Genomic DNA, 243,471 nt, shown 5'->3' on the forward strand with positions numbered 1-243,471 from the left:
GGAAAAAATTAAACTTTTTTTATTACTTTGCTAATGCTCTATTAGAGACTCAATTAGACGTTAACCTATTTAATAAGACGCTATATACATTTAAAAGACGTATACATTTAAACCAGGCGAAAACGACGACTACCAAATGGGGCCTTGGGCTGCATAATTGCGCAGCGAGGCTCAACCAGACGCCACACTAGAACGTCAGCATTCAAATTCGTGTCCAGCTTGAAATAGGTTCCCCCTGAAACGGAGGTAACGCAATAGTTCCACATCTATCTATCTATCTGACTGTCTGTATGTCTGTCTGTCTGTCTGACTGTATGTCTATATTTCTGACTGACTGACTGACTGTCTATCTATCTATCTATCTATCTATCTATCTATCTATCTATCTATCTATCTATCTATATTTCTGACTGTCTGTATGTCTGTCTGTCTATCTATCTATCTATCTATCTATCTATCTATCTATCTATCTATCTATCTATCTATCTATCTATCTATCTTTCTGACTGACTGTATGTCTCTGTCTGTCTGTCTGTCTGTCTATCTATCTATCTATCTATCTATCTATCTATCTATCTATCTATCTATCTTTCTTTCTGACTGTATGTCTGTCTATCTATCTATCTATCTATCTATCTTTCTGACTGAATAGACTGTATGTCTATCTATCTATCTATCTATCTGACTGTATGTCTATATTTCTGACTGACTGACTGACTGACTGTCTATCTATCTATCTATCTATCTATCTATCTATCTATCTATCTATCTATCTATCTATCTTTCTGACTGAATAGACTGTATGTCTATCTATCTATCTATCTATCTATCTATCTATCTATCTATCTATCTGTCTTTCTGACTGAATGTCTATCTATATTTCTGACTGACTGACTGTATGTCTATCTATCTATCTATCTATCTATCTATCTATCTATCTATCTATATTTCTGACTATCTATCTATCTATATTTCTGACTATCTATCTATCTATCTATCTATCTATCTATCTATCTATCTATCTATCTATCTATATTTCTGACTATCTATCTATCTATCTATCTATCTATCTATCTATCTATCTATCTATCTATCTATCTGACTGTATGTCTATCTATATTTCTGTCTGTCTTTGTCTATCTATCAAGAAAGGAAGAAAGAATGAAAGCCTGGAACATCTGCTGTAATGCTTTCCCTATTTCTTGCCTAGTTTTGATTATTCTTATCGATTTCTTTACATTTGGCTTCAGCAGGATATCGGTGAGGGTCCCCACAAATTTTGGGCCTCATCCCTGCCTTAACAGTTTTCATTCCCTGAGGCCTTTAGAATAATCCCTAACATCCAACCCTACCATTTCCACACCTTTGGTATGAATATTCTCAGCATTTTCCTGACTAATTGTGTAAAAGAGCAAGCAGTCTGCCAGTTTTTGGTCGTTGTTGTTGGAGTGAGCTTTTATTAAAACAGACTACCAATCATAAACAAAAAAAAAAAGGTCAAACAAAAAGTGTTGCTAAACTGATTTGCAAGGCTCTCTAAACAAATCTTTTCAGATCTCAACGCAATTATTAAACAACACTGTCAATGAAATCATAACTGCAGTAGCATCAGAATCGAGCAGTATATTAAGCATTATTATATCTTAAATCCAATGTGGAGTTACACCAACTGCCTGATTTCAGAAAATCCTTATCAAAATCGCAGTAATGACTTGTTCAGTTACACAGAACTGCACAATGTGTACACAATATCTTAATAAGGGAGAAATTCATCCAGAGCCCATTGGAAAGTCAAGGACAGCTTTATTAATCCATACATTTTACAAGACATTCTACAAAAGACTGATGAAGGCTGGGCTCCAGTTCAATCTCCGGGTAAGAGTTTTTGATCAAGAATCAGCCGTCTAAAATCACTTGTGGTAACTGAAATATGAAGGCTACATTCTGCAGCACGAGATTAACGATGGGATTAAACCTAAACTTGCTCTTGGAGCTGATACAGCTGCTCTTTGCCAGATATGCAAGTGAGAAATAACAAGCTACTCTGTTTACCCTAATGCCCAACTGTTCCCTATTCCACATGTGAACTGGTTAAATTAACCAAATCTCTATACTCTCTCCTGCTTGCACTGGAAAATTAACAAGCATTTATTTGTAAATGTAGGAAGCAGAACAAAGAGATGATGCCCTGTGATGTTAAGGCTAAGCAGAAAGGTATACAAAGTAAGCAGTCAAGGAAGTGCAATCTATAGGCAAACAATCTTTACTAAAGAAACAAACAAACAAAAAAATACTTGGCTCAGCAATACCTCTAATTAATAAAATTGCAGAACAAGCGGTGCTACACCAAACTGTTCTGAGGAAGAAGGTGATTTAAGGCTATAATCAAATTATGACCTTTACACACAAGCAAGCAGGAGAGAGATGAGCGTTACTCCTGAAGCAGGACTGAATGCATGTAACTGGAGTAACCATGTACTGTGTTACAGCAAGAACACATTGCTTAAAATCCAGCCTACCTTCCCACAAAGGACCATCGAGTCAGAAGTGTTTAGTATCAGTCTTTAGTTCGGTGGTGTCCAATCCTCTCCACAAAGGGTCAGTAGTGTGTGGGTGCAGGTTTTTATTCCCAATCGATCAGACCTGATTCCACTTGTTTAATCAGTTGATCTTGGCTTACTGTATACTGTATACTATATATGTGACTTCTGCTCAGTTGGAATAAAAACCTGCACCCACACCGGCACTTTCTGGATAAGACTGGACACTTTAGTTTCTGGTTGAAATCAGTCCATTAAAATAAACCCATGCACAAAAATACTGCAGCTGGAGTAACAGTGACAGCAGCAGATACTCTGATAGAGAGCTGTAAAAACTCGTTACAAAGTAGTTTTGGTGAGAAGCCCATCTGGGGCGCCACGATACGAGTCATTTCCCTAAAAAAAGAGGCACACAGCAATGTCAACCAACGTGGATAACGGATGGAAGTGCCTCGGCTGGTAAAGGTCAGAATTACAAAGGAAAAGTGACTGGATGTGGATTTTACTTTCCAAGTGAACTTATAACCTTAATCTGCTTAACTATCTGGTTCAAAAAGAGCTCATAAAAATCAAACACGTCATTCATTTTATAAGGAATAAAATATTTTTTTCTTTTTTTTTTTTTACATTTAATATTAACAGTCGCTCACTCTGAGGCGTAGTTAAATTCAGCACGTTTCTCTTAAACACAATTGTCTTCACAAAGTTCAGGATATATGCAGTATATCACACTGTAACTTACAGCTTACAAATTAGGACAGATCACTCAGGGCTGCGTTTCGGTGTGTACATGAGCCTTCGGAAGTACTTGCGTGTCGATTGATCACTTAATGGACTGGAACAGGTCATCATTAAGAGCTTATACAAGAAGCTTGAACAAGATTATATTGACTGTATTAATTCTTGGCTGCATCAACCTGCAGCCTGGTCCAGTTCTCTTCTTCGATTCCTGAGTCGTACTCCTCCTCTGCTGGCTCTTTCGTCGGGGCTCTGTGGGTGGGGATAAAGCCATATTAATGGTGTTTTTCATTCATGAATGAACTGTTGTTTTCTGAACAGATCTTTTAAGTGAAGGAATCATTAGCATTCCCTTCCATGTACTGACCTGTATAAAACACATGACCGCTTTTGGCAGCTTTTTAAAGACTGCATTAGAGTGCAGCCTTGGTGTACTGAAGGAATACGCCCCATATTTCGAGTCTGAACACGAGTCATAGAGCTACTGATTCTGAGAAAACTGGCATTTCGAAAAGCCTTAAATGAAATAAATGCACAATTTTCAAAGTCATCAGATCACGGTTGTTTTCACACTGCACGACTATCTGTGGTAGCATTCAGTCGCTGCTGTGTTCACACTGATCAGATCAGCGACAGGTTTTACACTGCAGGACTTCACAATAGGAAGAATCACCGACAACTCTGTCTGGTCCACAAACTGTGTTTCACTACCAAACATACACGAGAAATGATAAGGAAATAACGCACCTCGTGCAAGAAACTATAATATGCTCCAACTGAAGCCATGCTTGCTGATATTGTGGTCTATAACTCCCCTCCAAACTGACCGCTGCTCTGTATCTCACTCTCTCATTGGCTATAGGTCATTGCCGAGTTGTTTTTCAGTCAGATCTCATTTCTCACTGCATGACTGAGTCGCCGACAGGTCCAGATATTTAGACTCGTTTGCACACGCTTCACTTTGCCTTGATTTTGCAAAACTAGTCGTGCATTGTGAACCGGGCATAACTCTCTGAGGTCATCTGACATGTGCATGTCATTCATTCATTCTGTCACCCTTTAATCAAGAAGACAAAGAGGGCGAGTGTGTAGCACTAAGACAAGCTTTTGAGGGCTGTTATAGCTTAGTGGTTAAGGTGTTGGATTACAGATCAGAAGGTTGTGAGAGCGAATCCCAGGTCCACCAGGTTACCACTGCTGGGCTCTTGAGGAAGACCCTTAACCCTACAGAAAGCCAAGATCAGCTGACAGATGGAATGAGGTTTGGCTCCTGATAGATTGGGATGAAAACCTGCACCCACACATTACCAACTTTTTGTGGAGAGGATTAAACTAATAGACTGACACTAAACACTGCTGACTAAACCCAAGGGTTACCATGCTGTAACTTGAGATTGTTTTTATTACTAGAACCAGTTTATCTAGATCACCTTTGCCAGCTGTGACTGGAAATGAAAATAAACCATGGGGTATTAAAAATATATATTTTATAATGATGAAAAGTATATAAATCACTGATATGATGAAACTTTCTATAAGAAGACATTTAACATTTATGGAAGGAGTCTCCAGGGACAGTCTCCAGGGACAGGCTTTCGTAAGATTTCCACCATGTTTGCATGACCAGGTTTTATCTTATTAACTTCAAAGATAATGGAAAGACAGAGTCTGGTGAGGGAATGATGCACTTCAGGGGCAGTGTTAGGTTGAGAAGAGTCTGCCAAGCCAATTAAAAAAATCCAGCTAATAAATGAACACTTATAAAGGGCTGGAGAATTATTCCGTAAGAATTGTGCATGGATATGTTATAGTCTCTGACTATACACTTGCAAGTGCTTGCTTAAAATGTGTTATTTTACATTACATTAGTCCAGAGCAGTGTGTATTTTTCACATGATCACAAAGTTAACACCCATGTACTCTTGGCTACTTCCTTGAGCAGTATGAGGAAACAAAAATGCAAGTAAGAGGAAATGAATCTCTGTCAAAAGTACATCACATTATTGGGAACATGTGTCATACTAAGTGACAATGATTCTGCAGAATTTCATCCTCCTGATGAGCTCTCACCTGATGTATTGAGGTGCCGTTTTTCCCAGTACCACTTCCTCGTTTACTTCCACAGCTACGATGTCCGAGTGAGGGACTTCAAACATCGGGTCCAGTAGCAGCTTCTCCTGTAGGTGGTCAACACCATCACAGACATTAACAAACCAGGGGCACTAAGAAAGACAAACATCAACATTGCCGACAAACACCAGGGCTCACCATTATTGATCGAAGTCCTCGGGCTCCTGTCTTCCGTTCAAGCGCCATTCTGGCAATAGCCCGCAGAGCAGTGGGGGTCACAGAGAGGTCACACTGGAATGAAATAAGTTGTGTATTAGGCTATAAATATGTAACCATCTTACATTCAATTTCGAGATCTAAAAGACTACAAGTGATCTCATTTTCTGATCAGGTCAGAATTATCTATTAAAATTTAAAAGCAAAATACAAAAAAATGAATGAACATTTCCAACATTAAACAAGCTTAACATTGTAACATTCTCTGAGAAATATTAAAATGATCAGTTTTAAAAATAATATTTCTATTAGAGAAAGTATTTTGGTGCAATGATCTGAGTAACAAAGTGAGAATGTTTAAAAATGTTTATAAGATTGTCCTGTTTATGAATCTGAATTAAAATAAGTTAACAATTTTAAATAAGTTAATCATTCATGCGCATTTGAGTAAATAAGAAGAGGGTTACCTTGTCCATGCTGAAGAGAGCTTGGTACTGGGGTACCACAGCGTTACGGGGTTCAGTCAGGATGCGGACGAGCGTGTCCTCATCCAAGCTGTGGAGCGGCACAACCACGGGCAGACGGCCCACAAACTCGGGTATCATGCCGAACTCTATGAGGTCACGCGCCTCCACATGCTTCAGTAGCCGGTCTCTCTCTTCAATCTCAGCCACAGCGTCCATCTCGCCACCAGTCATGTGGGCCACGTCAGCTGCAGCTGCGGCCCTTCGGCCTTTACCCAAACTAGATGGTGCTCCAAAGCCCAGGTACTAACAAAGTAAATATAAAAGGCAAGGTCAAGTTAATAAAAAATTAGAACTTCAGTTATGTTCACATTACAGGGCTGATGTGGACCAATCAAATACTTAATGTGACACAGATCAGATTTTACTTTGGACAGTTTCACGAGGTTTTAGACTAAATACATTCACTTCAAACCAAAGCAGAGAAACAATTACTATGAAACACAAACCTTCTCATTCTTTCTTCTGCTGATTATACGGTCCAGCCCATTGAAAGCACCAGATGCCACAAATAAGATGTTTGTCGTGTCAACTTGTACAGTCTCTCCTCTCAGCTTCCTGGTGTTTTTTTCAGGAACGTTTACAATAGTACCCTCCAGGAGTTTGAGTAATCCCTATCAAAAATAAAGCACAATAAGCAGCTGCAGTATTGGATATTCTTTATCTACTCCATTGAACAGATAAGACATTGACATTTCAGGGAAAACATTTCAACACGGAAATATGTAGTTACTAACAGCAAAATAATGCTGTAGGTTATTATGCTGACAAATATTTGAAATGCTACTCAGACTGAACTACAGTCTCATTTTGCTTTATTTTTCAGATACTAGCAAGAGATTATCATTTAAGCACAGGTTTTCATCACTGACCTGCTGCACACCTTCTCCACCCACATCTCTCAACTGATGGATCCCGGGCACACTGCCAATTTTGTCAACTTCATCCAAGAAAACAATGCCTATGGAATACGAAATAAATAAATACATTCGAAAGTCAGCTCACTACAACACCCACAGACTGTTTCCATGACCGTCATTCTTCAAAAATGAGCCAAATATTTCAGTATCATGAATGTTTCCTTCTTACCCTGCTGAGCCTTCTCAATAACATAGTTGGCATCCTGCAGTAGCTTGGCAATGACCGACTCAATGTCCTCGCCCACGTAGCCGGCCTGTGTGAGGGTAGTGCAGTCGCAGATCGCAAAAGGGACATCCAGGCATTTAGCCAGAGTTTGGGCTAAGAGAGTTTTTCCTACATTATGGACACAAAAGATTTCACAAGTTTCCATCTCATTTTTAAAATGTTTTGCTGAGATGCACTGTGGAGACTGTCACATACAGGCACTAGAAATATTTATGTAGAACAGCCAGTCCAGTACGGTCTCGAACATACCGATCAGGGACACAGGCAGCAACATCTGTAATTTGACACTTTTAAAGGTTTCATTTGCAAAGTGTGCCCTTTCCCTGACCTTTATTCAGACATTTTAATCAGTACCTCAGTCTCACTACATACGACACATTATCAGTGGTTAGAAAAACAATGCTGTTGTCCATGAATGGCCTCTGTGTCAGTCAGTCTCAGTGTAGGAGGTGTGGCCTTTGTGTCAGTCAGTCTCAGTGTAGGAGGTGTGGCCTCCGTGTCAGTCAGTCTCCGTGTAGGAGGTGTAGCCTCTGTGCCAGTTACTCTCAGTGTAGGAGGTGTAGCCTCTGTGCCAGTTACTCTCAGTGTAGGAGGTGTGGCCTCTGTGCCAGTTACTCTCAGTGTAGGAGGTGTGGCCTCTGTGGCAGTCAGTCTCAGTATAGGAGGCGTGGCCTCTGTGGCAGTCAGTCTCAGTGTAGGAGGTGTGGCCTCTGTGCAGTTAGTCTCAATGTAGATGAGGCCTCTGTGTTAGTCAGTCTCAGTGTAGGAGGTGTGGCCTCTGTGCAGTTAGTCTCAGTGTAGGAGGTGTGGCCTCTGTGTCAGTCAGTCTCAGTGTAGGAGGCGTGGCCTCTGTGCCAGTCAGTCTCATTGTAGGAGGTGTGGCCCCAGTGCATATCATACGAGTGGTCATACCAGAGCCTGTGGGTCCCAGCAGTATGATGTTACTCTTCTCCAACTTGATGTCAGTGTGGGTGGAGTCAAGCACATCTCCTCCTCTTCTTTCTTGAGGAGCCTGCTGGTTCACCTGCTGCTGCATGGAGGCTCCTAAAGCATTGCCATGGGGGCTGATCCCTGCAATCTGCAGCAGCTCTGCAATAGTGATCACACACACAAACAAAAAAAAAAAAAACAGAACAGGGCGATGTAGTTATATATACACTGTTGAAAAATCACTGCTACTTGAGTTAAAACTTAACCTTTATCAACACTTTAACAATACAAAAACAAATGAATAATACTAATACTAATAATAATAATACTACTAATAATAATAATAATAATAATAATAATAATAATAATAATAATAATAATAGCAGCTTCCCCCTAAAATATTTAAGTAGACAGTAGTCTAAAAGCAATGGCTGGTAATACAGGAAACCAAAAATGAAAACAGAATATATTTAAAAGACTTTCAGTACAAAATAAATCTTCAATGCTACCAAAGGTCACATGTTAATTATAAAAAAAATAAATATACAAATTGCTGAATGTGGATTTTCACTTAAATTAAGAGAACAATTGGGCCCATGAGTCAAATCTTTCAAGGATTACAGGACAACGTAGCCCACAAACTGCTGTCACTGCTGTCTTCCAAAGAAGTCAGTGCTGTATGACTAAAGCTGCCGAGTCAGAGAGAGGGATCTAACTGGATTTCCTGTGGCAACAAGCTCAATAAACATGGACAATGAAAGTTAAATGTGAATGAACGGTGCAAGAAGAAAAAAGGTGATGAAAAACAAATCCAAAAGATGAAGAAATGGGTGATGATTACACCCATGAAAGCAAAACCTGTAATTACTCAACAGAATATCATGAATTTTGTGAAATTTCGCAACTAAATCACACAGAGGACTGTAAAATCAATAAATAAACAAACAAACAAACAAACAAAAAAATCAATAATCACATTCAACATGCACTGCTTCTATAACCCAGTTACACAACGAGAAGAAAATAAACCCAGTATCTTCTACTTTAATTTTTACTGGTGACGCCCCAGAACGCCACCGCACTGTCCTCTCTAACAGACAGAGTTTGGCATTTGTACAATAAAGCGGTTCATGAACTCAATTAAATTAAATGAAGATAGGAAGTGTAGGGTTTTGGTCTGCCTGCACGTTTACAGGAATTATAGACCTGAATTATAGAAAGCAAAAAGGTGAACTCAAAAGTTATTAGGCATTAACAAGACACTTACTTGTGAATCTGTACTCATCCTCCCGACGTCTTAGCTCTAGCTCTACAGAAAAAGTAGGAGATTTACAAACATAGCACTACTATTATGCACGTTACTCTGAGCAACTTCAAGGTTTTCTTTTGCATTTAGGGAGTTTTTAGGCAATTGTACAAATGCCAAATCAGAAAGATGCAGTCATGGTTTCTATTAGGGCCTGACTGATATGAGCTGACCAATAAAATCAGCCAAAACGATTTTCCAAAAATAATAATCTCCACTCATGGCAGCATACAGGAAGTGTTATTTATTTATTTATTTTAAATAGAATTAAGGTATGCTCTTTGAGACTCCTACTAATGAGATATAAATGTAACTTAAGGATAAATGGATGTTTTCTTTTACACACATTTGAACCTACAATGTTTTTTTTTGTATTTGCTGATTTAAGATCATCGTTGTGACACTTATTATTATTATTTACTTATTATTATTGTTTACTTGCAAGTTACCTTATGAATAAAACATCTGAAGGCTTGTTTTTGTGCATTTTGCTGTTACAGTTGTATACGCTTCATTCAGATTAGTGAAACAAGTCCTTTTTAAATAAAAATCTTTTTTTTACCATATATATTCAATTATCTTTGCTGCTTTACATTGGTAACAGTGCAAATTTCAGTCAGGGTCTAATTCTTACAAAGAAAAAAATGTGGCAAAAATGTCAGTAGAAATATAATGTACAGCAGAGGTTCCCAAACCTTTTGGGCAAAAGATCCCAATTGGACATTCTGAGACCCCAAGCCTTGACCACCTGACATTTTTAATGCAGGTTTAGGTCTTAGTCTAAGCTTTGGGAAATTTGTTAGTAACATATATGTACTTTCTTGAAATTGCATTTCTTGACACAGCATTACAGCCAGGAGGTGTGTTTGAAAGGACATATCTTTTTTATGTCATCACCTCTACCACTGAATGATACATAAGGAGTAAACCATGATGGGGGGGGTGTTATAAAAAAAAATAAAAATAAATAATAATCAGTAAATGGGTGTTGTGATATGGCCCAACACGAAGCAAAGGAGCTCGGCTTACACTTGATGAATGACACTGTGTGTGTGTTCATTGTTCACATATTCGCCTGCATAGTTTATGTACATCTAAAGTATTAAAGCGATGGCACATCAGTCAGAGCGTCCATGTCTGTCACGTTTCCAAGACAAACTATTAAATGTTTAGTAATTTTCATCATCAAAAAGAGCTGGACATGACTTCTCTTTAAAACATTTCACCGTCATCATGATTGATGTCATGAGCTGCTCAAATCTCTGACCTTACATTCAAAATTGTATATCAAATGACCCTTAGTTTGGGAACCCCTGATTCAATGAGTAAGCTAAACCATTATCAGACATGCTAATTAAACATGTTTTGTTTAACTGATGTTTAATCGATAACACAGAAACAACATATTATGGTTATTCTCCTCATGACAAAAATAAATTAGGGACGTGACTTCTTGTTGGGTTTAACCAGCATATGCGTCACTCAGGAAGAATATTCAGTGTTGCACAATCCAGTATTAAAAACCGAGGATTACTGACATGCAACAAGACTTTTGAATAGAGTTTCACTATACAGAGTCACAGCACAACCACTTCATTAATGCTGTCCATCATGCCACACTACTGAAAACATTCATCCTGATTATAACAAACATACCGGCTGTAAGGAAATGTTTATATTTAAGTAACGTGCAGAAAGACCAAGTGATGAAACTGACTCAAACTGCCAAATTTTCATAAGCACACACTGCAGTATCTCTTTGCCACATACAACAGATATAAAAAGTGGTACAAACCTCGGGGTGTGAGAGAGGCCTGCTTCTCCACCTCTGCCTGGTGTTGTCTGGAGCTGGCTGGCATGTTGTTATAAATGCGTTTGTAGTGGTTGTACACAGCTACCGACAGCACCTTCTTTGCATGGGCCTGACCCACAACATACTTGTCGAGATAGGCATAGATCTAATTAAAAGGTGGAAAAAATAGGGACTTTAAAACATGTTACTGAGTCTAAAAAAATGAAATAACATTCAATGATCTGGAAAAGAATGCATTGTTTGTGATAACAAGCCAGCACAGTAGACCCTGCTCCTTTCAACTTCATTTGTTGAAGGTTACATACGATTTTTGGGGGAAATTCTTGAGAAACATTCAGGTTTTCAGTCAAGGATGATGACAATAATAATAACAGCAGCAATAATAAAATTAATAACAATAATAATAATAATAATAATAATAATAATAATAATAATAATAAAAGATATCAACATGACACAAAGGTACCTTCTTGGGGGGTGGTGGGGGTTTCTGTTGGAAGGCCAGCTTCACAGCTTCAGCAGCTGATTCAGGATCTTTATTCAGACTCTTCTTAGTGTCCGTTTCCGAGAGCACCACGAAAAAGTGATGGCATTTTTCACATTTGACAAATCTAGTTGAGGCTGACAAAGAGAACCATCATTAACTGAGTACAGAATGCTTTTAGAAGACATAATGCACTTAGACACAATTCTAATTGGAAGGCCAGTCAAAGATGGACATTGGTCAGACAGGCTTTATTAACCAAGACTACTACGTGTTCATCAGTCCAGGTATCTAACTTAAGCTAAAATAAAAATGTAAATCATGAGGAGAAATAAGGTGTGATCTCAAAGTGTAATAATGATTATGATAACGATGATTATGATGGTCTCCATGGCTCCATTATTTATCCCATCTTTTGACTTGGCCAAAAAGCCTGAGCATTTTTTTTTTATTCTTTTTTAAATTTATTACAGACTGACTAAGACATGCAATTTCATTAGATTTCAGGTCTAACCACAAACTGTGTGAATCTTATATGTAAAGCTAACTAATATAGTCAGGTCACTACTTGTTCCTGGTGCGTTGTGAGGTAGTATGCTTTAGCTTATTAGCTTACTTTGCTTCTGTATATTCTTTCTTTCTATTTTTCTGATACAATAATAATAATAGGATAATCTCATCTGTTCATAAGATGTTGTTCCAGGCTTTCTTTCATTCTTCCTTTCTTGACAGATAGATAGATAGATAGATAGATAGATAGATAGATAGATAGATAGATAGATAGATAGATAGATAGATAGATAGATAGGCAGGCAGATCTACCTCCTGAAGAATGTTCTTTATCTGATTTGAATCTGCTTTAATTCCTACACTGTTCACCCCATTTGGATGCAAATACTCTCAAATTCAAGCTAAAAGTCTGAATAAATAAAATCAACAAATACTTCACTGGCAAGATAGGAATGAAACCAATCACTGGCCACTGGAAACTTAAATATAGTAACACTCCAGCGTCCAGTCAGACATTCCACACAGAAATGCCAAAGGTCAACTAACACAATAATATTAGGAAACGTGGGCCAATGAACAACTCGTACAACATACAGCAATTTAGAACCCTAAAACAGTTCGGATGTATTATAATACTCACAAACAAATGTTTCCACATGTGTGCAGGGATCTCCGCATTTGGGGCAACGAAGCTGACTGCCACCCTTCCCTGAGTTGCCTGAGCTGGATCTTTTACCACTTCCATCACCCACAGATTTCTTCACAAGAAACAGAGCAAAAACACACAAGTTATAGATCTGAATTGGATTTCCTGACTAAAGATAAAAACCTAAGATGTAAGGTCCTTAGAAAAAGAAGTCTACCTTTCCACCGTCGCCGTCTTTGGTTACGTCCTTAGGCGCATAATACACCGACGACTCTGAGAAGGGTCTGATGGGGACAACTCGCGACAGGCGGATTTCGTGAGCCACTGGTCGGCTAAGAGAGAGCAGCTGAGCTCTGGAGCCTGAAAACCCTGCAATCAAAGTAAGTAAATAATTACAAGCTAATAATTACAAATTAAAAGCTTAGCTTTATTATATAATATGAAGTGTAGCAATTACAAATATGGATACAATTTAGCAAAGCTTAATAACCCTAAAGTTCACACTAGTCACTTTCTTGTGTGTGTGGGTGTCTAATGATCACTACTGTTGCTGCATGTGGGCATACGCTGTCTGGCTTTCCAATGAGAAACAGTACTAGCTATATATAGCGTCAAAAACTAATATCAAAATCAACACCCTCATGCTAGTTATATTACAGTAACTGCTGTATTCCACATGAGTAATTCAGATTTATGGAACTTTAGACCTCTGTGCATTCAAAACAGCAAACTGTATAAGACAAAGTTAAAGCGCCAACAAGCAAATGTGTCTTATGTTGGTTATTATTAAACAAATGCTAGTATATTACAGTATATCAAGTTTAAAAGTGAACATTTACTTTTGACCATTTACTTTTAATGGTGTAAGCAGTCATGTTGAATTCAGACTCAGGGTTGAGGGAGCTCATTCTTTGGGTTTTCCTAATTAGAGGTCAGAAATTTTAACTCTCAATTGTACATTTAAATGGTGCATTTGATTTACCGAAACTACTGAAAGGTCAAGGCTGAATGTTTTTTTTTTTTTTTTTGCGCTGTAGAAAAAAGGCTTTTGTGTTCAAGGTCAAAAGATGAACATGAGAAGAGAGTTTACGATTTTATCTTTTATTTCCTCGTTTTTCTATGTAGATGTGTTAAGTGACATGGCACATGAGATTTGTACCAATTTATAGGTGAGCAAAAATATGTGACTGACAGGCGCTTATTGTTATCCAGCTGTGTCCTGCTGATTCATTGTTTACACAATAAATGGCTCTAAACATCTAGTCTTGGTTTTAATCTTCAGTTTCATCTGCATTTGTTGTTAAGTAGACTAAGCATGACGATCACAAAAAGTCGTCTATGAGAGAAAAGCAAACTAAGCTGAGAAAAAGAGAGAAAGATCAATTAGAGGCATTGCACAAGCACTGGGCATAACCAATACAACAATCTAGAATGTCCTAAAAGAGAAGGAAACCATTGGTGTACTGATCAGCAAACACTGAACAGGTCAGCCAAAGAAAACAACAGCTGAATCATTGTGAAAGCTGTGAAGAAAAAAACCCCAAAATCAGTAACATCACCAACAACCTCCACAGGACGGAGGTGAAAGTAGCATTATCCACCTTTATAAGCAAAAAATATAGACTCTATACCACAGCAGTAAGAATCAAAAGGTCAGATACACAGACACGAGCCATGAAGAGATCTGGAATTGAGATAAACCTCTACTAAAATGAAGAAGGAAGGCCAAGGTGTGGAGAAAAAAAAAAGGATTTGCTCACGATCCAAAACATACAAACTCATCAGTTAAGTATAGTGTCATGGCTTTGACTCGCATAAGTTAAGTTGGTTTTATTTGTCACATATACATTACTTCACAGTGAAATTCTTTCTTCACATAGCCCATCCTTTGGGGTCAGAGCGCAGGGTCAGCCATGATGCAGCAGGATGCCTTTCTCAAGGGCCCTATGGTGGCAGCTTGGTGGTGCTGGTACTTGAACCCCACTCTTCCGTTCAACGACCCAGCGCCTTAACCACATGAGCCCCCATTTTCACATATCCCAGCTTATAATCAAGCTGGGGTTAGAGCGCAGGATCAAGCAATTGTACAGTGCCCCTGGAGCAGGGTTAAGGGTCTTGCTCAAGGGCCCAACATTGATAGCTTGGCAGTTTGGCGGCTTGACCCCCTTTAACCTTCTGATCAGTGACCTAACACTTGACCACTGAGCCACCACGTCCCTACATGAAACAGGTTCACTTATCTTTATTAATGATGTAACTCCTGACGACAGCAGCAGAATGAATTTTCAAACTTATTGAGAAATTCATCCAATCTAATCGAGAGGAAATGTATCATGCAGCATGACAATGACCTAAATTGCACTGTCAACACAACAAATGACTTCATCTGGAAGGTTTTAGACTTGGCTAGGTCAGACTGGCCTAATCTCTCATATCATATCCATCTCTTTTTAATCTCAGACCCAAAATGTCTTTGGTGTATAGTACAAACAAATGAATAATTCTGAAGGAGACTTGTCCTCGAGTCAAACACAGCTGTCAATGCAGTCGAGTCTGAATTCTCAGTCTGATCTTTGTCTCAAACGGTCCAGGGTTTACTCTCTCTCCACTGGATTTGTCATTAACATGACCTTAAACATTGCTGGAAAAAATGGTGTGAGAGAAAGGAAGCTCTTGTTTTTAGCACGTATATTTGTCCACCCTGTGACGTATGCGCGGGACACAACCGCTACTTCTCACGTGAATAACGAAATCTAGGGAATATCTTGGCATCAGAATCACCAAATATTCCAGGATAAACATATATAATGTGTTTCAAGCTGAAGGTTTCCTTTAAGGCTCGTGAGATGCTTGTCTTGGGATGTGACAGTCCTTTAAACTGACGTTTGAACAAGTAAATAAGAGTAAAATTTAATATAATTTAAAATTTAAATAATTTTATTTAACTTTTAAATAAAAAGTTAAATATAGCAGGGGTCAATTTAAAGCGGATTTCTTATTTTAAAGAGTAAGAATCCACGACTTTTATACCGACCCAGTTAGATTTACCAACCTGATTCAATATTCAGATGAGATTATAATTAATAGTATTACAAGACAGACGTATAAACTGACAGGCTTTAATAAGAGTGACAGGCCTGGTGGGTTAGCTAGCTGACTATCACCCGGGGAAAACCCATCTAAATTAGCTAACTTGCGTGAAGCCGACTGTGAGCTAGCTAGCTAAACATGAACACAGAGAATAAAATAGTGTCTTTACCTTTGTGGGCTGAATTCATGAGCAGTCGTGCCGCTGAGGTGCATGCACAGGACATGTTTTCCGGCTTCGCTTTATTTGTGTTATGCTGAATCAGCTAGCTAAGAACTAGCTAATACTGAAAGTGCTACGCTAACCAGCTCGCCACCATACCATTCAATTAGCTATGTTAGCCTTACAAATTTTTTCAAGGAAAATGAGTTGGTGAAATAATATTAAACTAGTCCTAACCTGTTCTAGTTGGGGCAAAGACAAAATGAGTTGTTTTAGGAAATGTCCATGCATTAATTAAAGTGCAACAGCAATCTGTTCTTTACTGACAAGGCAAAGCTAACTAGGTGGGAGGCTAACCTAGCTGGAAGATAAGCTATGGTTATGGTCGAATCCTAAATGACGTCATGCCCCCTATCTTGGTGCACTATGTAGTGTTTGAATTAATGGGTTTCTTGAGCTTATGTAGTGCACTACATGCTCAATGTAAATAGAATTGGAATTGAACCAGGAATGAGGTACACATGACGAAAGCAGACTAAGCCTGTCGCAATGTTAACACGTCGAACCAAACGTCCTTAAGAGGGACACCCAAGAAGTTTTATTTGTACATGAATAATTGTTATTTATTAGTTTATATATATATTTTTCTGTGTATAACCCGGCACCTTTGTTAGGTAATTGTTCAAGCATTAATGTAAAATAAAATAAAAATAAAATAAATAAATAAAACATAAGAAGTTGTGTCTAACTATCTATTGAAGCAATTGGGAGACCTCTCATTTTTATTAAAATGTAATTATTTAGTTGAATTTAGTTTACTTTGATGACATGGACACTCACTTATAAGCATAATTTCTCTCCTAAGAGATATTACTATATTTGGAACAACAAAGATATTCCTTATAAAACAAATCTCTTTTTTGAGAATTTTGTTAACGTTGTATTGCCTAGTCAGCTACTAAATGATCAGGTATTTGTATTAACATATAGAGAATCTTTAAATACATTTAAAATACTAGTCAAACCAAGGGAACTTGCTGTTGTAATGGATGTTATCCCCCCAAAATGTGTTGATTCTCCTTAGAAAAACAACAGAGAATTTAAATTTACAGACATTAAGAGTAAAATACTTATTGGTAATATAAATTTCAAATACTTACATTAGAAATAGCATTGTTTATCCTCCAGCTGTTTTTTTGGTATTCTGTGATGTGAATCTATCTATCTATCTATCTATCTATCTATCTATCTATCTATCTATCTATCTATCTATCTATCTATCTATCTATCTATCTATCTATCTCTTTACCTGTCTGTCTGTCTGTCTATCTATCTATCTATCTATCTATCTATCTATCTATCTATCTATCTATCTTGATTACTTTTGCAGTTTTTGTAAAGGTATATACACAAAAATACTCTGGTTAGATATGGAATATTTAGTCAAGAAGAAATTGAATATTGCATTACAGCTGAGTGGTTTTGTTGTGATAATACGCTTTGATGGCTGTGGAATTGGTAAATATAAGGTATATCTTATACAATTGTTAATTTCCATGGGAAAAGTTTACATTTACAAAATGTGAAAATGAGTTTAAGCCTTATTGCACTATCTTACATAATTGCCAAAGCAAAAAAGCAATTAGAACGTATAATATTATAAATAAGTATAATATTATGGTATTAAATTGATTCATACACCCTTGATTCATTTTTGTTTTTACTTCGGCTTGATTATTTTTTATATATCTTTTATGTCTATGAGTGAAAGGTTTGCATTGTGCTTCTGTTATATTGTTAATTTAAAAAAGAAAAGAAAAGAGAAAAACCCTAAGAAGTACCCTAAGAAACCCCACAATTATATTTCAAAAATGAAATAATAAACAATTAAAAATACTTGTAAAATATTACATTTAGTTATTAAATGTATGTATTTAATAAAATATTAGAAATAATTAAACAGTTTGTATATTGTGAACACTTTAAGCTGAAAACACACGAATTATATTGAAAAAATGTTAGAATAATAATAATAATAATAATAATAATTATTATTATTATTATTATTTATCTAAAGGCTTAAACGATCAGAACACCCATTCCAACCTTACAACAACGTTAAAAATTCCCAGTTAAAGAGAATGAGAAAGTAGATATATTTATTTTAGAAATGAAAAATCCTTCATCTTACAGCATTTCCACGTCTATATTTATAATAATTTTATCACACGGAGCATGCGCATTGTCGTCAAGTCATCCGCGCATGCGCCCGGCAGCCATCCCCACCCCTTTCCATGTTAGATGCGGAAGTTAACTGTCATATGACTGCAAAAGAAGGCTAAAATGTTGCTAATCCGCGGATGACAATTTGCGCCAAAAAGGTAGCTAAATTCTCCAAAATACGATACTGTGAAGATTACTGATTTCTCGAAAAGGTGCCTGTTTAGTTATCGGCTTTTCCTGCTGTTCATGGAGTGGTTTACTTGGCTGTCTGTTAACAAATCGTTAATTTGCTAATGTTACTTTAAAAAGAAAGAAAGAAAGCACGGGGATTTAAAGTGCACTTTTTGTTTTGTTTCGGTGCTTCTGATTTGTTTTTTCTCGAGATAAAGTGTGAGGCTTGTCTATTTCGTAGCTTGAAAAATTAAAAAAGATAAAAACTAAGTGCGTGCCAGTCTGAGGTTGAATCCTAAATAACCCTCATTTGAGTATGTAGTGCACTATCTAGGTTGTTTCTTTCTGCTTTGTGTAATACACGCATAAAGGGAGCATGTAATAATTTAGGATCGAGCCTACGTGATTGCGTAGCCATTAACGTCAATGAAAACATTAGTCTTTTTTGTTACTCGTCCATTCTTCAGCAGCACGAATGCACTAAATCTGTAGTGGTACTTGGTGTGTGTGTGTGTGGGTGTGTGGGTGGGGAGAGGAAGGGTTCCCCCTCAGCTGACCAAGGTCTGTAAAGTTGATATAAATAAGCCTAATTTCTTCCTAACCATCAGATGTATTATGTTTTCTCTAGAGATGGAGGAGATAAGACTGTCTCCTGACTACAACTGGTTTCGGAGCTCAGTGCCCCTCAAAAGAGTAAGTGGATCCTCATTTATTATAACTTTGTCAGCTTGTTGGGCTGATTATTTAATTTCACATTATTTATCCCTTTTTTTACACTCCAGAAAATATTCTATGGTCTTTTCTTCACAGCTGATGTTGCTTCTTTTAGTCATAATTTGTACCATGTGATTGCCTTGTGATTCAGCAATGTGACTTTGCCATGTGTGTTGCTTTTTAGATTATAGTAGACGATGATGATAGCAAAGTCTGGTCACTGTATGATGCCGGGCCGAAAAGCATCAGATGCCCGATCATATTCCTTCCTCCTGTGAGTGGCACGGCTGAAGTTTTCTTCCAGCAAGTGTTGGCTCTTTCTGGATGGGGCTATCGTGTCATTTCGGTAAGGTCCACAAAAGCCGTTATTATATCTGTCACCCATGGAAATGCAATGTGATTCAGTAGGCCCCACAAAATATTTTCGAGAGTTTCATGAAATGAGTTTTGGTCTGGATGACATCGAACACTGTTTAGTATTTTCTATGAGAAGTTTTTAGAAAGGACATTTAAATAATGAGTTGTCTTTGCTGTGAGTGTTTGGTGGTTGTATGTGTCAGGTGACTGAAGAAGAAAAGAAGAAGTAATACAGGAAACACCTGGGCATACAGGGGTCCTTCTGTAGAACTCGCACACAGAAAACAGATGATATTAAATATCTTTTCTGAATTATACTTGTTTGTGTGTGATTAGTAGTAGTAGACGTTATTATTTAAGAAATGAACTCATTCACAGTTACCTACTAATTTCTGAATGACACAGTGGTTTAAAGTGCTGCGGTAACATAAATAACACCCCTACTTGTTGTTCCTCTTGTACTTTGTGGTGTATCACATCATGGCAGAAAGTCATGTCGCTTGTTATATATCTGCTGCAGCTCCAGTACCCAGTGTATTGGGATCTTCTGGAATTTTGTGATGGATTTAAGAAACTTCTAGACCACTTGCAACTTGACAAGGTTTGTCCAGTTTTCCATTATAAGTTACTTCATCTGGCAATCACATAACTATACTCATCCTGATTCAACTAGGTGCACTTATTCGGCGCTTCCCTGGGAGGATTCTTGGCTCAGAAATTTGCAGAGGTCACACACAAATCCCCTAGAGTGCATTCTCTGATCCTGTGCAATTCATTCAGCGATACATCCATTTTTAACCAAACATGGACCGCTAACAGGTAAAGTCCTGCACTTGGGATATATATTGATACTACATTATTTCCTGCAATCCTCACATTTCCTCACTTTCTGCTTTTTCTCTCCTCAGTTTCTGGTTGATGCCTGCGTTTATGCTTAAGAAGATTGTTCTTGGAAACTTTGCCAAAGGACCTGTTGATCCCAAAATGGCAGACGCCATTGACTTTATGGTGGACAGAGTGAGTAATTAATATTCATGAAGTCAATTTGTTCTAGTCCTTCAAGTTCTGTGGAGTAAATTCAGGAAAGCATACATTCCCCTTCGAAAGTACTGGATGTCTTTTGTTTCTGTTTTACACTGGAGACATTTAGATTTGAGATTAAAAGATGAATATGAGCTAATAGATCAGAATTTCAGCTTTCATTTCCTAATTTTTAAAATCTCGAGGTATTAAACAACTTGGAACATGACAGCCGTTGCAGACAGACCACCTAAAGTTTAGGTGCGCATAAGTATTGGAACAGTATTGGATCATTTTTTAACATAAACGAAACTTTTTATTTGGTTGCATATCCCTTGCTTGCACTACCTGTATCAATGACAACACCAATCTGTTGCATTCTTCTTTTGTGATGCTTTTCCAGCCTTCTTTCAGTTGTTGTTTGTTTTTGAAGCTTCTCCCTTCATTCTCCTCTTTAAGAGGTGAAATGATGCTCAGTTGGCTTACTGTCTGGTGATTACGTTAGTGTTAATGCTTTAGCCGGTGTAAAGTTTCCCCTCATGAAGTCATTTGTTCTGTTGGCCATGTGGTTTGGGTCATTGTCTTGCTGCATGAAGTTCCTCTTGTTTTGATTGGGTGTATTTCCCTGTAAATAACAGACAGAATGTTTCTATAAACGTTTGAATTCATTTTGCAGAACCATCACAAGTTACATCACCTATAAAGATTAGTAATCCTGTTCCAGAGCAGCCATGTGAGCCCAAGCCTTGACAGTTCCTCCTTTTTTTGGGAATTCCAATCTTACTTTCGGATTCTTCCTGCTGATGAGTGCTTTGAATCTTGTGGTATGACTTCTAATAGTGGATTATTGTACTATCACCTACACTATGTTGCCAAAAGTTTTGGGACACCCCTCCAAGTCAATAAATTCAGATATTATTTTTCAGGGGTTTGGCTCAGCCCCTTAGTTCCAGTGAAAGGAACTCTTAATGCTTCAGACATTTTGGACAGTTTCATTCACCAACATTATGGGAACAGTTTTACCATGGATGAGCGAGTTTGGTGTGGAGGAACTTGACTGGCCTGTAGAGAGTCCTGACCTCAACCCAATAGAATATCTTTGGGATGAATTAGAGCGGAGACTGTGAGCCAGGCCTTTTCGTCCAACCTCAGTGCCTAAACTCACAAATGCGCTTCTAGAGGAATGGTCAAAAATTCCCATAAACACACTCCTAAACCTTGTGGAAAGACTTCCCAGGAGAAGAATCACTGATTGTTTTGGGGTTGGGGTTTCTTCAAAGCTCTTACAATGTTTCTGTCACCAGCTGCCATTGTTTTCCTTGGCTGTCCTGTTCAGTAGATTTTTCCTGCTCTCTTTAGCTTCAAATGGCTTGCTTTTATCCCCTGGTCTTCATCTGGATTTATCCTTTGAACAGCAAATGTCTTTACAAGTGAAACCCAGAGCTCAAACTAAGCACAGACAGTTGAAGCTATGAGTTGTCCAAATTAGTAGGGCACACCGGTCAGTCAGTGGTTTTAGTATTTTAAAAAATGTCAACAGGTGACATGTTCTTTAACACATCTAAATGTAAATATCAGGAAATGAAAGCACCTTCTCTCAATGTATAGTAACAAAAACAAAAACAAAAAAAAAAGGAACTTGCATTGTTTTTGTTCCAATACTTTCAGAGGGGACGGTATATGTTAATTAGATACCAGTGGAAAAGATCAGGGTGATCTGATGTACACATCTATGATGCTTGGTTAAATAAATGTAGTTCAGTTAAAAATAAACCCCAAAATGCATTTTAGTTCAGCTAAAACCCATCTTAGACCTCTGCCAAACAACATTTCTAACCCTATCTGTTGAATAATTATCACTGCAATTTTGGTTTTTTAATCATTAAAAATGGTTTCTCCGTTATTATTCTCCAGCTTATTAAATAGTACTTGACCCAGGACAAACACACATTTTGCATGTAATCATTTGATACTGGATTTCGCACACCCATCTTAACGAAGCCATGAGAGTTTAAATCAGAGTCAGAAAATTGTAATTTGTGCAGCGGATATGGACTGTTACATAACCAGCTCATTAACTATTTTCAGTTGTCAGATTAATAAAATAATGTCAGTACAGTCCACACTCATTTAAAGAAAACATGCCCATGTTTTCAGCTCACTTTATATCCTCAACTGTTTTCAATTAAGTTTAAAGGTCAAGGGTGGATCATTTGTTGAATTGATTGCTGTGTCACAGTTGTTGGAGGATGCTCTTTAGGCATCCTGTGTTCCATTCGGTTACAATAAAATAGCATTACTTTGAAAATGGTCTGCTTGTTCATTGAGTTCAGAGTATTATGTAACTTTGGTCTTAAAGGTGAATACTCAGATATTTGTTAAAAGAAAGCTTTGTTCCAGTGCTTGGTGGCCCGCTCATTGCTGATAGGGTAACAAAGTGCTGTCTTTGTGTGTATTTTCAGCTGGAAAGCCTGAACCAGAGTGAACTGGCGTCCCGACTCACGCTGAACTGCCAAAACTCCTACATCGAGCCTCACAAAATAAAGGATGTTTCCGTTACCATTATGGATGTAGGTTTTTTACCTTTTATAATAATTATATTAACCACAGCACTTCATTTGTTTTGGCATTATAGTGTGTGTTTGTACATTCGTGTTTTCAGGTATTCGATCAGAGTGCTCTTTCAAATGAGGCAAAAGAGGAAATGTACAAACTGTACCCGAATGCCAGGAGAGCTCACCTCAAAACCGGCGGCAACTTTCCTTACCTTTGTCGAAGTGCTGAAGTTAACCTTTACATCCAAGTGAGTGATTTATATGTTACAAAAGAACGGCGTGTAAGTTTTCATATTCTTATTATTGTTCTCCGTTGTTCGTTTGGCTCTGTAGATACATCTGCGACAGTTCCATGGGACGAGATACGCTGCCATCAACCCTGCTATGGTTAGTGCAGAGGAGCTTGAGGTCCAAAAGAGCAATCTGAATAACGTTAAAGAGAGCGATGATGAATCATAAGAAGATAAAAACATCCCACCCGCCCCAACCCACAGCTTACACTGAGCCGATTTACAGAAGCTTTGACTCTTTAAGTCAGCGCTACACTTCACATGCCGGGAAAAACCTTCTTTTGGCCTCACGTCTTTTCTACAATGGATTCAATCAAAAATGATGAACATAAAGAGCCTATTTTTACTTTCCAGAAACAATATTTTGATAAGTATTATTACTGTAAATAATTTGAGACTGGGTCACTTGGTCTTGTTTCACAGGATGCCATTTTGAACCGATTGCCTTATACCTTGTCTTTTGAATAGTTTTGTGCTCCATATTGTCCTTTTTTTTTTCTCGCGCTTTTGTTTTGTTACTGTAACTGATGCACTGATTAAAGATAGAGCTTACACATTTCATGGGTTTGTAAGCATGGGAAAGATATGATTATTGACAATTGTTTAATGCTAAAAAATGTCCAGCCTCAGTTGAGTCATTGACACCTATGAAATTACTTACAGATAAAATACACAATGGTCATGTAAGGTGTTTTCTTTATAGTTTGTACTGGACCTACCAATTTAATGAAGCCCAAAAGAGTTGCAGCCTAGCTCACCAAATGTTTTTCCTGTAAAAAAAAAGAAAGAAAAAGGTCTCCCTCAGACCGAAGCCAGTTGTTCATGACTACACTTACCAATTTCACTGTGTATCTGAACACTGTAACATGACAGAGACAGCCATCTAGGACAATCCTTATTGTTTTCCTCCCATAATGCAGTTTATCGTCGTGCATTTATTCATAAAGTTTACACTACTAATTTATACAGCATGTCAAAGCCACTTCAAAGTTAAGTTGTAGAGAAATATATACAATAATACTAAATCAGTTGAAAATGACATAGCAGATGAATGTTTTTGTAGCAGATGTTTGAGGATTTGGTTAGTATTAATGCAAAAAAACATTGGGGGAGAGAGACTTCATTTACTGATTAAGCTTTATTAAAGATTGTAGCTCCAGTGCAATCCATTACGTTTGTAGGAAAATTAAGTGTTTCTTTGAACAGTTTCTTTATAAGTTATTTGCACACTACATCTCTGCAGCCTAATTACGATAAGCATGGCTTTAATTCACTGTGAACATTCCCTGTGGAGTTTTCGTTTAAATTTCTTTAAGCTTTTGTGATAAAGAGAAAATTCGAGTCAAACATTGCTTAAGATGTATTCAACATTAAGAAACTTTTAGTAGAAAATGCTGTGTAAGTGTTCTGCCTTCCAGAGCTTCTTAATTTAGTCATCAACGAACAAAGTAGTTTGCTTTAAGATGCACAGTGCTAGAGTGGAATTGTGAGGATGATGTGTGGACACACCGATGAAGGACAGGTGGCTTCGGGCAACTTCAGATTCAGTATTTTGGAATTACAGAATGTTGAGGTATAATTCTGTTTCAGTTTGATTAACTAAATATATTTTGTATAAGATAAAATCAGATTTAAGATCAGATTGGTCAGATTATGTTGACTGAAACGGTCAATGTATGTGTCTGATAAAAATACTCATAAGGAAATTAACAAAAAATCCTGTGATCATATTCATGCTTGAAGCCTCTAAATTGAATTTTTCCCAGATCTACGGCTTATAAGTGATGCCCCAGTGTTACCTCTGTTCTTATAAATGTAAGACATCAAATCCCAGGATTTTGCTCAGGTTCACTGATTTCAGTGCTGAGTTTTGCCTGTGTACTGAGTGCTCTAAGTTTTTTCAAGACACCTGATAGTCATGAGAGGAGCACAAGGTTATTCAGGATCACGCAGAGTCTCCAACATGGTTCCCTTCTTCTTTACTCATATAAAAGGCAAATTTAGTTAAAAGAAAACATTTACTAACATCATTGTTGCATCATTTACTATCTGCATGAATTGTATGTAAATAAATAATTTATTAGACATTCCTTAGGTCTTGACATTTATTTACTTTATTTTTCCAATAATAATAATAATTATTATTATTATTATAACCATTACCAAAATACATTTTAAAGCTGTAATCAGGACATCTTAAGAGCTAAATTGTTACCTGAGTATTAAACATGATTTAACAAGAGAGATATTTATAGAAATATAAACACTATAATTGAATCTGTTTGGGATTAAACATAACCGAACCTTACATACGACGTATGTGATAGATTAAGGATGAGATCTTCCCAAAATATCCTGATTGTAGCCTTAAAGAGCTAATTAAACACATTTAAGCAATGAAACCATTCTATGTATGCATGAACACTATATTGCCAAACGTTTTAGGACACCCCTCCAAATCACTGAGTTCAGGGCTTGGCCCCTTAGTTCTAGTGAGAGGAACTCTTAATTCTTCAGCATACCAAGACATTTTGGACAATTTCATGCTCCCAAATTTGTGGGGATGACCCCTTCCTGTTCCAACATGACTTCGCACCAGTGCACAAAGCAAGGTCCATAAAGACATGGATGAGTGAGTTTGGTGTGGAGGAACTTAACTGACCTGCACAGAGTCCTGACCTCAACCCCACAGAACACCTTTGGGATGAATTAGAGTGGAGATTGTGAGCCAGGGATGTCTGCCTTTGCATGCACATGAATGTAATATGGAGTTGACCTGCCCTGTGCAGCTACAACAGCTTCAACTTTTCTGGGAAGGCTTTCCACAAGGTTTAGGACTGTGTTTATGGAAATTTTTGACCATTCCTCTAGAAGCACATTTGTGAGGTCAGGCACTGATGTTGGACGAGGAAGCCTGGCTCGCCGAGCCCGACCCATGAATTCAATGATTTGAAGGGGTGTCCCAAAACTTCTGGCAATATAGTGTATATGCATCAACAGCTTTTTAAAACATGTTTTAAGTCACAGTTAAAAGCTAGAGTTTATTAAAAGCCATGATGCTTTTCATGCTACAACATGTGATATAAATATGTGATTAAAGCCATGCAAGTGTAAACAGTGAATGTATTTACAAAAAACAAAGCACTATTTTAATTAAGATTTTTACATGTATGCAATGGAAATGAAAATCATCATATTTTTGGCAGGAATTAGTGAACACTGAATAAGACCTAGAGAAGAAAGTGATTTTTGCAGTAGAGGCAGCAAACACTGACAAACTAGTCTCCTTTGTTGGATATTTATCTCCATTTTCCAAAAAGTTTCTCCTCGATTGTTCAATCATTAGACTCCTTAATTAGTAAAACCCACTAGCCGAACCTAGCTCAGCTCAGGAGACGGCACGGGCAAAGAGTGCGGTGCGAGTCACTGATTTTAAGGATAACATTTGAATGACAGTATACCGGTAATGCAACGCATAAAAACAGATTCAGTTATAACTTTTTTCTTGTTGAAACATAAGTAACACAGTGTTTGTAACTGTAGCCTCTTAACCCTGGATTCACAACAAATTAAAGGTTAAAAGTTGCGGATGCTGGTTCAGTTCATCTCTAATACTTTACTACGTAGCTATTGTTTTTATTTGTGATGTTATACAATAGCTACTGTTGTACAGTCTGACATTTTAAACTAAATGCAAAATTTATTACCATGGTACCTTCGTTGGTTTGCAAATTTTTTGAGCAAGAAATATTCCTACCTATTGTCCAGCTATAGCTCTCTGATAGATATACAGCTTTCATTACTCTCTTCCTTAATCTGAGCCCATTTTCATTGAAAGCTAATTTCATAGAAAATAAATGTAAATAGGACCTAAAAGATAGTCTTATTGAACTGGGGAACATCAGACCTGCAACTGAAGAATTTCACAGCATTCTATGTATTTGCATAAAACTGCTCTTCACCGTCACAGGAATCAACAGATGGTACTGTAGTAGCCCTTCAAAACGGACATCTGCATCAGTGTGTTGTTGAGGAATATTTCATCTTTGAGCTATATTGCTGTTAACTTCATTTCCTCATTGTGTTTCGAGACAACACTGTTTCACATTGTTGCACACTTCTTAGGAGTGCTGGGGTCTGCGTTGGCCTGCTGTCGCATGCTCTCTGTGGGGAGAAAGCAAGAAGAGTTACTTAGAATAATCAAAACAGCAATACAAAATATCTTCCAAATCTTGCTAGCAAGCATGCATTATCCTGTGTTAGCTGTGTTGACCATGTTTATGATCTTATGATATACTTTTCTTAAACTGTAATGCAACGTGGATGCCTCTCAACATGATGAAGCCTTTACAAAGACTTAACATCTACGTACTAAGCAGTTAAATCATTAGCCTAAAATATTAGTAGCTTATTCAAAGTGTGTTTTCCATTTTCCCAGCAACAATATGTGTATTGTTTTGCATATCTGCCTAGCCTTGTCAAAAGCATACATTTATGTTATAAACACACCAGCAGATCTGGTCAACTTTTAAATTTATTTTTTTTACCCCTATGCTGTGCATGAAAGCTACATCGCCTCTACCATCGCAATTTAACCAATTCTTTTGACTACGATGAAATGAAGTAGTCAAAACACTTAAATATTTTATTTAAAAAGCAACAATGCCGGAGTGAGATAATGCTCTTGAAGACATAATCATAACTGTTTGGCAGAGGATTCCCTCTAATGCATTATCCTGATATCCTTTCTGATATTTTTTTTTTACCACACTGTATGCTTCAGGTTTACCATATACATTTACAATACAGCATTTGGCAGACACCCTTATCCAGAGCGACTTACATATTATACAACTGAGCAGTTGAGGGTTAAAGACCTTGCTTAGGAGCCCAGCAATGGCAGCTTGGCAGACCTGGGCTTCAAACTCACAGCCTTCCAATCACTAGTCCAACACCTAAACCCCTAAGCTACTACATCCTACCCGTTTATTTTCTTACCTGCCAGATCCATCCTTGAGATTCCCATCAGCCCTTCGTACAAACTTTTAATGGGGTTTTCTCCAGCAATCAGCACACCATGCAGCCAGATCAGTAGCATGCGATGGCCATGGTCCTTATAGCTTTTAGTACCTTATCATGACAAATACAGTAACTGCTATCACACAGATATTCATACAGAGCAATATCTTTCAGGCACACTTTCATAAATGTTAATTTTATTTTATTTAGAAGCACCTTTCATGGACTTTGATTTAGTAAAGCTAAATCAGTTCAATACATGTTTTCATGGCCTGTCCAGTCCCCGTTGCCATTATAGTTTATTCAATATACAAGAAATAGGAGGTGCCAAATAATAAAGGCAAAATCCATATTGCTACACAAATTTGCAATGAGATAATCACATTTATAATGTTGTTGTTCTTTCAGCTGCTCACTGTTTGGGGTCGATACAGCAGATCATTTCATCTGCATGTTTCAATTTGGCACAGGTTTTACGCCGGATACAATCCTTCTATTTGATCCGGGCTTGGGACCGGCACTGAGCTTTAACTCTTCAGTGGCTGGGTTAGCGCCCTGCCCAAGAATCGAACCTGGGCTGAGGCAATGAGAGCGCGGGATCCTGCTGCTGGACCACCAGGAGGCCAGATGTTTACTCTAATCATAATACAGCAATAAACTGGCAAGTGCCTTAAATCTTCTCACATTTTAGTGTTTTTTTTTATTTATTTTTTAATTGTCCCTTGCTTGCATCAAATATACGGTAGTACATTAGTGTAGTTATATGGCATAAAAATAATTTTCTGTTTCTTCTGTTCTGCTTCCTGATTTCTTTCAGGATTAAAGACAAGCACTCTATTTTAGACATTATTACAGAGGAAAATTTGCCAACTAAGAATATGATCCTAACTCAAGGTAGTAAATGGTAACATGATACACTTCAAGGCTAGTATGGCAGCATTTCTGGGTATTAAATGGTAATACTAGACCACTTTAGTATACAAATAGGTAACACCATATCATTTTAGAGTTGCTGTACCTGTCCACTCATGTTCTATGGCTCGAATGTGTGCGTCTGTGAAGTGCCAGTGTTGCGCCAGTGTCTTCCACTCCCCAGCTTTCAGATATTTGGTGGCTAATTTCCATAAGACGGAGCGAATGTGCTGTGTCTCCTGCTGGTGGTCTTGTTTGAATGTCACATTCCTTGCCACTAGCGACGAGCAGTTCACATTGTCCTGCAAAACTGAAACTCAGTCAAATGTGAAATAGTCATATTTTCATAAGCGTGCTTTAATTTAATTCGCAGACAGCCTTACCTGTTCCCATTTGTAAAATCTATCTGCTTTGATAATCATGTCGACCACGTTCACATGATTGCTTCTGGCCGCAACGTCCAGTGATGTCTTTCCCTGCTGCAAATGATGGCGTACAGAAGTGTTAATTCAGTTGATCAAATGCACGGTGTCGTACACATAGGTACAATTAAACTCATGTGGTATAACACTGGACCTGGGAGCTGTACCTTGTCGAGAAGTTTGAGGTTGACCCCAGCAATGAGGATCAGTTCAGCTATGTTTTGGCGTCCGTGTTCTGCTGCTATGTGCAGGGCTGTCTGAAGTCGCTGTGTAGAAACATAACTACTGGAGACAGATCTACAGTCTAAAATTTTAGTCTTATATATTTTAGTTAGTCTTAGATTTTTCTCTGCTAGAATAAAATGTGTACTCACCTCATCAAAAACATCTAGGTCGCATTCGGCATCAATGAGTATTTTAACAATCTCGGTGTAGTTGTTGAACACTGCCAAGTGGAGTGCCGTGGAATGATTCTAATAAGGTGAGATATAGTAGAGTCAGTTTATAAATGGTTTAATTTTAAGTGATCTACTGTAATAAAACCACAGGAGGCTTACATAATGAACAGCATCTCTTTTTTGTGGCAAGAACATGACTTTCCAGATAACTAGTACCAACACAGACCCATGTGGAACTTTATAGGTTGGTGGAACTAATCGCTTCTGGACAGCAAATTGCCACATACTTCTGTGGTTAGTGGTGTGCGTGTGTGTGTGTAGGAGTTTACTGGTCTACATGTGGCTCTTTTACTACAGTGTTTGCCCAAATCTTTTTACCTCCTAATAAACTAAAATCATATATTTCTACTGTTTAACACTGCAGGATTGTATATACAGAATATTACCTTCAATAACCTAAAACATATTTAAAATACTGTGATGAGATAGAGATACTTTTCCATTTCCATACAATGGCATAGTACTTTTCAACAGTACTAGTCATCATTTACTCAAAAAAATGGGTTAATAAGACATATTTGTATGATGGTCCCCTTTAATATGGTAACTATTACAGAGACTAGCAACATACTGCAGACCCAGTGACTGGGTTAGGAAATTGTGAGCTAGCTAGCACTGGTACTTACAGTGTCCACTGAGTCCACACTTACTCCAGCCTCTACAAGCAGCCTGACCTCTCTTTCAAATCCATGCTGGGCTGCCAAGTGAAGAGCCGTCATATTCCTCTGTGAGAAGAAATATAAATACATGGCTAATAAGGTATATATGAAGTGACATCACTTTCATCAAAATATTTTCCATTAACCTGTGAAGGGTTTGAAAATGATAGATAGACAGATAGATAGATAGATAGATAGATAGATAGATAGATAGATAGATAGATAGATAGATAGATAGATAGATAGATAGATAGATAGATAGATAGATAGATAAATTCCCAAATGAAGAAATAACTGAACAAGATCAACAACATCTGGCTATTGAACTTAATAACCCAGCTAACTGACAAAAAAATACAAAATTATCCAGGAAATGAAAAACACTCAATATTCTGTCTAATGTGAAATCAGAGGAGTGTAGCTTGGTGTGAAAAATAATAAAACAAAAAAGTACAAGCCTATCATAAAACAGCACAACCAAGCCTTCAATATCTAAAGCCTTTACCATACACCAAACTTCAATAATTTTACATACATTTGTGAGTTCATTGACATTGCAGTGAGCCTCAAGCAGCATCCTGACACAGTCATAATGCCCTCCATCCACAGACAAGTGTAAAGCGGTCAGACCATCCTATAAGAAAACAACATTTAAAATATTTAGACTATAGAGCATAATGCACTGTGGATTAAAACGAGCTATAAGGCAGCCTCTTATAAAAAGTGAGCTGTCAAAGAAAGCTCTTGATTACAATATTCCTCTCGTTGATGTTCTCCCCAGTTTCCAGAATCTTCTGTAGCACTGCTGCATGGCCATGTTTTGTTGCCAGATGGAGTGCAGTGTTGTCCTCCTGCCCACAAGCAGAACCTTAACATTATCAGTCATGCAACATAATAATGAACCAGCTGCTTGATAGGGTTTTTGGGATGCCACCATGTGGTTAATGCTTGAATATCAGCACTTTCACATTAGCACATGTAGAATATTATGACATGCTTTTATCTATAAAAATTACACCATGGATCTAAGCCAATAGAAACAGACACGCTAAATCCAGAATTAATTTATTCCTAGTATGTTTTCATACTATGATTTCACTACACTCAAATATCAGACTCAAGAAAGAGATATGTCCAAAAGTTGGTAGTCTAAAAAAAGTTAGAAGAGATTCAGATGATAAAATACAGTGGATATCAAAAGTCTGTACCCCCCTGTTAAAACAGTTTTTTAATATAAAAATCAAAGAAAAATCAATCAAATGTCTGATATAAGACGTCCTGATATTAATTTATAACTCAAAAACGTGTTCTATGAACAGGGGTGTGCAGACTTTTTATATCCACTGTAGATCTAATTTGACTTCACAAATCTTTTGATTTTACTAAATGCAGGTGCCATTTTATTAAACATACATCAAACATAGTGCCAAAGGTTTTGGGACACCCCTCCTTGAAATCACTGAATTCAGGTGTTGTTTTTAGTGGTTGGACTTAGCCCCTTAGTTCCAGTGAAAGGAACTCTTAATTTTTCAGCATACCGATAGAACACCTTAGGAATAAATTACAGCAGAGACTGCGAGCGAGGCCAAAACTGGGACGTCTGCCTTTACATGCACATGAATGTAATAAGGAGTTGACATGCCCTCTGCAGCTATAACAGCTTCAAAAGATTTAGGAGTGTTTATGGGAATTTTTGACCATTCCTCTAGAAGTTCATTTGTGAGGTCAGGCACTGATGTTGGATGAGAAGGCCTGGCTTGTAGTCTCCGCTCTAATTCACCCCAAAGGTGTTCTGTCGGGTTGAGGTGCAGGCCAGTCAAGTTCTTCCACACCAAACTCACTCATCCATGTCGTTATGGACCTTGCTTGGTGCACTGATGCGCAACCATGTTGGAACAGAAAGAAACTGTTCTCACAAATTTGGGAGCATGAAATTGCCCAAAATGTCTTGGTATGCTGAAGCATTAAGAGTTCCTTTCACTGGAACTAAGGGGCCAAGCCCAACCCCTGAACTACAACACCTGAATTCAATGATTTGGAGGGGTGTCCCAAAACTTTTGGCAATATAGTGTATCTATATAGCTCCAGTATAAAACTAAGAAACAAACCTCAGACACCAAACATTGCCTTAGTTGACTGAGTACATTTGGGGTAAACAAGAAGACTGTATAAACTTGACTCATCAGACGTGACGCATGCAAGCCTGCTGTTACTGTTTACTTTGTCTTTTGCTTTATCTTCCAGGACCCAGAAGGGGTGTAATTAGCAGAGCAGTGGGGCTGAAACATTCCACGCCTCCTGCTGTGTCTTACCTTGTCCTTGAGGTTGTGAGCGCAGCCCATGCCAATAAGATACTCCGTCACCTCCAACTGTCCATGTTCTGCTGCCAGGTGAAATGCTGTCTTACCTGACTGACGCACAGGACAAATGGGATACAGGGTAGATAGCATTACATCACTGCCAACTGTTTAACTCAGAAAGCCATTATATAGTATTAGCAGGCAATATTACATTTCATTTCATTAAAACGTGTCATTTGTTTTTAGTGAGAAAAGAGGTGCTATGTGGGGTCTGTTAAACGTTTATTTATAGTAGTATATTTGTTAACAGTGACATAATAATTTTCACTTATTTTTCCAATCAAATATGGAGTATGACTTTGCCATCACTTGTGCTATGATTAAGACATTGCCTTTCAAAGGGTGAGAGTCTCACAGCTTTTAGATAATGACGCATGCTGTAGTCAATTGCGTCAACAAAACCTTGAGTCTAATGTTTAACTGGAATTTTACAATAAGGTTTAAGCAATCTTTACTGTTTATCTTTCTAGAAGAAGAGAACCTATTTGTCTACACTAACGTAGTACAAGCTTATACTTCAAAACCCTATGGACAATGGAATGATTCAACATTGGGAGGTTTAAATCTTAAAATGTAATTATATTGAATATTCCATATGAAGATTCATATCTGATGGTGATTTTATTTAACAATTATAATATGTTTATTATATAACAGCAGCTCAGGCAGTAGTTTTACTACAACGACACTCATATTAAACTTTATATTAACATACTCTAAACCATATATATATATATATATATATATATATATATATATATATATATATATAAAATGTTGGTCTTATTAACTTCAAGAGGAAATAAAGGTGAGGAAATGATGGTTTATAGCTGCTGAGAGGTAACTCAAACGTTACACAAAATTAACTGCTACAATAAACTTTGGCAATTGACTTTCTTTAATCAGTATCAACGTGTTATGCTTCGCAAGTTCATGTAGCAAAAGCGGAATGAACATCAGGACATAATGTGATTAGAAACTTCACTGATTATTTTGATCCAAAATCATGCCCAGTTTTGTTTTATTCTTACTTTACCTTGTTCCTTGCACCCATGTATGTTTAGTACAATATAAAAATATCCAGAGCATATGCTAATTGCACAGTCACATGTGAAAAAGAGGTAGTTAAATGTGTATCATCACCTTGTCAACTCTGTCAAGTCTTACATCCTCCAGATCCTCCATGATGTACTCGAGAATATGAATATGACCTCGTTGCGCAGCACAGTGCAGAAGATTCAGCCCATTCTGAGGAGCAGGATTGTATCAGTCAGTGAGCAGAAGTTTAACGTAAGATTCTTCCAAAAATTCACATTAGTTCACTGACTTCCAAATCCACGCCTTTTATACCCTGAGCATTCACTTGTTTTCCCGTGAACTTTCCCTGTACCCCATCCTGAGTTGGGACATGGGTGTGTTCACCTGATGCCTCAAGTTTATCCGACTTACAACAAGTGTAATGTATTTTCTACTATAAATTACACAGACATTACACTTCCTTGAAGAAAGATCCCTGTTCCTCTTCACCTTTTGTTTATTCTTTTTGCTGTCACCTTTTATTGACAAGTTGGCCTGTTTTCAGTTTGGCTCACTTACAGTAGCCACAAGACATTTTGACGGATAGTGGCACTAGTCGGTGTTCACTTTTACATAAAGTGAGATACAGCAGTGCTTTAGTCCACATCTGTACAGACTGCTTAAGAGTCTTAGAACCGCATTGCCTTCTGGAAATGTCATGTGGATCTTAAAATGGTCTTCTGTGATTTTGCACAGGAATTAAAGTTGTCCCACACTTAATGCATACCTGCCCTGTGTGCCTTACTTTGTTTACACAGTTGAGTTTTGCACCAGATGAGACAAGGATCTTCAATATTTTAAGGTGACCAAACCATGCTGCCAACAGCAGTGCACTCATTCCAAACTGAAAAACAAACACAGACAGTATGAACAGATGTGAATCTTAACAGGTAACAGAAATATGCCAATTATCAGTTTATAGAGTATGTCAGATACAGGTGTCTGATATACTCATACTAGCACAATACATATCAACAGGCAACTACCATATCAGAGTTATAATAAATAATACTAATATATAATATCTAACCTGTATTGATCCTATTGGCTTAGTACTGTATAATGCATCATGTAGATTTTTTATATAGTTTTATGTGTTTTAGCAGGTGCCTAAGCACAAAGTTGATGTATTCATAGTTCAGACTGAGAGAGTAAAAGGGAGAAGTGCTTTATGTTTGAAAAAAAAATCTATAAAAACATCTATAAGGTGTACTTTCACCCATACAAGCTCTTGAATTATATCCTACATGTTGGTTATCAACATATCAGATAATGAATATAAAATGCCACCCTGACATGAGGATATTGTGAATTCATTATGAGGCCAAGAGAACATTAACTGATTACTCTCTCTGAGAAGGAAGGATAGCCTTCCTCCCTTTGCTATCCAATCATCTTCAGCTAGCTATGATGTTTCCTGGGCAGCTTTTTATACAGAAAGCTGAGAGATTGAAGAAGGGTGTTGGGCTACTACAAGTATATTAAAATAGATTCTGCAAGTCTCTGGAACTGTATTAGAGGGAGGAACACCATTCCTCCAAAAAAATCGGATTCCATTAAGTGGTGTTTAAACCATTGTGCCAAATCTCCAATAGATGTTCAGTTGGGTTGAGATCTGGTGACTTTCCTGTATGTAAACTCACCAGAATTGCTTCTGTGAAAAGCAAAAATTTTGTTATCTAAATCTTGCATAATATTTAACTTTACTCTTCATATGACTGGTGTTACTTGTTCCACATATCTATCAAAATGGTGCTTTCCTGCATGTCATCAATGAAGAAAGTAAACACACTTCTGCATGAAATATTATCTTTAGTTCTGCTCGAATGGCATAGTAAACTCAGACAGAGGAATGTTAATCAGTTAGAACATCCCACCTGATCCTAGCTCCACCCTAACTGTCATTTTTGTCACTCAAAATCTGCTTAAATTATTGCTTTAATGTAATTGCTTTAAAGTATAGCAACACATACAACTGGTTGTTTTCATACATACACTGTCTGCATCATCCAGCTCAGTGTCATGCTCCAGCAGCAGACGCAGAGCATCTTCACTACCTGCACCTGCAGCCCAGTGCAATGCCTTCCTGTCTACCTGCATATAAAGAAACAAATTAGTGAAAGATGTTCTCATAATCCTAGCGATACTCAAACATTGACCTAGGTGTGAACTGTTAAGAAAACATCCAAGATAGTGACATTCATGAAGCTACACTGCCATACATCAGAAAATTTCAGTGATATACATAAAGGTGCGGTTTTACTGTACTGTCTGAGGTGAACTAAGGGTCATATCCTGTGATAAGAACAGAAAAGAGAGAGTTTCCGTAGCCCTGGTGCATAAGTGATCTGAAAACAAAGCATTCCAAAGAGAATATCTAAAGTACTTCCTGTGAATGGACTTCCTCTCATTTCGGCGCACTGCTGGAAGCTGTGCTTACTGCTGATGTTGCCTTTCTTTTTATTTGAGGAGTTATTCTACATTAAACTATTTAATGTGTATTTTGCATGGTTTGATCAGGACAATAGAACTTCAATACCGAAATCATAAGAAGTTCAGTTGAGCTCTCTTAGTTGCAAAAGACTTACTTTATTTTTAGCTTTGATGTCTACCCCTTTCCTAATAAGCTCCAGCATCTTTCCTGTGTCATTCCTTTTTGCAGCATTGTGAAACACCTTCTCGGAGAGCAGCACTGCAAAAACAATTCACAATGGTTAGGTCCTCTACTACACATGCAGCATACAAGCATGCCACTTTTCCTCTGCTGACAGAGTAAAAGCTCTGTATAATGCAGAACAATTGCTAACTACAAAAGTAAATGTATCCATATAAATCTTATTAATAATATTGGGCCAAAACACAGATAAAACACTATATTCTGTATTTTTTATTCTTAAATACATTTGGATAGGTTAGGATAGGAATTAAGTTGCATTAGAATTACCGGTAATGTTCTATAGCTGCAGAGCCACAAAGTGCACTAAATAGAGAGCTGAGTATGAATGCTGAAGCTACATATTATTTGTGTGTAATATACTTGTACTCTGTTGACATCTAGTTAAAGGTATACAGTGATGCATTATAATATGGTAATATATCAATGCATATAATATGGTAATATATCAACAGCTGGTTAAATACATATTAAATTAATTGATGTCTGAAACTAAACAGAGATTTGTTAGTGTTTTAATTCATATTGCAGTCTTCTCGGTTATAAATATATGAATACTAAGGATGTAACAATACATTGTGACACAATGCATCACACTGCAAAAATGTGACAGAGTGCATGGTGCTAAGGTGTGATATCAGCGTTCTAATAATTATATGCATGATACAATTGCACAGTTTGAACTCCAGAGTTACCATTATGCACATCTCATTTAGATAAAATATAGCGCCGGCCCACTGAGCATGAGACTGTGTTGTTTCATGGAGAACATGTGAGATCTGTATTTGTGTAAAGTGACTGAAAGAATTTTCTTCATTTATGTTTTGTTCAAATATTCTGAGAATCAACTGAATTAAATTGTGAATGCAGTATTTGTAATGTTTCAATACACCCCTAATCGATACCATACATACAATACAGTGACATAGTGTATGTTGCTAACAAAAAAAAAAAAAATTGTGTAGCCCTCTAACAATATTGACAATGAACTATGGTAAACAGCCCTATTAATGACATGACTATAGTATACAGTAATGTGGGCTGTCACATTTGATTTAACCATTATTATACTAACACGATCCAGGAGAAAATGCTATTTTCCAGTCATGGAATAAGTAATTTGTTAGACAAAGATGATGCAGTCTACACAAAGGCGCTTCAGTTTGCTCCTTTGAATACCTTATGATTAATTTCAACCCAACACACTTGAGGGTTCTAGGAAGAGCACTTTAAGAAAATTGTTCCATCTTTTATTAATACAACACATTTTCTACCAAGAATCTAATTAAAGGTTATAGGACAGCTACACAATATTGGCAAAAGTTTTGGAACACCCCTCCAAATCATTGAATTCAGGTGTTTTGGACAATTTCATGCTTCCAACTTTGTAGGGACAGTTTGGGGATGACCCCTTCCTGTTCCAGTGGACCAGTGCACAAAGCAAGGTCCATAAAGACATGGATGAGCAATTTTGGTGTGGAGGAACTTGACTGGCCTGCACAGAGTCCTGACCTCAACACCTTTGGGATGAATTGGAGTGGAAACTGCGAGCCAGGCCTTCAGGGCTTGACTTCACAAATGTGATTCTAGAGGAATGGTCAAAAATTCCCATAAACACACTCCTAAACCTTGTGAAAAGCCTTTCCAGAAGAGTTAAAGCTGTTATAGCTGCAAAAAGTGGGCCAACTCCACATTAAATTCATGTGCATGCAAAGGTAAATGTCCCAGTTTTGACCTGGCTCACAGTCTCCGCTCTAATTCATCCCAAAGGTGTTCTATCAGGTTGAGGTCAGGAGTCAAGCCACCCAGTCAAGTTCCTCCACACCAAACTCACTCATCCATGTCTTTATGGACCTTGTTTTGTGCACTGGGGTGCAGTCATGTTGGAACTGGAAGGGGTCATCCCCAAACTGTTCCTACAAAGTTGGGAGCATGAAATTGTCCAAAATGGCTTGGTATGCTGAAGAATTAAAACTGGAACTAAGTGGTCAAGCCCAACCCCTGAAACACAACACCTGAATTCAATGATTTGGAGGGGTGTCCCAAAACCTTTGGCAATATAGTGTATGTTTCAAAGAAAGCTACTGAACAATTGGATTCTATCCTTGGATAGAATAGCATTTTTAACAATGGACATTGACTCAAAGCAGCTTTTCGGATGTATAGAAACATAGAAAAATATATAAAGTTATGTTACTATTTTATCCCTAAATGAGGTGAACCTGAGGCAATGGTGGCAAGGAAAAACTCCCTGAGATGACATGAGGAAGAAACCTTGAGAGGAACCAGGCTCAGATTATAAAACTGTGTGTTCCTTATTGGGGTTGAAATACTGTCTAAGCTTTAAGGTATTACAAGGAACCTTGAAGGGTTTCCATAAAGCAGCAAACTAAAGAACCATTCTGAATTTTAAATAAACTTTTTATAAGTGTGGTTAGTTAACCAGTACATTTTGGGATTTTGGACAATCAGTCTATGGTTCAAAAGATCCTCAAGGACAATAAAATATGTTACTATTTTTCAGTTTTCCCTTCATGGCTCACATTAAACCCTTAACCTATCATTCAAAGCCATTTTAATGGCACCACGTGATCTCCACACAGCACAATATATTATAGTTGTATGATTAATGTAGTGAACGCTGCACTTCAGTCATAATGCATACCGAGCAGGAAACTGAGCCGCGTTCAAGTCCATAAGTAGCCTACAGGCAGATTAACGGAAAACAATAACATTTAGAAATCCATACAGACGCATTTTAGCAATTCTCCTTTCTTTGGTTGTTGCGATATTTCCCAAATTGTAATCATACTCACAAATATCGTCTTCTGACGCCAAGCCGTCCTCCATTCCAGTGGCAAAGATATTTGTATAAACATAAATAAAAGCCCGTTTCCCAAATCCTCAAACACGACTCCTCTTTATCGAGTAGCGCTTATAGCTCCCTTTTCTCCGAGGTTAGTATTATAAACCTCTTATGTACATCCATGAGTAGCCATTTCTCAAAATATTCCTATTTCAGCGTTTTCTATGAACACCTTATTCAGGAATATGAACCAAACAGTGTCGAAAGCGTCTTAAATAGGCGGGGTTCATGGTCTGTCAGTTTCATTAATTCATTAACGTTACACACTTAAAGTCACGAGAGCCAGCTGTCTTTCGTTTAACCTCTAAACTATAAATTTTGACAAAAGATGCGATAAGAAAGGATCCATAAAAAAGAAGGTTTTGTCGCTATAGTCCAACCCTGAAGGAAGGAAAATAGTCCTCTCTGCTGCTTTCCTACATCCAGCCCCTGCACCTGCCTGCGTTGTGGTTTAAGCAAACAAAAATGATCTTTTCCTGGAACAGGAACACGGATTCTTCATTTGTCTTATTTCTAATAGTAATATAAATGTTGTTTTTAATCCCCCTGTACCCTTTACATATCATTACTATTATACACTGACCAGGCATAACATTATGACCACCTGCCTAATATTTTGTTTGCCCTGACTCGGCATGCACTGTGTATTCTGGCACCTTTCTATCAGAGCCAGCATTAACTTCATCAGCAGTTTGAGCAACAGTAGCTCGTCTGTTGGATCGGATCACACGGGCCAGCCTTCACTCCCCATGTGTATCAGTGAGCCTTGGCCGCCCATGACCCTGTCGCCGGTTCACCACTGTTCCTTCCTTGGACCACTTTTGATAGATATTGACCACTGCAGACCGGGAACACCCCACAAGAGCTGCAGTTTTGGAGATGCTCTGATCCAGTCATCTAGCCATCACAATTTGGCCCTTGTCAAACCCATTTTTCCTGCTTCTAACACATCAAATTTGAGGACAAAATGTTCACTTGCTGCCTAATATATCCCACCCACTAACAGGTGCCATGATGAGGAGATAATCGGTGTTATTCACTTCACCTGCTCATAATGTTATGCCTGATCGGTGTATGCTTTTAATGTATCCTTATCCTGGTGCCTGATCTTGACACCTCTACTACTTTTGACTTTAAATCTGAAATTCAGCCTGATGTTCCACTTCAGCTTGGAGTATCAGTATTTGTGAATTGCTGTGAATGACCCCACATGGATATCCTGAAGATTTTTACCTCCCAAAAACCTTTATACCCAAGTCTCACCTTTGCTTTGTAGATTTGCTTTGTAGATTCACTTAAAGACTCATCTCAGGACTCTTCACAAATAGATCATGTTGAACATGCTTTAAGAAAATGTAGCTACAGTTTGGTTGGGTGTCACCCAGAAGAAGATGGTTTACTAATTGTGTCCGTTTTCTTTCCTCCTAAGATTTATTGATTATTTGTCATATAATTATGATTTTTTGTCCTTGCCACTGTTGCCTCTGGCTTGCTCATTAAGGGTCTAAATTGAAGTTGAATTATTTATTCCTACAATAGACTGTATAAATTCACTGCATACTTTATGAACATGGCATGGTTGTTGGAGCCAGATGGGCTGATTTGAGTATTTCATTTTCATACACAGTCTCAAGATTTACACAGAATGGTGAAAAAAAAACCTTTGCGAGTGAGCAACAGTTCTGTGAGTGGAAATCTTGTTGATATGAGAAGTCAGAGGAGAATGGCCAGATTGCTTTGAGCTGCCGTGAATGATACAGAAGTTCAATCGCTCTTAAGTGTGAGGAGCAGAACAGCATCTTAGCATGAACAATACATCAGACTTTGAGGTGGATGGGCTACAACAGCAGAAGAGGAGGAATCTGAGGCTATCTTGGCTACAGGTTCACCCAAACTGGACTTTAGGGCTGCATAGTGGTGCAGAGGATCAAAAAATATATTAACCTAATAAATTGTGTTGACTGCCAATGTCATTTTATGAAATTTCACAAGAGGGCACTGTATGTTAACACACTGCGTCTACAGGATGTGAGTACAACAACATACAATAAATACATAGGGCACAAGAAAACACAGCTTTTTTGCTGAAGGGGGAGAAAAACAATCAGCAAGCTCAAGTAAAAGTACAATTAAAAAAAGGAAAGAGAAATAGCAGCAGGTAAAAAGGTGTCTCACGGAGTGCTCATTACAGATCCTCCTAAAGTAAACATTGACGCTCCACTGCCTCCCTGTGTCATCAATGTACTTTATGTGATTTAAGCTGTATGGCACAGTAATGAGTCAGCAGTGTAAACAACAAAAATACATCCTTGTCTTGTGTTTTTCCTGTTATACTGCACTAACCTTGACAACAGTGCTTTAGATTGATGGCACTCTTAATCCCTGACCTAGTGAACTAACATGAGGTTTATGATTCATTTACAGAGGGAAGGGTTTAAGCCCAGCAGGATTCGCTTTCCAATAAATCACTGTAGGATGATTGTGCTGAATACTGAACTCTCTGAACATCCTCAGACAATTGTTGTTTTTGTTCAGCTGGGTCAGTGACATGTGGACGGCAGCAGCTATGGCGTCCGTTGTTGACAGGTTTAGGTAGTAGGTATACTGAAACCAGTCCAACCTTGTGGGCAGTCTGCTCTTTATGTGTTGTGTGACTAACTGCTCAAAGCACTTAACAGCGAGTGACGTAAATGCTACAGGCTAGTGGTTGTTGAAGCAGGACAAAGATAACAGGATAATCATAGTCATCTTGAAGCTCACCAGGATAACTGCCTGGCTCAGCAAAAATTGAACACGTTGATTAGGATCTGCAAGCTCACCCAGAATATTTCAAGAGTAGGACCATCCTAGCCATAATCAGTGTTGCTGAGCATGCAGGTCAGTTCAGAAACCTGACTTGTTCATACAGTTATCTGCAGCAGAGCACATTAAAAAGACAGTGTGAATAACATCACAAAGCAATCAGAAAGATAGTGAATTTAAGTGCTTAGGCCTGCAGTGTGAGCATGGGAATAGTTCTGAGACCACGATTTATGGTATTGTCTACAATCTTTTCCCCTGACCCTTACAAAAGTACAGGTTTTTTGTTGACAGATCTTATAGTGACTGATTTGTGGTATAATATAATGTAAAAAGCTACACATTAAATTGCAAAACATTTGCTACTCTTTAAGATATGTTATTTATAATTTTATCAATATTGTTTCTAATAATTAATAATAAGGAGTGTATACTTTCCAGTTTCTACGCCCCCCAAAGTGCATGTCGGCATAATTTTATGTAGTGCACACATGATTGGCTGATTAGATAATTCCACGAATGAGTAGGTGTAGGTGTTCCTAATAAAGTGCTCAGTGAGTATATGTTGCTTTAGAAACCACATTTCCCTCCACCTAACCTGTAGAAAATACATGATCTAGGCACTATCTGTGTTTTTGTGATAATGATTTCATAATTTGTCTACTTGTCAATTGTTTTTCAAAAGGCAGGCAAAGAAATAGCAGTTTCTTTCGTACAGCAGTGACTTTCATATCAATGCACTTGTTCTAATAAAAGTCAGTATAGACATCTGCAGGATGTTTAATAGTGAAACTGCAAAACGGATGTTGGCCAACACTGTTGCTATAGAAACATAACATGATAGTGAAACACAGCTTGAACCCCCAGCAGCAGAGGGAGACAGCGCACTGTTACTGTTACTAAAGCAGGTCCAGTTCTTGCATCAGAAGGCCTGTATGTCATCATTTATGCCATGATCTCCCTCTGACTTTGCCTATTTACTTTAGCAGTGTGGTTCTAACTCTAATACAGATAACAAATAATGAAATAATGAATCTTAACTAAAAACCTATTCTGTAAATATTTGCCTCAGAGGCTCCAACCACAAGCAGTTCTCTCAGTAATGTCACCCACACACACTTGCTGATGTGTTTAATGACACAGTATGACTTAATCTAGAAAAATGAATGTAACATTATGCGGACGGCCTTCCTGGAAACCAGGCTGACTTTTTCCTTAAAACAGTTTGGCGTCATTCCCTGCCTAAGTTTAAAGATGAAAATGATGGCTATTGGAATGAATGATGATTTACAAATTTAATATTTGCGAATATATACAGACTATCTGTGGTACTTCATTTCCTCACCAGTGTTGCTCATAGTAAGTCCAAGAAGATTGTATGCATGTTTTTGAAGAAAAGATTTCTTACTATCTATTACTTGTTAGGAATGTTAACCTTGTAGCTCCTGTGGAAAAGGGGGGGGGGGTATTAACCCTTAGCTTTAGGATTTTAGCTTTGGGGTAATTGGAAGCTAGAGTTATAATTTTTTAAGGAATAATTTCTTAGGTTCATGGGGAATTTTGGCCCACTCCAAGGCCAAGGCTTTCTACATGTGCAGTTTGTTTAAAACAGATTTCCCCTGTTTTTAGATCACAGTTTGGTTCATTGCTAGTTTAAGCAAACCAGTAGTAAGCTGTCATGTTTTAAATCCTTGCAGAGTTCATTCTTAAGCTCACATGCTGGGTTTCACTGTGGAATTCATGGGTTACTATGATTTTTACACTGTAAAACTCTTCAGTGACAGCTTTATCTTCAACATTAATATATTATTGCTATTCTTTTCATCATCCCCCTTTCCAAATCATCTTCTGTTTCCATAAATATACAGCTTTATTTACAATCGAATGTTATGTTTACGTTAACGAATTATACATTCTTATATTTATGAATTATATATCACACGGTTATGCACCCTGAATAACCTTAACTCCAATTTCTTTTGCCTTACATTTAATATAGAAACATAGACATGGGCTTCCTCTATCTATGTACAGAAGAAGGGAACAGTGCTTTATAGTGAGAGGAAGTCCCTACAGATATAAGCCTGGAGAGAGCAAAGCAGCCAAGCCACATGGTCAGTTCCACACCAAGTCTTTCACTTCTCTATCATGTTGCAGTTTTCAAAACTTATGGCTGAAGCAGTAATAGTGAACCTGCCCACATCCACATACATCTACTATTACACCCCACACACAAATACACTCGTCGCCTACTTCTACATACACCTACTACTACACCTACTACTTCATCTTTTTTTGTATAACCAAGTGTGTTATTAAGATGAAATTAGGAAGTGTTCTGATTGATCATGTTCAGAAAATTATGAGAATTAACTTGCCACGCATTAATTTCCACCTTCAATACCAAAACCTGGCTTCAATGGACTATAATAATATTATGTTTGCCTCACATCTCTGGGGTTGGGCCTTTGTTTACCTCTTTTGCCCTGAATGCTTGAAGGTTACATGTTCTCCCAGTGGTTTGGAGGTTTCCTCCGGCGACTCTGGTTTGCTTCTTATAGTCCAAAGACATTCGCTGTAGGCAAATTGCCTGTAGTGTGTGAATGAGTGTGTGTATCCTGCAATGGGTTGACACCCCCTTGCCTTTTGCCCTGAGTAACCTTGGATACACTCCACGCTCCCTGTGACCCTGCGTAGTATGGGCAGTGCAAAAAATTAATGGACATATAATAAGTGTATAATACTTTCAGCTTGTATGTCATTAATATTAATGTGCTGGTTTTGATCATTTATTATTTCGAATAATAATAGTAATAATAATAATAAACAGTATATAAAATGTATATAATGATTGACTTTTCTAATTGTTCAATATCTCAGTAACAAGATGAATACATTTTTTTTTAGTTAACACTATACAAACAAGCAGGAATATATTCTAACTGAAACATCTGAAACATGATGCTCTCTGTCTAGGGTTAGGGTTCATCAAGGGCTCGATGATTACATTGTGAGCTGAACCGCAGCAACTATAACCACCAGACATTAGTGTGCAAGACACAGAAATTAGATCAACTGCGGGAACCAATTGTTCTGTCATTTTAATTCCGTCTTGGGCTGTCACAAAAGGTTTCACATCCTGGCTAGTAGACCACGTCAGTGGCGATGGATGGTCTCTTCTCTTAAATTTAGTGATGCAAGGGGTCACATTGTGAAACCATTCCAACTGCATAGTTCAAGTATCATTTAAGTAAATCATTTGCTCTTCAGTCGTTTATGATACACATAAAAAAATCTCTATAGCCAGTAAAGGGAAGACGTTTTTATTAAGACATGCTTAGCAAAGCAGTGTGTTAAATTCTTTTTTTTTGCAAATGAAACATAAGACATCAAGAAAACCTATTAGTCCAGTTAGTAAATGCAGTCACTGACAAATAATATATTACAATATATAATCATAACTCTTCTTATAGTTTTAATAGTAAACATAACTTATCAGTTCAGTAAATTGGGATCTCTGAGGAAATTTGATATTAGTTTTTTGTTTCCTCTTCAATGGACAGGAACCAGTATGCCAGAATATTAATAACTTAAATATTAAGCAATTCAATGGTAGACATGTTATTTACAAAAAAAAATCATTTATAAAAATAATGAGCTAACATTTTGCTATACAAAGTAACTAGAAATGTTATTTGGATGCTCACAGAGAAATACTTCAGGTTCTTGTTTCGATAATGTTTTAGTGAGTAGGCTACACCTATCAATGCAGGGCAAAGACCTGTACCACATGATCTATTCCCATGTCTAATAATGTTGTTTGAATTAAAATGCATAATCAAAATGTCATACAACACAGGGGGTTATCTCTATGACTGAGTAACTAGGTCATATAATGCATTTCTGACATATAAAAACACTGATAATAACAAAAAGTAAAATACATGCCCTGACGCTTTAAAAAAAAAAAAAAGAACATTTAAAAAGACCATGGAAAAGTTAGCATTATAGCTGTTAGCATAAAATGGTAGATTTTCTACTCCGTTAAAAAATAAGCAGAGGAATTCAAACTGCATTTTCACTGTCAGTATGAAAATAAATGTTTGCATGATGCTCTCTGTATAAACTGTGAAATAGACAAGAGTGATATATCAGACAGGAAGTTGCTAGTTCCCATGTACTCTATCATAAAACTGAACAAGGCCACCGCATTATTTTTAGCAACAGACCAAGTAACCTGACACTAGTTTCATCATCATATGGCCCTGCCTTTGTGCTTGTGTGTGGAACACTAAGGTAAGATGCTCCACGGTGGATAAATCTGTACTGTAGTACAGCTGATATAACACAGCATGGACATCTGAGTGCAACACCATTCTGTTAAATTACCATAATGATAATTTTAAGTGCTAGTTGGATACCAGTGCTGGAAGGCTTTACTGTCAAAACTGACATGAGGATAAGCGTCATGTTAACCCAGTGCAGACAACGTCAAAGTATACAAATGTACATGTTGACACCCGCTGAGAATCATCTGTGTTTAAGCTTCCCTAATCCCTCTCAAGTACATCAACTGGTCTCATAAATCAAGTTTAAGTATTTAATTCAGGGATTCGTTCGTCCAGCATTGCTGAGCAATGTTGGTTTGATATCAATACTCAGTATTGGATCCCTATATTTTAAATCCATGGTACCTGGTTTTAGAAGGTCCAATTAATCTGCAGTGGTTCTGTATAAAAAGTAATGGGGAGTATAATTGCACTTGATCATTTGTAAGGTTTATGATTCCATTATTACAATATTATCCCTAGAACATTGCTATCTTCTGCAATTACCAGCTTGTTCTATTGCTCTTGTTCTCCTGCTCTTTAAAACTCTTGGCTTCTCTTAAGAACTGGTCAGCTTTCTTAAGTTTCTCCATTGCTGTAGCAAGAAGGATCTCTGGGTCTGTTGTCCCCTCGCCGTCTTGTCCGGCTTCAGGGGATCCCCTGGGTGCTATTTTACCCAGCAGCTCTCCAGTCTCCTCAAGCTCCATGGATACTTTACTTTGCAAGCCCACCATCTCCTCAAGAAGGTCTCCTGTGGATGCAGACCGTTTCTTCAAGGAGCAGTTCTGTGATGAAGCAGGGCTGGAGATCTGAGGGGTGTTTGTATTTTCTGCAGTAACTGGGCTAGAGTCAGCAATAGTGGTTTCAAGCTTAACGGTTATGATGGCTGAAAGTGGATCTTCAATTTTCTGGACCTTGCTGTCTGGTGTCTCCAGTTCCTCTTCGCTGGTCACACCATCTAAGACTTCCAGGCTACTCTGCAGCTTGTCCGTGGATGGAGTAACTTGCTCACTACTTTCAGAGTCTTCAGCAGAGAGCTGACCGCTGTCAATAGATTTTACTTCTGCTTCCACTCCAGATTTATCGTCCAGGTCCTCACTTGTTCCTGAATTACTGAGACTCAAGATAACAATCTTGCGTTCTTCTTTTGGTTCATGAGTGGCAGGTTTTGTTTCCTCTGACGGCGTGTTATCAGAGCCTTTTTCGACTGAAGATGACACAGTAACAGGAAGTGTAGCAACAGCTGAGACCACAGGGTTATCCTGAACTTGGTCCACCATTTTGACAGGTGGTTTAACAGGTTTCTTTTTGGGTGGAGCAGGGGGGGCACCACTCTTTTTAACAGCCTCTGGAGTTGAATGTGGAGTTAATTTGAGTTCACTGGCAGGTTTTGCAGGTTCAAACGTTATTGTAGTTACTACACTTTGAGCAGATTTGTTAACATTTTGATCAGCAGAACTTTTCTCTGTTGCTGAAGAAGGTGAGTCCCACATCACTCCTTGGGGCTTCGGGACATTATTCGAGAGTATGCAAGGTTTATCTTCTGTCTTACCCAAATCTGCCTCATCTTCCTCATTTTCCTTACTGGTAAAACCTTCATCTTCTGAAAGAATTTCTTTATCACTTACGCTGAGTGCCTGTTTGGGTTTTTTGTCTTTAGCTGGTGGGCTGGGAGTATGGACGGTTTCAGGAGCATCTGTTTCACCTTCAACTGGACTGGACTTGTCAGGAGTGGTGGCTGCTTCAGACTCACCATTCTCTAAGGCAGTGTCTTCACTGGCACTTATTCTGGGCTTATTTTCCTTTGAGGGAGGCATGGGTGGCTTCACCGCTTTCTCCTCCTCATTTCCTTTCTCTTCTTTTATACTTTCAGATGGTTTCTGTTCTTTCGATGGTGGCATTGGTGGCATGAGAATCTTCTTCTGTGGGGCAGGTTCCTCACGTTTGCTATCGTCTTCGCTTTCAATGGGTTTGCTCTCTTTTGAAGGAGGCATTGGAGGCTTCAATACTTTCTTCTGAGGTGCCGTATCTTCACCTGCAGGTTCCTCTGGAATGTTGTCAAGAGACTTGGCTGGAGTCACTTTGGCTTCTCCATCAGCACTATCCATTAGGACATGGTCACCATTAGGCATATTGTCGAAGGTGTCAAGATCCAGTCTCAAGATTCCATCTGATGAAATGTTTGCAGCCTTAAAAAAAAATCAGAAGTTTAATCGGTGAAGACTTGTCACCTAACTTACAGCGTTATTGCCAATCATGAACAAATAATAATAATAAATATGTATGCCACATATAGAACAATTCCTTGATTCTGCTATGACGTGCGTCTAAATCAACTCAGCCTACCTCCTTCATGTGTATCCTGGTTGGTGGTCTTCTACTACGGTTTCCTTTCGGTCGAGAACGTGTCACATGATCTAAAGATAAGCTTTCATCTACTTTCACCTGCAGGGAAAAAAAGTAATCACCCAAATAGAAACAAAATATATAAGGTATAGATATAAAGTACAGTATTTGCTAATTATATTACATTTTGTAAATATTAAAATGTAGTTATATTATTAGAGAGTATATTATTCTAAGTATAATAATATACTCTCTAATAAGTATATTAGAGATTGTCCCACTAGAGGCTTAAGTTATATCTCAAGTCTCAAATCATCTCAAATCATAAAATGAAAGTGTTCAGTGCTATTCACATTTTTAAGACTGTTGAATGATTATACCTGCACAAAAAAAACTCAAAATTGAAGAAAGTGCATTTTGGATACCTCATCAAAGATTTTGTTCTTTGCCTTGTTAATGGCATCGCTGAATGCCTTGATCCACTCTTCCTTCTCTTCCTGACTCTGAGCCTGCAGTTTGATGTCAGGGACCTACAAGCAAATGAGCAAAAGTTTCTAGAAATGATTAGTTTCCTATGTTCCACAAGATGACAATAATTGGTTCTGTATAATGCCCCACCTGCAGCATGCATTATCTGTGGATGTTTCGCTGTCTTTCATTTCATTTCATTGTCTGTACCGCTTCTCCGATCTATCCTCGGGTCACGGGGAGCCTGTGCCTATCTCAGGCGTCATTGGGCATCAAGGCAGGATACACCAAGGATGGAGTGCCAACCCATCGCAGGGCACACACACACACACACTCATTCACTCACGCAATCACACATTAATTTAGAGATTCCAGTCAGCCTAGAAGCATGTCTTTGGACTGTGGGAGGAAACCGGAGCACCCGGAGGAAACCCAGCAAGCACGGGGAGAACATGCAAACTCCACACACACAGTGAGTGGGAGCGAGACTCGATGTTTTCCTGTCTATTTTTTTCTAAATTGATACAAACAAGCTGCTTCACTACAGTGTTAAAGTGCTAACCAATTACACTGAATGAATTGTTTAATCCGTACCAAATAACAAACAATTCATTATTAATTAAAACACATTACTAACTAAGGCGGCACGGTGGCTTAGTGGTTAGCACGTTCGCCTCACATCTCCAGCGTCCTGGGGTCTCACTCCCGCTCACTGTGTGTGTGGAGTTTGCATGTTCTCCCCGTGCTTGGTGGGTTTCCTCCCACAGTCCAAAGACATGCTTCTAGGCTGATTGGAGTCTCTAAATTGCCCGTAGTGTGTGATTGTGTGAATGAGTGTGTGTGCCCTGCGATGGGTTGGCACTCCATCCCTGACGCCTGAGATAGGCACAGGCTCCCCGTGACCCGAGGATAGATCGGATAAGCGATACGGACTAACTAACTACTAACTAACAAATTACTATCTATTCACACCAATTACCAGTTATAATGATGCAGATTTCACTCTATTAATCAACCAATTAAAAAATAAACACCAGGTAGAAAATTAAAATGGAAATTGATTAGGAAATATCTCTTTGAATATCTTGGTACACACACCGTCCACTTTATTAAGAACACCTTGCTCATTTCTGCAGGTATTCAACGAGCCAATCCTGTTGCAGTAACACAAATAATAAAATCATGCAGACACAGGTCAAGAGCTTCATTTAATGTTCACGTCAAACATCAGAACGTAAAAAAAAAGAATGATCTCTGTGATCACGGCATGGTTGTTGGTACCAGATGGGCTGGTATGAATATTTCAGAAACTGCTGATCTCTTAGGAATTTAACACAAAGCAAATATAACTGAGTAGGTGAACAGGTGTTCCTTTTAAAGTGCATGGTGAGCGAATATATAAATAACAAAACAAACAAAAGGAAACAAAAGTATTAAATGGCCTTATTTCATATTTCTATTACACTGTCAATATTTATCATGCTATTGTTAGAATCGGAAAAAATGGGGGTGGGGGGAACAAAGTGTTGGTGTTCAGGTTTTGGTCAGCTAGGTGGTGTTGTTCTTTGATAAAGGTCATATATGGTAAAGGTATCATGTATTATAAAACATGTCAGGAGTAGCAACAGAGGTCACAAAGAGGTAACATTCTTACTAAGGGAGAAGGCAGTTAAAGGGTTTCAGTTGTAGCTTCCTGTATAGAGAGGATGCTGTAAAAATGCTTTAGGGGAGTCCTGAGAATGTGGGCTGCAAAATTTTAGGGGGATAGTAATCAGACACAAATGAGAGGTGAATCACTGGGGTAAGAAAAAAATAAGCAATAAAGATTTTCACCGTGATAAACCCTGAAACTGTAACAAAAATAGTGCTCGCTCCTGTACGTGTGGCCTAAAACAGCACACCACAGGCCTACAGAAAATACGTATGTAATGGTTTGGAAAGCCAGGCAATTATTTATTTCTTTAAAACATTACGGTGACATGTGATATCATAATGGAGACACCACTGTGCTGTATTGTTGGCACACATTCTGAATGAGATGACTTGATGAGATGTGAATGGATAACAGTGAATCATACCACCTTATTAATAATCACGCCTCCTGATTTAAAACCTGGTTTGTTTGCTTGCTTTTCTGTAACCTATACAGATGGTCAAGCAAATACCAAGATTTTGCCTCTATCGTCACAAGCAAATGCTGTGGTTTTATGTCATTTGTATGAATAAATTTATACAATTTTGTATATTCAAACTTTATGTACTATCTGCTGTTCATTTAATGTAAGTATTCATTATAGCCAACAAGACCATTAAGAAGCAGCCAATTATTTAGTCTAAGCAAAATAAACCTGCTGTCTTCTATAATCCCCAAATCCCTATTGTGCTTTTTTTATTCTTTGGTTATTTCCAAGTTTATTTGTACAGTCCATTGTTCTGGCGAGTGACGTTTAAATGAATTGCGATACACATCCTGATTGCTGCTGAACTCAGCATGTGTCTGTGAAGCAGTCTCTATTCCAGACACTCTCCTTATCCAACATAAACTGCTGTCAGAATCTACAACAGACACCAAACTGTTAAAGTGCAATTGATATTAAGTCTGTGTCCTTAAACGTTAAAGCTTATACGATTTTTTTCTTCTGTAGAACTACAGTTCATTAGCCTGAGGGTTAAAATGAAGCCATACGCTGAGCTGTCTGACTCACACAGCTGGCTGGTCACTGTGTTCAAGTGAGGGGAAAATGTGACAAGCAGACTTTACACACACACACACATACACACACACATTCTTTTTACAGCTGCTGAGACCTGAAGAGCTTGCCAAAGCTTCATTTTCATCATCTGTTAGTAATACTGCCTGTTTCACTACTTAGGTATCTTTTTTGCATTTCTCAAGGCTCTTCCTGTCTTAGATGAAACTGGGAATTTCGTACCGGAGCACAAAGCTCACAGTTCATTACGGATTACACATTTTTAAAAAACACAGAGTGACTATTCTGTATCTTACAAGGAACTGAGCTAATGGAAATTGATGCATTAGTAAATTGTGTTGTGCTTTAATGATGGCAGACGGTAAACAAAAACCGAGTAGACACTATTTTCTGACTAAGACCAGAAAAGATGGTTTTATAGTATTGCAATTATCAAAAAAAAAAAAAAAAAACTACACAAAACAATGACTAATGAATTTTGGGGTTGAATGGGATCAGATTCCGTACAGAGCTTTCACACGTATTGACCTAATGAAACAAACCAGAAAGCTAAAAACACTGACAAAGGGGCATTTAGAGCTGAAAATGTACTCATTACACTTTGGTCTTTAGTAGTACATAAGTTTCTAAGACCACAACAATCATTAAATCATCAAAAATCACAAAACTAAAACTAAAAATAGAAATATATAGAAAATATATATGTATATATATATTTATATATATTTTCTTTTTCTATATATTTCTATTTCGTTTTAGTTTTGTGATTTTTGATGATTTAATTATTGTTGTGGTCTTACAAACTTATGTATATATATATATATATATATATATATATAGTTTATTTATACACACTATATATAAATAAATATTGCATCACCCGTTTATTTTTATTCAGAACACATCTTGTTTTTGCATACTACAGTACGATCTGACCTTCTGCTTACTTTGTGCCTCGCAGCTCAGTTTAGCAGCTCGCCTTTCCAAAAAAAAAAAAAAAAAAACTGTAACCTTAAATATAAGCATGTTCGCTTCATTTCCTGGAGTCGGGTTGATTTTATATCCCTGCACTCAAACTGAACTGGAATTCACTTGGACGCAGACTGAGACCAGCTCTCTCAGATGCTTTTGGAGTGATTCTTTTGGTCTGTACCCCAGTGTGCTTGCTGTGTTCTCACCCAGCCCAACAAACCACATCGAGGTGGAAAATACTCCCTTCTTCAATAAAGCACAACAACCACCTTCCATATTAACATGAAGGCATGTAGCATCAATACAGAAACATACAGTGTGTCCCAGAACAACCAGTAATAATTTCATTACTCTTACTGATTCGATACTGAGTATATCTTACTGCCTTGTTTTTGCTTACTGTCACATTTTCAGTTAGAATGATGTTACAGTTTTATATAATTGAGGCAGGAGGTGTACTGTCAATGCAAACATATGAACATGAACGAGAACAATCTGTTGTATAAATATAGCCACAAACCTGTACTTTCAACATCGTCTGAAAGGTTTCAGTAGCTACATTTAAACATCTGCATACAACTACACTAAATGCATCTGGTACATTTTATCCTATTTTTATAATGAAATATTTCTATATGGTTTTGTTGTTGTTGAGAAAGTTTGTCTGATATGAACTCTACTCCATTTGACCCACACTTTTAATCGTTAAGGGCATCAGCCAAATGCTGCAAATGTAAATGTAATCTCCAGCAGAACATCTGGCACACACTTGAAAACAACAGAAATGGTTTGTGGTTAGTGTTATGCACCATAAGATATGCATATTAAAATCATGTTGGTAAATATATAGTCTTCTATAGTCAGGCTTAAACAATTTCTGCTATGAAGTGGAACAGCTATGCATTTTTGCTCAGTGATAGGTGGGTGTGGGAGCATTACCTCAGTGGATAGGGAACAGAATGTTCCTCTTTATTTTGTGTTTTGTGGTAGGCTAAAACTGTAATCGAAAACTGTAAGCTTCGTAAATTAACTGGTATTAAATAGTAGGCTATTTTATTGCTCCTATAGGTCTAGAATGATTCTGATGGTGCAATCGCAAACACTCATAGAAAATGGCAAACGCAACTCCCTTTCATTGTAACGAATCATGCCACTTGACTAACCACTTCCGGTCAGCTCTATTGCACACGATCATGCACTTAATTCCTGTTTAAAGTTCATCCTTACCAGTGCAAAATGTCAGAAGGAGATAAACCATGATGAATGAGCGATATAGGGACTGGATGAGTCTGGACAGTTATGGGTCTGACTCATAGCAGCCCACACAAAGACCCAGTGTGCTTTTCCTGCATGCCATATTGAACTGCTGACGTCAGAGACTGCTGATCTGCCCTTGCTTTGCATCGCATTGTTAATCGATGAGAGCCCCTCTTTATATTACAGACACAAGAAGAGTGCTGCTATGTGCCATGTCTGACATCGCAATGTTACTCATAATTAACTGGTAGCGTCGAGTCTTACCTTACTCGTACTCTTGGGCGCTCGTATCAGTATCAGCCTGTATTTCTTCTTGAAAGGGCTGCGTAATTCGTGGCATTTGTCGTAGTTTTCCAAGTCCAGACGCTCCAAGCAGTTCTTTAAGTCCTGGGTGAATGCGCAGAAAGGGTTTGTTTACATTCCGATTTAAACAAGAACATAAAAGGAAGGATCTGAGCAAAACGTTCAAGCAGTGTGTGTGTTAAAATAGGCTCTTCAAGAGCCATAGAGATAAAAAGTATTTTTGAATCTAGGTGTTTATTGTAGGCATATTTCTGTATGTCTGTGCACAGATTTCACTCTTAAAATGGTATTATATATCCAAAGGATATGCAATTTGCAACATGCAACATGCAGTTTGCACAATGTTAAACTGGTAGCTAATGCATCTCATACTTAATTACATTAATATATATATTTTTTTAAATCGTGAAATTGCTATTCACATATCCCAGACTGAAAGGAAGCTGGCTTTAGTCAGCCTCTCACAGTGCACTGGAGCAGTAAACACTTTTAAGGACCTTTCTCAAGGGCCCTTTTGTGATCTAGAAGTTCTGGGATTTTAACTCTACAATCATAACCACTGAATTACTGAGATGATGTTTTTATTTTCGGATCGTTCTCGCTCCATGGCGAATCAGCAGTCGTTGTCTCGTTACCTCATTTTCATACACCGCGATCTCAGTCTTGTCCAGCTGGATGTAGCGGTCCTTGTAGCTGCTCAGGATCTTCCCTGAGGACTTCTTCAACCAGCCTGCTTTGCCTTTGAATATTGTTTCCTTGGGCTTGGCTGGCTCATCTTTAACATCCTAGTACATGTGGGAAGAAGAAAAAAAAAAAAGGAGGGGAGGAAGTCAAGGTTGCACAGTGGGACGACTCATCTGCTTCGTTTGGCATTTCTTTTAAAATTCCTGAGCGGGCATTATGGTGGGAGAGCAGAGTGGGTAGATTGTGGTTAGTGTTTTCTGCTGATGTAGGAGTTAAAGATGACTCACATAACAGTACTTAAATCTCAGGAACAGTAGGCAAATTTACAATTTGGATTTAGCAGCGATTTCTTATCACTTTCGTGAAAAACAGCACCCAAATGAACGAGAAGAAGTTCACTTGATTTAACTCTGGTAAAGTAAGATCAAGTATTATCTTATTCAGCATATATAATATCATACAATTGCTTTCTAACACTATGGGAATCTGTCAAGGTAAAGCACATTTCAGCTTTAACAATGATTATAAATCTGAATACTATTACATGCATACACTATATCAATAATGCTACATACACTATATCAATAATGTTCAATAATGCCTAATAAATGCCTAAAAATGAAACCAGTGAATGTAAAATTCACTGGTTTCACTAGAAGAGGAGGAAATGTCTCTCAGGAAGTCTCTTTAAAGGGTCATCAGGGCTGTTTTTCCACTTTCTCTTGGCCTTTGGAAAAAGCAGGGATGGGTTAGTGCTAACAGGGAAGGCGCAGCTGTCCGAAAGAGGGGAAAAAAAGGACAGAATAATAGGAGTAGCAGTGTGGCACACAATGCCTTTGTCCAGGAAACATCCTCGCTCAACCAAGCCAATGCAGGCTCTGCCTGTCTCTACCGAGGAAGGAGAAGTGGGGGTGGACATTGGCGAGGCTCTTTTGTTTTGCACATACAGACGGGAAAACTGGAGCACGGTGCACGCTGCATCCCAACGCCCCCACTGCTGAAGTCTCACAGTGGAAAAATCTATATGCCATAAAGGAGTTTGGATGCATTTGGCTTCAAGCACTGAACAAACTAATGTGAAAGGTGACAAAAAAAAAGCTTGTCAGTGAATGTCCCGCAGCCTAGAGCAGATGAGGAGGTTTAAAGTTTTAAGTTTAGACAGGAAATGATTAGAGACACTATCAAAAGAGTTAGGCAAACAGGAAGCTCTGCTCTAAGAATGAATTCATCAACACAGATATGGAAAGGCTGACTGTGCTCGAGCGCAGATATTAACGTAAAAGGTCAACATTAATGGGGTACCTCATGATCATGATCAACAGTAAAGAAAGTGTGTTAAGGGAAAAATCTCCTTCTGAATACTTTTTATCCATTTTTAGTTACGTTTACTGTTGTTGAGCATCCACAAAACAAGACAGTTCCTGTTATCACTTATGTTATGGCAGCTATAAACACTTGTTCCCTCACCAGCCCTTTTCCCTCTCTTTTTACTAAAGTTAATAAAATAAAAACTGCAGCTTATAATACTACCAAAAAAATCAAAGCTCTTCTTACCAGTGTAAGAAAACTTCACTAATATATAGTGCTAACACTATGAAATGCCTTACGAAAACACTAAATAAATAAACTTACATAAAACATGATGGTCAGAGCAGCAGGTATAAAAAATTAATCACCATCTTGAACATTCAACAGTGTTGTTATATATAAAAAATTCTAATCCCACTCAGTATTAAATATCAGTGAGCTAAGAACGCATAACTCTGCTTCTATAAGCAGGTCACACCTTAACCAACTCACTCTCCTCAGCGCTGGTCACACCTTAAACAACATGTGTTCCACATAAACGCTGCACGCAGTGAAGTGAATGGCTGCATCTGGGATGAATCTAATATTGTCCTCTGTAGCGAGGGCTGACCTGCTGGGTTTCAACCAACACACTACTAAAGTCGAATCATCTGCATGCACGGGTGGTTTCATCCAATGGACTTTTTAACACTTATGTAATGTTCAGACTAAAATGACTCATTTTTACAGTTTTACCAAGAGCAGAACAATACCAAACCCTTTCTTGTGGCTCAGTCTCTCAAACAAACAACGAAGAGATCAGATCATTCAACAATAACTGGTAAATCATGCAAATATGAAACTCTCTGATTTACGAAGCAGTTCACTTACATTCCTATCTTTACATATAGGAACATATAGTACAATCCCCAAGCAATGAAGAAACCTTTAGTGTTCCTTTAGGGTTCAGGTTCTATCCAGTGATTAGACGTATTCTAGGATAAATGATAATTGTGTTGCTTTAAAGTACTTTATAGAGAGATAAAGGAATGTATCAGCTTCCAATGTCAAGGACAAAACAGATCATGAACAGAACAGCTGACCTCTTAATATCTTCCTGTTATCAGCTGAAATCAAACCCATCGACCACCTTGCTGAATCCCGAGTCCACTTCTGGGTAGAACAGGACTGAAGACAAGGCCTACAGATTCCTGCAACATTTGGGAACTATATTCCTGCAAAGTTTGGGGACTATATTACCAGCCGATTGCAAAAACCATTTGGCAGTTGAATAAAAAAGAGGAAACTAAATCTGTCCACTACAGCGTTAACAGGAATTGAGACACACTTATGCCAAATGTCTACTGCAGCCGCAAACAATGGCTAGGCGAAGAGTGAATGGCTGCCTTCTTATGAAATGCACTATTGAAGTGGCATGTGCCAGTGCTGTGAGAGTAGGAAATAACACAATATCAACTTTTTCCTGATAAAAGAACTAGTAATATAAGAATTGGCACAGGCTAATGTATATGTGCCTTTGTTATTTTCTGTTTTTAGTTTTACAGCATTTGGTAGGTGCCCGTAAGAGTGTCTTACATTTCTATCTCCTTTATACAATATAAGCCTTGCTTAAAGGCCCATCAATGACAGCTGGCAGTGCTGAGATTTGACCTTCAAATATATTGACCAATGAGCTAGAAATTCATTGTTAGGCATTGATTTCCATTATAAAAACATTTGGATTTGTCTTATTTCTTTGATGTCAATTCCGAGCCTTGCATTTCCTCATTCTCTGTGGTGTTTCTTGTATTAGTTCCTGTATTTCCCAGTTTTAACCCGTGTCTGTTGATGCATTTACATTATAAACCCATGTGCCCTTATTCTGACCTCTGCCACAGAGTCTGACGATGATTTGAAGTACTTGCATCCTGCCCATCACCACAATAATTCCAATCTTATAAAATACTTTAACTAGGTAAAGGTCAAATATTTGACTGCCCACAAAGATCCTGATTAGTTCTTCCTCATTATTCCACAGTAATTTGTCAATTATTACAACTTTGAACTTGTTAATGCATGACACATGATGCTTATTAACTGTGACTTATGTTTATCATTGTTGAATCCTGTTATCACTCATATTACAGTAGCTACAAACAATCACTCCATCACCATGTGCCCCAGTAGTGATCAAACCCTAGAAACGCCAAGTCTTACTGACTGTTTATATACTATAAAACTCAACACCTTCCACCCAAACAGAATCAAGAATTCAAAAGTGCCGTGGTATAAATAATCATATTACATCATAGTGCCCACTCCTATCTGTGAGGAAGCCAGACAGAGAGAGAGAATCGGGCAACAGGCTGGACTCAAGTGTACTCACGTGAGTAAAGACTCCCGGTTTTGTATATATTTTATGATCCTCACACAAGTGCTCCACATCTACAGCTTGATGCCACTACAGGCAGCTTTCTTTCCTTGCCATATTAAATGGAGCTTGAGTTTCCATTCGCTCATTATCATTCAATAAACACAGCCTGAAACAGACGCCACCTCATAGCTTCAGAGGCTCATCACAGGGCACGGAGGCAGACAGGACTCTCTCGTGAGCTGAAGCTCCAGATCGGAGCACTGGTTAATATTACAGAATTAAATAATAAAATTAAGAAATGCACTGGTTTATATCTAAAGAACAACACAGCTGCATTTTCAGCACAACTTGCCAAAGTAGACACTTCAGTCTGATAAAACATCTGCAAAGCTGTGCAGCCTGTGTTAATAACAACACCCCATTTTTTGCTGCAACATGCACAACTTCCTCTTTTACTTTATATTTCCTGAAACTGAAACTTTCTCTCAGGGTGCAGTAACCGCCTTTTTCTAAACAGGCCTGAATATAAGCCATGGCAAAAATTCATTAAACCAGCAAGCTTTTTCTTCCTAGCATTGATACTGGTGCAGTAACCTAAATAATTTGCCATTTTTGAGTCATAATTTACCATCCTCTTTCAAAATGATAACTTCTCTGTTTCTTACATTTCGGTGGCAAAAGACTGGTACTGTGATGTAGGAGAAAAGTGCAATAACGGAAAGGGCTGCTGGTTTCAGTGAAACAGTATTTCCCAATTTCGCTCCTGTAATTCCCCCCGCACTGCATGTTTAGGTTATGCTCTGAATCAGATTATTACTAAAAAAGGAAAGACACTGAACATGCAGCACAGAGAAGAATTTTATGGACGCTCTATCTGATAAACTTTTCAGAGAGTATAACAGGTACTTCTACTACTACACTGATTCACTCCACAGCTGACTCTTCTTTATTCTTATTAAATATTTTTCTGTAAGACAATGCGAATGACTTCAAATGTCATTATATAATACTTCGCTATCCTGGAACAGAAGGAGAAGTGCTGGTGTTGTGTGAGAACAGGTGCTTAGCTGTTGTTTAGTTCAGATACGAACATCTCTTCAGGCTCATTCTCTACCATCAAGCTGTTTCAGGATCCGAATGTTTCCTGAAGCACAAGATTCTTGTAAATACAACCGACAGGGCAACGATATCTGGATGAAGGGACAGTATTGTCTCTGTCAGTTAATGGTTTATAGTACGGTGTAATGGTGAGATAAGGTGTGCTGCAATACACTTTTATGAATGTCGTCAGCGCTTCGACAACACTGGCACACTGTGTCATGAAAATAAAACTTCTGTATAATAATGATGTGTCCATACGTTTGAGTAAACCTAAACACATCTAGCTGACGGGATGCTGAAATATTTTAGTGTATATAATATTTGTATATACACAAAGTTGAAACCTATGCCAACAACACTTAATTCTAGTTAGAATTATATTACATATACTTCGCATACGTTTAGTTTTTTTACTTCCTCCTCGTCTCCGTCTCATCTGGTTGTTGATTGATTTCCCCGATTGTCGTTGCCTGTTCCTTATTTCATTCTAATCAGTTTGTCTAGTTAAGCCCTCTGTGTTACACTTTGTATTCCCAAAGCGATGTTGTTTACAAGGATGGCAGTCCTGTGCGTTCTCAAAGATAGCTTTAACAGCAGCTATAAGATAATAAAATCTGTACATCTGTATATCAAAGAAAATACATTCCCACATTCCTGCTTGTTCAACCCTCAATTCTGAGCTTTCTACCTCTGGGTTGTGTTTCTTTTCTCTTGTTCCATGTTTAATGATTCAGACCTGTGTCTGCCTGGTGCTGTTTATGATTATGTCTGTTGAATTTGTTCAACCTTCTTTTTCTTTTGCTAAAGAGGAGATGCTTTTATATTTAACAAAACACAAAAATCACCAAAAAAAACTCCTTCACCCTCAGTGATATGAGCCCAATCACCCACCAGTCACTCATTCACCATGTATGGTGTCAATATATATACATATATATATATATATATATATATATATATATATATATATATTGACACCAGTCACTCATTCACCATGTATGGTGTCAATATATATACACATATATATAGATATATATATATATATATATATATATATATATATATATATATATATATATTGACACCAGTCACTCATTCACCATGTATGGTGTCAATATATATATATATGTGTGGAGAGAGAGAGAGAGAGAGAGAGAGAACGCCCACAGCATGACAAATAAGATGATACATTAAAATATAATGATGAATTACCGTCTTAAAATGTCGAAGTACACAATGAAGCACTACAAGACATAAATAAACAAAACTCAAACATAATAGTCTAAGTGATTCTGAGTTGTTTGTGTTAGGAGAAAGTCTACAGAAGAACCAGGAAGCGCAAAGAGAGAAAATAACGCATACTCACATCTCCCATGATAAATCACTAAGAGTCCGTTATGTGAAGGAGAGAAAAAACACTCTTAGGCCACTTTATCTCAGGCCAAATGTGGATATTTCACTTCTATTTGCTGACAACTTTCTCACAGCCGACATGATGCGGAGATGAAAAAGAAGGAACTGTGCATCTTTACGGTGCCGTGCTGCTTCTGCTCATCGCCCTTTTTTTTCCTCTTTTCGACTCAGCAACGAAACAAGTTTGAGGTGGAAAAAAAAGTTTGGTTTCCGGTTTAAGTCCCACGAAAGCTTCTAGTCCGAACCACAGATGAGGCTACGTCTGAAACCGCATACTGATGCACTAAGTGGGACGTCAAATACTACGCCTCCCAGGACTGCACACTGTTTTGACATACTATATAGTACGGTAGTAGATGCAAGCTAAGTTAGCTTCCAGGAACCGAATAGGACAGTGATGAGAAATTCGCAAATGAACCGTTACCTTGCGTGACTCTTTTACGTGAGTCGATTCTGTGAATTGAATCCGAATCCAAAGCGTCCGCCTTTTATGTTCCTATTGTCGCGAATTCAGTTTGCAGAATCGAATCGCCTAAATTCGCCTTAATTATTATTTATTTTTTCCTGTGCCTATAAGTCTATAATCACTGGACTGGACGTGTTATTGTACTAAAAAGTTTCAACATTTCTTTTTTGTTTAACTATTGCATGACGGAAAAGTCCCAAATAGTTACAAAATGCATTGGCAAACTAATTTATGTTTGCAAAGTAACAAAGTAGTTACTGTAAGAATGGGTAGCAACCTACGCTGATGAATCAAATTCATCGAAACGCCCCATGCTCGATTCTTTTCAACGTATTCAAAAGAATCGACGCCTTGAAGTGAATCAATTACAACGCTACGTTAAGTGAATCGAGCAGAAGTAAGTGGAATGCAATTGACCAGAGAGACACTACATGCAAACATAATTGTGGCGCCCTGGGAAAACCCTCCATGTGCCCAAATTTTGACATTTTCTGCTTTACATATTTCTGAACACATTATACATTATTTTGTGAAACTTTTGTGTGTGTATATAAAGAGGAAGTAAAATAAGAATTTTAACCTTCAGCGGTGGAAAGGAAGGAAGGAACAAACTGTATTCAATTTTTAGTTCTCTAGGAAGTCAAACATAGCAACATTTAATATATTAGACACTTCCATCCATCCATTTTCTATACCCACTTTATTCCTAATTAGGGTCACGGGGATCTGCTGGAGCCTATCCCAACACACATTGGGCGAAAGGAAGGGGTACACCCTGGAAAGGTCGCCAGTCCATCACAGGACCACATATAGACAGACAACCACACTCATCGGCAATTTAGAATTATCCAATCAATCTAATGTACATGTTTTGGACTGTGGGAGGAAACCGGAGTACCCGAAGTAAACCCATGCAGGCATGGGGAGAACATGCAAACTCCGCACAGAAAGGCCCCTGCCTGTTCGACCCCGGGATTCGAACCAAGGACCTTCTTGCTGTGAGGCAACAGTACTAAGCCACCGTGCTGCCTTCCATATTAGACACAGTCAAGACTAATAATGTATAATATATTTGTCCAACCACTTTCTGTACCACTTATCCTACACAGGGTCTGGAGTCTAATTATGTATTGATATTGATATATATTTTCCTGTACTGCCAATATAGGTGTGCTGTAACTGAAACAAAAACAAGCATGGAGAAGTGTGACAGTGTGAAACTCCCTGTAACACTCCCAACAACACAGAACAGGCATTAGCCCAAGTAAAAGATGAGGAACGTGCACCTAAAACTGGAGCTACAGTCGTTTGGTTTGATGTGCTTTTGGCAAAGCAAGTCAGACACTGACCAGAAAAGGTATGCTTTAGAGCAGTCACAAATGCATGCACTTATATTGTATAGATTTTCCTTTATTCAGTTTTAGACAGAACGTAATATATGTTTCTGAATATCGACATAAATGTTGTTTAGGCCCTGATAAATAAAAACCATAGAGTGTACTTTCTTTATCACATGACTGTATATGAAATTATCTATTATTATTATCTATGTGATGTAAGAGTTTGTATATATCACCTAGCCCTACATGCAGCTGTGACTTATTTAATTGCTTGTATAAATGCTTGACTACTCCATGTCTGGAAAATACAACAACCAGTGTGAATCAGATATTTGAGAAAAACCTATTTTGTAACATTTTATAACATTTTTGTTGGTATATTAATGAAATTATAAGTTCAAAAACTGAAATCTGATGTGTGCACTATTGTTATAATACTTTTCAGAGTCTGTGCATGCTACTTCTGTTTGCATAAAGGTGAGAAATCAAGGTTGTAGTTTGATGCAATTGTAACACTTCTGCAATTGTAACACTTCCTATAATAATAGGAATTTTATTTTTACCTCAGAGGGTCTCGGATGCTTAAGACCAGCGAAATCTGGCAACACTGCATAACAATGAATGGCAGTCGATGCAGAGCGCACAAGAAATTATTATTTTTGGATAGAATTGTTTTTAAACTCTAGTAACTCTAGGTCATACCATAGTAATCAAAGTTACTATAAAATAGAAACGAGATCTAGTGATCTATTATAAGCTTGCTATTGTAACACAGGATGCGTTTTGGTTTTGGTGAAAATGTAGTACTTGCTGAAGATATGGGTAAATTTGCACATGAGAACAGAAGCACCCATGATAATACAATAGAAGTCTATTACGATAGAAGTCAACCATTGTTGAGTAATTCAACCCGGACCTAATGATTGATTAATTGGCCTACCACTTTTTTCTACCGCTATTTTTTTTGTTTCCCTGAACATGTCTGAGAGTGGGTCTACATTAAAATCATTTAAAGCTGACAAAAACAAGAGCTTTTGTTCTAATATAGGAAGAACAGTAGTTTACCAATGTGCAATATGAGCTTTAGCCTTCAAACTGATCATGTGTTTATAATGTCCATAATGAGTTTTGACCAGGCATTGTCCATTTAATTTCAAAATGATCTCTTGGACAGGACTTTCATTCCTCTTATACGAGGTTTGAGGTTATTCCAGAGGTTGTTTGAAAAGAAAAATACTTTACAAGTACATTTACAAAAGCAGAAAGAATCTAAATGACCCTTAAAGGCACGACAGTGCTCCAATCATGTACTGTAATTTAATATTGAAGAGACACTACATAAATTGTCTCAGGTGAAAGATATGTCGACTTAGTATTAGTTTTTAGTTTTAGAGTATGAGTAGCTTATTACCCTGAAAGGTAATGATTAGTGAAGGTTGCTACAGCTTACATTTTGGTTAGTGTTATGAGAAGGCCAAACCCCGAGAAAGGCAGAGAGAAGTGTTACAGAGACCACGGCTTCCTCTCAGCAAGTTCTCTTAAATTGATCTAACATATGCATGTCCAAGAGCAAACTGTGCAAACTGAGCTTTACCTGATTAAAAAATTCCCTTGCTTCATACCTTACACTACATATTACACACTTCTACAAATTTTGTATTTTATATATATAATAATATATATATATATATTTACATAGATATAGATGACCCATATGGAAAATTTGGGGTTCCCCTTAAAAAGGTGTTACTTCTCGAATTTTCATGCCATCAGCAAAAAAGAGGATTTGGATGTTAGGGGATTTTTTAGCAGCAATTTGCAGCATTAAAAGGGCTAAATAGCTGGCTTTAGCACAAATTTTTCATGCGCATGAGAAAACTGTAATGAAGTTCTAACAATACTGCATGTAGCCTCTGTATGTGAACTGTGCAGTATATATAAATAACTTTGTGGGTGGTGTAGTTCAGTAGAATAGTGTGAAACCACACTTGCTAAGTAACTGAGCCCAGACCTAACCCACCTGAAAGTATTGCGCCTGTTTGTATTTTATACATTGTCTCTGTTAATATATTGTCATCAGCAGTGAGAAATGAATTTGGTTTTACTTGGGTGAACAACATTTTCATTTTCACATGTCTCGGTGCCACAGCATTGTTGTCAAATGTAAAATGCGGTAACAAAGGCAAACGCCCAGCAGCCACCAGAAGAGAGAGAGAGAGAGAGGGTCTCTTCTGTGGGAAACTCTTTCTGAGGGTCAGCAGATACGCCACCCAATGGAAATGAAATGTAATAAGTGATTTATTTAAATAGCACATATTCACAAAAAACTCTAGAATTTATTTTAGATTTTCCAGTGCAGAACTATACTACCCATCAGCCCCAGCAAGCTCACATGCTTCACAAATCACTCTCATCTGTGTCTTGTTATGCCATGTTTAACACCACTGTAGGTGTTTTCACACTGCACTTTAACTCGTCATTCCCTCCCCCACTTTTAAACCCAGGTAGAGGAACGTTTCACACTTGTGTTTTAGAAAATGGGTTAGTGTCACTTTTTTGGGTGTTAGCTCTACATTTCAAAGCTAAACATATACAGCGTGAACCAGTGGTGAAATATTGGTTAGATGTATAGCAACAGACCCCCTAATCAGCACTTGCCTCATATTGCATGCGTTGTACAGCCACAGAAGTTCTGCAGAAAAAAATGAACAAATAGTGTCATGTGGTGACGTATCAACTGAGTATTTAAAGAACTGACTAAAAAATTAGTTGAAGTTGGATATCAAAGTTTTGCCAGGTGACTTACACTGCGTATTTAAAAAGCCCAGAAAGGATTTACATGGTGACATTTTTTCACACTTGAGACAATCACTTGTACGCTGTTGGTCTTGTGCTATCGGTATTTAATCTTAGGTGGAATTTACCACCCGCTTTAAGCTGCATTCCCAAACAACCTGACTCTGTGCCCCCAGAGCTGTATTTATCTAATAACGTTTGTTAAAACAAATAAGAACGCTAACCCAAGGTTTAGGATTGTGCAAAGTGATGTCAGATAATGAATATCCAGGACTGATTGTTAATCCTGGCTAAAGTATGTTTCACTGAGGTGTGAAACATGAAACAAGATAACCCAAAATCCTGTTTAGTCAGGGTTCACAATCACCCAGCATTGACTATTCCAAATATGAAAAGCCCTGATTCAGTGTCTCATCATCAAGCTTTTATGGAGTTTGATGTTGTCTGTGCCACATTACTGGGTCTAGTCTTTATGTCTCTAACTTTCTATCCATAGCTCATGTTTATGTGTACTTGTTCTCATATTTTTGGTTGTTTTAATTGCACTTTACATAATAACTTATCTGTACTCTGCCTCCATCTCCATTCAGCGTCAATAAAACACAGCAGTGCATGCTTTTATAGGAAATAATTACGACTGGCAGAGTTACTCTTCACTGGAGTATTCTACTGCTTTTGTACTACACCAGTTTGGCAACATGTTTTTATTCTAGTAAAGAACAAAGTGGCATATATATATATATATATATACATATATATATATATATATATATATATATATATATATATATATATATATATATATATATATATATGTATGTATATATATATATACATACAACATACATACACCTACATACTGTACATACACACACACACACACATATATATATATATATATATATATATATATATATATATATATACAGTATATATATATATATATATATATATATATATATATATATATATATATATATATATATATATGTGTGTGTATATATATATATATATATATATATATATATATATATATATTTATATATATATATATATATATATATATATATTTATATATATCCACCAGTAGAGATGGGAAATGTTGGAAAGTCCAAAACAAAACTAGTTTGTTCCTGTTACCAGCTTCCTTTTTTCTCTTTTGCAGCTTGTCAAGTTAGTGTGGTTTAATAGGAAAATTCACTCCTAAAGCAATGTTAATTATTGTCTCATGAGAACTAAGACCTGAGTTTAGCTGCAGTGGTAGTCTTTATTGTCTTCTTGGACATATTTTAGGACATAATTCTGCAATTTGACTGTATTTGTGTATGCTGTGTCTATTTGCATTGATAAAGTTTATTTGGTACACAAGAACCACAATGCTGTTGTCTCTGCTGCGAAAGACAAGAGTTGTTATCTTTCCATTTTGATCGTGCTGATTTCTGTTCATGTGGCAGTGTAGTGTCATACAATGAGTTACTTTCATATGTGTTCATGTGAGCCTGACCATTATCAGGAAGTATATATGTAAATCATGCAGACATTAAATATTATGCTTCGTATTATTACGGTAAACAATTAGACATATAAGCTTCAACTTTGGTATATTTTTTTGTTGTAATTTGACACTTATTTAATGCTTATTGCAAAGCAGGATTAAAAACTCAGACATAGAATTTCTCAAATTCAGTTAGCAATTTTTACCATAGGCCAAAAAATGTTTTTGTGTGTCTATGATCAGCATTGGATTTGTTTGTCATGTTAAAGTAGACACTCTGGGCTTGTAGTAAGAATTTGTAGTTTTTCATAAATATTCATTAATATTTCTGGTTTTGCCTCGACTACTATGAGCATTATATTTATACTCATTTTAAAAGTATTAATTAACTGTTAATATCTTTAATGTGATAATCAAACCCATTTCTGCTCTCTGGTGTAATCCTGCTCTCTTAGATGCCCCAAGTGCTCATTCTTAAGCATCTAAAAAGATTTTTCCACTAAAAAGGTTATCCAAACAGAGATAGAAGTGTCCCGACTAATAATATATCAGAAATGCTATTGTTAATGTTATTCTGATTGAAAATTACTGATAATATTATTTCAGTTTACTGGTGAAAATAGGGTTAAACAAATCCTTACTTTCATTTTCTCTGTAACTGACAAGAAATTCCTGTCATGGCCAGATCTGTGGAAAACATTGTCCAGTTTCAGTGAGTCTGTGCCCACTGCAGCTTCAGATTCCTGTTCTTGGCAAAGAGTAGTAAAGATTCGACATGGTCTTCTGCTGTTGTTGCCCATCTGCCTCAAAGCTCAATGTTTATTCATTCTGAGATGCTTTACTGCTCAACAGTGTTCTAAACTGCTATCATTTTATTTACTGTAAGCTTTCTGTCAGCTCACTCCAGTCTGGCCATTCTCCTTTGACCTCTCTATCTAAACTGTGTAAAGGAAACAAAAAGTGAAAATGGGGAAAAAAAAGAAAGAAACAGCAATAAGATCTTCCCGGCTTTGTGTGATATAGTGTCTATCAGCAGTACTCTGGTTATCTTGAAACTGCAGGCTCAATATAATCTGGTTTCTGAATCTACAGTTTTACTGATTCCTCGAGCGAAGTTATTGTTTTTAATCTCTATTTCAGCCCAGAGCTCTGTCTCTGCAGTGGTTTCACTTAGAACGAACGACAGTAATAATTAATTAGTGAGAGAACACATTTGGTAGTCAAACACTGAACATATAAAATGTCACTGTGTTATCAGCATCACAACACTAAACGCTGGAGTCAGAAAACTTAAATAAAACATACCCTGTTGCCTTAATATGAAACGAACTCTTGGTGAGTTTGAGTTCTCACATTGTATGCCACTGACATACTCATGGCACTCAACTCATCCTCCTTTCCTCCCTCAGATCTCAGCATGCCTGGCAGACTTCTCATCATTGATGGCAGATCATTAGCTGCTGTTTATTCCAAGTGATCCATTTACACATCAAGATCTAGTGATCTCCTGGACAACCCTCTGATCTTACCTTCAGTCATTCTGTGCAAGCTTTGGGTAACTACGGACAATCACCTGTTCTATTCCGATCACATTGCTAATCTGACATATTCGTGTCAATTTCCCATCAGCAGGATTTGTCTATTTCTGGACAACTTGCAACTTGCTTCTAGCAGATCTGCCTCTGAGCAACATTTCACCTCCACATCTATTTCAGGATGCAGCTATACAAATTGCTTTCAACCTTCTGAAGTTCTCCCAAACCACTCCATTGCTACGATCCCTTCACTGGCTTCCTGTAGCTACCTGCATCAGATCTGAAACACTGATGCTTGCCTGCAAAGCCATAAACAGGCCAGCACCCGTTTACCCCAAAGCACTTATCACACCCCACACTGCACCACTGCTTGACTGGTCCTATACCATCTCTCAGGGTATAAGGAAGTCATGCAGCAAGACTCTTCTCTGTTCTCTGTTATCTGAAGCACTCAAATTTTCACTGTATTTAATTTTTAAAAAAGTGCTTTTCTTACTACATGAGCTTTTCTTACTAAATATATTTTTTGGACCAATGGCATTCTTAGTCTGTGACCCAGTGAACCTGAATCAGGATGAATTTTTGATAGACATTTCTGCAAGTGGCTCTGGATAAGTGCGTCTGCCAAATGCCATAAATGTAGATGTAATATTATTATGTATTATGTGCGTGTGTGTGTATGCAGCTGGTGTTCTGGATCCAGTTTGACCTTGAGTAGGATAAAGCGGTTACTTATGAATGTTGACGAACAATGAATGAGTGAGTGAATGAACGAATGAATGAACAAATGAATGAATGAATGAATGAATGAATGAATGAATGAATGAATCTAAACCTGCTATAGTGTGCATATTTGCAAACTATATTTTCCATCACTTGTTAATAGGTGCTAAGGAGGTACAAACTGAAATGCCTACAAACTGAAATGTGGAACTAAAGAGTGAGAAATAGAGATTGTGTAAGAAAAAGGAAGAAAGTAGAGATGGAGATAAAAAAGATACACTGCCCAAAAAAAAAAAGCTTTTACTCATTTCAGAGTTGTTGTTTTTTTATTATTATTTTTTTTGTCATTGATAGATATTTTTTTGCTATTTTCTTGAGAAAAAAAAAGTTTAAAATGTTAATCTGTGAATAGAACAGGATGACTTCAAGATTAGTATAGTGTGTTTAAAATGGGTTTAATGATCTTATAGTCATTGTTCATTGTAATCGTCAATTAAGAAATATATATTCGCTTATAAGTTATTTAGCTTAGTAAGATGTTTTCTGTAGTGAGACAATTGCAAAAAAACAAAAACATATCATTGCAGAAAGTTATGTAGAAAATGTGAGAGGGGGGTAGACAAAGTGAGAGAAGAATAGGGAAGGCGACAGAGGAATAGAGAATGAGTGAGATATGGAAAGTGCAAGAGGAATACAGAAAAAGTGTGCAATAATGGAGAAAAAATAAAGATTGAGATAGAAAGAGAGTGAGACAGAGAAAGTGAGAGAGGGATAGAAAAGGAGTGTAGGAAGACAGAGAGAAAACAAGAAGTGGGAGAGAGAGAGAGAGAGAGAGAGAGAGAGAGAGATTTATTTGCTCTAGTCTTTGTGTGTGCATTTGATTTGGTCTTGTTCCTATGGTGACTGTTTTTGGCCAATTAGTGCTCCTCCACACTAACACTCAAAAGCTCCTCTGTTTCATAAACCTTGTTGTAATCAGGGCTAAGCAAAGCTATAAACAAGCTTAGAGTGCATGTGCATGAAAGAGTGATTCAAGTGCAGGAAATGAACCCCTTGAGGCCTTGTCTCAAATTGTATTTTAGTATTTTAGCCTTTATTTTCATGTGTACTAACCATTTCAATTTTAAATCCAGAGAGAATACATTTTTGTTATTATTATTATTATTATTATTTTATTTAATTTCATTTAATTTCATTTCATTTCATTTCATTTCATTTCATCTGTGCTAGGACAGAGGTTGAGTTTAAATCCTTGGACTCATTAATGTCTGACCTTGCCTGATGTCCACCATTGATTTCACTTTCTCATTCACTGGAGTTAATCCATTTTTGGATTAAGTTCTGCAGCTTCATTAAGGCCTAATGCTAATGGAGTGATAGCTTTGGAGCAGGGACGGACTGCTGAATTGGGAATTTGGGATTTAGCTTGGCTACACTAACTGTTGGACACCATCCATTAAAAATCAGGTTTGGGCTGAAATCCAAGTACAGCAACACACATGATGGAAGCTCTTTTTCCACAGGTTTCCATGGGTAGCTATAGATGAGTTTTAAATATACTGTATATAAATATTTTAAATTGCATCACTGTTTTCAGCACTCATCTTTTCCATATTTCAATCACTATGTGTCAATATGAATCAACACTGCAAATCACTCCATTTTTCAGCATGTTAGGAGCTGAACAGTTTATGCAAAGTAGCATATTGGTGCGTGGGATTTGAGGGATTTAGAAACCTCTCTGGCAGAAAACAAAATGTTATTGCAAGCATCTGACATTCTCCATGGCACAAAAAAGCAGCACGACAATACACATTCTAGTAATATTTAAGTTTGTGGTTTCGATCCTTGAATTGTGTTTATTGTGTATAAAATATAAAATACACTCACCATTCACTAAATCAGGAAAATCTGTACATATGCTCATTCATGCAATCATCCAGGCTCACCCAAACTGAACAGTTGAAGACTGGTCTTTTTCCAGTATTCACCTGTCTGGTTTCAATGAATCTATAGCCATGATAACCTCAGGTTCTTGCTCTTGGCTGACAGGAATTGAACCTGATGCTCTCCACTGCTGTTGCTGCTCATCCACCTCAAGGTTTGATGTGCTGTGCATGCTGAGATGCTATAAAAGTGAAATATGTATAATGTGAAATTCAATAATAAATTGAATCATTTTTAATCGCTGACAAATTAGAGGAACACAACACTGCTAGAGGTGCTGTAAAAAATAATCTTTGGGGAGAGAACAGTGGCTCATAGCATCCTATTGGTTATTTTCCTATAACAGAAAGCCCAGGAAGTCTGTTGCCCAGTAGTGTGATGGCCTTTCCAAAAAAAAGAAAAAGATCTTTTAATATCTATCAAATATTCACTATTTGCATAATCTATTGAGATTTCACAAGTTGTATAATATCTCCACTACCTAATTTGATATTTATTATTGTAGGCTTTTCACTCACCTTTTAATATGTAACAACAGGGGTAAATTTACTAGTCTATTTATTAATTTGTTTGGTTAGTCATTTATTTACACCGATCAGGCATAACATTATGACCTAAAATTGTGTTGGTCCACCTTTTGCTGTCAAAACAGCCCTGACCTGTTGAGGCATGGACTCCTCAATGGGCCTCACCTCGCAACTTACAGTACTTAAATGATACTGACAGTACTTAAAGGATATTTACAGTACTTAAAGGATACTTTTGATAGATACTGACCACTGCAGACCGGGAACACCCCACAAGAGCTTCAGTTTTGGAGATGCTCTGATCCAGTCGTCTAGCCATCACAATTTAGCCCTTCGTCAAACTCGCTCAAATCCTTACGCTTGCCCATTTTTCCTGCTTCTAACACATCAACTTTGAGGACAAAATGTTCACCTGCTGCCTAATATATCCCACCCACTAACAGGTGCCATGATGAGGAGATCATCAGTGTTATTCACTTCACCTGTCACTGCTCATAATGTTATGTCTGATCAGTGTATTTGCGTATTTATTTGTCTGTTTGTTTATTTTTTGTTTGTTTATTTACTATGTTTATTTTGTAAAGAATTTACTTAGCAATTTTTTGTCTGATTAAAAATGTGATTGTTGATTATAGCAGTATGAGTGAAGGTATCACATTGTGTTATTTTATTATACACTCTCTTACTCATTACAGTAGAGCAGGTCCAAACTGTCAGTGAAAGGTGTCGCTGAAGTCTTCACACTAGATGGCAGCACTGCCTTACGGTTTCATGAGTTTTAACCTCTTCCCTTTTAAAACTCTGTGGGGAAGATTTAATTTACATTTAATCCATTAGGAAATTATTTTACCCAAAGCATCTTACAAATGAGACAGAATTCATTCCGCGACAGGATTATGGTTCTTGCTTAATTGTGGTCCTGATCTGAATTTACAACCTTCTAACCATTATCCACTGCCTCTGTAGGCTAAATAAATTCATTTATGAAGGGACTATATTCAGAGCCATTACAGTTACTTATTTCTATTGCAAGAATCATAATGGAATTGTCAGACATGATTTCAATAAAATTGCCTCTAATGCTAATTAAGCATTTCCACCTCATAGTTTCAGGGTCCCCAGTATGAACTTGACCTTGTGTTACTTTCCTCCATGTTCTCTGGTTTCTTCTCACCTCCTGAAAACATGACGGTAGGTGGATTGGAGAATTGGAGATTGGAGTGTGCACATACACGTGTGCCTGTGTGTGTGTGTGTGTGTGTGTGTATGTGTGCATGGTGCCCTGAGGACTCTCATGGTGTTCCATCTAAGGTGAATTCCCTTCTTATACCCAGAGTGCTGGACCCATTATGATCCAGACCAGAATAAAGCAGTTACAAAAGATGAAAGAATGAATGAATGGATGAATCTAATGATGCAAATTTTAGATCTAAGTGCCACTTAAATAAGATCAGAGACACTGGAAATGCTGTATTACACAGAAAATGATAAATATGCCATGCCACAATGGCCACATCAGCCTTCCATCTGTTTGTTTGTACAAGTGACTCACAGGGTATAGTGACACGATGCCATAACCACCTATGAACCAGACACGCTGACCTGCCTGTCAACAGTGAGGAGAGCTGTGACATTATTAGACTTCCAATCTCAAAACAACATACACACACACACCTGCCAATACGTGCTAGATGTGGGCAGCAGAGTTATATAAATACTTCCCACAGGGGTTTAAAAGAGGCAAACCTTTACCTTCCCTTGCTAGAGGAAGGTAAGGATAAAGTAATGCTGTCTGTGTGAGAGCAGGATCATGCGTTCCCGTAGAAGAAGTTATGCAGTAATGCTAAAACACACTGTAAAAGCTAAACTCAAGAATGATTCCAGTTCCAACACGGCTGTCTCTTTAATATTTTGTTATAAATAAATAAATGTCATGCAGTGTAAGAAACCAACATGCAAGTCTGTTATAGAGGAATCGAATAATTTAACATGGCTTGAGGCAAATGTAGGGTTATTTAGCCATGCAGTTTGCTCAGTGCTGAAGTGTTAGTCATAATATTTCCTTATTTGTTCATACCATTAGCTTCATTTCAGACACGAAACATGTCTTGGCCAAATATATTTTTGGGGTATTAGAAAAATCACATAAATCTGAGCTTCGTCTCTGGTATTCCTTTAACAAGCTGTACAGTTAAACTTCCTATTCATCCATTGCTGTGTTTGATTTAATAGCAGAAATTCATCCCTCGTTATATTTTATTGTGCCTTTTCATTTCTGAGAATGTTTTCATTTCAACCGAGAGGAAACCTCTTGGATACAAATCAAATGCAAGGAATACTTCAAGTGAATTTAACGCTTATTTACTAGCTCCAATCACTCAAGATAAGTGAAATGTGCTATCAGCCATCATTAAAACATGATGCAATATTTTACTACCAAACAAACTGACAGACCTTACATTTGAACAAGCATGCCTGAGCAGCATAGCAAGAAATGCGACGTCTGTCATTTTAACTGTGAGTTACAAATCTGTTTGCCCTTTTTGTCAGGCAGAGGTAAAAACCCAGATTACACAGACATTAAACATTAACATCAAGATTAAATTCATGGCTGCTAATCAAGACCACGGTTGTTGGGGTGTGGATTATTCTTGTTTAATAAAGTCTGGCCATAAAATGCCTTGCTACAGTGTTAATGCACCATGCTGATAAGATTCTTTCCCACCTCAGTACTGTGGGTGTATCAGGAAGTTGATACCTACACAAATGCCTGTATAGTCTCCGAAACTAGTCTTTATATCCCAGCCATGTCAGTACTCCCCATAACAATACACCGCATGAACTACTTATGCTTAGGCACTTTCTTGTCATTTGTGTTCATAATGAGTAAGTTGTGATCCACATGCTATTTTTGAAACTGTCAATGAAGATACAGAAAACTCTGCTGCCTGTAAATAGACGTCTTCCACGATTTGTATTATTTTTTGTTATATGTACTTAGTTCAGTGCTTTTTTTTTTTTTAACCCATTTCCTCCAAATTTAGTCACTGCTAAGTCCTATCCATTAGCAAGTTCTCTCTTATCACTTGATAAAGCACAGGCCATGTGCTTCTTGTATCTTTTTGTATTGCTGCCAGTTTAATGTCTTTTCTATATTAGTAAGCTCACAGATGCCCATGGATGGCTGATCAACAGAGAAGAACTCCTTCCCACCGCAACAGCAGAGGCCAATTATGCTCTTCTAGTCTTTCTGATAGTCCTAATGATCAGATGAATGTTGTACAATTGCACAACATAAGAGTCCTTATGAATACTCTTTTTAAATAAAATGGTTTTGTATTTTACCTGCAATATTGAGCAGTGATGGTGAATAAAATTAGCCTTGTACATGCTGATTATTTCATGTCAGTCATCAACATAGGGCTGTAAAAATCAAGTCTTGTCTTAAGACTTTTTCTGTATTGACTTGGACATGTCACAGAGTTATTTGGCATTTGTACTTGGGCTTGTCTCAGTCTTGGCTATTGATCTTGCTAAATATGGTCTTGGTCTCAGCCAAAGGGGTTTGAAAAAAAATAATGCTCAGGTTGTCCATGCTTTTCTCATGCACAAAATTTGACAGGAAGTAATTCCTTCTTCTAGAAAACAGCCTAATCACTGGCACAATGCATTAATAAATCCAGCTGAAGATGAAGTAAAGCTTTGGCCTAGAAAAGGATTTGATGGTTTTAGTCTGAATTCTGACATGGCTTCGACCCCTGTAGGAATTTTGTCTGCGCTCGATTTCACTTAGTCCTGGTCTTGAATTTGTGTTTGATTTGACAATGGCAGTCTTTACAGCATTACCTAAAAACATTTGAGGTTGCATAGAATATCCAATTGGTTTATATTATTGGGACTATTAGCATTTATCTGATACTCACATGGTTTTCCATTATCATAGTCTTCTACACATCTTAATACGTTTTCAGAAACAACATTCCATTACTGAGACACACATGAAATGTCAATGTGTATTTGTCTGTGCTTATTGTTTCTTTGTTCAGTTTCTTCTCCCTAAAGGTTTGTAACCAGTTTAGACGTGCTAGAAGAGTCACCTCTGCTGCAAAACAGCTTTCGTGCCACTGCACCTCTTTTTGCAATTAAAAAGGTTTCTTGTGGAGGAAATTGATTTGATTTTAAGCTTCTACTTCACTGTTATAAGTTTAAGGTCATTTCTCCTATTTAGGCTATGTCATGTGTCCTCCTGATAATAGGCTTAGACAAAACTTTTAGACAGCTTCACAGCGGAGCTAAGATTGATCCTGTCCTAGCAAAATGTATTGCACTTTTACCATAATTGGCTTACTGCTCTGACTATTTTTAATCCTTGTTTTCATTTTTAAGTAGTGATTTCATTATTTAACAATTCAGTACAGGAGGGAGTGGTTATACAGTATGTGTGATACCACATAGCATCTGTTTATATTACTAAAATAGTATTATTTAGTATGAATATCAAATACACTTCAATTTGGCAATAGTAAAGGAGCATGACATTTGTCCCTCTCTTTCCCAGTAATGGTGGTAGGACATGTGCCTGCCCGTACTAGTTAACTGTTTGCACAATACAAATTATGTTGTATCTCACTGGATTGCACCACACTGTTGCATCAGAGCAGCGCTTTTTCACATTTTATGGTTGACTCCTTGAACAGTACTTCTCATGCATTTGACCATGTATCAAGATCATGAACACTAGTATGAAAAAACATGTTGCGGTGATGCTATAATTTGTGTAACAGCTTGTTTTGAAGGACCACGTCAGATTATTTCAGGTTCCTTGGTCAAATACTGTGCTTAACTTAACTTTGGAGAAGTGCTTATGAATCAAATAAGACACTTTCAATGTGATTGCTGTAATTGAAGGCAATTATCCTCCCACTCGATCTGAATAATTCATTTACCCTGATTCCCTTAATAATTACATATCTTATAGAAAAAACCTAGACACTGGCCTTCAAACTATTTAAATGATTTAGGGTAATGGATAGAACAGAGATGGTTTAATATACTGTATAAGACAGGGCTACGGGGAGTATATAGTTTTATCGAATTATAAGTCACACTGAATTTGATATATATCGATAACAATTAGGTGACTGAAATTTTATTTTCTAAGGAAGCTATAATTGGGTAAATATGAGCGTGAAAGCATGCATATTTGGCTCCTAGACCATCTCATGGTAAGTTCAGACACAGACTGATGATGCAGTCCAACATGAAGCTTGGAGAGTATAGCCACACAGATGACCTGCCCTATCTGAAAGACCTGGATTTAGCAGAATGAGTTATGGCTGTGTCTCGCTTTTCTTTTCTTTTCTTTTCTTTTCTTTTTTTTTTTCATCTGTGAACATGAAATCAGTACTTGAGCCAGTTCTTTTCTATCATTGTTATTGATGAACCTGCCTAGAATAGCATAATCCAAAGATTTTGAGTGTTGACTACAAAAAGCCCTAAAGCCCCAGTGGCTTAGAGTACCAGTATGTCCCATGGCAATTCATGACTAGTTCATTTATATAGCAGCATTTTCATTCCTCTATATTACAGTATAGGAGTGAGATCTGCCTGCATCTCCAATGTACAGAAGTCATTTTCAAGCAATATTGCTTTGAGTCCGATGACAGCCTACTTCCTATTCAGTACAAAAGGCATTATGTGGATTATGGGTATTCTGTAACCTGCATTGCAGTGCATTGTGGCATTTCATGAATCCACTACATACTCCACTATGATTTCTGGCATAGCAACAAGATGACAAAACTCCCCAAATAGTACACTACACAGTAAATAAGGTGTACTATTGAGCATACTGCTACAGAATGAATCTCAAGTGAAAACTCAGTCCTATATATGTGTAAAAATATATTAGTCTAAGATCGGGGTGCCATTTATGCCTTGCTGCTATTACATTAACAAACGTGAATGTAGAGGTAAGATAGGCTTTTGCACAATTTTGAAGTATTTGCTATACGTCAATGCTTGAAAAACAACCTCAGATACCTAAACTTAACCCTGTTACACATTTGAGAGCAAAATGTTTCAGAGACAGTAATATAGAGCAATATAGAGGTTTAATCCAATCCAAATTGTTGAATTATTCAACATATGACTTAAATGATCAGCAAAATCCCTGATTCCTTTCAAGGTTTCTTCCTCATGTTGTCTCTGGGAGTCTTCAGAAAACAGAACCTAGAATGAATTGTCTAAATGTACAAGAATATTGGTCGATCATATATGTAGAGCTGTTGAAATGAGTTAATTAACGTTTTGGCATCATCTAGTGACGCCCATTACTGTATTACAGTTACAGTGGGATTTCATTCAACCATCTAGGGTCGATGACACGGCGTTTTTGTGCACGTGTGAAACCAACACATGAACCCAGACCCCACACATGCCACAGAAAAGCGGTTTTGGCACGCGCTCTCTTTGCGCTGTGAAGTGTGCGCTCTTTGAAATTCGCCAGCTCGTTACACGCGGCGTGATTGGCTACCGAGTGCGCGCGCTCTACGCTCACTTCACTGTAAGCACTGTATCCTATTGCTATAATCCAAACGACATTCTTCCTGAATGGGAAGTAGTTGTGGATAGTAAAGGGGCGTTCGCCAGTGTGACATGTATTTTTCCAGCAGTTTCGCCTTGAGGAGAAGTGACGCGCCGGGTTATTGCCGCCGCGCGCTCTCTCGTGCGCTCTGGTGAGCTTTCTGGATTTGAGCCGTTGACCGCCTTTCACTCGCCGCTGCCACAAAGTTAAGCGCGCCGGACTGCTGACCAGAAAGAACGAAAAACAAAATGCGTCTGTTTGTTGTTTACCTGTTGTCCACTTTTGTGGTCGGGTGTAAAACGTCGCCGTCTCGGAGCGTTTTTACTAATCACTGGGCTGTGCGAGTCAGAGGAGGATCAGACGAGGCTGACAAACTTGCTTCGAAATATGGCTTTACAAATTTGGGTCAGGTAAGATTTTATTAAACAGTACTTTCAGTCCCATTTTTCTTTTACAGAAAGAAAACAAAACCGTAAAGAACACTTTTCTTTATCATTACTATGCGCTTCTAAAACGCTATTTCCTGTTACATCAACGCTCTCTACAGCAACTCTGCTGTAATGCTCCATCTGAGACTCAATCCCTAATGTCTGCACGTGGACAACCTTTAGAAAACTGTATTAAAGTACCTTCACGGGTCCAGAAACCTCTCACTGGGGTTGTACATTATGTCCTAGTGTATATAATGTGTACCTAATTAGATGGGTTGTGGTGACACACACAGGGATCTGTGAAGCATAACAAAGAGACTGTGATCTATTGTACAGTGGTGGAAATTACAGCCCAACGTGATCAAAGTTATATATTTATTATTGAGCTTTGCACTCAATACAGTAAATAAATATTTCTATTTACATTGACTTATTTGGCAGAAACTTTTTTAAGACACCGGTGCTGAGCCGAATATTAGAGGTCTTGCTAAAGGACTTCACCATGGCGGTGCTTGGGATCTGAACTCGCAGCCTTCTGATCTGTAGCTCAAAGCCTAAAGCACTGAGCCCCCACTCCTGACAACTAATGTGCACAAATTCAACCAAAATTAACTTCAAATGAACTCGTACTTAAGCAGCGCATTTCAGTTTTTTACTAAACCAAAGTTGTTAGTGCATAAATTCGCATCAAGGATGCTTTGTGTTCACCTAAAATAATGGGCGCAAAACTAATACACTCATTTTCAGTAATTAAAATGCTTGTCCTTCATATGCCTAGGTATGTCACTATGTGTTGCTTTTTCTAGATATTTTTTTTATTAGAAATAGATTCTGCATTGCACAGCATTTTACAGCACAATATTGGGAAATAATAAAACAATAGTTTCTTGTAAATGTACAGCATTCATTTTGACAGTGAAGTGAATGGGGTTCATCCAAGCCTCAATAAATCTACAACAAAATCAATCAGCCTATATGTCAACTTCAGCCTAATATATAAATTCTCCAATTTGTGGTTGCAACCCTACATGGGTTTTCTTGAGATGGTGGGTAATTTTATCAGCTGGTATTTATAGTGTGATTCTATGCATAGAAGCAGTTAAATAATAATTAAATCCTGTCGGCTTATTATTATTAAAATTCCATTTGCCTTCATTCAATTTGGAGCAGCTCTTAAACTCATTTTACACCTGGCTGCAGATGTGCTGTGTCCATCATGCTGCCATGTTAATCAAATTGGCCTTTACACTGATCACCTAAGCACACAATGTGGCTATTTAAAATATAAGCGGAATAAGCATATTTTTTGGAACTGCAATTTCTAGCTAAATAGAATGGCCCTTTTTTTTTAGCGTGACATGGGGTCACTAGTTATAAAAGGGTGAGAATCCCTGGCCTAATGTATTCAGTGAAAAGTGCGGGTATTAAAAATATCGAGCATAATTGTTGAATAGTTGAATAGGTCTATGGTCTTGAAAAAATCTGTACTTAGGAGTTCTGTGGAAGTTGAAAAGGTCTGTGAAAAGTTTGTGTACCCCTATTTAGTGGACACAGAAGATAGACTACTAGCCCCAGTTTTTGCTGACAGTGTATCTGGCCATAAAACGACAGAACTAACAGCCTATGTAGAGAACAATATAAACAATAAGGACAATAATTTCTAAGAAGTTAAAGATTTCCTCTTTCCTATACCCTTTAAAAAAAGGCCATACAGCACACTTGTAACTCACACAGTAACTCAGCTTGTGGCTTTTAATAGGGTGGCATGATGGCGTCGTAGGTAGCGCTGCTGCCTCATAGCTCCAGGGTACCCATTTCAATCTTCAGCTATTGTCTACGTGTTGTCCCCGGGTCCTGGGTTTCCTCCAGGATCTCTGGATTTCTTTCTCTCTCCCAAAAACATGCTGTGAGTATAGGTGTGAAATATGGTTTGCATGGTGCCCTGTGCTAGTCTCATGCCCTAACCAGGGAATATTTTCACCTCACTCTCAGTGTATTTTTTTCACAATAATTAGGCAAAACATACATAAAAGGAAAACATACAAAAAATACCCCCCCCCAAAACAAGATGCACCTATCCTTATTCATGCAAACTATTCATTTATTCAGCTTACACACATGTAATTCAGTTGGTCCTAGTAGGAAATGTATGAAGATACAACACTGGCAAATGGAAGGTTTAGAGTTTCTTACGAGTTTAAGCTTTAAAAAAAGCAATTAACACCATTTCGATGATCATGCAGCTGGTTGTGGAAATCATTGCTGCTTTGCTTAAATCTCTGACCAGTGTGTGGCCTGTTCCTGAGTCCTAGCCCAGATTTCCAAAGTTGTGATTTTGAAATTCCGTATTTTTGTGATGGACAGCTTTGGTATAACACAGTGTGCAGGAAAGAATATCTGTCTGCCAGTATGTTTGTCTTCTTTGTAGGAGGCATGGCAAGATGTCTAGACATGTGTGGTCTTCTGTGAAATGTGCTTTTTACATTCACAGTCAAATTCATATGCATTTTAACCATGATTCTTCATGCTAAGCTTTACGGATGTGTAGTCTAAATGATGAGACATTTAAGATGGCTTGAGCTCTAGTCGCACTTGGAAGGTGTTTGATGGTGTGATTAACAACCACAGCATTCTGTTATAGCTTCACAGGTTGTGTGTTTTGCTAATCGTTGCTTATTGCATGTAGAGCTCCACAAACTAGAATGAGTATGAGGTGAACATCATGCTGATGACTAGCCAGCAAAGTCAGAAAGAAAGTCAGCAAAAGAGAAAATATGATCTCAGTCTGCACACACTGATGGAAAGGCGCTTTGCCAGATGCACATGTGCACACATTCCTGCCTACACTTTTAGCCATTTTGTCTGGAGTGCATTATTTAACATCACAAGCTTGAAGATGGAGGCGAACGTGTTTCTTTTTTTTTTTTTTACCAGATACACTATATTACTTGAGCTAACTAATACCAGAATGTCAGCCTAAGATGTTATTGAGTGCATTAAACTATAAGATAAAGCTCATACTTTGCTGGACTTCACACCACCCACTGATTGCCATATGCTCACTTATATATTTTTTCTATTACTGTACTTTTAGAAAGGCATCTTGAGATTTCTCTTTATTTTGATTTTATGAGTAATTATATTCGCATCTTTTTTGTCAGTTGCAAACTTCCTTTAGCTCACTGTTACTTTTTTGATTACTTTTGATTGCTTTCATGTTTGTGTACCTGCTTGTTTATTGCTCTCAGATTGGCGGTCTGGAGGACCACTACCATTTCCACCACAGTCACGTGGTGCGCAGATCTACCTTTACCACCAAGGGCTCACACAGTTTCATTCACATGGACCCCAAGGTGAGTCATCTCTTCCCCAGATCGCATGCACACTCTCATCTTTCTCTTTGCACCACTTTACTTAATCTGCACCTATAAATGCAGCTCTAGGCTCATTAAAATGACAGGGCGATGGGCATCCACTTATCCATAGCTTTATTTGACAGTGCAGCCAGGCATTCAGTGTTAAGCTGTTTCCCAGGGGCCAGAAGTTGCCCCTCTCCTGCCAAGATTATCTCCTCTTGACAGCCAGGCTCCCAGGAGCAATAAAACTTGAGGTGCTGCTCAGTTGGTGAGCAGCTTTGCACAACCTCTCTGATCATATCATGCTCCATAGCTTGGAGTGGTGTGGCAAATACTCAATAATCCATTTAAACGATGTCAAGTTTCAGGCTAGAGGCTTGGGCTGCTTCATTGCTGGACGAAGCCATTAAGTGGTGTAACCACACTAAATGTCCATGACTACATCCTGGTGTTGTTGCCAGTGGTTTTATCTGACACAGCTGGGATGTCAGGATATAGCACCTGAATATAAATAGAGTTGGTACCTGTTCTGTGAGTCTGCACCTACCTGGTCTCTTAAATTCTGCAGCTTTATGACGGAGGCAGTAACCAGGTTAGTAGTCCTTATTATTTATTAATTGAGTAGGTTAAAAAAATAGCACTTCTTGAAAACAGCCAGCAGTATGCTTGTTTTCTCAAGGTAATTTCATTTGATTAACGAATTCAAGTAGATTCATTATTGAGATGGATTTTGGCCATGCCTGAGTGACTTTCCTAATTATTGTAATCATTAGTATTGAGCTATTATTTACGGCACTGATTTCACCTTAATTGAATGTGGTCAAGTGAATTTAACTAATGGTGTATAATGCTGTGCATTTAACTACATGGATGTAGGTGTGTTGCTTTACTCTGTATGTTCTTAGTGTTTATTTGAAATAGCTTGATGATCTAGTTACCTGACTCTGTTAGATGGCTTACCTTTAAAAAATAAAAGAGTTTTCTATACAAGGGTCCAATGTTGACAACAGAAACTACGTTCCACTGTAACGTTTTGACATTAACAAATATTTTACATTAGCAGATTGTCTATTGTCAATAACATCTAATACAGAGATTAAATGTATATGGATAGAATGAATACAAACTTGACCCTATCAAGGAAGCAGCATCTGATTTCTTTTGAGCACGCTGACTGTGCTTTGCTGATAATGTCGATACAATGTGCTTGACTGGGGGATTTCGATCTTGGCTCAGAAATGAATCTGGCCCAAGCTCATAAGTCTGACCAGCTAGTTGGTCATTAACACTCTGTACTGAGGATTTCTAACAAGCACAGCACAACAGTGCAAAAATCCCAGAAAGCAGTAAGAGTTACGAATGAATGAGCTAGAAGGGTCTTTCTGGTGTAAATGATCTCCAAAAGTTTCATCTGGAAATCTTGTTTCTTCCAGCTCGCATGCACCTATAATAGGATCAAAGCAAGCTTTGATAGTCACACCAAAGATGGCTGTGGATGTGTAGGACTCCAGCATGCAACTCAGCACACAACACTGAATGCCACTGACATTTTTTCCTCACAGCACCTGTGATGGCTTGTTTTTGCAAGGACTTCATTGACATTTATTTCTGGTATGCAACTGAGTGAATCTCAACTACCCTGTGGGAAGGGGCCAAGACAGGGCCCAAGACAGTATAAAGAATCTTGCAGAACACACACCTGGAGGACAGCAGCTGGCAAGGAGCAATACTCAGCCAGTCCAACTTTGCTCATTGAAAGAAGGCAACACTCAGTTAAGTGTCCATCATGCTGCCATGTTCATCAAATTGGCCTTTACACTGGACACCTACACCACACAATCTAAAATATAAGCACAAGGCATTTTTTTTTGCATTGTATGTCAAGGTTTCTGGCTAGACAGAATGGTGAGCCCATAAAATTGGATCACTAATTAAAAACAGTTGAGAACTCCTGGCCAATTTCACAGAGATAAATACAAAATAGTACCACTGGCAAACACCTGTGTTTTCACGGTCAAAGACCTTGTCAAATCTTAAACAGCTCAATTTAGCAGTGGCAGTTTTTAACTGAGAAGGTTTACCCAATTACTGTTTCATGCTATGGATGGCAGATGTATATTAAACCTGTGAATTCACAGAAGAGCGACTTCATAACACCAACGCAGGTCACATAACTCAATGGCATGAGGCTGGATTCACTGAGAATGCTAACTATCCCATCTCCCTGGCATGTAGTGGATATAATTTGTTTGCCCAGAAGGTTCAGCCAGGGTGCCACATATATTATTGGTGTTGGTTGCTGAGATTGATCCATACAAGTCTTTTCTGTGTCTCTGAAAATAATTGTGTGAGTTGTGTGCTCTGGCAAGAAACTTGCCTTTTATGTGTTGGTCGCCAGATGACTCCATGTTGTGCCTGGTATGAGCCTTGTGGTCTTATTTGTACCAGACCACAGCCATTCAATCCTTAGACCAGATTTTTATTTGCTGTGCGGTAAGACACAGTGTTGCTCCCTTGTCTAAGCAAAGGTGAACCCACTAAGTGGTGGTTGTCATCACCCTAGCTTGTAGAAGAGCTGCCTAGCTCCTAATCTTACTTATTTGAAAAGTTTACAAGTCCAGCAAGTCTGTGCTGCCGCAACATGAGCGTCATGCACCTGCTCCAATTTTCTTAAAGTTAACATTGCCCCTCCCAGGGGTGTTAGTCATCTCTGAGCACCTAAGGTGAGCACTGTTCCACATGACGTTGGCAGATGTTACCTAATACCTGTGCTGGTTAGGAGGAGTGAAGTAGAATAATAGTTTTTCCCTGGTATTGGTTTGAAGTTTCTAGGGAATGATCTTGGATGATGGTGGTTTTTGTTGCAAACACTGTGTCATACATCAGTATGTGACTTTGTTCTAATATCTCTGAATGCATGCACACATATACACTGAATCATTCAGGTGTTGTACACTATCCCTATTATGCAGGGTTTCAGACATTTCTGGAGGTTTTATTTATGAAATTTGGGCTTGCTTTCTCAGGTGGACTGGATCCAGCAGCAGATAGTAAAGTCTCGAGTGAAACGTTTTGCCTGGAGTGACCCCAACTTCATCCATTTCAATGACCCCAAGTGGTCAAACATGTGGTACATTGTAAGTATTTTATTCATAACAAATAAGGCCCAGACCATATACAATGCAGAGTTGTGTGTTGTTTTTTTCTTCTTTTAATAAAACCTGCTTTGAGTCAATAGCCGATTATGTGGTCCCCAGGATGTTGATTTATATGCTTCTTTTTTTAAATATTAAATAGTTTATGAATTTTTCTTCTACCTGAAAAAAAAAACAATTAAAATATTAAGAAGCCTTCTCTCTCTCTTTTAGACTCTTTCAACAGCACTATGTTCAACATGAGCTAATGTTTAAACCCTTAACTTTCAGTAGGTGTAGGAGTGCTCATTTTTGCTTCCGTCGGCATCTATTTTCTGCCTAACATATTTTTAAACAGATGCTAACTTGCCTAACTTACTTAACTTAAGAGTATAGTGTTTGCTAAACTCATATTTTAATTGAATGTATGAAAAGTGAGGCAAATAGTAGAATATTAAATAGAAACAGTAACTGGACTCAATATTTAAAGGTATGTTTGGCATACATGATTTTCCAGAGTGTAACAGGGCTGTTAGAGAAACAAGCCGGCATATTATATTTTATGCAAAGGATATGATATCAGAATCACAATGTACTACTATAACTTCATCAGATGTGCGTGATTTTATAGGTCCATTGTTATTTAATGGCTCCACTGTTGTTGTTTTGTTTTTGTTTTTTTTGTTTTTTTACATTTAGTTAATCATAAGAACAGTGTGACAGAAAATGTGAGACAAACATACAAACATTTTTAGTAGCAAAGAGCCTATGGTTGTTCTGCTAATTTTTTATGTTTCTGCCTAAATGTAAATCTCTGGTTTGCCCCATTATTTCTGCTACACTCTTAGTATCAGAGCTGAACACTGCAACCCTAAATAAGATTGCTATACAGAGCTCAGCAGCCATGATCTGTTTAGAATAGCTAAATAGTCAATAGCCGGACAGCACAAATCAATTTTAAATAGGTTAGCCTTCTACCTTTTGGATCTCTAAATTCCTGTATGCTTTTGTGTTCATTTGTAAAGCTCAGCTAAAATGTCCCGCTATTAGTACGATAAAAAATCATGACAATAAGTAATACTGTCTTCCAACAACCTTCACAGTGTCCAACAGAAAATGATAAGAGAGAGATCCTTCTTCACAAATATATTTCTTCCTTGTTTCTGGAAGCATACGCCTAACAGTGCAAGCTTATCTCAAGCCAAGGCAGGCCAGTGACATGTATTCTTAGCACAAAATGATTAAAGACTTATATACAAATAGATATTACCGATACATTTAGAACATCGGGTCAGAAATCAAGTGTAATGGTTCAATATTAGAATGTATATCCACTGTTTTAGAAGACACAAGTGAAGACTGATGAATGTAGATGTTTACCGAGATTTGATTTAGTATTATGGTTAATGTGTTTCTTTCAAGTGTTATTACTGTGGTGTGTTCCATTGTTTCTTTACACCTAGTCATTTCATGCAAGTCATTTGCTAAAGCAATTAGCATATTTTAAATAAATGTAAGCGCACTGTACTTTTAATCATGGGGTTGTTCTCATTTACATGCGCGTGTTCTGAGACTTATACAGACAAAGGTAATTCTCAGAATATTATGCTCCATTCAGTTTTTACGATGGCTGTTAAATGTCAAAGGCAAACGCTGGAGCAAGGCTAACTTCAGAGTTGCCCTCTTCAAATTTCTTAATTCCTTATCATTTCAGTATGAATTAAACACATGGTCAGCTTTCACAAATGGTCCTTGACTATTCAATGTGCTGTTGAGATTTCTGGATACAAGATTTTCTAAGCTCTGGATATATATAAATCTACTAGTGTATATGTACAAATTAATTCAGACATTCAAAATGAACTCATGTCACTGTTTCCATAACTCCCGTAATCATCATACCATGACCTTATCACACGAGAGGCCTTCCCCTCTCGTTATCATCTGATTATTAATGACTCTTGCTTGTTTGCAATTGAACTACTCCCATTACATAACCAGGATCCTTGTTGTTACTTTGCAATTTTTGTCTATTGCGAGTTCAAGCCTTTTTTGAATGGTGTTTGTACCATTGTCTACTTTGTATGTAACAGATTTTATTTCTGCAGCTGTACCTGTTTACTAATGGCCTGCTGATTTCTGAGTATTACCTCGCCTGGTTTATTTTTTGCAACATATTTTTAATAAAAATGACACATGCACTTGTGTTTTTCTGCAGGCTTTATGACATTGAATTGAATCTACATGCACATATTGGAGAACATCTGCTATTTTTTTTTCAGCACTGCAGTGATAAAAACAGTCGGTGTCGCTCCGAAATGAACATCCTGGCAGCCTGGCAGCGTGGCTACACAGGCCGAAATGTTGTCATCACCATCCTAGATGATGGGATAGAGAGGAACCATCCTGATCTGGCCCAAAACTATGTGAGCAGCTTCCTGCTACGTTTGTACAGCACTTTGTAGGACATAAGATTTCAGAAGTTTCACACCATGGAGTGTGGCTAATAGGGAGGCATTCTGCTGGATTTTCTCTTGTTTCCATTTAAACACCTTGAAATAAAATGATTGCGTTGCATTTAAGCAATAGCACAGGAACAAGAGTGTTGTTGTACTAAATATATCAACACAGCTGTGCATATATGGAATACAACAGCAATTTCAAGCGTGTTATTACTTTTATGCAACAGCCCTAGAAACAGGAAAATTAATAGTCACTGATATTTCCCACACAATATTGCCGATTATTTTGTTTGTTGTTGCCCCATCATTGAAAATACTTCCCAAAGAAGCTACAACTATTTTGCCAAACCAATGCTCAGACTGCACTGGCAGCCCATAGTAAGTGTAGTAACGTTTTCAGTGTAACAAACTATTGCTAGAATTGCAATTTTATGAGTTGAGTAGAGTGATACATCAGTGAAACACACCACTTCTGTGATACTACATATAAGCACTCTTGGAATGCCACTTGAACCATCAAATTAATGAACCTGAGCAGACAGAAAATAGTTATCATTTGTGTTACTGTACGCTAACAAAAAACAAAGTGGCGAATATATTTTTAACCATATATACATATATCTTTCTTTGTGAAGGGCAAACAGTGCTATACACACCTTAAAGCTGATTTGGGAAAAAACAATCAGCACGAGCAGGTTCAGTCCTGTGCTTCTTTCTGGCATCACGGGATGTAACCTTGCCATAAATACATTTCATTTCTTAACTTGACACTTTGGATTACTACACTAAGTTATGGTGTGTGAAGGACCCAATTTATTACCTTCTCTGTAATAGTGCGAAAAATGAGAGATGACCCAAATGGGAAGAAAGCCTGGGCAATATAATATGATATATATTTATTTATTTCACTGTTTATGGCTGTTGCTGGACGTTATTTTTTTTGGTTCCTTTTCCTTGTTGCTTGCACCTAGGACCAGCTGGCCAGCTACGATGTCAATGGCAACGACCATGACCCGATGCCGCGTTATGACTCCAGCAATGAAAACAAGTGAGTGGCATGCTATGCCATATTCCATGGAATTTTTTTGTGCATTTCCAAGGCTGGAAAGGAATTTGGTTCTAAATTTTAATCTGTTTTTATACTCTTTAGACACTGATTTATTGTCTGATGTTGATTTTCTGTTCTTAACAGTTGATGGAGGTTCTTCTCCACAAATACCTACTATTTAAACTATATAAAAAAGAAGATACAGTCCTCATGGGGGCTGGTGTGGGTACCATTGTGTTATGCGCTGTGTAGTGCACACAAAGCATGAACTTGGGTCTGATCACTAGGACAATAGAAACAGCTTTCTGTTGTGGTGAATCCTGCATGTGTAGTAGACACAGCCACCTAAACAAATGTATTTCTATGACGTTTTAACGATTTTTTGACGATTTAAAATCTGTGTATCTGGGATTAAAAATATCCGACAGCGATCTGTCTTATAATTCATGTTTTCTCTTTGTTTAGATTTATTTTTTTTTACTGAAGTACATAGGCTGATCTCGAGTGACTGTAAATTACCGCCTGGACGTCTTGTTAAAATTTCAGTTAAGTTGACTGATTTTATAAAATATTTGGGTTAGTTTGTTTGTCCGTATGTAATCTACTGAAGTGGTTCAGGTCTGGTTCGGGTGCTTTTCAAACGTTGGGGCCATTTTACTAATGTAAACAGGACCACAGCGCAGTGTTAGGACAGATTTGTGTGCCATGTTGCGTGAAAGGAAAGTTAACTCAACTGAGTAAAAACATTACTCTTGTTTTCAAAGCCACAATGTGTCCTCAACAACATCTGTCTATGAGTCACCCCTTTTAAACTCGATATTCTTATGTAAATCAAAGTACTTTTAAGGAAACAAATCTGAAAGAAAAGAGACAAACAACTGTGTAGCCATTTTAACTCTAATTCTAACTGTGTAGAATTTTTGTTTCATACAAAACGCCGCATACATATCTACTATTTGATAGACACAGTACGTTAGCCTAATAACTTTAGTGCAAAAGTAAAGAAGCTATCAACAGACACCAAACAGGTCCTGCAAGTAGGCAGGAGTTACATCTAGATCTGAAGTAATATTTGGAGGGGATCGGATATCTGGACATATGTTCGCAAAATATTTATTTATTATATTTTATTTGTTCAGGATAAGCAATGTCTGTATAAATCACATAGATGGAAATGTCTCAATGATGTATACATAATCTTAACAAGTGATATATTTCCTATATGCACCTTGTGTTCATACAGACTGTTTTACCTATGTTATAAGCACATGTTGTGGGGCTTGTGTTCATGCAAGTACTTACTATTAATTGGTTACATATACATAATGTATATATTGGCTGTGTGTATGCTAGAAACTTATCTAAAACCCCTGGAAGCACTGATTCTCCCACCAGTGCTTTTCACCATTGTCTATATTCTGCATTTTAAACCCAGCTAATACTTGTTTCAGTGAGGTTTAGGTGGAAGGTTTTGAAATCGTATCCTGTCTTCTGTCTTCCTGAAACTTCTTTTCATTTCGATTCAGTTTTATCTGTATCTGTGCACTTTCAACAATTAGCTAAAAAATTCTTATTAAAATAAAGTAATATTTGCATTACCCCACCCACAATGTAAAACTAATTCAGTCCGAATAGGTTTCAAATCACAGGGCTTTAAAGTAATATTTTCTGCCAATCTATATCTTTGCAGAATTAGATGTATTTGATGAAAGTCTTATTTTACTTCACTTCCTGTAGATGCTTGTTTTTTTCAGCAGCACTGCAGTATGTGTGAGGTTGTCATATTCATTTAGGTTGGCAGATCTGTTAACAAGCTCTGTGGCCTCTACGACGACTCTCTAATCTGTGTGTGTGAAGAGGCATCAAATCCCAAATGTCTCAAGTCAAAACTATGCCACTTTCATAGTATAGTTTCCCAACTTTTTTTCACATGTACTGTAACTAGCGAGGCATGTTTTGCTGTCAAGGCACGGCAAGGAAGTCATCCAAATCATGCGGGATTGAGAAAGGCTTGGGTTTTAATTGAAAAGGGGTTTGCTCGTCAATAAACACCTGAATTAACGTCTGTTCTTGTTTCTCCCGCCTCATGTTTACAAATTGTCTCTGCGCTACACCTGCCAGGAGCTGGGGTGAAACTTCAATTGAAACTTCTTCCTTATCTTGATTTTTGAATACATGCAACAGTTTGAGATTCTCAATTAATTTTCCTGTTCACGCTTAGAGCTCTAATCTGTGCAGAATGGAATGAGCCTGTTGAAGCAGAAAAAGTAAGGGGAAATTCAATTAAAAGAGTGCTTAAGTGTGCAAGTTTAGGTGGTGCAGAGACTGAGAGTGCAAACACTAGCAGGAGAGAGAATGATAATAAGAGAGATGAAGAGAATGATAAAGGTAGATAGAGGTAGAAGTATTAGCACCTTTATTATTTACTTCGAATCTGCATGCATTCAAGCTATGGAGGCAGAAAAACATGGATGCCTCAATGTTCCTCTTTTGTTAGCAGCAATCTAGCCAGCTTACTGTGAGGACAAGTTAATATATCTGTACGCTGACTGAGCTAAAGCATATACTTTTACATACAGCACAATTCATTTAACATTCATTTGACTTTGCTTAATATTATGACTAGGACATTTGAGCATGTTCAATGGTTTTCCTTGCTTGAAATTCTGCGTTCCAAGATTTATTTATACACAGTAGTGATCCAGGACACAAACTCCACAGGGAACTGCTCCTCTGGAGCTTGCTCTGAGCTTCACACTTTGTAGTCTCGCCCTCCCCTGTCCACTTTAATCCCAACTTTCACACTCTATTATGCCCAGCTAGGCTCCACTTCCAGCTGTGATGCGCCTGCTCCCCTGTGTGATTCTGTATTGGATCAGTCTTCTTCTGTCTGCAAGTAGCTGTCGTGTTTGGTAGAAGTTGTTTCTCAAAAAAACTGACAGCACTAAAATCTATGAGTTCCACCAGTAATAATTGTATGGCACCACTTCCCCATATTAAAGACATCCAGTCTGAATAGAGCTTAAATCTGATTTATTTTGCCAAACATCTCCTTTAAAGGATTACTAAATATGCTTGGTAGAAGTCCCAGGTCATTTTGATTTAAATGCTATTTTTTTATCAGCAGAACTGCAATATGTGCAAGGCTGTCATATTCACTTAAGTTAGTTTCTCAAAACTCTACGCCTTTTTTTCAGCATTCTGCTGCTGTGCTTCGTAATGAGACTGCGTACAGGCCAATCAGGTGCTTTCGCATGCCGTGATAAACTCATCAGGGAAGGAGTATCAGGGGATGCATACTTATTAGTACTGACTTCTGTATGAATCTCTCTGTCTGAATCACAGGCATGGAACCCGATGTGCTGGGGAGGTGGCTGCTGTGGCTAACAACTCACACTGCATTGTGGGAATTGCCTACAATGCCCGAATTGGAGGTATGTTAACTTATAGAAAAAAATCCATTGAATTGCGGCACACATCTGAGCTAATTCTGGATTGGTTTTTACTCGGAGATTACTTATATATGTGTGCAGGCTATTGTCTTTAGGCAACTTATTTCAGCACTCTGCCTTTCGTTTGACTGCCCTGAACAAGCCACAAGACATATAGTCATAATTTTTATCGAGTGAATATACATTTCTGTTAATAAAGTAAACAAGAAATATAATGTCTTTCAAAAAAAAAAGCATCTGTAGGGTGTTTAGACTTTAGACTCTAGTGTGTGTATGTTTGCTTGATTCATCTACGATTCATGGCTATATCTGTAGACATTCAACAAATTATCAACTGATTAGCAAGTCAGATAGGAATAGTGTCATTAAAAACTACTGGATAGTCATGTGATTATTAAGAATGAAAAGAATGAACCATTCAAAGTGTTATAAAAGCATTCTCTCTACAAAAATTAAAGAGGCATGATACAGGGTTTTGAGTTGGTTCCATTTCAGAAAAATCTGAAATTTCCCTGGACACACTAACAGAATTTACTATGAAGCTTTGACACAGTGCTGCTTCAAGTCAAAATTACGTCCTTTAAGATTTCATTCAAAACGCCTTATGATTTTCTGTAAAGATTTCCTTTTAATAATGATAAAGAGAGCTCATTTAAGAAAATATGCTGTTTTGTCTATAGTATATCTACATGAATTTGCCAAAATAATGGAAAATCAAGACATGTGTTGTATATTATTGCCAGCTTTTCCTTCTATAATCAGGAACCGTCTTTGATATCACCTTTTCCTTGTTTGCTGAAAGCTTTCACACTGCAGATGGTGGCGTTTTCTTACCTGCTCAGTTGCTATAAGCACCTTAAGTGTGTGCTTTGGGTTTCTTGTGCAATTGCAAAGAGGAAAAAAAGAGGTTTAAATTAATATTATATCTTTACACCTTCAATGAACTCTTACCCAGTCTGCCATGTACTCACTTTTCTCATGGTACGTCTTGAGAAATGATGATATTTCCTTCAAAGACACGTCAGTGCTCATGTATTGACCTATCTTGTATATCTCTCAGGTGTCACTAGATCTGCGATATAGTTTTAAAAATAGTGACTTTCTTATCTTCTTGGTCTTTTGTCCATGTGTGTCTACTTCTGTGTAGTTGAAGTAGTTTGCACCATCTGAACTAGAGATGACTGTTATAAAAAAGGTCAAAATTTGTCCTCAGGTGTAAACATTGTGTAACGTGTTTACACTGGTTTAACAAAGGAAATGAAAATGAATGTATTTTTTCTGGCTGCTTTAAAGCTGGCTTGCTTTTCACATTAAGGACAAGATGTACTAAGCCTTTTTTCTGCCTGGTTTCAGATGCAATTAGGTCTCATTCTGCCCAAAAACCCTTGTTAGATTTACTGAGTTTTGGCCAATTAGAGACAACCAGACTTTTTACCAGGTGTAAATTAGTATCACGTGTATTGCTATAGCTGATAGCACTATAGCTGAAGTTGTCAGGTACGTGAATTTCCCTCAGAATGAGACTCTCATCGTTATATAAACCTTAAAGATGGATGGTGGATGTTGGATGATATGGGAGTGCTGGCTGGTGGGTAGAAATTAACGGTTAAATGGAGAAAGAATCTGCTTAACCATGAAAAACACTGTTATTTCTTGGTCTTAACTGTCACTAAGACAGAAGCCACAGTTTAGTAACTGCAACTTTGTGAAGTTGGAGCTCTGAAGAAACCGACTGAGGTGATATTACAAGGTGGAGCTCATTCAGATGAATCTTTCCTACTCAAAAGTCAGTAGATTCCCAGTTCTGAATTAGTCATTAATGTTTCATTAGTGTCATAAATGTGTAATGAGGCTTACATTCTCAAATCTCTGGTTACTGATGTCAAAATACTGTATAAAACAGCACATTCTATAGTATCTGGTTTTTCTATGAGAAATTCCTCATCCATACTGCATCCTACAAACGGGTTCATTTTTAAAAAGGATAATACAACAGCATCCTATTCCATCATTACTGTTATACATCTACAGTATATAAAGAAATTTCATACACAGTTTTCACCATAAATATACGGCACAAATGCAGATATTTGCAAAAGTCTCCATACATAGGGAAATTAACACATTTTTTTGGCGAAATGCCTTAACGTATTGAAATCATTCTCCTGGCTGGAAGCTGTTGCAAAGTTAGGTTGGAAATACAATGACATGCATGAATCCAGATGTGTTTGATGAGTCACATTTTGCTAAAAAAGTGTTAATTTCCCTTATGTATGGAGACCTTTAGGACACCCTGTACAGATTATGAATGATTACTAAAGCTAGTGACGCTCCCCAGGCCTTGTGGTTAATAAAGACATGGCAGTGAAATGGCAGCTGGTTTTCCTTTAGCCATAATAAATATTTTTGATACTTGATTCCTGTGCAGATGCCAATCTAACTAAAAACTAAAAGTGCCTGTTTACAGGAGACTATCTGCCATAATTAGCGGCTTACAAATGAATCAGTCTTTCCCTTGAGGCAAAGAAGTGTTGAGATCCTGTTTACTCAGTTCTATTTCGGTAACAGCAAATCAGTTTGCAGTGAAACGCAGCTTGTTAAGAGCAGGGAGACATGAGAGAGACACATTGAGCCTCACTCACACTTTCACATACATGCAAAAACACACACACATACACACACACTTGCATGTCTTTGTAGGGTATTTCCTGCAGCTACCCCTACCTTCCATAACCAACTGGCTTGTTTAGCTCTTTAAATAAAAGTTACGGCCTGTGATAAAGTGATTTTCCTTCTGGGGACAAGCCAGATTTCCCCACAAGAGCAAAAATGTCACATATAACGATCATTATGGGGATCCACTGTTTCTCACTATAAATCTTTTTTTAAGTGTATAGGTCCAGAATGTTAACCTAATGATTTTTTTTTTCCAGTGTAGAGATATAGAGACATAGCTCGCATAGATTTGATTTTTTTGCTCTCTGCATACGATCCCTTATTAGTACTCTTACTTTTCCAGCGTCAAAAGATGAACTAAAACTTCTAACATCTGCTGTCGAACCCTGCAGGGGTTGGTTGGAGACACCTGCAGGGGCCGGATGAGCTCGTCTCGCACTCACATGCGCACACACTCTTACAGACGCAAGTCTTTAATTAAGTCAAAAGCATTTTCCAGAAACACTACTGTATCATACAACAGATTAGTGAGCTGATAATTGCGTCTAACAAGGCTGTGCAACTTTCTCAGATGAGCCATTTCCGAACATACACTGGAGGTTAATCATCAAAAAGCACAGATTTCAGGGTACTGAAGGATGTACATTGCACCACATAAGTGTGTCTGGTTTATAAAACAGTCCCACATCTAAACAAACAGTGAATTAAGTGCAGTTGATAAATCAGCCTCAGTTGTGTGGATATCACCTTCCACCTATTAGTCACTTAAACACATCCCAGTTTACCCAAATTTACACATAGGATTATGTAATACTGATTTTTCCTGCTCATGAGCTTTTAGCAATCTGTAAACTCAGCTTAATCATGAAGTCTTCAGTGATCCTGCAGTAATGTGCCGCAAATAGTAAGCAAAAAATATCAGCACATTTCCGGTATAATACTTTCACAAATTGGCTGTGGAATATCCATTTTCTCTGTTTTGCTACTGTTCAAAATGTTTCAATGAATCTGCAGTGGCCACAAAAACAGTTTCTAATTATCGTCACCACTGACATAATTTTTTTTTTTTTACTATTTTTAAGTGAAAACATTTGTCAAAAGATAAAGTTCTGTTTCTGACCATTTACAATTTTTTTTTTCTGTGGCATCTCTCATAAGTATAGATAGCTGATGTTGAGTGTACTATATAGCCAACATTTTGTGGACAGCTGAACATTACACACATATTTGGTTCTTCTGCAAACTTTTGTCACAAAGAACACAATTTCCCTTCACTGGAGTTAAGGAGCCCCAACTGTTTTAGTATGACACTGACCACTTCCAAGAAGAGTGCAGGTTAATATAACTGTAAAAGAGCACTAAATCTGGACTGAGATGTTTAAAAAAGCACACATAGGCATGATGGTTAGATGTCCAAAAACCTTTGGCCTTGTACTGTATATACTTGTTGAAAATTAGCTTGCTGAAACATATATAGAGTTCACATTAATGAATGCAAAAGAGTCTCTATTTGTTGTAGCATTCACATGTATGACATTTGACAGAAGTTTTATTTTTTGAGAGCAAGAGAGATTGGAAGAAAGGGTCAGAGCTTTCAGGCAGTGTCAGTTAATATCATATAGTTCAAAACACAAGTGCTGATTTTTGTTTCAGATGACGTTTGGCTCATTTCCCGGTTTTATTGGGGAGAAAAACACTGCTAGTAATATAATATAACCGAGTAAATGTCAGTGGATATCATGGCAGTGTAACATTGTGTAGAGATGATAAAATCACTATATTGCACAAGCCTTTGTAAATGTAATAAAAACATGGTCTAATTTATGCAGATGTTGGGATAGTGAACCGACAGAAGGAAAGCATTCTGCAGGCTATTCATCCAAGACCCAAGGAAATGAATGAATGAATTAATACATAAATAAATGGATGGATAGATGGATGGATGGATGGATGGATGGATGGATGGATAGATAGATAGATAGATAGATAGATAGATAGATAGATAGATAGATAGATAGATAGATAGATAGATAGACAGACAATATAAGTGAATTTGAATAGAGTTGGAATTAGATATTTTCAGATGATTGTTGTTGAATTTTTCCTAGATGAAGGGAATGATCTGTTTCTGAAGCATGCAGAGAATTTTCAATATCTGACAAAAGCTTTGGTTACAATTACAACAGAAAACCGAGTTTGTTATTTTCCCTGTGTGTGCCTATTTGCGAACATATGTTTGCATCTTTCTGTGTATGTATGTGTTTGCTCTCTTAGGCATACGGATGCTGGATGGGGATGTGACAGATGTGGTGGAGGCCAAGTCACTTGGGATTCGGCCTGACTACATTGACATTTACAGTGCCAGCTGGGGCCCTGATGATGATGGGAAGACCGTGGATGGTCCAGGCCCACTGGCAAAACAGGCCTTTGAAATGGGCATTAAAAAGGTCATTTATTCACATGGACACACACATGCACAACCCTGTCATTAGTTTACATGAACCAAACTCTTCTAGTTTATTTGACTAATGGTCAGGATCATAGGAAACAATAATGTAGGAAAGCGAAGAAAAAAGGAAAGTTTTAAATGAGCTTGACATTTGAGAGAGCTGCTTAGAAACATCTTTTACTTCAGTATTTTCATTATCCTTACTTTCATATTAATGCCTTCTGTTGTACCTTAAGAGAAGGTTATTAGAAGGTAGACTATTGTTAGCCCAGAACTAACATAACATTAAAAATCCCCTAGTTTGAATGATTCGTGATTAACTTATAAACCTGCTTTTAAACTGAAAGGTCAAATTTGCAAGAATAACACAAACATTGTTAGATAATAACATAACCAAAAGCCACTGTCAAAAGTGTAGACATACTGACCCTTAGAGGGGTATCTATTTTTCTCTGTATTTATTTTTATTTATACTGATGATTATAGTGAAGATTATTATTATTATTTTTAATTATTGTGACCTTAAAACTATGAAATCCCACACATGGGATTATATAGTGATCAAAATGGACTAAACATTGGCTTGATGGGGAGATTTGCACATTCTTGTAGTTACTCTTTAGGAGTGAGTCACTTGGGATAATTTTCCAGCAGTCATAAGGAAGTCCCCACATGTTGACACTTGGCTTTTTTTTCCCACATTTGAAATGAAACTTGTTATGAGCTCATTTCAAGCATAAGCCTTCGGTTCACCAACCTACACGTCTGGAGTCCAGCACAGTTTACTGCTTTCCCTGCTCTTAGTATTGGACAGGACACAAGTGCATAAACTTGTGCAGTGGGTATTTTATTGGCGGCAGTCAATTAGTCATCATCATTATAGACGAGGGAAAATAGTCACCCAACATAATCTGACTTATTCATAATCATTAATAGGAAAACATGCACAGGTCGAAACCGGGGAAATCTAATAAGGAATGCAAAAACAAGAAACAAAGAAACGCGTGTGAAACAGCTCAAGAACACACAGTAAAATTGAGTTTGCAGTGAAACAAAGACACAGGAGAGCACAAATTATTCATAGCATGAACTTAGAAATCTGGGCGCACTCGGGAAATCACCAGTAGGGTGGAGATAAGACTCAAATCAAAGATGGAAGGCATATGAAAATGTAAACAAAGAAGCAAAAGGAAGGAAATTTAGAACAAAACTCATTCATGACAGTTGAACACTGCTCATTAAAATGTCCAAGCTGTATATTTTTCTGGCTTAAGAAAAGACTTGCAAACAAAATATAGCTTGTGTTTAGATGAGGCATGATCCAAGTCCAATATGTGCTTTTATAGGGCAATTCCAAAAATCTTTGTCAACATGTTAGAGGTTAGAACACAAGCAGGCAAAATCAAACAGAATGTACGGCACTAGGGGAAACGAGGCTTGCAATTAATGGCTTGAATGCACCAAAAGACTTTGAAGCAAAGCAGGGCTTAATTAGACAAATTACTTGAAGGCTAACTGCAAACAGGTGAAAACATTGGGTAACAGACCAGTGAAGGTACAGGGGCAGAGACAGGATCAAAAACCAGAAAAGCATGTCAAAACAAACACATTGAGAATGCACTGAGTGCAGTGTGTCACGCTCAGATTTGTGTGTTAAGAGGGGAATTCATGGCACAAAAGCTTCCGATCAAGAAACAGTACTGCACTCATTTATGACAACATTAAATAAACGAAACTATATCAGCAAGGGTCTCAGACATATTGTCTGAAGAGTGGGAGTCTAGTTATCTGAAGGAGTTTAATGTTCTACTGAAGCGTTTGGTAGGGTTAAAATATGAAATGAAATTCAGTCTTAATTGAAACATGTCGATGTTTCTCTTGTGAGTGACATATGCAGTAAGACATAAAAATAAAGAATCAGCACAATGAAAGTGTTTTAAATTACTCAATTTTCTGCTGCGTGTATCTACGCATTTGTGCACGTGTGTCTGTGCAGGGCCGCAAAGGTCTAGGCTCAATCTTTGTGTGGGCGTCTGGTAACGGAGGTCGGCAGGGAGATCACTGCTCATGCGATGGCTACACCAACAGCATCTACACCATCTCTGTTAGTAGCAGCACGGAAAACGGCAACAAGCCCTGGTACTTGGAAGTCTGCTCATCCACCATGGCCACCACCTACAGCAGCGGAGAGTTCTACGACCGCAAAATAGTTAAGTCCCTCTTAAGGTTCTCCAGCTTATTATGCTGTTATGAGAAGCAAGGATTATGAGTAAAGGATAGAGTGGATGAAAGTGCGTGCCGGCTTTGGAGATTAGGTTCCAAATATAATAATATGAATCTTTACATAGTGCTTTTTAATTTTGGAAGTGCTTTACATAGAAAACAGTATAAGCATAGTAGATACCTAGAAACAGTAGAAAGTAGATACATAAGTACAATAATTAAATTAATATTAATTTAATAATATAAATGTATGAACATTACTTGAGCCACTTATATATATCTATATCTGTATCTGTATCTGGTTCTATATTTGCACCACCTCATTTGGCCTCTTTTATTCACCACCAAATCATGTATTTCTGAAACGTTAATTTCTGCTGACGTTAATTTTGTGTTAATTTCTGCTGACATTGTGCTCCCCAACACCCCCACATCCTTCTCTCTGTGTGTTTCTCTCTCCATATTGTCTGCTTCATATTGTCTTTAATGATGGCAGGAATCAGGAATGATGCTTGTCTTCCAAAAAGCAGTCATCATCTATCTGTCAGACACCTCCCACCCCCCAGATACAGCCTTTCCTAACCAGGCACATTGCAACACAGACATATCTAAGATGTCTCACATGCTTTGTTAGATTTGTGCCTTTTCCCTTCTGTCTGTTTGCTTGTGCACCGAGAAGATAAGACCCAAAGATGTTGGCTAAATATTTGATCTGGCTGACATTCAGAACCGAAGATCTACCGAACTATTCAGGGAGATGAGCTAAATCATGTTTACTTTCGTTAAGGTCGACTGTTCCCAAGGGCTTCCAAAACTTCAGTCAGGATCGGCTTCATTTCTTATTTGGATGCTGTTGTTATGTTAGTTACTAGTTCATGTGTGTACATGTGTTTAACCTTGTATTACTGCATACAGACAGCAGTCCAACAGCTTAAGGATATTCTTCTTGCCGTGCTTTTGAATTTACAGTCATGACAGCACACCTATCCACGATTACTTTGCTAAATAAACCCAGTGAGAGCAGTGTGAGGTTTACACACTTAAATACACACCACAAATAAACACCCAAGTTTTTGCCCAGGGCATACCAACAGGACTCCACAGGGGTCCAACTGCTCTCTAACAGGAAGGGAATAAAAATGAAAATACGGTAATTTCCAGAATTACTGCTAAAAAAAAGGCTTATGAAAAATGTATTTGATTTAGCTGTATTAGAGTAATCTCACACTGAAAATATGAGAGAAATCTAACCTATATGTAAAGTTTTGCTTTTTTAGACAGTATTGCAACTTCTGCATCTAATACTCTTCGAGTCTGGACATGACATGAGAATAAAGAGCAAGGAATGTGTGATACTGTATGATATTTTTCATCACCAAGGGTGACAATAATTCTGGAGCTGACTATACTTACAGATTATGATTTTTTTTACTTAGGAGCAACAAACATTCCAGTCGTATAAAGCCACCCATTTGCCCAAAATTCTCTTTACTCACAAAAATCTGGGTCTAAATTAAAACCACATGTACACGAGACAAAATGGATTGCCCATTGTCACAAATACAGTGCTGGTTTGTTTAGCCAGGCTAATTGAAAAAGTGTTGAATAAGTTGAATAAGTGATTGTTCAACAGTTGTATCAAGCTGCCATAGGGTAGATTCGCAAGTTTGCACAAATGATAATGTAAACATCTGGAATACATTTCACAAAATGGATTTATTCATAGGAAACTTGTTGAACTGTGGAAACACATGGCTGACAGTGAACCCAGATGGCTCGTACCAGCTTTCTTTTAAACATCTTTGAGTCGTGTCAGTGCCAGCTGGGCCGTAATAGCTGTTTTTTTTCCTTTCTTGCTTTTGGCTTTTGTCAGATTACGACAGACCTGCGGCAGCGCTGTACGGATGGGCACACTGGCACATCAGTGTCTGCGCCAATGGTGGCTGGCATCATCGCTCTTGCGCTGGAGGCCAAGTGAGGTTACTTTTTATTTATTTTGTCTGCTTCTCTCTCTATCTCTCCTTCACTCCAATGTCTCTGATATGCACTGTGCATGTCATTCTATCCACGACTGTTCAGTGGAGGGTCTAGCAGTCTGAGCCGTCTATTGCAAAGCAGAAGCCACCTCAGAATATCTTCCCAGTTACAGTTCCTTATAACACAGCACTGTTGAACTGTCAAATCTGAGTGATCAGTAGATTCCTATATCAGTGTCTCTGACTGTAGTGCTGACGTATTCATTTCAGGCTCATATCACACTCATACATAAAGTATGTTTCTGAGCCTCATTTCCTGTTCCTTAGTGTTTGATGACGTGTTATCCTGTTCTGATGTTGCCCTCATGTTTACTGACCTACACTATGGATATTGATTGCCTCTAACAAAACACACAGGCTTGTATCATGCCCGTAAGCACATGTTATAATCAATACATTTTCCACCACATGGAATTCTTCAGGACAGAGGATTTTATGCTTTTTGGTTTCTCAGAAAAGCTGTTTTTTTGTTTTGGGAACATTTAAAGAGAGAAAAAAAAGAGAGGCAGGTATGAGAGCGAGTGTTTGTAGCTGTATACAACTTCTCTTGTAGACATTCCACAACATCAAATGTATCTATAAATGATAACAATGGTGCAGCTTGGTGGTGCACTGTGTCCCGGCTCATAGCTCCAGAGGCCCAGGTTTGATCAGGAACTCAGGTTACTCAGGAACTCTGTCTTTGTGTAGTTCCTCTGTATGTTTCCTCCAGCTTCACTGGTTTCATCCCACCTCCCAGAAATGTGCTAGTAGCTAGATTGTCCAAGAGAAATTGCCCCAAGCTGTGAATGTGTGTATGCATTATGCTCTGTGGTGGACTGATATCCCATCCAGGGTCAAGTGTTCCTGAGATGGGCTCCAGATCCACCACAACCATAACCAGGTTACTGAAAGTGAGTGAGTGACAAATTCCTGTGGTATATGAGGAATAAACCACCTTGCTCTCATTGGAAAATAATCCAGTTTTGAGGGAGTAATAGGGTGTGCGGTTATAACGGCTTATTAATTAGAGCTGAAACAGGAAAAATGATTTACAATTTTGTTTCAAGTATTACTGGAATTCCTGAATGAAGAATAAAATAATATAATATAAATGTATATGTCTAATTAAATAAGCACTTCTCATTGCTGAACAAGTTGTTTGGACATTCAGTTAAAATCTGTGTTTTGTTATAGATAAGTAATTATTGTTTTATTTTTATAAATGAAGCAGCTTATTAAAGAAATTAGTCACTCTGGGTATTACTAGGACAGTTTCTGTTAAGAAAATAAGAGGCATGATTTTAATCATTTTATTTGTGAATATTAATAATTTGTTTTTAAGGCTCTCATCAGTCAGAAATTTGGAAGTGACATTTGTTATTGTGCACAATCTTGTATTCTGGCATTGAAATTCTGCAGCACTACACAGTTTTTTTCTTTCTTTCTTCATTGCCATGTTTTATTAGTCCTTGGCATTAGACCTTGTGAAGAATTCTTTACTGAGTCAGAATTTTCAGATAATGTCTTTTATGCGTTGAGCTATGAATTCCACTGTGGAGTTGCACAACAGCGAAGGCAAAGTCAAAGGACTACACTCCTGAGGAGCCGTGTATTTTCTAAAGTTTTCTTTTCGCACATCTCTACATGGCTCTTGTGATTCAGCACGTAAGATGTCAGTGCTTCTGTGGTCAGTTTTAATGCGCTCTGCCGTGTGTACACCTACATGAAGTGTTACATTTTCAGATTGGCATGAATATGAAGGAAATATGTTCCTGAAGCTTTTGCAAATGTGGTGGGTATTTTTGGTTTTTACTTTGCCTGATTGAAAACAGGCAAAAGCTTTAGAAACGAGGCCTGTTATAAATGTACACACTGTAATTGTGTTCATATGTAAGTAACATGAAGTTTTATCTGTTGTTACAATTGGTGAAGGATATTGCTTTCATATGACAGTGTTTTAGTTATTAACTAGAGTTAAACAAAAATACAGTCGTTCTGGGAAAGTAATGAATCACATAGCCCCTCAGTGTAGTATTACACAAAAAGTGCTCAAATGGTGCTATAAAGAAAATACCGTGATGTACAATTTCAGTCCAGAATGTCAGCATAGATCAATATCATACTTATTTTGCAAAATTATGTTTAAAAAGAGGGGTGGGTGCAGTTTAACAGGGGTCTTCGCAAGTCTCTGAGCAGTGGAGTGTGTGTGTGTGACCATGAGCAAGCCAGAAAGTGCAATGAGAAAATAAAGGGTTTACATTAGTGTCTATCTACTGTTCCAAGGGCATGAGAACAAATAAAGAAGTTCACATGCATTCTTAAGCTACGTTCACACATACAGAGAATTTGTCACTGCAACCCTGTACTATGATGTCACCAGTAGGTGTTCCTAATACTGGTTGCTAGAGTAATAATGTTTATCAGTGGGTGGCACAACTTACATTCCTCTTGACAAAAAAAACCCCCAGGGTTATTCCTGCTAAAATGAAACATTTGTCAGTGTGTGTGAGTGTGTGAATGTAGCATTACACTGTGTCCGCTGTGTCCTCTGTGTCCTCTATGCAGAGTACGGCAGAGACTGTAACACTTAAAATGAAGAATATTTTGTAGTGCCAAAACGTTTAGTTTTTAACATTGTATTTACAGTGGGGTCTGAGACCACAAGTAAAAATGTTTCTGTTTTGTATTTCCTTTCTTTGTTCTAAATGTTTTTAAAATTAAAAAAAATGTTTCTTTACAGTATTAAACAGTGACGGCTGGTCAATAGGGGGGCACTGGGGTGTCGTCCCCTCATAAAGTTAGCCAGAGAAGACTGCTACTTTAACACGTTAACAATAATTATTTATTTTAATAATGAAATAAAATCATTTAGTCGAACTATTTCACTTTTAGTCATATTATCATTTATTTAAAATAAAAAATCAAAACTGTATTTTGATTATTTGTGTGTGTGTGTGTGTGTGCGCGCCGGACAAATGAATGTGTATGTAGGTCCGTAAAGTTTTGAAAATTTTTTAGCACAAGCTGCCACTGGTATTAAATGGAGAAAAAATTCCCAGAATTCATCAGACTTTTAAACACCCACCTTTATCACACACACTCGCAACGCCACAGCAATAATATTTTTGTGCTTGTGTTGTAATCATGAGACTGGTGTGTTTATTAGTATGAATATACTTTATGTTTCAGCCCATTAATAACATGGAGGGATGTGCAACATATCTTGGTAAAGACATCCAGACCTGTTCATCTGAAAGCCAGTGACTGGAAAACCAACGCGGCAGGACACAAGGGTAACATGTTCATTATATGTAGAATAATCAGAGTATGTCATTTCCTCTTCATTCACAATAAAAAGCGTTTACATAAATAAGAACTACACTACAGTCTATATAAGACACTCTATATGACAGAGTGTTGTGATATGTAAGATGTATAGAAATGTGTAGATACCTCTAGCAAACTTACCTTCACTTTATCTCTGTGTAGTTAGTCACCTTTATGGATTTGGTCTGGTGGATGCCGAGGCCATGGTTGTAGAGGCCAAGAAATGGCGAAGTGTTCCACCTCAGCACACATGTACCAATATATCAGATCGCAGAACAAGGTGAGGAGAATTCATTCCTTTTGTAAATCACATCAATACATTTTCTACATACAAAACTTCTGTTCCTGGAGCATAAACATATTCTAAAATGTTTTGAAACTGTAAGAGATCAGGCCCTGACTCTCTACTCTCTTAGCTGTTTTAATTATTCAGTATATAATTGATGATTGATGATAATTGATGACTTACTAACAGTTGTATGCAAAGGTTTAGGCCAATCTGCAGAAAAATACTTTTAAAATAACTTTTTTTATGCAAAGTAAATGAACTTATAATACAAAGTAAAATACAAAAGTATATTACAGTTTAAATAATTTAAAGTTGTTTGTTGCAGGGGTTTACTTCTTTTCACTTATGTGTGAATTACATATTTGTAAATTATCAGCATACCTCACTGCTATATATATATACTGTACCTCACTGCTATATATGAGCAGAGCTATATACTGTACCTCACTGTTATATATGGGCAGTGCTATATACTGTACCTCACTGCTATATATGAGAGGAGCTATATACTGTACCTCACTGCTATATATGAGCAGTGATGACTTACTAACAGTTGTATGCAAAGGTTTAGGCCAATCTGCAGAAAAATACTTTTAAAATAACTTTTTTTATGCAAAGTAAATGAACTTATAATACAAAGTAAAATACAAAGTATATTACAGTTTAAATAATTTAAAGTTGTTTGTTGCAGGGGTTTACTTCTTTTCACTTATGTGTGAATTACATATTTGTAAATTATCAGCATACCTCACTGCTATATATGGGCAGTGCTATATACTGTACCTCACTGCTATATATGAGCAGAGCTATATTCTGTACCTCACTGTTATATATGAGCAGAGCTATATACTGTACCTCACTGCTATATATGAGCAGAGCTATATACTGTACCTCACTGTTATATATGGGCAGTGCTATATACTGTACCTCACTGTTATATATGGGCAGTGCTATATACTGTACCTCACTGTTATATATGGGCAGTGCTATATACTGTACCTCACTGCTATATATGGGCAGTGCTATATACTGTACCTCACTGTTATATATGGGCAGTGCTATATACTGTACCTCACTGCTATATATGAGCGGAGCTATATTCTGTACCTCACTGTTATATATGAGCAGAGCTATATACTGTACCTCACTGCTATATATGAGCAGAGCTATATTCTGTACCTCACTGTTATATATGAGCAGAGCTATATACTGTACCTCACTGCTATATATGAGCAGAGCTATATACTGTACCTCACTGTTATATATGGGCAGTGCTATATACTGTACCTCACTGCTATATATGAGAGGAGCTATATACTGTACCTCACTGCTATATATGAGCGGAGCTATATTCTGTACCTCACTGTTATATATGAGCAGAGCTATATACTGTACCTCACTGCTATATATGAGCAGAGCTATATTCTGTACCTCACTGTTATATATGAGCAGAGCTATATACTGTACCTCACTGCTATATATGAGCAGAGCTATATACTGTACCTCACTGTTATATATGGGCAGTGCTATATACTGTACCTCACTGCTATATATGAGCGGAGCTATATTCTGTACCTCACTGTTATATATGAGCAGAGCTATATACTGTACCTCACTGCTATATATGAGCAGAGCTATATTCTGTACCTCACTGTTATATATGAGCAGAGCTATATTCTGTACCTCACTGTTATATATGAGCAGTGCTATATTCTGTACCTCACTGTTATATATGAGCAGAGCTATATACTGTACCTCACTGCTATATATGAGCAGAGCTATATACTGTACCTCACTGTTATATATGGGCAGTGCTATATACTGTACCTCACTGCTATATATGAGCGGAGCTATATTCTGTACCTCACTGTTATATATGAGCAGAGCTATATACTGTACCTTACTGCTATATATGAGCAGAGCTATATACTGTACCTCACTGTTATATATGAGCGGAGCTATATACTGTACCTCACTGCTATATATGAGCAGAACTATATACTGTACCTCACTGCTATATATGAGCAGAGCTATATACTGTACCTCACTGCAATATATGAGCAGAGCTATATACTGTACCTCACTGTTATATATGGGCAGTGCTATATACTGTACCTCACTGCTATATATGAGCGGAGCTATATACTGTACCTCACTGCTATATATGAGCGGAGCTATATACTGTACCTCACTGCTATATATGAGCAGAGCTATATACTGTACCTCACTGTTATATATGGGCAGTGCTATATACTGTACCTCACTGCTATATATGAGCAGAGCTATATTCTGTACCTCACTGTTATATATGAGCAGAGCTATATTCTGTACCTCACTGTTATATATGAGCAGTGCTATATTCTGTACCTCACTGTTATATATGAGCAGAGCTATATACTGTACCTCACTGCTATATATGAGCAGTGCTATATTCTGTACCTCACTGTTATATATGAGCAGAGCTATATACTGTACCTCACTGCTATATATGAGCAGTGCTATATTCTGTACCTCACTGTTATATATGAGCAGAGCTATATACTGTACCTTACTGCTATATATGAGCAGAGCTATATACTGTACCTCACTGCTATATATGAGCGGAGCTATATACTGTACCTCACTGCTATATATGAGCAGAGCTATATACTGTACCTCACTGTTATATATGAGCAGAGCTATATACTGTACCTCACTGCTATATATGAGCAGTGCTATATTCTGTACCTCACTGTTATATATGAGCAGAGCTATATACTGTACCTTACTGCTATATATGAGCAGAGCTATATACTGTACCTTACTGCTATATATGAGCAGAGCTATATACTGTACCTCACTGTTATATATGAGCGGAGCTATATACTGTACCTCACTGCTATATATGAGCAGAACTATATACTGTACCTCACTGCTATATATGAGCAGAGCTATATACTGTACCTCACTGCAATATATGAGCAGAGCTATATACTATACCTCACTGTTATATATGAGCAGAGCTATATACTGTACCTCACTGTTATATATGAGCGGAGCTATATACTGTACCTCACTGCTATATATGAGCGGAGCTATATACTGTACCTCACTGTTATATATGAGCAGAGCTATATACTGTACCTTACTGTTATATATGAGCAGTGCTATATACTGTACCTCACTGTTATATATGAGTGGAGCTATATACTGTACCTCACTGTTATATATGAGCAGAGCTATATACTGTACCTCACTGCTATATATGAGCGGAGCTATATACTGTACCTCACTGTTATATATGAGTGGAGCTATATACTGTACCTCACTGCTATATATGAGCGGAGCTATATACTGTACCTCACTGCTATATATGAGCGGAGCTATATACTGTACCTCACTGCTATATATGAGCAGAGCTATATACTGTACCTCACTGTTATATATGAGTGGAGCTATATACTGTACCTCACTGTTATATATGAGCAGTGCTATATTCTGTACCTCACTGTTATATATGAGCAGTGCTATATACTGTACCTCACTGCTATATATGAGCGGAGCTATATACTGTACCTCACTGCTATATATGAGCAGAGCTATATTCTGTACCTCACTGTTATATATGAGCAGAGCTATATTCTGTACCTCACTGTTATATATGAGCAGAGCTATATTCTGTACCTCACTGTTATATATGAGCAGTGCTATATTCTGTACCTCACTGTTATATATGAGCAGAGCTATATACTGTACCTCACTGCTATATATGAGCAGTGCTATATTCTGTACCTCACTGTTATATATGAGCAGAGCTATATACTGTACCTCACTGCTATATATGAGCAGTACTATATACTGTAACTCACTGCTATATATGAGCAGTACTATATACTGTACCTCACTGCTATATATGAGCAGTGCTATATACTGTACCTCACTGCTATATATGAGCAGAGCTATATACTGTACCTCACTGCTATATATGAGCAGTACTATATACTGTACCTCACTGCTATATATGAGCAGAGCTATATACTGTACCTCACTGCTATATATGAGCAGTACTATATACTGTACCTCACTGCTATATATGAGCAGTACTATATACTGTACCTCACTGCTATATATGAGCGGAGCTATATACTGTACCTCACTGTTATATATGAGCGGAGCTATATACTGTACCTCACTGCTATATATGAGCAGTGCTATATACTGTACCTCACTGTTATATATGAGCGGAGCTATATACTGTACCTCACTGCTATATATGAGCAGTACTATATACTGTACCTCACTGCTATATATGAGCAGAGCTATATACTGTACCTCACTGTTATATATGAGCGGAGCTATATACTGTACCTCACTGTTATATATGAGCAGAGCTATATACTGTACCTCACTGCTATATATGAGTGGAGCTATATACTGTACCTCACTGCTATATATGAGCGGAGCTATATACTGTACCTCACTGCTATATATGAGCAGAGCTATATACTGTACCTCACTGTTATATATGGGCAGTGCTATATACTGTACCTCACTGCTATATATGAGCAGAGCTATATTCTGTACCTCACTGTTATATATGAGCAGAGCTATATTCTGTACCTCACTGTTATATATGAGCAGTGCTATATTCTGTACCTCACTGTTATATATGAGCAGAGCTATATACTGTACCTCACTGCTATATATGAGCAGTGCTATATTCTGTACCTCACTGTTATATATGAGCAGAACTATATACTGTACCTTACTGTTATATATGAGCAGTGCTATATACTGTACCTCACTGTTATATATGAGTGGAGCTATATACTGTACCTCACTGCTATATATGAGCGGAGCTATATACTGTACCTCACTGCTATATATGAGCGGAGCTATATACTGTACCTCACTGTTATATATGAGTGGAGCTATATACTGTACCTCACTGCTATATATGAGCGGAGCTATATACTGTACCTCACTGCTATATATGAGCGGAGCTATATACTGTACCTCACTGCTATATATGAGCAGAGCTATATACTGTACCTCACTGTTATATATGAGTGGAGCTATATACTGTACCTCACTGTTATATATGAGCAGTGCTATATTCTGTACCTCACTGTTATATATGGGCAGTGCTATATACTGTACCTCACTGCTATATATGAGCAGAGCTATATACTGTACCTCACTGCTATATATGAGCAGAGCTATATACTGTACCTCACTGCTATATATGAGCGGAGCTATATACTGTACCTCACTGCTATATATGAGCAGAGCTATATACTGTACCTCACTGCTATATATGAGCAGAGCTATATACTGTACCTCACTGTTATATATGAGCAGAGCTATATACTGTACCTCACTGTTATATATGAGCAGAGCTATATACTGTACCTCACTGTTATATATGAGCAGAGCTATATACTGTACCTCACTGCTATATATGAGCAGAGCTATATACTGTACCTCACTGTTATATATGAGCAGAGCTATATACTGTACCTCACTGCTATATATGAGCAGTACTATATACTGTAACTCACTGCTATATATGAGCAGTACTATATACTGTACCTCACTGCTATATATGAGCAGTGCTATATACTGTACCTCACTGCTATATATGAGCAGAGCTATATACTGTACCTCACTGCTATATATGAGCAGTACTATATACTGTACCTCACTGCTATATATGAGCAGAGCTATATACTGTACCTCACTGCTATATATGAGCAGTACTATATACTGTACCTCACTGCTATATATGAGCAGTACTATATACTGTACCTCACTGCTATATATGAGCGGAGCTATATACTGTACCTCACTGTTATATATGAGCGGAGCTATATACTGTACCTCACTGCTATATATGAGCAGTGCTATATACTGTACCTCACTGTTATATATGAGCGGAGCTATATACTGTACCTCACTGCTATATATGAGCAGTACTATATACTGTACCTCACTGCTATATATGAGCGGAGCTATATACTGTACCTCACTGTTATATATGAGCGGAGCTATATACTGTACCTCACTGTTATATATGAGCAGAGCTATATACTGTACCTCACTGCTATATATGAGCAGAGCTATATACTGTACCTCACTGCTATATATGAGCAGTGCTATATACTGTACCTCACTGCTATATATGAGCAGAGCTATATACTGTACCTCACTGTTATATATGAGCAACGTGATTCGGTCCACAGGCTATAGTGCTGTAGGTTCACAATCATACCATTACTGAGTATTACCAACTGTACATAGAAATGTATAAAGCAATTCTAGAAAGAAGAAAGTAATATAGAGTAACTCTCGAAGCAGCTGCACTCATTTTGCAGCCTTTCGGCTATTGGGTTAGCTAATGGTTGATTTGTAAACTCCCATTAAAGGTATTTTCAGCTTCCGTTTTTTCATCTTCACCTGATAAGCTTTAGTATTTAGTCATAAGTTATATTTCTGTAACTCTTCTGGTTTTTCTTTTTTTCAGTTTGAAATGCAGTGCTCTCAGACCAAGGTCTTATGTTATCTTTTTCATTTTTATCATCTTCCCTATTTTTCCGTCATCTCTGCAGCATCACGTCAAGCATCATACTTGTTTACCATTTACTTTTTGAAAGTTCTCAGAACTCATACACTACTGTGAAGACAAATGTGAGCATATGGTGTTTTATGACGGGTGTTTCCATTAGTTTGTCAACCTCCCATAGACCCATTACAGGGTTTGACAGAAACCCGACTGTATCATGCTACAGACGAATGTGAGACAATCACAAAAAACATTTGACTGCAGCACACTCTGCGTCAGCACACAGTAATGAAGTCAAGAAAAAAACAACTTGTGAGGGAACAATGGATTTTTTGGAAGTCATGAAAGGCCTGAACACTTCCAGTTTTCACCCCGGGTTTCACATTTGCCTGCACTTACACAAGATTGGTCTGCTTCCTATTTGGGCCAAATATCAGTGTGTTAAAAGCATTGCAATGTCATTAGGAAGCTGTGTGCCTTGTGGACAGCTGTAAATAGAAGAACTGGGAATTGGCCAAACCAAAGCCTGGCATGTGTTCGTGAGCTGTTTGCCTTTTATCAAGTTAAGAAGTGAAACACTTTGTTCTGAGACCAATTTTGTGTTATACCTCTAGTGGACAGATGGGGGTATGGTCTTTGTGTTACAAGAGATTTCAGCTAAATTTTAGCACAAGAACAATCTACACTTTAAACAAAATGGTATAAAAACCATTCAGTGAGCTTCTGTTGAGAGAGGTCTGTTGTTGTTGAGAGTGGTCAGAGGAGAAAGGCCAGAGCAATTTGAGTTGATAGGAAGTCTATAGCAACTCAGATAAAGCTCAAAATAAAAGCAGCTCAGAATGCACAACACTGTGAACCTTGAGGTGGGTGGTCTATAACAGCAGACCACATTTGGTTTCTCTCCTGTCTGCCAAGATGAGGAATCTGAGGCTCCAGTCGGCACAAGGCTCACCCATGTCTGATGGTGCCAAAACTAAACAGTTGAAGATAGGAAAAGCATCAACTGATCTTTAACGAATCTTCATCAGTTTAGTTTTGGCACCATCAACCAACAAGGTCATGATCACAAGGTTATGATCACATTTTTCTTCATTCTGATGTTTGATCTATATCTGCGTAATTCTTTTGTATTGTGATACTAGAGTTGATGAGCTGACCGAATAATTACATGATTGTAAAACGTGATTCATTAGACCAGGCCACCTTCTTCCATTGACCTGTGGTCCAATTCTGATGCTCATGTGCCCATTGTTGGCACTTTCTGCGGTGCACAGGCGTCAGCATGGGCACTCTGACTGGTCTGCGGCTATGCAGGCCCATTCACAACAAACTGCGATACACTGTGTATTCTGACACCTTTCTATCAGAACCAGCATTAACTTCTTTGGCAATTTGAGCAACAGTAGCTCGTCTGTTGGATCGGATCACACGGGCCAACCTTCACTCCCCACGTGCATCAGTGAGCCTTGGCTGCCCATGACCCTGTCACTGGTTCACCACTGTTCCTTCCTTGGATCACTTTTGATAGATACTGACCACTGCAGACCAGGAACACCCCACAAGAGCTGCAGTTTTAGAGGTCCAGTTGTCTAGCCATCACAATTTGTCCCTTGTCAAACTCGCCCAAATCCTTACGCTTGCCCATTTTCCCTGCTTCTAACACTAATATATCCCTCCAAATAACAGGTGCCATGATGAGGAGATAATGAGTGTTATTCACTTTATCTGTCAGTGCTCATAATGTTATGCCTCATCTGTGTATATTTTTATCATAACATGCTTTGATAGGTCTCTGTCTTTCTGGATAGGAGTTAGTCTTTCTTACTGAGACAAGGCCATTTTGCATTAATGCAATTAGCTTGTAACAAGATTGTCACAGATTTAGGTTGAATGAATATTAATCCTAACTTATTTTCCTTGCTAGTGTACAAGATGTTCTTGCTATTAAGCTATGACTTCAGTGTAATATCATTGACTTTTTCTGAGCTAAGTATATTGACATGTTTAATAATTTAAGGATGGTACTGAGTGTAGTGTTTCTGTGCAACTGTATAACTGGGCAAAGATATTGGAGCATTCTCTTAGTTTGACAACAATCAAACCACTACTCCAGCAGTTAGCCTGCGGTGCTGCATGTAATATGAAGCGTATTTGCTGTTTTTATTTGACCCTGTTTTATACATTTGTTTAGTTGTTTGTGTATAGTGTGTCGGTATGTTGGCCTCCTTGCGGTTTAGGTTCTTTCTCAGTGCATCTGTCATGTTGATATGCTTGTGGATTGGTGCAATTATTGAAAAAAAAAAAATTGTGGGCACTAATTCCTGTGTTTTGACTCGGTGTCTGGGTCAATTGCTAGCAGTATCCACACTGCCTGTCAGTGGAACGTTTGATGAACAAATCCTTCTTTTGTTTCGTCGTGCCGTATTTGATCTAAACCTCTAAAGAGCTTGATTTGTGAGTCTACTCTCATTCTCTTTGCCTGTATCTCCAGGCTGATCATTTAAATCTGCCTCTCAAAACTTTAAATCTGTATACAGCCATCAGCCACTTTAATAGGAACACCTGGTCAGGGGTCAGAGGAGAATGAGATGAGTTTATAGGCGCTAAATCATAATTTTGTATCGGTGTACATGTGAAGGAAAATAACTTTCTGAGAAATTCCTTTTCTGCATTCAAGATTTTTTTCTTCATTTCATGCTTTCAGCTCTCTGTGAGCTTTATCATTTATGCCATTTTATGGGTGCCTTTAAAAAACGAATGAGCTGTGGCTTGCAACACTTTGCACTTTATGGGTGATCTGCATTTATCAACATTTGCACGAGAGTATGAAGAAAGTCTGCATAAATTTTTAGTCTTTAAGAAAAATCTGTACCTGTATCTGTTTACACAGCATTACCTGTTCCATCAGAATAATGTATTCATATTCATGTACATCCCTTATTGCTTTTCATTCATTCGTTTTAGGCTTGAGGATGGAGTGTGAATTCGTGTAAAACAGTTGGATCACTGTGATATTTTCACCAGCTGCCAGCACCATGTTTCACACACTACTAATTTGGGTGAAAGCACATGATCCAGTGATGTCTCAGTGATTATTAAAATAATTCACAATGAGTGCTTTTGGGATTAATATAACTTACTTTAAGATTGTATTGAACTTTGCTTAACCTTAGTCTATTAGGCTTTCGATTTAACTTTTAACTTCAGATTTAACTTCCACCTGACTATGAGCTATATGTCTGGAGTTTTTTTTTTCTTTAATTAGACATTCCTAGTTCAGTCCTAGTTCTGTTCTAAAAGAGTAAACCATATGTTTTTGTCCAGGCCTTCTGACTGCGTTCTTTACATTTAAACTCTATTGCCTTCAACAAAACACTCACTCTTATGTTACACCCAACTGGTCCTAAAACGTTTGCAATATCACATTTGTTCGTGCATAATGCATGTTGTATTTCTATAGAAAAACCTTTAGAAAAAATTGTAAAGCACCTTTATATTTCACCACCTCTTTCACACAGCATTAAATCTGTTGCTGAGTTTTCTCCCGTCACCAGTATTGATCGACGATTAGGCTTTTATTTATGGTGGTGGAAAGGCTAGTGAGGGGCAGTCGGACACAGACAGGAGCTCATCTCAGGTCATGCTTCGAATCTCATTAGACTAGAGCAGCCTCTTATTGATTTTCCATTGGCTGTTTTAAGCCCTGTGAAAAATCTAATATCTCCATGCCGTAAGCAAAAGGCTGTTCAAAGTTCACAATTTGTTCATCTTCTTTTCTACCATGCAATGTGTGTCATGCCTGAAATCTGGACATGTAATGCCAGTTTAGTGTTATCAGAATTTGATTTAGCTCTTTGTACCCAGATTAATGTACAGATTTTATTAGATTTATTTTTTAATCAAATTTGAAAGTGCAATAAAATGAAATGGAGTGTTTATCATCACAATCTTCCTTCATACACAGTCACATTCAATTAAAAATATTATATATTTATATATTTTTTTATATATAATTATATTTTTCTACAGAAAGACAGTACATAATTAATTGAGACCCAGATATGCATTAAAATAAAGCAAAAAAAAATATATAGATCTCAATTACAGTTAATAATGTTATGAGTGCTGAAAATGAACTTTTAAAGTAATCCCATTTACTAAAAGCCATGACATGAGATCAACTGCTACATGTATACTTTGCTAAAATGCTCACTGGTTGGTGTAACATTAAACTGGTGTTGGATCAGAACCATCTCTAATTCTATATCAAATGAACTGTTAGAGCGATCCTATTAATATGCTTAAAATTAAGTAAATTGATTATGTTCCCCGTGCCTGTGTGGCTTTACTCCGGGTACTCCGGTTTCCTCCCACAGTCCAAAAACATGTAGGTCAGGTTGATTGGTAATTCTAAATTGCCCATAGGAGTGAGTGTGAGTGTGTGTCGTTGTCTGTCTATATGTGGCCCTGTGATGGACTGGCGATCTGTCCAGGGTGTACCCCTGCCTTTCGCCCTATGTGCGCTGGGATAGGCTCCAGCAGACCCCCGTGACCCTAATTAGGAATAAGCGGGTAAAGACAATGGATGGATGGATGGATGGATGGATGGATGGATGATTATGTTCCTGTATGTCACCAGAAATACATTTCCGAAATGTTTTCCTCCAAATGGAACACCAAATAAAATGTAAAGGTGAACATCGAACCATCCCAAAAAATAAGCTCTTTACATTACATATTAAACTAAACCTCTGACTGAGAAAGAGATGAAAAAATATTGTTGTATAATATTTAAAAAATAATCTGATTATGACTTTTTGCTGCCTGGTTGATTGCTAGTTTCACTTTGGCTTAGCACCAGAATTTCTGATGGAATAAAAAGCCCAGTGTCTGTTTAAACAGACTTTTAGTACTGTTACTTTATAGAGGAGTTTGTGTACTCAGAAAGCCCACTCACTGAGATCTGGACGATGCCTTCATCTGAATTGTGTGTTGAATAAGGATCCAAGATTTGATTGACTCACTTTGCTTCCATCTGTCCTCTGCTGTTTCTCAACTCAGTCATAAAAGTGCTATTCTAGTTTGTAATGTAAAACCATTGAAAGGATGAAGCTCATAGAAAACAACAGTTTAGATTCAGATAGGTCCCAAACTGACAAAAAAGATAAGTGCAACTGGAACTTAATGAGCCATGCAACACAAGCAAGCAGAGACGAAAATAATGATTTATGTTTCTAGGTTTTTTTTTCTCTACTTTTCTGCTGTAATAAGCTCAGGGTTAGATGTGTTCCTTGTTCTGTTTGTTCTTTCTTGGCTGAACTTTGACTTTATTTAGTGCAAGAAACTTTTCTCTCCTTTTAATGTTCTAGTGATTTTTATCTAAATGTTCATTTTAATGGTACAGTCCCTGCCTCCAGTCTGCAGTGCTTCAGTCATTAGAAAGGAATAGATATAGACATTATATATATATATATATATATATATAATATCTACAGCTGTGGAAAAAAATTTTATGTATTGTATATGCATGTATTTTTGTGAAATGCTGACAATATTTCTCCTAAATTCAAAATATAACTATTGTTATTTAGAGTGTATATTTTAAAGGAAATGACAACACATCAAAATAACCCAAGATCACGCAGTATTTGCAGAGCTTTAATAACTCAAATAAAACAAAATGCAAATAATCTGTATTTGTAAACAAATTGTGTTAATGCTTTGGCTAAATAACATTAAGAAATCAGTGTTTGCTGGAATAACCCTGATTTGCATGCGTTTTGGCTCCATACTCTCCACCAGTTTTTCACATTGCTGTTGGGTAACTATATTCCACTCTTTTTGCAAAAAAGCAAACAGCCCAGCTTTGCTTAATGGTTTGTGACCATCCATCTTCCTCTTGATGATATTCCAGAGGTTTTCAATAGGATTCAAATCTGGAGATTCAGAAGTGGTCTCTTATTTTTTTCCAGAGCTGTATATATATATATATACATTTTGGTGAGGAAGGAGGAATTTTGGTGTCCAAATAGATAGTGAATTTTTAGTAAGCTGTAATAAGTAGTTGTTCAGCATACTGTCTAACAGCTTGAACAGTTTTAGACATACCTTTGTTTAACTGTGTTTGATATAGTAAAGGTTTTTCCTGTATGTGAGATGAACCAGGAGAGCTAATACAATTAGCCAGGGTTGCCAGGTTTTAGCAAAATATCAGTCTACCAATCTTTTCAAATCTTCACAAAAGACATAAACTTAGACCAAATGGAGAATTGGAAAAGAGAGACAGATTTCTCTTCTTTTTTCACGCTCTTTGTAAACATGTTTAATATATACACTGATTAGGCATAACAGCATGACTACCTGCGTAATCTAGTGTTGGTCCCTCTTTTGCTGCCAAAACAACCCTGACCCATCGAGGCATGGACTCCACTAGATCCCTGAAGGTGTTCGGTGCTATCTGGCACCAAGATGTTAGCAGCAGATCCTTTAGGTTTTGTAACTTGCAACTTACAGGACTTAAAGGACTTACAGGACATACTTTTGATAGATACTGACCACTGCTGACCGGGAACACCCCACAAGAGCTGCAGTTTTGGAGATGCTCTGATCCAGTCATCTAGCCATCACAATAGTGTATAGAACAGAAAAAACAAGTGTACACAACAAAATTAAGGTTACTGCCCATATCAGGAGTCCCTCTACTATAACCCACTGCAGGTACATCCGGCCAGAGCAGAAGCTAAAGGTCACCATGAGCAGCACAGGCTGCAGCGGGCAACCAGAGCAACATGTAGCCTTCCTGGAGCACGTGGTGGTACGTGTGCTAATCGTTCACCCGCGCAGAGGAGACCTGGAGATCAGCCTTGTTTCTCCATCAGGAACACGCTCTCAGCTCCTGGCCAAAAGGTGAGTACATTAGTCGTACATACACATGTCAGTTGTGTTTGAGTTTGACCAGTAACTGGTCAGTTATGTTTGAGTTATAGCACAAATTTGTGCGTCGGTCCTGTCAGATATTGCTGTAGCTGAATTCAGGAAAACAAGCAATAATTATAAAAGCTTATGTTTTGCCAATAACATATTTTGACATTTCGACTACTCTACTAACTATGAGACCACAATATAATTTATTTATTATTTATATTTATTTAGTCTACTTTCAGCCTTGCCTCCATGTCTGCCTGCAAAGATCATGCTGAGTAAGGAACTAGTTAAATACACTGATCCAGTGTTAAATACATTGATCCAGTCTTTCTATAGCTGTCTTTGATAGCTAATGTAGCTTAGTGTGCTTCTCTCACAATTTGAAAAAGTTGCCATTGCAAAATGGTCATATGCCTGATCAATTCAGTTTTTGATCAGATACCAGCTGTCAAAATGTCCATTGTCATCAACACAGAGAAAGGCGTGTCCACACCACATTGTTTCAGACAATGGCTTAAATATTTACATGACCTGATAAAACGACATCTTCACTTTTGACGGTGAACAGATTTTTTGAGGCTTGAGGTACTTGCAGATGGGAAACATTGTTGCTTAAGGAAATTCTACAGAAGTATGGGTAGTAGAAAATATCCAGATTTGACCATGTGAAGGATTTTCCAAGGCCCCCCCACTTGTCCAATCTTGGAGGCATTCAATCATGTACAAATCTGGATGCTATCCTTACAAATCCAGAGCTGTGAACTAATGAGAATATTAAGTACTAAATCATTACATAGCAACTTTAATCCTTGTAGGTTTATGTAAGCTATAGGCTATATTTTTTGTGTAGTTGACTCACTTACTCTCTTACAGTGTCCGATGTTGAAATCTTTGCCTCTTAGTTTCAGCGTATTCAGAGTGTCTCTAGAGGCTTAAAGAGTATGATGTTGATCCTGTCAGATGTAACTCATTTACATGATTTTCAACTTCCTCTCCCTTCTTGTGGTGCTCTCTGGCATCATCTCTTGGCAGGGTGTTCTCATAACTGTCACTGGATACAATTATGAACTCTGAGGGACACTGGTATTCTGGCAGCCCATCATGGCTAAAACACACACACTTCTTTTTTAAGTGTCACTCACATAACAGACTATTTTGATGCTGTTGTTAGAGCTTTTAGCTTTTTTGTATATCAGGATAAGTATGCCAGATCCTACATTGCAATACAAGTGTCTAAAGGAATGAAAAACATGGCTGTGACCTTGTCCTTCCGCTGATGATAATGACACAAGGCGGCTTCAAAAGGCTGCAATAGTATCCTGCTGTCCTGATAGCTCCTTGCTGAGCTTTTTTGTTGTGACACTTCCACTCATTATTTACTGCACAGGACCACAGAGACCTGTCAGATCCCTCCTTTGTGCAGTTATCTCCCCTGAAGAGCTCACTTTAGCAGTAACAAATGTGGCAAGATATGACAAGCTAATGGTGCTCCCTGAGAATCGTGTGTATTTATTAGTGATTGCTTGTTTGGCCACTTTCTCGCCACAGGGTATAGCGTGATGTTTCTATATACAGCCCACAGCATTTTTTCATGTGACACTGAATTTGCTCTGGGGTCTTTGCCCTCCAGAATAATTGCCATCTTGGTCAAAATAAACAACATATTAATGTTTAAAAATATTTCCGCTCCAGAAAAAAGACAAATTTATGTTTTAACTATTTAATAATCATTCTAATTAGTAGCCCTTTTTTAAAATAAGAATATTCTCTCTATGAGAGCACTAGTGAATTTTTTCTATTTTGCACCCTTTATGACAACAGCTTGAGTAAAAAGTAGAATCTGTTGAATGTTTACATGAATTTCAGAGTTACTTATATGTTTTGTCCCCCTTTTTTTTTTTTTTGCTTTAATGACAGCGTGTACTCGAGCTGCCATGGACTACACAAGTAATCGGTTTTAGATCAAATCCAAAAGACTTCTGTCTGAACACAGGCTTCAGCAGAAGAGTCTAGCCATGAGGAAAATCTGACCTTTTGTACAAAGCAGTGAACATGGCCACAATCGCAAATATGCTTAGATTTAAATAAGGACCTAGAAATAGTACAGGATCTTGAATATTAATTATTCAAGATATTTAGCTTTTAGCTATTTACTTTAAGCTTTTTGTTTATTTCCCATTTTAAATGAGAAACAAAAATTTTCAGTGTGGTCTCAGACTTTTAGACCTCACTGTATGCCAAAACTACCCATAGCCCTGAAGCATATTTCAAAATAAATGCTTCTGTCTTTAACCCTGTAAAATCCCTTCGTCATTCATCACTATGAGAAAAACCCAAAATACTTTAAATGCAAATCATTGTTGACCTACGCAGATCATGTATTGGATATTTAAAAACAATTAAGCATTTAATATACTGTTACACATGTCTGAAACAGCCTCACATGTCAAAAACTGTTGAAAATTTAGCAAGGATTGGATCCATAAGCACAATTTCCCCCTATACAGTTAAGATGATGAAGGTGAATGAGGGTTAAAAAAAAAAAACTCTCAAAGATCAGTTTCTGAATTGCACCATTTATTTGATTCTTGTGGGTGTCAGGTTTCTAAATCAACTGTTAAACAGCACTTCACAAGCAAGCTGTTGATGAATTGTGGGAAGCCGTTCCTGAAAGCTGTTTCACACCAAATGCAGTGCCCGAACGTCACCATGTGTCATTAGAGCTACAATCAGCAAGGTTAGATGAGACATAATCAGCATGTTTGGAGGCATAAGAAGACTGCATACAAGCAAAAGCAGCTGATACCCCACTGAAAAACGTGGAGGTTGCATCTGTGGCGCTTTGAGGCTTCTGTTTCTGGCTGATGGTTCAGAGGCTTTTGTGAGCATCATGATATCACTAGGGATATTTCAGTTCAAAAACTGATTGCCTCTGCCAGGAGGTTCGGCGCTTAATGCAAGATGATGGGCCAGACATACTCCCAAAACACCACAGGAATGATTAAAGACACATAAAATCACTGTTTCTAGATTTGAACACTACTGACTGTGTGTAGTGTAAATTGAAGAGGGCACATGTTTGTCTAAATGCACAAACCTAAAAAAAACAACAAAAAAAAAAAAACAAGCCATAAACGTTCTGCATGGAGAAATGGACCAAGATCTCCAAGCATGTGTGTTGTAGGGACAAATGCAGTACACAGTTGCTGTTGTTTAAATTAAAGATTCAAGAGACTCAAGAGGTTTATTGCCATGTGCACAATGAAAACATATCGGTTTACAAAGATATTCCTACTTTGCAAGTCTCCCTTGCACATAATAAATTTTAAAAAATGAAAATATAATGAAAACTATACAATGTCCCTGTAGCTCATATCACTTATTGCATGTGTTATTCCCTTATGGATGATCATTTCTGCTTGTTCTAATGAATGGTGCGAAAAAATGTACCAACTCACAGTGTCACAGTGACCTGTAGAGAAAGAGTATCTCTTAATAGCATGTGTAGTTTAGTTTATTTGTGTGTGTGTGTGTTTGTGTGTGTTGTGTGAGCTGAGAATACAAAGCCAAAATGAGAGAGATTTGTGAACAGCTCATTTGTGCGCAGCCTGGAAAGCCAGTTTTAGAAACTGTAGGCCTTTTTCAAACTACTAATTAGCCCCAGTGTAAAACCAGACATGGTTTTCTTTGATCTAAGTTCACTACAACCCCAGAAACACCACAGGTCTTTGAATTTCAACTGCAGTAATTTTTGTACCGAAGTTTGCTTGAGATCCAGCATGCTGAACAGATGCAGAGGGTGAGAACTAATGATTTGTGCATATTAGTAAAGCACATTAGTGTTCGTTTGGCACAGCAGTGTGACGGCATGAGCGCAGGGTTGTTTTTGGCATTTCCCTGCTCACTAAATGGAGCTTGCTGGAAACTAGTTACTTTTGTTCTAAGTGCTTTCACCTCTTTTTCCAGGACAGGTTCTGTGAATGCTTTCGATCAAAAATGCTGATGTGCTAACAATGCAGGAAAGCTAAGCGAAGCGTTTAGCCAGAGCTCTATTATATGTTTAGATGCACGTTCTACCTTTCTAAAATTTGAAGCAAAGCCCAAAAAAAAGTACAGGAATGATGACTAAGCAAAACGGAACCAAACAAAATGCTAACCTGATCAGTTAGAACCCAGACTTTACTGAAGCTTTCACACACGAACTTACATTTTTGAATCCACACCAGTTTTTAAAAATACTTAGGGAAGAAGGATAGTTGTTTTGGAACAAGTGAGTTTTCCATCACCTACAGTGACCTTAGAGCATGATCTCACAGGCTGATTAAATTCAATTACAAATGGCATCTAAAACCAGCAGAGAGCTTTACCGTTTGTAGTTTTCCCTAAATAAATAAATGATTTAATAATGTAATCATATCACCATGTGTGATGCAATCTTCCTAGAAACTCATTTGTGGCCTATTTATTTATAAACATCTAGAAGTAAGAAATATTGTTTTATTACAGACACCACATTCAGAAACAGCAACAGAAACAGCTTGATGTATTTTTGCCACAACTGATTATATAAACTATTTTAACTAGCTGTTCTTCTCAAAAGTTAGGCCAATTTGTCACCTAGACCAAATGTCCATCTGACAGTCCTAAACCTGGTATAGTCTGTACAGCTTTTAAAACCTTGTTTACAATCGCTTATTGAATGCTATTAATGCTTATGATTAGAGATGGGTAATACAATAAAATTCAGACTTTATACTGTTTGTTTTTTCCTTCTTTATTAAATAAAAATGTCTATTGTAGATTTATCTTTAAGCACTGTGCTATGGTGTTATTTTCATATCATCCCAATCTACCAGTAATTTATTTCATTACACTTTAGAGAAACAGTCCTCTGCATGACAGTGTTGCTATGTAGAAAAATGTGCATTAAAAACATATAGTTTGTCATACAATCTTGTCAGAGTGAGCATGTCCATGCCACGCACCCATGAGATGTCATTACTCACACTCAGCTCAGGTTATGTGGGCAGTAGCTATCTCCTGCCAACAGTTTTCCTGCCTGTCATGGAAGGATGATCAAGAAATCTCAAACAGGAACATATGATATCAGTTACAGTCCAATCCCCCCCATCTTACATGCAGTCTGCCTTCTGTCTGCTCTTTCTTTGAGTCATTCGGTTGATGATATTGTTGTTGCCATGTGCAGATACACATGTGCAGTGAACTTTGGAAAAAGAATTCATGACACTGAAAGAATTAATCCGATTGTCAGCATGAGCCTGAGCAGTTATCATCTGGCACATAATGCGAGTTAGCCTCACATCTTCTGAACAGAGCACAGCATCTCCTTAGCAGGTCTAAATCTTTTAGCTTTTTCTTCTTTGTTTGCTTCTTTTGATAGAATGCATTAATGGTTTTGATGCATAAATCTATGATTATTAGTCAACAGAGCAGCTTCCAGCAAAGTAAAACATAAAATCACATTTTTTTTTCTCCTTAATTAAGCGGTTTCCTTCTATTTTTGGATCCCTCTCATCTCCGGCTGTATCGCAGGTTGTTTGATAACTCTAATGAGGGCTTCAGGAACTGGGAGTTCATGACAGTGCACTGCTGGGGAGAGAGGGCGAAAGGCACATGGACCCTGGAGATATCCGACTCACCCTCGCAGCTCCGCAGCAACTTCAATGTTCTAGGTAAGGGCTATAAAGATTAGAGCTCTATCCTGGGTGTTGAGAGACTGCTGACGTATGTCTATGTTTCTAGACCCCTCTAAATCTTTTCATTTGACCAGTGTTATAGTGGAAGATTTTTGCTGAGCGACTGTTACACAACTGCGCCTGAGTGCTTTTCCTGTCAGTCTTTTAGTGTCTGTGATACACTGATTATAAAACATTCAGATCCAGTAATAAAGACATGAATCACTGAAGGGTGTATGCAGACCTGCAAACCTTTAAACTGCTGTTTTAAACTCTTCGATATTTATGGACACTATGGAAGCCCTTTCATTTGATTTCACATTATGAGCACTCATCTAGTCTCAATTTGCCTGGTTCCAAGATACGCTGATGCAGCAGATTTGCTTTCTTAAAAGTAAATGATGAATGTTTGTAAGTGGAGTTCATACAATGAAGAGTAACATCTAACATTTTACAAATAATTTTGACGGTAATGGTAATTAAGAGGTAATAGAAACATTAAAAACTGGAGTGTGCGTATATACAGGTTTTACAGTTGCCAGAGTTCAAAGCCCCATTGTAAAACCCTGTATATATGTGCAGTCAAGTTTTAAACTTATTCACGTAATATGTTAATGGACTATACTGAAAAAATATTTTCATACATCCAACCCATGGCCGATACTAGGAACTATACATTACTCCTCTTCAGGGTTGCCAGATCCATCACTGCATCCAAACACATAAGAATTCATATTTATATTTGCTCTAGTCTGTTCAGAGATCCATCCTTTTATCTATCAGTTGAGTTACATTAGTTGAGTTACTGTCATCACTTTGTCTGATGATCGAATTTCATTAACTGAAGGTATTTGATATGATTTTAATTTTCCCTAAGTGACTTTTTCACACTGAGGGCCTTTGCATTGACATTCCCTAAGGCACCTACAGAGATTTAAAGCACCAGCTGAAGAACGGAAAATAAATAAATGTACTTTTTTTAATAGCGGGCATTTAGTTTATTTTGTAGGGGTTTGCAGGCTGTGAAATGTTGATGGGCCAGAAAAATGGTGACAGGACTGAAATTGTCCACAGGCTTTAGTTTGGGCACTGGCCTATATGAATGTCCTGTTTCTTTCTTTTTTCTACTAAACTCTATCCTCCTTGCTATGTCATTATCTCTGTCTCCCTTGGTGGCTCTCACAGGTAAGCTGAAGGAGTGGACTCTGATTCTCTATGGCACATCTAAGCATCCCTATCAGTCTCACGGTTCTCAGCACTCTCGTGCTCGGATGCTGGAAATTCCAAGTGTTAAGAGTCCAGAGCCTTCACCCAGCACAGCCCCCCAACACGAAGATGAGGAAGAGGAGGAGTACACTGGTACAAATAATGTTCCTTGTGATTAATAATTCTCACATATTTTCCCTCTGATGATAAAAGCTCTCAGAACGTTTGGATATGAAACTTTTCATCCAATTATAAAATAAAACTCCTGCTTAGATGTGAGAACATTAATTTTCAACTGCTCATGTAACAGTTAACATGTTTACGGAGGTGATGCTACTTACGTCAGTGAACGTAAGTGCTACAGGACCTCAGTTTGCACCATCAAACCTATATAGATGCCACCCCAAGCAACACACAAACAGAGCAGAAATCCATTCATTTTCTGCTGCTAATGGACAAGCTCTGTTCTGTGCTGATGCTTTCAGGGCCATGCCATCATGAGTGTGGTGATCAAGGCTGTGATGGCCCAGATGCTGAGCACTGCCTAAACTGCATCCACTTCAGCCTTGGCAGCCTGAAGACCGGGAGGTAAAACACATATAATGGCTTCATTTAAGTTATGTACTGTTCACTTTAAAACTATCAGTTGAAACTTGCTCCTTTCATTTTCAGATTTCATTCAGCTTCTCTTTTCCTTATATAGTATACAAAAATTGGCCACCTATTAAGCGTAATATGTATGAACCAAAATGATCAATTGTTATAGCTCTAATAATTAATCATTTACATCTCAGGCACATAGTGAGAGTTAGACTTCATAATGGTCAAAAGTCGATTCACGCTTTTGTATTTTTTTCTTCATGGCAAGCTTTTTAGATCTACATCACCTTCATAGAATTAGTATTGACTTCTTAAGCAACTTGTCAAAAAAATCTGTTGGTTTTAAAACCGCTTAATGGACTTCCTTGGCAGTCATGATTTAAGACCACAGAGTGAGCGTTTATTGAGTAGAGAAGCCATTATTTGTTTTTCATCAGACAACCTTGCCAGCTTTATTAAGCATTTTAGTGTTTTACTGATCTGAGTGCTTTCTGTTTCATTTGTATGACGATTACAGTGCTAGGTTGGTTCTGATATTATTATTATTAGTAGTAGTAGTAGTAGCCTGCACACCTATATATTTATGCAAATATTCAATCAGCCAATTATGTAGCAGCAGAGCAATGTATAAAATTATGCAGATGCAGGTCAAGAGCTCCAGTTAATATTCACATCAAACATTAGAATAGGGAGATCAGCTGTTTTTTAAATACTTAATCCAGTCCATCTGGCACCAGTGATCATGCTACAGTCGATCCACTGCGATCACATTATTTCCCATTCGGATGTTTGATATGAACATGAATTGAAAATATTTTATCTGCATTATGGTGCATGCTGGTGCCACGTGGCTGATTGTACTGTTTTGCACGAATGCGCAGGTGTTCCTAATAAAGTGGATGACGAATGTATATTATATATTTTGCTATGCATTATGTTTACAAAATACTTCTCTCCTCTCTATAGGAGGTGTGTTAGCCACTGTCCGTTGGGTTATTTTGAGGACAGTGAGGTGCGAAGGTGCAGGCGTTGTCACCGAGGCTGTGAGAAGTGTGTGGGCCGAGGCTCCAACGAATGCCGCTCCTGCCGGAGAGGATTGTACTTCTACACAGAGGAGACCTTGTGTGTAGAGAACTGCCCCGTTGGATACTTCAATGATGAGGGTGAGGGTAGGAACGGAGAATGTGTGGCACTTTCTCTGTGAATTTTCTCTTTCTTTCTTGCTTCTACTTGCATACAGTGAAAAAGCCATGCACAACGCTTCACTGTTGTTTCAGCATTTCTTTGTCTCCCTAATTCAACACAAACTGAGGTCTGGCACTGCCTTTGTGACATTAATCTTTGTTTTGAAGAGAGATATGATAAAGAAACAGGGTACTTCTGAAGCACAGCAAGTGCCTGTGCAAGTTTTTCAGGATCTGTCCTCTACAAATGCAACTCCAAGAAGAGTTAGTAACACTGGTGCACAGATTTAGGCCCCAAGACTGATATTTATTATCTGATTCTTAATCCATCAAATACTGCTGCAACGAATGCACACCATCTGTGTCAAATTGAGCTGAACTGAACTGGCTCGGGATATTAAGTGAATAAGCACTTCACACACTTGCACAGATACCAACCCCTTACCCCTGCCCCCACACACACACTTAGACAATAGACATAGACATCTGGAGATTTTTGGATTGTTTTGTGCCAGTTTGAATACACACTTGTGATGGAGGTGGCCTTCATGTCACTGTAGATTAATGTGTTGACTGGACATCTCTGGCACTCATGAGCTCTGATACAAAGAGAGGTTGAAATGCCTGACTTGAATTAGCAGTGTTTGGACATGTTAGCCTCAGCTGTTATGCACACACACATGCACACACACATGCACACACACACACACACACACACACACACACACACACACATACAGCAGGCAGATGCTGTTGGAGTGGGGAGTTTTTGGAGGTTGCTTAAATTGATTTAATTTGCACTTCTGGTAAACTATATCACATCCAGATTCCCATGTGCTTAATCTACAGTGTTAAATGCAATATGATGGCTGAATTTCCACCTCCATTTCCCCCTTCTGTCTCTCACTTTCTCTTTGTCTCAATTTGTCTGTTTTTTTGTCTCTTTATTCCTGACGATCCCATTCCAACGCCCAGTTCAGAGACATTGTCTGAAGTGCCACGAGAACTGTGTGAAGTGCCTACAGGATTCTGACAGATGTACAGCATGCAAAACAGGCTTTAGGTAAGACAAGTAAAGGAAAAAAAACACTGTGGATAACATGACTTAATATTCATTATTTAGCTACTGGTGATGTCTCAAACGTAAGAAATTTTTCTAAATGTCTACTTTTAGCAGAAAACCTGGTTGTTGTCATACTTATGCAAATAATACCAAGGTACGGTGATCTGTTCCCAGGACAGTCTCTGGACTTCCCAAAATAATTCTGAATCGGCTAAAGTTTTATTTGAACTAGCTCTCTCTTTACGGGTCATTTTACATATTTCTCTTCAGCTGTGGGAAGTGACTGAAGGAATAAGTTCGCGAGTACAAGTGGTGGTTCCTCCGCAGCATTTCTGCTCTTCATGAAAGGGTAATGAGCTTGGAAATACATGAGTGCCTCGGGGTAAAACTCTGGCTCCTCTGAATCGAGTTGTGGTGTTCTGGGCACCTTACAAAGTTGTTTGCAGGTCAGCTCCCACTAGATATGCATGGGGCAAGAATACCCTGGGGCTGATCCAGGACCCAGTGGAGGGATTATATCTCACAGCTGGCTTGTAAACATCTGGGGATCTGCGGCTAGGGATAAAGTCTGAATGAAACTGCTTGAGTCTGCTACCACCACAACCCCAACCGATAAAAGGAAGAATATTAATGAAAAATTAACTACTAAAACTAATTTTTGAATAACTATGGATGTTGTGTTCAAAATGTAATTTCGGAAGAATGTAATATAATGCTATATAGTTATAATAAACTATAATTGTTAACTATGTCATGTTTCTGTTTTCTTTCTTTTTACAGAATTATTTTCTTTCATAACTTTCAAGTTATTAGAAATTTTGGAACAAGTCACTTTGTTTTACTGATCTTACTACTGATATGTCCGACATTGTTCAACTTTGGTTACAGTCTATGTATATTCTTTATTTAAACGAATACATACATGTCCTTGTTTTTATGTGAGAGCGTTTTCCCCTCTACTTTTATTGTATGTTTCTAGTCTTTCATCCAAATGATTATTTCTGTGATTTAAATTAGTGAAATTGATAAAGTAAGCCTTTCGGGGCAAAGATTGTAGCCATTCAGTTTGAGTGATGTAGATTTCGATCAGATCTCTCCGATCAGCCCTCGGTGGATCTCTGAGAACATCTGCAGTAAAGGAAATTTGAAAATTCCAGTCTAAGCATGAATAGGTTACGTTGAGGTAAAGAGCAGTCTGTGTTAGTTTACTGTCTAGAGTACATCTGGTCATCTTTATACAGTATGTGCTGTCTGTTCTGCGGTTTACTTCCTGCTGCTTTATATTTTTTTAAAAATCCTTTCTTTATTCCCCTTATTCAGAGCAAATCTTCACATGCCTCAAGTCATGAGCTGGCGGGGACCCTATAGCACTTTATCTGCCTCGTTCAAAAGTTCTAGCTTGTACCATTGAAGTAGTTTGTGGAGGCTTTTGGAACTCTTTGAGCTTTAGATCCAAGGCTCTTCATGCTGAGTTACAAAGAATGAGAAGAACATGAAAGCATGTTTACCTTCTCATTTTCAACCACTAACCCCTATAACCTTGGCTCCCTATCAGAAAGCTGCAATCTTTGCGCTAAAGCTCAAACCACTCAAAGAGCAGCAGGCAATGGACAATGAAATTACTGAAAACAGTGACGGCCCAAATTGAAAGACATCTTCCGTCTTCATCTCTCTGTCTCCTGTATTATAAACTGACTTCTTGTTCTCTCTCTCTCTCTCTCTCTCTCTCTCTCTTTTGTTCTTCTTGCAGTTTAGCAGGAATGACCTGCGTCCCGGAGTGCACAAATGGAACCTTCTTTAACTTGGAGGAGATGAAGTGCAGCCCCTGCCATGTCTCCTGCTCCACCTGCACAGGTCCTCTTCTATTCTAGTCTAGCCTTTTCTCTTTATGGTTAGGTAATATGTAAATAATAACACAGAACAGACTGTGCTGTTATATACAGTATATGCTTAGATATTATTTTTATATAACCACATGGTCTAGTGTGTTATTCTACTCATATCACAGTGATATGTTATAGATTGTTTCATTTATTAATGTACCACAAGTCATACAATTTAATGGTGATAGTTTTAGAAGATAGAAAATTTAATGCTGTGGAACATCTGTAAGACAAGTTAGTTCTAAATAAAGTTATAATCATGATCATGCAGTAATAGTCCGACCAGCATCTCCTTCTCTCTCTCTCTCTCTCTCTCTCTCTCTCTCTCTCATTCTCTTGAAACCAGCAGTTTGTTATTTTACAGTGAAAACGGAAAGCGTTAATTTCTCGGTCCGAAGACTTTCCCACGCTGGAAGCTTTATAAAGCACTATGACTGCTGCAAATGGCTAGCTCCCATAACTCCTCTCATAAACATTAATTAATAGTCTCTAAACAAACCTGATACCGATTAAAAATTGTGCCTTGTTAAATAACACACTTAAAAATCCAGTTATTATTAGTCTTAAATTATGTGGAGTGTCTGTGTATAAGCTGTTGCCATAGAAACTATAACATATTAGAATGAGTGAATTAATATTAATATATTGTTCATGTGATGGACTGGTGACCTGTCCAGAGTTTACCCATGCCTTTCGCCCAATGTGTGCTGGGATAGGCTCCAGCAGATGACCCTAATTAGGATTAAAGCGAGTATAGATAACGGATGGATAACGTTCATGTTACAGCTGGAAATACTTTGGAAGACGTGCAGGTTTATAAAATTAATCCACAACGTCGTGAGAATTCTGTCATGATATGATATAAAGCAGTATAAATCAGTGAAAAATACAGTTTCAGAGAAATTGTGTGATCGTCAGTGTTTTTTTATATATCAAATTACAAACTCTAATCGCAAACTACTGATTAGGTGTTGACATTTTGTGCAGAATTCCTAAAAAGCTTTACATCATTTATTTTCGGAGACATTACAGTGCCTTAAATTGCCAGAATGCATTTAGATAAGTATAGTCAAGACTTTTCACACACACCTCATTTATTCCTCATTGTTTCATGACTCTTTGTATCTGGATTGTGTCCTGATAAGGTTTTAACCACATCTGGTATTTCCCACAAATATTATAAGCAATAGTTTGGTGATCCTCCCAGGAAAAACTGATGATTTCCCAAGTATATATTGTGCCATAAATTTATTCTGAGAATCTGGTGTTGACATGAAAGCCCTCAGGGTCAGAGAGAGAGAGAGAGAGAGAGAGAGAGAGTAATTAATGCATGTAATTTTGATTGCTAGCCAGTAAATTCCAACTGAGAAGCCAACAGTATACTTATTTTTTGCACAACATACTGTTTACCGGAGAATTACTCAAGAAGTATGTGGGACTGATGGAATTTGTTCATCTGTAATGAACAGGCATCTGAAGTAATGTGTGTTATATTAAGCATGGTAATTGGCCCAGAATTTGGTTGCAGAGCATATAAGCTGAACAGCCTGCATGTGTAAAATTCTTCTATACCAAGCCTAATGATGTACAAAGTGTCATCGCAATGTCTAAGGCAAGAAACATTTCCACAAAATATGTGATCAACATCTGCCCTGTATAGTGAGAAGGAGTAGTCTGACTTTGCAGACATGCAGATTAGCTAACTTGTTAGTGAGCTTGTTAGTAAAGCGTATCTTGCCTTGCCTTTGTTGCATGGCAACTGAGCTTTCTTTATTTGGCTAGAACGTGTGGCAGAGAGTTGATTTAGAATAAATCACATATTTATATAAAGAAATTTTTTGATGAAAATATGCCACATGATGAATAGATAAGGACACCGTGACTTAAGGTGCCACATTATGCTGGATTATATTTGACAAGAAAGAGATGTTAGCATTATGTTGCATGGGCCCAAGCTCTCAACCAAAGGACATCTACTTAAGTTAATGCTCATTATCACTGCAGTAAAAAGGCATTTCTATGATAATGATGAAGTCATTGTGATAGGATGCTCTCAAACAAAGAGCATTAATTATATTTGCCTGTGTGTGAGACAGACAGGCATGAGGCATTTTTCCTTGTGAGCGCATGTATTACACATGGATGATGTGATTGACCTGCAGTAGTGAGGGGAATATGTAGCAATAGATTAAACCAGCTCACTGGTGTTTGTGTGTGTGTGTGTGTGTGGGTATGTGTGTGTATCCCCTTGAGATGATGTTCTGACTGTACAGCTTAATTAGTTCAGTCAAAGCTGTTTCTCACACCACTGGCTAGAAGTGCTGTGTGTTGGATGTGCATTGGGTGTGTGTGTGTGTGTGTGTGTGTGTGTGTGTGTGATTTGGAAAGAGGTTTTACTCTTGTGATTAAAGGGCTTGATGACTTCTTTATGGCTTCTTCCTGAGCAATAATGTGACTATCTAATTTAGCCCCAAGCTTTAAAATGAATCTGATCCTACCGTCTCAGGATGATGTTCTCTATAATATTTTCACTGCAGACATAATAAAGAGATAAAGGCTGAGAAGATCAGTGTTGGCATAATGTTATTGATATCTGCTGTGTATTCTTCCGCATAGGACCAGGTATGGAGGAATGTCTCCTCTGCTCCCATGACTTCCTGCAGGAGGAGTGGCAGTGCGTGCGTAAATGCAGCCCTGGGCACTACCAGGGTGACAACACAGGATTTCCACAGAGGATGTGCCACAAGTCAGTCTCGTTTCTTTACGTTTTAACCTATAACAGTTTATCATTTGTTTTCTAATTGGGTGTTATTGTAGCCTGAAACTGACATCAGGAATGAAACTGCTAGATTCTGCTGAGATAACAGAAACACATTATTATTGCTAGATTGATTATTTGTTTGTTTTGTGGTGCTGACATCCATTTTTTTTAAAAACTACTCACTATGTTTTATACTGCTTGAGCTGTTAAAGTTTTTATTAATTTAGAGCTTTTGAAGCAATGGGTTGAGAAATGAGTTGTATACTAATTTATCCAGTCAGCCAAGACAAGTCCAGTTTTGCTTCCTTTGCTTAGCACTGGCTCTGTGAAGTAATGGACGTCTATCTCACTCAAAATAGCAGTGTTACACTGCTAATTTCTTAGCAGTGTTACACGAATTGTAAGTTTTCAGACATTCTGATCTATTTTAATGTATTTTTCATGACCTCAGTTCAGTATCTCACGGCTATACTCGGAGCATACTCGGAATTAGGAGCACAATTAACTGTAGGCACACAATATGAAATGATCGAGGGATGCGCTGCTAAATGGGACAGATACAACTATGACTATTCATAGAGCAATATATAGTCAGTATGCTAGATTTTAGGTTTATTGCAATGGTTTCAATGAGGTTTATTTCAGTGATTGCCATCTTCTCATTTGTATATCATTGTATACAATTTATTTTTTTAAGTTTCTCTCTTGCATTCATGTTACACTGATTCACTTTACAAAGGCAGGTGTTTAAAAGTGGTGGTCTAAAAGCTGTTGAAAAATGGCACACTCAGAAAAGCGCCTTGAATCTGAATGGCACACTCAGAGAAGTGCCTTAAACAGGACTAATTTCACTAGCTAATCATTTCTCACCAGCCCTTCATGCAGATTAACACATTTTCTGAGACAGACAAAACCAGATGTAAACAAAGGCATTATTTAGCTAATTTAACTAGGCTATGCCACCGAGTAGCTGCTTTCTCAATATTGCCTTTCCCATCACCACAATCACCAGTAGCTGCTTTTGTATTGAAAAGTCTGCCAACGATTCTTTACTTTTCTTTGTATGATTTTAGGAAAACACATACAAGGTAACTTAGAAGATGAGAAATAAGAAAAAAAGATCCTGCAAAAGCCAAAAACATGACACAGAAATATATACACAGCCTGACTAACTAACAACATGACATAAGAAACAAAGCAAAAACCATTGAACTAGGAGGAGAAGGGAAATGGATTTAAAACAATAATGTAAACACATGGTGGAATAAGAACACAATATGATATGCAAGCAGCAGCTGCCACACTGGGAACTGTGACACAGGCTGAGAGGGATTGTGATAGCACCAGCTTTATGCTTGCTCTCCATTGTTTTATCTTTCATTTATATGCATCCACAAACATTGGGAAATTTATAATAGAACATAAAGGACCAAACCAATCACAAGCAGCGTCTCTGAGAAGTAGCGTCCTAGTGGTAGCTTCATACATGGTATAAGTAGATATAGCCTTTATTTGTCACATATACATTATAGCACAGTGAAATTCTTTTCTTTGCATATCCCATCTTTGGAGGTTGGGGTTCAGAGCCAGCCATGATACAGCACCCCTGGAGCAGAGAGGGTTAAGGGCCTTGCTCAAGGGCCCAACAGTGGCAACTTAACGGTGCTGGGGCTTGAACCCTCAATCTTCTGGTCAACGACCCAGAGCCTTAACCATTTGAGCCGCCACTGTATAAGTGTGATATACATGGTATAAGAGAAGTAAGAGAAAAGAAAAAAAATAATAATAAGATTTAAGAAGGTTCCCAAACTTTCTGGAGTAGCCGTATTTGATAATCAATAAAAGGTGGTCTTGTTCACAACACACTATAGGAGAAACTGCACTTTCGTTTATAAATATTGGCTGTGACAGTTATATCTAAAAAACAAGGTTATGTAGATTAATGGTGTTGTTTGTAGCACATTTATGAAGATTTGTGTATGTATTTATGGAAAAGGCTTCAGGTGTAATAGACCCAAATTACTTGTTAGGTACATTAGTCTTGTGGCTCCAAGGCAATATTAAAGAAGCAAATATTGGACATCATCCATGACTGATCATCTACATTTGCAGTAAGGAGAAACGTGTACAATTGTTTTTCTCTTATCCTTTCCTTTAACCCCAGTGAAAGCCAATAATATTTTTTATATACTTTCTGGTATTTAGGAATTTGCTATGCTGATGTCAAACAGTCAACACTCATTATACACACACAGTATATATATATACTGTTATATCAGCATATGAAACAAAATGAAATCTATGTTTATATGCTTTACATTCATTTTATGTGACTTGGTCTCCATTATGGAATCATTAGTTTATGTTGTTGTTTTTTTCATTCATTAATTTGTCCATTTGGAGAATTCATGGTCTATCCTGGAAACACTGGGCATGAGGTTGGAATGTATTATACTGATTGGGATGCTAATTCATCACAAGGCACTATGCACACACATTCACACACCCGTTCACATCTCTAGATACTTCAATCACTTTAGTTTTTGGAAGGAGGTAGGAAACAGCAGAAACTAAAGGGAATCCGCATGGAGAACATGCACAGACAGTAACCCGAGCACAGTGAGTTGCACTACTGCGCCACTGTGCCGTCCCTTTTTCTCTCCATCAATAGTGACTTAGGGATTTGTGAGCAGCTGTAGCAAACCACTTGCTCACCTCCTGCAGAAAGGTTGAATTTACAGCACTATCACCACGTTTTAGATGTCTGTAATGGGTCACTATAGAGGCAGACAGAACTCAAGCTACCTTGTCCCTCTGGCTCATAAATCAGGAGGTTTTCTCTTTATGAAAGATGTTCAAAGCAAATAGAGGCTTTAATAGGAGGTCACGGATGGTGAATGAATGCTCTTCTGGAAGAAAGAAGAGGTTGTGTAGAAAGGTGAATCTTGTGTGTGTGTGTGTGTGTGTGAGAGAGAGAGAGAGAGAGAGAGGGGCTGTGAGAAGAAGTAGGGGTGACAAGACCAGACAGCCGTAAAATAAAAGCAAAGTTTGACCCTGAGGAAGAATGTACAGAATAAAGAGCATTAGTTAAAACCATGTACCACTGCAGGAGTGACAAACACACCATAAAAGGTTTGACTCTTCTCCAAGGTCACAAGGAAAAAGCATTTGTTAATGTATATGCCAAAGACTTTTGCGGGATGTTTTATTTCCTCCTACTATCAATGTAAAGTTTGAGGCTTTCTCTTCAGAACCACCAAATGAAGCTGGAACACAAGAGAAACATGGAACAATTATACGGCCTGTCCTAGTGTGTGTGCCACATATTTATTTTATATTAAATGTACTGATTTTGTTGCTAAAGTGTGGTTAGATAAAAAAAAAAATTGTGAGTCAGGTGTATACTAATATTAAGGTGCCTTTTAAATTATGTGCCTTCACAGTGTCCACCACTTCTGCGTATGTGCTGCTTGTGTTTGTAAATGAGCTCTGCTAGAAGAACTGAGCTGATACACCGACCAGGCATAACATTATGACCACCTGCGTAATATTGTTTTGGCCACCCCTTTTGCTCCCAAGACAGCCCTGACCTGTCATGCACTGTGTATTCTGACACCTTTCTATCAGAGCCAGCATTAACTTCTTCAGCAATGTGAGCAACAGTAGCTCGTCTGTTGGATCGGATCACACGGGCCAGCCTTCGCTCCCCACGTGCATTAATGAGCCTTGGCCGTCCATGATCCTGCCTCCGGTTCACCACTGTTCCTTCCTTGGACCACTTTTGATAGATACTGACCACTGCAGATCTGCAAGAGCTGCAGTTTTGGAGATGCTCTGATCCAGTCTTCTAGCTATTACAATTTGGCCTTTGTCAAACTCGCTCAAATCCTTACGCTTGCCCATTTTTCCTGCTCCTAACACATCATGTTAGCCATGATGAGGAGTCAGTGTTATTCACTTCACCTGTCATAATGTTATTAATGTTATGGTTTTTACTTTTATGTCAGAGGTGTGCACCAGATATATGCTTATGTATGTGTATTTAACATACGCAAAATGCTGTTTGTTTGGTTGGTGCTTTTTGTGCGAGTTTTCCCGTTAAATTTTCCCCCATTTTCTCACTAATTTAGTCTTGGTCAATTTCTACCCATCAGCCAGCATTCTCCTATCCTATAAAACCTAACAACAGGGGAGGGTGAAGGCTATCATGTGCTTCCTCCATGTAAAGCCAGCCAACTGCATCATGCAGCATCACTGTGATTGACAGGAGAGAGAGCACAGCCAATTTTAGACCCTTACACTCCCAGGCACAGATGACCGTGGCACCACTGGAATACAAACATGCTTCATTTTAATCGTTTGCATTGGAACGGTGTATTAATGCACCTATTAACATTAATTATACCTCATGAGTGTGTGATTTTATTTAGCATATTTTCCTATCTTGCCACTAAAATTACTTCTATGCCACTGTTTTAAAGCTGTCTGTTCTTATTAGACAATTTCCCCTGAACTTTGTGTCACTGGCATTCTGATCAAGATAAAAAGTAATCCCAGCAGAAAGCAATCTTACAATCACCTGCAGAATATTTCCTCATAGAATGAACATAGAATGATGCAATAGGAAATAAAAAAAAGCATGATGTTTGTATAGAGTTATCTGGTGGATACACTTGTTCATACAAGATATATTTAAGGTTTGAGTGCAGTGTTCTTTTGAATAATGATTCTGAACTTTCTGTCTCACTCTCCCAAATTTAAGCTGACATTTTCCAGTACTATGTGCTCACTCTCATCATATGATTTCCCTCATTTCTGGCTTTATATCTGAGCGTGTGAAAATGTGCGTCATACCGATTGCTGAGAATCAGTGGAGGAGCCAGAAGGGTTCAGTGTGCCAGCCTGAGCCGGCCGATGCCCTCATACATATTAATGTCATGATGCTCCAGGTTTATTGCTTTGGTGCCTTGCATTCATTCATCCATAATGATCAGAAATTTAGTCACTCTCTTTGATTTCTAAAAAAACTTGGTTAAAACTATGTTTTTTTGTTAAAAAGAAATGACAGTGTAGTGAGCACTGTTCCGCTCATGCATGTGTGTGATTTGCATGTTGTGTTTTGCAGATGTGAGGAGAACTGTCTGCGCTGCCACGGGCCTGGAACAAGCTGTACTCAGTGCAGAGATGGATACAACGTGGTCAGCGGTACCTGCATAATCAACGCCACCTGTAACAATAGTAAGCACAGAAGATTCAGCACGGCCTGAAAGTTTTGAGAAACCACATTGGTTGAAATGTTTCACTTGCACTGTAGGACACATTGCCTCTAGCACTCCTTATGCCTCTAGAAAAAAACCTCCTCACTGTCTAGATTTTGCTTTTATAGAGGGAAAGGACACACAATGGGAAGCTAGTGGCACTGCCATATCCTCAGGCAGTTTATTGGGTTTTACTGGTCACTTGCAGTTGATGTGGGCTCAGTGTGCTGTTTACGAATCCCATTATATAGTTTTTTTTTCTCATATACATTATAGAACAGTGAAATTCCTTCTTTACATACCCAAGCTTGTTAGGAAGTCACAGGGTCAGCTTGAACTCCCCCACCTTGCCACCAGTGCTATATTACTGTCTTACTGTATTGACATTACAGACATTATCGTTTTAAGCTCATCAGGCCTGAGATAATATCAGCCAGTAAGTACATCTCTGGAAAGATATCATTATATATCAGTATGTATAATACCGAAATCCTGCCATTCACTTCATGTGTAGTGTAGTTTTTTTTTATGTATCACTGCTGTTGTGTTGATGCTGGAGAAGAACACTAGTGTAAACTGCGAAAACACATTTATCATTAGTCTAGACTGAAATTATGTGTTAGATTCCTTTAAATTACTTGGGTACTATAGAAACACTAGCTGTTATATGACATCAATCCACACCCAAGGTGGGGTCGCATCTGGCCATCTGGTATGTTTTAGTACATTTGCCAAAGATTACGATGTTTAATTTATTAACGTGCAACACTTCAGGGTTTATAGTCAGATTTAAGATTGAACATGTGTGGAATCCTCTCTTACCAACTCTTCCTTCTCTGTCTTTTACTCAAAAAAATGCAGCTTATCATTTTACCAAGAAACTAGAAAGTGTACACTCCTCTGTCCTAAAGACTTTTGGTCTGGGGAATCATGTTACTAAGCAGTAACTCTCGAGACTCTTTACATAAATGCTAACAAACTGTTTGTTAAACATCTTGTTAGTAGTTTTAGCTGCAGAGCATCTGCTGTCCAAGTCCCTGTGTCTGAGCTGTATTACGATGCACACATGGTTCGTTACAGCTGGATCTGCTGCCAAAAATAATGCACACCTTCTGACCAATCAGATTTGAGCATTCAGTGACGCTGTAGTATAATATAAAGTTGTCATTAGAAGTATAGCCAGAACTGATGTCAGAGATGCTGCTATAGAAATGTCTTCAGACTTTAAACTTCTGACCAGTCAGAACTCAGAATTCCACAACACTGTGATATAAAATCATGTATGATACATGCTAGAGGCGAGAAAATATTCCAGTGCTTTGCAATTTAAAAGAGTTCTGGATGTAACATAAAAAACATTACATTACATTATTTGCAACCCTGAGCAATGATATTGAAATTGGCTTTTGCACTTGTTGCAATACAGGCTGTAGGGAAAAGTTGTTTACCAATTGTGTAATGATGAATTTTTACTGGAACAGAGCTGAGCTAGACTAGAGCTGCAATGTCATGCCGTGCTTCGACACTCCATTTTTACAGCTTTGTTTTTGCGGTTTCTTTACCAGAGAGCTTTTAGAGGCCACTCGAGTTTTAAATCGTCTCTAACAAAGCTGGTTGCAGACGGCTCAGCTGTGGACCACAGGGACTTATTCATTAGAAATAGAGAGAGAGAAGGAGAAAATAAAATACAGTAAAATAGATAGAGAGATACAGGCAGGCAGAAAAGCAAACTAGAAAAGAAGAGAGAAAGGAAAGAGAGAATTTATTGGAAAGAGAAAGGAATGTAAATGTATGAAGGAGAGAGAGAGACTATAAAACAACAACAAATGAGAGGCTGGAAAGAACCATGGGACTTGGATGAGGGGGTATAGGGTATAAGAGGTTGTGAATAGGCGCTGCAGCAGGGTGCCAACAATGCTGCTTTGAGAAAATTCTATCCCACATTAACCCAAAACTCTCTTTTATCCAGGCTTACATAACAGCACAACTGGGATGACCAGGCCAGGCGAGAATGTGGAGTGAAAGAAGGCATGGGTATGAGAGGAGGCAAAAGACTGGAGTGGAGGATTCTACATAGCAAGAGGGCAGAAGGAACATATAATAAAATAATAATAGAGAGAGAGATGCACAGATCAGATGCCTACACCGCATTTTAGCATTAAAATATTTAACTGTCACAATTTGTTAAACATGAGATATGCCTATAAACAGATCAAGGGTTAATAACTACTGTTATGTCCATTGGCTTATATTGCACATGTATTACAGAGAGTTTCCGTCTGCAAAATACAGGGTGTTGTACATTTTTCTAAAGAACAGCTTGATAGTATTTACTGACTTCATAACCACAATTACATTGGTTCTTTAATATACTTTACCATAGATACACAATATGACTAAACGTTTATGGACACCTGATGATCCTGTTTAATTATTCTGCAAACTGGTGCCACAAAAGTTGTAGCAAGGGATGTCTCTGTATACTGGGATTTTACAAAGCCAACTCTCTCCTAACATCAGTGGCAGAACTCATTAATGCTCTTGTGGCTGAATGGGCAAATCCTTACAACCACACTCCAAAATTTAAAACCCTTCTCAGAAGAACGGAGGTTATTATAATCTAGAATGTAATGTTCAAAAAGCACATGAGGATGTAAAGGTCAGGTGTCCACAAACTTTTGGACATACAGTGTACCTTGATTGTTAGTTTTTACATGTCATTATTTGATTTATTTTTACTGTAGAAGTCGTATGCACATGCGTGAGTTGTGTAATAACAGATACAAACATAATTTGTTCTCAACGCACCTGGCCCAACACATTAAGAGCTTTATGTATTGAATAATAAGGGCTTTTGTTTCGAATAACACATGATAGTTGTTGTGACCTATGCTCAAATGGGATTGATTAAACCATGGTACTAACACATAATACCAATAACAAGATGTCAAGGGTTTAAAGAGTGCTAGCAAAACGTTTCTTGCACAATCTTTTTGCAAAAGTGGCAGGACAGGAGATATGTGAGACCATCCTGAGTTCCCAAATAGGAATTCTGATTTGATTATGTATTTTCTGCATGTTTTTGTAGTCAGAAGTCAGAAGTAATGAGTTAAAAGCGTTCGTTTTTAACCATTATATAGAATGCAAACAGTGAGTTTGACATTTATTTGCTTGCACCTTGTAGACTGACCATGGCTACCAACATAAAAGGTCACAATAAATAAATAAATAAATAAGATTAACACTTCTGATAGTAAATTTACATTAGAAAGTTGGAAATGCAGTTAATATGAGGAGGTTATATCATGCTTTGAACTGAAGGTGTGCTCTAACTCTCTCTCTCTCTCTCTCTCTCTCTCTCTCTCTGTCTCTGTCTCTCTCTGTTCTGCTCATCTAAGCGGATGAAGTGTTCTGCGATATGGTGAAGTCTAACCGGCTATGTGAGAAGAAACTCTTCCGACAGTTCTGCTGCAGGACCTGTTTGATGACAGGATGAATGAATAATGGAAGAGTGAAAGAGAGAGGGACAGGTCACTTCATTCAATATGGCTCTGTTATCTGATGTACATGTTTAATCCATTTATATCTGGATTCAAACCCAACAAACACCTCATTTCAATAAAACCCTGAAAGGGTGCTATTTGATTGCCATAAGATATTTTTTACAGCTATCTGTTTTATAAACTTCATATAGTACAAGTTTAAATAGTTTACTTTTTATTCTGATATGATATTACAGAATTACCAATCAGCCATAAGATTAAAACCACTTGCCTAATATTGTGTAGGTCACCCTTGTACTGCCAAAACAACTCTGACCTTTTGAGGCACTCCACAAGACCTCTGAAAGTATGCTATGGTATCTGGCACCAAGACCTTAGCAGCAGATCCTTTAAGCCCTGTAAGTTGCAAGGTAGGGCCTCCGTGGATTGGAAGCACATTCCACAGATTCTGCACTGGATTGAGATCTAAAGAACTTGTAGGCCAAGTCAACACCTTGAACTGTCATGTTCCGCAGATCATTCCTGAACATTTTTTTGCTTTGTGGCCTGGTGTGTTATCCTATATACCATTAAGGGGTTGTCATGAAGTGGCGTACTTGGTCTGCAACAATGTTTAGGCAGGTGTTACGTGTCAAAGTAACATCCACATGAGTGACAGGACCCAAGGTTTCCCAGCAGAACATTGCCCACAGCATCACACTGCCTATCCCAGATAACATATTTCATGTAGTGCATCCTGGTGTCATCGCTTCCCCCGGTAACACACATGATCTAAACGAAAATGTGACCAGGCCATCATCTACCATTGCTCCATGGTCCAGTTCTGATGCTCATGCTGGCATTTAGGGACCTTTGGTGGTGGACGGTGTCATCATAGGCACTCTGATTGGTCTGTGGCTATAGAACCCCGTACACAGCAAGTAGATCTTCTTTGGGACTAAACCATCACTCACCACATGCAGCAATGAACTGTTGCTGGTTCATCAGTTGCCCTTCCATGGACCACTTTGGTAGGTACTAACCACTGCATACCTCACAAGACCTGCCATTTTGGAGATGCTCTGACCCAGTTATACAGCCATCACAATTTGTCCCTCGTTAAAGCCTTATGCTTGCCCATTTTTCCTGCTTCCAAAATGTGAACTTCTAGAATCAATTTTTCACATGCTGCTTACAATATCCCACCCCTTTACAGCTGCCTTTGTAGCAAGATAATCAATGTTATACACTTCACCTGTCAGTGGTTTTAATGTTATGGCTAATCAGTGTTTATTGCAGCAGGGAGCTGTGTGTGATTATAAAGAATAAGCTGAAAGGGCTGCATCCTCAGTAAATAGATTTCCAGCACTGAGCTGACTTGATGAATATGATGCCATATTCATTGTTTTAAACTTCAATAAGTGAAGAATCTCTTAAACAAATACATTCAACAGCATCATTTATCAAGAAAGATTCATTAATACCCCAGTGAAGGTATTGTACATACTGGAGTGTGAATGTAATGTTTAAACTATTTGCTTCTGTAAGAGTGGCAGAATAAACTAAATGATTTGTTGCCACCAGCAAGTGGTCTGTCTAATGCATCTTTTCTTCCCTATAAACCCTGTGTGCCCCATCTTGAGAAATGCATCACTCTCTCAGTGACCTTTTGGAGCAGGAATTTGGATCTGGCTTTTCACTGGTAAATCGCTGGCTTTCGGAAGTTTGTTGTTGCCAAATATCGAGATCATGAACTTTTTAAGCATGCTGTTTGAGCACGGTGCCCTGAATGAATGACTCTTTTGTCACAGATGAGGTTGCATCCATGACTTGTCAGACTGGATGTTGAACCCTACAGATGACTTCTTTATTTATCTTGTTGCTTATTTCCCACACTTGGATAATCTAAGTGGTAAATGTTTTGGAGCTAATGTGGGTTTTTTTTGGATGGGATTCTCGGTCATCTATTACTAGATGCACCCAGAATAACAGCAGGACACAGGAGACGATTTGATGCAAGCTGAAGTGGGTTTGATGAAAGCATGGAATAAACACACACAGATGAGGTTTGGCAGTTGTTCTTGTCTTAATCACAGCCTACTCCAGACTACAGGACCCTCCTTAGAGGAACCACGTTTATCATGTGGTACTGTGTTGGTGTTATTCTACAGCCTGCCAGGCCAGTGATTCACTTCGTAAAAGATCATTCTGACTTCATCACACTTTTTCCCTGTAAGAAAACAACTGTTTCGATCTGTGATTTCACTTCCGAATTGACTTTAAACAATACCTGCCTTCTTAAAATGACTTCTGAATGACAGGCTGGTAAATTATTTTTAACAGCAAAATACACTCATGCACTTTATTAAGGAACACCTGTACATCTGCTCCTTCATACAGTTGTCCAAAAATCAGACCAAGCAGCATAAATAATATCATATAGATAGAGGTCAAGAGCTTCAGTTAATGTTTACATCAGAATGGGAAAAAACATGAACAAACTTTTCCATACAAAACAGAGTTTACATGAGAAAAACAAAGCTATGATAAACTAAAATAAGCACCTTTACAACCACGGCTAGCAGAACAGCATCTCAGAATTGCCCATCATGTTGTACCTTGAGGTGGATGAGCTACAACAGCAGAAGTGCACACACGTGAGGTTCCACTACCAGCAGCCAAGAACTGGAAGACTATTATATGCACAGGTTTACTGAAACTGGATCGGATGTCGCCTAATAAAGTTCTTAATTTCTGCTGGATCAATATTTGGTGTGAACAGCATGAATCCCTGGACCCAACAGTTCAGGCTGGTGGTGGTGGTGGTGTAATGGTGTGGGGAATATTTTCTAGGTATACATGAGGACCATTTAAAAGCCACAGCGAGCGAGTGTTTACATAGTACATTCATCATATAGTAAATCACAATATAGTAATATAGAGAACCGTAATTAGTCTGTTCATTCATTTTTAGTTATTGATTTATCAGGGCTGTGGTGCACAGGACTGTACCGGACACTAGTCCTGGAAAACAATGATGCTTGTAATTGTGTACATTAGACAGTGGTATTCTGTTATTGCCCATGTGCTCCTCCACTTGGTCACATTTATAACTACACCGCACTTTTTGCACACTTATTTCAGTACAAAATCTGGTCTGTTTCAGATTTGCATGCCCAAAGATTAAGTTATCTGTTATTCATTTGCCATGGTTCCATCTCTCCTTTTATCAATCCTATCATGTTATGTACCTTTTTTCATGTACTGTCTAGTGTTGCTGAAAGAATCACGAGCTTAGACGGCCAGCTAAGAAAAACAAGAAGAGTCATTCTTCATAGAAAGTTTCTAAGGTAAGTAAACAACTCACCTTAGATAGGAAGAACATTTGAAAACTCTTTGTACTCCTGAGATAGAAATCTGCCCTGTGAGGAAGGCAGCATAGAACAGCTGTCTTCTATTAAGGTTACAGTTTTCCATCTGTCCTCTGAATATTTTGTTCACCAGCCAAAATACGGGAAGAATTGTTGCAGTTGAAAATCTGCTAAAAGAGAAAATGACATGTTGGTGTCATTAAAGCATGATAAAAACTTCAGGCAGTTAAAAGGCAGTTATGAAGTTTTTATTTGACCTTGCTGCATGTGCCATCTGTGGGATACTACATGACTAGTAGTGAAGACATGGGAAGAGCAGTGATGAATCTATTTAAGTGGCCATATTACAGAGTAACGGTAATTAGTTAACGACTGCAATCGAGACTTAATTATGTTAATCGATGCATATGTAGTCTGTCGTAAGCGTCACTATGTTTAATTGTAGAGCTTAACCAGATATCATAGGTTCAGTCAGAATCTAAATCAGCAAAGGAACCAAATCCCACAATAAAAACAGAATTTCTAACTGTCTAACTGTGTTAAACAGTTTCCCTGTGTTCCAGTCCAGGACCTCCTTCATAAATTTTTCAGTAAAGTTGTGTATAAACCAAACTAAACATTTCCACCAGATACAAACGTTTGGATAAAACTTGGTCATGAACAGGAATGACACAGGATCATTTTGCACGCCAAATTAGTGTCTCTAAACAGCTGCTACCTCACAGCACTCTGTTTTTGATTATTTTCCTTTACCAGCACAAATTGTCATGTTTTAGTCCTTACTGGTACAATCACAAACATCATGAAGTCACAAAAATTTAAATAAGGTCAATATTAGCCTTTTAGTCTTTATTTCTAATACAAAATATAACAGCCTAATGTTAGCTAACGTGTTTGCCGAAGCTTAGCTAATTAGCATAACATAACTACTGACGTTGGGAAAATGCTATGCATCTTTTTAGATGGCTAATGTTGACACAGTCCTTTATATGGGGAGCTGACAAGCTGAGCTAATACTGACGGACTGTTATGTGTACCTGTATTTCACGCTTAACACAGGACATTTGTGAGGCTGATCAAAGTGCCACATTCTTCACCCAGGGCTCTGGTTACTTGGCAAAATCAGGATGCAATTACTGACCTGTTTTTGTTCATTTTTTATTTAGTATGAATGGAATCACTGTCACAATCTTAAGTGAGGTCCTGAAAAAATAGCAGCTCAGATCAAGTATGTTAGATGACCCTCTGAAAGCTCAAGCAGACATCAAGTGCAAAAAAACATAACAAACAGCAGAACAGCCAAAAAACTGTGGATGAAGTTGTTTCTAAATGTAAACAAGTGAAGTAAAACCCAGACAGTACACGTACAGAACATGTAAAACTTCTCAGTCGAGCCGAGGAATCGAACCGGGGACTAAAGGAAAACTTCTCAAACAGCCTCTATCTAAAAGATGATGCACACTTCTACGCTGTGCGGTGAATTAACAAAACGTTTAGTAAAGTATTTAAAATGCAAGTGAAATTTCTCTGATTTTAATTGCACAGATATCTGCAAGTCCTCTGTGCTCATCGATAAACACCTTGTCAAGGTGAGCTCCTTCACTCAGGGTGAAGATAAAGCAGAGGACTGAGAGCTTTGCTACATGCTAAAAAGCTCGCACTTATACGGCAGACACATCACCTTATTATAGGTGCACTAATCACATTCTGTTCAGTCCTTGAGGTTAACAAGATGGCCGAAGTTATCACAAAGTATTAGCTCACTCAGCAAGAACAACAAAAGAAGAATATTAGAAGGGAGACGAACACGTAATTAAAAAAAAGGATGGAAAGAAAGGATGATTAAAAAATGAACTTTTGGATCTGAAAGAAAAAGGTTACTGAGACATATTTATGTCATTGTTTATATATGCAAAGTTAGTCCATAATATTGGGGAGTATGGTGGGTCTGATATGCTGTAGTGTCATTTTGTTGGCATGGGTCAGCTTCCTTCAAAGGGAGGCATCTCTGCAAATCAATACAACATTCTCCTGACTGAGCTCCTATGGTGAAACAGTTCTATCCTGGTGGAAGTGATCTCTTCCAGGAGTCTCCTAGGGCTAACTGAACAACAACAACATATAGTATATACCACGCAGTATACACCGATCAGGCATAACATTATGAGCACTGACAGGTGAAGTGAATAACACTGATGATCTCCTCGTCATGGCACCTGTTAGTGGGTGGGATATATTAGGCAGCAAGTGAACATTTTGTCCTCAAAGTTGATGTGTTAGAAGCAGGAAAAATGGGCAAGCATAAGGATTTGAGCGAGTTTGACAAGGGCCAAATTGTGATGGCTAGACGACTGGATCAGAGCATCTCCAATACTGCAGCTCTTTTGGGGTGTTCCCGGTCTGCAGTGGTCAGTATTTATAAAAAGTTGTCCAAGGAAGGAACAGTGATAAATTAGTACGGCCAGGGCTCACTGATGCACGTGGGGAGCGAAGGCTGGCCTGTGTGATCCGATCCAACAGACGAGCTACTGTTGCTCAAATCGCTGAAGAAGTTAATGCTTTCTGATAGAAAGGTGTCAGAATACGCAGCGCAAAACAGTTTGTTGTGTATGGGGCTGCATAGCCGCAGCCCAGTCAGCGTGCCCATACTGACCCCTGTGCACTGCTGAAAGCACCAACAATGAGCATGTGAGCATCAGAACTGGATCACGATGCAATGGAAGAAGGTGGCCTTTTCTGATGAATCACGTTTTCTTTTACATCACATGGATGGCCGAGTGCGCGTGCATCGCTTACCTAGGGAACACATTAGACTAGGATGTACTATGGGAAGAAGGCAAGCCGGCAGACCTTGTAAACCCTTTCATGGAAACGGTATTCCCTGATGGCCTCTTTCAGCAGGATAATGCGCCGTGCCACAAAGACGGTACAGGAATGGTTTGATGAGCACAACAATGAGTTTGAGGTGTTGACTTGGCCTCCAAATTCCCCAGATCTAATTGAGCTTCTGTGGGATGTGCTGGACAAACAAGTCTGATCCATGGAGGCCCCACCTCGCAACTTACAGGACTTAAAGGATCTGCTGCTAACATCTTGGTACCAGACACCACAGAACACCTTCAGTGATCTAGTGGAGTCCATGTCTCGATGTGTCAGGGCTGTTTTGGTAGCAAAAGGGGGACCAACACAATATTAGGCAGGTGGTCATAATGTTGTGCCTGTTCTGTGTATGTTGCATATTATATATTTTGAGAGTCCCATAAAGAGACAGATGTTATTTGTCTTAGTATATATTTGTCATAGTCTCCATCTCTGAGTTCATTTTGCCTCTGTCTATTTGTATTGATCTGTTTTTGTCTGTTTGACACTGTTGTTTATTGTCTGTTGTTTGTTCATTACTGTTCTTCCCTGTGACTATTAGCTTGGAATGAAAAATGAGTTGAGCTGTGGAAAGGCACTATATAAATACAACAACAACTACATATTATTATTCCTATTATTATTGCCATTCTTATTCTTATTCTTATTCTTATTCTTATTCTTATTCTTATTCTTATTCTTATTCTTATTCTTATTCTTAATCCAACCTGATATAAGAATTATTAGACACTTCTTTATAAATCCTCAGGAACTGCTTTCTCCTGGTCTTGGTTGTGGTAAGCCTCTTCAAGATAACACTGGACATGAAGAGGAACACCATGTGCACAAACCTTCTTTTACTCATTTACACCTTTAGAGTCATTTAGAGTCATCAGTACATCAACCGGCATGTTGTGGGAGCAAACTGTAAAACCTGGAGGAAATCCATACAGACATGGGAAGAAGATGCAGATGCAGTAAACTGTGATGTGCTACCTGAAACCCTTAGACTGTTAAATATACAGTGAATTCAATATAAAAATGTTGTTTGATGATCATATGCTGATCACAGATGGCAGTTTAGACATTCTTAGTATACTCTTAGTACTGTGCTAACAATATAATTGGTTTATATTTATATTTATATTAAATTTTTGGTTATTGGTTTATATTTATTGGTTTTTATTATTAAATTATTGGTTTATATTATATTTATATTAAATTGATGAATTTCTGTATTAATCCATATTGTAAAGGATATGTATTGTATTCCTGCCTCAGGCTCAAAGATACTGTGAAAGGCTCTGGATCCACAGCGACCCTGACCATGATAAAGCACATAAAGGCAGCTATACCTTCTTGACTGGACACCATTTATATAAACCTATATAAGGAATGCCAAAAATTTAACTATAAAAAATGAACAATAATAGTACACAATTAAATAGGTAAATTTCCCATTGGGATGCATCTATCTATCTATCTATCTATCTATCTATCTATCTATCTATCTATCTATCTATCTATCTATCTATCTATCTATCTATACGTTATTTAATTTGCATAACCATTCCCTTACATTTCTTTTATTATTGTTGTTTTATAATTTCACGTTGTTGACTGACTGCAGGACTGATTGCAATTCTGAAGTATTTTTCCCTCCATCAGAACACAAGGTATTTATGCTTCCTGCATTCTTGCCAGTTCAGAGAGAGTAAAAAATCCATTATTTCTGGACAAGAAGTTCAACAGAGCAGAACCAGCTCAGTAAATCCCTGCTGACTTTAAAAGCAGGGCTTCTAAAAGAGACAGCGCAGCTGAGCGCCACGGTGAGAGAGAAAGAGACAAAAGCTTTATGAGATTTGAATTCCTTTCTTTTGATTCCTTTTTGATTATGAGCTTATCATTTCGCCGAGGTGAACCATTCTTTATTCCTCTTACGGTCTGAAAGAAAGTTTCTGTAAAGGTGTGTGTTATCAGGAAGTTGTCTTTCTCTGACCAGCGATGCTTTTTCTTCAAATATTGTGATGGATGTTTCATAAAGCGTGTAGTGATCGAGGTCAGGCGGTGCCAGGAAGGAGAGAGTTAACATTGAGACATTAAATTAAATGCAGTGTGAGGCCTGGTCTCTTTTGAGTTTTGATGAAAGCAGGATGTGAGATTGAGAGTGAGAAAACTAACCCGAATGCCACAGAAGCTCTACAAAGCCTAATTTCTTTTTTACCCCTGCATCATACAGACTGTTTTGTAGCAGAATTCTTTGAATAAGTCCTTTGCAGTATGGACTGATTTATTTTTGAATTATCCAAAAAGCTTGACTTTACATTTAAAAAGAGCACAGAGAAATCTACAAAGATGTTGATATTCCTTTGTGGCATAGATTGCTGATTGCACTCCTGCAGGATCTAATTTCCTTTTTCCACCCAAACTTTATATGATTTTATATGGTGGTGAACCCAGGAGGTCTGTTTCAGTCTTTTGTTTATTGGAGAATAAATCTCAAAGGCTGCTGACTGTTTTCCTGGCTTGCGTCCAGTCGTCCTGTTCCGAATAAATTTTCCTGCAGTAATATACAAACATCCGTTTCCACCTTCACTACACCGAGCAACATCTGCCAGCCTCTTTATGAACCTGTCACAGCTGAAAGCAATGGCTAGCCCTAAAAATGTCCACTTTTTCTCCGGCACCAGGGGAAAGTTATGGGTAAGCAGGCCTGAGAAATACCTTGCAATTTAATATTCTGTTAGATAAAAATAAAAATACATATAAATTACATTTGATTCTTATAACAAGGAATGAATGTCAGGTCATGTGTTTAACGTCATAATTTATCTGTGTGGTGCAGGAGGGAATCCCAAAACAGCAAACGGTATGCTTCCTTTTGTTTTATAACTAATGTTTGACAGGCAATTCCTTACTTTAAATCAGAGGTATAGCTACAGAATAGACAAAGCACACAGTGCATGAAGGTTGATCGCTTAAGTCCATCTAAATATTCATTCATTACAGTAAGTAAATGTTTTACCCTTCAGAGCCTATTGCAACAACACCGTGTGTGAGCCAGGACTACACACATACACACACACACACACATTCACAACTAGGAGCAATCTAGAGTAGCCAATCTTACCCAATTCTACTTGACGTCCATGTACTTGGACCACATGCAGCTAGAAGTAAGCTTCGTGATTATATAATATCTCTGGATGACCTTTCGGTTTCATCATATATTGCAGCAAAAGAACTTAGTTCTTATTATGCAGTATTTTATTTGAAGCTCATGTGGATAATATCACTAGGATAACCTTCTTCATCTCAGAAATATTGCAGAGATAAGAAAGATAATGTCACTATATGATGCAAAAAAAAAACAAAAAACAATTTCATATTTTTGCTACTTCTAGATTGGATTATTGTAGTGCCTTACTGCCTATATGTTCCAGTAGGTGCATAAATAAAGTCCAGTCAGTCCAGAACGCAGTAGCCAGAGACCTTAATACAACCAGGAGATATGAACACATCACTCCTGTCTTGTCAAAACTGCACTGGATCCCAGTCAAATTCTGTACATATTACTAAACAATATGACTGATCTATAAAGCACTGAATGGTCTCGTACCACTTTTGGTCTTTTTTTTATGATCTGCCACACCAGTTTTGATCAAAAGGGGCAGGCTGTTTGTTGTTGCCTCGAATAGTAAAGGCTACAGTATGGACAGAGCTGCCAACAGCCTTTCAGTTAGTGTCCAGGACTCTAACAAACAGTCTCAGTCAAGTCAAGAAGCTTTTATTGTCATTTCAACCACATATAGCTGATGCAGTACAACGTGAAATGAAACATCTTTTCTCCAGGACCCTGGTGCTACACAGACAACATACAACAAATATCTACAAACAAAGCTAGGGACAGAAGTTTGTCCTAGCTACATAAAGTGCAACGTGTGCAACAGGTGCAAACAGTGCAAAGACAAGACGGTGCAAAAAACAGGAAGTACGTACAAAAAAAAAACAACACAAGGCAGGACATAGCACTGAAAAAACATGTGCAATGAAACAAAATGGATTGTGTTGTGCAAACTTGAGAAACTGTAAAATCGGTGTTTACTTCTATAGGCTGGAAACATATTTGATTAGTCAAGCCTTTTGTGAAGTTCATCTTAGTTAAAGAAGCATGGAGGGTTTTGGCTCACAGTTCTCGGTTCACTCAGGTTTGTTGGTGTTCACAATTGTCTATATAATACAGTTACAGGGGTTAGAAAATAGTTTATAATCACACTATCCGGTGTCACCCAGACAAGTCTATATTGTCTCAGGGAATTTTTTTTTTATCAGCCCTCTGGTTTGTGCATCATGTAATGTAGACATTTTATCCTGAATTTATATACACAGTATTTCTGTAAAGCTGCTTTGTGATAATGTCCATTGTTAACACCCCCCACCTCCCCACCCTACTATCATTACATGAAGATGTTCTTTAGAAATCAAGACTCCTACTAAGAAACTGACAAAGATTAGTGTTCAGGAATAAAAATTCTCCAACATGATGGACAATAAACATGTATAATCCCACTCCAGTACTATTTTTTTTATATATATATATATATTACAGCCTTTATTTGTCACATATACATTACAGCACTTTCTTCGCATATCCCATACTTGGAGGCTGGGGTCAGAGTCAGAGCGCAGGGTCAGCCATGATACAGCGCCCCTGGAGGGTTAAGGGCCTTGCTCAAGGGCCCAAAAGTGGCAACCTGGCGGAGCTGGGGCTTGAACCCTGATCTTACAGTCAACAACCCAGAACCTAAACTGCTTGAGCCACCACTGCCATAAATAATGAAAGTATTTTATAAATATAAAGATGTAGACATACATTTTCTTTAGAAATCAAGACTCCTACTAAGAAACTTAGAATGATTAGTGTTCAGGAATGATAACCCTGTCCCATTCTCCAACATCAGGGACAATAAACGTGTATACGTGGACGATCCCGCTCCAGTCCAGCAGGGGTCAGCACTGCAGCATTGTTCTTCCTAATTCCGGAAGGGGAAAAAAAATAGTGCGCTCAGGTACTTCCTGGCGGCAGCGTGTGTTAGACGTTAGCGTTTGTTCTTCTGCTCTGTCGGGACGCGCGATATTGGGAATATATTTGTTTTGTATTTTGTTTTTGTTTGTGTTTTTGTTTAGTCGACATGGTGAAATTGTCGGCAGAGTTAGTGGAGCAGGCTGCTCAGTACACGAATCCGGTCCGGGACAGAGAACTGGATCTGCGAGGTAATGTAGCTTAGCTAATGGAAGTTAGCATAGCCGCGGCTGGGTTTCAAACTGTGTGTAATTATTAGTGAAGTGCACTACATATGGTGTAGAAGCTATTACGTGATCGTCTTATTAGGGCGCTTATGTAGGGAACAATGAGGCATTGAGGATACGTAGTGAGCGTTTATGAGACGCTGTAGAAAGTGAGCGTGCTTTGTTAGGTGTTTTTTCTCCATGTAACGCCTCTAAGTTGTAGTCTACAGCATTAAAGCCATTTTTTCTGCAGGTTATAAAATCCCGGTTTTGGAGAACCTCGGCGCCACACTGGATCAGTTTGATACCATTGACTTTTCCGATAATGAGATCCGAAAGCTGGACGGATTTCCTCTGCTCAGGAGACTCAAAACTGTGCTGATGAACAACAATCGCATCTGGTGAGTGAATAAAGGGAGACACAATTTCCCTTAGAGCAGAGATCGTGTCTAACCTGTGACACTACATGTAAACCTTCCCATGTGATGATTAGACGAACTTCTGATTTTGGTTTATTGTGTCAATGTTATAAAGTCTCATTAGCAGCATAATAATGCTTCAAATCTACACTGCGTTATTGTGTGTGTTATTTAAGTTGTCTTTCACAGCGGTGGCTCAAGTGGTTAAGGCTCTGGGTTGTTGATTGGAGGATCAGGGTTCAAGCCCCACCACCACTGTTGGGCAATTGAGCAAGGCCCTCTCTGCTCCAGTTCTCATAGCTGCCCCTGCACTCTGACCCCAACTTCCTTGGCTGGGATATGCGAAGAAAAGAATTCCACTGTGCTGTAATGTATGTGTGGCGTAAATATAGGCTTCATGCCCCTCAGTTTTCTCACATACACGTTACTGCACAGTGAAGCATATCCCCCATCCTTGAGGGTTGGGGTCGGGGTCAGAGCACAGGGTCAGTCATGATGCAGTGCCCATGGAGCAGAGTGAGATAGGGGCCTTGCTCAAAGGCCCAACAGTGGCAGCTTGGTGGTGTTGGGGCTCGAACCCTGATCTTCCATAGAGCCTTGGTCAAGTCAAGGAGCTTTATTGTCATTTTAACCACATATAGCTGACGCAGTACATAGTGAAATGAAACAACATTTCTGCAGGACCCTGGTGCTATATAACATATATCTACAGAACAAATACAACAATACAGAGCTAAGGACAGAAAGTTACTAGTGCCCTAGCTACATAAAGTGCAGCATGTGCAAACAGTACAAGACAAGACAGACCCACACCAACAGCTTTTAAGTCTCAGGTGGGATTTCCAAGATATTTGCAATTGGATCAAAATCTGAAGCTCACGTGTTTTTGTGGTCAACAAAAGAAAAGTGGAATAGATCAGAAAAGTGGAATAGATATTTGACTTCTCAAGAGTTTCTCAGTTCCTAAGATTAACAGACTCTAGCATCCCTCAAAAATGAACACCCAGCTTTTGTGGAAATTTTAACTGGACCGTGGTCATCTGAGGCACAGAATTTTACAATACATTTTTGTTTTGTTTGGACATTGTGAATTCCAGGGAATGAACAATCAGATGCTGCTGCTGCTAAAGAAGAGTCATCTTCAGAGCTAAAAAAAACAAAACAAAACCCCAGCCTTCTGAGCTCACACCCATTGTAAACTCTTGTATCTTAAAAACATGGCAAACTGATTGGGATCAATGTAGTACAAATAAATCAGTCCTGGTGGTGGCATCAGAGGATAAAGGGGGATACATTTATTTAAGGTTGAACCATTTCAAAAGATTAGGCTGGTCTTAAACACTCATCTTAGATTGTCCTGTTGTGTGTAAAGTCGTTGTATTGAGTTGAGTTGTTGCTGTATCACCTCTCCTTGTTACTGAAGAGACTCACTCACAATGGGTGAAGAGCCACCTTAGGTAAAAGTTCATGGCATATGTGGCATATTTCACCTATGATGGTTTCAAGCATTTATATCAGCTCTCCTTGCAAATATGTACCGTAGTTGTAGTACTCTTGCCGTCCAAAGCTGAGCTGAAAAGCTTGGACTTGGAGGATTTCAAAGATTTAAAGTGTAGTAAAGTTACTCAGGGCAGAACTCAATAAAAACAAAATGCAATTTTTATGATCCTTCTCATTAAAAAAAAAACATGGCATATGTAAATGTATAACCTCAGCTTTACTTGTTTATGGAAATGTCCTAAAGCTTGATGTGCTTTTGTTGCAGCCGGATCGGTGAAAACCTCGAGCATTCATTGCCCAATCTTAAGGAGCTGATCCTTACAAGTAACAACATCCAAGAGCTGGTGAGTAGTGCTCCACTGAGATGATGTGTAATTCTGCTCACATACTCGCACTCACTGCCGAATCAGAAAAGCTGGCTGTCTCGCAATCATGTCCATCACAACGTACTGCTAGTGTTTCATCCTCTCGCTCTTTCTTCTCTGTACTGAGAGGCTCTGCAGATTTTCTTTTCACTTAAAGAGCTTCCCATCTGCAAAGGGCTGAAGAAACCCTGCTTTAATGCACCATCAGGCTGAACGTCTTACTAAACGATTTGTTGTGTGTGTTTGATTAACAGGGTGATCTGGATCCTCTCGCTACAGTCAAGTCCTTGACTCTTCTCAGGTATTTGATCACGATCTTTCACGTTGCACATACGTGTAGACTAAATAATCCTGTTTCATCAGATTAAAACGTGCATGTTGGTCATCCTTCTAATTAACAGAATATGCACTTTTTTTATTCAGGTTGGCATTCATTCTCTTCGGTTTAGGTGTTTATGTTTATTATGGTTGAGCTGTAGATTGAATAAGGAGTAACATGCTTCAACATAGGCTTTGTAAAACCCGGTCTGTAGTGTATTACTCTGCACAGCCATTTGCTTGTCACAAAAACGGAGACGACAGACTCTGAGCAAGACTAAAATTTATTTTCTAAAAATTTCTTCTAAAAACCCTTCACATTTGACAAATATTAGAGTTACTGTTGTAAGCAACAAAACATTTAAATCTATTAAATAAACAGCAACATATTGGAAGAAGTGCGGTAAAGTTTCTGTCCAAGCTATTTTCCTGAAGTAATACACACCTCTCCAGCCAATTAGATTTGAGCACTCAGCTGTGCTGTGGTATAATGGAAGTGATTAGGATGAATGTAAATGTAGATATGGATAGCTTTCTTTATTTATGGATTCAGTTTTGCTCAATAAATAGTAAACATTTTACATTTTTTCCCCCCTTCCAGTCTCTTAAGAAACCCAGTAACCAACAAGAAGCATTACAGGCTGTATGTCATCAACAAACTTCCACAGATACGTGTTCTGGATTTCCAGAAGGTGAAATTAAAGGTAGGGTACAATGATGAGTGTTTGATTTGAAGGAAGAGAAAGCATTGGGTTTAATGTGGTAGGATAGACTTTCAAGTGTGATGATATATGAGGCTGGAATTGGCCTGCTTTTCCTTAAAGCTTTGTTTATAGGCCAGTGATGCTACTGCTAGAGTTTGTAGCTTTGCAGGAGCACTTGGAAGATGCTTTTATTAAATCTGATGGGCCACAAAAAATTTCTACAGACATAGTGATGGAGAGTGAAAGGGATACCAGATATAGAGACACACTTAGCTTTTTTTCTGTCCTTTAGTCATAAAGTCCCACCACCATATAAACAGTTACTATTCATGATGAATTGGGCCTGTCAATCGAAATAAATGTTGAGATCGGATTGTATGTACGACAGGATCATCTCAAGAAGATGTGCGTTTAAGCCCAGGCTAGTTCAGAGCACCTTTTGCGATTAATTAAAAAGAACTCGGATGTGCTCCAGGTATTATATGTGAAATCAAGATCTGGTCTAATCATTGAGCTGAAGTTTCAAAGGAGCTGAAAGAAACTTTGGTCATTAGCACAGAATTGGTGATTGTTAATCTGCTACTGCAGACTAACTTGTGTTCCTTTCTTATTTCAAGTACATTCCTTTTCCTCTGTGGTGCTTAACTGTCCCTCATTCCGAATGGAGTCAAATCCTGCTTGATGTCTGTGCTTTTTCGCATTAACTCTGTGATGTATCACCGTAGGAACGTCAAGAGGCTGAGAAAATGTTCAAAGGCAAACGGGGTGCTCAGCTTGCAAAGGATATTGCCAAGCGCACAAAAACGTAAGATGAAAGCCCTTGATCAAGCACAGCTCTTCTGAATCACTGGACTTAAAGAAGTGTGTTATTGGGCCTTCAGACCCCAGTGACCTGATCTGGATTTCACCCCAAACTGTTCAATTGGCTGTACTAAAACCTTAAAACTACACACACACACATACAAAAAAAAAATCCACAAATCCATCTGCAGTGTGTTCCAGGAGAGCTGGCTCAAGGCATTTCTCTCTTTGTATCAGCTTATTAAGAAAATGATAAGATCCACAAGATACTACACTCTGACTGAAAGAACAGTGGTTAAAAGGCTGAAGGAGCAGGTCTGCCTGAACAAGCCCCTGAGAAACCTTGTGTGTGTGTGTTTCAGGTTCACGCCAGGAGCCGGACTGCAGGCTGAGAAAGTAAAAACGGGGCCTTCTGCGGCAGACGTGGAAGCCATTAAGGTTACTGATTTTGTTTCTGTTCCGATAATGAAGTGTGGGTGATTTATTGCGATTGATTAAATGGCTAAAAGTGGCATCTTGCCCACAGGCTGCTATCGCAAATGCAACATCGCTGGCTGAAGTGGAGAGGTTGAAGGGAATGTTGCAGTCTGGTCAGATCCCTGGAAGAGAAAGCAGACAAGGTAATACACCGGCTTTAATTTCGTGGCACTGCTCATTTTGAAGAGCTGGTATTAAAAACTACAACACTAATATGGTTTGGCAAAGAATGTATTTCATTAAGGGCCACTCAGGCACAAAGAAGCTATGTGAACAGGAAAGAAGTCAGCTCAGTTCGATCGGCTGAAGTAGAGTCAGCTCATCAGTTATCTAATCTAAATAAATGTATAAAGCTGATACTTGGGAGGATCTGATTATCCTGTCAAAAAATATTGGACCAACTCAAACTGCATGCAACAAAGCACTGACTAGAGACTCCTATGAATATGAGAGAAACGTCTGCTTACAGAAACCTTCACTGTATCAGTGATCACATTTTTCCTTGTTAACTGACACCATGGTTTTAATCCATTTATTAGTGTTGGATTATGTGGAATGTCAGCCATACTGATCCCTCTTAATGAGCCGTTCCTATAGAAACACTGATCCCTATTAATGAGCCGTCGCTATAGAAACAACGTTGTATTCAAACAAGTGTGTTGTTGAGACAGTCTTGTTCACACTGTGACGTTCATTTGCGTAATATTCCAGGTGCACAGAGCATGGTCGAGGAAGAAGAGGAAGATGAGCCTGAAATGGGGATGCAGGAGTCTGTGTCCATGTACAACACTGCCGGTGGGGACGAGATGGAAGATGATGGAGTGGAAAACGGAGAGGAAGACATGCACGTTAATGGATCGTAGTTCATTTCATGTTGTACGGATGATGTGCCAGTTGTGCATCTCTTCAGTTTGTGTATAAATGTTGGACAGAGTACTTTGTATGCAACTTTTTTTTATTTTTTGTTTGTGTGTTTAAACACATTTAACCATTGTTTTTTTTTTTTAATGATTTAAGAATAAAAATGTTCTTGCTTCTAGTTTCATACTATGTTGAGTTTATGTGTAAATATTTCAAAATGTCAATGTACACTACTGCTCAAAAGTTTGGGATCGCTCAAAAATGTTAGTTTTCCAAGGAAACACGAAATTAGTCTGAATAGAAAATATAGCAAAAGAACAGGACATGCTGACATGTCAGAGTTAGAAATAATGATTTTGATGGAAATGAAGGTTTTCTTTAAACTTTGCCTTCATCAAAAAAAACACCTTTTGCAGGAATTACAGCCTGGGCATCCTAGCTGTTAATTTTTCAAGATAGTCTGATAAGATTTCACCCCATGCTTTCTGGGGCATCTCCCACAAGATGGATTGGCTGATAGAGTCTCCCTCCGTAGCTGAAATATGCAAGTGATCCCAAACTTTTGAGCGGTAGTGTATGTCCAGTACGTAATATACCCAATAAACCTAACAATGGGGTGTGATGTATTTTTTGGAAAAAAATATAATCGGCACAACTCCAAAAGAAGCAGAACCATTTGGAGAATTATAAATAAAAAATATCCAATAATCCTGTTCATTCTCATTGAAGACAATACTCAGTAAGAAGAAACACACTGTTCTGCTTTAGAAATTGTGTAGTAGCTGTAAATAATTGAGTGCTGTTTGCATGTTTGATTGGTGCCTAAACTAGTTATTATAGTTATTATAGTACAGCTGTATTATACAGTAACCGAGACTAAAGATTCAAAGTGTTTATTGTCGTGTGCAAAGTGAGGAAGACAGGTTTTCCTGTACAGTGAAATTTCTTAGCTGTCCCTGGTGAGTGCCAAGGCAAGTACAAAAACTATATGTTAAAAATAAAATTAAAACTATGCTGTAGAATTAGAGATATAGACTATGTATATCTGTATGTGCAAGTGTACAATACTGACTTATATTGCAATATTCACTTATGTGCAAAACAATAGTACTATAGTAACATGTGCAAACTGAATGCAGCTGTAGATAATAGTAGCGGCAGCATTAACAATGTGCAATTGAAATGCAGCTACTTGATAATAATAGCAGCAGTAACATTAACAAGTGTGCAAAATGAGAAGGAGCAATTTAGTCCAACTAATCTATGTGATAGATTCTGGCTACCTATTTAAAAGTCTAATAGCTGAGGGAAAGATGAGTCCCTTAATCTGGAAGTCCTGCATTTCACACCCCTGTACCTTTGTCCTGAGGGTAAGAGTGTAAACAGTCCATGTTGGGGATGGGTGGGGTCCTTAAGGATGGAGGCAGCTCTCCTGTGGACTCTGTGGTGTCTTCAGAGAGGTTATTGGAGTCCTGATGATCTTCTCAGCAGTCTTCACCACTCTCTGCAAATGTCTACGATCCCTCACAGTAGTGCTGCCATATCAATCTCAATAACACGGCTGTAGACGTTAAGGATCTTAAGTGACATGCCAAACTTCCTCAGCCTCCTCGGGGAGTAGGACCACTGTTGTGCCTTCTTAACCAGCTGGATGGTGTTGAGTGTCCAGGTGAGGTCCTCGCTGATGTGGACCACTGGGTATTTAAAGCTGCTCACCCTCTCCACTTCAAGCTCTAATATCTCACCTAATTTGATCATGGAAATTACATTCAACTACAATGGATGGTAGTTATTATTTAGTATTATTATGTGATTATTAAATGTTTAGTAAAAGTTATTAAATATTAAAGATACAAACCTGTTTAGTTGAATGGGTTCCAAAGTAATACTTACTTTTCACCTTGCATATAAATGCATTTTAGTGCTATTATTGTACAAAGCGTGGTACTGATTAGAATGAAACATGTAAAAATGTAAAAGCAAAGCTCTAATGGCTGCAGTAATAACAACTCAAATGATTTCAGTAAACTCTAATAACTGAAGAGGATTGTTTATATATAGAAAAATCAGTTTCTGGACACGCCCCCTTTCGCCGACGCGCTCTAGAAGCCCCGCCCTCTCCAACAACGCGTCCCTCCAGTTTACGGAAATCCGGTTCAGCTTAGCGAGTTAGCTGGTTATCGGGTTTCAGGCTACTTTGGCTTATGGGTGCGTTATAAAATGGGGAAATAACCACCTAATATAATCGTCTGAAGCAAAGTGTAACCTGTAACACAAGCTCAACATGGAGGCAAACGGCGGCGATGCGGAAATAAAATCCGGAGCTGACGAAGGGAATCTGAAGAACCAGGATCTGAGTTTTCTTCAAGCAACTGGTAGATAAACACTCTCGTTTTGCAATATCATAAAATTATAAAACATTTACATGGAGTTAGTGACTAATAAGTTTGGAATCATCAAAACAATAAAAATTTAAAAAAGCAGCGTCATCGGCTACTTTAGCTAGCTTCATTATTTTCCCTACTTGTATTTAGACACGTCGCGTTTGTTTGCTACAGTGTGATTGGTTATTAAAGCGGCGCGTACATGTGTGTAGCCAATCACGGCAGAGGGATTACTACCAGTCAGAGTAGGGGGCGGGGTTTGTGTGTGAGCTGGTAGGGAATAAAGAAATCCGGCTATAATCATCTGGATGCGACGTTATAAGGGGTGTATGAATGCTTGGGGTTTCTTTATATATTAATGAACTGCAAGCTGTAAGAAGGGAGAGCTGCTTGCTAGCCTAGTTTCCTGTTATGCTGTGTGCGTATGTAAAGTGTCCTGGAAGACGTTTATTGGCTTTTGCACATGCCAATCAAGGTTTTGGTGTTAAGTCCCGCCCCTAGTGTATTTCCTGCACACTTTCCCCCTTTTTCCCCCCTATCCATTGATTGAGACAAACTGTTTGGAGCTGAATCATTTCAGAGAGGCAGGAATTTGTGCAAGCTCATGATTATGTGACCAGGCAGATTTCTGTGTAGTCAGTTACCGAATTAGGGATGTTCAGTGCAGGGTTCTTGCCGCCTCAGACTGATCAAGAAAGTGATGTCTTCAGTTTATATACTGTGGCTTTCTCTATCTGTAAGAGTGTTTTTATCAACTACTCAGATGTCGTTGGTTTGTCACCACGAGTCTCACCGGTGCCATTGGCACCATTGATAGTCGACTTCTTCTCAGACATGTACAGCATAACCCCAGAAACGCATCATCATATAATCTAGGAATGATGTCGATAATGAGAAATTATCCACAGATGGGGGGCTCTAACATCATCTCACTCTGACTTCCTGTTCCAAAAGGAAATGCGATAGTATACGGAATAAAACGTCTAACCATTTCACAAAGACTTTGACGTGTAATCATTTTTTTCTGATAAACATATTTAGGCAAAATCAGGCTCATCCATTAAAATGAAACCCCAGCTCCATTTAAACCAGACATCTTGCCTCACACCCTACAGCTAATGTATCGCATCATTTTTTTTGCCCGCAGTTTCCACTTTCCTTTCTCACTATGGATGGTTCGTTTTGGTCCTGTGTGTGGGAGTTTACTTCCTCATCCAGTATCTGAGTAAGAAGCGCCCCAGCCTGAACCAGAGCTCAGCTTCAGCAGTCACTCAAGGTCAGTGCTGAGAATAAAATCACAAAAAACTTTTAGAGCTATGTAGGAAGTGTCTAAACAAGTGCTAAACCAGTTTCGGTTTGTTTCTAGACCCGTCGTCCGTGGTGAAGCGTCAGGAGGCTCTGGAGGCGTCGCGCCGAAAGATGCAAGAAGAGCTTGATGCCAAAGCTGCAGAGTTTAAAGAGAAACAGCAGAGAGTGAGCGTTTGATTGCATTCCTCATCCTAATGTCTGTATGAAGTGGAGATGCATTTCAACAGGTTTTTCTTAACTAAGAACAGAACAGAACAGAATTCACTATAACTGCCGTATAGCACTTTTAACAACAACGTTGTCCCAAAGCAGCCTTTTACATTAATATATAAACGATCGAATGGAAATTTAGCACTAATGACTCAGCAAGAGGCGATGATAGTAAGGCCCTGAGAGAATATGAAGAAGAAACCTTGAGAGGAACCAGACTCCAGAGAGTGCGATTATAAGATAAAATAAAAGACAACTGTAAGAGCAGCTGTGAAACATCTTTGCCCTTTAGAAATGTCTCGAACACTGGAAATGTCTTTCTTTCAGAATCCTAGTTCACTATTATAAAGCACTGACATTAGAGACTACCTTCATAAATGATACACTACCAAAGCCATATCAACATAAGTGATTATATTTTTCTTTGTTAAACATCATTAATTGTAGACGTACGCTTGTGCACACTATCGTGAATGATTTGTTACTATAGAGATGATGACGACCTGACTGTATGGCCTAGAAAATTAACTAACACCTTCTAACCAATCAGGTTCAAGCTTTCAACTGCGCTGTGATCTATCTGAGCTATTTGAGAACATCTTTGACATCCCTAAGACGTTTAATATTCCTGTTAGAGGTGCTCTTAGACTCCCATTGTAAGTGTATTTGGTGTAAATGTAAATAGGTTTTCTGTTCTTTTCTCAGTAAAGTGAATAAACATGTACTTGTATGTCCGAATCGCGATTGCAGATACAGATATGGCACATTGCTGAGTAGTAAAATTAATATTTCTGTCTCAGCTTGAGGAGGAGAAAAGACGACAGAAAATCGAGCAGTGGGAAAGCATGAAGGAAGGGAAGAGTTATAAAGGAAACACCCGACTTAGTCAAGTGAGTTACTTAAAGAAAGAGCATTTCTACCATCGAAGCAGGAAATGTATCAGGTTTTTAATCTACTCATGTCGTCTCTCTGGGTTTTCGAAGAACAACGAAGAGGCATCGACTTCCACCACAGTGCTGAAGCCAAAGACGGACAAAAAGTCTCTTCGGAGCAGCGGTAAATAACACCTCATCTGTGCGCTATTTGTTATTTACACATCACATACCACCAGGAGTGTAAAGATTCAAATCGTTGCTTTAGTCTCAACACTTATAAAACAGCACCATTGGGATGGTGTTACTCAGTGGCTGTGTCGTGTGGGCTGGTTGATCTGGTATACACCAGCATGAGGTTTGTCTGTACTGTTACACTGTTTTGGAATACAAGAGAAAATAACATATTGCACATAATCCACACTGAATCAGGACAAAGCGTACATGATTTTTTGTGTGGGAATAAGAAAAAGTGCAATAGTGACATGTCTCTGTTCCAACAACCTTCCTCTCGTCTGCTCTCACTTCGAAATTGCTGTCATCGATCGGTCCTAGTCCGAAATTATAAATGCTACTTCTCGGTAAGATTATTGCCTAAATAATGACATTTAACCGCGGTCCGTGCCGATCATTACAACCTACTGATGTCTGTAAACACAAATAACAGCTAGGCGTCTTTCCTTTTTACAAATATATATATTATTCTAAACCATGTGGTTAGAATAGATGCTTATTTTCGTTCAGAAATAGTACAAATAAAACACTGGTCTTTTTTTATGATTTAAAGAAATAGAAAAGAACAGATGAGGTTTGGGTAGATTACTGGGTTTCCCTCATTCAGGAGCATGTGGAGCTGGAGGAAGTGATAAAATATGGAATTTATTTTGAACTTATTATTTCTTTAGAATTTTTCCTGCATAATCCACAAGAAATCGGATGTAAAGTACAATAAGAGTGTATGAGAAGAGTCTTCTGTACTTGACTTTTTCTATGATTTATTTTTTAGTAAATATGGATCTTTATAACACAGTAATATTGTATGGTGATGTACACCGATCAGGCATAACATTATGAGCAGTTAGAGGTGAAGTGAATAACTGATTATCTCCTCATCATGGCACCTGTTAGTGGGTGGGATATTTTAGGCAGCAAGTGAACATTTTGTCCTCAAAGTTGATGTCAGAAGCAGGAAAAATGGGCAAGTGTAAGGATTTGAGCGAGTTTGATGAAGGGTCAGACTGTAATAGCTAGACGACTGGATCAGAGCATCTCCAAAACTGCAGATCTTGTGGGGTGTTCCCGGTCTACAGTGGTCAGTATCTATCAAAAGTGGTCCAAGGAAGGAACAGTGGTGAACCGGCAACAGGGTCATGGGCAGCCAAGGCTCATTGATGCACGTGGGGAGCGAAGGCTGGCCCGTGTGATCCGATCCAACAGACGAGCTACTGTTGCTCATATTGCTGAAGAAGTTAATGCTGGTTCTGATAGAAAGGCATCAGAATACACAGTGCATGGTGGGTCAGGCAAAATAACACAATATTAGGCAGGTGGTCATAATGTTATGCCTGGTCGGTGTATATTCTTGGCTATAAACACTGCTAATACTGTAAGCAGAAATTGTTTGCACTGTATGGATCTCTTGCGTTTTCATTTGGTCATCCTTTTATGATCATGGGTACAATACACAATTTAATTGCACTTTTCACTGTGATGATTTTTTTTTCCCTCCGTGTTTAAGGAATATATCTATGTGTGTGTGTGTGTGTGTGTTAGGTTATAATCCACTGACCGGTGATGGAGGAGGGACCTGCTCATGGAGACCAGGCAGAAGAGGGCCTTCAGCTGGAGGATGAGGTTAAAGGAGGTCAGAGGGACATAACTCTGGTCACCTCTGACCCTTCAGGAACAAGAACACAACGAGCAACTGCCTGAAACCGTCTGCACTCATCATGGATCAGTAATATTGATTAATATGGATCGTTTATTTCATAAAAAGGAAGATTCTTTTCACTCATCAAATACATTTTTTTAAGCAGCATTTAGATTATATATAATTTCTCTCAGACTTTCTAAAGGTTTTCAAATCTTAGTTACATCAAAGAGGATTCATGAATATGTTAAAGTTTTAATATGCGTTTTCTTGCTTGCAGTAATCATCAGTCTTTTCGAATACGTGCATAGTGGCACTTTGTAGGATCTATCCATGCGAGAGTGACGGTTTCTAATGACGCCTCCTCACTAAAGGTACTCAGTCCAGTGGGGTTGGCTGATGATTTTCAGTTGTGAGTGTGTGATATACACCAATACATCAAAACAATAAATTCTGTTCTGTAAATCAAACATTTGGACACACTAGATTGAATATGTATTTCCTGTCTTAAGGCATTTGTATTCATAATGTTTTGAATGTAGTGCATTTCCTTGGTCACTGCATACTCCCATAGGTCATTTCGTAGTAATAATGTCTTCATTAATATTCTACTTTAGGCGTGGCTAGTAGAAATTGAAGAAAACCCTTCCATTATCAGGTGTGTCCAAACCTTTTGGCTATTTTTTTTTATTTTTAACTTGCCAAACAGTTCTTTTAATCACGTGGCCTCATAGAAGAAATAAATCTTGTAATTGTGAGTGCAACATTTCTTAGACTACCATGAAATGTCTTTGTTGTACTTGTAAACTTTTCATGATTAAAAATGCTTTTCTTCTCATTTACTGTTTAAGAAATTATGGTCTCTGACCGAATGTAAATACATACATTCTTTTGGAAACTTATCAGTGAATTCACATTAAGGTTTATTTAGTGCTGATGATGTACTCTAGCATTTTCACCACTAGATGGAGATAACAAATAGCGCATGAATATGTAAAGTTGCATGAATCATGAACGGTTATTGTCATTTTCCGAGTGTATGTGAGTCAACATTAGGTAACTACTGAAAACATTTCACATACACCAATCAACCATAACATTATGAGCACTGAGAGGTGAAGTGAATAACACTGATGATCTCCTCGTCATGGCACCTGTTAGTGGGTGGGATATATTAGGCAGCAGGTGAGCATTTTGTCCTCAGAGTTGATGTGTTAGAAGCAGGAAAAATGGGCAAGCGTAAGGATTTGAGCGAGTTTGACAAAGGGCCAGATTGCGATGGTCAAACGACTGGATCAGAGCATCTCCAAAACTGCAGCTCTTGTGGGGTGTTCCCGGTCTGCAGTGGTCAGTATCTATCAAAAGTAGTCCAAGGAAGGAACCGGTGTCAGGATCATGCGTGGCCAAGGCTCATTGATGCACGTGGGGAGCGAAGGCTGGCGGTGTGATCTGATCCAAAATGTCTCATGTCCAGCTAAAGATTTTCCTCTAGCTGGTCCAGCGTCTCCATCGAGTAGAATTTGCCTGATGCTTACTGTACTTAATCTCACCTGAAGGGAATTTCTTGCTCCTATCCATGAGAGAGTCTTGGACCTGCTTCATGCTGAGCACTGAAATATTCAGGTGCATGTTGGAGGTCCAACTGAAATGTTGCTAAAAGAACAGAAACATCTGCAAATAGCAAAGATGTAGACTGAATTGCCATGCTCCCATGACCCCTGACCAAGCTGTGCAAGAGTAAAGAACTGGCTCAGTGTTCTGTGGCCTGGGTGGAACCTGCAACGTTACTTGTTAATCCTAGGTTCATCTAACAGACAGAGTCTCCTCTCCAGAACCCTGGCATAGATTTTCTTTGGGAGGGTGAGGAGTAAATTCCCTTTTAATTGGAACACTCCTTCTGGCAATGTTTTTTTCCCCAGTTTGCTGGTCCAAAGGTACTGCCCCAGATCTCCATACATCATTAAAGAGACATGTTACACAACGCCAGGCTTGTTCAGTGTCTGCTACATTTCCAGCTAAATCTCATTTACTACTACAGCCTTGCTCTGTTAAAGTTTTCTTCTAGCCACAATAGTAACCTTTGCTTCAGTGATCACAGAGATTTCTGGCACTGTCTCTGGAAGGAGGCCATGTCCATTAGGTTAAGAAATCACTCCAAATCTTTCTTTCATTGCTCAACATTATGTCCAGTAGAGGTCAACAGTCCCCCACACTTGCTCAGCAATGCATGTGCGTGATCTTGTCTCACCCTTCTTAAGGCAATAAAGGTTTGGCCAGAACATTTTCTTCAAAGTTCTTCCATATCCCAACATTCAGTTCTGCAACTGCTTTCGCTTCAGCCCCTAACTTCTCAATTTAATCAGGAAAGCTATCTATGAGCATTACTAAAAAGGCCTTGTTCTTCTACTTGACAGCTTCCCTCACCACAGTGCTGACAGTCTCTCAGCCACAGCTTCTTGCAGGTACCTCTGTTATTGTGGAATCAAACATCAGCTTCACTGTCCCTGACCTCATACATAGAAGGTGTCCTTTTGGAGGTGGGAGCTGAATGAATCTCTTACTGAAGCGCACCAGCCAGATTACTTGGTAAATCTGAGAGAACCTTCAGGGATTGCTTAGGGGCATCTGAATCTGTCATATGCCCCCAGACATTCTCTTGGCATTACAAAGTAAGTCTGGCTGGTGCTCTGCATGACAACTCCATCTCACAACCCAGTACTGTTGAGTTGTTCCGGTGACCCAATTGTCCAAAACACATGTCTTAAAACCTAATCATTCAAATATAAAATGGCCCATGCCACTCTGGTATCTTGTACTCTCATGAGTACACTTATGAATAACATTGCAACAAAATATCAGCAATATGTGGCTTGCACAGCAGTCTAATAGCATTTCAACTAGTCTGGCACTTGGGATATGTCCCGATAATGGCTCCCTAATCCTGACAACCTATTTGTACCTTTCATAAGGGGATTTTGGGATTGCTCTTTCTCTGACCTCTCCCCTCAGATTTGTTCACCAAGGGGGTTTACTGAGTACAGAAGCTCCTTCACCATGACATGGTATTGATCCACACAGGGATGATAATACATAACACATGATGGTGCAGCAGGTAGAATTGTCACCTCACAACTGCAAGGTCTCCAGCTTCAGGTTGGTCCAGGCTCACTGGTTTTCACCAGCCTTCCAAAAACATGCTGGTTGGTGGATTAGAATTCTAAATTGCCCCAGATGTGTGTGAATGTGTGTGTGTATTGTGCCTGCTATGAACTGGCATCCCATCCAAAGTGAAGTGAATTAAAGGTGAAGGAAAAGTGGAAAGACTCTGGATACATGACTCTGATAAACCATGATAAACCATTTCCTGATGATTAATGAATGAATGTACAATATTTACTAGATAATACAGAATGTCTTTACTCTAAAATACATTTTCATTAACATAAATCATTACCACACATGTAGCACAATAAAGATTGGATGGGAGTAAATGGATCAATAAACCATATAGCAAAAACTGGTGCCGCAAAGTTGTCTTGAATGTCTTTGTATGAATGGTCCAAAAAAGCTTCAGCATGACATTGCCTATGTACACAAAGTAAAGTCCATAAAAAACATGTTCTGCCAAGGAAAAGTTGAAGAACTTGAGTGCCCCAAGCCCTAAACCCAATCCCAGTGTTTTGGGATTAACTGGAAAGCTGACTGTACCCCAGGCTTCCTCATTCAACATCAGTGCCGGAAGAGTGGAGGTTATTATAAATTAAAGGATGGCCCAACTCTGTATTAATGCCTGTGCTTTTGCAGCCACGTATACTTGTGATGGCCCGGTGTCCAAATACACTATATTGCCAAAAGTTTTCGCTCACCTGCCTTGACTCGCATATGAACTTAAGTGACATCCCATTCCTAATCCATAGGGTTCAATATGACGTCGGTCCACCCTTTGCAGCTATAACAGCTTCAACTCTTCTGGGAAGGCTGTCCACAAGGTTTAGGAGTGTGTTTATGGGAATTTTTGACCATTCTTCCAGAAGCGCATTTGTGAGGTCACACACTGATGTTGTACGAGAAGGTCTGGCTCTCAGTCTCCGCTCTAATTCATCCCAAAGATGTTCTATCGGGTTGAGGTCAGGACTCTGTGCAGGCCAGTCAAGTTCATCCACACCAGACTCTGTCATCCATGTCTTTATGGACCTTGCTTTGGTCACTGGTGCACAGTCATGTTGGAAGAGGAAGGGGCCAGCTCCAAACTGTTCCCACAAAGTTGGGAGCATGGAATTGTCCAAAATGTCTTGGTATGCTGAAGCATTCAGAGTTCCTTTCACTGGAACTAAGGGGCCAAGCCCAGCTCCTGAAAAACAACCCCACACCATAATCCCCCCTCCACCAAACTTTACACTTGGCACAATGCAGTCAGACAAGTACCGTTCTCCTGGCAACCGTCAAACCCAGACTCGTCCATCAGATTGCCAGATGGAGAAGCGCGATTCGTCACTCCAGAGAACGCGTCTCCACTGCTCTAGAGTCCAGTGGCGGCGTGCTTTACACCACTGCATCTGACGCTTTGCATTGCACTTGGTGATGTATGGCTTGGATGCAGCTGCTCGGCCATGGAAACCCATTCCATGAAGCTCTCTGCGCACTGTTCTTGAGCTAATCTGAAGGCCACATGAAGTTTGGAGGTCTGTAGCGATTGACTCTGCAGAAAGTTGGCGACCTCTTCGCACTATGCGCCTCAGCATCCGCTGACCCCGCTCCGTCAGTTTACGTGGCCTACCACTTCGTGGCTGAGTTGCTGTCGTTCCCAAACACTTCCACGTTCTTATAATACAGCTGACAGTTGACTGTGGAATATTTAGGAGCGAGGAAATTTCACGACTGGATTTGTTGCACAGGTGGCATCCTATCACAGTTCCACGCCGGAATTCACTGAGCTCCTGAGAGCGACCCATTCTTTCACAAATGTTTGTAAAAACAGTCTGCATGCCTAGGTGCTTGATTTTATACACCTGTGGCCATGGAAGTGATTGGAACACCTGATTCTGATTATTTGGATGGGTGAGCGAATACTTTTGGCAATATAGTGTACCTTTGGCCATATTGTGCAATTATTACCCAAGTGCAATGGCCAAAAAGGGAGCTTCTGCTTGTTTTGGATTTCAAGACTGAGTTTATTTTTAGCATCAGACAACAGGCTAGTGGTAAATAGTTCATATAAAGGTAGACAACAAGGACTGTAATAAATAGTTGATCGTAAATTTATTTTTTCTCTTACGCTATTTAGGTGTTTTTTTATCCTTACACGTCCATTTCAATTCAATTCGATTTTATTTGTATCACGCTTTTAACAACGAACATTGTCTCAAAGCAGCTTCACAGAACATAAGGAACAAAAACAGTGCAAAAAGTCCTAGATGTTAGACAAAATCATCCCTAGTGAGCAATCCTGAGGCGACTGTGGCAAGGAAAAAGTCCCTTAGATGGTTTGAGGAAGAAACCTTAAGAGGAACCAGACTCAAAAGGGAACCTCATCCTCATTTAGGTGACACCGGAGAGTGTGATTATAGATCGTTCTAAACACTGGAGAGCGTAATATGAACAATGTGATTTCTGCAGTTATGTACAGTCAGTTGTGTGATGCAGATACAACATATGTAGACTGTTATTGTGTATAAATTAGGAGGTTGTTGTCGTCCTCAAAGTCCACATAGGGTTGGCAGCGTTGCTTTGAATACCCAAATCCTCACCAAGCAGAACCCATTAGGTGCTGGTCCATCTCTGGATCATCGCAGGATGGGTTGGACTCTTTAGCACTTAAATTCTGGGTAAAATTGGGGTTCCAGGGTGGTATTATTCAGCAGGGCTTGCTCGCAGTCCTGTGGGCGGCGCTGTGTCCTGCATGTGGCCGATCCTTCTCCAATCCCTCACTGCAGAAGAAGAGGTAAAAGAAGACGCAGAAGAAGAAGCAGCCGCGTCGCTGCGAAGCAATCAACACTTCACTCGCGCTCACAATGGCGAGCTAGTCAGAAAGAAATGGGGACGCTGCCCGCTGCCTGGACGCCGTAAATCTTTTGCCCGAGGGCTGTAATTTGTTTAGCTCGACCGAGGAATGCTTGAAAGGTTAGATGGGTAAGCGGAGGAGGACGTAGTTAGACGGGGTATGTGGCGAAAGCCGCGGGTTTTAGTGGCAGTAGACGACGCTTTGCTACCATGAGAGAGCGCGAGCCGGGTTTTCAGCGGGGGGCTTCACTTTAAAACCGGCCTTAGGCTCTTTCTCAAAGAGACACGTTTACACACAGCCGTACACACACTGACACACGGGGAAGCGGGAGAGTCTTTTGGTGTGGAATGGCAGCCAGAAGTCGAAGAGCATGGTTCAGTGTGCTTTTGGGATTGGTGGTGGGTTTCACTCTGGCATCCAGGCTGATCTTACCCCGCGCCACGGAGCTGAAGAAAGCCGGGCAGAGGCGCAGTGCGAGCGGCGGGGGAGGCTGCGGCATCAGCGGCCCGCTGAGGAGAGAGCACGGAGGGGGGATGAGGTGGCCGGCGCAGGGGAGCGGCATGCTGCCAACGGAGAAAGCCGTCCAGAGTAGCCATAATTTTCTCTTCGTGGGCGTTATGACCGCGCAGAAATACCTGAACAACCGCGCAGTGGCTGCTTATAGGTGAGTGAGAGAGAAAAGAGAGCATGGGGAACAACGCCGTGGCCCACAGAGCCATCAGTTTGAGTGGGGAACATGCTGGAGTACCACGTACACACACACAGAGGGGGGATGTAAAACTGCATGCTGCTATTATTCTCCAGAACAGAAAACGGTAAAGCTCAGCTGACTTGCTCCATCAGCTGTCATAGTCTCCATGTGCATGTGTGTTGATGACATGCTTTTACAGGAACTTTTTGCCTCGTGCACCTTTAGTAAAGAAATGGACCAGCTTTGGAGTGTAGATGAAGTTTCAGTGCTCCACTATGTCTGGTGTGTCTTGAGGCATTTTTTATTTCTTTCATTCATTCATCTTCCAGAACTGCTTAATCCTCGGCATGGGTCATAGTGGAGCCTCTCCCGGGAACTCTGGGAGTGAGGTGGGAATACACACTGGTTGGGGAAACCTATCTATTACAAGGCACAGAACGCACACATTCACACCTATGAGCAATTTAGAGTTGCCATTCTGGGAGGTGGGAGGAAAATGAGGACTGGGATGGAGGAACCCCACACATGCCCAGAAACCTGAGTTCAGGATGTGTTAGGTGCTGCACCTGCCATTTCCTTAGCGCTTCTTATTCAATGAATAATCAGTATAGATATACAGGATCACAGATGAATGCACTTGGTATAGGGTCCCAGGCAGGCTTTTATTTTTTATTTTCTGGACATTTGTGTAGTTGCAAATGTATGGTAATTTTAGCTGGGCTGGTCAGGGCTGGACTGGGAATGAAAACCCAGGAATTTGCTTTAAAGTGGGTCCTGCTATATTTATCCACTGTGACACATGAAAGTGCATCCAGTGGTGTTATAAAAAGGGCTACATTAGGTCTATATAATCACAGAAACAAGACTTTTTTTTTTTTTTTTTTGCAAAATTTTTATACTATTGTAGCCCTATTCGAATACATTTTATTCATATGATTTTTTCATATAAAATTCAGCAATTCAGCTATACCGCCATGTACCTGTTTTCTTGACGATCACAATCTCCAAAGGATTGGGAATTAAGTTTTGAAGATGCAAAGCATTTCTTTATCCCGTATTCTCTGCACCACCTTTCCACTTTCTCTGCCCCTTTGTGTAGTCTACATGCATCCACAAACACAGGAATCTAGCAGACTGACCAAAGCGCAAGTAGTGCAGAGTAGTAACGTCATGGAGAGGCTCAGCAGGAAAATTCCTGAACTTCATCAGGGTTGGGGGGAAAAAAAGAAAAAGAGAATATTCCTACAGCTATAAAGATTCCAAAGACAAACCATGAAATGGGAATTTGCTTCCGTAATTTGCATAAAAATCAACGGTCCCCAGGAGCTGGTTCTTCCCATCGGATTACTGACTTTAGCATGTCACTCAAGAGCTAGTGATGGGTTTAATATGATTTTTAGCTTTAATCTAACATGTATTTAGCCTTTTAAAAATAAAATTGAAACATTGGTGTGAGTTAAAAATAAGCTCTTAACACCCCCCCACACAACATGCAGTCATTAGGAAGGCTTTAGGCTTGAATTCAGATGCAAAATTAGTCTTGGGTTCATTTGGCCAATTTTCCGTAAGAGAAACTAGCCGGAATGTTTTTTTTGTTTTTTTTGGATTGCCCTGAAAGATAACCTTGAAATTGTAATCCTTCTGTATATAGTACAGTGTCCCAGTCTTGAGCTGGGGAGAAACTCATCACTGAAGGCCTCACGAGGCTGAAATGGCTGTGTTGTCTGTCTGTTACACGAGGAACACTGTTAGAGGTTCATATGGCTTCATTTGTTCATTTTTTTTGTCTCTCAAGAAAATGAAACAAGTGGCTTTCATGGTAGACAATCCATATTCCATGCTATTTTTGTAAACTCTATTTGAGACCCGCCCGGGGCTCCATGTGGGAAAAATGAACACCGCAGCACAATCTTTGTTCCTCATGGGAAAATTTACCACAGCTGAGGAAAAAAATCTGTGCAAACTTTACCAGATTGGACCATGTAAGACAGGAACAGAGCTTTTGTTCTCTGGTTAGTTATTTTGTTTCTTGTGGGATTTTTTTTTTTTTTGGTAACATTTTGTATTTTAGCAGAGTTGGTCAGTGCCATGGTGACATTGGGGATTGGTAGGTCAGGGTTGTGCTCTAGTGACCAGAAGTTTGAGTTCACATGCTGAGACTGCCAGAGACTCCCAGAGCTAGACTCGTATCCCTCAAATGCTCAATTACATGCCTGATGCATAGATCTGTCTCTCTCTCTCTCCCTCCCCCTCCCCCATCTTTCTCTCGCTCTCTCTCTCTCTCTCTCTCTCTCTCCCTCCCCCTCCCCCCCTTTCTCTTTCTCTCTCTCTCCCACTCCCCCCTCTATCCTTCTCTTTCTCTCGCCCTCTCTCTGTTTCTGTCTCTCTATATCTAATCTTTATTTAATTTCATTTTATTGTAAGTTGCATCATTAAGTGTACTGTACTTTATACAGTATGTAATGATTTACTTGGGCTACTTTTCACATTATTCTGAATAGATCTGAAAACAGCATTTTCATTTAAAAATGCTCTTCTACCCTGAACATCTACGTCTGACATCACTTACATCCCTACACTGTACATGTGTACACACACGAGTCTTTGGCTCGTGTCATTTCCGTCAGGCATTTGTTTGTGTGTGTGATTTATTTATTTATTTTTAAGCTGAGTGCGTCATTAAAAAACACATTGTTTTGAATATCTCAGTTTTCTCACTCGACACTTTAACCCTGTATTCAGATCTATCCACTCGGGAGAGCGTTTTCAAAAAGCAAGGGTGTCTCGCTGTGGGCAGAAGCAATGCTGACCAGAACTAAACAAAACTACAATCACTTTTTTGGCTTTACATTTTATTGAGCAAAGTTTTCTTATCTCTCATCCATGCGCGCGCGCGCACAAAAAAAATGAAGCTCAATTAGGGTATTTGTTTATTTTAGTTTTTTTTTTCTGTATATATTTGCAAGTACGTGATCTCAAAATGATCCCGTAAATGTTTCCTTTCATTTTCATCAGCATCTTGTCACTTCTGTTTGTTGTGCAGGACCTGGGCTCAGACCATCCCAGGCAAAGTGGAGTTCTTCTCTAGCGAGGGCTCGGACACGTCCATCCCCATCCCCATCGTGGCCCTAAAGAACGTGGACGACTCTTACCCTCCACAGAAGAAATCCTTCATGATGCTCAAGTACATGCACGACCACTACCTGGACCGCTTCGAGTGGTTCATGCGTGCCGACGACGACGTCTACATCAAGAGCGAACGCCTGGAGAGCTTCCTGAGAAGCCTGAACAGCAGCGAGGCCATTTTCCTGGGCCAGACAGGCATGGGCGCTCGCGATGAACTGGGCAAGCTGGCACTGGAACCCGGGGAGAACTTCTGCATGGGAGGCCCGGGCGTGATAATGAGCCGCGAGGTGCTGCGCAGGATGGTGCCTCACATCCGCCAGTGCCTGCAGGAGATGTACACCACACACGAGGACGTGGAGGTGGGACGCTGCGTGCGCAGATTTGCCGGGGTGCAATGCGTCTGGTCTTATGAGGTGAGTGACCATCGGGATCCTGATCCTTAATAGAGAAGTAACTGAAAATGAATGTTACTCAGGATAGTAATGTTCTCTAAATGAATGCGAATACAGATATGAACATGAGGAACACCATGGTGGTTACGAGAAATCCAAAACATTCCCCAATCCCTTTTCTGATGTAAATCTAGGTGCAGATATAGATATACATACAAATAGTGGCATTGAGATACACTCCTAATATTTTGCAGTGGAATGTAGGAACTGAGATGGATTTTCAGACGTACTGCTGGTTTCCAGTCAATCCATTAAGACAAAGATGCCTTGCTGTTACTAGAATAGCACATTCCTACAAAATTAAAAAAAAAAAACCCCATAGCTGTTCAGTTCACATGTCAATTCCAGTCTCCTTTTTTTTGCATTCCAATTTCAAGAAATAGCCCTTTGTGTAATATGCAGATAAATCAGGAAGCAGAAGGTCAGAGCACACTGATCACATGGAAAGTATTTCTGCCATCTGAAATCGTACTGTAGTACACATTGTTCCAAAATCAGCTCTTTATTTTATTATTTATTTATTTTTAACAACCTCTCAGAACTGCAATTTGGGCGATTGAAAATTATAGGGTGCAGCTTGGCAAAAAAAAAAGGATCCCATCAAAACCCCTCCCCACCGAAACCCACGATCCAAACTCCCTGGAAGCCATTAACCAGCGCAGCTCCCTTATAAGCCACTGCTTTATATCTTTATGTTTGGGTTTAAATGATGCGCTTTCTTCTCTCCGAATGAGGTAGTCTGCTTAACAATAACAGCTTTGTTCAAAAAACTGGTTCATTCACAGCTGTAGGGGATTGCTGATTCAGAATAGTTTCATTTCTCTGAAAAAAAAAAAAGAAGCTATTTATACATCCCATTTCCTCTTTCTTGTAGAGAGGCAGGCAGACCAAATATGAATCCCTTCTGTGGAGCGGAAAAGCAAATTTGGCTTAAAATGGAATGGATGCAGGAATATAAAATAACTTCCAGGAGAAGGTCATTTTTGTTTTTGCAGATAATTAGGCAATCTTTCAGCCCAGTGAATTTACAAACCGTGGAAAAGTGAGGTAATAAATATCCTGCAGGACAACATAATCGAGCGACTACTAATTATCAAATATTGCTCAAAAAAATCTGACCTAGCTTGCTTGATAACGTCATTCCTGATATAAATTTCTTCACTCCGGTAAAGAGTGTATGACGTGACTGCTGATATGAGCCGGGAGTTAGTGGGAGGCAGCGTGCAGATAGATGTTGTTGTGTGTACTGAGCAGGCTGAGGTTCCCCGAGGCTGAGGTTGATTGGCAGCACAGACTCAACACTCCTTAATAGAGAAGTGCTTGAGAATAACTCTTATAGTGGCTGCTATGTAAAGAGCTCTGATTGTTACTCTGATTGCGAGTATTTAAAATCATACATATAAGACATACGATGATGCCAGTTACGTTTTTAACCAGTATGTGGTGATCAGGTTACCGCTGTTGATTAGTAGTGTGATGTAGGGAAGAAAAACTCCCATGTTTCACCATTAAAATATTTCATCAACGCTTTCCCTCCCCCTTCCAACAAGCCATGTTGTCAGTGAACTAATCGGACAAAGAAAAGCAGATCAAATGAAGAATCTAGCAAAATCTGTTAAAACATCCCATTTCTAACATCTTGATGTTTCTTGCCCTGAAGCTAGTCTCTGGTCTAGTGAGCCTTCAGATGAATAATTGACGTAAATGCATGCGACTGGATAAATTGAAACCGTGGATCTGTTACAGAAGCCGCACTGTGTGGCTTTTTGTCCTTTTCTTTCCTTTCTTTTCATCCCCTCCGCCACCACACAACCCCCCACCCCCAAGCACTTGGTTCGATCTGCTGAAACACTTTGCTGGGTTTGTATCCGGGCTTTACGCCGCCGATTGATGGCTCCTGACCATAAAGCGGTACTGTATAAGCGACCTCCCAGCTTCCTGCATACTTTGCTACGGGTTGAATAGCTGAGCGTTTGCTTCATGGAACAGCTCGTGCTTTTGCGCACCAGTAAAGAAGCGGAGAGGAAGCTGTTGAAGTGTATTGATATGCGACTCGCATGCTGTCGAGCTTTTAGCGTTTTGGCTGGCTCTTCACTCCGCCTCTCTCCACAGTGCCTTCGGATAAACATTTGAGGCTGTGCGAAAAAGAAGATGTATTTTCCCGTTCTCCAGCAGCCACGATTGCATATTTGCTTCATATCCCATTCCCCACTAAGTCTTCCTGAAGCGTTCAGTCTTCTAAACCCATCCATCTAGGCAAAATTACCTCTTTTCCATTCTCGCCGGATTGACGAGGCGTGTACACAGTCTTTCACTGTAAATATGACTGTGGTGCTCTTAAATGGGCAAAATGAAATTAAGCTTGGACGGATATCAGAAGCCTCTGAATAAATGACAGGCAGCATTTGGCAGGTGGAACGTGCCTGGAGAGGAGGCTCTGCTTCTAAAAGTCTCCCCCCCCCGTGCCTGGGACCAGTAGGGGCTTTAATGTGCATTTGATGTGTGCTTTAATTGCAGTCGAACAGGTCTGGTTAGAGACGGCACAGCTGGGCAACCTGCTATTAACGTCAGAGCATTTTGCCTTCAGTCCTTTATAGACATGGCCAAGACCTACTGCATCGCGAGTTTCAACAAGTCCTGAGCGAGACACAGCCTTATAAAGTGACCACAGAGTTCAAGGAGTATGCTGTTCAAAACGGTGACTCCGTTAAATAAAGATGCTTTCCTTTTTAAGATGCTGAAATTACGATTATATCCTGACTCTTAAACGCATCCTAAACTTAATTCCAGACTGAGATGCAAGCATGGTTTCTGTGATCAGTTCGAAAACAGCTTTTCTCCGAGTCAGTACCACGATGATGTACACAGAGCACCCGGGCAGCAGGGTCGGTCTCGGCTAGTGCAGTCGCCCCCCCATCAGTGTGAACTAACCTCTTATCACCTGGTCACGTGTTAATCCCAGCAGCCTCCCACAATACTGTGGACCTCTTCACTCTGTTCTGTTGACTCCACCATCTATCTCCAGGCTATAGTATGACTCGCGCGCTCCTTTTCAGCTTTTGTGTGCATTATTGAACTGAATCAGACTGTAGAGAGATACAGCGATAGAGAGGTGGGTTATACGTGCTCTTGAAAGAAGCTCTGCTTTTCTGTTTTCTTGTGAAAGGGCTTAAAATCTATGCTAGTATGCACTTTGACCACAGCTTCCCAACATATGTGAAGAAAAGAATTTCACTCTCGTGTAATGTACACAGCGTAGACGTCGTCTTCTTAGCTGTCATGGTCTTCATCATCTTTATTTAATATCCCTTCAGATTCACAAAGTCCGTATGCATCAAACCCTATTTTTTGCTGTCGTTTAAGTTCTTGATGAACAGACCTAAAGTTCACATTTGATGCATTTTTTTTTGATGCATAGAGTGGGCCAGTGGCATGCTTTACTTTCCATTTCATTTAGTAGCCACACTGTTTATAAGAAAATCTTTGGAAAAAATACAAATACCTGCCTGTTATTTTGTGAACTGCAGGGATCAGTCTGCTGTAATAACCGCAGCTGACAGTCATCTCCACCATCACTAGCCTTTTAGGTAGATCCAGTGCAGCCATAGACCACAGACTTGCACCATCATTACTGTTTCCTGTTATCACCAATTCATCCTGGCAATCTTTTTGTCTCTTTTAACGTCTCGTATGAATTTGATTAGAGAATGCGCAGTGCTGGCGGTTTGGAGGCGAGAATAGACGAGTAAAAAAAAAAAATAAATAAAAAAATAAAGAGCCATAAACGAAACTTGTGCATTGTTACACACAGCCAGTGTAGAGACCGCAAAGAAAATCAGGAAGGTCTTTTATTTCATGCTGCCACATCACATTATGTGCAACATGTTGGTTGGCTCAAATAAAATAAAAAAAAAAGGATTACAAATTAGTGTAAAATCCATAACTTGCATAAAATTACTGTTGTGTGGTTGTGGATGGTGATGCTTTGTGGAGTTCTGTCTTATAATAAAAAAAAAAAAAAAAAAAAAAAAAAAAAAGAAGAAAGGAACAAAACCGTAGTACTGTGACAGTTAAGCCGTGTTATGGTGATGGAGGTGTGAAGTCGTAGAGCCACCCTCAAACCTCTGTAACTTCCTCATTTTGCACCTCACACACTGGGCTTCGTCGCCATGGCACCTGGTGTATGATTTGCCGAAAGCTTATTCACAGTGGCTGAGGGAGTATTTTTGTTGTCGAAGGCCTGCAATTCATCATCATTCATCTCACATCCGCCGTTTCCCCCAACATAAACGCTTCCACTAAACTCGAAAGCTCACTATAGCGTGGGGGGTGGGGGGAGGCAGGCTGGGTTCTGCAGACAGGCTCGTACTTTGTAGTTATTAATGTGGGAACATCTCACCTGCTCTGCTGTCTCGTTTTCTCATGACTTGATGATTTTTCGGTCCACTAATGTTATGTTTTATCCATCGTCTCGAAAATATCACACGGTTTTAGGGGATTTTTCTTCTTTTTGGGTTCTTAGGAAAAGAGAGGTGTGTTTTGTGGGTCTGTGCTGCTAACATTTCCACTCCCACAGCGTGTGCATGTCTCTGAAGTGCTCTTATTCATGACCCCTTTCTCTGCACTCTAGCTTTACTAAATACGTTTACAGAAGCGCAATTCACGATACCTTTTAAATGTCGTAGCATGAGAATTTTTTTGTGCATATAACCCAAGATACTCAAGACCATAGGATGCTCCTTGTATAGACTAGGAATTGATATTTGTGTACCAATGAAACCCAGTGTTTCACCTCCCCCTCCAAGTGCCTTCAGCCAGCACAATTTACATTTACAATAATTTCATGTAGGCTATAGGTTATTTTTAAATTATATTTTTATTCAAAGCACGGTGAAATTTTTTTCTTCCCATATCCCAGCTTTGGAAGGTGGGGTCAGAGCACAGGGGTCAGCTATGATGCGGAGAGGGTTAAGTGCTTTGTTCAAGGAGACCAACAGTAGCAGCTTGGCGGTGCTGGGGCTTGAATCCTGTCCTTTCAATCAACAACCCAGAGCTACCGCCAGGATCACTCAACATATATTCACTTGTGTTATTACTTGCAGGAAATAATGTATTTTAAGAGGCGGTTACCATAGAAACTCGGGTCACAGAGTACAATTCATTAAACAATTTCGTAATATAGTGCACTATTTGTAGATTTTGGAGTTTCATCTAAAAGCATAGTGTATACCCACAATGCACTGTGATAGATTAGTGTCTGAACAGTGGGTCATTTGAGGAGAGAATACCCATGATGCCCTTTAATGTGTTATGTCCTGGATTTCTCTACAGGTTTGCTTATACTGTAGCTATATACACGCTCGATACTGTTTATATCCTAATAATGTTTTAGTGAGCGCTATACATTATTGCTAGAAGTTAAACCGATGGATCAAACTTGGCTAAACTGTTAGAAAAACACGAGGTTAACCACAACGGAGCCTCCGCAGTGTCTCTTACAGACTTTCGAAAAACATGATGTTCAGTTTAGCATTTATTCCAAAATAAAGCTATCATTATATTGTCTGGGCTTGTAGCTGTTTCTGGGAGTTCAAGTTTTTGTGCTGCAAAATTCTGCCTACCTAGTTCACCATGAAGGCACAGGCAGTGTAGATATTTTAGTGTCCAAAAGAACTCTCTCTCTCTATCTGGTAAATATTTTTCGGGAAAAAAAAGAAAGAGAGCAGTTTTGAACAGTGTGACTTGTTTGTTCCAGGTGGATGTTATGACCCAGTCATGCCTTGATGCCGCCAGTGTTGCACGATACTTAATCGCTGCATCCTCCAAGAAACGCAAAGGCAACGTTCCAGCATTAAGATCTCACTGATCTTGAATAAGCACCCTGTTGCGGAAATTGTCGAATCGTAGCCACATGCTGATGCAGCAGAAGTGAAACCACAAAGGTTTTTTTGTGCGCACACGCTCGTATGCGTCTCGTCAGCAGAAGCGCTGCTGTCCTTCCGCGTCCTTCATAAGGTTGGCAAATGAATTGCCCTTTTTTTCTGGCCAGATGTATGCATATACAGGAAGCAATACTCCCACATGCATACTCTGTTTTAACAGTGCGTATCTAGGGGGAAAAAAAAAAGAACCGTCGTCTATTTCTCGCTCCAGAGCAAAACCGGGAATTATATGGCCGCTGTAGTCCTATACTTTGCAGCTCTTTTCATAGACTTTTTCTTTAAAGATCTGTCTGAGATTCTTCTCTTAAGACCCGTCTGTTCATTATTGAGCTCGTGGTGTGTTCTGGGCAGCCAGGCTGGTCATACCATAAAAACAGGAAGTCCTCTCGTATTTACAGTGTGTCTGAAGAATGCTAGCGTTCCTGTGCGTTTTAAACAAGTAGCTGAAGGATTCCTTGTGTTGACCCGGTGGCATCTTTTATTTTTTTTTTGTTTCCACAGCATTGCTCGGCATGTTTCACAAGCCCTTGTTTAGGCTTTCTGGAAGTAGGCTGTCGCGGGAATCAGGAGCAGATCATAACTTTCTTTCCTGACTTACTTTATGGCTGCTTTATGGTTATGGCCTAATTAGATTTGCCCTGCTGAGCTTGTTAAACGTACAGTATTGCTTGTTCATGACTCTACTCATGGTCATAGCATTCGTCTAGCTAATGAACGTATAGAACACCAACCCCATGACGTCTGCCTGGGCTTTCATGGGTGGACAAGTGATAAATTCATTAGCAAGCATGTTGAGAAACTTTTACTACAAGCTTCAGCCTGCTGAACTGCTTGCTCTGAATCCTGCTTGACTAGGTTAAAAAGGTATTGCTGGCAGTTTATTACAGTACTGCGAGCGAATTAAGGGCATTAATACCAAGAAACGAGTTTGCGGAGAGAGAAACACAGTGTAGCTTTATCATGGTCCTGTTCTAATAAAGCTTCTGTTGAAGTGCTGTGGCTGCTTGTTGTGCAGTGAATCAGCTATGAATGCTGTTCTGCTGTCTCATCACATCTAAAAGACGTTATCTGAGTCTGGTTAACATCTTTATTTACTATTAATGTGGTTAACGTCAAGATGTCTGCATGTTGTATTCATTATGTGACAGCTTGGCCTCAGTTTTCTACATTTTTTCCCACAATTTTTATCATTTAATGGGATGTAGGGTTTATTTTTCTTTCTCTCTCTCTCTCTCTCTCACTCTCTCTCGCTCTCTCTTTGTGTATGCATGGGAATCTTCCTGTCCACTAGGAATAAAGAAGGCACCCAAGATCTCCTTGTTCCAGGTGCCCAGGTTACTGATTTGTCCATCTCTAGGTCTGGACTCGTATGATTTGCCTTTTCATTTGTTTGAACCCATCTCGGCTGCACCTGGAGGCTGTCCAGGTTTTATAGGGTTTGCAGATGGAATGTCCAGCTAAATGCGACACACCTCGTCCTGTGTCTTGCATTTCGAATGAGATGTCTGCGTTGTCACCCTGACTGCCTGTCTCCCTCCTCCTCTCGCCGTCTCCCTCGCAGCCAGTCATGCATGTGGCAAGCCGGGTGTATTTTCAGCCATCCTGTGGCCACTGAGCTGATGTATGTGTTATTTTGTTGCTCCCAGGCAGGAGGCTAAAATTAGGGCCACAACGAGCACATGAATGTTTACTAGTTTTATTTAAAAATAAATACAAGGCGAGGTTAAAAAGCTTGGTGTACGCATCGGGCTCCAGGACGAGGCTTGAAACGCTCTCTCTGTGTAGGTTGCGGGATGTTCAGCGTTTTCATGTCACTGAGTTCATTAGTTATAAATTGTACCAACTTTTTGGGGTGGAGATTTTGAGCTCAGGTCACACCTTTTTTTTTCTTATCTCTGTTTATTCTCGTCATCATCTCCGCCCTCTATCCTTGAAGGCACCCTGGGAGATGTTGGTGCAAGGCAAACTTTTTTTATGCAATTCCCACCGATTTTATTTCTCGGGTGTTTCAGGCTGCGTCCTGTTCTGTGCTTACTGTACGACTGCAGGCGCTTCATCACTGCGCTTACTATTAATCTGCCGTTTGTTTGGGTATTAGCGTGCACCGAGTGTTTCTAGTCTCTGCCGCTCGCTACTTTTTCCATTAATGCTGAGCATACACTTCTTAATCCAACCCTGATCACGGAGTGCCAGAGAAAACTGACTCTCTATCTTTTTTTTTTGTGTTCGAGTCACCAATGATTTGATCGGCCAAGAGGATCTTATAATGTGGGATGGCCGAGTGACAGCGCTCTGTTCCTCGAATCCTGTCCAAGACCCTGATGCGAAAAAAAGGTTACCAATTATGTAAATACTGTACTGTGAGACTGGGAAGGACCTATTTTTCAAGCGAGGATTTTTTAATAGCCAGTCAGAAGACCACAAAAAAGCAGCATGAATGAGATTTGTTGGCCTGATGAGGTGAAGGTCTACGTTTTTTTTTTTTTTCCTGGAAAGCGCAGCAACCTACTTACACAGATCAAAAAAATAAATAAATAAAACGCTCCCAGATCGAGTTGTAGCTACCTTTTTACAACTTCACAATCCCGTTCAGTTTTAACGTTCTGATAATCCATTTCGATTGCTTTGACATTTTAGGACGGTGTGTGCATGCGTCGATGCCAAATGGTGACCATGACCACATTTCCAGCTGCAATTTTCTTTTTTCTTAAGACGATTTCAGACTGCGGGATTACAGCGGTCTTTTTAAGATTATTACTTGTCACGTTGTATGAGGAAAAAGCTCAATAAATTCATGGCTGGATTTTTATAAAAGATTTGTTCTCCAATTATATAATGATCCTCTACTGATAGTCCCGTGATCCTTCACTGGTAGACCTGCGATTAAAGAAAATGATTATAGTCGGCTTCCGTCATCAGTCAGTGCGATTCAGGCTCATGCAGAGAATGGACTTGCGTAAACAGAAACATTTTTCACAGAGCTTCAGGGAAATAAGAATATTTCCTATCCATTTTTTCCCCTTCTTTGCCAATACCGTATTTGTCACTGTCTTGTGAGTTTTGCGTAACCGTGTGCTGTCTTCCTATCAGCAGATTTTACACAGCCGTCATAGCAGCACATTATAATGGAAAGTTTCTGAAATTTCCAGGTCGTTTTTTTTGTAGAAGCAACTGGCATCAAATCTGATGTCTGATTTTTCTGTATATTGCAGGATGATTTACTGAAACTGATCAGTGATTCAACTTTCTCACAAGTTTGCGGTAAATCTAAATATGTAATAAATCTGCAGTAAGAGTGGAGTCATTACACACTGATGAAATCGTTCCTTTTAAGCATGACTGAGGAAGTGGTTGTTTTGCTAATCACTGTATCAGAGTTTAACAGGAACTAAGGCGTCATAGCCATCTATATATCACTAGGTCGAAATCAGGGATAGCAGAAGTAAACCTGTCTAAATCAGAAACGTTGAAAGGTCACGGGACAGCGTTTGTAACTGCACTTTTGTCTGTTTGCATGTGACAGAGAACTCTGGCTTGTTGTTCTGACATGATCACAGTTAAGAGTATAAACCCTCAATCACACGTGTTGTATCAGAGACAGTTTGAGCGCCATCATTTTCAATATAGGACTTTCAGTGTCGCACACACTGACATCATCAATATATTAGGTCAGGTAGATCCTACTGAGCAGAGGAGGATGGTGACGGTGTACCAGTTCATTTGGACGCAGGATTTGTGTGCAGCAGCAAATGCAGGCAGTGTGTTAGGCACACAGCTTGAGCTGGGCTGTCTCTGTGGTTGTTCGCTATCTATGTGCCAAAAGGCAGCCCTGCCAGAGCGCATCTAATGAATTTCGGCGGTTTCTGCTTTCTCCAGGTCTCAGCCTCGTCAGCTAGATGCCCGACCCATCCCTCCTTGCCTGCTGCCAAATCTTGGTTCTCTCTCTCTTTCTCTCTTCCCTTCTCTTCGAGTTAGAAAATGTCTTAACAAGAGGCCCTTTGTGGCCTGTCCATAGCACCCCTTTTATTTTAGCCCCTATACTCTACCTCTCTCACCCTTAACCCATTACATTGATTTAATTTTTTTCCCTCTTTTCTTCCATTTCTCACTTTTTTTTCTTTTTTTTTTTCTTTTTTTCTCAGAATTAATTCATCTTGCATGTAATAAATATTGCGTGTGGCATTTGGGTGAGTAGCAGTCGCACTTCTTGAAAGAAAGGAGCATTAGGTTGGAGGGTCCACTCTGGAATCCCCTTCTCCCTGCTCATACAGGCCTCAGGATAGTGCTTTAGGTGCCAAGGCGTCTGGGGGAAACAGCCGTTGATTGTCAGGGCTTGATTCATTAAAAAAAGGCCCTTAAAGTCAGTGACAGGTGTATAGACAAACTTCATGAACCTCACAGTTTGATGAAAGATAGAAGAGAGATTCTGGGAAATTCATTTCCTTATTTTGAGCCTCAAAACCTGTGACTTTGGTGTTCCTTATAAATAACAAAGAGTCGGATTTGCTCGAACAGCCGCTGGTATCCTCCTCCTGACTGGAGAAGAAAATCCCAGGATTCCTGCTATAGACCATGTCAGGACAGCACACAGATCTTGAGGCATATAGGTTGGAATACTATTGATGCATTAATGATTTCATGGTGGAATAGTTGAGCTCAAATTTGTATCTTACTTGGTCACCCCATGGCAAAACAGCGGTAGCCCTCAATGTTGTGGTTTATTTGTTTATTTAGCTTAAGGCTTCTAATTAAGACAGGATTCACTTCAGCAGTTGAGGGTCTTGCTAGAAGACTCACCAGGGGCCGCTCAGCAGTGCTGGATTTTATCTTCCTTACTTCTGATCAGTAGCTGGAATTAAAGCTTTAACCCATGAACCTCCGCTTCCATCTCCATACACCACTAGCTGTAGATGAGGAGGAAAAGTTTTCTAAAACTACTTCTACTCCCATATTCCATATTTTAACTGGCTAGTATTTTCTTGCTTGCTCTTAAACCCCTAGCTGACATGCAGTTAAATGCAAACCTTGAGGTATCTCGGGCTGATTTTACACTATTCCCTGTTGTAGAGGTCTCAACAAATCCAGATTACAACTAAGCAGGGGGATGTGGTGGCTCAGTCGGAAAGGATTTGGGTTAATGATTGGAAGGTTAAGAGTTCAAATCCCAGCACCGTCAAGCTGTCACTGTGCTTTTGGGTTTTTGAGCAAGACCGTAACCACTCTCTTGCTTCCTGTGTCACTTGTAAGTTGATTTGGATAAAAGCATCAGCCAAATGTAAACTAATCAGGTCAGTGACGGTCAGTGGTCGTGTTTTATACCATAAAATTCCTTTGTAGAAATTTAAAAAAAAAAAAAAAAAAAGAAAAGAATGAAGCTGAATTAAATGTGTGGCTTGGCAGGCAGCCATAGATTTCCTAGTGCCTGCTACTGAAATAGCCACTTTCCATCCAAACAGCACACACCGTTAGATTTTCCTCACACTCCAAATGACCCCGGCTAATAAGACATGGTCAATGGAGACAAAGTGAGAAGCTTGGCTGATTAGCAGCACCGTTTCTGAGATCACATGTTAGGCCAAGGTGCTAATGTTAACAGTTTCAATATGAATTCTTGCAGCTATATGTCATTTCCTGTCATGTGGTGTTTTTTTTAATTTTTTTTTTATTTTTTTTCCAACCTGTTTGTTTTTAATACACAGCTTCATAGACATTAGTGACAGATTTAGAGGGGGAGTAGTGTGGTGGGTGTTGACGGACATGGCTACGTTTTACGGCGTCAATATGTTTCAAACGATGTCGACTTCTCGAAAGATTAAAACAACAGACAGCAAGGTCACGTCAGTACAAGGTCAATGCTTCTGTTCTCACATTTCATTGTTTCTCCTGGTGGTTTGTTGGCCATGTTTATAGCCGTTTGACGCTCGTTCTGTGAGGAAGGCCATTAGCACGCCTTTTCGAACCTAATCACTTCCACTGCCGAGCTTAAGTGACTCACTATGCCTTCTAGAGCTAATCGAGACTCTCACTTTTCCTGATTCATCCCCCTAACTTCCCAAAACACACACACACACACCCATGGGAGTAAAAAAAAATCCAGTCTTTGTTGTGTTGTCTTCAAGCACTTTGAGAAGTATCACAGAGGTCAGCTTTCAGTTAAAGTAATTAAGCTTTAATCCACACTTTGAAGCTGTTTGAAGAATTTCACATCATTAAAGTGCACAGTGTGAATCGGAGGTTTGAAGCTTGATAAATATTTGATGTAAAGTGAAAACAGTAGGTTGTTATTATTAATTTTTTTTTTCTTTCTCAACAGATCATTACATGAATAAGGGATTTGATGTAGTCCTCGTCCCCAGGGACATTTCTGTGTTTTCTCCACAGGCCATTTAAAAGCTGCCCACTGATTTGATTGTTCAGGATTAGCATTAGCTGTCACAGGGCTGAAAATGTCATCTCCAATCAGAGAAAATTCCAAGACGATCCGAATTAATAATGCAACCTTGGTAGCAAGGTTAATGTTGCGTGCAGTCAGCTGTCTGTGCCAAATTTACCCCCATATCTGTTATGAAGAGGAAAATGTCCACAATTTGACGTTATACTTTTTCTCTGTCAATTTAGTTTTATGTATTTTTTTTTTTTTTTATCCCTGACCTTTTCTTTATAGCTGCTTTGACTTTAATGGATCTGTTGGATAGCTGAAATATGTAAATGAAGATGTGGTTTATGTAAGAAATGGCCATGAGGATGAGAAGACATAATACAGAAGACTGAGAAAAGAAAAATCCAGAGAGAAGCAGAGAATAAGTTGAAAGTCCTAAATACTGAGAGATTGAGAAAAACCAAGGGAGTGGTGGAGAGAGGAAGCGAAAGAAGTACAGCCCCTTCTTCGGCTGAGCCACGGCTCTGTTTCAGCATGCACACAGCTCGGGCTGAAGCAATGTGGCAGCCGCCTGTTCCCAGACACACCCTCTTCCTCCGGACACGCCATCATCTCGAAGCCTCTCCACCAGAATGCCAAAAGGCACTGCTGCTACTCTTTCCATCCTCCTGCACCTTTAACTGCAGCTCCAGTCATATGGTTCTGAGGAAACCTGTGTTTAACTGTGTAGGACAGTGGACTTGGTGACCCTTGCCTGCAGGTCTGTAATAGACTTTAAAGAAAAAGCATGAAAATGGAGACGAGTTTTTAATGTGAGATGGGGAAAGGGGGCATGGCTTCCAAGGGTGTTGGTTAATATCAGTGTCACGTCTGTCAATCATTCCAGATTTATATGTCTATTGGTTCATCTTGCAGTTTTATATTTCATGTTTACTTACTGATGCTAGCTGAAGTGATTGCTTCTCTGATGTAGCATAGTGTTAAGGATCCCGTATTGTAGTCTTATCATTTATTGCCGTGGGTACAGCTACTCAAAGGTGAACTAATTAATGAATCCACAACGCTTTTTAGTTTGTAATAAACTCTTTATATTATAAGAGACTGGACCATTTCGTAAATATTGCGTCAGTGGCATCTCTCCAAGTTTGTCGACCGCTACAAAGTATGTCAGAATGATGTGTAAAGTGACTTAAGCATATCGTAAAGACGGAATAGAAAGGCCCAAGTTGTGTTGAAACCGAAGGAAGGACCATAATTGTTAATGTCTCGGAACAAACATTTCCTGAGAAGCGTAAAATGCTGATATGGAACCATATCTTTCTCTGTTTAATGGACCTTTTCCCTCGGGTTATCTGACATCCATGCTTTATAAAGCTACTGTTTGCTTTGGATTACTTCCATAATCTCGAGTGGGTGACTGACAAGTTATCACCTGCTATTATGTTCCATAGTAAACACAGGTTTAAGTTGACTCCTAATGTGCAAATCGCTGAAAAAAGGGCGACACTTGGATCGTTTCCATTTTTGAGCGTCAACCGAAGCACCCTATTTTCCATTTGATTTACGCCGTAATCCTTCTGTAGAAGCAGACGTAAATGTAAACCGCATGCCCATGTGTGTAGTTCCTGAATTTTTGGTTTTTGGACATGTTGCATAGTCTCTGGAATGAATATAATTTAAAAATGTCTTTCTGGAATGAGGCCATGTTCCCCTTTTTTTTTTTTTCTTTTTACCTGCCATAAAGTAGGTTAATGGATCATTGTACATTTTCAGAAGGGACTCTATTTATACTCTATTTTCTGCACCGGCTGCTATAACGTTTGTGTTGGTAAAGGGACATAAATGTGTGTCATTCTTTGTAATGGTTCTAGTTAGTGAAGGTGGCTTAAGTTAATTTTAAAGAGCAGGATGTTCTCTGTATGTCTTACTGTTTTGAAGGTAATGTCATCACTTTAAATCTGGTCTCTTGGGAAAGAAACCCCATCACTGGCTTGGCATTAAAGGATGGCAATTAATGTAATTGATAAGCAAAGCAGGTCATCACTGCGTTCAGTGTTACACTGGCTTTGCATATCATTACTGAGATTACATTAAGCACCCAGCATGCCCTCTGTTCCAGTTCTTTCTAAACCTCCACGAACCCGAATCTGTTTGATGCATGCCAAGTCTGACTCTGAGAATGTCGGCTTTTCTCATTTTTAACTAGAAGCCAGCAGTAAGCTGCCATGCCTGACTGTTTTCCCTAATCAGATGCTGTCACAGCTGGGGATACCAAGTGCGCATTAAAATTAATTCAGCTGGGAGGGGGGAGCGGACTGGCAAATTGATTTGTCATTAGATGATGCTTGAAGATAGTCCGTTTTGTGAAATGTGATGCACAGCTGCATCCTCGGTATGGTCCTGTACCAGCTCTTATTTTCGGGCTCGCCATTCGGATCATGACTGGCTTTGTTTAAAGGAAAATTGTTTTAAATGTCTCCTCTGTGAACTGCCCTGCCAGGATACATTTAACAGACTGAGAGGAAGGACTGTAGTTTTCCAGAGCTACTGTGCCACAAGACTTTGGCTCGCCACACTGGCAGTCTTGGCACCACCTTTTGTCACGGAGATGAGTGTTGGCACTAGGATACTTTGTCCTCACTGATCTCTGCTGCGCTCTTCGCCCTGCTTTTACTTACTTGCTGACTCAGATCATGCACTGAGGTGCGCTTATGAAACAGTACCTAGGAAGGTATGACTTCAGTAAGCCGTTTCATCACATCCAGAGACCCTCGGGCTGTTACGTAGGTTGTATTCATCGTTTGTTTTTGCAGGTGGAAAGCCACTCCTGGGTTGTGCTCGAGATCCTCCAGAGATGCTCGGCGAAGGATCTTATTGGGTTGAGACTTTACTGGCTGTCAGTTCCACGGTGACGTGTTGGTCCTATAACTGGGTGTAAAATGAGGCCATTATGACTCTGGCAGGTTGCCCTTTGTGCTGGCAGATCTCTGGACTCTTACCGGCCAGCCATTATTTATGATTATAGGACTGCTGCACTTATTTATACCAATTCAGTGCTGGTATAGCATTAAGGGGTTTCTAGTAAATAGATTGCATTTTATTGGAAGGCTAAGATAAAAATCCCTATGCACCATCTTGATTTGATGCCTCCTCAGCAAATCCACCAGTGCTTTAGGAGGTTTAAATCAGTGAGTTAATGAAGGTTTCATTGGCTTTGGTGCTCAAATGCGGTCAGTCATTGACCAGTTCCAAGCAGATGAACCTCATAGTTCTTTCCACTTGTCATTATATCATCATATTTAGTCAATGCACCGGACTTGTTCACCCTTTGATGGTGTGAGAACTTTGTCCTCTGCATGAGGGATGCAACCTGATGCGCAGTTTGGATTGAATGGATAATGTGTTCTGAACAAATGCAGATATGAATCAGGAAAGTTAAATCAGGTGAATGATGTCCCTTACCAATTAAAACTCTCTAGCGCTTTGTATTTAGGAAGTGGGTGAGTCCCATCTGAACGTGTACAGTAATCCCTTAACCTACTTCATGGAGACTACAGAGTGTGCATTGGAAAACGGATCCTGTGGGAAGTGACGGACATTGTTTGAGCAGGAGGTTTTTCCTTTCTTGTGGGTGCCGGATAAATTGCTTCAATAAAGGCTAGAGTGACTAACATGAAACACAATGGTTATTATTAACTTGTGGTGATTTACATTAGGCTTTGAAGTTGTTTGTTTTAGGAAATAATTCCAGTCAAGTTTAAAATATTGTGAGCTGATACAAACAAAAACAATAACCCTGTGAGCAGGATTAAAAGCAGCCCCGTGTACATCCCTCGAGTGAGGTAGCTAAGGTTGAGGAGCTGTCAGATTCAGAATTCACAGACCATGAAGACTGGCCTTCCTTCCCTTCAGGGGTTTCCCCAGTGTTTCTAGGGTATTGGAGTTAATTAAAAAGAAAACCAAAAGAAGCAAACAAACGAACTTTTCCCAGTTAGTCCATGTACACTTAAGGTTTCAGTCCAGATATTGGGAGCTCTGAAAAGATTTTGGGGATTGTTGCACCTTTTTCTGTACACGTCTGCATTCTCTGGCACGCAGTGTTGAGGTCAAAGCAACAGACTGACGAGGAGACGTCAGACATGGTGCGTAGTGCCATCTGTATTGCTGTATGTCATGCGATGGCATGTGTCTAACGCTCATCAGTGTGTGCCATCAAATAACGTGCAAGTTTTCTGGAAACTAAGTGTGTACACACAGATGATGGAGGTGTTAAATTAGATGTGGCAGTGACATGGATGCTCTTTCCCTGTGGCTGTGTAATGGCTGTGATGCTCCATCACCCGCTTGGCAGGGGGTCTGCTGCAAGTCTGGACAAAACCTCAAGAAAGTGTGCACATTTTATAAACAGATAAGCTCCGACAATCCTTCAGTCAGCATCCTCTTTCTTTGTTCGTTTTTGCTCTGTGTTGGATTTGGAGTAGCAAAAAAGAGATGAACCGTGTGGTTTGTGTAGCAGTGTTTATTAGAATAAAAGCAAAGGGAGCTGGTGTGCCAGTCGTTGTTAATGTGTAAAGTAATTATGTGCATCATTTCCGATTTTAACACAGGAATATAAATAAATAAAAAGATATAGAAATATCTATATTTTTTTGGTGTGTACTTATCTTAACAGTGCTGCACATTCAAAGCATGGGAACTAAATGAAGTGGATTGTAAATGTATTACTATTACCCTATGTTCCAGTAAAGTTGCTTGTGGTCCCTGGTGGGTGTCTAGACCACAACTATTGTCCTTTACGGGTGTGTGCCTTTCAGCTATTTATATATGCTTATTTAATATTTCCTATGAGATGATTTGAGTGAAAATAGAAGCTATAACTACCTCCAGGAGATTAAGGATTATGAATAATGTAGCCATGTTTTTACATTGGAAATGCTCTTTTGCTTTGCTGCACAATACAACAACCATTTCCACCCACTTCATTGCTCCAATACCAGTGTGCAGTGTCTAAAGGCTAAAAGTGAGCTCATTAGTTAAGGTTATGCACAAACAAATAAATCTTAGGACTGTCGAGCCACTGTTGTCCAAGACCTTCAGCTGCTTATGTCTGTGCTGGAACTGGACCTTGCCTCACTTGTCAGTTTCCAGATGAATAAGTGTATATAATGTCATGTTTTGCTGTAATAGCATCTTAGATTTTTTTTTTCTCTCACGGTAATGAAAAAAACAGGGACAGCGTTTTTATTTAGCATAATGTATTCTGCATATCCTTTTCACAAGTGACCATGTCTTAAAGTCGAAAGACGGACGGCTACAAAAGCGTTATGTCTACTTTCAGAGTATCCTCCTATAACAAAATTCTGGATATTATAGTGTTTTGGGCTGCAAAGCCACCCAAGACTTTAGATTAAAGAACCCAAGTGTGTGTTCTCGCAGGCACAAACACATGATGATGATGATGATGATGATGATGATGATGATGATGATGATGATGATGATGATGATAAGAGTCCCCACCTACAGAAAACATGATATATTGAGAATAAAGGCTGCCCTCAGTATCAGTACCACATCCTGAGTCATAGTTCATGCAATTTACTGTCTCTTTATATGATTGATGGATGTTCTTTACATGGTAGGAGCAAATGCTTGCCTGTAGACATCACAGGAAAACTACAGAAGCATTAATGGCGCGCAAGAGATATTTACCTGTTTGCAGGAATTACAGTAATTTAGCAGAATGCATTTTTGTGGAATCGTGCAAGGCCAACTTGTCATTTGCAGATTTTACTTTAACACGCTGCTTTTGAGTCTTGCATCTTACTACAGTCACTGGCGATATATTACAGTTGCTCAAAGTTTGAGGCGTTTCTCAAGTTAGCAAGCACTCCGATAACTTCCTTATTCAAACATTTACAGTGTTTACTTTCGAAACAGGCCACACATTGACGGCTGTCGCAAACCATCGAGAGCTTTATTTTCCCATCTAATCTCATTAGTGAAAAGCAAAACCTGGCTAGTGTACACCCTTCTCAATCCTACCTCAATTTGCAAAAAGGTAGATTGAATTTTCTGTGAAGAAAGGCTGCAGTTACTGGTATATTTATAATCCTCATAATAAATTCTCTTTAGACCCGGATAGAAGTTTAAAAACTACCAGTATGTAGATAATCTACGCTATGGTAGTTCTATCAGTATCTAAAGAGAATTTTCTATGAGAATTTCTGAATTTATTTATGTGTAAAAGAGAATTAAGCCAAGCCTTTCTGTATATATTCCAGCATCTGTGGTCTTCAAATGCGTCTTTGAAGCCATGCATTTCTCCTCCCCAGAGAGAGAGGAAACCTGAACTGTAGGGGGGGACCCTTCAGAGGTGCAACTGAATCTATAATTTACCGCCTACAGTAGCTTATAGAACTGCAATTTCTTTTTCATTGCTTTCTCTATGCTAGGCTTTCGCTAGGGTGGAAAGGGTATGGAATTGTTTGAGTACAGATGTGCCAGAGTCTAGACGAACAGTCAGCCATATGGTGCCATGTATGGATCCATCCAGAAGGTCCTGACAGAAGGTCGACGGAAAGGTTATTCCGTTGCTATTTTGGTCTCGCATAGCCTGAAGGACAGTCTGCTAGAATCGTGTGAAAGCACCCCGATGGCATGCTGTTTAACCTTCGTCTGTTGTGTGACAAATGTGCGGGAGACTTGGTCGCGTCTATAGCGGTGGCTAACACGACTAGTCTACTGATCAATAAACGTTTGTGTACATTCGCTGTTGCAATAATGGTTCAGTCAATTCCTACGCAGCATATTTTTATACAAGACATTTCAATACACTAAATTACTTTGCCTTTAATGTAATATACGTTAATGCAAAATAAAAGTCCACCCCGAAATACTTTAAATATATTTATATTCAAATGTATGTTGGCTTCCTATAAAAAAGCAGGAGATTACACATTCAGAAACTTGCCCTGCACTTTCTCGGCTGTTAATCAGAACGATGTATGTGGAAAAGGGCAGTTAGTGCTTTGCTCAGAGCTGGTTCAGCTCCTCTGTAAGCATGACCAGCAACCAACTCCTCTAGATAGCCTTCTATGGGGTATTAAAGGCGATAGTCTTAAGTGGGTTTGGAATTTGAAGCTTTGGAACTTTCTCTTTGAGTCAAGTGGACAGAAGGGGAGGAGAATGTACGAGAGATGGACAGACTAAAAGAATTAGTAGCTAAAAGAATCAACATTCAGTTAGTCCTGAGTGAATTTTTGTGTATATCAAGTCTGTATGTAAGAATGTGTGTGTTAATGGTGGGTGGTCATGTTGTCCTCTGTTGCTTAAGCAAAAAGGGGCGATAGTTGAAGTGTCAGTCAGCTGAGCAGGGGATAAAGCTTATTTGTGGTGCTCCCTGCTGACGTCAGCTGGCCCTGCTGCTTAATCACCTTGCATTGACCACTCGGGCTAGTCTGGCTGTTTTCTTCTTGTCACTGTGCTGTGAATAGCTTCAGGAGCACGACTAATGCAAGGGGTTGCAACATTGTTCCACCTTACTGCCGAATGTCCCACATCCTTCTGCAGTGTTTGTCTAGAGATGGCTTGCCCCATTCATCTTTCAGCTCTTGTCAATTTAGAGTGCTGTTTCTTAATGTCTGTCCCTGCCATTTTCAGTGAATGCTCTCTATTGAGTGTTTGTTTTTAGGATGCTAGCTAAGCGAGATGTACAGGTCTAAACGGGATCTGGTGGGTGGGTGAGGGTTTTAGCCTGGAGACCATCAGTACATAGAAATAATGCCGTATCTGCAACAAGTAATCTCATTGGGGTTAAAGTGGTGAGAGCAGAAACTTCCAGATTAGAAAATGACTTCTGGACCCTCTATGCTGTATGATGTAGCATGTGCTTGTCTATATAAGAGTCTGAGTCTGAGTAGTATTCTTAACAGGACTGATTGACAACATTCTCTGCTCTGTATCCCTTTTAACCCGATTACTACCTAATAGCCTTAAAGCTGAAGGTGTCTGACAGGTGCATAGAGACTCCCGAGTACTGCAGTGATTTTAGCTTATTAGCTTCACAGCTGCCGCTTTTCTTCTCGTGTGACAAGCGTTTTAATTGATGAGCCACAGAAGCTTGAACAGTCGTACCAGAGAAGGATAAGGAATGACTCCCCAGTTTTCCAACCACATAGTCAAGTGTGGAAAAGCAAACATATACCTTTATTGGGATTCTTCCAACCTAGAGAGACAAACAGGCCGTCACAAATCCGTTTTAGATCAGAGTTACCACACTGGTCACAGACACACACACAAGTGAGTATTAAGATGGATATATGTACTTGTAAATAAAATCTGTCCACCCCAGTTAAATAATTTAAGCTTTAGAGCTTTGTATGTGTGCTCCATGTGGGTGGTTTTAGGAGACTGATACAGTCAAAAGGCTCGCTGCATTCTGTGTACCTTCCCAGGGATTTCTTTGTTTTCTTAACTTCTGACCCCTTGGTACCATCTGTAACCCTGGTGTTTCTGGCACATAGAAGGACAATGAGCGACTCCCCTTGTACAGAGGCTCTTCATAGTAACTTCACACAAAGGCTCCAAAGAAGTCAAACCTCCAAAGGCAGGTCTTTTTTACTAATTAGATATACAAGAACAAGCATTAGGATAAAGCGATGAAATCTTGGTTCATGTTTTATGCACACTACATCATGTTTGCATTTCATAGTAATGTAAAAGTAACTCTAGAGAGAAAAGCGAGTTTAAACATTTATACAAAAAGGTACTAAACACTACTTTGGTGTTTGCATATTTGCAAAAAGTTTGTCATTTAAAGGGGAGTATGCTTTTTCTTTTTTTTTTAAACATCTGTTTGCAAACAACAGATAAAGTGCTTGCCTTGCTGGGCACAGATCAGTAAAACAACCCAACAATAAAACACTAAGTGTTTTGAAGGTTTGAATTTCACCACACTTCCCAAGGAGCTGCTCCAGTACTATAGGGCCTTTGTCAACTACAGTGGGCTTCGGCCATCCCTGCCGAGATTCACCTTTCCAAACTCCTTGATTATCTTCCAAGTTCCTTTTGTAGATCACACCAGGCATAACAGAGCTGGAGATTAACTTATCTGAGAAGGTTTGCATGAGCGAGGGAAAGATGGAGAGATAGCAGGAGGGTACGGCTCAACTGATGGATTCCTTGGAGGTAATTTGGTCAGTGCTAAGGTTCCTGCTCCTACAGTTTCTTTTGCCCCTGGTTGGACCAGACTCTTGAAGCAGCTTGTGGGAAGAAGGGAATGGAGAAATAGAGGGGGGGATTCCTCTCTACCACAGTACTACCAAGGGCAAGGTCAATTCCCAAAGGGCTCGCTGTAGAATGATCTCATTGTTCGCCTCTAAAGTAGGTGAAGACTTTAAGCCAGCTCAGGTTGCCCGTGTCTACAATTTACATCTTGCCTATTACACTTGTTCTCTTTGTGCATGGGTGTGTGTGTGTTTGGAGGGGGTGCGGTGTCCATGCGAAGGAGCAAAGAACGGAGCGTCCTGGAATGTCTTTTTTTTTTTTTTTTTTTTTTTTTTTTTTTTTTTCCTTTTTCTTTTTCTTTTTCTTTTTTCTCCCAGTAGCTATACTTGAACAGAGCACTAAATTAAGCCTACAGCTGGTCCAGCTCTGCTGCTTTGGCAGATTATTCAGAGCTATGGAACAGATTTAAAGATCGTATCCACTTGCACATCTTTTCTGTGGCCGTTTGCACTTTGGGTATTTAGGCCTTTTAGGTGGTGCTGACAGTTTCCAGTTTTCAAAGTCAAGTCATTTATTTCCAGTTTAGGCATCTCTCCAGATGTAGTTTTCAAGGCAAGTGTATTGCACACACCATTGGTTTAATGTCCTCAAATGGGATTTTGTTCACGATATTAATCTGGGATATGCTTTTTTTTGAGCATTCTGACAGTGCAAGAACTTGAGAGAACATGAACAAGCGATAAAATTTGTATTCTAAGGGAAAGGTGACCATTTAGATTTGCATCCTTTTATGAAATTTTGCAGCAGCACGTCGTGTATACATATTTCTGGGGGTGGAGTCATGTCGGTTTCGTGCCTCTTTTTGGTTTGGTCTAAAATAAGGGGACTCGCCTCTGAAATGATCACTTACTGCTGTCCCAGATGTTCCCATCCCAGTGCAGGAGCCACAGTTCTGGTCTCCATGCCTAAATACAAACTTGGTGCTAAACAATTTAATGGAAATCAGTTTTTTTTTTATATATATAATCTATCATTGCCCATCCTTCCTTCAATGGCTTCCTTTCTGGCTCCACTGTCAGCTTCGCACTGTAGATGAATTTGAGATAGTCTCCCATTCGATGACATGCTGTGACTGACAGCTTGCCACAGTCTCACAGCTGCACCATCAGCCGAGCAGAGGGTCCTCTGAGAGGCCTTTGTTCTGGCAGTGACTGCACATTCTGTATTAATTGATGGAAGATGTTCATTATGGTGTCTGTCCCACTCCTCCTCACCAACACAGTGGCAATTCATCATCCTTCTCTACAGTCACTTTCAATAGGGGACAAGAATGAGCGAAACAACAGCTTTTGTGTTGTGCCAGCATTTTCCCGATTGTGCCATTGTGCTGCACGGTTGTTGTCTCTTGTGTCAGACAAGAAAAGCTTCACATCTAAGAGTGGTAATTAAAGCAATTTGTTCAGGTTTGTAAATTAGCCCACATGACCAGGCATGCACAGGCTCTGCAAGTTGATGTGCCGTCACTTACTCATGGTCAGTAGATCTTTTGTGTCTGGTCACTTCAAACATGCTAGGATATTAACAGCGAGTGTTCCCGCGGGGTAATTATTACAGAGCTTGGCCACGGCTACTGGCGAAGGGCGAGGAATAAAAGAGACTTAAACTACCAAACGTCTGCTCTTGCTGTAATAACAGTGTGCTGGTGGGTCTGCTCTCTTTCCAGTGGGGAAAGCCTAGCTGGCCTAGCCTGGTCTCTCACTTTTTCCAGCATCTCATCCTTCTCGCTGCTCTGTGGAAAGTGCTGTCTCACCAAGTCCTGCTGGACGTGACGAGCTGACGTCTAAAAATTAAACATAATTTCCCTCTTATCCTCTTTCCATTATGAATCTGGGAGATAATCCGAGCCGACTGAGGTTTTCTCTCTCGGCTGAACGAGCCGAGATGGCATGGAAAAGTTCCATATTCTCTTAGAAAGAAATAAACTCTTTCTCAGGTGTTGGGCAATTCGGCTTATTGCACTTGTGGGAATCGTCATGGCTTCTAATGTTGGTGAATGGGAGACTGTTTGACTTGTTTTTGGCTACTATGCGAGTCGTTTGTCACAGACGTTGTGGTCGGTGTGTGTGGAGAGGAAATTAGAGCTTAGATAAAGCTATTTTTAAGAGACTGTCACCAGCTTGCATGATTGCATGCTTTCAGTTTTCCACACGAGGCGGTAAAATCATGAACCTAGCCCTAACGCAGGGAAGGAAGTTTTCAGTGCTGTTTTGAAAGCAGTTTATCAAAGGTGTAACGAATGAAGGGGATTTTTAATGCAGATCTGCACATTACTATGCCACATTTTCTGTAATCTGTTAAGTTCCCCCCCAAAAATATCATTTTACTATGAAAGTTTGAGGTTGAAATTTTGTGATAGTTGGGAATTTTGTGCTTTCTGGTTATATTGATCCAGACATGGGCATGTAGATCTGTAAAATATGTATGAGTGAGCGTGAATGTGCATATTTATCAGGCTTTATTTTCACGTTCAAGTTTTTAACTTGTAAAGCAATGTTTTCTCCTGCAGTTTTGTTCCCTTTTTATTCAGTGTATCAATCCTGACATTTGTTTACAACACAAGCATGTGGCAGCTTGTCATTAGGTTTTTCAGTGGGGAATTCCCTGGGCATAAGAGAGAAATCATTTCCTTTGTGAAAATGGTTCACTGTAATATCCAAGAGTTTCATGCTAGAGGGAAATATGATTTATTGTAATGTTCTGTCTGAATATTTAGGCTTAATTTACTCATATGACCCTTCAGATTTCCTTAAATTTACATTATATCCTCTTTGCTAGTTTCTAAAAGTGTGATGGTTTTACTCTAGCAGGTACCTCCCCAGGTGGTACACTTTTAATATCCTTCTTAGTGAGTGCGTGGCTGAGAAAACACTTCACCGTCGGATTAAATTTCCCACAAATGTGGCTGTTTATCAGTACAATAGGGATTCATCCTACAAGATGGTTAGCTTTGTAAAATATATTCCATCATCTGCTACTAGGGGTGTCGTACTAGGTCATACAAAATTACGATCATGCAATCAGCTCGTTCATCACAAAATCCTTCGCACGTCTTTGTATTTTCATCAAATCCCTTAATTATCATTCTTTCTGCATGATGCGTGATATGCAAATTTGACTAGTCACACACACAGTACAAGATGTAGTGAAATGTGCTCGTTTTGTTGTCTTTAATCGTTATTTACACAAGAAAAGCAAAACCTGTACAAACCACAGGAATGGGAGTGTCTTCAGTGTATACATGGGCGCACACTGAAAATTGCCTTTATACAACACACAGCTTATTTTTAGCACAACATGTAATTTATAATATACTGTAGATCCTTGTTGTAGGGTGCATAGCTAAGCAAGTTGCGTGTTGATTGTTGGGTCACATGACCATAACATTGTAGGTTATACTTCTACTCTAGCAGCTAGCGTTCCCGATGAAAAATATAAATGACTTTTTCAAATGTTTTATATTTTATGGTCTTTTAAACTCGGCCACGTGTTTTCCAGTCTGTTTTGCTCATCGGCGAATATATTTTTGAAGTCTTTACATGATCAGTGTATATCACATTGTCATTATAAGGTGGAATTATAGCGGAGTAAGTGGTGCTTAAAACCGGAAAACACTTCCATTTTGATGGGTATGAAATTCAGCGCTAGGGGAACTCCCTGATCGTTCACCAGGACGTACCGTGATACCAGAACAACCTTGTGGTATCACAGGTAAAGTGTTTTGTACCAGGACCCACCTACACATGATCATGTTTGTTAATTCTGTTTGTCCTTCTAGCTGTATCTAAACACACAATTATGCCACATTTTTTGAAGCAGTCAGAACGAGTGAGATTTGATTCTCACCAGTGCCATTTGTACGTGATTTACTGCCCAGGCGTTTCCATCAGCGTCTTCCATGAGCGTACACAGCAGTCCAGTCTATTAATCTTTTTCCTGAATCATCGTAGTAACTGGCAGGCTGGACTCTATTAAACACTGGAACACTGAGGACCCAAAGCTTATTTCACTGCTGTCTGGGTTCCTATGGAAGGCCAGACGAGATCCACCCTGTTTCAGCTCAAATCTATATTTAAAAGTTCACCCAGCTGTCTCGGTAGCACTCAGTAGGTTTATTTAACAACAAAAAAAAGCCTCAATTTTTCCTCCAAAGCTTTGAGACCATGACTCGTTGCTTTCTAATTGTGCACAGTTTACTTCACGTCTCCTCCTGTCCTCATTTACCATGCTGAAGTGTGTTAGCTTGCTTTTCTTTTCTTCTTTTCCTCCAGTGTTACTGAATGCTTTGAGTGTTAGTTTTGTGTATTAAAGTTTAGATTATTGGTGGTCTGAGTGAATCTCCCAAAAAGGTTTAGCACTTAATCTCATTCCCCGACCTAATAAATGAAAAAGCTCTGAATTAATGCTGAAAGCTGAGGATTCGACCTTCCTGTCTGCCGCGATGCTAATTGCAATGATGTGATGAGAGGGGAAAGAAGTGTCTTGTTGGATAAAAGCCGCACTTTCATTGCTTGCCCTTTTCCAATTTACCTTCAATCACTATTTAGAAAGTAAGACTGTGTGTGTGTGTGTGGGCCTAAGCATTTCCAGCAAGACAGAGACAAATTGCTGGAGTTTGAGCAATGATAGAAGTGTGATTGGACTGCAGAGGATGGTTTAGAGTCTGGCACTACAAAAAAAAAAAAAAAAAAAAAACAAGAAGGTGGGTCTAGACTTTTACTGAAAGTATGAAAAGATGACCTTTGAAAAAGGTATTTTTAGAGAGAGACGGAGCCTTCAAAAGGGAATGCAATGTTTAGTCTTGTGGGCGGGCAGACAGCTGGCTTGCCCAGTCTGAAAGAAGCATTTAAAATAAGAAGACAGGAAATGGATCACATTCTTATCGGGCATTTCATTTTGATTTTAGGTCTTGGGTCAGACACGCTGGCTTTTCTCTCAGCGTGTACATTAGAATAGTTTGGGAGTTAGTAGATTATAGAGTAATAGATAAAAGGATATCGAGACGAGTTGGAATCTCTTTCCTTGTACTGTTCAGAGCGATAGCAGGAATGGAATTCGCCGGGGTTTCTTTAGCATGCGTAGAGGGACTACAGTGTCTGTGTCCTGACAGTAAGATAGATGTTGGCCACTCTTCCCTTCCCGTCTTCTCCTTCTGGACCGCATCCAAATGCGCTGCTGCTTAGATGGAAGAAGGCAGCCAGAGAGAATTGTGGCGTTCTTCAGCACGGCTGTCAAGCTGGACCAGAGCTACATTTGGCTAGTAGTGTGTCTCCACTGAACAGCATGGCACAACAACAAACATAAACCAGGACTTTCCATGGTGTGTGTATATTACTTATCTATCAGATGTTTCTATTCGTGAAAGTGGGAGTAACTCTGAAAGTTATCGTGTGGTGACCTAATGGTTACAAGTCCTAGCATAAACAAGACAGTGAGTTTGTAACCATACACACACACACACACACACACACACACACACACACACACAAAACAAGCCCATCTATGCTATAAAGTTTAGTCAAGATAAACAAGAGCAAACTTTGTGTTCACACACCCAAACATGGTGTATGTATTGTTTAGTGCAAATGGAGATAAAAACAAAGCTTGCCAGACAATAGAGTATAGTTTTGTAAGAGTATGAATTGTTTCAGAAATAGTTTTTATTTATTTGTTTTGTAAGAGTGTTCAGGTATAGTTTTACCTGATGTGGGGGCACAAAGAAAATGAATAGGAAGTCATTCCATGGCAATAAACTAATGATGCTGTAGGAAAATGGGAATCAAACAAACTCGTTTTTCTGATTAAACAATGTTGTTTGAGTTCATTTATGCTTTATGAAATGTGTAATGGTAAAGTGAAGAGCTTTTACATTGAAAGGAATGAGGATCAGCCGAGCGGCTACACTACGATTGAGAATCCTGATCTACGCCTCGTGCTGTTGATCTAGGCAAGCTGTAGGTCTTCAATAACAGAAAAATACAGTAAAATTCAGATCTTGCTGAGCTTCACAGGAAAAAGGTACTTCGCAGCTACGAAAGGTTAGCAAGCCACTCGCTCGCTCAGTGGTTATATAAGTTAAAGCTCCTTTTATCTGATTTATTATCCGTATAGCAGATCAGTGTAACACTCACACCAAACAGTACACCCAGCAAGAGTTAAAAATTCAGCATTTTATTATATACAAGAAGAGGATTACGGTGTTTACAACTAAGCAGCTTTGAATTATGTACAAAGGCTAATGCTCTTTCTGGCATGGGCCACTTTCTGTCCATGTCTGGATAGCAGATTTTATTTAGAAGTCATCCACCTTCAGGAGATTTACTGTTTGTTGTTGTACTGACAGGGTTACGACTCCTCAGATAACACGACTTCAAGGGGAATCTGTTTCTTCAGTCACCGGTCGCTCCATCAGGCGCTATGCAGGGTAAAATACGAGGGCAGCTTTTCTCACCGTATTAGTTAATGGGGCATGAACGCTTATACACACACACACACCTCTATCAGAAGCTGTGCTGTCATTCCACAAGACGTTTCTGCATGACGCTCAATTTTCCTTGAGAGCGCCCGCTTTTAACAGTCACCGCTTTTCCTTCTCGCGCTCATAAATGCCAAAAAAGGCTGACTTTTTTTTTTTTTTTTTTTTTGAATGGTTTAATGTAATGGTTTGGAAAGAGATTGAAAAAGGAAAGGGTTGGGATGGAGCTTTTATGTTGTGGTGGCTGATAATATGGAGCTGGCTTCAGATTTCAAACAGGCTTCCAGATTTTTTTTTTTTCTTTCTTTCTTTCCTTCCCACCCTCCTCATTCCCTCTTCTTTTCTGTTCAGGCTGTAAACCCTGCAAATCCTACACCTGCAATTCCTCAAGCCTTTTGTTCCCATGAATTACATTTGCAATTAACCTATTAATGTGATGAAATGAGGGCAGGCAGCGAAAAAAGGAGCTTATCCTGCCACACACTGTGCCCATTCCACTTCCTTCATCAGCCCCAGCATGATGCCCATTGTGCTTCCCTGTTTGACGCTGGCTTTGCTGAAGCTTGGTAAACACAATTAGTTAGTTTGCCTGTGCACCATGTGGATCAAAGCTTGCTCTGGAATTCCAGCTGTGGCCATGAAAGCAGGCAACCAATTTGAAAGGTACGGAACTGTGACAATAAATTGTTACTATCTATCGAACTGTGCTGCTCGGCTCCTGAGCTGGTCCGGGGGTGGTAATGGCTTTTGTGTGGCAGCTGCAGAGGTGTCTCGGGGCAGGCCAGTGAATTATAGCCCATATGTTTCATCCATGGCTGAGAAAGAATGGGTTTACAGCCAAGTGTCTGCCAAGTGTGGAGCGTAAAGCGTGTAAAACCTGGGCAGGGTAATCTGTTCCCTTGACACTTGCTCATCACGACAACGACTCCAACATCCGTCATGATGTGCGCCCATTCCCCGTCCTCATTTACTCACCATGACAGGCCGGTCGCTCCTGTTATTTTTCCATCTTTATCTTACCAGCCCTCCTGCCAGCTTTCTCTGGGCAGCCTGGCATTTTCTAACTGTCAGTGTTTCTTCTTTACCCTCACAATGCTTTCCCTGACCTTAACACCAGGGATGTAGTGAAGCTGTTGCACGTCAGAGAGCAGTTCACTTCTGCGAGCACTGAAACATGCGTAAAAAACAAGGAGTTCATTGCTTAGCAGGTTTGTACTAAGACAGTTACTCATTTCAGTATCTGTGGCACCTACCAGATGTCGTCCTCACTTAACACCCCCCCCCCTTTTTTTTTTAAAAACTTAGTATTTGCTCCAGCCAACCAAGTAGCGTGATGATCAGTCATCGTCTCTGATAAACGTCAGATCCAAGATCATAATCAAGCTTGTCGTTTCTGACCGCAGGTGGAGACACCTGGACTGTAACAGTTTGTGTTGGAGTTGTTCTGCTCTGTTTTCCCCTCCTCTGTGCTTCTGCTGAGATCAGTCAGCTGTTAAGTCTTCCCCTGTCCTGTCAGCACAGTCCTCCTCCTTTTAAAACATTTGGAACCACTACAAACTCCTCGTCTTTTGAAATTCTTTCTCTCCCTCGGGTGAGGTCGAAACATCTCGGCCCTAAAACAAGATTAGAAGAGCAAAGCAGTTTTGTAACCGTATAACTATCGCTAGTCAACATCTGCAGACCCCTGTTTTATGTCAAGAGAACACACGTGGTTTCATTTTTAACCGACTCGTAGCCAGTACAGCGTATTGCTTAACACCTGCAGCTGCATCGTTTTCCCATCGCCTTGTCTATCAGCTACCGTTATTATAATAAAAGCGATTGATTTTTCTCTCTCCTACCAGTTTTGATGTACTTTCTTGCAGCTTGCACCTTATTCTACAGGCTGATGTGTGAGCACTTGCATGCTATTACTGTTTACTGATGCATCAATTATTTATTTATTATTTGTAAAATTCAGTAACCCACTTGGTGTTAATCAGTCATGTGCATCATTGAATGTTATGTTATTTAGCTCCGTTTGTTTCTTTAATTTAAGTAATGGCCATTAAATTCGCACAAAGCCATTAGACCCGTTCTTTTTTTTCATTAAATTTCTAATCGAGTTTCATTAGCCGGCACTCAGGGTTGAACTGGAGAAGAGCGGCTTTTGTTTCACTTCAGCTCCGTTTTTGTTTTCACCGTGTTGCAATATAATCTTTGTTACTAATCAATAGCGGATGATCGTCCTGAACAACATACTGGGTAACACTTGTTTTTTTCACTCATTTAGCATTGAATTTAGATTTTTCTCCACTTATCCTGTTACGTTTGCTGCATCACGATGCTGTAGTAGCTTCTATTGATATTTTCTCAGAGCACAGTTTGCACTTTGCTTTGCTTTGTAGCCTTTTATTAATGTTTTGATTGACATGTTCGTTCAGTGGTACAGCAGCATTGTCTCACATCACACACACAGTCACATGGTGTTGCGTGTTATAGATATTTATATATATTTTAGTGAGTAAATGAGTACGGTATTTCGTCCACGTCATTTCGGATTGTATTTGACGGCGTAAAGAAGAAACAAGGTTCATATGTAGAACCAGTGGTTCTAACATAGAGGGATTTCATCTTAGACTGTTTCTTCTGACTAAAGGACAGTGGTTCTCATCCTCATCACTGGTCCATGCTGGGGCTTGTGGGGGGAAAAACAACAGCTGTAATCTGTCCTGGACCTGTCCCTTACTGTTTAAACATCCGTTTGAGGCGGTCCTACTTTGGCATGCGCTAAGTCTCCCAAAAGCACTTAAAAAAAAAAAATAAAAAAATAGCAGCACTCTCTGATTGGTCGAAGTTGTTTAGGGTAGAGACACACAGACTGATTACATATAATCAGGGCTTTTTTTAAAACACCATTCCTGTCTCTATCTTTGTCTTTATCTTTCTTTAATTACATTATTCCTATATAAACTCTCACTGCTACTTTTCTCAACACCACCCATCCGTTTCCCAATTTTCCACCTCTTTCTTTCTTTCTTTCTTCTTCTTTTTTTTTTTTTTTTATAGTTTCCTCAAATACCAGCAGCTGCTGTTAGGGACTTAGATGTTTGTCGTGTTCCTTTTTGATTTGTTGCCGCAGCTAACTCTTCAGTTTCGCAGAAGTAGTACAAACGTTCATTTTGTACATGAAGGTTATAGGATTTGAGGTATTAGAGCGACGTATTGTTTCCACCTCCTCTCTCTCCTCCTCCCCACTGGGACTGAATATTTTTAAAGCTGGAAAGAGGGAGGATCGTGGGACGGGCGTCTGTCAGAAAGGATAAACCAGTTCTCCGTCAGTACTATCTTATCTTTGTCTCGTCACAACAGGTTTCCATCAGAGGGATTTTTTTTTCTGCAGTTATTAGCGATGGTAATTAAATCTCACTCGATGCTCAGCGTCTTTGTTTGCCAGTTCGAACAGCAGTACGGCAGCAGAGCAGTACAGCTGGACAGAGGAGATGAGAACCTGATTAATCCCTGGAATTAAAATATCAAATGGGAAACCAAAGCAGAGCAGTGTTCCGCTTTACTCTTGTAGCTTGCTGCTTCATGTAGAAATTTTCATGCATGAGCTTAGATTCTGCCTAAATATTGCTGGCTAAAAAAGGAAACTGATTGTCCATGATTAAAGAATTCTAAAACATTATGCATAATTTATTAAAATCTGAAATATCCTAAATTTGTAACATTTGGGTCTTATTTATTTATTTATTGACCATTTCTGAACAAAATGCATACAGTTTAGGACTGAAAAAGGAAGGAAAAAATAAATCTCCTTTCCGAAAACACTAGTTTAACTGACCAAGTGGACTCTAGCACATGTACATAATTTCTTATTTAGTTATACAGAGGGTCTAGAGAAACACAAACATTTTTATTAATTTACAATAAAAAATTATAGCCTGTGTTGATTACTTGGCTGAAAAGGTAAGGTTCGGATGCTTTCGTGTCATTGTATACTAGAAAACTCGAGTGGAGTTGAAAGCTTGGTTATTGAAATATATATTGAGATGTACTGTATACATCACACACTGAAATGTATACTGCACATAAAACCATTAGATTTAGTTTAGACCATTAGTATATTAAACATAAAACCATTAGAGACGTATTGCACATTGTATACACTACGGTTCAATTTGTCGCTTTATACCAAGTGCGCTATAGTCAGGGGCGGACTTGAGCAATAAGCGAGGTAAGCAGCCGCTTAGGGCCCCGGGGAATTAGGGGGCCCCCGACCAATACCAAGAAGCATATATAAATCATATAGTACTTATTAGTTTTCTATCATATATTACATGGTCTGTCTATAACCATATAGATTTTAACGTTCTTGCTACATCTTTTCAAATGCTGGGCCCCCCATGATGCATGAATAGTGGAACATCCCTATTGTACTGAACATGTGCGAGATTCCTGGAATCGCTTAGGGCCCCCATATCACTAAGTCTGCCCCTGGCTAAGAGCAAAATAAAATCCAAATAAAAAGACTTTTCTAGATGAAGCAGGATGTCTGATGGCATTACATGAAGCAACTTTACCACAAATTGATGTTTTCATTTCTAAAAGGCATTACACACACACAAGGTCTGTGGTTTCAAATTGACCAGATTTGGACTGACAGTAAAATGAAAGAATGTGATGCGAATTTTAGGCTTCGTCGCATTAATATCAAATTGTATGCATTAACAGGTATTTTGTGTGCGCTCGCAATGGTCAAATTAACCTATAAATAATAGAGGAATGATGACAATCAAACCTCTTCGACATCCTCCGAAAAGCACTCTGTTGGACGTGTCTGGCTGAAGGACGTATAATTCATAGCGAGAGTTAATGGGGAAAGACGAGACCTGGCATCAGATTTTCCCAGGCTGCTCGTACATTTTGTGTGATTGGTGGTTTGGACGAGGCACATGCCTGACCAGCTCTTTTATTTCTGTCCGTATCTCAAAGAAATCTATCTAGCTATCATTTATGCCTGCAGGGTTATTTTCTGCTTTTTTGCAGTCCATGATTGTGTCTAATGCATTTCTGCCTTGGTTGGCTTTCATCCTTTTAGATGACTGTCCTTCATCTCCATCTGAAAGGCATCATGACCCTCTCAGACAAAGGACTGGGCTACGGATAATTAGATTTTTTTTTAGACCTCTGAATGGCAGAAGGAAGCTAATCACAATTTAGTTACACAGTTTAGTGGTTTTGTTTGTTTTTAACTGCACATTGCTGTGGAATCACTTAAAATCCACCCCCAGCTTTGCTTCTGCCATTTGCTGCTTCCTTTCTCTATTTTCCTTTAACCTGAAAAGGTAGAAATGCTCATTTTCCTGCTTATTGTCTTCTAGGTTAAACGTTCTGATTGATTTTTCTTCATTTAGAATGGAAAATCGCACAGCATTTAATACAGCTGTACAGGTATACATAACCTAAAGTCTGAAAATGTCTTGTCGCCTTTCACATGGCTAGTAAGAAATGAGTCCGGTTGACCACACTTGATTCTCGAACAAAGTCTTTATTGAAGGTAATTCAATAATAGTGTGGTTTGGGATTTTTATTTACTGTTGGTTCTTTGGGAAATCCAAACCAGCTGATAACTGTTTTAGCTTACAGTCTCTTTTTCGTACCCAGAGCTTCATACCGCCTTTTCGGTGCAGGTGCTTTTGGTTCATTCCATGCTCTAATAACCAGACCGTGCTCGGCTCACATGAATCCCGGTAAGTATCGAGCGCACCGTTTTCTTCTTCTTTCAACCCATTTAAACATCACAGCTTAAAGATATTGTGAGAATTAAAAAGCTCATTCCCATCAGATGTCAACTAGGCTATTCGTGTCTGTTAGACAATGGTCACAGTAGTGTTAAGGAGGACTGACCTAAGGTTTCTTCCTCTTTTGGAGCAGACTGGAAGCTGCTGACCGGCATCGGCCCACCACGGTAGCTCCTGTTCTCTCAACTTCCTGTTCAGCCTCTTGATCTGGAATCCCTGCAGAAAGCAGGCTTGCCAGGGTTAGAAATCTAACCCTAAGCTTGTAGGGAGAAAGCTTTCAGCACCATCCCACCAAGCCAGCCCTTTTTATAAAGACTTCAGCGGTTCTGTTGAAGGGCTTTTTATCTTGGTTTCCCAAAGACCTAAGCAGTGCTGGCCAAAGCCCATGGGGCTATTGACAGTGTTTTCTTTGTTCCAAAGATTTTCTTGGGGACTGAGAGGATCTGTGTACCTGTGTTCTTCCTCTGTAATGTCCTGACTAAGAAATGATAAGCTTCTGCCAATCTGCTCGGTGCAAATATACTTCCGCTTGTATAAATGAGTGACCTTATTTGACCTAATTGTGGAATTCAACACTAAAACACAACTGTTATTGCATGAATTAAGATATTGGCAGTGTGCATCAGTGCTGTCTGTTCATCCTACTACACTCTAGAGCACAATCAGATAGACTTTGCCTATACAAGTGAGGGGATTTAGATAGCAAGCTTATTTGGATTGTAATGTGTTTTTGCTGCACTATCTCACATCACAATCTGGACAGTTTGTGTCACCCAGAGTTATCACACCATCCTGCCCTCAGGAGCCAGCCTTACTGACCTAGTGGAGAGCAGGGCCTCCTGACTGGTGTATGTATTCTCTAGTGGAAGGGGAAAAAAAAGTCTTGCGTCATTGATTTGTGTGAACGCCAAAACTCATGAGTGGAGCCGGGAAGCTGCTCTTATCTACACAGAGAAGCCTGCTTGATCTGTTTACTTCAGACTAGATACCAGATAGGGTCTATGGGACAAGTTAAAGGCTTGATTGATTGATTTTGTTTTCTTTTAGTCATTGGCTGATTACACTGTCTATTTAAGGGTTTTTTTTTTCTTGACATGGCTCAACTATTCTGTATCTTCTGTCAGTCAACGCTCAAATGGGCCTCATGCCCATGAGACCGCAGTCCTGAACCTGATAAAGATTGAGCCCCAGCACTGTGTAACCCTATAAGAGGGCAGTGTTTCTGCAGCTGCTCTCTGGGGCTTGTCAGTGTGTTGCTGGTTGGCAGGCTGATTTCTTTAGACCTAATCCTCACCGGTCACTCAAGTAGGTCAGATTACCCTGATTTGATATGATATATGGAATGCATTCACACAAAACAATATCTAGTTGTTTTCCCTTCTCCACACACACCCATGTTGACTCAGGACACGCCTGTTAATGAACCGAGATCAGGTTTACTTGGTCCTATGAATATATGCAGGTACACTTCTTTTCCATTTCCTCTTCCCTCGATTCCCCTTTTTGTTTAACCTGCAGTCAAGTGCAGATGAGAAAACACAGCTCCTTACGTTCCATTTCTCTCAAAATGCCATGCACATAACAGTGTGAAGATTATGCCATTACAACTCTGCAGCTATACTTTTCTTTGACGTTCTTAGTATTATTTTCTTGCCCCCACTTCTGCCGCAGTTTCTATTAAAATTCAGCTGGGAATGAGAGCGTACACCTTGTCTAAGTGCTGCCGCTGTATTCAGAAGTGAAACACTATCCTGCTGGTGCCGCTCATCACTCCACTTATCACATCAGCATCATTTGTGAGCGTTTCGGATGAGGACTTGAGTAACAAGCACTCCATCAAAACAGGGAGCCTGGATTTTTGCACAATAAATATGAAGCATTCAATTAGACCGCTGTCATGCTTTTTTTTTTTTTTTTTTCTTCTTTTTTTCTTCTCCCCTATTTAAACCAAATTATCTTGGCTTCTGCGGAGCCCTTTCAGCGAAAGGTTTGTTATGCATTTGGAAAGAATACTCGTCATAACCAAGTCTTTTTCTTGAGAATGACTAGAATGTGTATTGTGAAAAAGGGCACAGTTGGACCTTTCATAAAAGGGTGGCCAGGTTCAATTAAATGACTTCCTTTTGAGTGTTAATCTAGAGTGGGCAAAATACTAATTTGCATCCACGATGACAATGTGGGGATGTGGAAGCTTAGTGGCTAAGGCATAGGACTACTGATCGGATGGTTGTGAGTTTGAATTCTAGGTCCACCAAGCTACCACTGCTGCCATGTTATGCCTCAGTCAGTATAGTTAAACATTTTCCCAGTGTTTGCTCACCTTTTATGCAATTTAACACTACACTTGCTGACTATTCTTGCCAGTGGACACACAACTACTACTTCTCCTTATAACTAACACTGAGTGCTGCTGCTGCTTCAACTGCAATGAACACCACTGCTCTGACTACTACTACTACTATTTCTAGTAATACTACTAACACCACTGCTCTGACTACTACTGGTACTCAAGATGAAAGAGAGTGGCTCTTCATCTCGTTACCATTTGTGCTATACTGCACAACACCCCTCTCCATTACATGGTTGTGTTTAAGGGGCCACTCACTATCTACCCTGCTCAGAGAATCTGTGCATTGATGTGCTGCCCTGATGTATTCTTCATCCCTAGTGTGTGGACCTAAAATAATCAGGTGAGAGTGAAAGCCATCAATTTTCTATGGCCCTGCCCCCCATCTGAGGCAGGCTTTTCTTTAGAGAGGGACCTGGAGGACTGATTATTCTCTGTAATGATCCGTTGTACAGGTGGTGACAGCTAAATCATTGGTTTTTCATTAAAAGCCCATCTCCGTCCCTAAGGTTTGATTACAGTGAATGATGAAAGTTGTGTTGAAAAACAAAGGATCCAGCCACATAGGCCTTTTTTCCCCCCACCAAAGTGAAAGCCTTTTGCCATTTGTAAAGTAGGATAATCATTGAATTGTAGTGTCCTGGGAAAGATTTTGGCTAACTTCAAGTTGAAAATAAAGAACAAAACTCTCTTCCTAAGGGTTTTTTTTTTTTTTTTTTTGGGGTTGGACGTGAAGCGTTTTTCGGGACTGCTTGGTGGGATTCCTCTCTAAAACAGACATAACAGTGCAGATAAACCAATGTCTGTGTAGAATAATCCTTTTGATATGTGCACTTTCCAACATCCTCTTTTCAGCTTCAGTAAACATGCGTGCACAAGCGTGCAGCAACACAAAGCATGACATGACTAATAGCACACTACAGAACCGGTGGTACAGCTTTGAGAGATTAATTTCACGTCTCTGGTCAGCAGTGTCTTTTGTAGCATAAAATGTCAAAGCTGTTTGCTCCAATCATCAGTCACTGTGGATTTAAACGTTTACCATGTGCACTTCACGTAAAAATTGTCACCACATGTCTAAACTTTTAGAATGCACCGCAACAAGCTCTGGATCTGTCAAATTTCGTCTTTCCAAACAATCATCTGGGAAATTTAAAAAACACTTACTGCAATGTTCACACTCCTAACTCTGGATATGATTTCAATTTTAGGCCAAGGATTTTATTTCTATATCTGGAATCCACAAGGAAATGCACCATACAACCAAAAGTATGCAAACACCCAACCATCACACCCATATGTGGTTCTTCCCAAAACTCTTGCCACAAAGTTGGAAGCACAAAATTTTATATATATATATATATATATATATATATATATATATATATATATATATATATATATATATATATATATATATATATATATATATATATATAAATAAATAAAATATCCTTGAATGCTGTAGAACTAAGAGCTCCTGTGCACAAAGCAATGTTTACAAAGACATGGTTTGTCTAGGTTGGAGTAGAAGAACTTGTGTCCTACACAGAGCCCTGACCTCAACCCCACTGGATTTTTGAGATAAACTAGAATGTTGGTGTACAACCCAGGCCTCCTCACTCAACAGCAGAGCCTGAACTCGCTACTGCTCACTACTGAGGGCAGTGGTGGCTCAAGTGGTTAAGGCTCTGGTTTGTTGATCATGGTTGGGCAATTGAGCAAGGCCCTTATCCCTCCCTGTTCCAGAAGTGCTGTATCATAGCTGCCCCTGCGCTCTGACCCCAACTTCCTCAGCTGGGATATGTGGTGAAAAGTATTTCACTGTGCTGCAATGTATGTGTGGTGGTGATAAAGGCCATCAGTTCTTCTTATCTTGTGTCTGAAAGAACACCTATCCCCACAGCCATGCTCCAACATCTGGTGGAATTGCTTTCCAGAAGACTGGAGGTTATTAGTGTTTGCTTCCAGTGGTGAAATCTGAACATTTTCATGTTCTTCCTCTAAAGTCATGTCTAGGATTTAAATATTTATTCCTAACTAATCATTTGTTGTATATGAAGTCAAGGCTTTGCTCAGTAGCTTCTTCAGGAGTGGATTACACAGCTACAGGGTTTGGTCACTTTGGTATGATTTTCGGCAGTTGTTTGGAGGAAAAGGGTTTGCAAAATCCAACCTCTGATTTCCCATAAATGTTCCAACTGAACAGTTTAAAAAGTAATCCCCAAATCTGTGTGTTATTTGCTTTTTTTTTTTTTTAAAAATAAAAAACCATGGAAAAACTGATAGTGTCTGTTCGCCTATTATCAAACGAAAATGTGGGAAAAAGCCTGTAATCTGGCGCACATTTAAGTCGAATAGTTTGTGCATTAAATAGTGTTATTGTGCCTGTGTGACCGATTTTATGATAAATTTCAGACAATTTCTACTTCATGGAATGGACACAAAATGCGTCATAACTGGCCAGTTTGCTATTTATTTGTTTATTTTATTTATTTATTTATTGCTTCATAGAACCTCATGAAGCAATAGATATCATGCCGGACAATAGAAACATTGTCTTAACTTCACACAGTGTTTTACCTTGTGTTAAACCTGATTGGAGTGGTGTGCGATCACAGTGACAATACAATGGCAGAGAAATTCCCTGTTATCAAGAAGTTTTCAGTTATGACAGCAGAACTATGAAAACATCATGCCTGTTATCAATACACTATCAGTCCACATAGCAGGAGAATGAAAACACTGTATCTGGGCATGCTGTTAATAGAAAATAATGGACTGTTGTGGCCTGGTGCTCAGCAGTGTTAGTCACCATGTTACTGGAAAATCTTTCACTTCAACAACACAGTGCTGTCCTCCTTTTATATCATTGTATTTGATCAACAAGCATTTACAAAAAGTCGTGTCTATGATAAAGCAAAGCGTCTAAAAACTATGTCCACGTCATGGAATTCTCCCTCAGTAAATGTTAAATAAACCACCCTGTGTACATTGTTACTACAGAAACAGTAAAACACGACCTACTGACTATTAATCAACACCTTCTGATCAGAATCAAGCCTTCAGCAGCATTGTGTTAAGTGTAAATGTATACTGTGGTGCAACTTTTGGTATAACTCTTAATATCTGGTCTGTTCCTCAGAAGTTTCTGCTTGGAAAGCGGCTGCATACAATAATTGGGCAATTTTACCACTTTTCTTACGAGCTAAAGTGCCATTTCTTGCCATAGGCCTCCCTCTGTGATTCTTTAGTGTTCTGCTTTTATAAAAGTTGCCTGAAGCTGTCGAGTGTTTACTGTCCCTCATTGTTTAAGGTCAGCATCTTGGCAGAAATTGCTAATCTTAAACAAGCACAAGGGGTGTCCTCTAAATAGCACTCATTATGCTACAGTGGAGCCCATTAAACAAGCGATTTTCAATTAGTTTGCTGGAATGGCAGTGATGTGTTTTTCTGTAACAGATAAATTGTGGTTTTTCACTTCATTGCTTCACCTTCAGGCTGATATACAGCACCAAAGTGCCGGCGAAGCACCGCTCTCGACGCAGCCGTGTCCGTCACTGAGCACTGATTTATTACAGCCTTGCGTAAGCCATGAAATAACATACGCAAGGCTTAACACGTACATCTGAAACGCAGCATGCAGCGAGCCTGACAGAGAATTACAGCCTACACATGAACATAATTCGAAGGAAAAGAGAATGCACTTAATGATGGGTTTTTTTTACATGAAGCTCTTTCAAGTATTAATTTTTTTATGGGTTCTTTTGAAGATGGTATTTTCCAGCGGAGGAAGGAGAAGTGGAGTAAATCAACTTAGTCTGATGTCTTGTTGAACACGAATGGTACGATTGTCTTGACTAAATCTTTTGACAGTGGCTTGTAAGACCTGGAGGACTGCAGTGTTCCAGCAGGGGGGGACAGGCCTGATCATTTTCCAATCCAGTTTTAATGAGCCTGTGCCCACTGTAGCCTCAGATCTCCTGGTCTTGTTTTGTGCATGAGTAGATTGAAATGTTTTTCTGTTCAACACGATTGTGACTATTTGAGTTACTTCCTGTCAACTCTGATCTGTCGAACCATTCTTCTCTTTCCTCAACACGGCTGCTTACTGGATGTTTTTTTTTTTGTTTGTTTCATCGCACATTTTGAGGAAACACCTAGAGACTGTTGTCAGTGAAAATCCCATGAGTTTAAGCATTTTTTTGAAATACTCACACCAGCCCATTTGGTACCAACCATGCTCATGGTCAGAGTGCCTTATATTTTCCTCATTCCGATGTTATATGTGAACATTACCTTAGTATTTTGACTTGTTTATGTCTGATTTTACACACTGCACTGCTGTAGCATGATTGGCTGATTGGTTTTTAGTATGGATGAGTAGGGGTCAGGTGTTCCTATTAAAATGGACAGTGAGTGTATCAAATGTTTCTCATATTTTGAGAATGCTTTGAGTTGGAGGAATGTAAGGAACTGTGTGTGTGGTGCGGTGCAAATGTAGTTTAAAAAAATGTCCATTTGAGTAAGAGTTGCTGTTCTTGGCCGTATTGGTGCGTCATTAATTACGAAGGTTTAATGTTTACCTAGATGAATTTGGAAGAAAATGAACCGGAGTGCTACTGCAAATCTCCTGTAACCAGTCCAGATAAATTCCTTTCATGTGCTTCCTCATTTTACCTAATTTCCTTATTCGACTGGCAAACTTTATTTATAGTCGGCTTGTTTGTTGTTTTATGTGAGGAGAATAGAACAGAACCTGAGCCGCTTCCTCCCTGACTGAACCCAGACCTCTTATTTGAATTTCATTTGCAGTACTTCAGTCATTTCCAGTGTTTGGATTAGGCCACTATCAGGCCAAAGCACATCGGCAAGAAGAATTTTAGATGGTATTGATTTGTTCGAAGGGAAAAAAAAAAAGCGCCTCTTTTAAAGATGGCAGCTTATCGAATTGCTTCCTGCTGCCAAAGCCTGAAGTAAACAGAGGAATAAAATGACCTTTTTATAAGGTGCTTCATCAGGTTGTTGTATCAAAGTGTACAGGTACAGTAAATTACCTCATGTTTGGATTAAAGATTGCATTTATTTTTGAAAATGTCACCGCTGCTTTGTCGTCTTTCTTTGGTCTCCGCATCAATAAACCGTAAATCTCTAATGCAGCGTAATGTGACCTAGAAGCCTCACGCTGTCCTTTTTCCTCCTAGCGGCTTTCACATCTTCATCTGTAGGGATGAAATGGTTTTTGGCTAGCGTTACTGTATTTTGTTAGGCACAGGGACGTTTGAGGCCGATGTTATTACAGCGCCCGTGAATTCGTTCTCTCTTTTAATCATAAGCAACTTTACGGCCTTCCATTACAGCAGTGTTCTTCATTGCAGGAGTATATCTGTTGTCTAAAGGCGACAGTATAAATATTTTCATAAAAAATAGTTATGTTGACTATAGGATTCGAAAGTATTAGAAAGGATACAGGCAAATTTAAGCAAGGAAATAACATTACCCCTGGGTGCATAGATAGATAAATACTCAGATTAAAGTTTTAAGGAATCGTTTTTAAGGAAAAATACACACGCGAAGGTAGTATGTGGAGAAACTTTTACCATTTTTTTAGACTGAACACAAATACTAGGTCATATTTTTCTGTACTGTTGGTACTAATGCTAAAATAAGTATAACCTAGTTAGTGGACATGACAGAACATGGCATTTAGCATCCAGGTTCCATACTGAAAAGCACATTTATGCTCATAGACTCATCTTTGATTGTTGATTTGTGTCTGAATTCTTTGTGGTCAAGGATCCAATACTGGCAGATCGTCCAGAACAACAAACTGAGGAAGAGCTGCTGTTTTTTCCCACTCAGCCGCCATTGTTGACTCTCTTTTTTTGTTACAGCCATGTGCTGCTGTCAGAGGAAATCTCATGCTGCTTTTTAATATATAAAAAAGGTTATTTGTGTTAATATAACTTACAGAAAGATGCTGTAGTTTTTCTTCTTGATATTTTTTTGCAGAGCATTTGTGTAGGCTTATGCCACCAAGTATCACATGATTATCAGATGTTAGTATCAGAATTTATTTTTTATTTTTGAGTAAATCGGCAGCATATAGGAAGGTTACCCAGTCCATGGACACTGGCTCATTGATTCTCTGAGACCTTTCAGGGATTTATTTTGTGTTAATGAGTTCAAATGTACATACATGTCACTCTTTTTGTAGCTTTCTATAAGAGATGCATTGAATCTAGTGTGTAAAGTCTTACCAGCCACCAGGTTGACTTTTACCTGCACATCTGGCTGCATAATTTGAGTAAAGCACATGCATAGGCAATATTGGCAGTGGTTTTCGTTTCCTCACATGCCACTCAACATCCATTAGCACAAAGTGACCAGGTCACAGCCCATGAGGGAATTTTTTTAATGATCTACGTTCGAGTAATGAGGAAGTAACCAGAGGTCGGCTAATTGGAGCCCTCGGCTTCCTGTTGACCGTAGCAGACAGTTGGACGAGCCAGACTGCTATTACCTTCCACTCAGAGGCCCAGCAGGTGGCCTTTGACCAAGGGTACTGGCACCATATAGCTTAAAACTTTATCCCTCTCTAGCATAGTGAGAAGACAGTGGATTTGGGAGCACTGCTGGAGTCCAATTTTCACTTTCTTTTACAGATTGTGCTGTAACTTCTAGAAACACTGAAGAAAATGGTTCAGTCCAGGGGGAAAGAAGCTGTAGTCCTTTTCTTGTGCTATATAAAGCTCAAGGGGTTTGTGAAGGCCAAGATTTCACACTGAGCGCTTTAATTAGGATGGTGAATTGTCATTTTAAGACTTTGAGTCTGATGACTTCCAAGTCTTGTTTAATCCTCAATCTGCCCATGGATGTCCAGGAAGTTCAGCAGTAATTGGTGGAATATGACTAATGAGCTTAGTATTTTCATTGATTTCTTTTTTCCTGTGATGCCTTTTGTCACATTTCAACAAAAGTCTGTTTTTCACAACAACAATGGAGATGAAGCAATTTTCTGATGCCATTTATTCTTCGGGGTTTTGCAGTTGTTAACAGTTCTCCAGTTCAATTTACCTTTTTTGCTTCCATTGCTTTATAGATAAAGATGTAGATGGATAAATGAATATAGGGAGGATCTTAAACTCATTTTGTCTGTGATTTTTCTTTTTCAGATGCAGCAGCTGTTTTATGAGAACTATGAACCGAATAAGAAGGGCTACATCCGGGACCTGCACAACAGTAAGATTCACAGAGCCATCACACTCCATCCCAACAAGAACCCGCCTTATCAGTATCGGTTGCACAGCTACATGCTGAGCCGCAAAATAGCCGAACTTCGCCACCGGACCATTCAGCTTCACCGCGAAATCGTGCAGATGAGCCGATATGGCAACATGGAGGTGCATAAGGAGGACTTGCAGCTCGGCATGCCTCCATCATTCATGCGCTTTCACCCACGCCAGAGGGAGGAAGTGCTCGAGTGGGAGTTCCTCACCGGGAAGTACATTTTCTCTGCCTTGGATGGGCAGCCCCCACGTCGTGGCATGGACTCCTCCCAGAAAATGGCACTGGACGACATCATCATGCAGGTTATGGAAATGATCAATGCCAATGCGAAAACGCGAGGGAGAGTCATCGACTTCAAAGAGATTCAATATGGCTACCGGAGGGTTAATCCAATGTACGGAGCCGAATACGTGCTTGACCTGTTGCTACTTTACAAAAAGCACAAAGGGAAGACCATGACAGTACCTGTCAGGAGACACGCTTATCTTCAGCAGACCTTCAGTAAGATCCACTTCCTGGAAGAGGACGAGATGGATGCTCAAGCACTGGCTGCACGGATCAACCAGGGTTCGGACTCGCTGTCTTTCCTCTCCAGCTCCCTAAAGAAGTTTGTGCCTTTCAAGCTTAGCGGCTCGGGCACAGACCAGCAAGAACCCAAAGAGAAGAAGGTCAACATCCTCGTGCCGCTGGCGGGACGTTACGATATATTTGTACGCTTCATGGCCAACTTTGAAAAGATCTGCCTCATTCCAAACCAGAACGTCAGGCTGCTGATTCTTCTCTTCAGCACAGACAACAACACTGAGCGCATGAAGCAGATCGAGCTGATGCGAGAGTATCGTTTGAAATATCCCAAAGCAGACATGGAGATCGAGCCCGTCTCCGGCCCCTTCTCCCGCGCCCTGGCCCTGGAGGTCGGCTCCGCCCATTTCAGCAACAACTCCTTGCTCTTCTACTGTGACGTGGACTTACTGTTTACAGCCGATTTCCTCAAGCGCTGTCGTGCAAACACGGTATTAGGGGAGCAGACCTACTTTCCGATCATCTTTAGCCAGTACGACCCAAAGGTCGTCTACGCCGGAAAAGTACCAAGCAACAACCACTATGTGTTCACGTCCAAAACAGGCTTGTGGAGACACTTTGGCTTCGGCATCGTCTGCGTGTACAAAGGTGACCTGGTTAGAGCGGGTGGCTTTGACGTCTCCATCCAAGGATGGGGAATGGAAGATGTGGACCTCTTTAACAAATTTGTCCAGTCAGGGATTAAACTGTTCAGGAGCACAGACACTGGCATAGTGCACGTACATCACCCTGTCATATGTGACCCCAACTTAGATCCCAAACAGTACAAGATGTGCCTGGGTTCCAAAGCTTCATCTCATGGTTCAACACAGCAGCTGGCTGAGCTGTGGCTGGAGAAGAACGACCATGGCTTCCGAAGGATCTCTAGTTCAAACAATGGCTCAATGAGGACAGCATAGGCCCTGCAAGCAAGGACCTCTACCTGCCTGTCTTCCTCTTTATGGTGTTTTCAGCTACCTAATTTATTTTTTCATAAAAAAAAAAAAAAGACTTCTGTGGATATATTTTGAAATAACTCCTTTTATAAAGTATACAAAAAAAACCACAAGAGCAAAGACGTTATCAGTGCCAGAAATTGGTTATAAAATGGACCCTCAAGTGTTGGAAGATCAAAGTGTGTTTTTCTTTCACAAACCCAAAAAAGAGCAGCGTTGTATTTATGGCACCTCATGTGAGGACGCTAAGTATACTGTGTACCTCAGTGATGTGCACATCAATCACAGTGTGTGTGTGTGTGTGTGAGTGTGTGTGAGAGGAGAGACCTGCTTTAATGAGGGTCTGACTTCAGATGTGCAAACGTGGTGTAGAGGAACAATTTAATGTATTATTTGTGAATGTTTACAGGAAGCCTCACAAACAAGTGTTTGTTGGAAAAGCTGACAAAATAACTAAATTATTGCAATTAAGGGCCATAAACCATGTCTGCATTTCTGTTGATCCCTATTTTGTTTCTGTTATGACACTGTTTTGTTTTTGTTTTGTGGGTTTTTTTGTTTCATTTCATGAATTGTGACTTATGTGAACAGAACTGCTGGATCTAGGTTTTGACTTTCCGACTCATTCCCGCTGTCTAATTTATTAAATACGCGGTCTTGTGTAGCGCTATCAGACTGCCGTCGTGTATATTAGATTGTTATTAGTTTGATCCAGCTCGCTCATCGAGTTGTTCATTTGTTTTTCTGATACTCACTTAATTTGGTTACCAAAGATTTTTTTGCACAGTTGCTGTAGGTGTGTGTGTGTACTGTGGGTGTGTGTGTGTGTACTGTGGGTGTGTGTGTGTGTTTATGTATGTATGCAGGCAGTCATGAACATTAGGAATGAGGTACTGACAGTGGGATTATTTACAATTTCTCCAACTTTTTACCTAGTCATGTAGAAATAGTCACAGTGTTTGTTTGTTTTTTTTTCTTCTTCCTAAATTCTCACCAAATCTGCACAGTGTTTCGTTTTGTTGTTTTTTTGTTTTTGTTTTCTTCTTGTTAGACCTTTAATATTGTAAAGCAATTTGCAGGACCTTGATCGATCATTCCTACGTGGTGGAGCCATGCTGTGTGGAGGTAGGGAGGGTGTTTGCCCACCACCTCACCTTTGGGACTCATGGACTGCTCTTCCTCAATGTTACACACCATCTGTCTGGGGCTTATTTTGTACTTCTGTTCGGTTAGCCCCCATCCAACTGGGAAAAGGTTATATATTAATAAATGGAAAAAAAAAAGTTTGTTAAAAGTTGTCTTTGTATTTTGTTTGTATGCAGCGGTTAATGTAATAGCTCTCAGCTATGGGAAATTCAATATCCAGAAGTTAATATATTTCTTAAGCATAGTTGCCCAGCATACAAGTCAAATAAACACTTGCCAACGCTTTATGAACTCCTGACCATCACACACATACATGCTTTTCCAGATCTGCCCCACCATTGCTGTAAGAACCTCCACATTTCCTTGGAGGCTTTCCCTAAGACTATGGAGCATGACCATCATACAGTCACCAGAGTATTAGTGATGTGCAAGACACTCGAGTTCATCAACTCCAGCTTGTTTTTGGATGTCATGCCGACGCATGTTTGGGCCTCTCAGTTCCAGCGAAGGCAAGTTGTGATGCTACAGCAGATAAAGACATTCTACACAAGCATGCACTTCCTGCTTAGCACCAACAGTTAAGGATAGAGGTGTGCACAAATGAATGTAGGTTATAATGACCCACGATGAATAATTGTCATATAATTGTCTCCCTTAGTCTATGTTAATGCATTTGATTAAAAGAATTCTACCTCATTTTTATTATATAATGTTAACTCACTAGTCTAAACAGTTTCAGTTATGTTTCCAGGCGAAATAAAACAAGAGACTGGGCAGCACACTGCAGCTTTTTTGCCCAGTGATCTATCTAAAACATTTGTACGTCTCCTCACTGGTACTTTCCCTTTCCTCAATTTTCCACTTAATTCCAAGCACAAGTGATCAGTTAATACTTAGTCTTAAAAGTCTGCTTTGGTGTATTTATTGCTTAGAACCTTAAGCTTCTTTTCTAACTCGTTACTTAAATTAGACTCCAAAGCTTACTTCAGAGACCGTGTTTAGGATCTTTGATTAAAGGAATGGCTCCATCAAAATTTAAACTGTACATCTGTTTGTTCGAATCTTTCAGACCCTGCTGCCTATAATATCTAATTCTGTAACAGCGTTCAGCACGAGACTCTGTAAAAAGCCCGTTACGTGGAGCGAATTGACCAAGGGATTCTTGATCAAGAGCCCCAATTAAATGATTTCACAGGGCTTGCACTTTTAAACGACTGCCAACGAGGGAAGCTTGCCAGTAGGCTGTTAGCAGGCAGTCCTAACCAGCAAGCATGCCAAGCAGATGAGGGAAAAAAAAGCTATTTAAAGTGTGACAATCCTCATTCTCACAAAACCTTCCCCATCTCTTTGCATAGGCTTGGAGTTAGCCATGTTTTGCACTCTTAGGATTTGGAAACAATGAGTGAATGAATAAACCTCTCCAGTCAATGTGGCTTGCATATAAAATGCTTCAATTGTGGAAAATCATGTGGCACGGTTACAAAGCAATACACCGAATAGAATTCTAACGCAGCATGGATGACTTCTGATTGGTCAGATGCTGTCCATTTACTTTTCTATTTAAGCAGTAGTTTGGGCTGCAAGGCAAATCACAGGTTTATATTAAACCATCATACTAAAATGCTATCGTTTCCATAGCACATTACTTGCACATGGACTTGCCTGGCAGATGTTCCACATAAACTGATTATTTCTTTCCCCTAAAATTGTTATGGTGAAGTGAGAAGTTTATCATTTATTGAAGGAGTATCCAGTGCCAGAGCTTTGTAACAGTATTTAAGATTTCGCAGTAACAGGACAAGCTGCATTTTGGTTTTTAATTCAAGAAAGGATAAGAAAGAGGCTGCTGAGGGAACAGCTGCCAGAGTATAAGTGACTACTGGAGGTAAAACATTTAATGAACTTGTACATTTAGTACAGTGAAGATAAATGAATTCATTCACTGCCGAATTTCTGTAGTGTAAACACAACAGGGCATTAGGAAAATAATCTGCACACCATTTAATTCTGAGAAATTTTTGACCTGGTTCCATTTATCTGATATTCCTCGTGCCAAGCAGACTTCACGAGTTATGAAATCCTGATGGCTTCAGAATTATTGCACAATTTCAGCTCGGTGTTGTTAATTGAAGTTTACTGTTTTGGAACAACTCATTCTCTGAAACTGTCACAGCTAATATTGTGTTCGAGTCCCAGCTTCATATTGCACAAGAACCTTGCGTTATTGTGCAATACGCTGACTCGTTGCTGATTTGGCTGTTCTTAGTCGCTGTTTGCCAATTACATTGCGAGCGGGATGAAGAGTAGAGAATCGCAGATTCTCATGCCAATGTTCTGCTTTACTGATATTACCAGTTTAAGTTCTTAAGCAAGAACATGACATTTTGGAAATAACATCCTTGGAGCTGTTGTGGGGGAGAGAGAGAGAGAGAGAGAGAGCGCACCATTCAGGGCTGTATCAGTTTTGGAGAATCCTGGAACATCTGTAAATGTTAAAACTTGGTGACCTGCTGTCTTGCATTTTGGGTTTAATTTCCACTGCTTCATAATGTGATCCTGAGAGTGCAGAAAGCACAAAACATTACGTAAGCCCAAGCTTTTGATTTTGGTTTATTTTTTGGCCAGAGCCAGGCTTGATGCTTTGTTCTTTCATGAACGAGTACCACCCTCTTTCATATGTCTGGGTTTTGTTTTGGTGGTAATGGTAGAACAGTGATCAAATAAAAATATGAAACCATTATAAAGGCACATAGACACATAGAGCTGCTGCTTTATAATGATTAAATCAGACTTTGACCAACCATGCTTATTCAAAAGAACTATTCATTAGTTAAATAAATACACAAGGCTCCTCAAGTGTACTTTGCAAGGTTGATGATTCTTGATTTGACAAGAAGGTGTTTGACTTTGAGGAAAAACACCAGAAAATCCTCTTATTATTCTACTAGAATATTTGAGTCTGCACCTAGAGGCATACCACAGCCACTTTAAGATAGGAGAGACAGGAATTAGTGCCTATAATATAAACTCTGGAACTACATTGACTTAATAGTTCCTCAGGGGCCCTTGATTGCTGTTGTAGAAAGGACATTATTTACTATCCAGTGTCGCCCAAATGAGGATGGGTTCCCGTCTGAGCCTGGTTCCTCACAAGGTTTCTTCCTCATATCATCACAGGGAGTTTTTCCTTGCCACCCTTGTTCATTAGGGATAAAATAGTTTAATAATTTAATTTAATAATTTTTCTCCTTTCTTTTTTTCCCCCCTTTCTCTACTTTTGTAAAGCTGCTTTGAGACAATGTCCGATGTAAAAGGCGCTATAGAAATATATTGAATTAAAGCTAATTAAAGTGTAATGGTTTTTACCAACTGTGGCTCTGTGGCAGTCCTGAGGTTTAAACTCATCTAGATCTTCCTCTCTGTGGTGCAGAACCGTCACTATTGAGCTAGAACTCAGGAGATTACTTCAGGAGAGAATCCCAGTTTGATCCAGAGCTCTGGTTTCTTTGTGGATTCCCCATGTCTGTCTGGGTTTCCTCTGGATTCTCTGGTTTCCTCCCAACTCCCAAAAACATGCAGGTGGCTTGGCAAAGCTAAATGTGTGGAAGAGACCCTATGATGGACTGGTATTCATTTCAGGAGCTCTTCCCTCCCTCCAGTGTTCCCAGGATAGGCTTTGGGTCCAACACAATCTTGACAAATAAATGAATAATTTTTTGTTTCATTATAGAATCTGTCTTTGTGTTGATGTGTCCCTTTATAACTTTCCGTCTCTGCATTTAGATGTATTTAGGCTTCAGAGTGCTCAAGGCTATTGGCTAATGATGGAGCAGTCATATCCACAAAGAGCCAGTGTGGCTGCAGGCTTTCGTTCTAGTCAAATAGAAGGCACTTGATAGTTGATTGGAGCTTGTGATGAACTGATTAAACAAGTGGAAACAGGTGATGGAATGAAAGCCTGAAGGCACACCAGCCCTTTGTGAACAAGATTGAAGACCCCTGTTACAGGGGCTCATATCCGTCACTCTATTGCTTTATTCCTGGGGTGTGCTTTTAAACAAAATGGATGACTGGAGCAGATAACTGCCTCGATCGAAGACCAGACAGGATTCTCCCAGAACTAGACATGTCTGCTTTAGAGAAATGAATTTAGATTCCTAAAGAGCCAACTGTGACAAAACCAAACAGCTTGAGATGACAAGAAGAAGGAACCCCATCTTATTCTGGGATGACACCACATGGTGAGATTATACATCATTATTTATCTACAACTGTGTACCGTAACATCAATTAGTCCTAAGTGTGTTGAAAGGATTTTAATGTCAATGTATTTGTATGGCACTTTAAACAATGGACATTGTCTCATAGCCAGAAGTATAGAAATTAACATAGAAAAAAAATATAAAGTTTGAAGTTACTATTTATCCCTAATGATGTTGAGTATTCAATTCAATTTTATTTATATAGTGCTTTTAACATTGGACATTGTCATGAAAGCTTTACAGAAATAAAAATGATAAAGTTTAGTATTGAAATTTAGATTCATTTCTAATGAGCAAGCCAGAGGTGATGGTGGTGAGGAAAAAACTCCCTGAGATGATATGAGGAAGAAATCATGAGAGAAACCACACTCAATATCCTCATCTGGGTGATGCCGAAGAGTGTGATTATAAATAATTTCCCTTCTATAACTGCACACTATATAGTCAAGTGCAGTTGTGTAACAGGAGATTTGTGAATAAGTGCTACAGTATATGGGTGAGATTATCCACTGAAGTAAGATTAGATTTAGACTTGGAAGTGTAGCTCAGTAGATTATCCATATAGGACCATCCACTCAACTAAATGGTGCATTTTCAATACAGCTTTTCATTCCTTGTTGTAAAAACTGAAACCTAGAGCTGCTCTTCCTTGCTGCCGTCCATCAACATGCCTCTGTTATCTACGCCGCTAGGACTAAAAGCCAGTGCCAGTTTCCATGGCCATGGTTTCAAGGACACAATCAACATCTGACTGCAATCCCCCCCCCCCCCCCCCCCCACACACACACACCATTTCAACAAATATGCTTTGAGCCTGATCTGCATTGCACCAGAGAAAATCAGTAAAGATGAAAGACAACTTTTCATGTTTTCTAATTTGTGAGGGCAAAAAAAAAAAAACCCAAGGCTTGGCATCGTGTGAAATTGTACAGAGCAGACATCTGTAATTTGTCTGCTGATATGACTTTTGGCAGGTGTCGCTGATCTTTAGATCTGAGAGCTTTTATACGTGATGGTGAGGTAAAAAAAAAATATGAGATTTATTTATTTTTTAATCTTGCCATGAAGATTTTCTTTTTGTGTCGTTGCTCCTTTTCTATCAAACGTAACCGAGTCCCAAATTATTCATCGTGACTAGAAGGTTTTGATATACAACCACGCTGTGTTTTCACATGGCTTTCATAAATCGCCTGCTTCCTGATGGAAGCGCCTTTTGAACATCAGATGTTGTGAATCTTCGCTTTAAATTCCAAGTCTATCAAGCCCATTTTAGAACTGGGTTCTTGCATAATGCTGCCACAAACGTTTACGATATAGTACGAATATTACACTCAGGTTTTATTGTGCGGTTTCATTGCGTCATTACTCAGTGCTGTGATTAAGATATAGAATGCCAGGAGTGAGATTTTATTACCTTTCTTGCTGTGGAAATCTAGTGTTGAACCGGTAAACGTCTTTCAGAGAAATTCATCATCTTAAATCATTTAAGATATCACTGTAGACCAACTTTCCCTTCTGTTACTGGGAATGAATGTCTGAGCGAGCACACAGTGTATTGCTGAAACACTGCCAAGTTAGAACTACCACAGATCAGATTTTGCATATTGTTCCCGCATCATACCGCAACACTCAAGCTTCGTGATAACAAGGATGTTTCCTGAACAGAGTGGATGATTATCCGCTGAGTCTGGCTTTGTTGACCTGTGCTAGAGTGGCTATGGTACTGCACATGTATTAGCTCTTTTCGTTCAATATTCTATCAATGTGTGTCTTGTAAACATGACTCATGATTTAGATTTGGTGGTGGTGGTTGTCCTTTGGCTGCTCCCTGTTCGAAAGCAGACTATATGCCTGGGCACAAAGCAAGATCCTGAAGACATTGGAGTTGATGATCTACATGAACACCTTATGGGCTGGAACTGACTGCACCCCAAACCTCCTCACCCAACACCGGGGCCTGATATCACTACTGCTCTTGTTGCTAAATGAGCACATATCCCCACCACCACACGCCAACATCTAATGGAAAGCTTTCTCAGAAGTGTGGAGGCCATGATTACAGTAGAGTGGGAATAAATCTGGAATGGCATGCTCAAAAAGCACATGCTCAATTCAATTCAATTTTATTTGTATAGTGCTTTTAACAACAGACATTGTCTCAAAGCAGCTTTACAGAACATAAGAAACAAAGTCTAAGATTAATGCTAGACAATATTATCCCTAGTGAGCTAGCCTGAGGTGACTGTAGCAAAGAAAAACTCCCTTAGATGGTATGAGGAAGAAACACTGAGAGGAACCAGACTCAAAAGGGAACTTCTCCTCATTTGGGTGACACCGGAGAGTGTGATTATAAATAATTCTAAACACCGAAGAGTGTGATTTGTAAATTATTATAAACGCCAGAGAGTGTGCTTACGAATAATGTCCTTTCTGCAGTCATATACAGCATATGTAGAAATGTGGGGGTCATGGTCAGGCGTCCACATACTTTTGCCCACACAGTGTATATTAAGGGTTTGAGTTAAACTTCTCAAGCTCTATTTCAGGGCTTGAAAAATACTTGTGGTATATTGGGTAAGGGAGAGAGAGAGAGAGAGAGTGAGAGTGTGTGTGTGTGTGTGTGTGTGTGTATGAGAGAGAGAGATATCAGCTGAATTACACCACTCTGCCGCAGGAACCTAAGCATGAAGATAATTGATAATAATTACACTTGCATACACTTGCACATGCATTCTGACACGCTGGAGTCACTGGTGTTGTGCCATGGATATAACAATGAGCACTTTCTCAACATGACGTTGCCCCCCCCAACAAATAATTAACTGGTGGTCTTGTATTATGTCCTCACAACCTATTACTCTGTGAACTCACAAGATGCCTAGTAATTAACTCGATATATAAACTTGTGGTTACATCACATCTTGATAAATAAGCACCATGCCACTTTAAAAGTTCTGTACAAATATCCATTTATTTGACAATCTGATTTCCCTTTTCTCCCCCATTATTATCAATATTTTTAAAGCAACATCATTGAGATGGCTAATTTGAAAAGGTTACACTGCTGTCTGCTTATTTGTTTGTCCAGAAACCTAAAAAAAAATGGAATCCAGTTCCAGTGAATAAATTCAACCTGAATGTATTCCAACTGTTGATACTTCTTATTAATCCACACCTATTTCTGAATTTTATATCTTGCTATGTATAAACCTGCATAAAAAAGGTTATGGTTAGGAAAAGAAAATGAAGCTTGTCAAATTTTTTGACAAAACACGAAGCACAAACTCCAGTCCTTAACATTTTCCCCCTTTTACCTCTGACACTGGAGACTCCTTCCACTCATGCTAAATAAACATCTCTTTGCAGAAAATCTCACCGTGTCTGGTTACGTGAAACACCTCCATGGAAATTTATAGTATAGAAAAGTATTATTGTAATGAGTGCATAAATATAAACCAGTTTTACCTTTTAAAAAACAAACTAAGCTAAAACAAATTCAGCGACAACTTCTGACCAATCAGGATTGAGAAAGATTTCAGGATCATGGTACACTGTATATGTTCTACACGGTGGCACTACAGTACTTTTCCCCCATGTTCCTGCAGTAGAGCTGTGCCACCAACGTCACAGATACTAGATGTCATGAAAGGAACTGTCGGCACTGTGGAAATGAACTTTTTGTTCACATGTCATCTGCTGAACACATGGAGTGTAGCTTGTGGAGCCTGGCACTGCTCTTCCTGTGCTGGATGTGCTGTTCCAGGACTCAACCTCTCAGTGGATCGTGTCAGGGAGACAAATTACTCAGTGTTTAACTCAATGAAGTGTGAACTCCAGTTTACAGATTTGTATTTCTAAAAAGCTGAGCAATCAAATATAAATGTATATATTAGAGAGAAATGGCTAGTGTATGTAGACATATTTAAATATATACACACTCAGTTTGCAAGTAAGGGAAAGATCCTTTGGAAACATTTGTTCATTAAGGTTCCAATAACTTTTTTTTTTACTGCGTTAGTTAACATTAAGAAATGATAAACTTCAGCATTAAAAAATGTGCCTAATGGTAATACATTTCTTAATTATGCCAGTTTACAACTGTATAAAATATGCATTAAATTGTTCTTGTTGCTTATTATGGACTTCATTTTACTCATCTAGAGTACAGACAACAGGAAATGCAAGGACTGCATAAGGTGGTGCACTTCACTACACAGATATAGAAAAGAAATGAATTCTAAGCACACTCTCAGGTGTCACTCAGATGAGGATGGGTTTACTTTTGAGTCTGGTTCCTTTCAAGGTTTCTTCCTCATATCATCTTAGGTAGTTTTTCCTTAGGTAGTTTTTGCCTCTGGCTTACTCATTAGGGACAAATATAAGTGGAAATTTTAAAGTATTTTATTTTTTGTTCTGAATTTTGATATTTTCATGTAAAGCCACTTTACGACAATGTCCATTGTTAAAAGGTCTATCCAAATAATATTGAATTTAATTGAAATGAAGGTCTAATTATTTCATTTCATTTCATTTCATTTCATTTCATTTTATTTTATTTTAATTTAAATGTTAATCATTAATCATTATCAATCAATTCATTCACTTAAAGGTTAACACAGTGTTTAAATTCTTACTCAAGGCACTAAATAAAGCTCTGTGATTCAGTCCATTACAGACCCTTAAAAGCTGAGGGTCACTGACCCATAATGTAATAAGCAAGCTTAAAAAAAAAAAAAAAAAAACCTCGTCTGAGTTGCATTATTACCCATCAGCCTCACCGCTCAATACAAAAGTAAAGAACTAAATATCGATCCTTTATGTCCTTTATTGATCCTTTGTGTCGTGCATGCTCATAAACCAGCAATTTATGATTCTTTAAAGAAATACATAAGATTTAAATCACTACTGTAATGTTATCTAAACTATTATTCTGATTAAGTGAAGTCCAAATCCAATATGGGTGACGGTGACAGACCTTAGCACGTCTATCTGTTTCTATACAAAGAGTTTCTATATAAAAAGATCTATGTTAATAAATCGATAAATAATTACACAATTTTAATAATTTTTTGGAATGAATAAAAGTTCTGTAATATTTTAGACTAGTGAATAAATGTACACTTTTTTTTCCCCAAATATGTTTTAGAAAGAATTTGAAACCAAATTTTCGAATTATTTTCTTTCTTTCTTTCTTTCTTTCTTTCTTTCTTTCTTTCTTTCTGTCTTTCTGTCTTTCTGTCTTTCTGTCTGTCTGTCTGTCTGTCTTTATTATCTTAAAATGCTTTTTAATAAAATAGGCATGAAATTAAATGGATTAAATAGCAAACATCAACCGGGAACATCGAGTAGGTTAACTGTGTAAATACAACAGCATTCATACTGACTCATACAAATTCTTACAAATTTACTGTTTCAAAATTGCGTGGGTTTGCGTTTCTTTTTCTTGGACGCGGTATTCATTTCAAGAGAAATGTTCTAACCTCTGTCAGGCCACATGAGTCATGGTTGTTATTCATCAGGTTGCATCAGGTTGGTAATTGTAATGCTGTACAGTTCCCACTGAAACTTCAATGCTTTCTGTAGTAATTGACATGACCAGAACACCAAACAACTCGAACACTGAAGCAGAATCCAGCATTAAACCAACATCTGTAATAATTTAGCCTGATCAATTATGCAGATAACAAACACAGGAGGTGAAAAGCTGCTCCTGCTGCAGAGAAAAGTCACTTGAATGTAAATAAGAGAATTCATGAATTTAAGTTATTAAAGGGACAGTATAAAAAATTTTAGCTTTACAATCTGATAAACATTCTTGTGTGGACAAATAACATAAAGGACGTAAAAAATTAAATCTTAATAACACATAGCATGTGTTCTGCTCAGTTTGTATGCATTACATACACATGTTCTTATGAAGGTTGTGTTATAGGATGCATTACATACAAGTTTAATTGTGTCATACATTTGTATTTAGGGTCGCTCACATGAACCTGCTGTTAGGTATCGGAGTACTGTAAGAGCATCATGTACTTCATATACACTATATACTTCATATAAAGCGTGTGTGGAACATTATACTGTTGGTGAGTACGCTGATGTGCCTGAAGAAGTTCTTTAAATTGTTAAAGAATCACCTTGTCATGGCACAATACACTAGCATTTCCATGTGCGTTAACCCAAAGCAGTACAATACTGTAGGTTGAAGAAGTTAAACATTTTTGAGAGAATAATATTATATTGATGTTTCAGACAAGTACAGAAATGATTAGGAGTATACTGCCACAGAAACAAATCACAATAATAAATCAATTACTAACTAATAAAACATTTCACATAAAATATATGATTCAGATTATTAGTTAACTTATATTAAAAATGATTATGGTTAGCTTTAACTGTCCCTCATCTCCGGGTGTAAAGTAGTGCATCTGTACTGCTCGCCTTGTGCAGGATTTGGCTTGAAGGTTTGTAATAAAATGTGTGCTCACAATTGGAGCACTGCACTGTGTATGTGGTTTCTAATGCAATTTAACTCCAATATAATGTGCTTTTCTGCCAATAGCTTCAGCAAAGGACACGTTGGCCCCGTTTATTGGCAAACAATAACCGTGTGTACAGGATTGTGGAAAACTGGAAAGTATATCCACACTGGCACAAGCTTATAACAGTAACTAAGTTTTCTTAATCAGCTGAGTAATGTTTAAATCAAAGTAGAGGCGTGCATCATGGCTGGCATCTATTAGGAACTAACACAACACAAGGGAAGGGTTTTACGGTCATGTCATGTTACGTTATCGTGCCTACCAGGATGCAGAATGTCCCACTGGATCTTGTGTTTATTGTATCATTCAGATTCTCCAGGAGAGCTGTTGTTTACTAAATATTGTTTTATCTCTTCCTGTTGGAAAATGGACTACCTGATCTGGAACAATATAGGAAGTACAAAACAGGCTCAAAACTGACTTCTTGTCTGTAATGCTTGTTTGTGTTTGGATGCAGCTGCTGCCAGTTAATTTATAGACACAGTATGGGCCAACAAAGATGTGCCTATACTATATCTAGAAATGAGAGTTGAAATCATTCAAATATCAAACCCAGTCAACGGTTAGAGATCTAATATCAAAACTAATAGACTATAGACTAATCTTACCTAGCGCACAATTAGTGAGATAAGCTCTCGTACGAGCGACTCGAGATAGTTTGTTGTTGTATGGCAGAGCTCTTCTGTTACTATGAAGCATTGATTACCGTAACCTCCCGGTGTTTAAACATCAAATGTTCTGACAGAGACTCTCAGAGAATCTACACTATGAGCTCCATCAATCTCTGGTGCCATATATTCAGTTGCTTTTCTGACTTACTTTACCTATAAATTAATGATCTTATAGATTATATAATATCATTTATATATAAATGAATTAATCTTATAGCTAAATTAGCTTTAGTATAAAAAATTACAGGTGGCACAGTGGCTTAGTGGTTAGCAAGTTCGCCTCACACCTCCTGGGTTTGAGTCTCGCTCACGTTCACTGGGTGTGTGGAGTTTGTATGTTCTCCCCATGCTTGGTGGGTTTCCTCCGGGTGCTCCGGTTTCCACCCACAGTCCAAAGACATGCTTCTAGGCTGATTGGAGTCTCTAAATTGCCCGTAGTGTGTGATTGTGTGAGTGAATGAGTGTGTGTGTGTGCCCTGCAATGGGTTGGCACTCCATCCAGGGTGTATCCTGCCTTGATGCCCGATGATGCCTGAGATAGGCACAGGCTCCCCATGACCCGAAGTTAGATCGGACAAGCGGTACAGACATGATAAATTAGCTTATTAGCTTTAGTATAATAAATATGTTTAACAAGTTTCTTTCTTGAGCTCACAGTTATTTAGGTATAATGTTCTACTGGACATGTATCAATAAAATAAACAAGCAACGACAAAGGTTACAGCTTGCATGAATAAAAGCTGAGCTAGAAGAGAAATCCATCTTTTTGCTACATGCTTAGATAGGAATAAAAGCCGCTGAGACTGTCGCAGCACATGAACAGAGTGAACAGATTTATATTCTAAAGCATGCAATGTATTAGAAGTCAGGGAAATGGAGAGGAAATTTTTCTACCTATATTTAAAGTTGATTGATTGATTTGCATTATATCTGGCACTCCAGTTAACTATAATTATAAATTAGAGTCAGAAATATTAATATAATAAATTAAGCCTAATGTAATAAAGGTAACCTATGCATGCATTATTTCTGTCACTGGTCCTGTCTCTGGCTCTCAGAGGATTAAGTCCTACAGCTGCTTCCATGGACGCATTTTCCCCAGCTATCCTTCACTGCTGACATACGAGGTGATGGTGGATTTCAGATGGTGCGGGGTTTATTTTTATTTGTTTTTTTGGAAGAGCTGCTACTTAATGAGCAAAAGAAGCAGCGTCTGCACCTGGGCCAAACACAAAACACACCAAAACAACAGCGCCATTGTTCTAGAAATGCTGAGCACTTATATTTTGAGAGAGAGCCCCTTGTGAATTACTCTGTGCTACTGTGTAATCTTGCCATTTTGCATTTATGGTCATAGTTAAAGCTAAATTACATCACTTAATAGCGACTAGTTTATATTGCTGACTAAAGTGACTGCAAAAATGACTAAAATGCTCCACGTGTTATATAATATTCTCCGAAATGGAAAATACTTACCAGATTTTCACTGCAGTATTATCTGAATCCAGATGCTTGCAAAAAAAAAGAGGGGGAAAAGATCTTATACAAGCAACGTAGCTTTCAGACCAGCTGATGACAGATCATTCTCACTTTTATTGGATGCACCTGTCAAACAATAATTTATTAAAGAATGCCGTAAAAGAAAGTACATTCATCCACTTCTTCCTGTTCTAGTATATTGCAGTCTGAGTTATATGCAACGTAATATCACAGGGGAGATGTATTCACTCACAGAATATATGCTTCTGAGTCAGGGACTGCAGCTGATTACATGGTTTTCATTCTTACTTATTCAGTGTACTTTGCTTTCTACAGTCTGACAAAATGTGATATGAGAGCTTTCATGAAACTTATTCCTTCAGTACTTTCTTCAGTTTTTTGTTATTGATTAGGAATTGTGCCAGTGGCCTGAAGGTGATCTGATCGCAGCTCAAATAATGAAACACATTTGTACGTTGTTGTTGTTTTTTTTTTTTTTTTTGCTTCACTCTTCAATAGTTTCTTTGTGTGTGAGTCCTTGTGGGAAACAGAGATGGAGATTAGCTCTGTTTACATGCACACAAAACCCCAAGTTCTTAGGTCATCTAAGAGACTAAACCAAACTAGGACATTTACATGAGCTGTGTTTAAGTAAAGGAGATTATATATTGCCCTGTTTACACACACTTCAGTGTAATGTGATAACTCCACTGTGAAATGTGTCCACCTCTGAGACTCATCTATAATTAGTAAGTGAATGAATATAGACACATTGTGTACATAATTCAATACACATGAATAGGAGCTGAATTTTAAAAGGTGTTCACAGGGCATTTTGTTAAGTCTGCATGAAGCTTGCATGTGTGGGATCTATCTATCTATCTATCTATCTATCTATCTATCTATCTATCTATCTATCTATCTATCTATCTATCTATCTATCTATCTATCCATCCATCCATCCATCCAAACATCCATCCACCCGTCCATCTGTCCATCAAAACATCCATCTATCCATCCATCCATTCATCAATACCTCAATCTATCCATCCATCCTTTCAAACATCCATCCAAACATCCATCCATTGAAACATCCATCCATCCAACCATTCATCAATACCTCGGTCCATCCATCCATCCATCCATCCATCCATCCATCAAAACAACCATCCATCCATCAAAACATCCATCCATTCATCAATACCTCAATCTATCCATCCATCCATCCATCCATCCATCCATCAATACCTCAATCCATTCATCCATCCATCCATCCATCAAAACAATCATCTATCCATCCATCCATCCATCAAAACATCCATCCATTCATCAATACCTCAATCTATCCATCCATCCATCCATCAAAACATCTATCCATCAAAACATCCATCCATTCATCAATACCTCAATCTATCCATCCATCCATCCATCCATCCATCCATCGAAACATCTATCCATCCATCCATCCATCCATCCATCCATCAAAACAACCATCCATCCATCCATCCATCCATCCATCCATCCATTGTTAAATGCCCTAAATATTGCAGTGGATTAAATTATACATACTAGGTATGTATTCATTATGTAAATTATCATACACAGGAAAAATCATAACTGAATAGTTGAAAAAGAAAAACAGTCCTAACTCCAGATGAGAGCAAATATGAAATCTAGTACTGTAGCTGATGCTGCCAGAATTAACAAACCATGCTGACAGTGTTGGCTTTTGTACCTCTGTTTTCTTGCCAGTGTTTTTCAGCATTTCAGGGACACAGTGATAGGGTTTATTTAAGAAAAAAAAATCCCAATCGGTATGGTGATGTTTTCTTTAAAAGAATGATGTTTTTCACCAACATAATGCCAGAGGGAGAAAGAGACACACTGATTAGGAAATGCAAGTGATAGCAGGAACATGGTTTGTATGTTGTTAATTAATGTTAATTGATGACAAATCTATCTTTTGGTAAACTGCTATGATAAAAAGGGAATAAAAGATTTCAGATGTTTGTTATAGGAAAATATTTAGCTTTGGCATAGGAATAGGGCACAGAATACTACCCTGTTGTTGATTAATTTCCTTTTAAATGCCCCATTTAGGATTTTGATACATATTGATTTAATTTGATTTTGTTTAGTGTTTTTGTTTGTCCATCTCTGGCTGCAATGAGTAAATAATCAAAATTCAAATGTCAATTGCATTAGAACAGCCTGGGCAATGTCCATCCATGCTAAGCTGACCTACATCAGACAATCTTTATTCATTTCATTTCATTATCATATTTGACCACTGGTGTGCAAGTAAATATCTAGTTACTGTGATGCAGAGGCTTGAACTTGTGTGTAAGTATGCTCAAGGGTGGTTTTAAGTAGGTGAGAATCAGGGAATGTATGCGTAAGTGTGTAGTCAGAGAGATTGGCAAGGAGCAGAAGTGGCTAGTGTTAAGCCTGAAACATGATGGTGCACAGAAATGGACAAGTCAAGCTATGTTTTGCTCTGCTGTAATGGAGTCACTGTGTCTTCACGCCACAGATGGGCATGAAGGAGAATTTATCCAAACAGAGCCAGCTGGATCAAACTGGACCAAAAGCTTTTTCTTGCCGTACACTACAGCCCTGTTTCCCAATCCTGCTCCTGCAGTGTGGGAGTGTGTCTTCCTTAACATATGTGTGGCTGTCTGGGAAAACCCACTATTGGCACTGAGGCTGAATTCTGGCAAAGAGCCAGAAATGATTGTTTTGGCCAAAATTGCCTCTAACCATTTCTGCTTATAACATGCCTCAAGACTTAGTTTCAATATTTACAATATGGCTGTACTCAGTGGACGAACTGTACAGAGGGCTGAAATTATTTGGAGTAGGAGAGTATTTGTCCAATTAGTTGTCTAAACAAATTAAATTGTCTAATTTAGGGTCAGTGGTGGCTCAAGCGGTTAAGGCTCTGAGTTGTTGATCAGGGTTTAAACCCCAGTACTGCTAAGCTACCACTGTTGCACCCTTGAGCAAGGCCCTTAATCCTCGCTACTCCAGAGTTGCTGTATCATGGCTGACCATGTGCTCTGACCCCAACCTCCAAAGTGCTGCAATGTATATGTGACAAATAAAGGCTTCTATCCATCATCTAATTTATGCAACATAATGTAACTTAACAAATAACTCTAACTAGACATAGTTTAGATGTAATTTGAGGTGGTGTGTAGCGGTGTTATATAACATACCCAACACAAGTACCTGAGTAAGAGATAACTTACTTAGAAAGGGATTTAGCAAAAGCTAAAGTATTATCTTAACATCCCTTTGAGCCATAAGCATGGTTTGGCTTTACCCACCATCCTTCAAGACACAAGGAAGACAAGGAACAAGATTCCTCCATGTACTGCTTCCCATATGGTGGATTAAACATGCCCTGACTGTTCAAACTGTTCGACTCTCTAACAGGGTTTTAGCTTAATGGTGTTCTTGGCCCACATCTATTGACTCATTGAATATCAAAATCATATTGTATTATATTCTGTGTGTGGTGTCATAGCCAAAAAATAAATTGAGTTTTGGCTGAAACGCTGTACATGATTTTCCTCACACAGGCAATGTCACACTTTGATCAATTTCTTGGATGTGTCATATTAAACTAAGCATAAGTCTAATCAATTCAGTTTGTAGACAGTTAACAGACTGGCGCTGCATGAAAAAAAACGTTTAATATTAATAAATTTCTCCATCACTTTTGAGATAACCAGAATTTAAAGAATCCAAGAACTTTCCTTTTGATGGAGACACATGGAAACATAAAAGATGTTTCTGTTCAGTTTTTTAGAAAAATCTTTGTGAGAAGGGCTGCCATAAATACACAGCAATTTTTCTTTGCATTGTGGAAGAATTCCCCTCAGCATGTTTCTCACTCTCTTGTTTGACTTTGACTCTGTCCATGTAAGATGTTTAAATGTGACATGCCACATAGACTACCCTCTACTCTGCATGCCACCCATTTGGTTCCTGATATCCAGCTACCTTGGTTTGAATCCATTCAGATGGGCTTGCTGTTCAAGGTTTTTTTTTTTTTTTTTGTATAACTTTGTGCCATATGTACCCCATTAGTGCCACCCGTCCCTCCTCATGCACATGCATCCTGTTTAAATCTCAGCACAGCTGCTGCAGCTCCACTTCTACACCAGAATTGGCACAAAACATTGACTCTTTCTATTAATTTCAGAAGAGAATTTGTTTATCCGCCTCAAAAGCACAAGTGTAAGAAGTCCTTATTTATACTTAAATACACCGTAAGACTGAAGTGAGGTTATGAATAACCAGAATGCTATAAGGTACAGGGATGAATGCAGAATAAACTTATGATGAATGGGATCTTTGGAATCTTTTCAACCTGTATATTCAGCTAGAGGCTAGACGTGTAACTAAATCCAGCACTGTAAGCCACAATGCACTCATATATCTCCTACATACAGAAGGTTATATGGGCCCCATCTTTGAGCCCTGGAGTGTCCTAGAGAACTCTCAATCATCTGAACTTGACAGTCCTTAGGATTGAGTGTCGGGGTGAAACCTTCGGTTAACACTCATTCATTTGCTGAAGTGGTCTTTAAACGGCAATTCTAGAGGGCATATGAGCAGAAGTTTCTGTCCTGGCTCACTTATAGATTGAAAGAAGTAAGCATGCTTAGCAGTTATCTAATCTTTCTTTAAAATAGAATAGAAAAGAAAAATAAGATTTAAATAATTATTGCATTTTCTGGACTGTAAGACATTTTTGCCTTCTACTATACACTGCAACCTATATAGGAATATATATAGGAATATTGGCATTGCCCTAACTGTTACATACCCTTTTGTTGGTGTAGTAGGAAGACAATCACAGCTGTTACAGCATCTTGCAAATTACTTAGGAAATGTAATATGGTTACAAATGACTTGAGAATAATCATCACTTTAGTGTATTTAATGCTAACTAATATATTTACTTACAGCCCTGTCTGAACTGAGTTTATGTTTCTGTTTTGCATCAGAAGATTTACAATCTTAAAATCTTGAAAACAGAGCCACATTTGTTTAGAATGTCTGTCCAATGCCTAATTAGAGACTTAATTAAAAAATGTCATATGTCTAAAGTGTGAATGTTTCTCACCTCAACATCCAGAGTTTCAGAATTTGGCCGTCGCGGTATCCAAAAGGTTTTTTCCGTAGCAAGGAACACATGTTTATTTAACATTACTAACTACTTCCAGTTAGCTGAAATTATTAGATCTACTGAAAGAAAAGCCTACTATGGAGGAGATTTAGACATCAAGCCAGTAAAAGTACATAAACAAACGCTTTCCTAGTCAAAGTGACAGCTGTTAGTTTTAACATTTGAAGATCAGTGATAATGAGGTTCTCATTTTATTGATGGCAAAAAATATTATCAAGTCATCACATCTGGTTAGAGATATTTTCAATATCATGTACTCCAACAGCAGCACAGTGGCTTAGAGTTTAGCACTCACAGCAAGAAGGTCCTGGGTTCGAATCCCAGGTGTGGAGTTTGCATGTTCTCCCCGTGCCTGCATGGGTTTACTCCCACAGTCCAAAAACATGTACATTAGGTTGATTGGTAATTCTAAATTGCCTGTGAGTGTGTGTGGTCATCTGTCTATATGTGGCCCTGTGATGGACTGGTGACCTGTCCAGGGTGTACCCCTGCCTTTCACCCAATGGGTGCTGGGATAGGATCCAGCAGATCCCCGTGACCCTAATTAGGAATAAAGTGGGTATAGATAGTGGATGGATGGATTGTATCCCAATAATGATTTTTGTAATCTTTACTTTTTTATTGGCATAAATCCAGTAGAACATTACAAACTTATATTAATTAAAAAAGAAATGACTGACCCTGTCTGTAATGAGTGTGATGATATGCCCCATACTTATTATGCAATGAGACCTCATGAGAAAATGCATTGCTCATGTCTAATAATAATGAATTAATTGTTGATCTATTGATAAATATTACAATTTAACAACCCGTTTAAATTTAATATCATGACCAGCCAATGTGAAATCTACTACAAAATAATATATACTATACATTAATGGAAAAAAAAAAATTAAGGGTCTACTCATTCCTGGCATTTGGCAGACGCCTTTGTCCAGAGCGACTTACATTTTTTATCTCTTTTTATACAAAAGAGCAATTGAGGGTTAAGGGCCTTGCTCCAGATTGCCTAACAAGTACTGATGCTGGATATTTATTTATACACACACACACACCAGCCTGGTTGTTCATCCATCCACTCGTCCGCTGTATTAACCCCACTTTTGCTTTCTAAGCATTTTTCCTAATGATCGTTTTTTTGGTGCATCTGTTTTTGGATAAGGCTCAAGAGCTAAATTCTGTAGATTATATTTGACTAATTCATGTCATGCAAAACAAACAGGAGTTTCTGTGCCATACAGAGGCACATTCATAAAGCTGTTTGCAGGCCACCATGTACAGTGTTGAGCAAACTTTTGGCATCCATTCCATCGGCCTGTTTTACAAGGAATCAGCAGCTTTTTCCTAGGAAATCGCTCCGTATTTTCACAGAAATAAATTGGCTGATCGGACACGAGTTCAAATATTCGGAACCTTTTCTTTTGTGCTTGTTTATACTCATAGGATTGATATACTCCTGCAGTATTTTTCCTTACAACAGCTTGAATACAGTTACAGGAAAACAATTTTGGTACATTTTGATCAAGTCAGAGAGACACAATTTTAGTGTGTGTTGTGATTGTATAAGCTCTCCGAGATCTATGAGAGCCGTATTATCAGAAGATGTGTGTCATGGTGTTGAAGTATTCCTGACAGGTGTGTGTGTGTGTGTGTGTGCTTGTCATCAGTTTTCCATAGTAATCAATCATGCTGCATCTGTGGAAGGAAACGACAGTGCTTGTTTGTGTGGCTTGTTAGACAGCTTGTGTGAATGTGTGACAGTAATGAGGTTGTGTGTGTGTGTGTGTGTGAGACTTTGAGCATGTGCAGCTCCGGGTGAGTGTTTAAGCAGGATGAAAGATGTCTACAGCTCTTAACATCAGCTAGGAATCAGTATCAGTTTAACAGGCAGAAGTATGCTTCGTTTTCAAAATAAAGACAATATTATGCCTTTATTTAAATGATACGTATCTTATAACATGTTCTACAAGCAACATTTCTTTTATACCACAGCATTGGTGAATGTTTTTAATTTGTTTGATCTCCGTGATTTTAACCGTTGCATGTTGGTTAGTACTTGGTTGGCCGAGACTGGTGATTTACCTGAGAATTTCACACAAAATCTCTAGAGCAGGGTTCCTCAAATCTTGCCCTGGAGGGCCAATCCACTGCAGAGTTTAGCTCCAACCCTGATCAAACTCCTCTACCTGTGATTTTCGAATGATCCTAAAGATACTAATTAGCGTGCTCGGGTGTGTTTGATTAAGGTTAGAGCTAAACTCTGCAGGAAAGTGGCTCTCATGGGCCAGATTTGAGGATCCCTGCTCTAGAGTTTATACAGAATGGTGAAACAACAACAACAACCCAGAGCACAATAGCTTTGTGGGTGGAAACATCTTGCTGATAAGAAAGGCAAACG

General features: G+C 38.9%; 8 protein-coding genes and 1 long non-coding RNA gene across 12 annotated transcripts; 5 read left to right on the top strand and 4 right to left on the bottom strand.

Moving 5' to 3' along the window:
- Positions 1–1,783: 1,783 nt before the first annotated feature.
- Positions 1,784–16,549, bottom strand: clpxa (caseinolytic mitochondrial matrix peptidase chaperone subunit Xa). Of its 2 annotated transcripts, XM_058401039.1 has the most exons (14): positions 16,183–16,549; positions 13,141–13,292; positions 12,918–13,035; positions 11,750–11,904; positions 11,266–11,428; positions 9,432–9,473; positions 8,147–8,323; positions 7,178–7,342; positions 6,961–7,049; positions 6,538–6,702; positions 6,032–6,334; positions 5,547–5,639; positions 5,349–5,455; positions 1,784–3,530 (listed from the first exon to the last, which is right to left on the bottom strand). In XM_058401039.1, exons 1-14 carry the CDS (start codon positions 16,235–16,237, stop codon positions 3,437–3,439), a joined length of 1,878 nt encoding a protein of 625 aa, XP_058257022.1. In that variant the 5' UTR covers positions 16,238–16,549; the 3' UTR covers positions 1,784–3,436. The 2 variants fall into 2 exon arrangements, with proteins under 2 accessions (XP_058257022.1, XP_058257023.1); XM_058401040.1 differs by lacking the exon at positions 9,432–9,473.
- A 1,883-nt stretch (positions 16,550–18,432) lies between these two features.
- Positions 18,433–25,593, top strand: spg21 (SPG21 abhydrolase domain containing, maspardin). Of its 2 annotated transcripts, none has more exons than XM_058401143.1 (9): positions 18,433–18,554; positions 19,196–19,260; positions 19,466–19,627; positions 20,159–20,239; positions 20,312–20,457; positions 20,547–20,655; positions 23,121–23,228; positions 23,321–23,461; positions 23,547–25,593. In XM_058401143.1, exons 2-9 carry the CDS (start codon positions 19,198–19,200, stop codon positions 23,670–23,672), a joined length of 936 nt encoding a protein of 311 aa, XP_058257126.1. In that variant the 5' UTR covers positions 18,433–18,554; positions 19,196–19,197; the 3' UTR covers positions 23,673–25,593. The 2 variants fall into 2 exon arrangements, with proteins under 2 accessions (XP_058257126.1, XP_058257127.1); XM_058401144.1 differs by lacking the exon at positions 18,433–18,554 and adding an exon at positions 18,589–18,608.
- Positions 25,594–25,687: 94 nt separating this feature from the next.
- On the bottom strand, positions 25,688–40,416 carry ankdd1a (ankyrin repeat and death domain containing 1A). The gene is made up of 15 exons (XM_058401142.1): positions 39,901–40,416; positions 36,999–37,102; positions 36,406–36,504; positions 35,156–35,254; positions 34,477–34,581; positions 33,286–33,384; positions 31,726–31,824; positions 31,509–31,607; positions 30,941–31,039; positions 30,231–30,329; positions 30,024–30,122; positions 29,818–29,913; positions 29,541–29,736; positions 28,502–28,633; positions 25,688–27,667 (listed from the first exon to the last, which is right to left on the bottom strand). The coding sequence occupies exons 1-15, from the start codon at positions 39,932–39,934 to the stop codon at positions 27,606–27,608; spliced, it is 1,521 nt and encodes a 506-aa protein (XP_058257125.1). The 5' UTR covers positions 39,935–40,416; the 3' UTR covers positions 25,688–27,605.
- Positions 40,417–46,056: 5,640 nt separating this feature from the next.
- plekho2 (pleckstrin homology domain containing, family O member 2) lies at positions 46,057–62,397 on the bottom strand. The gene is made up of 6 exons (XM_058400888.1): positions 61,947–62,397; positions 55,770–55,919; positions 55,096–55,218; positions 49,849–49,953; positions 49,424–49,522; positions 46,057–49,266 (listed from the first exon to the last, which is right to left on the bottom strand). The coding sequence occupies exons 1-6, from the start codon at positions 61,953–61,955 to the stop codon at positions 47,581–47,583; spliced, it is 2,172 nt and encodes a 723-aa protein (XP_058256871.1). The 5' UTR covers positions 61,956–62,397; the 3' UTR covers positions 46,057–47,580.
- Positions 62,398–79,321: 16,924 nt separating this feature from the next.
- On the top strand, positions 79,322–144,454 carry pcsk6 (proprotein convertase subtilisin/kexin type 6). Of its 2 annotated transcripts, XM_058401131.1 has the most exons (22): positions 79,322–79,818; positions 83,088–83,192; positions 86,222–86,332; positions 88,612–88,755; positions 89,763–89,839; positions 93,185–93,273; positions 98,242–98,414; positions 100,413–100,625; positions 102,513–102,613; positions 105,847–105,950; positions 106,147–106,264; positions 119,532–119,720; positions 125,292–125,431; positions 126,620–126,793; positions 127,126–127,228; positions 128,207–128,403; positions 129,400–129,487; positions 131,238–131,341; positions 133,987–134,116; positions 139,257–139,369; positions 141,359–141,423; positions 142,788–144,454. In XM_058401131.1, the coding sequence occupies exons 1-21, from the start codon at positions 79,657–79,659 to the stop codon at positions 141,409–141,411; spliced, it is 2,688 nt and encodes an 895-aa protein (XP_058257114.1). In that variant the 5' UTR covers positions 79,322–79,656; the 3' UTR covers positions 141,412–141,423; positions 142,788–144,454. The 2 variants fall into 2 exon arrangements, with proteins under 2 accessions (XP_058257114.1, XP_058257113.1); XM_058401130.1 differs by lacking the exon at positions 141,359–141,423 and having other exon boundaries at positions 79,325–79,818.
- A 9,708-nt stretch (positions 144,455–154,162) lies between these two features.
- Positions 154,163–160,013, top strand: snrpa1 (small nuclear ribonucleoprotein polypeptide A'). Its single transcript, XM_058400872.1, has 9 exons — positions 154,163–154,375; positions 154,644–154,791; positions 156,575–156,653; positions 156,929–156,975; positions 157,594–157,696; positions 158,422–158,501; positions 158,860–158,935; positions 159,024–159,117; positions 159,686–160,013. Exons 1-9 carry the CDS (start codon positions 154,294–154,296, stop codon positions 159,835–159,837), a joined length of 861 nt encoding a protein of 286 aa, XP_058256855.1. The 5' UTR covers positions 154,163–154,293; the 3' UTR covers positions 159,838–160,013.
- On the bottom strand, positions 157,591–161,832 carry LOC131360414 (uncharacterized). The gene is made up of 2 exons (XR_009205884.1): positions 161,694–161,832; positions 157,591–161,580 (listed from the first exon to the last, which is right to left on the bottom strand). It is a non-coding gene; the product is annotated as an uncharacterized LOC131360414 (long non-coding RNA).
- A 135-nt stretch (positions 161,833–161,967) lies between these two features.
- Positions 161,968–167,317, top strand: selenos (selenoprotein S). Its single transcript, XM_058400873.1, has 6 exons — positions 161,968–162,210; positions 163,367–163,495; positions 163,586–163,692; positions 164,538–164,627; positions 164,721–164,793; positions 166,383–167,317. The coding sequence occupies exons 1-6, from the start codon at positions 162,120–162,122 to the stop codon at positions 166,460–166,462; spliced, it is 570 nt and encodes a 189-aa protein (XP_058256856.1). The 5' UTR covers positions 161,968–162,119; the 3' UTR covers positions 166,463–167,317.
- Positions 167,318–172,396: 5,079 nt separating this feature from the next.
- chsy1 (chondroitin sulfate synthase 1) lies at positions 172,397–223,060 on the top strand. Its single transcript, XM_058401239.1, has 3 exons — positions 172,397–173,144; positions 176,215–176,710; positions 220,136–223,060. The coding sequence occupies exons 1-3, from the start codon at positions 172,828–172,830 to the stop codon at positions 221,729–221,731; spliced, it is 2,409 nt and encodes an 802-aa protein (XP_058257222.1). The 5' UTR covers positions 172,397–172,827; the 3' UTR covers positions 221,732–223,060.
- The last annotated feature ends 20,411 nt before the right edge of the window (positions 223,061–243,471 follow it).

This window comes from Hemibagrus wyckioides, linkage group LG10 (genome assembly GCF_019097595.1).
Source record: "Hemibagrus wyckioides isolate EC202008001 linkage group LG10, SWU_Hwy_1.0, whole genome shotgun sequence".
In the NCBI taxonomy this organism is placed as follows: domain Eukaryota; kingdom Metazoa; phylum Chordata; class Actinopteri; order Siluriformes; family Bagridae; genus Hemibagrus; species Hemibagrus wyckioides.

Excerpts from the sequence above, each read along its gene's own strand:
- clpxa (XM_058401039.1), bottom strand. The coding sequence starts at position 16,237 with ATGTCCTGTGCATGCACCTCAGCGGCACGACTGCTCATGAATTCAGCC. Across the intron at positions 9,474-11,265 it reads GGCCTCTCTCACACCCCGAG|AGCTAGAGCTAAGACGTCGG; the intron begins GTTTGTACCACT and ends CTTTTTCTGTAG. Across the intron at positions 7,343-8,146 it reads GCTGGGACCCACAGGCTCTG|GAAAAACTCTCTTAGCCCAA; the intron begins GTATGACCACTC and ends TCCATAATGTAG.
- snrpa1 (XM_058400872.1), top strand. The coding sequence starts at position 154,294 with ATGGTGAAATTGTCGGCAGAGTTAGTGGAGCAGGCTGCTCAGTACACG. Across the intron at positions 154,376-154,643 it reads CAGAGAACTGGATCTGCGAG|GTTATAAAATCCCGGTTTTG; the intron begins GTAATGTAGCTT and ends TTTTTTCTGCAG. Across the intron at positions 158,502-158,859 it reads ATTGCCAAGCGCACAAAAAC|GTTCACGCCAGGAGCCGGAC; the intron begins GTAAGATGAAAG and ends TGTGTGTTTCAG.
- pcsk6 (XM_058401130.1), top strand. The coding sequence starts at position 79,657 with ATGCGTCTGTTTGTTGTTTACCTGTTGTCCACTTTTGTGGTCGGGTGT. Across the intron at positions 102,614-105,846 it reads GCTCTTGCGCTGGAGGCCAA|CCCATTAATAACATGGAGGG; the intron begins GTGAGGTTACTT and ends TTTATGTTTCAG. Across the intron at positions 131,342-133,986 it reads CTCCTGCTCCACCTGCACAG|GACCAGGTATGGAGGAATGT; the intron begins GTCCTCTTCTAT and ends TCTTCCGCATAG.
- spg21 (XM_058401143.1), top strand. The coding sequence starts at position 19,198 with ATGGAGGAGATAAGACTGTCTCCTGACTACAACTGGTTTCGGAGCTCA. Across the intron at positions 20,656-23,120 it reads TTGACTTTATGGTGGACAGA|CTGGAAAGCCTGAACCAGAG; the intron begins GTGAGTAATTAA and ends GTGTATTTTCAG. Across the intron at positions 23,462-23,546 it reads AAGTTAACCTTTACATCCAA|ATACATCTGCGACAGTTCCA; the intron begins GTGAGTGATTTA and ends TTGGCTCTGTAG.
- plekho2 (XM_058400888.1), bottom strand. Across the intron at positions 49,954-55,095 it reads CGCCCAAGAGTACGAGTAAG|GTCCCTGACATCAAACTGCA; the intron begins GTAAGACTCGAC and ends ATTTGCTTGTAG. Across the intron at positions 49,267-49,423 it reads CCAGGATACACATGAAGGAG|GCTGCAAACATTTCATCAGA; the intron begins GTAGGCTGAGTT and ends TTTTTTTTTAAG.
- selenos (XM_058400873.1), top strand. The coding sequence starts at position 162,120 with ATGGAGGCAAACGGCGGCGATGCGGAAATAAAATCCGGAGCTGACGAA. Across the intron at positions 162,211-163,366 it reads GAGTTTTCTTCAAGCAACTG|TTTCCACTTTCCTTTCTCAC; the intron begins GTAGATAAACAC and ends TTTTGCCCGCAG. Across the intron at positions 163,693-164,537 it reads TTAAAGAGAAACAGCAGAGA|CTTGAGGAGGAGAAAAGACG; the intron begins GTGAGCGTTTGA and ends TTTCTGTCTCAG.
- chsy1 (XM_058401239.1), top strand. The coding sequence starts at position 172,828 with ATGGCAGCCAGAAGTCGAAGAGCATGGTTCAGTGTGCTTTTGGGATTG. Across the intron at positions 173,145-176,214 it reads CGCGCAGTGGCTGCTTATAG|GACCTGGGCTCAGACCATCC; the intron begins GTGAGTGAGAGA and ends TTTGTTGTGCAG. Across the intron at positions 176,711-220,135 it reads AATGCGTCTGGTCTTATGAG|ATGCAGCAGCTGTTTTATGA; the intron begins GTGAGTGACCAT and ends TTTCTTTTTCAG.
- ankdd1a (XM_058401142.1), bottom strand. The coding sequence starts at position 39,934 with ATGGAGGACGGCTTGGCGTCAGAAGACGATATTT. Across the intron at positions 36,505-36,998 it reads ACATCAAAGCTAAAAATAAA|GTAGACAGGAAGGCATTGCA; the intron begins GTAAGTCTTTTG and ends CTTTATATGCAG. Across the intron at positions 29,914-30,023 it reads ACCTCAAACTTCTCGACAAG|CAGGGAAAGACATCACTGGA; the intron begins GTACAGCTCCCA and ends CATCATTTGCAG.